Here is a 283,455-nt window from a genome sequence, read left to right as displayed (position 1 = left end):
ACAGCACATACATTACAGGGTATTAAGAGTTTTTCGGCTAGTTCTAAGATCAATAATATTTATTAACATAAATAAGTATATGTATCTGACGTCTTATCGAGCACCGCATCGTGTGAAGTATGCGACAATTGCGCAGTTGATTTTTTTACCACATTTTCTTGGTACTTGTTTACAATGTTTTTATTCTTTACGAAAACTAGTTAAGGAATATATTAATAATGGCAACGATCAAACGATCGGTCTGTATTATATAAGGTTTCATTTTTCAACATTACATTTGTTATAGTTAATGTGAGAATTATATTTTGTTTATTTTATTAGTAAATTATTATAATTTGCACTAAACCAGAAATAATACTTTTCGATAACGATCGAAAAGTGGATACATAATATAAATATTAAAAATTCGATATTAGAAATTAATATTTATCTATAATAAGAAATTATTAAATTTTTTCTAGTCACGACTGCATTAAATTTATTTTTTCTTAATAGCGCAAAAATAATGAGTCGTTTGTGGACATAAAAATAAAAATGCGACGATGGAGACGATGCTCGTTATTCGCTTCGTGCCACAGTACAAGACGGATCCGAGTGAGAAAAAAGATATTAAGTCTGTTCTGTGGTGCTTGTAATACACAGTGTACATGTACTGGGACGTTGGGCTTTTTGACGAGATGTTTATTTCTTTTATTCGTCAGAGTACAATAAACGAATAAAATATTATATTATAACAACACCACAAACCACTGGCTATAAAATAATAATGACCGAATTATTTAGCATCGCGTGCGGACTCGAAAAGAGTAGAACATTTCGTTTCGCGGCCAACGATAACAATTCATAAAGATGAAGGCGGAGGAGTTCGAGTACAAAGTAAAGAGAGAGAGAGAGTGGAGTAAGAGGAAGAAAAAACGGATGGATAATTTGGGAGAAAAATAAATGTGTGTATTCAAATAAAAAAAATAAAAAAAAAGACTGCGAGAGGAGTGTAAAATCCGTAGATACACTCTCGTCCGAGAGGGGCTGCGATTGTCATGACTTTCTTCTGCACACAACAAAGTTGTCTTCCCCACCCCACCCCCTCCCCGGTGCAATCCGTTCGCGGAAAAGTTTTTCGAAAATTAACGAGAGTAGTCATGGCAACGTCATGGAAACCTGGATGAAGGGGAGAGAGGGAGGAAGCGGCCACCCCGAAGGATATTCCTGATATTTTTCCCGTTCTCCTTCCTCTCCCGGTCGTTTTGGACTCGGACGAATCCCACGGCACATCATTAACTTGACAAATCCTCGCCAACGGCTTTCCCTCACGGCGGACAATCGCAACCTCCCCCCCCCCTCTCTCTCTCTCTGTACGAACACAGACGCCAAAGGGGTGGGACCGCGTTACAAAGACAGGGGAAAACCCCGCATTGTCGTATTATTATCTGAAGGGGTTTACGGATGACATGCTCTGTGTGTACGGATTTTTTTTCCACCGTCCTCTTGTAGCGAACATAAGAAACGGAAATAAACGTCGCGCCCTCGTTTTTCCACCATACACACGCTTTTTATTTATTTATTTTTTTTTTTTTTTGCCAGCAGATTTTCAGAACGACCGAGTCGGCAGCTTTTGTCGACGCGCTCTCTTACAACACTATAAATATAATATCAGCCGTGCACACACTTATTATTTTACGACGTGCACGTGCTGCGACAGTGAGAACAACATATTTATATCTTTTTTTTCTTCTTTTTTATTCGAGTGCAAGTGTCCAAAAGTTGTATATTATAATCACTCTTAAGTCTACATGGTGTCATTCTAATAACCGTTCTGCCATCCGTTAAAAACTGTAAGCGAAAGACCTAAAACTAATACAATATGTAAAATTGAAAATAAGTTTACATGATCGATATTTCTTTCAAAAAATGTTGTATCTAATATTGCCTATACTTGCCCCTTAAAAAATATCCGACACCGGGGCTCTTCAGATATTAGACATTTCAGAAAATTACACAACAATTTTTTTTATTTGACTTAACTAAATAAATAGTTCTTTCAACTAAATATGTAGTCAGATTACTTAAAAGTCGTCTTGACTGAAAGTTTACTTCGATGCATTGTTTATTTAGGCTTAAGTTAATAATTATGAAATATGGCTGCCACAAATGTGTTTTAGCCACATTTTTAGTTGACGTATTTTGTTTTCCGTGTTGTTTACATATTCAAAAATTAATTATTATAATTAGTCAACATTAGGCATAACAAAATATACAATTATAATAATTATACACGATAATTGCATGTATCACATCACCCATTGCACTTTCCCACCGTTATTATTTCGAATTGCGCATGTATCAAGAAAAAACTGGTTGGCGAACAGCAGTTGTTTATACTGAAATCGTTTAACCACCATTTCGAAATAAATAATAGCGTGACATTAAACTCATCAGCGGAAAACGCAACCAGGAAGATAGGGCGAGAACATCTGACGCGGACCCTCGGTTAGATGTTCGGGTAATTCAATATTTTCATTATATTTATTTGTGTAATACATAATACAAGTCAATACTTAAATCGCCCTACTATAACAAGTACATTACAACTAATACAAATTAATTTTGTTTAAAAGTCATAAACATTTTTTTCAAGATTACACGAGCTTCGACGCTAAAAACTACCGCTCTACCGTCTCCGACTGATTTTTTAAATGTTCCAGAAACTTGGACAATTTTGTCAAACAGTGGTTTTTTAGGGGCCACCGGGTGAAGGTCCGTGACTTGAACAAATAGGCGTGGTCGCTATAGACACACGCACTATAATATGTGTACACAATTAGGAAACAAAACGAGACGAATCCGGCGTGTCTCTTGAGCTAGACTATGGCTTGAGGATTTCCAACGTGCCATTCAGACCGAAACTGATAATAATCGCTATGATAATAGAAAATTGCGGATGCGTTAGAGTGCATGAAAAACTGCACCGGCGCAGTTATAATTATATATTACAAAAATACTTATTTTTATGTCCAAACGATATATTTTTTCCTTCCGTGTTACAATATTTGAGCCGTAAAAACAATTAGCTCCCATGTGTGTTTTTACCGCCAACAGCTTTTCAATAAATTTCGGATTAACCGATAAAGGCGCTATATACATGCACAGTACCTAGGGCCTAGGATATGTGACTAACAAGTAACTGGGCCCATATAACAGGCTTATGACCTCGACCAAAGAATAAATGAAATACAATTGTCAACAAAATATATTTATATTATATTAAACAAATATATTGCAACACAGTTATAATATGTGTGACATTATAACTATATTAGTGTATTTTTTTATAAAAAGGAAATAGAAATGTATTATTATTTAACATTGGAGTCCTCGGTGTTTAAGTGCGAATAATCGGTCTTATATGATTATAACATATACTCTGGCGGATCGCCCTGTGTAACTAAATAAAGGTTTCTCTGTACAAGTTTTAGTATCTATTATGTGTAGACTGTAGTCAAATTATTCTCTGTACTGCCGTTTGTGGCAGATATGGCGCCTGGCGTTATGTATAATAATACAAAACTCGTTGGTTGATCCAGTTTAAGGTCATCAATGTATTATAATAATATTAAAAATTAAATACAACTAGATCTATTATACATAAATAGATCTTTTGAATCAGGCACTTAACACAGCGGCGTTTGCCTGTTCATTTATTATGTATAAATAATGTACATATGAGGGGAATTAGAAACGTGTTACGACCGATAGATTAACATCGCATAATTAATAAACCCATTCGATTTACATGTAGGAACGACGGTCAAAACGACAAGTATAATATAATAATCTTAATAATTATGATTATTATAGCCGCTACATACACAATGTTACTGCGAAAAAACATTGTTGGTGTCCCCCAACCACCCAGAGAGACTAATATATTCTAACATTGAATTTAGTGGAATGCATAAAAAAAACGTTAAGTAGGTATATCTTTGGTTGTACACGAGAATCATACTATTATTATTATGTATGGTTTTCATTTTGAATACTAGAATATATTTTGACAATCGGTAGCCTAATCAAAACTGTTGTATTTAATAGAAGTAAAAGCCTGGCATAAACTAGTATAAGAACCCGACTGCCTTCATAGACTTACTTTTATATTAAAATAAAGCTAAAAAAAATATTAAAGTATAACCAACCCGGAAATATATTAGAAAATGCTTTAGCCGAGAAAGAAGTTGACAATAAAAATAATATTTAAAATTGGAGACCTAGTTAAATTAATACTCTTTTAATTAATTTTTTTCCATGACGAGTATAAATATGAGCTGCCTACAAGTTCGCTGTAGCTTGACATTCCGATTTCGAGGAATAAACGCGCTGGTGGATTTGATTACGGCTAATTTCGAAGGTGTTAGTACGGCGCCGATGTTTTCTCGGTTGTGGTAATACTCCTTGCCTTCCCGTAGCAAAGGACATAGCACTCAACGAAACTACTAATTTGACTTGTACACGTGATAGGCAAGCTTAAACCGCAGGGAGATAGCCTTGCACCGTAGGCATACAATTCAAGTATTTATGTACAGTCAAGTTTCCTCCCCGATTTGTCTGTATTCAGCGCAAAGCTTTGTATAGTCAAATCCCTATGTAAACATATCATATGTGCACATTTTGTTTGCTATACCGTTTAAGTGCTAACAAAATGATACTAGCGGTGTAAATACTTGACTGAACCGGAAACGCAACAGATATAAAATTATATTTATGATAAAAAGTTTGCGATTAGTGTAAAAGTATAATGTAATTAGTGTTTGTATATGGACCGCGTCTTTATCTGAGGTAAAAATTCGCACTAGCTTGCACAAGCTAAAAATTACCTATATCATGTATGTGACTAAAAATAAGTGTTTGTTGTTTCCTACGTCGCGTCGCCTAAGTCTTAATCAGGTTTTTTTTAACCGTAGATAGCTGTTAATATAGGTAATAAGTACCTATTATGTATAAGTAAGAGAGAACTAATGCTATAAAAATGTTTAATAGCAAATAATTTGAACAAGCTAATTAAACTAACCCGAAGTTATCGGATACATGGTAACGTTTTTATTATTATTGTCTAGTTGGTTATTATATGATTTTAATATACCTGTTATAATATGTATCCAATGATAATAATTGAGTTGATGCTACCTAGTAAATTTTATTTCACAACGATTTTATTCGATTTTACTTAATTAACACAATACCAAAGAGGGTATTTCTCAGACATAAGTAAAGTTTATGTTTGGGAATGAGAGTTCAACATCCTAAGATACAAATCTTAATAAAGTCTGCTTAATACTATTTGTTGGAAATTGTATTGCATAATAGTTAGAACCAAATATAAAAAAAATATACTAAATATCAATATATCATCATCGTTATAAGTCGTCGTTAGTAGCTACAATGTTATCTTTAAACGATAACTAACAAATAAAACGTATATAGATTTATTAATCATTTTTTAAATATTTTCAAAGTCTAAATATTGTTCATACATAATACATAATACATTGTACATTATGTATTATGATGAGGACGTGATCCCTCTATTTAATAAGTATGAGGTATATAAGTACTTTTTTGCAAAATTATAATTTAAAGCTTAATCTGTAATGTGTAATTACTAATTATTAGTTTAGTGATGAGAACTTTTTTTTGCTAGTTACCTTATTTTTCGGACAATCACAATATCTTTGTCATCCATTTTAAATATTTTTTTAATCTAAACATAATTCCTCAGAATGTGTTTTACTAATTGTAAGTCCATGTTTTTTTAGAGCAAAAACGCCTATCATGAAATCGAAAGATAACAACATTTCTGAGTAAAAATCTTATCCGATTTTGAAAATAATAACGATTTCGATTTTGTTATCGGTAGTTTTGCTCTAAAATCATTACGGTTGGAGTAAAACGCATTCTGTGTATAGATGTATGTTTAACGTTAGAAAATTGGGCGTATAACGTCTTCTGAATACAGGGACACGATCAATTTTTAGTTGGAATAACTAAATATGTAGCTAGTTTGTCCATATAAATGTTTTAGTTAAATCAGCTATACATTTAGTTGGCCTAATTATTTATCTAGTTATTCTACGACTGTAAATTTTCTCGTGTTCCTACTTCAACTTTATACGGTTTTCTGTGCACGTTATATTATTATAATAGCCATATAATGGAGTTGTGCCTGCGCTACATAATATAATGGTGAAAATTCAGTTGTCTCGGCGACCTGGCGCTGAATGACATGGCGAAAGAGAGAGGGGGGACGGAGGAGCCATAAGTAGGGAGCGAGACGGGAGACCTCAGCACGCGTCCCGTATACCGTTGTTGTTGAGGGAGACATCTATAGTGTTGTGGTATACAGAGGCGCCCCTCGATTATTATCGGTTCTCACGACCCGCCGGCTCTCATTTTGAATATAATAAAATATAATAATATATACACACGCCTATATTATTATAATGTGTGCAGGGACGGCAGCATCAGCGATATGCGCATATGTATATACCTACAGATAGAAAAAAAAACGACACGCAGTCGTATGATATGCAAAACAAAACCGACAAAAAAAAAATAATAAAAGAGAGGTCATAGTAAAATAAAAACCACCTACCTATCCCGTACGTGCGTTTGTTGTGTGTGAAGGAGCTCCTATGCCAGAAGAGGCAAAAGGAAACGCACTATACACAACAATAGGCACGCGGTGGATAAAACAATGGCGACAAACAATAATGGAATAATATTACATGTATAATATATTATTATTATTGTAATGTGCGCACGCGGTTTGCCTTATATAATCGGTCGGTATCATCTCTCTCTCTCTGTGCCCAGTGTATATAATATATAATGTATATGCTAGCAGCCCATTCGTTGTTCGCCGCCTCTGTAATGTCACTGTGTATATTATACATATAATATAAAAATATAATATTATGGCCACCCTATCCTACATACATACATATAATATGTATGTGCGGTAGAATATTACTTTTTGCGTGTCCATTGTCGTCGTCGTGGCCATACACACTATTGGGCTGATAGAGAAGCAAAGAAACGTTTTAAGAAAAAAAGAAAAAATACCGGGGAAGCGCAAAGTTGAGATCGTGAACGGGTAGTCCCCGCCCCGCGCTCCCTGTCAGTTGTCCACCGAGTATTATTATGTATCTATACATATATATATATTGTATAATAATATGTACTTGAGCACACGCGTCCGACACACCGTGTATGTATAATATATTTGCATAGAATGAACCGGAGGACCCTAAGTATAGAGTACCTATCTACACGAGGAAAAACGTGAGTCTACCGCCGTGGTCGATGAGTACACAACAAATACTTAAGCGTATTTGTGTGCGCGTTTGATGTTATACCTACTATTCGTGCACCGCCTTTGAGTGAACAGAAAAAAAAACAGGAATATTACATAAAAATATACGCCTCTATAAGTTTGTACGCAAGTGGAAAAACGACGTTATTTTGTGGCCGATTTTCTCATCCAAAGATTATGATTGGAAAATAAAAAGGCGCGAAACGGATAAAGCCGGAGGGGGATTGACACTTAACGTTTTAAAAAACTATCAACTCAACACATTTTAACCATTACAATTCTTATATTTTTTTTATGCAAAACTCTCTTAAAGACAAAATTCAAGTTTTAAAACATCACAGTGGAACTTTTAAAATGTTAATATAATTATTGTTTGGATTATGTTCCACAAAATAAAAGTTATGATATTATAAATGAAACGATGAGTACTAAAATACCACTTACCGTAAGTGACATTATTTAAAACAAGTTTTTGAGCTTATAATATTTGTCAACGAAACCTATTTCCTATTTAAAAAAATAAACATCACTCTAAAGAATATATAGAAAAATGAATTTTAATTTTGTTCTCCAAAGAACATCTTTAGGAAAAGTCAGATGTGCCCTTTTTTTACTATCGTTACTTCATATTTTCATTATTATTAGTGTTGTAAAATATTAATTAATCAAATAATAAAACAACATTTTTAATTTTAATTAAATGTCACCGCAACTATTTATTGGAGAAATGTACACGTTTTACAAAAGTTTTGTAATTCTTATAGACACGAAGGAAGTAAGAACAATTATAATTAATAAGTAAATGAGTTTATATACAGTCATCATAATATTTGTTTTATGTACACAAAGTTCGTTAATCTATTATATAATATATAGGTATATAAATATAAGTTACTGGCAAACGACTATTGACAACTAAAAATTATTAGTTTTTTTTCCAACTTTTTTTTTTTTATACTTTCAACAATATAAATAGGTATTTGATTAAAACATAAAATAAACAACAACTTAATATAGATATCGAAAATATTGCACGTATAAACTGGCTCACGACGATTTGTTTTTGTTCCTTCCAAATGATGTTGATTCGAATCGTTTCAAAACTATCTAATATATAATTATGATTTCTACGAGGAAACGGCAGGGGGAGCATTCATATAGGGGTGAGAAGGACAACGATTTATTTTTCGATTTAAGAACCGCATTCCATGGGCGACGATGTGCCCAGGTAACTTCGAGGGCTACTCATCTGCATGGACCCGTGGTGCTGTTGCTGCTGCTGTTGCTGCTGCTGCTGCTGTTGGTGGTACATGACAGCTTCAATGCCGGTAGACCCGGTTGAACTCTCCGAGCAGCTCTTGTCCGGTTTGATGGAAGCCGGCGCGGATAACTGACCGCTGCCCAGGCCGTCCTGCTTGGTGGCCGTCCGCCTGTACTTTGCCCGTGCGTTTTGGAACCACACCTATGCAACAAACAAAAAAAAAAATGTAAGATTAAAACAATTGTACTGAAACGATCCCGGTGTAAATGACTATTCGTCTCAGTGTACTAGAGTTCTGAGTCGACTATAAATATTATTATTATATCCCAATTGTAAGTACTATATAGCGGTAGTGTGAGTAGAATTGAACGAGAGTAATTAAAAACGAACCTAGAAACGTGTCTAATGTCTAACTGTACATATAGAACCCTTCACTTAAACTTAATCATTTTCGAAAAATCGACTATACCCAACTCAATATATTGAATAGGCGGTCCTCTAAAATACTTGGTTAGAATAAACGCACGTACGGGGAAGAAACGCTAAAAAAATAATACAAGATTATTATCGTCGCGGTCAACGCTACCGTTTTATTTACATTATTTTGTAATTTTTATCTTTGCGAATTTTTATATTATACACAACTGCACTCGTGTCGATGACCGATCGCTTTGTGGCCGTTTATCGCATAGTAATAATATAATATGTAATATCCATGTGGGACAATATGGCACAATCGTACACAATAGTACGACCTCGTGGCATAACGCTGGCGACAATAATAATTATACAACCGTACCTATTTAATACGGTAAGGGGAGATGGATGAACAAAAAAAAAAAAAACCACCAAAAACAACAAGGATCGTGCGTGCATCCGGAAAAGAGTGGTTTTCCGGCGAATAAGCCGTATCGACACGACCGACGCGACGATCCGTTCTCGTTCTAAAAAAGATCGCATACAACAAAAGCACACTTATAACTAGCTGTATAATAATAACAATTATACAGAAACGCGACGATAAATGGTCGGTGAAGACAATTTGTTACACCAGAGCCGTCCAAAATAAACAGTCCCTTTGTTTTCGGTTCGCGTAGATTAGTGGACGTTCCCATCAATCTTAGGTGCCCTCTCCGGGAAGTCTGCCAACTCTTGACACTTCTGTTAGAGCGGGGCGGGGACAGAACGGTAAAAAAAAATAACTGAGAATAATGATTATGCTTAATATATATATATGTATATTATTATATGCTCTTTTTTTCGGAAAAAGAAGAAATATTCTCATTGCTGTGGTAGAAAAATCGAGAACGGTGGATACACCGCTGCTAAATTGGTGACGGGACTATTTTTAACTATACAGGCGTCGACCCGCGAGTGACGGATTCTTCAAAGAACAACCTGGGTGTGCAGCACGATATGAGACTTTTCCGCTCGAAATCTTAATAATACTCTTTACTTTCCGGTACACAAGAATGGCAAACTATTAGGTCTTAACATGATTCCACACAGTACCTATAATATCTGAAAATCTACTCCACGCCGAGGTACTCGATGAACCTAAGGCTGTATAATTATTGTAATAATTAAAACAATTCATATTTTAACGCTACACTCACGTTTCTCACAGTAAAATCGCGGCTTAACAAACCTAACGGCTAACCAGATGTATAAACACAATTGGGTACGCATAGACTGGAGTAAACGAGTAAGTTTAGAAGATACAATTTGATCCATTCATAATCATATAGTATATATGTACAAATCGAACCGGGTATTTCATCCATCTCTGATACATTTTACCTCGTTTATAATATATTTTGTTATTAGACAAACTTTCGAGAGTTCGTGAATATTATGTAATTTTACAACGATAATGTTATGAAACCAGAAATTATTGCTACTTGCAGCTTATGAACAAGGTGAACAATTACAAATTATAGAAAATTAGTTATAAAGCTAAAATTACTTCACTTTTTCAACCAGCCTTGGGCATATGTCGTATATATTATTATTATGCTCTTATAGTGTTTTTCATAGGCTCAAATACCGAACATGGTCGTATAGTAGTGACTATATAATACTGTATAGTAATATAGGGACATGCACACAAAAGCCACAAAAGAACATTTTCTATTTCTGATATCTTACACGTTGTTATTACTATTACTATTACTATTATTATCATCATCACTCTTAAGTCTATATATTATTATGTTATATAAAGTACACAAACGCATGGATACGGTATATCAGATAGGGCGTGATAACCGTCACGGCCGTCGATCGTGTCCACACTAATTAACTGAACTTATTCGCGGTGCCTTACGACAGTGTCGCGGCACTCGTGTTAACTTAGGCAATACAAATACTTAAATACTTCTGCTGTAGTAGTGACGATAATAATATCATAACATACTATTATAATGATGCGCGACCAGCGGTGAACTGACAAGCGACGCGCCTAATTGCCGGGACCTATGGCGGTCCCTTTGCCACGCTTCTCCGTCGACGACATTCTTTGACGTCTTTTGGAGTGACAGAAATAGCACCCCTCCTTATAAGCGTATACATATCATATTGTTTAGATATAAAGGTATACCGAGCCTGCGGTCGGTTTTTTTTATAATTGAATCGCAAGCGTTTGTTAGGGCGAAGAACACCGCGAGGGATATAACAATTAAACGCCCAAAAAACACTCTATCGAAAACTGTACGAAAACTGGTCGCCGCCCTGTTCCGATCTCATTTTGAACAGAGTATAGAAAGGAAAAAAAACAAAACTCTATCTCCCAGTGATCTTATATTGATACGGTTATTGACATTTTAATACAGTCTTATTTAAAAAAAAAATATGACAGACGTTGATGCGTATTAGGCCCTACGCCCTAGACGATGTACGTCAATGGTTATCGATCCGACTCTGCTGATTTCACAGCTCATGTAAATACGCATTATAATGCATACTATGGTATAGTATAATATATTGCACATACTACATGTGTGCAGTGGAAGATTATAAAAAAAAAAACATGTGTCGATGTCGGTATCAAATTAATCGGTTCGCGCGTTCACAATGGGTTCCCACGATTGGCAGAGGACGAGCAAAAATTAATCACAAAAGACAAGGTCACTAATTATCACTATTATTATTATAGACTACCTCTTGTAAACACTACCGGCGCGCAATAGAAATGCCGACCAACCGCTAATTACTTGCAGGCTACTAACTTTATTACCTATACAATATAGAGGCGGTCAGAATAATAATTGTTTTTAGTTGCATTCGAGCCGGCCGCGTACAACGAGAGCGGCCCACACGACAGTTTTCGCATACTTAAAAGGCCGTCCAAACGGGTGTTTAATTACCGTTTCAGGGTCCCTATATTATGTACAATACTATATGCTATTATTACACCTATCAAGAATGAAAAACCGGTTAGGTTCGGTAAACGCACAGCCCAATATCGGAAAGGCGGCGGCCTATGGTAAACAAGTCAGTTCCGTTTTTATCTTAAGGGCACGTGGGGGACGAGCCTGGGGCCCCCGGTCGAATAATACAATTTTCATCTTAACGTTATTGTTTTTTTTTGGTTTTCTTAAAGAGCCTCCAAACTCAGCGTGCCCAAGGGCCCCCCTGCACAGCCTAAGACGGTTCTGGTAGGCAATCTGGTTGGTGGTTTTTTAATGCCAAAACCGTTTGCCGGGAAAAATGAGAAAAATGATATTATCATACACGAGGTATATATATATAATTGTATTATCATTATTGTTATATACTATCGCTAACGGCGGCCATTACGTTATGGCGCGATAGGTCGTTGTGTTGTTTTGAACCCTGCGACGGCCGGTTTCCCAGTGCAAGCGGACAATCATGTACGGTTGTGACAAATTACGCGGGGGCATACGAAATCATATATATCTGTTTGTGTAAGACTTATATAAATGTATATAAGCGGCGGCGATGTCGGCAAAGCATCAAAAGCGCCGACCGCACGGCAAACATGTCGCCGCCGGACAAATGGTAGCAAACGGATACAAAAAAAAAAATTGTATTAAAAAAAATCATATTGCCTCTTGATGGCGGGAGAGATGACGAAGGAGGTGAACCCCCTCCCTCCCCCCCGTATGTTTATATGTAAAGAAAAATAACAAAAATGCGAACCGAATAATAGGGAAAAAATAAAATAAAAAATAGAAGCTCAAAGGTATCGCAGGTGGACGTAACCTCGCCAATAGAATGTTAAACGGCCAAACGGGTTTTTTATTGTTATTATCATTTTTCTTTTTTTTTTGCGCTATTTAATACATCTTTCTCTCTCCGGCTCTCTGTCTAACTGTACATAATACTGTCCGTCCTACGGTGGCGGCGGTGATGGAAGAAGCTTCTGCGGGACGACCGGCATATGGCTGCCGTCGTGGATTGTTTCATTGTTTTCAAACGGAATAACATTGATAAATGGACGACGTTATTTCGTTTCTTTTCTCTTATTTTTTTTTTATTCTTCTTAACCCTTCTTCTGCTGTATTATTATTATTATTTCCTCTGCGTCCGTTGGGCTACCGCCTCCTGCTCTCTCTCTTTGGCCGAGATATGCGGCAAAGCACCTGCCATTTTTCCGGACCGGACGACGACCGACAAACCAGTTCCATTGGCGACAGCCACAACGCGAATAGTGTGTGTAACGCAATCTTTGTTTTTCCTCCAGAGATCTTCGCAGCCTATTGTGTTTGCGGGACGTGCACATATACGTATGTAAGCACCGCCGCAATAAGTACAGTATAGAACGTACCGGCTATAGAAAGCATAAAATGTATATATATATATCTATACAGTCCGGAGTCCAGAGAAGACACCGCATCTTACAAAGGATGCGACGTCGGTAGAGAAAAAAAAACAAGAATAATATACCGTTTGCACTGATAATATAAAGATTGTTCACCGATAGATACATGGATATATATTATATTCTTGTAAACTGTTTAAAAATATAATATGTGTAAGTAGGTTTGTTTTTCTGTAGAATTATATGTGCATAAAAAAACAGTAAATCCGAAAGCAACAAAAAATTATACTGTATAATTATGGTATATGCAATTACAATTTAATATTTTTTAAATTGATAAGTAGCTTGACTTCACTATATAAGTGAAGGCTCAAAGACCGTGCTGATATATTAGAAAACGCGTTCACAGATGACAGGCGGTTTGCATGTAGATGACTGGTGTGTAAGACCAAGCAGCGATGTCGCGTCGTCTTGTGTGTGTATTTGATTAATTAAACATTGATAAAAAGAGTTAAAGCCAAAACAAAAAAAATCGTAGTCTTTGAAAAGCCGACGCCATCGCTTGTAAATCTGTTGGCGGCGCTAAAAAATCGCAATTGGCTAGCGTGCCAAGTGATATTATTATAAATAATTCGCTTGTGTACAAAACAAAGTATGGTCAAAACAAAACGCCAAACACATATTTCCCCTTCTCGGTGGTCTTAACATATTATATGATATAGGCTTTGGCGCAATATAAATATATATATATATACTAAGAGAAGCTGACTGTTATTTTGTAGCGTAGCTCGCAATTGAAACATTCCGCACTGGACCAATAAAAAAGCTAGTTTTAACTGATAAAAAATAATCTTTAAGATCAATGATAATTTTGTTTTATAGGTTACAATAAGTTGCCAGAACGCTTACAGGTTATATGTATACAAGATAATTTGGTTTACTATTATAATCGTATAGAAATTGTGCTAAGTGTAGGATTTATTTTGTGAAGAGCCTGTATATTATAGAGTTCTTATGATTCAAGTGAGTATAATTTGTTTATCAACAAATTTAATTCAATCGAGATGAAACGATTAGGTAATAGGTAACTACCCAATACAGAAAAGATACTGATCGTATACGCCCGGCTCGGTTACTGATTCTGTAAAATTTAACCATGAGAACGCGGTCATAAAACAATTTGACCGTCTGTGTTTTCCCTTTTAAATTCGGAATGTGATCTCTGAACGATGAATAATTTATCGCCCCGTCCGTCCGGTACCCATTTATCGACGACTTACTAAAACATTATACATACATGGGAATACGTGTGTGTATATGCCAATCCTTATATCAATATCCTTCCAAATGTGTAATAATGTGAAGAGTTAATATGCTACTATTGACTACATATTTACTACTTATTGACCACTATTTACAACGTATTTACAACGGTGATGAATAGTTTAAAGAAAACCTTAACAATTATCGTCACCATCTCTATACGGTCCCCACAATTATAGGTATTGCCAACATAACGAACCAAAAGCTCATTGAACAACATCGCCGACCCACCGACGTTATACGTAAAGTATTTTACTTTAGGACATAGTGTAGTACTACTTGTGCACACAGGTAAGTCCGGTTCGAAGGACCACAGAACATGCAAATACGGTGGTCGGCTGTCATCGACGTTTCATCGCGCCAAATGCATTCAGAACACGCGAATACTATAAATCGTTTACTCTTGTGTGTTTACAGTGTAATTTTGTACACGGCGCATAGGTATATATAATGTAAGTGGGTAAGAACGACTGTGGTGGTGGCTGTCGAAAGCGAAAACCGAGCCGAATCATAAATAACTCGGGCGCATTAGGTTCTTGCTTTATATTTTTATTGCCGTATGATTGTCTGTGTTTTTCATTCGGTGGCTCGACTACGATTTATGCATTCGGCCGAGATATATATATATATATACACACACGAGGCCGACCCGAATAAATTATAAGTTACTTGTCTCCAAACGATTTTTTCACGCACGTCCGACCGCCAACTCCCCTCCCGTCCGTTAAATTGTAATATTTCCTCGCTCTAATAGCAAAGAAAAAAACGTAGTATTATTATTAAAATGGAGTGTTATTTATGCCTGATGATACACCCTCGTATTAATATAGAAACTCTAAACAAAATTTGCTAGGTTTTTTTTTTCTAGTCGTTCTGTCCCCACCCAGCTGTCAACGAAAGCTTTGAATTCAAAATGATTTTGGCAGTTATAGCTTGTTCATTCCTCTTTTCTAGCAAGACGATACAGTCAGACAATTCTGATATATTGTAAAAACGTTCAATACTATACATATCATGATTATGCGCATTTACCTGTAACACCCGTTTGGGCAGGCCCGTCTTTTGAGACAATTGTTTGAGATCCTTTGCGTCTGGGTTATGGTTGTGGTGGAAGTACGACTTCATGGTTCGCAGCTGATGGTGTTTGAAAGAGGTGCGCATTCGCTTGGTCCTCTGATGTCCGGATCCTCCGTTGCCGCCGGGGCCCGAAGACAGACCGTTCGGTCCGAAGGTCATTTCCATGTTGTAAGAATCGCTGGAGTTCATGTCTGCAGAAACGATAAATAAAAAAATTAAAATACACCAACTAATATTTAAATAATTTATTTTTCGTTGTATATTAATTATTGTACCATATAGATCATTACTCCCGTGTAGCTTCACGAACAAATATTTTTTTTATCGTGCAAGTATAATAAATATAAGGTTGTGCATTTTGGATTTGTTTTTTTTTTATTTTGTAAAATAAAAAAATGCCAACGCGCATATTGTTTCGATTTTTTGTTTTTTTTTTATTACTACATGTACATTGACAATGTTATACATTATATTATACATACACCTAACGCTGATGATATCTCGTGTGGTGTGTACGGCGCGACCTTCAAGGTTCGATGAGTTTTATTGCTTCTGATTTTGCATATGGTTTCCGATTAAAAATACAAAAAAAGAAAAAAAAAAGGGGAATATAAACATACATTATATTATTGAGGCTAAGCCGCGTTAACATAAACTCACAATCAACGTCATGACTCAATAAAAAACTTAGGGTCATTTTTGACACTGACTTTAATAATAAGCTGGGAATATGCCGACTTCGCATAGAGGTCGTCGACAATCGTATCTATATTTTATAATATTATATTGTGGGTAAAAAAAATATTGACACATTGTGTTTTTTTCGAATTTCCAGCTTAAGGTATCATTTTTATTTAATTACTGCTGTATATTATAATAATAATTGATATGTAAACTATTTCTATGCTGACAAAAAAAAAAATTCAAACTGAGTGATCTTAATATTAATAATAATCATCATAAATTAGTAATCAATAAAGTATTGACACGCCGGTTAAATCGTAATTTAAACGTGTCTCTGCATATCCAAGCTCTGTTTAAACCTGCGTTCTTCTGCTCTATAACGACTATTTTAATGTCCCTCAGTCGATTAATTTACAGGTAACTCGACAAAAAGCTTCCTTATTGAAATGTCTACAAATAAATCAGAAATCTCCGTTATTTTACGAGATCGTATTATTTTTTTACGATCTCAAGGATGGAGCTACCGAGAAATTGGAAATTTATTAAAATTAAACTTTTCTACAGTACGTTGGATAATATAACGCTATGAAGAAACTGGTCATATTAATAATAAACAGCGAACGGGACGTACTAAAATATTCTCTGCGAGAGAAAAACACAAAATTGCGAATGAAATTCCAAAAAATCCTACTATTAGTGCTCCGAAATTGGCCGCTAATATTGCTCAATCAATTAAAGCTGAGAGATACATTTATTTTTCAGCAGGATAATGATCCAAAGCACTCAGCCAATACAACTAAACATTGGTTGCTGTCTTATGCACCACGGCAACTGAAACATCCTCCTCAGTCACCAGATCTTAATCCCAACAAACATCTATGGAGTATATTGGGTATAGAAATTCGCAAAATTAAATGCTCGTCAAAAATTGAGTTCAAGAGAGTAATCCAAGAAAAATGGCAGGAAATTACCAGAGAAACAACTCAAAATCTAGTACATTCGATGCCTCGGAGACTAGAAGCAGTAATTAAAGCTAAGGGAGGGCATATTTCATCTTTCATATTTTAAAAAGTAATTGCATTTTTTTCTTCGACTGTGTCAATACTTTATTGACTACTAATTTATGTTAATTATTATTATTAAGATCTCTCAGTTTGAATTTTTTTTTTTGTCAGCATAGAAATAGTTTATATATAAATTATTATTATAATATACAACAGTAATTAAATACAAATGATTCCTTAAACTGGAAATTCGAAAAAAACACAATGTTTCAATACTTTTTTTACCCACTATAAATACAAAACAAAATATGTTCAGCCTTTTTTTTTTAGAACCCTGGCCGTTTACGATAGAAAAATAATTGAAGCCACCGCAGGAGCATTTTCAATAGGGTTGTCGAACGCTTTCAATAACCGTGCAGAAGCGTTTGTTTATTGTTTGGTTTGGGTTTTTCTATTATTTTTATTATTATTTAGAAGTACCTAAGTACTCGCGTGGGATATTCGGTTACGGACCGTCAACCGGCAGCAGGGGGTGGTGGACTGCTTTACTCTTTCGCTCCCCCCAACCCCTCACCACTAGGGTTGCTGAGTACGTTGTTTTTTTTTACAGTTCAATTTTGAATTGTGAGAGCACACAAACAAGAGAATAATTTTCATCACTGAACTCGGAGCGATATTCGTGATCAACCGCGATTTTGTAACGCGTTATAAAATAATATGATGTGTCCGAAAACCATGCGAGGTTATCGAAAGTTCTCCTATAGCACACCCATTTGTATGTGTGTGCTGTATAAATATAATCTAAACGTTAAGTTATCGTATAATGCGAACATGAGGCGTTTGTTGCGAGTACGCAAGCCGCGGGAATTTTTGTACCGACAGATTAGATAAAAACCCATCGTGCACCGTTCGGTTCAGTTAACATGTGCTCTGGCAATAGGTACATTGAAATACTAATTTATGTATACAGCTAGAGAGTTTGTAATACATAAAGGTGTGCTACGTTGCGGGTCAGTCCTAAGTCATCTCGCTGATAATACAGAGCCGGTAGAGTTCATCCGGATAACCCGTAGCCCGGCGGCCATAGTTTTTCTCGTTTTTCCTCTGATCTCCGACTCGGAGACGCGGGTCTAACACGCAACGCAGGCCGTAAGATTGGCTGAAAAAAAAAAGTAGTTTTCCGTAGTGTATAATAATAGAATAATAATATTGTAATCGACCAAACGAGTGCGACCGCAGAGGCGATATAATCCTACACGAGGACGTTCGGGTCTGAGGATCGCGAATTTTGCGGTTACAACAATGCCAGACACTTTAAAAGTAAATGGAAAAGTGTGATGATATAACATAATCGATTTTATACGTTTAACGCTGCGAAATACAGCTTATACCTGTTTTTAACGTTTACCGCAGTCCGCATTTATCTATCAGGTACTCATCGAGAACTTACAAGGAAATAATATATATAGTTGAATAGCCAACTAAATGTTAGGAGCAACTATTCATTTAGTTATTCCCCAACTACGCTCTTATTGTGTCCACATGTTAACCATAATTTCAATTGATGCAGCAACTGTGTATTTTTTTTCAGCGGAATATGCAAAACTCAAGTCCCATATTTGTATGGGTTCCCTATTTAATAAGACACCTGCGTTCATTTTATGTTGAAATCGTTATTACTATTATTTCATTAAAGACATTCGACAAATGTGCAACCGTCAGATAACGCAGAGCGTTTTATTAGTCAACCAAAATGTATAATAAATTGCTAAGCGTTATTTACAGTTGTTAGCTGCCGTCGAATACCCGTTAACCTTCGCGAGTAATACAATAATTTTTACCTACAGTCTAGACGTGTTAACACTATAATATGTGTATATTGGCTTATAATATTATGTATTAAGACTGTAAGTACATTATATAGAAGTACTCACAAGGCGTTGGTCGAATAATAATTAATTTTTTTACCGGAAATTTACCATAAAACTGAAAAAACGCAATTAGTTCTCACGTCGACTTATTAACTGTTTAACATAGCTGATGTCGAGGCGAAAGGTAATTTTACCGTAGTGACAATCGGTGGTTGGTTTTGGGTTCTTAACCAATTTGTAACCGCACAATAACATTATATATCAGCTGTACAATAATAATGGACCAGTCAGTGTGTATACGGCGCACACGCGCGTTATCCGGTGCACCGGTTTACCTAATCATTTTGGGGTTAACGCCATTACATTCTCGCGTGCTGTTGCGGTGGAGTATCAAAAATATATTATTATGTACACAACATCATACATATAAGACCGTAATATATTAATGATGTGCGCTCACACGAGCTAAACTGTGCACCGGACGGAAGCGCTTTGGCTTTGGGACGACCGCAACCGCTCGTGTCCTATGCCTCGCTTCGTAACTATAATAAGTGAACTCACATATAGGTCCATAATATTATTATTATGGGCGATGACGATTTATTCACAAGAGATAGGTACACAATAATGGGTAAACCCTAAAACCACACAAAGTATAAAACGACCTAGGTTAACGTCGGACCGGATCGGCAGCAGATCCAATTATCAACCCATATAGCGGACGCCAACCGTATATATACATACGATTACAATAAATATTTATACATACAGTGTCAGTGTTCAAAACGGTCGCGGTCATAATATTGATTATACAAATGACTGAACATATCGTAGTAATAATGTAACATTAAATTATTTTTTAACCGTGTACACACTATACACGCGGGCTGTGGGTTTTAGTTGCGGCCAACACGTGAGATGCGAGGCCAGTTTCGCGGTCGGATAAACACGACGACGATTTTATACATACATATCGTATATATTATATATTTATTTATTTATATACATATATATATCCGTACACCCCGGACGTGGGTTCCCACGATCTGTGAACCCGTCGGGGTCGACCTGTATGGCCCGAGTCCTGCGGAGAGTGACGGCGGCACAAGTGTGTATAATATAATAATATGCACACGAGTACCACTATACGCACACACACACATACACACTTAAGGTGGTACTCGGCGGTGCGTTCTCGTCGGATGTAAGTACTAAGTATAACGAGGAAAAATAAGACGGAAGAAGTCGCTCGTGCGTACATTTGTCGTTCGGCCGGAACACACAGAAAACCGAGCGATCGGTTAATCGATTACACACAAACCAGAAATTTAATAAGAAAACAACTCCAACTTGTAAGTGATAGAGCAACAGATACTGTGTGAATCTGTCGTCGATGTGAACACAGCTATGGTAGCCAACGATTATTAATTTATTAGGTTTTCTGCGAGTTGTTTTTTTTTCGTTCAGTTTTATTTTTAACATAATATATACATTTTGTAACTTGACGTTAGTGTACCTCAAGGTTTTAGAAGATAATGTCGGGAAACTGGCTTTATCGGGTCGGCTGCTTAAAAAGGACGTTTTGTTTAAGTCAAAATTTATAAGTGCAACTAGTCCTACTTTTAGTGTTTCGAGTTAGGCTTATTAAAGTATAATACAGGGCACTCGCGGACTTCAAGCGATAGTTCGGAACAAACGGGACGCATGTCGAGGCCGCGGTATACCCAAACCGTTCCTTAGATATTTGCATGAAGATAATGGTTCGCATGATGATTACTTATAACGCTCGTAAACTTAACGGATAAACAACGTCCGGAAAACGGTCAGAGGTCACGTCGAGGCTGGTCATAATATAGTCTTATATATATACATAAAGCGGAGGTTCACGTGTACAGCCCGTCAAGGGTGTTGCCAATACATCCGTATCAAAGTGTCAAGGGTGCCGATTTCTCTTCAAAAAAGCTCTTTGACGCCGTTCACGCGCTGAATATTGTAAGTACAGTGCGTTTTGACCGCAACCGCAAAGGCGCGCGCTCGTTCACGCCATCGCATCCTCGATCTCAGACCCCGACGTCGTCACCTGGTCCTCGACACATATATACCATGTTATTACCATTATCATCGCGTAGACATCATTATACAGCGCTACCACGTTTATTTATTTATTTGGAAGCGTTTTTTCTTTATTGAGGGGGAAACGGTTCACCGGCGGTTTCCACAGAAACCCGACCGCATGACCACGGACCAGAACTGTACGGCCGCAGCTACTCGGTCGGCGCGGTAAGGACGTCGAAAACGAGATGGTAACCAAACAGACAAAAAAAAAACAAATAATCTAATCTTAACCAGAAGAAAAAAATACAGACGACGATTCACCTTCACGCTTCATCGGCGTAACTCCGTGGGTGCTGCAACCACCGGATACCTCAATAATATTTTTTTTCACCGTCGCCTTAACCGTGTGATGGTTGGTTGTGTGTGTAGAGAAGCGGACCAAAAAAAAAAAAAAACAAATACCAGGCGCTTACGACAAATTGATTACCGGATTAAGTGTATACACGGATATGTAGGTAGGTATATCGGTAAAAAAAAAGGAACCCTCCCCCCACCCCCCAACACCGGTATTAAGCATGATCATTTTAGTCTGTTTAAATCGTAGTACGCTCTAAACTTTGTGCCCGTTACGGGTACACGCCTATCGCTTGTTCGTCAAGTCCGCCGATGATGATTCGAGTGTATTTCATTTACATATCATCATAAGTATTATTAATCGAAGGCAGCTGTGCGAGCCGATGAGTTTTACACCCGGTCGACACGGCGATTACACCGTCTGATAATAGATAAACATACATTGTATATATAAATAATATAATATCATCGTACCCGGTTAGGTGCTATATTCAAATCGCTCGGGGAGGTCCTCTGTACGGGCACACCACAGACTTATGTATACAACAGCTATATGGACCGGTGATGCAGAGCACGCGAAATGTCGTGATCGATCATTACACCAATTTATCCGGACGGGCGGCAAACACGCAGGTAAAGATGGACAGATAGAAAGATCTACCGTGTGTGTGTGTGTGAGTGTATTATTTCTTGGATTTTTTTTTTTTTTAATAAATCCCTCCACCGAGCGTTGTTATTATCCGGTGGCCATCGACCTGTCAGCGGGTCTCTAGATTTATTATTACATACTAATCCGATATCGCGGCGACGACTGTGGGAATCGAAACCAATGCGATACATAGTGTATACCAATATACATATATACATAAGATTTGTTTTACATTTTTATTAAGTTTATTTATTATTTTTTTATCAAACCCGATAAGTTTTTACGAAATCCATCGAGTTCGAAATGGGTCCAACTGACTTTGAAAAAAAACCGGACAGACCGCATGTAGCATGGTACAGCATAATATGGTATATTATTATAACATACAAACCGGCCTTGCCACGATGACATTTTATTATACAGAAGAGTACCGTGTATCAGATCATCTTTTCCGCGACCGTCGCACGTTATAGATATGTGTTTAAAAAAAAATTGATAATTAAACGCAAAAATATACATTATATATATATATATATGTATATAAATAAAATATTTTTCGGATATATTTAAATCTTCTCACGCCCGTCCGATTTGCTCAAAGTAATCATTAATACATACAAAGGCGGCAGCAGTGGCGCCACGGTCTGCTTTACATGACATTATTATTACTCATCTCATAAAAAGGTTTAAACCAGATACCTATTCCCTAGAACTATCACTTTCCGCTCTTCTCTTTTCTATAGGTGACATCGCAAATCAATGTTGTTGAATATAATAATAATATTATGCGCATACTAATTAACTCGTGGACAAACTACTCGATGCGGTTTGTATTTATCATTACTACTACTGCACTACTATATCAACAGATCGGCGATAACGATCCACGGCACTCGATCGCCAGACTTATGCATGACACTTCAACACAGTGACTAGTGTCATCTTTACCCTAAGGGCACGCGGGGCATGAGCCCAGTGTCCCCGGCCCCAAGGGTATTCGCGGGTAACCCGCAGGCAAGTTCTAAGCCACAGAAATAAAAAATAATATTTTTGTTAAAAAAATAATTTTACCAAAATCATGTCCAGTAAGCAGAGCGGCGTAGGAGCACACCCTAAAAAGCGTACGATTGATTTTTCCGTTAATTATCCATTATTTATTCACAGTAGACCCTAACTTCCATAGACTTCCACTTATTTAGCCGGCTTGACATCCCTTTTTTATGTATAATCGCATATCAATAAATAAGTCTACAAACAACTATTAAACCCACTCTTAGAATATACATAGGTACTAAATAACGCGGTTGTTAAGCACACGTGGGATAATAAAATGATAACATGTATAAAAAAAAGTTTTGAAGTATCGGTGATTTACATACCTTTCGGCAACACAATATTTATCCCATTCGTTGGATACACCGATAATGATTTATACCATACGATATTATGAAGAAGGCCCGTGTCACAACCAATGTTAATAATGGCGGTCAGGAGCGGATATAAAATAATACGTGTAATGTCTATGAAAAAACATTAAAACCGATTCCTGGGAAACGCACATAATAACAATATTCTTATAACGTTCATAATATAGTGTGTGTGTGTATATGTGCTGCTACTGGTTTTCTCACGGAGCACTCAAACGCAAAGCGGCGGAGACCTCGGGTGAAAGCTTGGACCAGCCAATGCCGATGAAGACATTTCACGTGCACGGTCCCACGCATCAATACTTATGTGTGTGCACAAACGTATACGGTTACTTTTTTTTTTTTTTGTAATGTAAGCACACGTGATATTTCATGTGAAATTGTCAGATCGGCTCCATTAAACGCATCGCGTACCTACACACACACACGCGCACGCGCAAAGTACTCGCGGCGAATTTCCATTGTAATCTTAATACATCCAAAGTCTCCCCGCCGTTTATTATAATAACCTTTTGCCGAGTTCCTTTCCCGTCACCGTCAACGCCACACACACATACAATATAGGTATAGTTAATAAAAATATTATACATATATAATACATATTGACCATATAATATCACATTGTCCGTGCCATGCCGATACGTCCTATACCTATATTATGTGCGCGTACAACGTCACTCTTTACGGATAACCGGTATTTTTTTTTTTTTTTTACAATCCGCTTTACTATATAGCCGACACTATATTCTACAAACACTATTGCACGGTATATTCTCACGGGACACACTATTGCTACCTCACGTGAATCCACCGTGATCGAAATATGCGGATTTTTATTTTATTTATTCAATAATAATTATATTATCTTAGTACCAATGACGCCTCATGTATAAACATCATCGTGTATGTAATATATGTACATATTTTATGTACCGCATAAAGGAAACAAAATAAACCGAAATAGTGAATTATTTATTGCCAATTTGAACGGGAAAATGTCGGTCGGGTTCCCACACACTGTAAAACGAAAAATGTCTGTCCCCACCTTGGCACGAGTTTTAGAACTGAAACGATATCTGCTGCCAAAAAATGTAATGCTTATATTATGTTTTTATGTTATTAGCACAATTTTCTATGAGGGAGCGTTAATTTTTGTTTGTAACAGCATTGCGTTTGTTCTTAAGCTATACATATGCCTAAAAGTTTACATTAATCGCATACAACTCCTATGACGCACTCGACGAAATTTAAATTTAAGTATTTTATTGTTCAGTGACGGATAATTTAGTTTTAAAAAAATGTCTCTTTACTCGGATCGTTCCCGGGCTGAAAATTATTTTGTTTCAAATCAAATGTCCCGGGACTTTTGGGACTTACTAAATGCCGTAGTTATCTATATGTTATCTTAACTATATTATTAGTTAAGTTCGTTATCTATATATTTCTAAGTGACGAAAGTTGTTCAACTCACCCATATTGGCGGCCATGGCGTCCAAATCTTTGGGTTTGCGCTTCCTAGGTCGGCCCTTCTGCCGAGGCTGCGTGGGCGCGACAGATGCTGTGACCGGTCCACCCGCAACGTTTCCTCCACCGCCGCCGCCGTTGTAGAACCCTCCTACGGGCGTACCGGGACAGTCCATCCCTACGACGCCCCTGACCGACGGCGAAGGGTACGGGGACTGGGCCGGGGCCGGCGGTGGTACGGCTGGCATGGGCCGCAATGGCGCTAACGTTGGAGGTCCAAGTTGCTGATAATGGTGCTGGCAGAACACGGCGCCGTCTCTCATGCCGAACTGGTCGCCTTTGGTAAGCACGGTCAAGCACACGACGCAGCTGAAGCACGGCACGTGGAAAACAGTGTCCCGAGCTCGCATCACCAGCTCCGAAGGCGATATGGCCGCCTGGCACCGACCGCACCGACGGATACCGTGTAACCTGCACACAAAAACAGACAATACCGTTAGGACTACATTGTAGTTAACAAGTTACACATAATTAAAACAAAAAAAATAGTCCATACACTAAAGAAAATTCGTATATCTTAAAAAAAAGTGAAAAAATCGCTAAGAACTGAACTACACATTTTATTACAATCCTTTATTATTGGGGGGGGGAGGGCTATTTGAGTATTAAAGAGGATTTAGCCTTCCCTAGCCCCTTAATATGCGCCTATGGTATAAATACATAGTTTTTCCTCGAAAAGTAAATGGAAACGCATAGAGGCCACAACCGAAGGATACAAGTAAAGATTATAAAAGTAATATAAGGCTTACAAACGTTTATAAGAAGTTATAAATAAACATTTTTCTTAATAATCATCTACTTACACCGCAGAATTACTTATTTTTACATAGTTACCTACTGTTTTTTTTAATAACAGAATGACTCGACGTTTCTACAATTCTACCATCCTCGTTTACGAAAAATCGTAAAACTGTTACAGATAGAAAAAGTAAATGTTTTAAATTTCGTTTTTAAATAGAATATTACTTACACCCTCGTGACCTACGTATTGCCCTTAATCTGGAGTAAAAAAACATAATAAACACGCCCACGTTAACGCTACCACCGGTTTTTCGACTTCCACGGGCGAATTCAAACATCGAGAAGTTACATTGTTGTGTACTGTACGTTATAAAACTTCGTGACCCATTTACTGTTATGTGTCGGTAAATTATTATTATTATTATTATGCGGTAACGTGACCGGCAAAGGTGGTAGCACAGCGTGTGGTCGTTCGAGAGAGATCCTGTAGGGAGAAGGTGCGAACCGTTGGATATTTTCGCACCTACGATCAGTACAGTATATGGGCGGGGCCGTCAACGGGGCGGACATAGGGGGGAAAACCTAAACGCACTGATCGTCATCGCCGGTGTACACTGGCAGATACATGGTCTCTCCCCGGGGAGAACGCTTCCCTTGCACGAAAAACATGTAACAGTACCTACACACAATGTATTATAAAAAAAAAAACAGACAAGAAAAAACACCTCAGCGGGATACCGGGACACCGCCTTCCTGCATAATATTATATTATTGAAACCGTCGTGGGTTTCGCCATACCCCCACCCCCTATGGATTTCGGTGGTGTTCCGGTTACCGGTTCGATGACTGTATTATATTGTTGGTATGACGTGCTGTATTTTACTGTATGCGCGCGCGTTTGTTGTTACACCTAGTGTTTATAATAATAATAATAATGTGTATAATATTGCAGAACGAGCCGTTTACATGTTTGTTTATGGTGATAATAATAACAATAATAATGGGAATATTATCCGCCGGTCCGTTTGCAGACCGACAGAGAGAGAGAGAGAGGTAGTGTGAACGGAAGGAAAACCACCCGGGGTGCTCGAGTGTGTATTATTTTTTTTAACGGTTTGCCAAAAAAGTCTTTAGGCCGCCCTCGGAAAGCAGCAAACCGCGTGCAAACGAGATTAAACGGGTAATGACGATAATACTATAACGAATGTGATAAGCGGATATGGCCCAAACGGTTGTTCGTGCGAATATTATATTACTAATTTATGCCGGAAACGTACTTGGATAATATAATTATGATGGATATCGTCTGCTGGCCGCCGATCGTGGCTTGTACCCGACCTATACATAATGTATAATATGAAAAACGGCGTTGGTGGCGATTTTCACCGTGATTTCCACTACACCGCGCAGAACCCGGACCGTTGTCGCCCTAACATTCCTGCGACTGCTCGACCTCAGCTAACCACCCATTATTATTATATTCGAGTTTATCTACCACTTTTGTTCATACAATCGTCGTGACCGGCGGCAACCTCTGTTCGTGCGCCAACAACAAAAAAAAAACCGGTATCGCACCAACGCCATCGCCGTGTTTCCAAGTCGACCTACGCGCCGCCCCGGTGGATAACGTACTATGGAAAATATGAGGACAAAAATGTAACCTTTAGGGTCGAAGAAAATGCCTTACGTTTTCTCTTTGGACAGAAGCGATCAAAGTGTTTACCGTATGTTAAAAAATACCATTCATCTGCCTCCACAACCAGTAAAGGGGAGGGAGTAGAAAACTCTTCCCCGTCTTAGCATAGCTGATTTTGGCCGCAAATAGACCACTTCAAAATCGTTTCGCATTAATCACATGATGGACTCCTGTACTACTAGTGCGTTCACGGCTTGGTGAAAAAATAAAGACATACTAAAGCGGTTTGTCATGGTAAAGCTTTATGGCGGGTATTATTATAATATATTATCTTTTTTTTTTCTCAACAGGAAATCCGTTTTGGAGGACCCGGCACGCGATTTCGGTCATCGCATTGGTTTTTCTCAAGACCCCCGCCGCCGGGGTATCTCATATAGAATATAATAATTGTGAGTTCTGGATGCGTGAAGTCAAATACAAAACAAAAAAAAACTAGAAAAAAAAGGAATGCAAAAAAATGCATTGTCTAAATTATACGATTATGACGGTGTTAATTAGACGCCGTGTTGCGTATAGAGACGTGTATAATAATAATAATAATCATATCATACACACCGTTTGAAAAAAATCGTTTTAAAATCATATTATTATTTTTTAATTTTTTTTTTTATATACACATATACATAACACATATTGTATATAGATACCACTACACACGCACAGTTCTCACTCTTCCGTCTCGATGGGTCGGCCCGGTCTTCCATTATCTTTACATAACTCGACGTCACTGCAATACAGATAACTATCACACTCCGGTAGTATACAGGCGATTCACACGTACCTAAGGTGAGCATATTATATTATATATATATATATTATATATCTTGCGCGCGCGACTGTGTAGGTGCATATACGGTGTATTATACTTGCAACCCACGCTATTATTATATGAATATATATCACACACGAGTAATACGGTGCATATAATAATAGTATTATTACACTATTATTAGCCTATACACAGACTAATAATAGCGTACGAAGAGAAAAAACGCATCCAAGCCGTGAGCAGAAATTGAGGATAGGGAAAAACTTTTACTTACGGTCCAGTTATAATATAAGTTATTACACATTAATGGGAGCACTGCAAGAACGATTAGTGTCAAGTGTTCTGAATTTTAATTTAAATGACTTTATGGATCCGAAAAATGTGTCCATTACGATAAGATAAAAAAAAACTCGTGTTACACCTACTAGCATTAGCTAACATTTTCCCCTTAAACTGTTGTTTCATTGATCCAAGATGCAACTATACATTTTCAAGCACATTATTATCCCATACCGCACATACCTACATAATTCCAACATATTATTTATATATATTTTTTTTTTGTAACACGTTTTATGGGACGTCGGAGGTGGCACGCGTTAAAGATCATATCGTGGATTATAATATAGAGATATGGAAGCTCGACGGGGGAGCGCGCGCGAGCCAGTTACTTATGTTAGGTCATCCACCACACACTACACTACATTGAGATTCACCAGGCGACTCCTCGGCCGCGGCGTCACCTTCTTACCGGCTCTTACCGAATGATTTAGGACCGACCGGTGGCCTGGGTGTCGGGTTGCCATAATATACTATGTAGCGCATCCCTACGGCAAGTGGAAAAATAAAAATATATAAACCGAAAGGTATTGGCCGAAAGTACGCTTTGCCAAAAATAACGATTGTCGAGACGATAATCGTGTACACGGCCCCACACTACTTTTCGTTTGGCGCGTTTTATCTGGCTTCAAACGCATCTGCTGCGTATTATACATGTCCTATATAATACCGAGTAGAAGGAGCAAACTAATAACAAGCGCCCGCCCGACCGACCGAACCCACAGCAAAGCGGCGCGAAGTTCCTTGTGTGTGTGTACATATACTTAAATATGTATAATTATATGCTGTATACACAGTACCGCCGTCGACATGACAGCTTCTGGAAAACATCAAACGAAGGCTCGTTTTGCCTGACTACATCAGAAACAAAAACACACGTTGATCATAAATCACCAAGAAATATCGAGACGAGTACGATTCAAAGGACACGTCTTTTTGTATAATAAATATATAAATAGCGGAGCGCTAAACCGCTCTTATATAGGTGGTATTAAACACACGTATAAATATAATATTATAATATAGCTCCTCTCTCTCCATGACTTGAATGCGCGTAATCAGCTTTGATGCAGTCGATAGAGCATGTGCATATACATAATAATAATAGTAATAATGTACATTATTGTCCGGGTGAGTATGTGTATATGTCATGAATATTGTGCTCGGTCATTGTGGGCTAGCACAACGCGCAATAACGTACTCCATAATAATTTTTGACTTTCAGTTTTTTATATATATATAAAAAAAAATTTAATTATTATAGTTTTTTTTATTAGTTGGGAAAGGTCACGTTAAAAAAAAATATACGTCCATTGTATCAAACGCCTAAAGTCTGATACTAACGTCAGAAACCCAAGGCCGCGTTTAGGGATAAAATCAACTACATTAATTGTAATGATATTAATTATTATAATACCGATAATATATGTATAATACACATTTACCACACAGCAAATTATAAAATTTGAAAAAAATATGTATTGATCATAAACAAATCCAAACATATACAGCAGATATATTTTTGGGATTGACGTTTGGTGGTAAGGCCTTGTAAAATTTGTAATATATTTTAGTATGAAGTGTACTGAAAATTAGAGGTTTTGACTAGTCTCGAACTACTAGCCTCAGAATCGCAGTGCCGTCTATCGTAGCTAAATAACTCTTCTCTGAATCCCCTACACATTTTTACATTGTCACTTCGCATTGGGTATCTTTTCATCGTTTCTTTACTACTTCTATCCTTTAGTTAAATGGTCCACATAATAGAGTATGTTTTAATGAAATCGGTCGAAGCACCCCGGCATAGCGTCACGTGTACGACACCCGCGGCGAACACGGTCCACGGCCAAACACAACTTAATATTTCATATTTACGCGTTTTTATTTGATTATCAAAACAAAGCACGTCGGCGGCGTAGACCACACCGGGTACGATGTTTGATTGTGACACGTTAAATTATGTTGTAAAGATAATAATAATATAATGTTTTTTATTGGCCGTTTAAACTCCGAGTACACAAACATGAATAACAACGAGCGGCAGCGGTCGGTTAAACGTCTCCCGTTATGGCTAAAAAAAAACATTTTTATTTCCAAAATATCATCATTGTAATTGTCGTTTGAAAATCATCTCTTGTCTCATCCGGAATAAGTGCGTGCATCTCTGTTCGCAGTTCGATCACAAAGTATACCTAACCAGAGAGAGTCGATGTACTTGTTGTATTGCCACAACCCTCCAAACTACATATAGTCTACAACGGTCTCGCGATAACGCAATAACTATAATAATTATTGTTAACTGTTATTATGGCGCGGCGGCGTTTGGGGCGGATCCGACGACTTGTTAAACCGAAGGGTAGCTATTATCATAATTTAGGGCGCCTCCTGCGATATTCTGCGGCGTATGTGTGTGTATATACAGCTATTATATTATAGCTGTTGACGCGTAGGTAAAGGTATCTGCAGGAAGCCTGTGTTATGTAAGGCAGCTCATGAGGCGGCAGGTCGATAGCAACGACGATAAGCGGTGCCGGCGCAGACGGATGACGGCGGACAGCAAAGACTACTAAAGAGAGAGATAAAAAAGAACCGGCGCACAATGATTGGGCGATTTTCGCTAGTCAGATCTTTTTTATACATATACACACATCTTATATATATATATTCTTCAGATGATCGTAAATTTCGTTGCGCCGCGTTTCCCATGCCCGTGTATCGTGCTCAATACGGTCGCCCGTGTCTTTCCCCTACCAGCGGCAAGTCCGTGACCTTTTGCGGAGCGGAGATGTGTACAAAAGCGCTACAAGGAAGACGAAATCCTTACAATATAATATGTTGTTCTCTGTCTCACCCACACGCACGGGTACACCGTACACATACGGTTTTGACGTTTGACGCGACCAAAGTGATAATTAAGACAAGTCTCTAGATATTATTATTGTACATTTTTTATATATCTATACACTGTTCGGGCAGTCGACAACTGCAGCAGCTTGCCGGGCGCCGCCGAATGACGTCTTCAGTCATCGCCGACACTGTAATAGTATAATATTCTAATGTAAGGCGGGAACGCCTCCGTGCGAGTCTACTACGGCAGTGGTCACACCTCTATATCCGTCAATTCACACACATAACAACATAGGTAAAATACAACGATATACCTGCGACGATCGGCCGAGTATATGTAATAGTGCAAAATCATAGGACAGCGGATGATGCCCTCTATCGTGATCAACAATATAAAAAAAAAATAAGCATGCGGTAATTATCTGTGTAAAATAAGTGGAAATCCAAATTGCGGAAAATAAATCATAAAAGAAAAACAGCAAGTGTTTTGTAAAATATAATAACGTGGTTCAACGTGTGACCTCTCAATGACATTGAAACATTAAAAAATAGAAAAAAGTAGACATACATTTTTAAAAAAACATCATTTGATCCGTCGAAAAAATATAAAGAGCGGTATACCCTAATATAATTTAATCTTTCAGTGCCCGTTGTAGCAGAAATGCAACATATTTATTACACAATTTTATATTGTTAGAAAACATAGCTTTCATATACTATGACACCCAATAGCTATAAATAAATTGCTGTCTACTACATGTTATAAACGTATTTTTTTTGTATACTTTTTACCTATTTTTTCCCAAATACCTGATAATTTAATCTATGTAAAAAAATTGAGCATTGAAGGTTTAAATTTGTTTTCGCTTAATCTTATTATGCATTGTACATAATTCGCGAAAGAAAATACCGATAACATACTCGCTTGGTTTAACTACTTACTAGACCCATGTTTTACTTTGCAATTCGCGGCCGTTTTTTAAAAAAGCACACTAATACTGGGATGCATATAAATTAATGGATCCATAAACACTTATTAGAACAATGCGTGATTGGTCCAGTGCGTATGAAACCAATAAAATAGTGTGCGATTCAGCATAAGTAAATTACCTTAGACGAAAATTAAATAAATGTTTATACCAATATATATCTAAAACTTTCATCGTCATGAATGTGAATTAGTAACATTTTTAAATCTGTGATACGGTTAGGTAGTCAAAAGTAGAAATTCATAAACCGAGTTGTATATTTTGTACGTTGACTGACAAAATATGATTGCACGTGCATAAAATCTAAGGTACCCATAGTTAGTAGGTACTAAAAAACAATATGTAAAGCCGGGGATTTTCTAATTCGTTTGTCAGGTCTTAAAAGTCAGTACCACCTAAGTCCTACCCCGCCTACCTAAGTGGGTTTTATTCGGAATTTTTCGCTCGACTGACCTGACCGCTGGACGGCCGCGGCGTGGGTTTGAATATATTATGTATAGGTATAATATATTTTATTATAGCGGAAATTCGTACCGTACGAAGACGGTATTTTAATTAAAAACGATCGAGACCCGTGGCATACCCAAGAGCTTGGAAGAGGCGATCACGACGACAGAACGGTCGTAGCACGTGACAACCACAAGCAGCCCATGGCACGTATAGCGATCGAGGTGCACGCAGGACACACAGGAAGACCACGCGGCGTTTGGTCGGATGCCAGATACGGTGGTCTCACGACGACCCGGTCGGGTCGGCTGCACTGTCGTCGGACTTTTAATTGCTTCCAGAAGTTACTATACCGTAAATTTATTACTATGTATATATTACGACGAGGGGCGTACGTCGCCTAGTAATAATAATAATTACCACCGATGCGTGCCCCTGTAACACCGAGACCGGGGTTGAGTAAAATTTGTCAAAAAACTAAAAATAAATATTTTCACTAAATTGCCCTGAGGATTTTTCTTATTCGAATATTGGACTAAAAAAAAAATCCTTAAGTAACAAAATATGTTAAATGCACTTTTAGACGTTCGTTACACTAATATCTTGAAAAATGTTTAAAGCAAAAGTTTAACCATAGTAAGACAGACCTAACGCGTTATTGACATGCCTGATTTACAGGTGTTTTTAAAGATCACTTAAATCTGTGTAGTAAACAGTTAACAACACTACATGAAAGAGTAAAATAAGTCCAAGGAAGAGAATATTCATTGTCTTGTTCATACTAATATCTATTAATTTTGTTCTTCGGACACAAAGTTTTCCACGGCTGTTTTAGTAATGGACCATCCTGGCGCGTCGAAATTTAACACAGTAACGTTATAACGATATTCTTACCTTTGGTAGTCGCTCTTGCAGTAGATGTTTCCGTCCCTGTAGAAACACTTGAGTTCGCCGGCCAAGGTCCGGGAACACTGGGAACACTGTAGGCAGGACGCGTGCCATCTTTTTTCCACGGCGTACAGATAGTAACGATCTAAGATTTTCATCCCACAGCCGTCGCAGAGGTTGACTTCGGGCTCTTCTAGTTTGGGGGCGACTGCCATATCCGGCGATTCGTAAGTGTACGACACGCTGGGCGAGGACGGTTCGGGAGATCCATAGCCCGCACCGGGCGACGACCCCTGCAGCAGGCAGTCGCGTTCAAGTTTGCATGGCACGGCCAGAGAACCGCCCCTGTAGCCGCCGTCAGTAAGCACCGTCGACGGGGTCGGGGGTGGAATTTTGCAGTCGGGGCAGTCGTCATCGAACTCGGTCTTAAACGCACAACACTGCCCGTGACCGCCGTACACGTTGGTCAGCTCTTGGTCGCGACACGACGTGGTCGGCAGATTCGGGCTTTGGTCTCTGGACGGGTCGTACGGGTTGGCCAGCATGTGATGGCGGTCATGCTGCTGTAACGACAAAAACACATAAATCAACAATTATAGTAACTAAAAGGAAAAGCCCGTACAGGCGAAAGTCCTCATAAACGGCAAATGCAAGACCACGCCTATGAGACAAAGGCAATTCCAATTCACCCCCTTCATAACGGTGTCAATTGGTTTGTTAAACTTTAAATCATTAACTACTATAATCTATATTCCAAACGACGGTGGCGAGAGTCGAGTTTGATGATGATGATTGTGCACTATCGCCTGAGGAACTTGTGGTCGCTGCGAAAGCGCAACAAGGTCGGAAAAATGCATTGCTATTATCGAGGCTATTGGGGACCCGTTGGAGAGGTCGTGATGGTCCCGCGACGATGACAACTCGTTAAGGAGGTAAAAATAATACTGTTACCGTAATCCCTATAGGCTTTATTATTATAGGGATACCGCACACGTTGATGGCGAGTGTCGAGTGACGGCGACGAAGGTCATCGGTCGTTTTGCAATGAGGTGGCGTTTCGCGTTTCAGGTAAGATTCGTGCGCCAATTCTTTATATATTATAATGTTTTCATTGCATTACTATTATGTCAGTCACATCCTATTATTATTCTTGCGCTACCGAGTTCGCAAAATCAACAATAGGTATATTTTTGCCAACCTATACTGCGTACACGGTTTTCGGCCACGCAGTACTCGAAATACAAGAAGAAAACAAAAATCATGCGCGTAACGTGGGGGACGAAAGGCCAGCGTATTAGTACATAATAATATTATATTATAGAAACGTCGACGTTGTCGAGTGGTTATTGTGCGAGTGCCCCTATTTTATTATTATTTTTTTTTGCGGGTCAAATAGGGTGAAGACAGATGTCAAGCGCGGTCGTACCGTGTTGCAGGAGGGTTTACCTTTGTTGCGATGACAAATAAAATATGTAATAACCGAGGACACCTGTATAAGTCAACGCCGAATACGCCCAGCTATATATTATGATTATTGATATCCGACAACAGAATAAATATAGACCTTGAACCGGCAATAAGACAAAATATAATTAATAGGTTACCGTTTCCGTCGACCTCCGCGAAAATCAAACGGATCAGGTGTTGTCTATCGATGCGGTTTTTTTTTCATTTTATCCAGCTCTTATAGAGGTAGTACAATTAATGGAGGTTCAAAAAATATTCTAATAACTGGGTGTCTAAAACTAAGTAATAAATCATTAAAAATAAAATGTCGACACAAATTGTACCTGTCCACTTTTCCCTGCGCACGATGACGAATAAGTCACTTTTTTAGTACTACACAAAACTAGTCTACGTATTTATGATAATATGCAAGTTCAGCCATGGAAACCTAGTCGTACCGGCTGCTGGTGGCGAGAGGTCGAACACTCGCAGTTGATTCTACACATAATATTATATGTTTTTATATAAGAAAATAAGTCATTAATAACTCGCTGCTTGGCCGTCGCACACAATAAGGCGACGCTGACTGATAACTCGCTATGAGAATCGCGATGCATATAATGCAATATCTTAACCGTCTTTTGTGCACCGTTTCGGTTCGTTATTGCCGATTGACAAGAGTATATATATGACTTTATTATTATCACAACGGCGGACGGTCGATGACGAACAGTTTTTTTTTTTTTTATAGTAATTTTCCCCTCGCATCAGACTTCTTAAGCCGGTGCCGCTTAAATACAGCAGTCACGATTTTTTCCCCCCAGTTTTCAGTACAAACACAGACGACCCAAATATCGCGCTCCACGTGTTTCCGGTCACCGTTAATTATCGGACCGGCACCAGATTTACGCAAGTTCAAACTGCAGGAGATGCACGCGCACTTGGCCCCGGGGTGCACACAATACATCATGCCTTATTTTGGTTAAAAAAAGTAAAACGTATACAATCATAGACGGGTAAAGGTTAAAATAGCGTAATTTATTCGATATGATTATATTCGATGTACTTAAAAATTCATTTTTTTTTTAAACAGGTATATCACGGGTTTCTGGTAAGCTCTCATATTATAATAAATCCGGTGTATGGCCACGACCTTTTCGCGCGCGTAGATTGCACGGGTAACGCGAGGACAAAGTACGGACATAATTCGTTCGTTGTTAGGACCTTTTCACCGTGTGTTATACCGGAGGTGTGTGATACGCGAATAATAAATTCGAATAAAAACGGCTATAATATATTTTTCGGCGAACGTACACGCTTATACTTATACCGTCGGACGATTCGTGTATATGTGCCACTCGAATTTCGAACAAACAACAAGAGGATTATGAACCGCAAAATCGCATTATCGCGGTCTGTTTGGTGCGAACACTGAACTGCTTTTCACCTCCCTCCGCCTCTCCACGGCACATCATACATATTATACAGCTTCTTATTATATTATACGTGTTGTTATTGAATTTGTGTGTACAATATTATAATATTATTTATACACATTGTTTGGCCGCGATGGCGTACTATATATATATACACACACACACACACACACACAATAACGCTGTGGCCATTTGAATAATTGGTAAACTCGGACAATACCGACAAACTCGACACGACGCGCCCATACCTTAATAATACACTGCGCGAGTCAGATGATAATGTAGCCAATGATTCATGCTATTGTATACAGTGGATTTCCACCACGTCGGAAGAAGCAGAGAGCGAGGATTAGCGTCTTACAGGACCATCTGTGTTTGTGCGAAAAGGTTCTCAAAAAAAAAAAAAAAACCCTACGGCAACTTCTCTCGGACTAAGGCTAATTCGCGACCGGATTCAAGACCCGACTCCGGTGGAGATCCACTCGAGTGAAAAATGCGGAGTACAGTAGCGCATTGTGCTCAGGTATGTGTATAGGGCTGCGGTACTTCAGCGGGACGACACCTCGAGTGTTTGCCCCCGGCCGCAGAAGAAAGAATATAATATACATTGTTAAGACATGCCAGAGTATATATCCGTCCGTAGCGTTTTCCAACGTTTGGCACCCGTCGGCCAAAAAGTTACCTAGCGCGCGGTATATTATTATGTCGCTTAACATATTTACATGTATGTACAATATAGCCGTAGCCGTACTTACCCAATGCATTCCGGGTTTCTGATTGGCCAGGTCTTCAAACACGCCCATCAGGGCTGCCAATGCGGCGCGTCGTTTCGGATATAACGGTTGGCGCCGAGTGGTTGTCGCAGGGTCGACCGATCGGCGTTTGCGTCCTCTAGATCTTGATCTTTTGAGGCGATCTAAGAGTCCGCATGAGACAGCTGTGGCGTGACGTTACCGTGTCGTGTGGGGTCGCAGATCCTCTCAGGGATCGACACCGGTACTCGGCAACGGCGGCGGCGCACACCCTGTCCGTCGGCGACAGACTTCTGCAAAGCACACGGTACGTATGAGAAATGCGGTTAAACCAACACATTAGTGTATAGGTGTATGTACAGGATTAATTATAATTATTGTTATCAACCGTCGCCGCTGTGGCGGGCGTGCGTTATCATTCGGCCGAATGTGTATTTTTGTAGAAACACAGCAGGCACAGCAAGCGGGGAGAGAGAGGTCAACGGTTCAAGTTGGACCGCTGAGAGCGCATAGTCCGCGCCCCCGTCGAGATAACCGCGCCGGAGATAAGGGCAGACAGCGGGCCAAAGGGGTTATCGGTCGGTATTTCTATATTATACACCTTTATATTATCATAATATAATGGCCTTTTCCAGACCGTCGACACGGCGAAACGTATCGATACCGTTTTTATTTTCAATCAAAGCCGGCATTCGACATATTAATAATAATAATAATATTATACTCATTTTCGTTTCGTTGAACGTAAAATAGAGCTTGGCATTAAAGAAAAAAAATTAGTAACTAAAAATTTGGTATGAACGAACCTTTATATGGTACTGCCTTGCAGAGCGATAAGAAAATGAAAATTATTAAAATGATCATATTAATATTACTTTTAAAAAAATATAATCATGAACATAGATAAAACGAATGAATTTATAGTATAATGAAAAATTAAGCTAAAAAAAACTTTAATTTTACCGAATTTTAGTCATCATAAATTCTACACTGGTATAACATAGATCTCTGGCAGACTCCAACATTAATTTGCGATATGAACAGTCTCGAAACTATATTTGTATAATTTGTTCTCAATGTGTGCGGCCAAAAACTTAAAATTCGTCCAATTACTTGGCACGTAGACAAAATTAAAGAGATCATCTGATTATTATTGTAAGCATAATATGTGAATGACAGGCAACCGGTCAGGGAGGTTTTTCTTGTGTGTGCGAGGACAAGTCTGCGAGAGAACTGTTACCAAGTGCTAAGTGTAGGTAGGAGAAGTGAGGAGAAAAATCCGGTCGATTATTATTGGAGCCGACGAGGTAAGGCAGTCGTACGTCCCCAAGAGACACGGAATTATCGCGCTTGTAAATCAAACATCGGATTTGTCACAGTCCATCGACTACCAAGAACGTTATTATAAATATATATATATATATAAATAATAATATACATATACATATATGTACATGTATATACATGGAGACAACCGCAACGACAACCGCAAAGCAAATTGTCGTGCGGACGCGAAAGAATGTTAATATATTTTAAAAAATAATCCGCAAACAGCATTAAAAAAAAAATAAAGGAAACAAAATCATTAGCTTGACGACTGTCGAGTCTCTATGAGTGTTTAGTTATATGCAACTTTTGTGCGTCAGCAAACTAATTATGAAAAGTTATTTAAAACAATATTTGTAAATTGTCCATGAGAGCGTTTGTAAGTTTGGGACAGAGATGCGCAAAAAGTGTCAATAAGTCATCACACCTTAGATCATGTGAGATTGATCGATTATCCAAATTATTAACATAATATATTCTCATTGTAAAATATGTAATTGTATGTAATTGTTGAATGTATTAAGGTTTTTCTGTCGTGCATTCACATTTTGTAAATAAAAATATCTACCTACCTATAACATTGTATAATAGTCCTATGACGAGCTAACTCAATATGATGTATAAGTAGAGAAAAATACAAAAGAAACCGAAATGGTACAGTGCTGCAGTTTTAGTATAAAAACTAAAAACCAAGTCAAGGCTAAAATGCGGCAAATAATAATTTATTATTTTGTGCAGTTTATTTAAACAAAATATCGTTCCACGAATAAATACATTTGTAATATTTTTTGTCCTGTGTATGTTTAATTCATTGTGATATTTTAACGATTCAGTACGTTAACGATATCCATCAAGTAGTATAATTATTGATCTCCGCGGAGTTTAATTTTTGTTTTTTTATGCCAAAACAACAACCTAGTAATTATTTATGGTCGTGTGAACAGTAATGTTTTTACGATCATACACCATTTATGTATATTATGCTCACTTTCCGCGATAATCACCAGCTAATATATTATGTATTATTATAATACATATATTAGCTGTATATTACCTATAATAGGTACTATACTAATTTATGTATTACTTTCGTATGTGCCTAAAAAAAATATAAATTATTATCGTTCTGCGCTTCGTATTATAGCGTTATAATTTTTTATTTGCGTTAACAATCGAGTCGGACGATTAATTTTTGTAACAATGTATAATTATCATGCCGTTTGTTTTTGGCGGGTAGGCATGCGCTTTTTTAGCTCCTCCTGATACCGCCGTATGGTCTTATTTGACGATCAGTCGCATACACTCTATATACTTACATGCGCAGTAGGTATACTATATGTAATAATATTATTGTATTAAATTACAATTATCGTAACAACAATAATAATGATGATAATATAACAAACCGAAAAGGAAATAAAATGTGTATTAATATTTCAACGCACATTGGCCATGGCAGGAGACCGGAATAATATTATTATGATACACTGCGTGGAAACACTGCTGTTCTTAATGCAGTTCCGAACATTAAGTTTTCCCATTTGTTAGTTGTGGGGCTTTTAATTTAATTGTTTTTTATCATAGAGTATTAGATAGATGTATACAATGTGTCCTTAGTTCGGCAAACGGCGGGAAACCGTACGGATTAAACTGACCGGAACCGCGTAGGGCGTTTGATTTTTCTCAAAAGTAATCCAATTATATATATAGGACGGCCGCGAATCATTAAGTTAAAAAAAATAACAATGGGAACTTATAACAAGCGTGTCTTGTATAATACATGTGTATTGTATTTGTATGGTCGTATATATAATATTCTATTCGACTATAGGGCATGCAAGTTATAAAAGAATAGTTGCGTTTACCGAGCTAGTGAAAATGAAAAAGTATAATTACACTTGATAAAAACATAACATCATTACATTCGAATTATCTACAATAACGGAAAACAATCATAATTTATAATTTAGCGCAGTGCTGTGCTTGAAGCATTATTATAAGTATTTTTTAGAGCAAGTAGCACCGCCTATTGCCTTTTCTTATCATATAAAATTGGCGCCCCGTCAAATCGTGCCGGTCTAAGGTGCTTGCTCTGCTTTAATGCCCCCTCCCCCCGTTTTACTGGAAACTATACTAACAGCTTACGGACGTCCAATTAGCCGACGTAATGTGTATGTACTAGCATTGAGTATATTAAACTCAATGGTATTAGTTTTGACGGCCGGCACACGTTTGTGAATTGTGTATAATGAAAAAATAAAGGGTTAAATATTGTTCTATAAGCGACGATGAAGTTGGTCGTGAGCGCCGTGTGCACCTGCGGAGTACTAACGTTTAAGTTTATAGAGAAAAAAATAATTATTAAAAAAAAAACCTCCCAAGAGTTTAGACCTGCTCTCCCGTCTTTTCATGTTCACACCTTGCGTGAGAATGTCTACGCTGTACAGTAGGTACACTGTATATGTACTTCCTATACAAGTACTTATAGAGGCGCACACGCATATGTCGTCCGATAATATACATGTCATGTCGTTTTAGGTTTGAATTTTTTTCGGTTATTTTTCATTGCGCCGTCCGAGGGCTTCAACCGTGAGTACATACAAACAATGATACAACATATTATAATATTATATTTGAATAATAATAATATTATATACGATAATATATTGTACAGAAGAGTAATAAAGGTTTTTTTTTATTATTGTTTTTACGATCGTTTCCGAAAACATCAACTGGTTTTTAGCCTATAAAATATATTACTATAACGCTATAAAAAACAAACTAAAACAATATAATACATGTGCAGTGCCTAACGCGACTACCGCATAGACCAGCCGTTAGAGTACATTAAAACAAAATAATTTGTATAAATATATAATAATATGTGTACAAATTCACAATTTTTTAAACCTATAGCGCAGCTAATGCGATCATTAATATTCAAAATAAAGGTATATAATATAAGGTTATCGCTGTATGCCTGTATGTCGCTCTTTGGACCACGCGGTTTTTTACCACTGCACCGCATAGCAATATTTTATTTTAATGTTGTTATCACAACTGACAACATATAATAATAATAATATATAAAACCATCTCGATTTTTCCCTATGAACACAAACATCTATTCCACTTGTTATATTACTATAACACTATATTATATTATTTAATGCGTAATAAAACGTCTATAGGTTTACAAAATATCCTTTAATCGGCATCGATTAAGAGCAACGCGATACTATCAAAAATCAAACAATCGTAAACTATCAAAAAATTGTTTTACTATTATATTTTACATAAATGTTTCTTGTATATAAATATAAAAATTCCATTTGTAGTTTTAATGGTTGTAAATAGTCGGCTTAAAAGTGTTAAAAAAAACACGGTATAACCATCAATACCCGACAAGGCCGTTTGCGTACACTTTCCCACGAGTCTGGGCGTATTATCTAGTCGAAAAGAGTCTGATAAACTGGTAAATTTATTTAGATATTTACTATTTAATTATTCTAGTACCTATTATAAACATTGAAGCCTGATCAAACGAGAACTAGTAAATGTTGTAATGTGTTCACAAAAACATCACTGCTGCTACATCTGTATACACATAAAGCCTCTTGATCGTCATGGTCAATTTTATGTTTGCGGCGGTCAGTACCGTATTTCCCTTGCCCCGACATAGCTATGGATCCTTGATCCATAAATACCGTTCCGGATCTAGTTGCATGACGCCCGTGACCATAATCATTGGTAATATATTTTTATGCATCCAAGCGCGTGCCGCCAAAAACTTATGTACATTGTGGCCGCCTCGAACAATATTATACACCATTATTTCTTATCCACGATAATAAACATGAACACGAACTCACAACGCAAATTTAGAAATTAACACAATGTTTAAAACAATTTTTCGGGTTTAATGGAAATATTAAAAGTTTAATATGAATTCAAATAATAATTTAAATATTTACTAAATACATAATATATAGGTAGAAAATGTTATTGAAACGTTTGTATTATGAAGTTTTATTTCCTGCGATCTAATGATGTAAGTATATTTTGACTAAATTAAAACCACAATGAAAATATATTATGAAAAATATGATCATCAGAACATTATTACAACATGTTTCTAATAAATTAATGAATGACTTCCCGCTTTTGAGCCAGAATTTTTACCACTCATAAATTGTTTTCCGATTTCGAGTAAAGCTGAACCAGTAATTGCATTCTAATAAAAAATATATATATATATATAGGTAGAAAAAAAAACATTTATCAAATATCAAACAAATTATAATTAGAAAAAATCATTATATCGCTAGCAGAATTCATTTGTATGAAATAAAACGAAATAGAAGAAAAAATAGATATTTTTGTTTCTGGCGAGTCACATACATGCTCGTCGAATGTTTAATGAATCGATAGTCATTTATTTTACAGTGGCCTGAATGCTGTTAGCCCATTACAATTCGATGAACCATTAAATTTATCCATGTGTTCTGCATAAGTTGAATTCCTATAATATTATTTTGCCGTTTTAACACTGTACGAATGTAAAACGGAAGTAATGCGTTTCTCATAAGTAAAGTAAAGATTGGTGAAATTCAGGGATTGTAAACATTCAAATTTATTTTTTTTCGAAAGACTGTACAGAAACACAAGAAATCGATTTTAGGTATAGACTTGCAGGTCGCACGCGTATATTGATCGTGTGCGGTGGTGCGGGAAACATGGAAATCGCACACGCATAATATATACACACAAGGATCCGGTTTTACGTTGTGGCTGTCGTGTCGCATAAAATATAATACATTTATCTGTAAGTACGGATCTCCATGTATATAGGTAATGTATAATATTATACGAACGTCGCCGGATAGCCTGCGCGTTTACCCCGTATATATCGATGAGGCCAAACAAAAAAAAAGAAATGATAATAACTGCCGAGGTCGCTACGACAGCCACTGACATTGGCGGTTTAAGACAATTCCAATCGTCGAGTATTCAAATACTGAATTTTAGTACAACCTAACCCGTTTAAATAGATATGTTAAAAATATGTGAACAATTAATTTACATTATATATAATATATGTATAGCGAATTCGTCTAGAAGCCGCATCTCATTATGGCAGCGTTGGGCATTCAAGGCCCGTTAAATTACATGATAAAGACAATAAAATATATATTATATATTACACAGGTATACATGTATGTATACTTAATATTGTTCTAAGCAAAAAAATTGTATAATATTATTTTATTGTTCAAAAAATGTTATGCACAAAAATATATTATATTACAAGCAACGCCGCTCTTTTGTTCAGCTTTAATAAACATATTGTTTGTTCATTTTTCTACGGAAAGGAAATTCGCCGGAAAGAATTAATACAGAAAAAACATTTTTGAAAACCCAGAGAGGGTAAATATTTGCAGAAGTTATTGCTTATTTACACAAGGGAATATTTCAAAAAGCGCCAGCACGAGTAAGGCTGGTTATTTTAACATTTTACAAGATGGTAAAAATTAATTTACGTCCAAGCATTTGGCATTTTCCACAGACAAATAAAAAAAACTTGTACACTACTGCTGAAGCGTAATGGAGTTTTTAGCTTATGAAGATAAAGTAAAAATTACACCAGGGAGTTGGATTTAATAGGATCGACTTATAAACATCTCGTTTCTTATCGATTTCAGAATTAATAATAGTAACATTCATTAGATTATGTCAACACATAATAAGATTAATAAGAAAAATCGCGTTTTAATACCGGTTATCAAGTCGAGCACAAATTATAATATATTGATTCGAGTTTTACTATTTCACCCTTTATATGTGGTTTTTTTTATTTAATGTAAAATACCACACATAATAAACGTCGTATCTACAATTATTGTTTAAATACATACAGGATGAGCCAAAAATACTGTCGCGTGGGCCAAAAATCACATGTTGAAAGTTGAAAATTTCAATACATGACTTTGGCCCACTCTGTACATATAAGTACACAGAGGTACATACCTACTTTATGTTAAAACAATGTAATTTATATACACGGCAGCGTATTTTTTTATCAATTAAACGTTTTAATTCAATTTATACCTCCTCGAATCATGGTTTCGTGAAATTGTATATTATAGTTGTGGCGCTTAAATTAATTAAATCATCGTCAATTATCGATCAATTATAGGTGAAGTGTAATTAATAAAGTATACAACCAACGTATAATACATAATGTAAAATTATAGGTGCAAAGGACGTCGTAATACTAATATCTGTGTAATTATAAGTCCTAATGAACATAATGTGTTTAGATATTATGTATTTAGTATACCCATTTACACCAATTACTGTTCATAACATGTACACACATTGCGCAGAGTAATGAGTTTCCGTATCTTATGTTAATTATATTTTAATATATATATATATATATATATGTATATTATTGTCTTGGGATATAGGTGCTACTTTGGAGGCAATAATAAGTGTTTTTTTTATTAATTTTACTAATTTCAATATAAACCAATCGCGATATACAGTACCTAAATTTTGTCTAGAATCAATTTCACACTAATATATTTTTAGTACCTGAACGCGTTATAAATTATTCTTACAAGTTCCATTCACTCGCCATTATAAGCATATTCAAAAACGGCTTACAAATTTTATATTACCTTAAGATTGAAATTTTTTTTGGTTATATAATAACATTATAAATTAATATCTGTAGGCAATATATATCTACATTATATTATTTAAGTGAATCGCCTTTTCGATCTACGCAAATAGAGAATTAAGATAAAGTAAAAAAAATAATAGGAGTATATTGTATAAAGTAAAATCTTCGAACGTTGGTTTGTTGTCACATTATTTATCTAATATTATTGAGTGGGGAAAGTATGGGCAATTTTTTTATAAAACTTATATAATCATGTACTAACTACTAACACTGTTAAAATAAACTTCTAATTGGTAATTAAATACCAACTGGTGTAAAAATTTAATTTTAATTTGGTTCATCCGAAAATAATTTTTTTTATGTAATTCCAACTTATAGTTTTGTAACAATAGAAAGTACCCAGCGTCCCAAACACCCAAGTATAACGCGTGGCTATTGCTATTTTTATACAAAATAATTTATTATAATCTAATTGTTATGGGCAAATGTTTGTACATCGGTTTATTTCGAATAAAATGTATAAATACAACAGATAAGACTTGATGAAAAAAAAATAAACCAAAATCAATACACAGAGTGTCCCAAAAGTCCGAAAAATGGTATTTTAAACTTACAAAATATATTATAAAATGTTATGATTAAGTATCGAGAGTAAAATTGTCTACATTTCACAATCCGTCAATGACAAAATAATAATTACCTATTTTATATATTTTAAAAGTTGATCAATTCGATCGTGGCGGTTCTTTTTGAACTAACTGTATACATTACCGTGTTAAAACTGCAATAACGTTACTAGACGGCGACAATATTGAAATCGATTGAATTTTATTGAAACGACGGCGACAAACAAGTATTGTTAGCAAGACCAAACCGGACTATCGATAACGCCCGTCGATCGAACACGGTCTATTTATGGATTGTAAATTTTAACCTATTTTTAATTGGTGTGGTAGGTAATAACCTCAGCATAGAGGGCCTAAGTGCTGTTACAAACTATATCCCTGCAAATGCCACAGTAAGCAATTACGCCATCGCGGCCCAAGCTCACGCTGTCTATCGTATATTTTTGGAAAACGTGAAAAATATTAGTAATATATGGAACAAGTAGGTACGCAATAATGTAGTATTTTACTCACTATATAAATCTGATAGGCGAAAACGTGTGTTGGCGGCGACTTTGTCCGTGCCCGTGCACTTTGCGACAGGAAAAATACAAAACCAACAGTTAAATATTTTGTAAAACGCGGTAAACACTATACGGTATACAGGCAATTTTCTTTTTTATCTCGGGTTTCGCGACGACCACAGCTCTTATCTCGGTCCGCGGCAACGGCACGTCTCGGTCGCGGTCGTTGTCGTTATAGCGTCCCGGGCTACAGCAGCTGCTCGGGGCGCATGCTCTTGCGGGTGACACCGAAATTCGGGGGGAGGGTTGTCGGTAAAACAAATTAATAAGAGCGCGTGGTGTTTTTTTTGTCGCGCGAAGCTGTGTATGGCGGTAACGGAGCGACGGCGGACGTGCACGGGCTTGCGCGCGTCGAGACTGAACACCGGCCACGGTCGAGGAGGTATTTTTTCACAAGAACCGTTCGCCGCCGCAGTCGCTGACGGCGAACGAGGCGTCCAATGGGCTGCCGGTTGGGCGGAGACCGCAGCCCCCTCCGGTCTTCGGGCGGCCCGACACCATTCCGCCGCCGCCGCCGCCGCAGCACCACCGGCCGGTAGTCGGTGGATCTTCCCCGTCGGCCGGACCGGAAGGCTATTACGGCCGGAACTGTCGATGATTCGGCGGCCGGCGCAACGCACGCGGTGGTCACTGCACAAGATCACTGTTTCAGCGGGACAAAACCGATAGTTGTCTTTTTTTTTATCGAGAAAAAGATCTGTACAATAATTTGATAGACCTCTCTTTTAGGAGACCGTTATACATCCGATTTCCTAGCGTTAAAATATACACCTATACAGAAAGCGTTCTGCTCGCTCCGTGATGATTTTAGAGCAAAAATACCGATAACAAAATCGAAAGATGACACGGTTTTGGAGATAATGACACAATATGCTTTTTATGATAAATCTAATGTTTGAAATTTAATTCATTAGTACTTAATTATTTAAATACAATTTAATACTTAAGTTTGATTGTTCAATTTGTTTTTCGTTTTAACTTTTAAACAAATCGTGACACCACTGTCTCTTTATTCTTTGTCACTCGTCTAGGATAGCCTAGTAGAGTAATACTAGCAGTAGCGTATACCTAATTACAATTTTCTCTGGATGGAAATATGCAAAAAAAAAAATATTATTCCCCTGGCTCTTTTAAATAAATAGACCGTTAAATTACAAAAGATGAGTTGGGCAAAATCCAGATTTCAGGATTTTAAAAATCTTAATTTTTCTCTAATAATGGCCGGATTGCAAAATGCGAACCACGGTTTATTAAACACACAATTTTATTTAAATATGGTTGTTATAATGTTGATTGTTGAAACAGACTAAATTTTCAATCAACAACATAATTATTCAAAAAATCAATTGTAATTTTTTTTTCAAAGATTAACCTTTTATGTAGCTTATTTGCTACATATTGATAAGACACTCAATTCTCTACAAACAATTTTATTTTATTGTACTGTTAGCGCTTCGTAGAGAAATACATTAAAGGGTTAATATGGAATTGCTAGGTAACATAATAAATTGTTTTTGAACGCACTGCGGTCGTTCTTTGACCCGATTCGCTGGGAAAATATCACCCAAGTAGTAGGAGTTAGTAATTAAGTGTGATAAAAAAATCGATCGTTCGACGACAAATAAAAACGGTTGTATTTAATTACTAATAGTGAATAAAATATCGCAACACAGGTAATATCAAACCTGTGCGACAAAGTAGTCGTACAGGGTTCAAGGAAATTCTTTCACACACGTGTGTAGGTATATATAATAATACAATTTACTTGGTGATGATCGCCACATGCCTACGGTTCATGTGTTATTACAACTAATTATTATTTGAGTCGCCTACAACGTGGAAATGTACGTCTTATATATATATATAAACTTACACGGATACCGTTTATAATCCGGTTTACAAGTAGTTTCACCACGTGGTTTTTTTTTTTAAATAGTTAAATACGAGCAATTAATGTGTCGCGTGGGAAGAACACGGTAGGGCCAATTTTGCCTGCAAATTAAAATATTAATTTATAGCTAATAAATATATTTATATAAATAGTATTATTTGACAGAAAAAAATATAGTTTTAATATAAAAACATAATAATCCTTTGACTACGCGAGATCCGTATAATTGCCATTTGGTTGTATTTATGAGTAGGTATCATTTGACAGGTATCATTACATTATTTTGTTAGTATAAGTTTAGTCTTATTATGTAATACGTGCACTTGAAACACAGCGGCTGCAAATGTACAAACAAGCAATTGAGATTTTAGCGATAAGTTCTTATATTGCGATGAAATTTGCTAACCTTCATTAAAGAGATTAGCAGTACATATCAGATAAAATTTAAATCTAAGACCAATTTACATTCGAAACTCATTTAAAATGTTTGCATCAATATATCCAAGTATTTGACATCTGTGGTTGTCCTTGTTTTTTTTTTTTTTATTAGATCTTATGTAGTTTTTATAAAAAAAAACATTAAAATCTTAATGATGATATGAAGATCCCAAATTAATTACCTTTTTACAACGACATCACTGTAATCAGTCACGTGATCCATCGATGGATTATCCTATTTATTCTTATTACCATTAAAATACCTAATATATGAAGGGCACAGGGGAAAAACGGTAGTTGTCACATTATGAAAATTGTTTTTTTCAAATCGTTTTTTTCAATTTATGCCAATAACTTTTTTTTATTTATGTCAATAGATTGTTTAAATAAATACATTTATCGTTAAAGTAGCATTTAAAGTGATTTTTTTTGTTCTCATGTAAGAGATAGAGGAATTCACAAACTTTGTTTTTGCTATACTTTAAAATTGTCATAATGTGACAACTACCTTTTTTACCCTGTGCCTTCATATTTAAGCATACAATTTCATAAAATACATTTTGAGCATGACGTTTTGAATAATATGTCAATCGAGTAGCTCGCGAGCGTACGACAAGTTAATCGGTTCGGTGTGTGATTATACTTGATCAAGATTGATTACAAAAAAAAAATATATATATATAATATATAAAAATTAAACGCTTCAGCTCATAATTTCGGCGCGTGTCTATTCACATTATCAGTCTGTGTAACGCGTCCATTGCGGTGTACAGATCATATTAAAATTACGGTATGATACCGCAATACTCTTCGTGTTTGATATTATAATAGCCTGGTACACTCGGATTACAGTAAAATGATCAACAAACACTCATTAACGAGAATAACTCGAGTTACACCAGCTCCGTTGCTTTTGCGGACGGACCTAAGTATAGTTTTGCAGAATATGATATTATTAAAAGCCAGGCGCGCGGTTGTACCCGACAAGTAACGAGAAACCATCGGTTGTAGGACTTGCGCACAATATGTATCCAAAATATAATTTTTAATAACACACCGCAAAACCATACACGCGGCTGTTAGTCGTTTTGCCTATATGACGATGTGAGCTATTAAAATATGCCGTATTGGCCGTTGGGAATTTGTTTGTATCGGTTTTGATAATATTGGGAGGGGGGGAGGGGCTAATTATAGACACGTCTGTGATGAGTGCGATGAACTGATCGTCTCGCAATAGGTAAGTAGCCAAAAAGTGGCCAGGTCAAAATTGTAATTTGACCAATGCACAGCAAAATTGTCATTGACCCGAAAACGTATGGATGACTCTGAATGTACTCAGCATATAGCCAACACGATAGCTAGAAATTGATTTCAAGCGACGAGAGCACCGAATACTACATGACCATTGCTCGTTATGGACAGTTATTTTTTCTAAGGTAATGTCGTTTAATAATTGCACGACACCCCAGAGAAGGGACACGTACGTCCTGGCTTTGGTTCTATGGTCAGCAACTCGAAATGAAAATCTAATTTTGTTCTCTATAGAAAATGTTGCCAAAAATGTAGTCAACAACTTTTTTTTATTAGGACATAGATTACATTTTTAGAAAATATCATTAAAAAATGTTAAAAAAACTATTTGACTACTAATTATGCTATCGTTTGCTGTACCTATGGATAAAAAAGTACACTGCTCAAAAAACTCAATTAAACCGTAATTATTCCTTGAAATGCCTCATAAAACACATGATATTTGTATGTTTATTATAGCTTACTAATAGTAGTAATCTTTAATTACTATAACACCTCCATATAGCTTCTTGTACTCATTAAAGTAACTGTACATAAATTATATATGTATATATTATATTTAAAAAAGATCATAGATGCTTAATTGCGCGTAATGACTGCTGCTTTTAATTACATATCCATCTTAATTTCTTATCGCCTTTTATAAGAGTATTCTATCCCTCTCTCTAATTAATATTCTTTTCTCCTGTTCTTCTTATGAAACTCAATGCATTCTATATGTATCATATATTTTAGTTTTTTTCTCTTGTCTAAGGCTGGCGGTATTTGAAAATGACGATACTCGTGTGTATGTCAAGGCAATAGCCGGTCTATCGAAAATTCGGTACCACAATAGCCGCCTAGGTTTTCTCGCTGTAAAAACAAAAACTCACATAGTTTATTAGTTGTCACTGTGTCAGATGAACATATCTCAACATAATCATTACCATAAAGGCGGGTTTACACGTTCAGTTACCTAAACTGTGCAAACGAACTAAACGTTCAGATACCATTGGCTTAGAATCAGAACTAAACGAGAAAAACTGAACATGTTTTAAACATTTTAAATAATTCTCTCCTTAGATTTCCGCAAACGGTTTGCAAAAAAATAGAATAAATTGGTTTTTAAATATTAGCTGGTGTATAAGGTTATTTTTTTAACAATAACCGTGAACTCAATAAGCACATTTGCGCTATAATACGTGTGACCAGTAAAAAAAAACCGAATACAGTATAACTTACTGAGACTTCATTTAATTATTACTGACCGACGTGACCGCGGCGTATACAACAACAACAACAAAAAATATACGAATTTAAACAAAATACATTATATTAATTGTACTTTGAAGGGAAAAAACCCGAAAACTAAATAGCGCAATAATGACCCGTGCGCGATCACGGATCTATGAAATTATAGACTTTGTATTGTGATCGTCGGATAGAAAATATATACAATTAAAAACGCACGTTCGCCCCGTTAAGTTGAAATCAGAAATCAAAAAACCGGCACGAGCGTCGTATAATGTGTTCGATTTTGTTTTTGAACCGGAAGAACAAACGAAGCGAAGGCGATCAGATGCATTTAAAACTACGGTATTTTTGGTTCGACAGCTCAAATGGAAATTTGAAAATTACATTTTTTACTCATTTTTGTATATTATGTTTTATATAATTCAACATTTTAACTATAATATTGTTTTGGACGATTCCCTTTCTTCTTCAAAAAAAAAAAATTTAAACCAGTCGATAAATTGTATACGTTTACATAATATGTAAACTATATAATATATTATGTTATATAGTTTATGATTTACATAGGAAGTAGAATCTAAGAGAGAAAACTATTGGATTAAGACAATGCAATACAATTGTTCATGAAATTGTACAATAAGTGTGCCTCATGGTGTAAATACATATTAAAATTATAAAAAAACACCTATTCTTTAAATACTTATTTTAAGTAAAAACAAATTTCAACTACATATTTTATTGAAATATAATTTAAATTACTTATTTGTTTGTCTATGGCTAATCAAAAATATTGTACTGAGTGATACATACAATTTATGTTCAATTAAAGATTATGAAATAGGCCTTAGGGGTCCACAAGAATTCGAGTTTTCCCAATAACCATTACTGTGTTAATGATTGACCATAAAGTGGCAAGCATAATAAAACTGCACACGTCCATGGATAGTTATCTCGAATCGAGAGTCCTAAACGGTTGAGAGTAGGGCTTTTCTAAGGTCAGGTCAGCTTTGTGCTCTGTATACTAAAACGTTGGTTTCATACTTTCATTGTGATTGGAGCTTAATATTGACCTGGATTGACAGCAGTTTGTAATTTTGAATTGTAGTTTTTTTATAGTATGTATAATATATATAGATATAATAGTAAAACTCATCTAGTTTGATGTACGTTTACGGGAATGGCGATAAAAATCGCACGTGCATTCATATGCTATAAAATATATTGTTTCAACAGTGGTTTTGTTAAATACTTGAGTAGAGGTACAACGGGTATTATGTATACACTTGTAAGCTGTTCGTTTCGCATGTTCTTCAAGTCGTTTCCCCGTAAAAGGTATAAAATAATAGTACTTATTTTTTATGACTTTATGGTGAAATAATAATATATGCGCGAATTTTATGTAGAATTTAAAAGTAATCGCCTCGTGAGTTACCTAAATATTTTAATTATTTTATAGAGTGCCTAAAATGATTAAATCTGTACATCATTCGTCCGTCTATTATAATTTATTCTCTCGCACTCGAACAATTTTATGTTCACAACCTGTCTTACTAATCCTACACGCATAATTTTGACCGTCTTAATTAGATTAATTATTATTATTATTGAAACCGCGCGTTAGGAGATGTTATACTATTATTGTTGTACTTAAATAATTAGATTTCCTGTTGGCGTGTAAAAATATAATTGAAATATACTAAAAGACGTTTAAACTGCACTAAATATTCACCTAAATAGGTACAGGTAGTGTTCTTAATATGCATAAGCATAATATTCACATGCCTAGACCAATTCGATATTAGCATAAATAAACAATTGCATGCACACATTTGCACGCAGAAATAGAAATAGCCAAGCAAACAAAATAATTTGATTAGCCTCTACAAATATATGTAGCTCGGTCGCAATCCGGTGCTTGGGTAAATATTCAATTTTCCATGTTAATAATTACAATTATCATAATAGGTATTATAATGATATGATACAAAAGCAACTATATATTATATGTTTACGTTATAAACTTCAAATTTATAACCATATGGCGACTACCGGCTAAACGCGCCGCGAATTAAATGTAATTATCTAATTAGTGATTCAAATCTTTAAATATATACATCACATATCTAGATAGCACTATAATTTTATTTTAATCGTTTACACTTTACATGAGTATACGGTTGTAATGAACGTTGTTTTTTTTTTTTAGTTGTACCAATTAAGAGGACGCTGAGTAGCCATTACTAAGGAGTAAAGTATAGACAATTTTTCAAAAAAATTAATTTAGAGTTTTAACTGTAATGTATGTATATATATATATATATATTATACATATTAATACAGTTAATAGAATACTTTATTGATTGTCAGACAATCACAGTAATTTCTATAGGATAAATTATAATTTTTTTCCCATCAAAACTGCTTTGCGCGGGACAAGTATGTGAGGCCAGTATTAACAGTATATTTATCAAATTTGTACAATGTATAGCTTTATCTATGGAGTAGCGTTTTAATTTGTTTGATATCTATAATTCATATTTTTTATAAGCAAATAAAAAAATTAAAATAATCTTCACGAATGAATAATTTTGATTGTGCTTAAGTTATCAAAAAACTAAAAACGCTACCCTGTACATAAAGTTTATATAAACATACACTTTCACGAATGACATTATGTTAAATAATAATGATTCACAGATTACTGTAGCTATTGTTAGTTTTAGATTTTTATTGTCTTAACATTTTTTTAATCAGGAGAACCGTTTAAAGTTACTATTTATAAGTAGGTATTACAATTTTTTTTTGGGCCTAGTGTATATTATCATATTTACTGGAGACTATATAATTATGTATGGTAAAAAGAGTCTAACAATAATGGGGCCTACCAAGATTTGCCAGGTATCTAGGTAGTAATTTTATGCTAATTTACTTTTAAATAAAAAAAATGAAAGAAACATCACCCGAGTTACATTATATTAATATGTTGTTGTATACAAATGAAACAACGCTCGGGAGGATTCGAGGCTAAATATTATTGTTTAACCTCGAAAACTCGTGTGAGTTATCGAATTCGATCAGATTAAAAAAAACAAGTGGTGAGTCTGTGATTTTTTTATATTTTACGTCTTCTTAACCCATCGATTTGTATAAAAAAACCATTCGAAGGATTCACGTGTACGCCGGCTCAATGCGATAATACAGATATCGTATTGCGTTTGTGTCGTTTTTTTTCTCCTTGCAGCAGAGGAAAAAACAAAAAATTCCGATACCATAGTTCCTATAGCTGACCTAAGCACATAAATCAGTCGCACGGGGGTTGATAGATATAAAACGACCCGCGCCGTCCGGGTCCAATTCAGAGGTCGTCGATGATCAGATAACACGCGCCAGCGGGTAAATGTGTTCATCAATAATTTCCCTTCTGATAATAATATGTAAAAAAAAAAAAACTTCTCGGGTACCTACTCCCGGTATATGTAATAATATAACATTCATATTGTTGTGTATACCCACTGGCTCTTCGACACGGGAACGGAACGACACTCGAGGTTTTGTTTACCAAAGTCCATAATATACTTGTTCCGACCGCATTTCGATTACACGGTCGTCCGTGTTGAATAATAACAATAATAATAACAATTTAATCAAAACAGTTTTAATATAATATGTTTATTAGAAAAAAAATTATAAAAGATTTCATCGAGAACGTTGAAGGTTTTTTGTAAAATTATTATCGACGGTTTAATCTATTCGATATGTAAACGCTGTGAGTGAGTAAAACAGTTTTACAATTTAAATAGAGAGAGAGGTTAGGTGGTTATGTATTATATTAATCGTTTGTCTTTTACCGAGTGATCGACAAATAAATTATACGGATCTGTATAACATAATACTCGTGCATGTTGGCGCATTTATAATTTCCTAATTTTTTTTTTTAGCTTCGATATGTTTAACAAATATTTAACAAGAAAAAAATGTAACAAAACTACTGGGAAGTTGTACTACTGTTATAAAATAATTTTTTGTATACAGCATTTATAAAATTGTTTAAAAAGATATTATTATCACAGTGATAATATGTTTGGTACATCCGATTTTAAATAATAATCAAATTTACTGAATTTTTGATACGGAAAAAAATATATAATACAGTTGGACCAACTAAAATTTTGGAGAATATATAATAAAAAGGGACACAATAGAATAACTAAATAAATAATTGGACTAACTAAACATTTACTTGGCAGAACTAAATGTATAGACGCTTTTTCCGTGGATTTTGTATGCAACCCGGCTTATGCAATTTAAATTATCATATCAAAAGTAAATAAGTTAAGTTGATTTACATTGTGTAATTTTATACTCATACTGTGGGAAAAGGTGGCCCACGTCTACAACGATCTAACAAAGTCTCAAAAAATTTTTTTAAAGTTTCATAGTCAAGTCATTACCAAATTTACTCAAAAAAAATATAGGTATTCGAAGCAGTGGGTGGTATTATATTTGAACTTCAATGTCTCGGGTTCGGTTCTGTCTCCTTGTTAGCAATATTTTTTCTAATAAATTATGAAGTTCTTTTCCGAAGTCTGAACTTAAAAAGCCAGTACCTGTAATATACAATATTCAAAAATTAAAAAGGCTACCACGGCCATTTTAGCATGGTGTTCAACATTGTATGTCAGTTTTTATCGCCTAATAGTTAAGACTACACTACAAGTCTGATACTATTAACTATAGCATAATTTAGTATTCATTTCTTTTCTATATGGAATTAAAAATAATTAATGTTTTCAATGTTAGACAAAACATAATCATAAGCGCTAAACAAACGGATATACATTACATTGTCGGTTCTGGAATATGGATTTTAAGCGTTCAGGCTTCTGTTCTGACATATAGTGCTATTAGTGATATTCCAACGGTTATAATACCCATTTATTGCGTTATTAAACTGATATAAACATTGTTATGGTTCTCATTGGGTCATAAAGTTCTTCCTGTAAGTCTTCTGAAACAAATAGCTAAACAACTAAAATACTTCATTATGTACATAACCGTACAACTTACAAGATTTTTTTTTTTAATATATAACACTTTGTCTAATTAATCCAACACTTCAAAATTAAATCCCATAGAACATATAAAGAAAAAGAATAAATTTACATTTTTTAAATGTAATAAAAACATAACAGGTTTACAATAGAAATATATACGTATGTTTTCACGATATTTTTTAAGTGTTCATTTTTATTTTGCTGTCTGAGGTATAATTTGTTTAAATATTAAATATTCTTTTAAAACAAGCAATATTATTAATTTATTATTAAATAAACGAATAAACAATTAACATTAATGATGAATGTGTCCATGTTGTAAATCTTACATGATTATCGGACTGAACAAAGATGATCATTTAAAAAATGTATTGTTTTTTGTTTAATCGACGACTCAACAAATTTTAAGGGGGTATCAGAAAACTAAATCCACTAAAGAGTGATAGCTATATCCAGATGTAAATTGCCTCTAGTGTTTTCCTTCTTTACAAATCACTTACAAGTGGGTTAAAATATGTAATACTATAAACATATCCATATTATAACATACTTTTATTTATAACTTTCACTCACTTATTCTTCGGTCTATCTTAGTCTTTACCTCCAAATCCTTCTACTCTAATCTCTTTTATTCGTCTTACGATTTGATTTCCTTCTTTTTGTTCACCATTCCTCAAACTATCTGAATATATTTTCTATTTCATTCTCTCTGCAATTGGCACATATTTTAAATTGGTGTATATTAAATACCTAAAATAATATAAATTACTAATTCTATTTAATCTTATCCATTTAATTTATACATTTCAACATTTTTATTTAAATTCTTATTTTTTCCCTTCTCTAAGTAAATAACTTGTTTTCACATGGCTGCAATAATATACGGTTAAATGAACTTAAAATTTTTAAATGTGCAATGAATAATAATCAATTTAATTCAGATGATTTAAAAAAGTATATAAAAAATAGCGACCAACTAATACCTATAAGTTCATTAATTTGCATTAAATTACAAGTAGTTTAATCGAATACATTAATTTAGTAGATTTTGTTGCAGTTCGAGATTTTAATATACAAATACTTAATCGAAAATAATAAGGTATTAATTGGAACTTGCAAATACTTTTATTACAAATTAAATTACATTACTAAATCAAACTAATTTAAATTTATAATACTAGTATTTACACGAACAAAGTTATAATTATGCTATAGGGTCAGATCATCCTGACACACGATTCGCCGCGACCGGTCAGTAATAAATAAATTAAGTCTCACAGTCAGTATGTTATATTGAGTTCACGGTCTATATAAAAAAGAAAACCATATACCTAATATTTTCTATCATTTTACATCGGTGTTCGTTCATTATTGTTAACCATAATTTTAGTTGATCCGATCATGTATTTTTTTCTGTGACCCTACTTTTGTAAAAAAGTTGAACACAACTTGCAAGAAGTGTAGCTACAGTTTAAAACGTCTGATTGCGAACCACGTTTTAGCCTTAAAAAATAACGTACACGTGCCTAAAACTACTGAATACTGTCTGGTCCTCCCACAATAACTATACTTAATTGCTTATTTTGAAAAAAACCACACAGTCTTAGAAACGATACAGGTTCTCAGGCTTCCATAGAAACTAAGAAGAACAAAATAATTTTGTTTCACGGGGAGTTTCGCCAGTAGTACACTATTATTATTGACCTTGAAGTTTATATTTACTTTTTTAACAAAAAAAAAAATTTTCTGTCATAAATAATTTAACTTGTTAAAAAAGATCTAAAATAATTGCGCCACTAAAAAGGCTTGATCGCACTGTTTTACATAGCCATATCAGAGTGTTTACTTAATGTAAAATTATTGTTTAAAACGATATAGAAGATCGTCACTGGTTGCATTTTTTAATAGTGGTATTTGATCAGTATCGGGTGATAAAATATGCTAAGTGCTTTTTTCGTGTTTATTTTTTTACACAGTAAAAATATAATGTTGCGTTAACGCATGGGTTTAGTTGCATCAGCGTCAAACAGATTTTGTTATAATTATTACAAGTTCAACAAAATTAAAACTGTCTTAATTAAATGTTTTTCTGATGGATATCACTACAAAATACGGTTAACACAAATGCAACCAAATTCTTGTTAATGCAACAATACTTCTAGCTGTATTTATTTTCTACGATAGTATTTTATTTTATTGTAAGCGTATCTATTTGTTGACTACTACACAATTTTGTTATAAAAAATGCAGTGACATTAATGAATTTCAATTTGAGTAAGTACTTAAAAAAATGATTCGTGCGCTCTACGGCGTTAACAATATTTTTGCAGGTTATTCGACTACTAACCAGTTGTTATAATAATATTATATTACAACCATTTTAATATACCTAGAGTTTAAAATGTTTTTAGTTTCATAGACAAATTATGTTAAAGGCCCGGTTTTTGTGATGCATGTTATTAATAATTATATTTAAATAACGCAATAAAAATATCGTTAATATCCATTATTATTCATGAGTTAAATTTTTTAATGTTTTTATCAAAATTATATTTAGAAATAATTAAAAATGCAAAATTAACGTTTGCGGTTTGGCATAATATTTAGAAAAAAAGGAACTACGGCCCCGGTCATTAGTGTGTTATTATTACAATACTATAGCAAACGATGCGATTCCGAAATTCAACTTTTTTTTTTTTTAAGTATGTCTTTAACGAAAAATTACATAGGCCGGTGTGACGTGTGTACGTGTAATAAAAAAGTAATCACAACATTATAACAGCGCCGCATCGAAGCTATTAGAAAATGTATATAATTATTGTGTGAAAAAATAAATGAATTTTTAAATGTGAGCACATATCTTGTAAGCTATTCACTGAACTTCTCAACCGTGTAGGTTACATTAGTGCGATATAAAATTATTGCTATTATTAAGACATAAATTATGTAAAAAAAAAAAGAAGTAATAAAAGAACACGCGGTTTGAAACGTTTTAATTATTCACTTCCGGATCAGGTCCCGTTTTGGACCTATTACATTATACTAGTATTATGGTCGGAAAGTTTTGGAAAAAATTAACACCGTGAAATAACCTTTTGGGCAGTTTTATAATATGTGCATATAATTGATAAATTATTACAAACGATTCGTTCTCAAAGTCTGCAGTATTGTTGTCTCAAGATTGGTCATTATAACATATTATTATGTCATAATAATATTGTAATATTTCAATCCTTCAAAAAACCATCTAGACAGGTTGTTGTGCGACAGATTTTTATTTGGTGTACATATAAACTTTCAATAACTGCATAGTATAATTACTACTTCGCAATATATGCTAAAACATTTTTACTTGTACAACAAAATATAATATTTTATCCAAAATAATGAAGATAAATCACTTATTTCTATTTTTTCATTAGGAACATTTAATTGTATTTAAATGCTTTAGTTTTAATGATAATAAATGCAATAACAAAGAACCCACTTTCGGGAAAAAAATAATATATTGGTACAAAGTAGGTTTATATAATATTTATGATACCGTTGGATGGCTACAGTAGGGGTGAAATTTTCTTTCGATGGTAATTACGTGTACTAAGAAGAATTTCAGTTGTGCGTTTTAATATAGTCATATTTTAGTTACCAACATGGTAATTGATCTTAACTCTAAAAATAAAAATAACTAAATATTACAAATATTACAAATATACAAATTATGCATTTTATAATTTGAAATTTCATTTTAAAAAGTATTTGATGTGTAATAATTAATAAGAATTAAGATATTAGTTATTAATTACTTATGTCGAATACAATGCGATGTGTTAAGTATTTAAATAATCGATCATGCTAACGCCTAACCCCATTGAGACTTATCATTATTGCTATTAGTTTTAATTTTTATGATTTAGTTTGCATAAACTAGATCATAAGTAGGTACAACTCGGTTGTGTAATGTTTACTATGTTAATACATAAGTTAATTGTAAAATTAATACACAATGGTTCTCGTAATACTACTATAAGAAAAGTAGGACAGTTTAACCCTTTCGTTACTGACATCCTCGTACGAGGATTTAACTTTAAAATCGAATAAAATATTAACAACGTACTATCATTATCAAAAATGTCTTTAAACACAAGTTCTAGTATAGATTGATGATAAAAAAATCGACACAGCTATATTTATAATCAATATCAGTACAATACATAAAAAAAAAAAATCTCAGGAACGAAAGGGTTCAGAAGTAGAGTTAGGTGGGGTAAGTGCGTTATTTCAAAAATTAGAATCAAAAGTTGGATACTTCTATAACAATTGATAATAAGTAAATATTGTAATAACTATTACTCCAAACAAATATGTATATATGGCAACACTGTACAACAAACACACTACCAGCACTTACTCCGCCAAACTTACCCCCCCCCCCCCGGCTAGTTTTACACAAATTACAGATAACTATCAGGTGTATAAGTGAACAAATAAAACCATATTTGAGAGTAAACGCACTAGTTTATCTTGGTCACACGTGTTACACGTGTAGATGGTTACAATTTACATGCATGCATACTCGCTCAAACTAAAAGCATTATTTTTATATTATGATAATGTATAATAATATTATGCAAATGTGCAATGGATGCACTTAAAGGTTAACTATGATGATTCTTTCTTAATCGGATGTCAAAAAAAAAAAAAAAATTACAGACCCGGAGTGTGAGTGAAAAATATATTATTTTGGACGTTAAACAGTGACGGGGCGTGAAAAAAAACACAAGACCCGACAACCGGAACAATACTTCGGTGGACTCTCGGCGGTCATACATGTATAATTATATAGGTATAAATAATACACCTATATTTATACTTTGCACACACGTAGCAACGTAAACTCTCGCGTATCCGTTTCAGGTTAATTAAAACTCAGTCAGTGAAAATAAAAAAAATATAATCTTGAGTTTGTGTGTGTATGTGTGCATTATAATAAAACACACACGATTTAATGATCTTCGTTAAATATAATAATAATAGATACATATATTGTGTCAACTGGGCCATAGATTATATTATGCTTTGGTTTTTTTTTATGAAAAAAAAAAAAAATGAGGGCTTGTTCGGAACACTAGCTAATGAAGTCGTCGTTTATAACAAACACACACGATAATCATGTGGGAGTGTGCATTTTATATATCTATTTAACAATGCGCGAATCGATGGCTACCGCAAACCACGAAGGTCGTGCGGAATGCTATAGTATGTGTTATATTGTATTATTTAATTAATTAATCCACATACTTTTGTCTTTTGAATATTAACGAAGAGAAGTAAGAACATTGTCTCCTTCAACGTCCAAGCTTATAATTCGGTCCACATATTTCTCAAATAATAAAATATTAATACAAACTGTTAACTGCAGGATATTATCTTTTGTAGTATTGAGTTGTAAACTTTAAATGTGAACAAAAATTGTAATATATAATTATTGTATTATATGAGCCAAAGAGTAAAAAAAATGCGAGATTTGATCAGGCCCGTACTGGCTCGCTCTGGGGGGCGCAAAAAAGAGAGCGCCAATCAAAATTAAAAACAAATTTGCATTACTTGTGGAAAGTCGTGGAGGGGGGGGGGAGTCCTGTGTTTTGGTCGTCTAGGAGAATGAGGTTTTTGATTTTTAATAAAAAAAATTAAGTCGTATTACAGTTGTAAATATCTTATCAAAAATGAGATCGGCGCCACCATAAACAGTTTTCACCATAATGAAAAATGTTGTAAATTGCAGCTTGTATTAAAATTTTAATTTCTTAAATTTGTAGTATTCACTTCCTTATCTTTTTTTAATTAAATAAAACAGATATACAAAAATCGACTTCCACAACCTGGAAAAAAGCTAGATGATTATGCTTGAGTGTGATTTGTAAATCTCATATAACATGATAAATTTATAACTTCTGTACGGTTAGTTTTAAATTATAGAAATGTTATATACTCCATGTTATCAAAAATCTTTGTTAGCATAAAACCTATTTATTAGCAAAAAACCTATGTGCTAGATTGCTAATCACAGTTCACAAACACAATTTATAATGTTACCAATACCAAGTTTTATACATAAACCATACTTTTTTTTGGTCAAATGTGTAAAATTATAATAAGTTAAATCGAATATTTATTTACTTTTGATATGTTTATTAGGATTTGATACAGACTATTACCGTCCCATTACGGACGAAACATCCCGAGCACCTGTACCCTGTGGGCTATCGGTCTGGCCTCAGAGTGCTACAATCCGCCCACGCGTCCGACGGTCGTTGTGGAGTCGGGCAAAACGAGCCGTGGACCGTGGGATAGAGAATTTAAGATGAAGATACTGTCGTTTTGGAGCGGCATTTGTATTAAAGGTAATTGTTATGAATAATATTATGAAATCGGTGTTAAACGATTGTCTTGGACCAGAGCGTCACAAACTATTTTTTCTGTATCATGTAATTATTATTGTATAAGTATATTTTGCTTCCTCTCAACTAGCTGGTTCCACCAAACAGCTTTTTATTTTCTTCGTCCTATTACGGATTTATATTTTTATACTGCGATATTTAAATTTGTCTAGCTTCGATGCGTAGCTCAGAAGGTATTGTTTTTTACAATGATGTGCTTTTATTTTTATCTTCTATACCGCTAAACCAAATCGTTCGCCTAGCAGATGTATAGATCAGAAATCGTACCTGAAAGGTACTTTATTGGGACAAAAATTTAAAAAATTTTAATCCTTCCCCTTTTAAAATCAAGAAAAACACCAACAAATTTACAAATATATCTTACTTATGCTTTGAGTCGTATATTGACTCTAATATTATTTACCACCTTTTCAATATTTTTTCTTCGATTGTTGCTGCTGTAATTATTAACTTATTTTTTATCAATCCCTCGGCTAAAATGTTTTGATCTAACCTAAGTATATGGTTATTTCCAGATCCGAGCAAATTCGATACCTAATTGATTTCAACGTGACGGGCAAGTAGGAATGACGCGACGGTGATGCAGTGGCATCGCGACTCCAGCTGTTGGTGCCATCAAGCCACCGCTGGATGGCTACTACGCTCACTTGTAATCTACCTTTGTCCGTCCGTCTGTGAAAATATCATACTTACCCAGAAGCGAAATTGGACAAATCATATTCAATAATCGGAACTAATTTCCAAACAGCTGTGAGACACATCTTTTGTATTTTTCTCATTTTTTTTTTGTATTTTTTTTCATTTCAATATGATTTTTATTGTAATTTTTTTTCAATTTTAATGTTTTTATCATTTTTTATTTGTTTATAATTGTAGTTTTTTTTTATCAAATTACTTGTTAGTGTTAATACTCGTAAATATTATTTATGTCAAAATTTAATATACGGTAAATTGTTGTAATTTTTTAAAATTCAGTCTGAAGTTTTTTTAATACTTAGGTATTTGGCATCGGCCGGCCAGTACGGGCCTGGGTTTGATCGAGAGTAGTACCTATTGGTTCCACAGTAAGAGGGTTCTGTGGGCGAGTGGTCCGCATAAATTGCTAAGTGACAGATTTTCACTTAGTATTTTAACGTTCCCGGATGGCAGTTAGGTTAGGTTAGTGGCAGTTTGGCGACCGCTGTTTTTTTAGCAACTCAACTCTCAAGTACCACGCAGTGAGTAGGTATATCCAAATGAGTTTTATCTTAATCCAAAAACAACAGCAATCGGTTAAATACAAGAACCCCCACAGTGCTAGGCGACGCCACGCTTGTATCACCTGCAGCCCACTTGTCTAATAAAATATATTAAAACTTCTTTGAGTATGGTTATCGAAGGCGAGCGGTCATAATGACCGTTGCGGCACATACGCGTATTAATTGTAATATCATAAACGATAAACGTAAGGTAATTTTTTTTCCGTGCTCCTTGTCCGTTCCAAATAATACTTAGGGTCGGTATTTATATACATCTAATAAAAGCCTATATTTGTAATGGTCACCTGGTCGAGTGCGCAACACCTGCGTGACTGCATCGCAGAACATATTATACTTACAAGGTGGTAGTAAGTAATAATAATAATAATAATAACACAATAATATTAATATAAGGCCATTGTAAAACCGAGGCAGTGTAATATACACTGTCTTTGCACGAGTGCTGTACCCGAGTTCGTGTGGAAATGGGGTTTTAATTTTTTTAAATAACATTTTAACAAAAAAAGAAAAGAATCCACCATGAATGGATCCACGCGTCAAGGGTGAGAACCGATCGGAGAGGACCTCTTCGGGGGAGTGAGATAAGTATCTGCCGAGGACGAGGACACGTAACGACCCTTTTAAATTATAACGTATATATATATATATATTTTGTGCAATGGAGATGTCCGGAGAAACAATGAGCTACTCCAATAAAATATGACGATTAATTGATATTGGACGTCGTGTACACTGTACCTATACTCTGATGGCGTGTATTCAGATGTAATCGGACCTACTGTTTTCTTAATCAATGGCGCTTTGTATAATATGCGCATGTATACTGTGGTCCGTATCGTAAATATACATCCTGGGTCGCTTGCGGCGGCGGCGGCGGCGGCGGTTAAGGCTTTCAATGAGAATTTTATGTCGTAAGCATATAAAGGTATAAAACGTCCCAACATGGACACGATATAAAAACCGAAACCAATAAAAAAACATACATAGGTCCTTACCATACCATGATTATGTTTTTATAGATCCCAAACATGTGACCCGATGGAACGCATTACGTCTTCTTGACTACGAAGCTCACAGATCGTTTTCATTAGTTCGTGTAACGGTCGCGGTCTCTTTGAAATAAATAGAAACAGCTATTCGCGATCGGCCAGACGTTCGTTATATTGTAGACTCGATGTCTGCTATGTTTTAAAAATTCCCAATTTAATAACAAGGGCGTCCAACTGGCAAGTTCCAGAGGGAACATAAATCGGGATTCATAAAAGTAAAATGTATCGCTACAATGTCCGTCAGTCTATAAAATCCCTACAGCCCATAAACCAAAAACGACAAAAAACTTAAGATTTACAGAAATTAATGATTGGTACTTAATTTTTTTATTAGGTAATTATATACGAAACAAGTATCGCATTGCAGGGTTGGAAATTTAGAAAATGTAAAGTGTTTAATATAGAAAAGTTGGGCAAAGCATTGATGATGGTGTGGAGTGTGAACAAAATAATTATTATTTGTTTAAACCCTTTGCATAAACAATGTGACACGTGCAGTAACCGTTTCAAATAATAGTACAAAATGTGTATTTTATTTTTATTTTTAATCAGATTGATGAAATCAAATTTTTACCAAATTCTTTTCAGAATTATATAACTTTAGTGAGCTATGTACTCCATGCACATTTTCGTTTTTCCAAGATCAGAAGAGAACATTTCCCTCCCCCTTAACGGAAGACTCGATAACTTCATTATTTTCGTTACAACAGACTGTTGCAAAATAAAAGTGCACCGTTAACGAGTTTTACACGATGAATTTTACTCGCGTATACTTTTAATTGGAAAAAAACAATAATAAATTACAAAACAAAAATGCTTGTATTGCAAAAAAATAATAATAATGACAAAAAATATGAATACAATATCAATAATCATTAGTTAGTCGTTCACTTTGTACAATACTACACAAAATAAAAAATAAAACAAATGTTCCGCAGTCTACATAGGAACAATACGATAATATCAAAAATATGTCTCATCTAATTGGGCTTGAGTACCAAAATATATGTATTAACAACTAATAATGAACTCGATGTCATTCACCAATGCCTAAAGCTGCCGATTTTCTTCCAAAAGTATAGCCTCGAATAAACTTCAATACAAGTTGTCAGTGGACAGCAGTGTGGATATTGGGCGTTGGCTGACACGGCTCGGCGGATTATGGAACATGTTGTGCCAGGAGGACAGGTTCTACACCGACAACTGTACAACCAAAATATTACGCATGTGTTAAGTAAATAATAATATGGTCGTAAATACGACTGCTTTTTGGGTACGAGTCTTAAGCAGTAAATATATATACTATATTATTGTATAACTAATGTCTATGTTATGCTGAGCATGCGTCAACGATTAAACAACAATAATTATTGTTATTATATATTAAATTATTTTTTCTCATATAGATAATCATGGTATTATTATTTTTTTTTACACTATTGCCTATTACTGGAAACTATTATCGTTTTATCAACTGTAGTAGGTACACGATCTTCTTAGAAATAAAAAAGCGTCGAAGACCTCTATACACAGTTCCTAGGAGCAACATGAAGGAATGCTCTTGACCGCGACTGCATTATTTCAACAGTCGGTACGTTATTCTAGCTTTGAACCCGGCCGGGCAAGTCAAAATGTGTGAAACTTATGTGCGGTTTGATTACATACAAGTCAAAGCCAGGGACAAGATGAGCCGGTTGGGCAAAGGATCACTGGAACCTGTTCTAAATGGCAAAATAGTTATAACTTTTTTACATTTTGTGGGCAGTATTTAAACCGATTCACTGGGCTAGTCCGTCCGGTCGACCCTTGGTTAAATTGAAGATTCATAGCCCATAGGCCGTAGATATGCTTTAACATGTTGCTGTATTTTAGATTTAAAATTATTTCGACTATAATGTAAGTAGTATAAATGTTAAAACTATTTAAAAACATTAGTTTCAAGTTTCTAAGTTTTATAGATAAATATATTTGCTTAAACTAAGATAAGAAAATTTTTAATAAGACTAGTTAATTTATGAGATATTAAAAAACTACCAATTACCTTCTCATCTTTGCATCGAAACTAAATCTTTGTATCTGATGCGAATCAAACCCTTTTCAAAGTTAGTATTTAGTTAAAAGAGATAATTAATTCATGATTTCATTGTTATATTGGCCGACGGTTGTTAGCGGTTTTCGAGCTCTTTATAATTTATTCCATAAAAACACTGTAAACGTATTCCGAAGTAAAACGCGCGCTTCAATTCTTTACCATCAGGATATTAGATTCTTTTTTTTTTTAATATTATTAATAAAAAAAAATTACTCGACCGTTTCTAACTACCGACAAACATATTATTATGTGGCAAATTCCTCAGAGCGAAACCAAAGTGTTGCATTTAAGAATGCATTTAAGAAACCGATTAAATTATTCAATGAGTATAATATCAACATTTTTTTGTCGAATGGCTATATTAATATTAATATTGTGTACTCTATTCTATTTCGTACCTAATAATTACAGCTGTTTCCACACATTAAGTACACTTCAAATCCTCCAAATAAGATTTATAATTATTTGTACTTCATACTAAATTTATGCATTATTACCGTACTCACGTTTCTGATAGTATTTGAGCCGAATAGTTGTCTTCGGAAAAAATGCACGATCTTTGTCCACAGCCATCAGGAAACCAAGTGTCGCCGACCTTATATTTTTTATTTGTATTGGGATCCGTACACCTGAGATTGGCTAGAATAAATATTGAAATTCAAGATATTATTCTTTCTGGTCACTAACAAAACCAATATGGTTAACTCTTAATTAACCCCTACGGCTTTTCGCATTGTTTTACCTTCGGCACTAGCGTAATCTGTATTGCACCCCAGGAAAATCGCACAAAATAAGTATTACTCACTATAATCGGGCTGGACTTCTGGTTCCTTAGGCGTAATCGATAGATCATTTAACGACATTGTACCATCAATGGACGACAGATCGTCGTCGCCTTCGTAATCACTACTGTCATTTAAATTCTTGGCCGCGTCGCACCTTTTGGAAATTATCAAAAGCAACAAGGCAGTTGAGTACAAAATGACGAGAATGGATAAGGACACACTCATGTTGTTCGCCAATTTTTAAAAAATTAACTACGGGAAAACGGTTTTAAAATGAATTAGCAAATCCACGTGTTGCGTGTATTTATATACAACTCGAAAAAGCCATACCGTTTATTTGTTATCGGCTTCGACTTCAAAGTAATATGATGCAGCCTAACTTGACCTAAGCAGATCAAGGTCGGTTGCAACAATGTACGTTGCATACCCACCAGAAAAAATATAATATAGAAGGTTTGATAAACAACTATTAACAGGCTATTATACTTAGCCAAGCGATAAAAAAAAAGTTTGCATAAAATGTATAATTGATAACTCGACACTAGATAACCAAAAGAAGTCAATAGATCAAAGTTACTTAGGACTTTTCTTTTTTAGTAATACCACCATTTATTATTAGAAACGATTTAAAAGCATTATTCGTATGTAAGTGCGTACATAAATCATAAGCACGAGGTAATATGTCTTGCACTATAACTTACACAACATTATTTTGGGGGAGGAGAGTAAAAATTGATTACAATTTTAAAATGTCTAGACTATGATAGGTAAAATACGTGTTTTTATTATTTTTAACGAACAAAATAGTAAAAACAAATTTAAGCGTATTCGTTATGCACAACAAATAAGGCCCAACATTTATGAGTATGATTTAAAATTTCATAGCATTTTATTTTTTGTAGTATTTCGGTTCTATATTTTAATAATTTGTCATGAAATATATCTTACCAAAATCTTTATTTATTAGATACTAACAAAAATAATTTTTTAAATATTTATTTAAAATTAAAACACAAACTAATCTAAAAATACACTGATATTTTGTTTGCTTTAGTTATAAGACTTAAAACATGATAAGTAAGTAAAATGATTAGTTTATTATTTTGTTTGTATCTCGACCTTCGATAACATAATGCACATATAGACATTCATAATAAGTTAGCTTTGTGGATCTTGATAATTACAGTTATATATATATATATTTTTTAACTTTTATTAAATTTCAGCCTGTTTGTGATTTGTCATTGCTACGAACATTTATTTAAATTAAGAATTATTTAAAAATATAGAGACAATTTAAAGAAAATAAAAAAGTAAATACCTAGTAAAACCTCTCGTTCACAATGAACATGATTAAGTCATTTTTGCCGAACTTTTAACTATTTACTACTAAATTTGGACTGGTAGATGACAACAATCAATTATCTGAAGTCTATTTAACAATAAAATAATTATTACTACTCAAAAAATTGGTTATTTAATTTTATTATTTTAACGTTGAATAAATGCATAGGATATAATATAATACTGTTTATAAAATCTGGATATAGATATTGGTATAGGTAAATATAATAATAAGATAATCATAATAATTTTCCGCGAATGATTACATTGTTGTTTAACGATGACAGAAAATAAAAACCGTTTGATTAGCTATTCTCTATTTGCATTATGATTTAATCAGCGTTTTGTGCCAGGCGATAAAAAACAATAAGATGGTACTTAAACTTAAGAAAATATGTATTATAGAAAAACAAAACATAAAACTAATATCCAATAATGATGCATTAACAAGATTTTATTTATACTTATGTAAATCTTTTGCAATAATACATATTAATAGATAAGTATACTAATTTCCCCTCCAAGTTTGTATAAGAAACCAGAGCATATTGTTTGTGTTTCGCATGTAAGAAGTAAAATGTTTTGAAACAATTACAAAACGAATCTACCGTATTGGTGGTGATAGTTATTAATTATTGTTAACTGTTAGGTCACACCGATGCACATCTACTTCGTGGTAGAAACTCCTATTTATTTTAAAGCGTTTAAGAGTGTTGTAATTTGAATTAGGTATATCAGAGTTACGTTTTCCACGTAAATGAACAATAATTTCTCGAAACATTAAAGAATTTTACAATATCTACATCTATTTTTTATTTTTTAAAACATATTTTAATGGAAATCAGTTACAACGATTATATTGCTTTGGCGGTATTAGTTAAATTATTCTAGTAGTTACAACTCTGGCTGTACGTTTAGACTTTAGAACTATATATTATGTAGACTTAAATGAAATAAATATTAACTACATACATGACCAGTACATGAATAGCCCCAAGTATAGTAGCTATAAATCTGAACTCTGAAGTTACACAGAGATCAAAGACCCTATTATAATAGTGTTAGTTATTATCAATTATCTACACCGTTTTTCGAATAAAGTTTTAAAACCTGCTTAAAATAATTTGTTGAATGTAATTGTTATATTTTACAATCTTATAAACAATTATTTATGATTAATTTTCTATTTGCCTGGTTTCAAATATGCCGGTGACCAGCTTTTGTCTATAAATTATGAATTACCAAATATGGTATGCGCTCTAGCGGTAGAGAAGACAAACTAATTAAAAATCGAAGGAATGAATAAAAAACTGTTAATATTTTTTACATAGTTTATATAATCGTAAAATATAAAGTTAATGTATTCATATAATTTCATCCTAGAACAGGTTTTATAATTGTTGATAAATTATTTTAGTTACAAATTTATAAAAAACATTTTATTTGATACAATCCTTTCTGATCTGTCTTTTTATTACAATCTAGAAATATCTTAAATGAGGAATAAAATGACGTACAACTAAAAGACTTTAACATGAACAAAACTTCTCTCATTGTTTATGTTATTTTACATACATACCCACATATTTATGTATTTTAATATTTCAGTTACTAATTAAAAAATAAGTATGTTTTTTTTTTTAAATTAAAACATTTTAAAAATTATACAAAAGTATACTTTTGCTAAAAAATTAGCTATATAGTATATACTTAGGAAAATTTAAATCAAAAGTTTTTTGTTAGGAACTGCATTTTGTGACAACTGTGAAATCTTGTTAAAAGTAAAAATTCTATACATAGCCTTTATTAACAAACCCTCACGAAGTGACTTGTTACTCGTCACCTCAATTACCTTAATACATCTCCTTACTAATAACTATTTAAATTTATTCTTAACAATAAAAAAAAAACCTTAATAATGTCATATACACGAGAGAAGTTAAAATAGTTAAAAATGTATGCATTATTTATGTTTATTTTAAGAGAACTAAATTATTATTTATTTATATAATAACTACACACAATTATTTAAAACACTGATTAAATAAATAAAATATATTTTACAAATCAGATGTTTTTTTTTAACATAGCATGGAAAATAGAGAATTGACAATGCAAAATAATACCAGTCAGGAAGAGACCATTTATTCGTAAGCTTAGATTGTATGTCAGTGGGTACACATTTATGTCATAATAGTAAATGAACATTTCTTCATAAACTAGATTTTATAATTTAAAATTGTAAAAAAAAAAAATTAAATCAAGTGATCATTATAAAATTTAATTTTAGATCTTTGACACGTTTTACGTTTGATTTTTAATTAAACATTACATTTTAAAACGACCTAACCGCCGCTCTAAGTAGTCAATTAACTCAACACGAGTTACTGCACAGAATTTGTGAGTTCTGAAACAAAAATAACCAATAGAATTTAGCGTTTGAACTGATTTTAAACATCAATTACTATTCTTACCCGGCATTCACATTTTGTGCACACTTCCGGTTCCCACGTGCGACCTTCCTTGCGTCTTTTCTTAGACGTAGCGTCGTAACAACCACCATCAGAGTCGGTCAATTGCCTTAGTTTGCGTTTAAGCTTTTTAATGTCCGATTTTAGCTCGTTCACCTCTGACTTTAGGCCTTCTAGTTTACTATCCGTCAAATTCATTACTGTGTCCAAAGTGTTTTTGTTCTTCGAGTGTCCGGTTACCGCCGAGGGGGTTTCTCCGGGACAATCTATTAGCCCGTGAATTTAACAGAATCAACATTATAAATTATAATACAATGATAAATTAAAAAAATAATCGCATTTGTGTATTTGCAATGCTTACCGCCGTTGCATTCGAACCACAGCCTTAGATCGATGCTAGGAATGGCGGAACAAGGTACCAGTTTGGGCGTTTGTAACGATGGCAACTTGAATACGTCTTTGGATATCAGAGTGATGTTGTCGCCGTTATCGCAAAGCACCCTGGCCAGAGACGCTTGTTTGATCTGAGTGAGTTTGGCCGAACTAAATGTGGATGGACTCTCGTACCAGAATCTTAAGAACCATGATCGATTGATATATTTAGAAGTTTTGTGAACATTTTAGATATGACAATTAAAATAGTAACCTGTCGCCATTTCGGAGATTTCTGAATTGATCCACAAGCAAACATTGGAAGAGCGGTCCTATTTTACTGAAAGCCATTTGATCTTCAAGAATTCCACCGACCCACACGTCGACATTCCCTATGCACAATAAACGACAAACAATATAAGACCGAACAGATATTTAAATCACTTACCAGGATGACCGTAAAGACGTTTAAGGATACTTCTCACTTCGGGGTCGCTTATTTCATTTCGGAGATCGTCAAATGTTTCTGCTTTGGACATGTTGCAAATGGCTCTCCATTCCGTGTAACCCGGTATACCATGATCCCTACTCCTCTGTATGTTCATCGCTGCCAAGTCCAATGCCACTGCGTGCGCCGACGAGAATAAATGATCGATCAGCTGATCGTTGAGATTTTGCTTGGGCATCTTCCTTTTAGCCGGCACGGTGAAAAAGCCACGCATCAATGGATCGGTACCACCTTCATCGGACAATCTCCATGGCGTGAAAAACGCTTTTCCCAAAGACAAATCTCCCTGCGCAAAAATAAAACTTTTACAATTTGGTCAAATAGTATGTAACGTCGGCTACTTCGTAGCATTATAATCAGCGTATGCGTATTTCAAAAATATAAAATAGTCCAGTCTGGTCTAGTAAAATAACACGCAATATTACCTGAGGAATAGTGGTGAAATTGTCATCGAGACGAGCCAATACCGGATTAATGATTGAATGGCCGAATCTGAGAGCTGCAGTAGCAAATACATTGGCTATGGAAGGGTCTACTGTAGGATCGTACCCTTGGTACTGCCCTAACATCTGCATTCCTTTGGGTCCTAAAACGTACGGCAACCAGTGCTTGTAAGTAATGTGTTGCAATTCGGCGCCAACGATTTTTCGTGCCTCGTGGAATATCGTGTCACCTTCCCAGTGCGGGTTTATCTTGCGCAGCTCTCTGGCTATTCGATTGTGTTCTCTGATCCAAATCGTGTGCATGGCTAACAAACCTACCTGTGGTTATAAAAACACTGTCCATAAAACATGCCACCAAAAACAACTATTCCATCGTTTATATTACCTGCTCATTGGCGCGAATGTCGCCGGCCAAGTAACATCCCGTTGTGCTTTCCGTCAAATCCCTTCGGCAATCAACTTCGTCGGCACCGGCGATGGGCATCATTTCTTTACCCATATCCGAAGATATCCCACCTCTCATCATACCCAGACCGGTCTGGACTTCACGAAGTATAAAAGAACGATCGTTTGTAAATCCGTATATCTAAATGCGTTAAAATGAAAAAATAATTACTTTGATCATATAAAAACAACATCAGCAAATTTGTTTGCTTACTTGTGATCCGTCGATGAAAGAGGTCAGTTGGTTGATTTGTTCTCTTGGCTGTAATTTGTCAAAGAAAACCGACGTGGTGTCCGAACCACATATGGCGCTGCTCCTTATGAAGTCCATACATTTTCGATTCTTTATTCGATCATCGTTTGGCGGCACATCCATCGGGAAACACGGAAAAGAATAGGCACACGTTTTCTTACAATCCAGACCTGTCACGGTAATTGACGTTATACACATATTATTGATGAACGCATTTTAATTAATCTGACCTTCCCAACTCTCTTTGGTTGTCGACGGTATAGCGTGATCTAAATCGTGATCCAAAAACTGACCCCATTGCATTACCATATGCGTGATCTCGTCGTCCGAAGTTATTTCTTTGGTCCGGATAATGGACGTAGACACCAGCCTTGCACTGGGTTTTTCGTAGCCGTAGTACTTCATTCCTTTGGTCCAACCTGTTGGCGAAAAAGCAAACACATAGGAATCGACGTGCATCGTAAAGAGGTTATTAAAAGCGCATTTACCAATGGGAGTGTTGAATCCGTTTTCATACATCGGCTTCAGTATTCTTCTGAACGGCGTATGGGAAGCCCCCCACATCGGATTTTGCAGATTATTGCACGTGCCATCGATGGTTCGGTACTTGGTATGATAACACATGTCGCTACAATTGGGTTTGTACTGATGTCTAAGGCATCCTGACAAATTAGCGATCAAATCGAGTTGTTCCACGGACAAGAGGTCTCGATACGAAAAGTCTAAAGGCAACGACATCTTTGTTTGAGTACAATTAAATTATCAACCGTGTTCGATGGTCACCCACTTTCTGTTAAGTTCATTTTGAGACCGGCTTGCACATGTTTGCGTACGTTAGCCAACGTCCGTTCGAATACGTCAGCTGACTTGGCAACGTCTCTGGCCACCACGTCCGGAAACCGAGACAATCTCATCAACACTGCGGGGTTGTGGACTTTTTCAGTTGCCCCGAACAACGAGTCTATTGTGGCGTTCACGGCTCGATCTACCTCCAAGCTGGCTTCTTTAAAGGCCAAGTGCACGTATCTGTCACCGGGCGATTGTTCCAATACGTCGCCTGAAAAGGAAAATGTATTTAACCGTCGAATACCACACTGGTTTGGAAACTGGCCAGAAAATCCAGAATTCGTTACACAACGTTACATCTCTGTAATCTAAACCCCGTAAACTCTGTCATATGTGTGTTTTACGGCTGGTACACATGCTATGAATGATGTTTACCTAAGACTGCTATAATGCCTTTGGCCGATTCTTGCCCATGCACGTTCTTAGCCGTGCACTCGTAAACGCCGGAGTCGGCGAAAGATAAATTGTATATGCGCAGACTTCCGATGGTGTTCACTCTAAAAACACATGACCAGATCATTTTAAGTTTCAACGGGTTACTTGAAAATACCGCAACACCGTGTAGTGTATATTATCGACCTACTTATGATTAACGTCTTGGACCAAGTCTATGCCGTCTTTCGTCCAGGTGACACCGGGCACGGGATCGCCGTCGGCCTTGCATGGCAATTCTACACTGGTCCGCTCTGGAGCTTCCATGTCGAACGGTTTGACCACTAACTTAGGCTTCCTAGGACCGAATCCTCGGACCTTTAACTCCGTATTACTCTCGGCCGACCCGACCAAGTTCTGAGCCAAACACGTGAACATACCCTTGTCGTTATCTTTAACGTGATCCAACCGAACGATCGTTCCTGTAATTAAAACAAAACATTTATTATTGAGTTTCGGTGCAGAGCTGAAAGTATGTGTGGCTTTACATGATGTAGTAGGTTTATTATTCATTCCCCGTCGATAATGGTTCTAGGATCTAAACCTTCCTATAAAGTTATTTCCTTTTCGACGTCTAAAATTGACTGTCTTGTTCAATACTCGTATTATTTCATGTCTTATAGCACGTCTTTTTTAGTTGTTTTTCTCTATGAATTATTATTAGATACTCATAATTCAGTTTTATTTATTTAAGTCATAATTCTCAGAACAGCATTATTACTCAAGTAAATTTTTCTTTTATTCTGAATGTTTTTATTATGGTAACATATATATTTTGAAATTAAGAACAATTTGCTGAAAATGTTGACTGGTCGATAACCAGTTTTGGATAATTATCCTTAAAGTTATTTACATTTAAAGTTTAGAAGGGCATAAAGGGTCCTAACTTTTAACATCTATAAATGTTTAATTACGCGCATGCTATACAGTTTACTTATAATTATATCTTTAGGTGGCAAATCCAATATAATTACTACCGGACTATAATATTAGAAAATTAAATTTTATGAAAACGATTGTTGGTTTTTTTTCAGTGTACAAAATTGTTATCTAACCACGTTGACTAACAATACTCCAACGAATAGATTTTAAAAGACGAAAATAAAAAATCCCATTTATTTAATTTTGACAACATTTTCAATAATTTTCTTACGTTAGTATTATCTTAAAATCTTAAACCGCTAACAGAAATGTTCACCATTTTCCGCATGAGTTTCTGGCCCAGTTCTAATATATTTTATTATGTTTTTTTGAGGGTTATACTTACTGTCATTATGAAACGATATCCTCGGACCCGGTGTTATGGACTTGCCGTCTTTAAACCAGGTGATTACGGGCTTCGGGTGTCCTTCAGTCAAACACTGAAGTTCGACGGAAACACCTGTTTTTACCGTCAAGTCGCGAGTGGTACTTATGATGATGGGCGGCGCTAAAACGATTATAAAATACACTGTAATCATCGAACAGTCTACCATTATTGTTTTGACTGCGGTTGTTACCGTTTACGCGAACCATAGCTTCCGAAGATACCTGTCCCAGATAATTGGACGCCACGCATTTATAATGACCGACGTCCATCCTCTCCAGTTTTTCGATCACTAGACTGTTGTCTTCGAGAACCTGCGTTTGTGTCGGGTTACAATGAACATTATAATCATAAAATGTTTTAATTTTAATACAATGTACGGAATCGTTTCCAACAGTGTTGACTTGCCTGAATTCTCGAGCTGGGCTCCAATCCTATGTCGTCTTTGTTCCAAGTGATGTGTGGCTTGGGAGTCCCGACGACGTCGCAACTGAGCTTCAACTGTTCGCCCTCCAAAAGCGTCTTTTGCTTAGGGCCCGATATAATTTCCGGTGGAGCTAACGGAACAAATAAAGCACACGTGTACGTTTTTATATTGTATAATATAATGCAGCTGTTGTTGTATTTCGTGGCAACCACTCACAGCCGGACACGCTGGGCTCCACTATAATTTTGGCCGGCCGTGATTTCAATTCGACGTTCTGCTTTTTCACCATGCATTCGTATGTTCCTAAGTCCTGGGCCGTTGTCGATTTTATCATAAGCCCGTGGTCCGTCACCGAGTATCTCGAGTCGTTCATGTCGATCTCGTTGCTGCGCGTTTCAACCGTCATTGTTATTTCGTTAGTCCCACGGGTAATATTTTATTATTAACATTATCATATTATACACAACTCACTTGTCACGCGTCCAAATTACTTTGACGTCTTGATTGCCTTCTACCTTACAAGAAAAAAACGCCGTCCCCCCAAACGTGACCGACACGTCGTTGGGCTCTTCCTTGAACCTTAGCTGTTCTAAAACGCCATATAAACACATATCGTGTGATTTATCTAAACGCGTTAAAACTGAACTAAAATATCGAGGGCGTTCAATCGATAGGCACCGAGAAAGATTTTCTTGGTTTTACACAACAGCCAACCTTAGACTTTAGCCAGCCAAAGAGGATAGTCTTTATAGACAATACTAATTGTTACTAATTTGCACCTACCCGGATATTTTTTTTTTCGCATTTCTATGTTGATTTAATTTAAACTATTTTGACGATTAGTTGTAAGCCAATTCATTCGATATCTTCCAATTGAACGCCTTTGGTGTTTTAACTTTACTTACCGCAATGGAAATCGGATTCAGCCATTTCCATTAGAGATTTTCCGCTCATTTCCGCGGGGTAATGACAAGTGGCGGCGAATTCCCCGGCTTCTGTCGAATCGTGATTCTTTTTCAACACTTTGGCCAACCACATCATATCACAATCGCAAGACAACAGATTACTGTCCAATCTCCTACAAGTAAAAACCGAATTATAAATGTTAACGACTTACATGATCATTGATGCCCCTATTATATTTTATAACGATTGAGTATCTTGTTGAAACGCTTTTTTTTTAATGATTTTTTGTAGGGCAACGGAATTAAAATCTGGACGATTACTGTCAACGTGCCCATTGACGGAACGAACGATAGAACACATGTGTATACGCATCGGCTGTTATTTTAAATGCTACTGGATGTACTCGATATTTTGGATGTTTACAAAAAAAAAATTAATTAGCATTTTTAATGGTTTAGAAAAAAAAATAGGGACCGAAACTATATTTTATAGTACACGCTTGTCGCTTTTAATAGTATATCCGTTTACGGTAGTAATAATTAATACATTAAGACTAATTTTTGGTCTCCGAGTACACTATAAAAACTATTTGTTGTTAAAAGATTCGAACAATATGTTACATATAGGAAATGTTACCATGGATGTAGGTTTATTTTTTAAATTAAATAATATTCAACAGCTAGACTTACAAACGCGTTAACGACGTTAGCGAGTCAAAAGTTCCCGGAGGAATCTTCTTAATCTTATTGTTGTGCAAGAATCTGTTAGGGGAAAAAATAGTTGTCGTTAAAAACATTTGAAGAAAAACAAAAATGGTATCGTTAATCTGCAAGCGCTCACAGTCTCTCCAGCTTTGTGAGACCTTGGAACATATCCACGTGAAGGCTTTCGATTTTATTGTAGTGTAAATACAACTGTTCCAGACCCGATAGATTTTGGAAGACGCGAGGTTCGATTTGCTCAATTTTATTTTTATACAAATATCTGAAAAGAAAAATTACATGCGGTTTGAAATCTTCAAAAATCTTTAAACATCAAAATCGTTCTTACAAAAACTGAAGTTTCCGCAAGTTTTGGAATACACCATTTTGCAATCTGTCAATCTGATTGTTGTTCAATAATCTAAAAATGTCAATTAAAACGTCATTAAATCATAACTCAACATGCACTTTAAAATATAAAACTTACAAAGTATTCAACTCGGTGAGTTGAGCCAATGACTCCGGTTCGATATCTTTTATTTTGTTGAATCTTAAATCGCTGAAATCAAATAAACATGGACATTTTTTAATATTCAGAAGGGCTCACTAGTATTTAGACTATAATAATAGGTGTAAAAAGATTAATATATGATTTCATTTTTTTTTTTTGTTCTCATACTTTTTATCGGGTTTTCAAATATTTATTTCGTCTGTCGCGTTTCGATAAATTATCATTTATCACAAACGTTGCGCATGAAAAAAAACAATACTAAAATCGGTTATCATAAATATTACTTTAATGACTATTGTACTTAAATAACACGCCGAACGTGTTTAAGTATCCCAAACATTAAACGTGAGATGCTGTTGCCGATATAAAATAAGTATATAGTCAGTATTCTTAAGTAGGTATGCTGCTTGCAGCATAATAATTGTTCCTAAGCCGAATCGTCATGATTTATTGTTAGGAATTCGGTAAAGATATTAACTCCAGGTCAAACCTTTACATTTTCGTTCCGAACCAAAGACACGGCCACGAGTTGAACTTAATATTAACTAAGAAGAATCGTCAACTGCTTTGTACAATACGAAAACGACTAGTTATTTAAAATTTAATAGGATATTACTTATACGGTTTATCTCTAGGCAAAACGTTTAGTGTTATGTAAATTCGTGTACGACAAATGAGTAACTTTTTTTATTCCTACCGAACACAATACCTACTAGATAGGGCCTAGGTGTAATGCCGTCGTATCTGAAGGCTGTGTTGTGCGTTTAAATTTTCGTGACCAAGTGATTTATCATTTTTCACTTTTCACGTAGGCCCGTTTCGTAATCGTTGACTCATTCGATATGTGTTTCGGGAGATATAGATCTTTAATACTATTACATTTTACAATATTATGTTTACACGTTTAAATATACTTAATATTATACACTTTTTTAATATCCGTTAGACGTCCGTGATTCAATATATTATTATAGTCGGAAAACCACTCTCACTTTAATTGAAATAATGGTTCGATTTGTGTACGGAAAACGATTGCCGACCTTTTGGCCGATGTCCAATATCAAACATAAGTACACTGCTGTCGCTCACACGCATGTATAATCATATTCACTATATCTCTTTATCGCCTACTGCCGACAATAAAACCACTCGGCGCAGTTAAACTAAGCCCATAATATCGTCTTCTCCGGTGGCGTACGCATTACAACCCACACGCGGTACTTACATAACGAACACACGAAGCCGGTTAATTAATATCATTATAAACACGGCAGCTGAGTATGTGTGCGTTTTCCGGCTTATACTAGTTTGTCGCCACCGTATATATGTATATATATATATATGTATATTAGTTGCCCTTGTATATTCGTTATTATTTTAACGCGTACGAAGCCCATTAGTTATCGCCCGTCGCTTCTCTTGCCGGCAAACGTCTGACGGGCTTAAAGTAGGGGGGGGGGGAATAAACGAAGGAAAAGACGCTGGTGATATTTTTTTTTAAAAAACGTACACTTTTACAGCGCTTTTTTTACCAAAACCCCCAGGGATAATTAATTTTGTTGGCATAGAGCAGACACCAGCACCGGCAAAGATATATGGCACACGGTAATGAGAAATGCGACGTCCTAAACCGCCGGCGAACAAGCAAAAAAAAAAAATTGATAATATCTAACCATTTTTTTTTTATTAATCAGCCAAAACAATGTACTGATAAATTCTGTCGTTTGACAAACTTAGGTTCGCAGTAATTTCCCCACATCCATATAAAAACGATAGTTCACAAAACTATTACATAATACAATTTATTTAAGAATCGTTATGCGTAGGCACAACATTTAACCTTATCATTAAAAAAAAAAAAAAAATTGTCGTTACTAAATAAAGAAGCGTGACTCAAGTTATCGCGTGGTACAGACCCTTATATACAAACCGTTGATTTACAATATTTTTTCCATCGATGTTAAAATCAATACATTTTACATATTTGTTTTTTATGATACATTTAACTTTTTCAGTTTTGCTCAAAAGCATTGAAGATTTTCATAAAAAGGTGCTCAGATTTGGGGTTTTAGTTAAATAACAAGCAAAAGCTGCGTTTTGGTTTAATTTTTAATTAGTTTTCTTCTGACTAAAAAAACAATTAATATTTAGTAACGGTTTTGATTAGTAACTCATTTAAAAATAAACGTAAATTTTTTCTTGTAATTTATTATTTAAAATGATTAAGACTTTCTCAGAACACAATATCGTCTAATATATTGAACGGGTATACACGACTTGAAATTATTTTTGACTTTGTAAACAAAAATCTATAGGCTATAAGATTTATATCGAGTCATGACTGTTCAGACAATATAATGTACATTAGTGCAGTGTAAGCGAATCGAAATGAACTTTAATCCGACCTATGTCAGTCAGTTTAAAAAAAATCATACTCGCTTTATTTGTTTAAGCCTAATCAATTATTAAATATTATATTAAACAGTTTATAGGTTATTATAGGTTGCTAGACAGATACAATTATTTTAATACCTATAGTTAAAATAAACCTGTCAAAAAGACAAAGCCTATTAAAATATTGTGCGGTTTTGCTAACATATAAAGTAAAATGCAGTAAATACCATAAGTATTATGACCGTACGACATTGAGTGGGTGGGAGTACAGAAACGGAAACGATCCCCTAACCATATATTAATAAACAAACAACAAACATATTTTAAAAGTTAATATTTAAATAATATTTATAAATATCATTTCAGTCAAGAGTCAAGAGCGCTTACATATGTTTTTTTTGAATAATTGCTACTGATATTGACTATGATAATTAAGTTCTGAAAAAGTCTAATTTATGTAGATTCGTATCATTCCCAAAGATTTTTAAAATCATAATATCTTCTGCCTTCCAACGCGTCTCTTAGTTACTCCTAATCCTTTCTCGGTTAAGTCATGACACCTATGTAACAAGTTTAAACTATCAAATAGTATTTTGGCATAACATGTTCAAGATATCGATTCAATCTCAACGCATGATAGTATAACTTGATTTTTCGCCCTCTATAGAACTGCATTTGACAATCTACAAATTACAGTCGTCTGTAGTCTGCACTATATGATGATATACGTACGGCGTTACACCCACATTTTCAACGCGTCCCTTTCAGTTAAGAAGACGTTGTTTGTCATTTGTCTTAGAGCTGATTCACTATTACATTAAACGTCATATATATCATAAATATTAAATACATAACGTCACCCTACTCTCAGGACAAAATAGTCTGTTGAGAAGAGATTGCATTACAGAAACAGAAATTGTAAGGGGTAAAAAATAAATATTGGATACTTCACTTAATATAAAGCACCTAATATAGTAGTTATTATGTTAAAAACGTCAAATCGAGTCTAACAGCCTAAAGAAAACTATTAGAAGAGGGCTACGACAAAATATAAGTGAGATTGGAGTGGTGGTGTGTCAGTGTGTGAACAAATCCAGCTGTGTTTATTGTGAATACAAGAGGGAAATACAGAAATTTCTACAAAATGTCAGGACGTTTGAACGGTGATAATGGAGCATAACATCAAAACCGAGTGCTCCATTAAGCGTTATAACATACTCTTATAAAATATAAAGGAATAGGTACCACATTATATATCAAAAAAGTATGAAATTTAACCAGTTATTATATTTTTTAAGAGCCAAGTCGTTCGGTATAAGTAGATTTTTATCTTGACGATTACCATTCATTTTAGCTTGATTTTATTTTTCACTTGAAAGCTGTTATTGTGAATTCCTAACAAATGTTAGATGGCGAAGATATTATGTGTTTTTTAGAAATTTTTAAAACTTTTACATCAAACCGCAAACTTATGCAATTGAATAATAATGATTGGGTCATAAACTACTCAATTGAAAAAAACTCACAATATTAAGCCTATAAAATATAAAGTATAAATACTGTACCGAAACCAAAACAATTCTACCACTATAATTCTGTCTTTAATATTTATTATTTTATGCTTCGAGGAATTGGTAGTTCACTTTAATCGACCGTGTCGTCGGTCAATAAATTATTTGTTAATGTCAATAAAAACTGTGTTAATAGTTGTTGGTAGAAAAGTATACACTAAAACTACGAACGAACGACTTTTTATTATGGCTTTATTTTAATTTTAATATAATAATGTAATATAAACGTTTTAACAACTTTACGATTTTCAAGTTAACATACCAACGAAAAAAATAACGGCTTCGTCCTACGTGGCCCGTGGGTGACACGGGACTACAAGTATATCATAGGCAGGCGCCTTGTTCACTTGTCCATTCGTCATCAAAACATGATTTTTATTTTCTAATAATACAAACTGGCGTTATAAACTAAAAATACTGTTAATGTTTTCCATGTGTGCATACTCTGAGAGGCAAGATAAAAAATCAAGATAGATTTATAGTGAAATAAATTTGTTCCAAAAAAGTTTAATGCTTCACAAAAAAAAAAAAAAATTAATTATAAGTGTCGTTTAAGTTGTAAAAATACGATCTCTTTACAATTTTGACTTTTGGTCGTACCGTGGATGTTTAATAAGTAAAAACTCGGTAAAACGCGTATGCTTATACTTATACTTGAGAACCTTTTGAAGTAAAAAATTGAAAGTCGAAACTTTTTTTTATGCCGCTATAGAGACAATCGTTTTAGCCCTTACTAACTTTTTGTCGACTCTTTGCCTCTTAATTTACAAGTTTTCTTTCATGGCGAACCCTATTCTGCCTAAAGATATCAATCTGAGAGTACTGTGTACTCTGCATAAGCGACACATGTGTCGAGTCAATAAACAATTTTTAACTAAATCCATTTTATCATTGTTTATAAATACCACACTTTGTCTGGCTATTGAATTTTTGTCCAAGCAGTGAATTTTGGAATTCTTCTTCTCCTAGCCAGAAAAAAAAGACAACTTTTTATGTAATGGCCAACAACGCAACAAGACCAACAAAATAACAATCTTGTATTTATTATCCGTCGCGGCGCTGCGCCAACCGTTGGAATGTCCAAAACGTAATCGAAGCGTACGGATCGCCATGGAAAACGAATATACTTAAGGCCACGAACATGTGTTGTTGCTGGAACCGGCACGACAATAGGCACTGGCTGATTATTATTAATAGATTTCGTTTCCGGCCCATTTATACCATTCTCGGGTATTACAACCACATTAATCCGCAACCATGCAGTAGTGCAGCAGTCGTGGGGATCAAAATATAGTGCTTGTCATGGCGATTTGGCAGCGGTATGAGCGAGCAATAGCCCACCTCCGGCGAGCTACTGTGAAGCGTGTAAACTTGCTGAATTATAGCTGTTATTCGGTGTGTAAAACAATTAAACGATTGCCCAGGAAGTCTTGAATTTTAATGTTGTCGTGAAGTTGACCACACTTTATATTATGTAAGTTCGTCGTCACAAAATTGTACATTGCGGACGATCAAATTGATTAGTTTTACGTTAACACAAGTATAAAACATTATCTTTTTTTCCTGCAAGTGTTTTTATGGTTTTTAATTAAAATGGTTCGGTATAGATATATATCTGTACGTTGTGACCGACCACGAAAATATTATGATGTACGAGCCACGGCGATAATATGAATGATATGGCTCCTGGCAGCCGTCTCGTGGTGTAATAAATTAATTCCGTTTATAGCCGACTGCTGAATAATAATATTATTACATAGCCAGAACCGAAGATCCGGACAGTTAGCAATACATAACACACAGACAACGGTATTAGAATTAATAGTGGTTCATAATAACTTCTGGTGTATAATTTCACACAGATTTTTGTTTTACTTATAAATACACGGCAGGTACATTTAAAATAACTAAGTGTTTTTAAATTAAAAAAAAAAACTATGTGATGAGTTATTAAAATACCAGAATTATGTCTTATAATATGTAAGCGAATATCTTAGATGGTTCGTCCTAGAACGAAATATGTTTCAAGGATATAATTGTAATTAATATTTGTTAGACAACGGGTCATATTATTATTGAATTTATTTATGTATCATAATGATATTTGTTAATATAACAAATATTTTCGTAGAGTATTTTGCATTATAGGTAGAATTTATTCAAGGTCAAACAAAAAAATAATTTGCGAACGCCTTGTGTGATATTATGTAAAAAAAACCATATCCCACGTTTGTCAATTTATTTTCATGGACATTCAAATTTCAAATATACTTGGTTTTTATTGCAATACAAACTAAAAATAATGTTATGTTAGTCGTACCCACGTTTATTCACGCATTCTTTAAACATTTAAATTCTGATGAAATATTTTAAAAGTTGTTTCTTATTTTATTTTATTTTTTTCAAAATTTGAACCTATCTATGTTACAAATATTTCAGGTTTTTAAGTACGTTCTACAAATTTACAACAAAGCATTTGTTTTAAAGTTATTTGATCTTATTTAGAAAACGTAAAACCACATAGGAATCAATGTCTCCATGTAAGTTATCACCACACATCTGGCTTTTATTTTGGCTGTGATTTTAATAATCCCATTTGTTATTGGTTTGTATAAACACAAGTTTATTATAACAACAAGGTGTATTGCCGACGGTCAAATATTGAAAAGCATACATAAATATTGGCTATGGCCAGCCCGCCAAGTGCTTGGTCAGTGCCCAATATGGTTTTTGTTATGTGTAACCGATCATAACATATTACTAAATTTTACTGCAAAAGGAGAGCCGTTAACTAGCTACAGTGACACGTTATTTTTTTTCGAATTGCGTGTGCAGTCGGCGAGTTCGCTCGTTTAAACATACACTTCAAATTTATCACGATTTGCCTGTTTGTCCTTTTCAGACGATGTGAATAATAAAATTATAATAATCGAAGAGGTTGAGGTTTAAAAGAAGTCGTAAACGGAGCAATACCTAAAGTAAAATGCACACGTGCGTTTTACTTACTGTACCTATAACAGCAAAAAAAGTCTTATCTCAAAAAATATGTATAAGTTAGTGCGAAGACCTATTGTTGTCGATTGAAAATTTGTTGAGTAGGTACCCGCTTATTTGGCGGTTTTTAAATTATATGCTGTCTTTCCATAATTATCATAGTGATGTTGTTTCACAATAACATTTTTATTGCAGAGGCTTTGTTGGTTTTTCTTCTAATAAATTGTTGTACCATCTGTCTATATTATTTGCTTAGGGGTTAAGGGATAAAGAAACTGACACACGCATACCTACGGGCTACGGGTTAACAATACTGGCCATCGATCATGCGGTTTATTCAACACAACGTTACCCGTTTTTCTAAAGACACCTGCAACTCTTTCGCACGAGGACCGCCGCGCTGAGATATCAAAGTATGTTTGGTTGAGAAGTAAAATAGATATGAAAGGCTTAATAACACCGGCAAGTTGGGAAAGTAGTGTTAAGTAAGATAATGGAACTTCCCATAAGCTGTCCAACTCCCCGGTGCTGTTACAGAGGAATTGGATTTTTTTTTATCGAAATAAAAACACAAATCGAAATTTTTTAGAGCGTTGGACATAATTTATTTTGGACAAAGTCGTACTTGGACATTTTACACTTTATGGCAACACTTTTACAACTTCCTCCCACTCTCCCCAACGACAAAAAACCCTAGACTTATATATTTGCTACCCGTCTTAATGGCTTCAAAATTTGGGGAAACGCAAAAACTACTTGCTCCGCTTAAACGTGTCTCTGATTTTGGAACGTTTTCAAGACCTCGTACACAATAGTGTCTCTTATTGTTTTCTCACTCGCTTTAGAAGTTGAAATTGAGATAAACGGAGGATTCGCTTAAACCTCCTGTCTGGATTTTCTTAAAGAAAACACCACAGAGAAGTTGTGCCAATGAACTTTTTTGTTCTTTGCCAGTCTATTTTGACTGTGTTAATACATTATGATTGTACACAAGGTAGTGTGCGTAATAGTTTGCAAAAATCATTTGGCAGAATTACGAAAAAAACTTATTTTAATGAACATATTTAGTATTAACTGTAAACGAGAAAAGAAGCTATTGGGTTTATACGCGGACTTAAAAGTTAAAACCCATGTACTTCTACCGTTAAACATATCAGCTGTATAATATAGTTGTATACATATTTGCCAGATGAGTTGGCCGGGGAAACCCATGAACATATGTATAATTTATTGGCGAAAAATATTATTAAACCTGAAGACAGACTGTAAATGTCCGAGTACTTCTATTGGTTAAGTTTGGTGATGAGTTAATTTCGACTGACCATCACGTAGCGGCGTACTGTTTTTTTTTCCAGTGACAGAACACAAAAGAAACCGGTTTTTTCTCAAAAATCGTTCACGTTTTATTGCATTAATATTATTCTCATATTTCAATATAACAGACGAGTGGTATGTGTGTACACTGTACAGTGAGAAGTTAAATGATTTATAACGATAACATTTTGATACAGTCATCCCAGCATCTTAACTGTTAATTATACAAGTCGGATGATCTGTTAAACTATCGGACAAAACCATACGCTATAAACGGCAAATTTACTTAAATATTTGAAGTATATTAATGTCTGGAACTTGATGACGTTGAGTAATTTAAGTATACAAATATATTTTCAATCCTAGCTCATAGTAAATAAGATAGTAATAAGTAATAACTAATACATAAATAAACAAGGTAGTACATAATATGTTTGTGTATATAAAATTTGGTAAACAACTTAAAAAATCAATTTAAAAAAAAAAAAAGGAATGTTCTGAAATCTGAGTACATTAAAATATAACGACGTTCAAGTCGGCGCGTTAGTATATTGTATGAAAGTAAATTATAATAAAAAACAATTATCCCAGCATAATTTCGGTGATATTAAATACAACTAAAGTGTTGTAGTCTGTCAAATTTAAATGTCACGGTCGCCAAAACTGTTATAATGTTATATTATGCAGATATGTTTAAACGAAAAATAATTATTACCTAGTTTCCACTACAAGCGAACCCGTTTATTCCTACGACTTCCTCGTTACTCGCTAATACTTGTACATTGTATTTAATATTTACAGCAATAGGATTCTGTGCGTCGTAGATGTACGATTAAAGTAAGCAGATACTTAAGATAATAGTATAGACTAAGACGTTAAATAGCTATTATACAATATTCGTATTGTTCGACTCTTCGCGCACGAATGTAATTTATTGTATGTACTAAGCACGCTAACGTGCAAAATGCAAATGAACCACATATTGCAGCATATCATATCAGCAAATCCGATAGTCAAATGTGAACAGCAAAAAGTCGGTTAGGTCGATTGATAAATGATAATTATTAACATGGATCGTTAAACTAACGGACCAGCTGGATATGTTTAATTTATTTAAAAAATTGATTGGGTGTTACATGACTTATAATATATTATTCTGGCTTATGTGTCAATGGTGTACATATGTATTATAATTGTAATGAAACAATTTTTAGACCTTTCATAAAAAAAAAATATGTATATACCCTTTAATGTATATCGGGGCTATTGTTACTAGATTAAATTCTTCAGATAAAATTCTAAAAAAAAAACAGTAAAATTATTAAATTATGTCATGAGATTTTGTTTTTAAATATAAATCTTGATGACTTAATTGAAATTAAAATTAACTCTTATGCAGTTAGGTACATTATTTGCTGGCACTCTTTGCACTCTTAATATCTAATAACTACAATAAATAACTATTATGCTTGATATAAAAACATCACAGTTTTCTGACCTTATTTTAAGAGCAAGCTATTAAGCTAGGATAGAACTTTGCCTCAGACAAAAACGGCAACAATTGACCGCTTTATTTTTGTTTTCTTACAATCAGTGGTTTTTGTTCGTAATGCCACTTTGAAGAAATAAGATTAATCGTTGTAACTTTTATTGATGTCATTAGATTTGTCTAGCTTATAAACCTCTAGCTGTCAAGTTGTAAACAAAGTACCGGCAAACCGCAAACGGAAATAAAGATAATAAATTGAGTCAATTTAATATTATTTCGAAGTATCGTTTAAAAAAATGACTTCTGTATGATGTTTTAGTATACGTTTATATAAAAAGTGAAAAATGGATAAAAACAAATCCAATCACATCTTATAACCTTATATAATCTATAATAAGTGCGATTTGAATTACATTCATCAACAACATAGTTCAGTCAAATCATGTTCTATCTAACTAATTTAAGTCATCTTCAGTTTTTTTTAACTATCTCTAAATTTTAGTCACCAGATCGTGGAAATGATCAGTTATAAAAAATAATGATTTTTTTCTTAAGCCTTTTTTCACAGTACCTACTTTATTTTGGAAAATTTGGATTATATAGAAACACATATAAGTCATAATTCACATATTCCCATTGATAGTTAATAAATGCACGTTTGCACTGTGAGTAAAAACTTGAATAGTTCATTATTAAAGTTTATAGCTTATAAGCTATTTTGTGAATCATGGATGCTCGTATTGGGGAAATGAGATGGAATTTTTTCAACGAATCGACATACTATTGTTCTCATAAAAATGTTATAAAGTTTTCTTAGCGTATAAAGTTTTTTATGAGAAGTAAAATTGAAAAAAAGCTGTAAAAATATTAATACGCGCCAGACAGTGCATAAATAATAATATAAAACTCGTAAGCCAGCAATGGAACTTAAAATATGTTTTTTCGTTATACAATGTAAATATATTATATGAAAAAAAAATAATAACTGTATAATAATGTTATAAAATTCAATTTGAAATTTCCACATCAAAAATTGAGTTTTATTATTTTACTTATTTTGTTTAATTTTTAACATTAACCATACTAAGTTTATTAAGAAGTTTATAAAGTTAATTAGTTTATTACCTAATTAGGTACTATTAATGTCGCAAATTAAACTTAGAAGGGACAGGAGTACGTAGCGGGGAGGGGGGCACACGAACTGTCCGCTTTTGTATATATATATATATCTACTATTCTTTATGCCTCCCCCCAAAAAATATTGACTGAATTGGCTACTATGATTAATTTAATATTGAACTCCCTTTAAAAAGTAACGAGTTGTTGTATTTTGACTATTTAAAATATGTCTAATTACTAGTTAGAAATGTTGATTAACTGATCCGGGCTTAAAAATTTAGTAAAACGGCTACTATTATAGTGGCCGAATACGAATAGAATAAAAAAATAGTAGGCGATTCCTCTAGTTAATTTAATTTCTGTTACTTTGGACATTTTTGAAAAAAAAAACATTATTTCTGAAATAGTTATCGTGCTACGCAAAGTACATAGGATTTTGAGGCTAGCTTTTTTTTCATGACCTTCTCAGTTAATTAAAATCCCTTACAAAACAAAAAAATCACTACGGAAAACTGCATCTATTCCAACCCTATTTTTAGGGGCTATTTGAATAATAGACAGAATTAAGCCTAACTAAGAACTCCATAGTCTCTGCTCATGAACCTCCCTAGGAATTGAGCAATCAATTTGACGTCGTCCCCGAGGCACTTTTTGTATAATTGTTTAGGCGCTTTTGTGGGCGCACTTTTTTTTTTTTTTAACGGAAAAGGGATTAAAAGATACGTTAAGTTAATAAAAAAGTGGATGTACTGTATGCACCCCTATTGTCGTCAATCCACTTCAGTCATAAATAGAAACAAAAAATCCCAAACTAATTTTCAAGTGCTTACAGTACGGTGGTGGATGTCGGTATTCTGTCGGGCATGCGGTCCAGTTGCAGGAACATGCATCGCACGGTTGTCCTGAAGCACAGACACTTGGACGGGCACGCGTGGACGGCGGCCGCGGCGGCCAACACGAGTGTCACGGCGAGGACGCACCACACGTTCGGCATCGGTCGAGTCATTGTGCGGACTGCCGGCGTCTGCCGCCGCTTGACGGCCAACCTATCCGTGGCGAAGCGGCGGACCGGGTCGCGGGCGGAATAATGAAATATTGGCCGTTATCCGACGGCGGCCAACTGCGGACGTCTGAATCGGTGGCTGTTGCCCCCTCCCCCCCCCCCACCACTCATTTAAATCCCTTCATTCTATGTACACATGTCTATTGTTGATGGTTACATAGCCGTTGAAAACAATGACAATAATAAATGGATAGTAATAATTGTTATTATTGTGTTGTGTGTTTTGTGTAGGTATTAGATTTGTCTACTTAAAAATGTAAATATTCGATTTTCAAACTTTGGTTTTTTTACACCCGTTGATTGCGTTATAGTTTATGGCTATAATCAAATTATCGTACACGGGCACGCAATCGAGTAATCATAGTAATTGAAATCTATGTGCAGGAAGTGTCACGCACACGATACAAAAAATCACTGGGTATTGTTTTTGCCTCGATGCGAAGCCGAGGAAATATTGATTCGATGTAATAGGTTTTCATTATCGCCTACACCCAAGATGATAAATTTTGCTTAAAACGATTTTTCCACGTATAACGTCTGTCGGCCAGAAATCGTATTATATTTGTACTCAGGTAGTACAATAGTGGGAAAAATTCCACCCGCTATGACGACAAAAGTGTGCACCCAAAATCGTTAAAAAAAAAAAAGTTTCAATTCAACACACCGCAATTTATAAAATCATTAGACCCTTTTTCCGAAGATATTCCTTAGGCACCACCCTAACCAAATCCTTATCGCTTTAGTCTCTTTCGAAACGCTATGGGTGTGAAGGAGGGAGACCAAAACATATTACCCTAATAAACGACAACAAGAAAAATAACCTAAACCCTTATCGCTCCCAGAAAAGGAGAATTTTATTGATTTTGTATTTCAGAAAGTTTGTTCAGGAGTTAAGACTTAAGATCTTACTAATCCTAAGTTATTACTTATGTATATTGTGTACATTAGTCACCAATGCAAAATATGTCAAAATTTATCTCACATAATACACTGATTTTTGTGACATGTCCAATATCTAGTTGTTAGAGAACAATACCTTTAGGTTTTTATAATAACAAAATAAATATAGCCTATAGGTATGTATAATTTTGACTTGTAATTCATAAATCTCTCCCCACACCCATTCACGCCTTATCATTACATAGTTCACCGCGAACTGAAATACAATATAAATTAGGCGTAAAGAGCAAACCGAACTAAAATAAGAATCTTTTAATCACACCTATTTATTTTGTTATAGTTTATATGAGTTCATTATATTTTGGAGGGCTCGCAGACCACAGTACAAGGTGTAAACGCCAACCCCGATCAGTGAAAAACTTTTTTTTAATGATTACTTAAAAGTTAAACTTGTTATTTATTTTATTAGTAAAATTGTTATACAATGTATAACATATGATTAGTTTTTTAACATTAAACAATTAATTAAAGGACCAGCCTCATTTCATCAATCCATCAGACACTACGTCTACGTTACCTACATTTTTAATAAAAATTTTAGTAACTTTTTACATTTTTATCGTAGGAGGGCTCTTTTTCACAATATAAAAGTTGTATTGATTTAAATGTTTAGATGTCTACGTTTTACAAAAGATTACATTGGCTCTTTAAATCCAAGGTACATATTTAAAAAAATATTTTTAGCTTTAGGAAGTTTATCAGTAAAATAAGTTCTAAGTATATATTATATTGCACTCGATTTTTGTTTTACGGACCCACTGTAGAAAATGTCAGGAAAGATAAGATAATAAAAGGGAAATATGCAAAACATAAAAAAAAAAAGTGCATTTGTTTAGTACTGAACATGATTATGTTTTTTATATGTTCTACATTAAAACATCATGTAAATCTACGTGTTACCTACCTATAATATATTCTACGGAATTCAGAATTACGCTCTTTCAGATTTTTTGAATTTAAATATTTAACATGTCTCAAAAAAATCATTTCTCCTAATCAAAAAACTGTCTTTACGAGGTAATCACGGTGCACTTATGGACGGTCTAACAGCCTATACTCGTATATTATATGAATATTTAAATTAACCAAGCGCCTAAATCACGGTTTACACGGCGATCATCAAAAAAGATTATACTATAATGAACACTCAAACCAGATAGTTTTTTTTTTATATTCGTATGTAAACCAGCATATTAGATATATATATAAACTATAAAATATGCTATTAGTATAGCAGGTATAATATACTGTAATACCTCCCGCTGTGCCTACCGTTGGTTTTTCGATCAAATATAATTATTAAGTGCTAAATACAGTTGTATTCTACAACTGACTATAACACACACATTAAAAACATTAGAACAACTAATAATTGGACTCTTAAGTTTTGAATTTTGTTTATTTTGAATTTCAAAAACAAATAATATGAACTATAAATGTTTGCATTTAATATTATTATTTGCATTATTTATTATTATTATTTGCATATTAATTTGCAAAGATTTTACATTTTTTCTTAAACATCGGCTGTTAGATGATTTTGATAGCAAGTCAGTGGCATATTTTTGAGGTGGTATCCTCCTTGCTGGACTCCTATCTAAAAAACACTAATAAAGTTAAATCACATTCCTAGCGGAGTTCCTGTTGCTAAACTAACATCTAAAGCGGGGAGATTAAGTATAAATTGTTGTCAGGCTACTTGTGATCAAACTTTGGATAACCCCCAACAAATTTCCAAAAATAAGCCACTGTGTAATAGTGCACAGGTGTTATTTTTTTAGAAATTGCATATTTTAAAAAGTTAAGCAAAAAATACGGAATACTTAAATAACCTAACAGCTTTGTTACACATTAAGTATAAACATTGTGCCAAAGACTTAATTTTTTATTGCTAGAAAACAATACAAAGAACAATATAGTTAAATGGTATTATAAACTTAAACTTTTAAACATCGTTTTGTTGAGTACCTAATTAAAAATACACGTATGAGTTATGATCAATAATTGGCTAAAGAAACTGATAAAGTATTTTAGTTCAGCAGTTTGTATTATATTCGTATATCGAACGTTACCCATCAAACATTTTGCTGCTTGTGATAAAGAATTATACCTGTAATAACTGGGCAAAAATAATCACCATGATAAAACATAACCTATAGGCTATTGGTAAGCGAGTGATTAGTAGAACAATGGTCAATAGGCACGTGTTTATTACAATATATATCGGCATGCGATTAAATTCAGCGTCACCACTCATCACATCATTAAAATTTGTTCATTAATAATAAAAAATAACATTTGAGACAATTGTGTGAGTTAGTGAAAACTCGGATTTCTTTATAATAAAAACATGATCCACTTTTGTTTTGTTGTTTATACAGAACCCCAATACTAAAACCAATATTTTTTTGAAAATTACACCAAACATTTTCTGAGTTTCAATTAAAATAAAGTTCTCCGAAAACTATATCCTATTTGTCAATACTCACGTCAAATTCTATGTTTGAATTTTTTTCCTAGCCCGCTCTACGGATGAAGTAGATTGGCTATACTGCGAGATAACCCTTATCAGTTATCGTTTGTTTTCTAGTGATTAGACCCCGTGACCGGTTGTATGCGATTTTAAAATGTAAACAAAAACAAATCAATTTTATACTTAAATAATTGTTTAGGTACTTTAGAAATCGAGAGATGTTTTTGAACCAGTAATAGCTTAAAAAATTAATCTTCATATTGAATCTTAGCAAACTGTTCGCCATGTTCATATATTTAAGCAAAAAAGTATGCTCTACATTATATTTATTTTTATTATAATGTACTTATATTTTTGTCAAGTAAACTGTTATGAATACAATTTATGTTTAGATAGCTATACCCAACAACATCAAAATCAATTGCCTCGAATGGAACTCCAGTCAGGATTGCATTGCTGTTGGCGGTGATGATGGTCTACTCAAGGTACTAAAAATCGATTCTGGAGGACCAACAAGTGGTAAAACCAAAGGGGTGACTGGACAAGCTAATTTAGCCTTGAATAAAACTCTTGAGGGCCATTCTGGTAATGTAGTTGCTATTGTATGGAATGAAAAATACAATAAATTAACGTCAAGCGATGAACATGGATTAATTATTGTTTGGACAATGTACAAAGTAAATTGACTGATTTAAAATTATATAACTAATATAACTATTTTAACGATCCTCGTTGTTGAAAATATTTTCAAGGGGACATGGCAAGAGGAAATGATTAACAATCGTAATAAATCCATTGTAAAAGGTATGGCCTGGAACAGTGATGGGGAAAAAATCTGTATAGTTTATGAAGACGGTGAGCTTATAGTATATAAATGTTAACTTTTTATTATGTATTAAAATGTAAGTCGGAGTCCTGTACTTGATAAGATTTTATTTTAAAGGAGCGGTCATCGTTGGCTCGGTTGAGGGTAGCCGAATATGGGGCAAAGAATTGAAAAAGTTAACGTTAACTGGAGTTCAATGGTCTCCAAATTCCAAATTCTTACTTTTTACCATTAAAACTGGAGAAGTACATTTGTATGACAGCGATGGAAATTTTGTGGTAAACTGTTTTGTCATTTTTGTTTTATTTATTAATTCATACAATAACACTATTTTATCTATCTAGTCTAAATTGGGAATTACCTGTTTGCCTGTTTCACTTAATAGTGTACCAATTTCGGCGTGTCATTGGCTCAACAGAGAACTCGATGATTGCCCACAGTTGGCCATTGCCTATAAATCGGGACACGTGCAGATAATGAAAAATCAATATGATACAAGTAATTTACGACCTATAAACATTTTAAATTTGGTCTTTACTAAAGCAAATTCGTAATCTACTTAGATCCTGTAGTTTTTGAGTGTGACATGTCCATTGTGTCTGTTAAATGGAATCATAACGGTACAGTTTTAGCAGTAGTCGGTTCGTTAATGGTTGACGGAGAAGTAAAAGAATCAAATGTTCTTCAACTTCGTTCACCGTTTGGAGAGGTGACTAATATAATATGATATTTATAAAATCAAATTTCTAGTTGTATTATTTTAAAATGGCATTCAAAATATGTTGTAGCATTTGAGAACACTTAAAGTTCCCGGATACATGGTAGCCGCTTGTTGTTGGGAAAGCACATCGTTGCGCATCACATTAGCCATTGATAGTTTTGTCTATTTTGCCAACGTACGATACGATTACCCTTGGTGTTACTTTGCCGACACCATTGTGTACGCATACCAAAACTATGAAGAATCTATTACGGACGTTACGTTTTGGAATATCAAAAAAAACGAAGTAACAATTAATTTTAACTACTTATTTTTTTTAAAACAATTTTTAACACTGCATATGGGATTTCAGTTCTATCATACAAAAGTTAATTGTCTGTTGGCCATGGATGCTTATAAAGACCACTGTGTGCTTGCTATACAAAACAAAAATGACGAGTCTAGACCTTTCAGTTTGATCATTTGCAATAACATAAACACTACAGTCGATTGTAAGAAAGTTTGAACAATTTAAAAAAAAAAAAAATGTAATGTTTGTATATTATATAATTTTTAATAGCTAAACACATAAATTTCAAACCAATATGGGTATCGATGAACGGAACTTATGTAATTGTCGCATCACACACGAGCTTTATGACATGGCAATACACTGTTCCAAAATCACATTCTTCGTCAATAGTAAACCGTATGCATACTCATAATTTATGATATAATATGATACAATAATTTTGCTCTATTTTTAATAGTAATATTTTCTTACTTTTTATGCAAAATCACATTAAAAAAATACTGAATTTTCAGTAATTGTTAATGTTTTTTGCATACTGAATAACTAATAACTACTACTACAAGAGTCATTAGAACGATGAAACTAACACTCTGATATCAATAAAAAATAATTATGCAAATTCACGTTCTTTTAAGTTTAGTAAAACATGTTCCTTCCTTAACAGGGAAAATTTTAATCCGTTTTATGATTTTTAAAACTAAATTATATACAAATACAAAACAAATATTTGTGGAGATTTTTAAATAGAATTCTGTATTATAAGACTTTTGTAAAAAAACCGCCAAACGTCTTATCTGAAATATGTACTTCTTAGTTAAACGCAAAAAAGTGAAAATGTTTCATATAGACGACACTCCTTCTGGAGTTGATGAACTCACCCAAGAATCGTCAGAATTTAAAAGCACAGCTTTTCAACTAGTACGTTGTTTACTTCTTTTTTCTATTTCAATCAGATTTTTTTACAACAAAATAATTATGTTCAGGGGACTAAGGATCTTATAACGTGTATAACTTCAAATGATGGCATTTTACTGATTGGAAGAGAAAGCGGAGCTTTGCAAATATACTCATTACCACAAGTGGGCCTAGTGGAAAGAAGAATTTTGCCTTCAAGACCTTTCAAACTAGCTTTAAATTCCAACTCCAAGTAAACATCTCTTAAATATAATTTTTAAATAAAGATAATATTATGCAGTTTTTGTTTTCTGTAGACGATTGGCTATTATCGATTCTACTGGAGTATTATCTATCATTTCTATAAACGAAAAAAGTGAACTGACCAATACGGAAGCACCATCTGATTTCCAAAGGAGGGATGTGTGGACAATGAAGTGGGCTTCGGACGACCCAGAACTGTTAGCTATTATGGAGAAAACAAGGATGTATGTAATAAGAGGGTTGAATCCAGAAGAACCGATTAGTACTTCAGCGTACATCGCCTCTTTTAAAGTATGCTTTTTTTTACATTTATAGTTAGTAAAATTTATATTTAAATGGTATTTTCAACAATTGTTTAATTGCCCTCAAGGATTTAGAAATACAAGCGGTCATGCTTGATGAAATCATTCAGTCTCCAGAGAATCCATCGTTGGATTATGTCATTACGTTGGAAACAAAGTCGTTAAGAGATACTAGGCAACTGCTGGAAAAAGTTAGCATCACCGAAGCCATGAAGTTTATTAACGATAATCCACATCCAAGGCTATGGTGAGACATACCAAATTCAAAACAATTAAACTTGACAATAATTTTGAAATACATTTTAGGCGATTATTAGCCGAAGCAGCTTTACAAACTTTAGATCTGGCTACAAGTGAAACAGCATTCGTACAATGCCAAGATTATTATGGTATCAAAACGATAAAACAATTGGCCAACATACAGGAAGTACTTTTGCAGCAAGCCGAAGTCGCCATATATTTCGGGGATTTTGATAAAGCAGAAACACTATACGTTAAAGCCGATCGAAAGTAATTATTAAAATTAATCTTGAAAGTCTAACACAATATTATCTGACTTTTGTATTTGAATGATTTTTTTTTTAGAGATTTAGCTGTATTATTACATCAAAAACTAGGTAATTGGTTCAAAGTTGCCGAATTATTAAAATCTAGTTCCTTATTGTCGGGCGTTCCCAGTACTACATTAGACCACGCTTGGCAAGGTATCGGAGATCATTTTTTTGACAGCCAACAATGGTAAACGGTCTAAATGTGATATTGCGCTATTTTGTATACATTTGGATTATGATGTATGTTATGTGTCTTGCAGGGATTTAGCTGTTGAATATTATAAAAAAGTAGAAAACATGGAAAAATTAGTAGAATGCTATATAATGCTAAAAGATTATGACTCGTTAACAGCACTTGCTAAAACGTTACCAACCAATCACACATTATTGGATACAATATCCACTTTTTTTCAAAACAGTGGAATGGTTGAAGACATGTCTTTAGACCAAAACGTATGAAGTGTTAACATATCAAACATCAAAATGAAACTTTAAAAAAAAAAATGTTATTTATTTGCAAAATTTTAGCTGTCCAAACAACTTTTGAAAGGAAGCAGCGTAGATATTAGCAATCTAAAAGAGATCATAAAAAGTTTAAGTAATCCAGATCTAGAACGATGGCTAAACAATATTAAAAATATCTTAACTACAGTTTCTAAATATAACAATGGCGAACGGTACATGGAAGCAGCACAATTAGTTTTTGCTGTAATATATAAACATAACTAATCAGTAATCATCAAGTTGGTTTTTTTTTATTAATTTTTTTTTTTTAGATTGTTTATCATGAATTAAAAAATGATATCCAACCGAACGTAATCAAACAGTTAGCCACAGTAGGTGCATTATTAGTTGAAGAGTATAAAGAAAAAAATTTGGAAACCATTTTAACAGGTATAGCTGAGAAACAAGAAATAGAGTATTTGTCTTTAACTTAAATTAAAATGATACATATTTTTTAGTTGAAGACGTAGAAATTAACAATTTAGAAGGTACTCCTTTTAAGACACGTGCCGAAATTATCGAAAACAGTTGGCGTATAGTTGAAGCATTGCACTTTTTAATACTTGCTCAACAACAAATTTATAATGGTATGAAAATTTACAAATTAATCTTTTTCTTATAATATATATAACAATTTGAATTTGTTTAGGAAATTTCAAATTGGCGTTGTGGACATCTTTGACGCTTCGTAACTATGAAGATTTCTTAAACATCGAACAAATATATTCAATCATTGCACTAGCAGCGATAGGATGTAGTTCATTCAATATCACATCCAGAGCAATGATGAAACTAGAAACTATAGACACTGTATTAACTGTTAAGCTAATCGCTAAATGAATGTATTGTTAACATCTTTACTATTAATATCTTTGTTTCAGAAAAATAAATATAACGCTTTGTCGTTAAACATATTCAGCAAACACGCGCCTGAAGATTCGCCTTGTCCAGCCATTCGATGTTACAGCTGTTCAAATGAATTCTCAGCTTGGTGAGTATTCATTTTTAACGCTAATGGGTTATATACTAAAGAAATGCTCACATTACAAGAGCTATATAATATAATGTTTGCAGGAGCTTAAAATGTCCAAAATGTAAAACCAGACCGGAGGCTAGTATTGTCACAGGTCAACTATTGACTGATATCAAATCGGCTTGGTGTTGTCGACAATGTAAACGCATTGCAACTACTAAGGATGTTGAATCGTTAAAATATTGTCCATTATGTAAAAAAGACCTCATTGTAAATTTTTAATTTATTGACCAAGAATAGGAATTTCAGATACTATCACTATTTTATATTTCAAATAATTATTTTTGTTCACCTTGTACTATTTTAGTTGAAAAACTTCCGTCCACTTTTTGACTTAAAAGAAATTTAATATAAAACTATTTATTATTAATTGCACATGCCTTTTTTATTAATTTTTGTATGATTACATAATATTTATAATAATAATAAAAAGTCATAGATTAAATATATAATAGATAAAAAATATAATGAAACAATTCTAGTATAACTAAATTGTTGTATTTCACAAAAGTTGAATTTATAAAAATTAATATAATGTAGAAATTATCCAATGCCAATAATTATGTTGTATTAAATCTATACTATAACTAAGAGTTAATCTTAAAGTTAAAATAGAATCATTTATATTTATACAATTAACAAGTAAAAGTTATAAGTTAACAATCATTAACAAATATATATGTATGACTAGAAATTTAAATAATAATTTAATAAAATATAATACACACAACTATACCAAATATAAAATGGTATAACACAAAAAAACGCTGAACAGTATACAGTGGAAAAGCAAGAATATAAAATATTTATTATCAGTAAGACAGACATGCAATAACTTATTTAAGATTAAAAGATTTATTCATGTTACTTTACTGATCGTTATTTTACGTGAATAGCTTTCAATTTTATCAAATAGTAAAGAAATTTAACTAAAGCGTTAAGAAAATAAATGTTTAGAACAATGATTATAACTCAAAATGAATCTGTAAACAAAAATTATATTTTGGGGAAAACACAATATTTTGGATTAATACCTAAAAACTCAATTAAATTAAATATAAATTACCCAGATTGAATAATATTAAAGTTCAACACTAAAAAGGCCGGAATACATAGGCGTGGAATACATATATTTAAATATAAATTGTAATACAGTAAAATTTTAATCTTGTAACAAAAAATTATAATTATCAACATGTGACATTTAATACATTTATCAAAAACCAATTTTATTTTTGATTATTCCAATACTGTTGACATAACAGAAAACATCTCGTCACAAAAATGATAGTAAATAAAACTATGGAAAGTATTTATAATTATTATACAATAATTTTTGTTATTACTCGATTACTAAAAGAAAAAATTTACAAAAGATTGTAGAATATTTAAGTTGCTAACTACAATAAGGAGACTAGTTCCCTATTATCAATTTGCTGTGATCATCTTGCTGTTCTAAGCAAACGCAAATGCATTGTTTACTATAGAAAGGGACAAATCTGATGATCCAAACAACTAAAACTAATACTCAGAAATTAGTGTTTACTACAGAAATGGGTCATGTTATTGATTTAGTTTTCAACCCTCCTGAAAAATTAGAAAAAGTAGTTCCTATTGTGCAGCTAGCAATTTATTAATAATTTAGATTTGATTATTTAAGTTACTCAAAACAATTTTTAGCAAAGTCCTCCACCAAAATCCGTTTGTGGTTTTTCTGTATCTTCATCTGCTCCATGCGGATTTTGAGCCGCAATGCTCTACAAAACGGTGCAAAACAAATCATTAAAAATTACATCAAAGTAGTAAATTCCCAATTAACTTTGTAGTAATTATTTTCATAGTAGATATGTTACTTTTAAATATATATTTCATTTTTTGAAATTATTTATAACATATTGTGATGAATTCTAGCATTGATTATAAATTAATAATAATAAAAATATAATCAATGTAACTCTTTAAAGGGGCAGGTAAAAATAAAATTATATTATTGAGATTTAAGTTTGCTCATAGTTTTCAACTTTGCATTTTTCGGCACCATGACCTTTAATGGTACCATATAAAACAATAGTGAAACAAACTTACATTTACGGGTTCCTCAGTCCATTTACTGGCTAATTTCTTCGCAAGAATACCAAACTCAACATCCATGTGTTTTATAAATGCATTGCCCAATGTAGTATTGATATTTTTAGCATCCCGTTCTGAGTACGCAGTTAATATATTATCAAGTAAACAGATCTGATAACAAACAAAAAAACATACTGTAAATAATATAGTTTAGGTTTATCAGTTATTACTTAAATTTTATTTTACCTCGGGTTGTTCACAATATTCTGATCCATACTGATTAAGCACTTTTCTAGCAGCCACTAGATCATCTTTGGCCAATTGCAATAAAAACAGTTCCACAGTTACTCTACCCATACTTGTCGGAGACCCACCCTCATGCATATAACCAAACTGACGTCTTAATTCCTCTTCAGCTTCTTCATATCTTAAAATAGTTTTTTTTTTAACTAATAAAACTCTTTATTAATACAGCTGTTAACTATTATTACTTATCCATCTTGACTAATAATCGAGCTGCTTTATGTGTATATTCCATTGCTTGACCGGTTGAATCTTCGTTCTTAATATCAAATTTTAACAGTTAAAAAATATTATAAGAAAATTGCACAATCTATCACATTATATTACGTTTGTACTATGTTTTTATATTGTATTATGTTTTTTTTAAATTATGACATACCGAAGCTACAATAGCTGCTTCTTTATACAACTTAACGGCAGCTTCTGGATTGGTCTGTTTTACCATATCGGCAGCTTTGTTCAACAACAAAGATGCACTTCCAGATGATCCGTGTTGTTGATAGTAATAACTTGCTTTCAATGCCATATCGGGAACATCACTTAAATCTCCAATCTCTTTTGATAAAATCAATGCCTGATCCAAAGATCTGATTTTAAATATAAAAAATACATATTAATTCAATGTTTAAACTTAAATATTTATGTTTTGATTGATCAATAATATTTAAAACTTTGTTATTTACTTAGCAGCATGAAAAAGTGATCCATTTTTTATGTAGTTTTGAGATGCTTTCAACAGACACTCTTTACTTTCTTTATAAGATTTTCCAACTCTGAAGCAAACAGCTATGAAACGCAAACAACTTACTTTAATTCCTACATAAAATACCTAGTACAGCAATTGTATATCTATTATTAGCGCTCACAGCTCACCAAAGACTGACCAACAAAAACTAAAAAATATGACCCAACTATTATTTCGTATTCCGCTTTAATTAACGATTAAAGATGATAATGTTCTTGGTATAATACAATTCAAATGATATAGCAATCTCAGAAATTTTTCTATTGAAAACCAGAATGTTTGTTTTAGTCGCGACAATAAGTAGGTAGTATGTTTTGTATATCAAAACTCTTATTGAAACTAATCTAATACTATTCGTGGAAAAGAATGAAACTTATTAGTTTTCATTGTAACACACTCTTATATAGAACTTTTTGAGAAAGGAAACATACTATTTTTTGTAATAAATATTAAAATAATCTAGTTTTAGTAGCAAATTTAATATATTGTTATTATTAGGATAATGAAACATACTAATATTTATAACGGGCGTCGTTAATTGGTTTTTAATATTCAATATAATTTATTAAGTACAGAACCTACAAGGTTAAAAAAAATCTAAAACTGTTTAATTTATTACTTAATCAAACGTTTTTAGTCATAAAAAGTTTTAGTTTTACAACCTTTCTTAGCCACACAATACATAAAATAACAAATACAATCAACACAAACCCGCTTTTGAATATTCATCAGCTGCACTGTCATAATCAGGTACCCATTTCAATAAAGATGTCTTGAGACTAAAACAAATAAATAGAGTTTATTTCACAGCTTCTTAGACCAAAATCGTATAAAACGGTGATTTACTATTTGCTTGCTTTCTCCATACATTCCCTTCCTTCTTGACACTTATCTTTAGACATAACAATGAATTTTTTTAAAACTTAAGACTTTAATTAATACGCGTCTAGGACACGTAAAGAAAGAAGTCAAATTAATAAATAGTGACTAAAGTCTGAATTCTGAAACTCGGAACGTTTAAGTCAAAAAGATAATATTTTGTTGAATTATCAATAATGATAACATTGTAGTGATGTACTCAAAAATTGACATGAAAATATCAAAAGATCTACTGGCAGCTTGTGTTATCATTATTTTCAACATGGTTGCCGGTTTTCTCCCGTAAGAAATATACGGCCGCCTGAAAAAATCGGCGGCCATTTCATGGTTATCATAATTTGCTGACATACCTATTGATTTTGTCATGATAATTGTTATCGTCAGCTGAGCCACTGACTGACATTACCTCCACCAGAAGATAATTTTACAGTAAATGCTACTAGTCAATACTCGAGAATATGGCCTTGAGGCTTGAAAACTCAATTTTTTAAGTTCGCTTAAAGCGCAGTCGCCTATGAGCCTATGTGTGTATATTTGGATCGATACTTTCAATTTGTAATTTTTTACTTCTACACGTAGTCTTACATTATTAGTTAAAAAGCTTGTTCTGCAATTACTAATTATAACACCCATATTATTTTAGGTTTTAGATCCACGCTGATATATACTAAGGGTGGATCACCCAGATCGATTATATGTTAAACAGGCAGTGATGCATTTGGCGGGGGGCTAAGGGTAAGCCTCCTTTACCTCGGAGTCATCTAAAAAACCTCAAAATATGCTAATTTTACTCTACTAATTATTTTTCAGTCCCCCTCAACAACTTGAAGCAAATTGCACCACTGCAAATACTGAACAGTTGCAAATAGGCGAAAATTAAAAAAAAGGTTAACATAATTCAATATCAGTATAATCAGTTTTATTATTAATTATATAATATATATATATATATATATTATAATCTTTTTTTTAACAAGTAGTCATGTAACATTTGCTACATTATTAAAAACATAGTGATATATCGCCACCTAAGAACCATCATGTCTCATCTCAGTTTTTCCAACTTTTCAAGAGAAACAAAAAACATGTGGCCTTGATATTTTAAATGTTCACAGCGAACATCTTGGTGTCAAACATTGAAACTAATAACACAGTCTCAAGCATCTTGATAATTCAAAGCCATTGGTTTATAAAATAAAATTTCAAATTTTTTAAGATAGGCCAAGATGGTTCTTAAGCGACGATATACTATCACACTCAAATTTGAAATAAAAGTAAAACACGGTATAAGATTTATTTTTTCATAAATGATTTCATAGTCTACTACAATAACATATATTTAAAATATAATGAGTTACGTCAACTAGAAAAACTAACGAATAAATATGCACAATGGAATGACTTTTCAATTTTAATTCTTCTATTTATTATAATAAAAAGATTATTATAAAAATAATAGTTAATGTTTTCATTATAAAATAATTGAAATTATATAATATTTGAATAACATTAAGAGAATGGTAGGGAATTAAAAAATTACTATTTAAAATCTGAGAGGAAAGTTATTGTTTATTTTAGGAACATATTTTTTTTAATTAAAATTTTTACTTTATGTAAATTATAAATTAGAACATTATAGACCAATGTTTGTCCTAAAATATAACACATAGGAGATAAATAACAAATTCAAGTTGATAATTCTGCATTCAACATAAAGCATTATGAATATATAAAATTTTAATTTAAGTAACTTGCAGTTCCCCTCCTTATTTGTTAATTTATTGTAAATATAGTTTAGAAGTACAGTTAAATATTCCTAAAACTGGTACTAATGGTCAATTTAATTTATAATTTATTTATTATATTATGGAAAAAGTCAGCATAAACAATTTATTGGGAGCTTTATATATAATGAAAGTATGGTTGGCATGATTTTAACAAATAATTGAGTAAAAAAAAAAACATGGATAAACATAGGCTTTGACAATTGTTTTAAAATGTAATAGGGCAATAATTTGATTAAACATTTTTTTATTTACACAATATTATTGTTTATACTCCGCGCACTTTAAGAAGATACCTCGTTGAGTCGGCGACGACCTGTTTCTACCCCGCAACATCGTCATAGTTAGGCACTGCCTACTGTGCATACAGATATGACCTAGGCGACGACTAAGGAGTTTGGGTCCGCTAGGCAGGTATCTTCTTAAAGTGCGCGGAGTATAACAGTTATATTATTATTGTTTGTCAAAATTTGACACAGACTTCACCAGTTGTTATCCCATTTATTATTCCAGTCGTCCTGAATAGGTTGATATTTTTCGGTTGTTTGATCTGATGTCGTTGTCTGTGTTGTGTTTACATCCCAAGAGGTCCAACTGTTTTTTCTTTGAACGTTTCTGCAAAAAAAATACACTTAGAAACATTGCATAATCATAAGGTAGTTATTTCTATCTATAAGACAGTACTTGGTGTTTCCTGACGGACCATCGATTAGGAGTGAAGAGTTCTCAGTAGATGGCACAACAAAATCAGTTGAATGAGATTTTTCAAGCGCAGGAACATTACTGCCACCAATATCTTGCCAATCTTTTCGCCCCAAATCAGTAATCTATGACATTAACATTTCTGAACTTATTTAGCTATTGTTTACACGATTACATTTTTGTCAGTGGCAGATTATGCCGACAAGAGGTACTTTTGACCTGTGAAATTTTCCCAGGGCGATTCACCCCAGGGAGATTATTCTTATAGTCTGTCACTGACTTTTGTTAATTACAAATTTTTAATATTGTTAATGTAGTCACATAAAAATTTACCTTTGAAGTCATTGTAGAAAATTGAGTAGATACGCCGTCAATTAAAGTACCCTCTTTAATCTAATAGTATGAAAATAAATAAGCCAACATAAATCATAAGCACAATATACTAAAAGACAATAAATAATTAAACTGTAAAATAATAAATAATAACAAAAGGCTAATTTATGAACCATAATTGAAATGATAGCTTATTTAGAAGGATCTAAGTTATATATCTGACCTGTTTTTTTATTTTACTTAATTGATCTAGGCTCATAAAAATACTTTGTTTTATGGCACAACAACCCACCCCAGATAGCGGAGAGATGGTTAAGCTTAAGCTTTTTCCAGTTATTACATACATATATATTTTTTTTGTTTTTATAATTTATACAAGTAATAGCTTGTTGATTGTAATTTAGCCTTTAGATTTCTGAACAAATAACACACATACTTTTACAATACCCATAAATATAATAAGTAATATACATATAGATTTATACTAAACTGGTTTTAAATATGTACAAATGTATATACAAATTCATCAATCATAATAAAAACAACTTGTGAATACCTAATATAATTAAATATTTTTAACAAAAATAGGTTTAATAAATTATAAATTTTAAAAGCATAAAAGTGAAATAAAATTATCATTCACATGCGACTTACCTTAGAACCTAGGTCGGTGGTTATGTCAGTTACCTTTTGAGTAGCTATTCCACCAATTTTTATGGCACCCTGGGTTGCACGAGATGCAATTTTGGAAGCAGACGAAGAAAATAGTGACCAGCCCTACAATTTTAGAATACAATATAAATAAAAAACTAATTTTATTTAATTTAATATGCAATTTACACTAGAAAACGATGATACAGCAGAATCGAGAAGATCTTGAGACTGACTCCTAGGTGGCGGCTCTACAGTGTTTCCAAATCCAGCATACCGTCCCCCTTGGTTTGGTGGTATATGGCTGATGGTTTAAATTATAAAATATAGGTAAAGTATACTAATTGAGCATTAGCAAAAGCTTATTAGAAATCGCTTACTCTGGTCGTGTAGCATTTTCATACTGTTTTTTAGCAAAATATGCTTCTTTTTCATCTTTAACACTTTGACTTAGAATAGCATCATTTTGATACCCTGAACTGACTTCACTATAGTTAGTAGAAGGTTCATTAAAACTATAAGACTGTGCATGGCTAGCTTTCCTAAAAAATAATAAAACAATTACATTATTGTGTTTTAAATTATATAGCAACAAACAAATATTACGTTTTTGTATGATCCACTGAGTAATCTTTTGCCGATGATGTGGTTGGACTCCATTGCTGACCTTTTGCTAAACTCATAATCTAAAAAAGATTATTGTAAATATATCATACGTTCAATATAATTGAGTACTAATTGACTGATTTTTACTTTATCACGGTACAATGCTGCAGCTTTAGTGTTATACTTTTGTTCAATTGACATTGAGTTATTCCAATCTGGTTGAGATTCAAAGAACTCTTTGGCGTTTTTATTACCTCCTACCTATTAACACAGAGTATAGTTTGAATAATTATTCCATGACAATCAAGACAGATAGTTTTTGTAAAATTTTATCATGTTCAATTTTTAATAATAGGGAAAAAAACTTTACTCACTTTCATTTTTTCTAGTTCTAAATCTTTCCAGGCATCCATAGTGATAGATCTAACAAACGACAAATGCACACCAAGACCTCTGTGTTTACCCGAGCACATAAGACATATCCATATACCATATGAAACCGAAGCCCATTGTGGATTATGTGTGCCGCACTCGAAACATTTCTTTAAAATACACATAATTTTTTAAAAAAAACTCATAATTAAGCTTAAAATAATTGTAGTTACTGAATTGTCTTGTTGCAGCATGAGTTCTTGAAGAATCCTAGGAGTTTTATTTGTTAAATGTTTCATACTCATGGTTGCTTAGATTTTATAATTTATTTTGGTTTGGTAAAAGAACTACACCCAGCAACTTGCTTACTAACAAGATAAACTATAATAATCACAGTATAATTATAATTATTAATATCAACTAAGCATTTTCACAATAGACTTAATTTAAAACCGGAGATGGGAGAAGGTTGTTGCTATTGGTATACCTAGTTTTTTTTTGTAGACTTAACGTCTGATATGACGTGTCGTATTTTGATAACTTTCTTCTGGACATTATCATGTAATTCCTAATTTGATAACGGTTATCACCAAAAATCTTTTATTATGAAAGTGCGGTTGTAACTTGTAGCCATCTAGTGACCTAAGTCCAAAGTATGTGTTTAATTTCACCCATTTTGTGTTTTCTCAGAAATTTGTTATGAAATAAAGCTAAATATAAATCTGTTTTACAATGATAAAACACAAGAGACAATTTTACCGCACCATAATGAGCAGTCTCTAAGGCCATATTTTTTTCAACATTTTCCTTTCCCTTTTGATAAATTTAACGATAGGTAATGTACATAGTTCTTATCAGCGGTAGATTTCATGGTCACATCAATATCGCTTATTTCATAACATTCTGAAACAATTTACTTTGAAGAAAGTTAAGGGTAATTTGCAGAATTATTAATTACCATGTTAAACATTGGTTACCATTTTCGACTAGTGTTTGTAAATATGGCTGTTTGAGTGGAAAATAAATGAATTTTAATGTAAGTTAATTTTGTTGCATTTCAATTAGTTTTGTTTTGCATACTTATTTGCATTTTTTTACATTTAGTTTTATTTTCAGCGTCTTTAAAAAAGGTACATCTTAAATCATAATGTCGGTTTCCAAGGGTACTGATATGTCTAGAGTGTTCAGGGGTATGCAGATGGTATTGGAAGAAATAATTAAATCAAATGAAAAAAAATGTAATACAAGAATAAAAACATGTAGTTTAGCAACTGCTTTCAAAGATGCCACAATTCAATTTTCTGATGGAATCGGGGCAGCAAAACTGACTGTAATTACATAAGAACAAGTGTCTTATTGTTTTTTTTATTTTTTATTTATACTTTTATCTATTTTAAAATAAAATATAAACTAAAATAATCATAAGTATTATATATCTAAGTTATCAATATTAACACATTTTTTAGCCTGAGTATATCGCAAAAGAAGTTTCTGAAAGAACTGCAATGGTGTTTGAAGGGGTACGAAATGTAATTGTATTGACACGTAAGTTTTCTGACTGGAATTACTAATAAGTTATAAATGTATGCTACAGTAAAAAGTTTCCAAGTATGAATTCCTTTCAGTTTTTTTAAACTGTGTTTTTGTCTTATCCCTTACAAATGAAGTTAACTAGCCAAATTCTCTCTCTTTACAAATCTCTCTTCATTGCTATTCCTTATTTACTCCATATAACTTCATATCTATATTCATCAAACCCACCTACTTCTGTTTACCTCTGTCTAGCTTGTTTTACTATTAAAACTTTTTCAATTTTTTTTTATTTAGTTCGTCAAAATAACCGTCAAGAAGAATCTCTACCTGATGATCCAGCTGATATTGTACCAATAGAACAATATTTAAATGAAGGACAAGCGTTAAATGGTCCTTTTAAAGTACCAAGTGATGTACTAAAAAAACCATATTTATTTGGAAATAGCTGTGGAAATAGTATTTTTAATAACATCAATTATGATAATGATTGTAAATATTTTTATAAAAACTATAGTAACATATCTAATGATTCGGAGAAAAAAAAGAAACCAACTGTTAGTAAAAACTCAAAACCTAAACAACAGGTATATATTATATATATATATATATATAACTAAATTATTTATAACCTGTCTATATTCTTATTAAATTGACTTTATTAAAAACTAGCTAAGTGGATCAGCAAAACAAAAAACAGTCCCATCTAGTCATATTGGTCGTATGTTGTCATTTGGTGGATTAGCTGCTGGTATTGGTATTGGAGCTGTTACGGAAATGACAAAACGAACTTTAGGAGTAAGCAATTCAACTAAAAAGCAAGAAGGCGGATACTTAGAAAGTGCATTTATTTCACCAGAAAATGCTGAACGTATTGCCAATACTTTATGTGAAGTCCGAGGTCAGTGTGCTTGTGCTATATTTTTTTTTTGTATCCATTTTTTAATCTAGTAATATTGTAGGTGCTGCTTTGAAAATTGGCCAAATTCTTAGTATCCAAGATAACAATTTGTTAAGCCCACAGCTACAAAAAGCATTTGAAAGAGTACGCCAATCAGCTGATTTTATGCCTACTTGGCAATTGGAAGTAATGTATTTGACAAATGTGTACATATACGGTATAATAGTTTTATAATAAAATACTTCTTTTGTTTAGAAAGTGATGGTCGCAGAATTTGGAACGAATTGGAGAAACCATTTTGAATCATTCAATGTAAAGCCCTTTGCAGCTGCTTCTATCGGTCAGGTACACGAAGCCGCAATCAAAGATGGGACCAAAGTTGCAGTTAAAGTCCAGTATCCTGGCGTTGCCGAGAGCATTAAGAGCGATATAGATAACTTAGTGGGTGTAATGAAAGTATGGAATATGTTTCCGGAAGGCATGTTTATCGACAACATAGTTAAAGTAGCCAATAAGGAATTAGCTAATGAAGTAGACTATGAACGTGAAGCGAAATGCACCAAAAAATTCAGGCAGTTATTAGAACCATATCAAGATTATTACGTTCCACGAGTTATCGGTAAGTTACGTATGTTAATATAAAAAAAAGACTACCAAACGCTATTTTAAAGATATTAACAATTTAAATGTTATAAACTCATTTTATTATATAAATGTAGAATGTTTAAAACATTTATTTATAATCAAAAATTATAACTATAAATCTGCCATCAGTTATCAAACAATTTGCTCATTACTTGGCATTACTTACCCATAGACTGTTTAAGAATAAAATATGGAAAATGTTATAGTTAAGTTGCGTATCATCTTAACACTGGTATTTACAGTTATATAATATGATCAATTTTTTCCCCTGTGAAGCATATTTTTGAGCAAAAAATGCATTGGTCTAAGACACTTTAAAACTAATATTATACTCAACTTGTTATAAATACCAGACTCCAGAAAGCTAATACTGCTCTTAAGATTTAAAATTTTTTTTTTTTTTTAAGATGGAATATGTACAAAGCGTGTATTCACTTCAGAGCTGATAGAAGGCATACCTTTGGATAAATGTGAAAATATGGATCAAGCTACGAGGAACAACGTTTGCTTTTTAGTTTTGCAATTGTGTCTTAAAGAGCTTTTTGAGTTTTCATACATGCAAACAGACCCAAATTGGGCTAACTTTTTTTACAATGAAGAAACTAAACAAGTAAGTATTTATACACATAATAGAAAAGACATTTGCTCAAAAATCACACATGCACAATTGATTTCGTCACTTAAAAATTCTATCAATTTACTACTTCGTTTAACTTTTAACTTAATCAGCTTTTTAAAAAAATATTATGTTAAAGTTATAGTTTATACATTTTGAAATGCTTTAAAACTATATATATATATAGGCTAATTATAATATTAATACTTATCTGTTATTAAAATTTTAACTTGTATAAAAGTAATTTTCTTCTTTTAAGTTCACTGGGTTAGTCTAATACTGTGCAAGTTCCTCGCTTTCTTATGAAAATTGGACTAATATTCACGTTTTGTCATTATTTATTTAGTATATTTTAATACAAAAAATTGATTGTAAGAGTTTATTTTGTTATGAGAATAAGTTTTTGACTGTTGTTTTTCAGCTTATCTTATTAGATTTTGGTGCAACTCGATCGTTTGAAAAAACATTTTTAAACAATTATTTAAATATTATCAAAGCAGCAGCAGACAATGATCGGGCTATGGTTTTAGAACTATCTAAAACAATGGGTTTTTTGACTGGGTATGAATCTAAAGCTATGGAAGAAGCTCATGTTGAAATGGTTATGATAATGGGTGAAGTGTTTCAAAAAGAAGGAGAGTACGATTTTGGATCTCAAGATTCCACTAAACGTATTCAGACATTATTGCCAGTAATAATTTACCAGCGGTTAACACCACCACCTGAAGAAATATATAGTATTCATAGAAAATTATCAGGTAATGTAGAAGTAAATAGTATAAAAAATTGTTAAAAGTATAAATTTTCTTTTTTCGTTCCAGGTATATTTTTACTATGTTCCAAGTTGAAAGCTAAATTCATGTGTCGCAAATTATTTTATGATTCTTATGAAGGGTTTAAAAATAAATAGTAAGAAGCTATATATTGTTTGTTAGTTTTTGACAATGATATTGATATATGATTGTTATAGTTGTATAAAATTTAATTATAAATAAAAATACAAACAAATCAATGTTTTTCTTTTTTATAATATTGTTTTTATTGCTCTTGTAATTGTCAACCAACAAATGTAATTTATGAAATATTGCGTCTACATGATGTATTTTTTATAATGGTTATAACTCCGTAGAAAATACTTCTTTTGAGTATCCTCTACTAGTGTGTTCATCAACATCAATCAAAAAAATTAAAAATAAATGACAAATTTTATTTTTAACTATGTTACTAGTATACTATCAATTTTATTCAAACATAAAAATGTTAAGTAATTTTAATACATTGAAAGAACATCTTTTACTCAACAAAAAATTTTCAATGTATAATAAATACTTCTAATCAACTTTGTTTTTTAAACTATTTTATTTTTTAATTTCTAATATGTTAAAAAAACATTTCTGATTGTCTTTGAACACAAACAGGGAGCACTTCGTGGAAGCATATAAAATTGTATAGATTTTTAAATTTCACAACAAAATGTGTAACAAAAAAAAAAATTCTAAAAATATATTTATAAATATATATATACGTTTTATATATTATTTAATATTTAACCATTATATGAATAAACATAACAAAAAAAAAAAAGTTATTAACAAATTTGGTGTACAGTCAGGCATTTGTCGAAACTAATAATATCGCGCATTCCATGAATAATAAAGTTTGTTTTTTTTTTTTAAAAATACTATCACAGTGCTTCCTAAGAGCGAGAAGACAATAATGTTCAATGTAACAAATGACATATAGTAATCGAGAGAAAAACTATCACCTTTTCAACAATACCACTGTTATACATATTATAACTAACCCGCTCATTCAGTAGCAATATAATTATTCTTTTTTCTATAAATTTAAGAATAAACTATGTATTTAATGTGTCATATTATTATATGAACTAGTTAACAAAATGCTAATGGAAAAAAAAAGTAAGTTTTATCTAAATTTGTCCTTATGGTGTTCTATGGCTGTCGGTTCATTATTATTATCCGTCTGTTTCTTCAGGTATATCTGTCGTAGAGTATCTGTACATTCTCTTTTGGCATCGATGCATTCGAAACTTGATGAACGTTTCAACGAGCGTCGCGTAGCTATACCAGCCAGATTTAACAAGGCATCGGCTCCTTCTACTATTCTTCGCCTCTCTTCAGCGTCTTCCTTGCACAAGCTATAAAATAATAACAATTAAATACACAACTTCTACATGTTTAAAAAAAATTTACAGATATTTGTTTAAAATTACCTGTCAGTTTTGAAGCAATTATCGTACGTATGATCCTCACTTGGACAAATTGTAACTATGGGATAAAGCTAAACAAAAAATATAAAAATTGTTATCACACTGAGTCAGAGAGAAGATTAAAAAAGTTATCTTAGATAATTAAGTTTTATTTACAAATAATGGTTATTTTAATTGGATAAAAGTGGGTAGATATTGTCTTTTATGACATTGCTGATCAATAGCGTTAAACCTAATCACTTTTTTTTTAATTTTAACAAATTCGAATAAAAAATATTAAGTAATCGATAAATATCAATAAAGGCAATCATTTCACAGAATAAATATTAAACCATTAAAGATGAAAGAAAATGTTCGTAAACATGGTAGGTGTAAAGAAAAATGTTATTACACTCACATTTCTCACTTCCGCTAATTCTGATTCAGTGTTAGGTTTCGTCTGTGCCAGCTGCCAATCTGAAAATAATAATTCCATCTGTTAATAAAAACGCCTAGTATGTGCGTACATTATTATTATTATTATTATATACCCACTTTAAATTAGTAAAAAACATATTTTAATTTATATGCACAATTAGGTAATAAATAAGAAATTATTAATAGATCATGTTTTTGAATGTGTACTATATTTTATCATATTCGAAGTTATAAACCTAAATTTTAATAAAAAGCTTTCAAATGTATTGTATTACCAGCTAGTGTGATTAAATTAATTTTTTTCTAGAACAATCGGAAATAGCCCACAGCCTTTGTGACAGATATGAAAGCTAATCGTATTCTAAAGCTTAGCCATAAGGTTTTAAGCATTTTTACCGCGTCACTATTTTTAGACATTTTGATTAGTCCGCGTTTAAAACTTTCGAGGCTGAACAGTTAATGGCATGAAATTTACAAATGTTCTGCTCAGCACTTTTCCATTTTAATAGAATTTTTGTCTAAAACCGTTTAGAAACGCTAAACGATCTGTTATAACAATTTGAAAAAATATGTTACGACTAGTAAATATTCATACAATTATCTTACTAAAATATAATATGTATGTAGTGACGTATTTTTAAAATCGTTATTTATTCAAATTCCGGCGTGTGCATTAATTATGCTTTGGTTTTTAAACAGTTTGTTAAAATTATTCCAAAGTATTGCCAGATGTCCCAATATCTAAATACGTTTACGGTACTTATTGTTTTTATTGTTTACAAAATTACACACTTAAGCCTAATATGCCGTAATTATTTATAAAACAATACCTCTGTCATGGACGATGCGAACGTGTGGCCCGTGTTTTAACACTAGCATAGCCGTTGCGGCGTCCACGTCGCTGACCGTGGACATTTCGTCCTCGCTTCGTTCGTCTTTCACTTGGATTTCCAAAGATTGACTGATAGGACTGGCCGTCACCGTCTTTTTGCTGTAGCCCTTGGTGTATGGAGTTTTCTGCAAGGCTTGTATCAGACACGGCCGGTAAGACGGTTCCACCATCCACAGGGATCCCTTCCCCAAGTTCTGCCGGGACAAAATTTCAATTTTTAAACTTCAAACATTAACCCGCCGAGTTACTGCACACTTACCGGCGCTTTTTCCACTTTTCTGAAACACTTGTTCAGCGATAAGTTGTGTCTGACGCTGTTTTTCCAGCCGGTAGGTGCGTTCTTGTAGTACGGGAAATGATCTACGATCCAGCCGTAGATGTCTTTGACAGGCAGGGCTTTTTTTGGCGAATCTTCTATTGCCATGAATATAAGACAGGAAAACGAGTACGGCGGTTTTGACTCGGTATGCACCTATTGGACATAATAAACTAACATTAAAAAAAAAAAACATATTTGTGTAGCACGCGATTGATTATATGAATACTAAATATAAAATAAATATATACATTAAATAATATATAATAATATAAATAGTATTTATAATCAATATTGTACTTGATAATGTTAATAGCTCTCGCGTAGGTATTAACACAATGAAATCAGCGACGTGAAACATCGTCAAAGGTAGCAAATTATTTTTCTAATTATTATTTTAGCCCGATGAATTTTTGAGGAGCTCAAAAAACGAAACGTCTATATTATAATACTCGTTATATTTGTAGGGTATCTTTTCTTTTCAGTGCTTTGGTAATATTTTAACGAGATTCTAACGCGAAGCTGAGGAGGCACTTTAAACTTGTTATATTTTATCGAAGATGTCAAAATACGGATGATCTTATCGCTTCAAAAAAATTTCCGGTTTAACAAAAGTACCGTTCGATTATGTTCACGCCTGCGAAACGTGTAAAGCCGCCGAGAGCGTACAATATGTGTACTTATCACTTACGCATAATCGCATAAATAACAATAGTATACTGAATTGTAAGATGAGAATTATTGCTACCGATTCATTATTATTGTACAACAGCTGTTGAGTGGGTATAATAAGTCAACCGTCAACGGGTATACAATAATAGGTAATATGGAAAAGCGGCGCGGGTTTAACGCTCATTTTCTAACATGATAAATTATGTTTATTTAGGTATTTTCCGCATCATCGCTGACATTTCCAGACTCGCAACGTGTGTTCGTTGCCTCCGGTTAGGTATATTTTATGTTGGTTTTGTTCGCCAACTCTATTGGAAAGCGTGTATAGATGTGTAGGTACTCGAGAATATTTGATTAAGCTCGATGTACTTACATCGAATGGTGTGTACTTACTTTTGGATCGTAGCTAGACGACCGCAGTGCGGACACTTTGGGTAAACTGGACACGGTGGTCCAACAGCGGACAGGCGATATTGACTGACCGCTCGACGAACGCGAGTCAGAGGACGCTTCGTCTGCATAATCAGTTTTGGGAAGCTCGTGAACTCCTGTTAAGTAAAAATAAAAATGACAATACAATTTTGTGTCAAATCTAGAAGCAATATGGTTTCATTTCACAACGGTTATGTCTATCATGATTTTAGTTATCTATATAATTTGTATAATTATAAATGTGTATAAAATTATTTATATAAGATATTCGACGTTCAGAATACAAATTATAATAATTATAAGTGTCCACCCCGAGTAGATACTAGAAGAGTTTAAGTGCACTGAAATAAATACAATTAATAGGTAGCACATTGTGATAATAATGATAATTTAATAAGAGCGGCATAAAGTCACGAGACCAAAGATAACCCTGACTTACATCACAGACAAAAATAACATAACGACGGTGTAAAATGTTTTTAATATGCTTATTAAATAATTTTTTTTTTTTTAATAGAGAACCTTTATAAAAAAATATTAAAATGTTTGATATTTATCAATAAAATATTTAAATTTATGTATAAATAAAGAGACGTTCAAGTTTTATGTTGCAGCTAAAATTTCAATGAAATACTCAAAATAAGTAAAAATGACCACGTATACTTAAATATACTATTATATTACATGATCTACAATATTATAAAATTACCAAGTTTACTTTTTTAATATTTTCTAGAGCTCTATAAACTTTTGAAACTTTTACTAAACGTATATATTTAGTTAAAATTAAAAAATTAAGAATAATTTAGTAAAGAAATAAAATAATAAACTATTAACCACAAAAATAATACTCTATAGCGTATACGTATTTGGGCAACAATGTTACCATTATCAGCGCATACAAAAGACTGGTCGATAACCAGTTTTGAATAATTACTTTAAAAGTTATTTAAGTTTATAATTAAGAACGGGAAGTAAAAAGCGGTCGAGTAATGCGCGCTGACAAAAATGAAACTACACTTCACCGTTCCACCTGTCCTAAATTTTAAACTTTATTCAAAACTGGTTATCGACCGGTCAAAATGTTCAGCAAATTATTCTTAATTTACAAAGTTAATTAAAGATATACGTTACCATAAATGTTTCAAAAGTTAAAAGTGCTCTGGAAAATACTAAAAAAAATAATACTTGGTAATTTTTGTCTATTTTGAGTATTTCATAAAATGTTTGCTGTAACATAAAATATGAAAGACTCTATATATATATATATATTACAGAACGGTATTATATTATAATTTCAATTGATATTACTACGGTTTACCTACTATACAGTACGTAAACAATAGCTTTTCAAAATGTTAAATTAAAGGAAGACAAACATAATAATATATAAAACAGTTAAGTCTGAGCCTGGTGTGAAATGTACATCAATCAAAATTGAGTTGGGAGTAATTACAACATTCTGCAAGTACCAGAATTTCATTTATTCATAAATAATATTCATTTTTCCTTTAAATGCGTAACAATACTGAGAATAAAATAATAATATAAAATTCTCCTATTTAACTAGAATTCGAATGTTATATATCATATTATTGAAGTATAATAATTGCGCACAATACATTATCCCATAGTTATTAAAAACAGAAAATAAACCGTTTGTAAATTGTAATATTATAAATGTGTGTTGTAATATTAATGAATACAGATATCTTATTGTATAATCAACTTCAATAATTATGTAATATTTTGTATGAAATAAAATAACCGTATAAAGCATTGGTTCAAAATAATATATATATTTATTATTTAACATTATAGTTTTTTTTTTTTGTAATCAATAGTCGTTCCTATGGTAATAATTTCTTACTGCTCAAAGCTATTTTTTGCGTTCAAAGTTTTATTGTCTGTTGTGGTCTATATTATTCAATTACAAACGGAATACGTAAAAAACGATTTAATCTTAAACCACGCTTAAATAATTTCAGCAAATTTTTAATATTTCAAAGGTTTAAATGAATAGCAAATTTTTTTTTATAATTGAAACCTGAAAAACAAGATGAAAGCAAACATTTTTTAAAGATAAAAAGCTCTAGAGAGAAAATAATTCGTCAGTCCATAAAAGCATACTTTATACTTTTATATATTATGTTATATTTTTTATGGTGGCCTACAGAAGATATTTCATCTCACTTGGCGTTTAAATAAAGCGATCAACATTTTATTTCATTTATCAGGATTACCTAAACTTTTCCTGCTCATAAATAACATGGTATTTTTTATAATTGTTCTACGCTACAAACCCCAACAGAGGACAAACAAATCTAATAAATACAATTTTTTAAAACGCAATAACCAAAGTTTTTAATTTTTTAATGCATCAAAATCGCACAGGTAAAAAAAAAATAATCATTTACAGTAAAATGTTTTAAATAACTTCCATACAACAAATTTAATTTAAATTTAACACGTTAATTTCTCTTTTTCAATTGCCTACCTAACTGAATCACGTTTTGCAGTTAATTTAATTTTTAGTCAACAATTTTTGCTGGAAGTAAATGTCATTATGACTGGGTTAATCAATAAGCTTTAGATCAGTGTCTAAGGTCGAAGAAAAACACACATAATTTACAACTAGAAATAGGAATTTTGTGGTTTTTTTTTATATAAAAATAAAATAGAAATTAGGTAATTGTTCTGGGGAGCTAGAAATTATAGACGAACATTTTAAACTGTTCTAAACATGACAATTAATCGGTCTCAGTAAGTAGTTGCTGGAATAATAATAATAATCTATACACATACATGGAAACTGTACAAACATCTAGATGGGTTATCAGCATATGTATATGCGTGTTTACATAGTTTATTGAAAATGCCTAAAAGTTTCCGTCAGCAGCCATATTTATTTTATAAAACACTGCGGGCGATAGTAATGGCTACGACGGATCTGACCTAAATGCACGAAATTAAAGTACTTCTATTCACTTATAAAAAGGGCGTACTACTGACCACGCTTGCCTAACAATCCGGAACGTAAACACGGTTTATTAATTTTTGTTATACACGGTACATTTGATTATACATGAACATTGTGTTCTATCGGTACTTGGTATTAAATATATATATATATATATATATATATATATATACTGTACAGTGTACACAACGTATATATAATATTCTAACCTTTGAGGAGATTCTTGTTTTGCAGCCAACTGAGTGACGTAAGGTCATCGTCCTCGTTGTCGTCCGTCGACGAGTTGCCTTTGTCTTTCTCGCCGTCGCCGATGGAAACGTCTTCGGAAGACAGCTGTTGTTCTTCCTGTGCACAAAAATCATAACCGTTTAGTTCAAGGAAAAATGATATATTGGTATTATTTTATTAAACGGCCAGCAACCAACTCGTGCCGCCGATACACAGAATTTCGTCTATGGTAAAATATTATCAGAGATACAATATTGTTATGAAAAAGAAAGTGTAATCTGTGCGATATCGGTAAAGAAACGGAAGAGAAGTCGTAATACACTGATGTGCGGCGTGGGGGTCTACCCTCCCTTTCCCACTCCTTGCCGTGTTTGCCCCATAGGAAATAAACGAACATTTGTCGCATTGCTGACCACTTGATAGTTGTCCAAGCACGTATCTTCTATATTCTTCGCGTGTGTCTTGTCTCTACGTGCGCGTTTGTTTCTATTTATATTGACCCCTCATGCGTTTTTAAAAATAAATCATCGCCGGGCCTGATCCTGGCCATATAAAGCAACGGCGAGCTCGGCCGAATGCTATCTCCAGAAGCAGCGGTACGATGATAATACAATTCCAAGTCTATTTACATCAAGCATTCGTGAGTACGGTAACGGCACACCGCGGTTCATCTGTTTACGGTGCCAAAGACAATTAGGAGCTCGTTGCAATTTGTCGAATTTCAATAGAACAAAACAATTACAGCAACAAAAAAAAAAAAGGTACAGCCAATATTAAACGCCACATTCGCGTCCATTTTCGGTCGTGTTCTGAAATTGAAAACTTGTATTGTTTTCCGCAATAATTAAAAAAATGCCGGATTACTCGTACTTCAATAGTAATTAATGCATCGACAAACAATTAGAAAAACAGTACCATGACTATTCCAAAAAAAAAAAAACAGTGAAACGTCGCCAGCGCGTTAGGGTAAGTGAACGGCTTTGGAAAGTCTTGTAAAGAGATTCCGTATTCGGTGTTTGTGTTCATTGCTCAGAGATGGCAATGTTATTTTATACGTTTTTATTGGGTACGCATAAACCCATTAAAACTTATATTCTTGTGTAAATATCAAGATTTGTACAACCGCTAGGTTTTAAGTTATTTTTGCCATCGTTTGGCACACAACAGACGAAAATAAAGAGTATCCGAGTATATATTAAATAAGAAAAAATGAACTCACCCGGGTTGGAAATGGACTGGCAGGTACCGTGACGAAGACGGTGTTCACGGAAGCTCCACAGTTGCTCAAAGCGGTCACGCCCGCGTCATCGTCCGGTCCCATTTGATCCGGTGCCATATTTTCCAAGTCAGCTGAAACCGATAAATAATCAAAATAAATACATTTATATAGTATTATATATATTAATAGTATAAATGCATACTGCCCACGTAGAACTAATAGATAATGCTAGTGAGCTTTTAGAAAAATTAACGATTATAAATTATTGTAATGTACAATTGGGCAAGACGGCGTCGACAGACCTGTTGCGACATTGCGCGACACCCGATAGAATTGCGTTTTGAAAACCGCATTCGAGGATAAACCGTGTAATAAACGACGCAATGTAATTTTCTATTGACGCCGAATTTCGTTTCATCAGAGTTTGATACGTTTAATGTATACGTATCGTATACGCAATGTACATTGTGTGTGCGCAAGCGCGTGCACGATGTATACCTGTATACCTTTGGCGAAACCACGGACAACCAGTTTTCAGTGGGGCGACAATGACTCACAAGTCATAGGTACGACGGTATAATATACACGGAGAAAAAAAACAACAAAATAATATCCGAAGAAAACACTGTTCTGATATCCATTTAAAGACGACGGTTTACAGGCTGTATCCTCGAGCATTCCGAGCAGAGGAAGATAATATTAACATTGATTACCTAGATAAAAGATAAAGTTTCTGTATAACGAACTACACGAGATAAACACAACATATGGTCAGAACTCGGAAATAAAAGATAACATAAAACAATAAATTGTAATACAATTTGTTTCATAATTCCCAATCTGAGGTTTTTTTTTAATAAAATGTCTAAGATAAATGTGTATTTTTTTTTCTATATCATTAAATAAAAGATTACTCATTAATCATTATTAATCATCCGGACTACTTATCTCCGATTATCGTACTTGATTTTCAAATAAATCGACGACAGTTTAACAACGATTTTCACTTCACTTTTTGTTTGTTTCTTGTAGAAATCGAGTTGATTGGGAACCGTGCAATTAAAAAGTAGCGTTTTTACACTGTTCAAAGTGATTTATCAAAGATCGTTCAAAATATATACACAATATTCAACTACTTTATGAAGTTCCCGAGCAATTGCAGTTGGAAATTCTAAAGTAGCATGTTACAAAAAATTTGTCTCAAATCATATATACAAACATTTTCAGGTTTATTAACGAAAAAATAACATAATTAAATTCAGTTATCATAGACCAAATGCATTTAATTTCGTCAATAATAACGGTGAGCATCCGCAGTAGCACAAAACTAAATGAAATGAAAAATAACATGTCAAACCGAGGAAGTAATTATCGATAAAAAAAATTAGACACACCTACATAACACATGTCACATTGTACCGTCGTAGGGCTAAAGAAGATCCGCAAACTATAATACACGTGGAACACCCATTGATAACAATCGTAACGTAACGGAATGCAGAAGATTAGAATTTGGACGCATAATTTACCAATCCTCTTCCGAAAACACTTAAGACCAAGCCATTAACCCCAAAAATGATTGTTCAACTGCCTAAAGACGTAGTTAATTTAAAAAGGAAACCAAAATCGTCTCGATTTTACAACAGAATGTAAACTATAATTATCACAGTTTTGATTTAGTAATTCAAATAACAAAGATACAAAAATTCTAATATTGAAATGAATTTTAGAAGCGTAGATATTGCACATTGTTTTAGTCACTATAGGCAGTATTATTCAGATCCAACAACAGCATTTTGTGTGTTCAAAAACAAGACGAGATAAATATGGACTGGCACATATATCTAAACCATTGAAAACACAGTAAACGCATTCATTGGTTAGTTCAACATTAACAAAACTATTTTGTAAGCGGGGAGTGGTTAGATTTATTTGAACAAGTGCTCGTTTTTTTTTTTTATAAAATTTTATTTTTAAATGGAACTATACAGCTATATATCTATGTAATGCCGGTTTAGACACTTCAACAATTTTTAATAGAAGCACCAAAGGTCGTCTGTCTGATAATATTCAGTATTGTATAATGTTTTGTTAGTAAGTGCAAAAAAATGTGGCCATTAAAGCAAGCACATAGGGTTGTTTTTAAATTCTGGACTTTACTAATAAAGCCCAGGATTTTTATGTGCTAAAACACCTAAAAATATACTAATAATAAAACCCTGAAAAATACACCAAACAACACTCAAAAATACAAATATGCATTTGTATGAAACTTCAAATGCCCTTTTTAAAATATAATTCATAGTTTAACTATACCTTTTTTAATAAATAATACACCATTTTACAGTACCAAATAAAGAAACACTGATTAAAACTACTGCCTACAGTATATTTGGTTAAAACTCAATAAAATAAACTCAATTATTTGCTCATGAACATCAATTTAACAATTTAAGTACAATATTTGTACAGGTTAAATCAATTTTCTTTTGAATCATTCATTTAATCATACAACACAAAATACATAAATGTAATATGAAACATAATATTAAATACAACAATTAAAGTTTTTAAATAATAAATAAAAATAAAGTAGTTTTTATCAAATTTTTTTGAAATAAAAAAAGACTAAGCAAAAACTAAAAAATACGACTTTTTTTTATAAATTGCGATAAATTCTAAAATATTAAAACAATTTCAAACATGCAAAATAAACTTTGTCCTGTGAATTTTCTATTAATGCAATAATCTGAAAATCTTACTCCAGTTGCTATATAGGTGAATATCCCAAAAAAATCGGGTAAAATCATAGAAATTCGGCCTCTATTTATTAGTTAAGAAGAGGTGACGGTGAAAATTGTTAGAGAAAATATAAATGTTGTATCATGAAAGTTTTGCTACAAGAGAACAATGCAGGGCATAAAGTAGATCATAATTGAGTTTATGAATAACAATGCGTAGGTATATATTATAGTACGCACTACACGCATTTTAAAAGCTTATTTGGGTAATTTATCGTTTTACTTATAGAAATTACAGTTATATATACATAATATATTAATACATTAAACTTCAAAGTATATACAATAAAACAGAAAAATTAAATTAAAAATATTTACATAAATAAAACACGTTATACTTTTATTAAGCGTGAAATTTGTTGAAAAGTATTATGTTATAAGTATTTTTCTATTCGACGCAATTACAATAAAAAATAAAATCTCAAGAAACTGAGTTTAAATATTTAAACGCATTACATCTACTTTTCATAATTAAAATTAAATTTTATGATAACCAAAACGGGGCCTGTTAATATCTCTTAATGTAATATTATGTCGACACTAATATACTAAATGTATTTGTATATATTTATATATATATATGGTTGATGTTGGTCAATACTTGCTTACTGATTGTAAAGGTATCAAAAGTAAGTGTTTTAGTTATCGTTAGATAGTGACATGACTAATAAAAATGAATACTTCATAAAGCAATTTATTTAAAGAATTCAGTAGGCTTAAAAGTAATTATTGTGTGAATTGACAAATAAAACCCACATCAATGTAAATGTAAAATCAATACCTCCTCAGATTCGCATCGGAATTTAAAGATGAAGAACCAATATTTTTTAAAGACGAGTGGGCCGTACATAACAATCTGAATGGCATTATTTTATTACCACAATATACGAACGCCTTAATAATATATAATTTTGTGTTTTGTCATTACCTTGAACTACAATAAATAAGATAGAAGAACTACGTGCGTATACATTTTAAATGTATTTTAAAATAATTTTCACAAAAAAAGTACATTTAATCAAATATAAAAAAGTTTGTATTTTTATTTTTTAATTTATCCCAATTAACCAAAATTTTCTGTTAGCCCAATATTTTTTGTTTTTCATTGCGCCATTTTACGTTATGTATGCTATATTAAAACGAGAACATGAGAGAAGTTATTTTTGTAGCGGATATATGCTACCTGTAGGCAATGATAGACAAATCACTGTTGGTTGTAGAATTATGATAAAAACGTAAAACTCCCTCGACTGATTTATTATAAATAATAAATAATAAATCAATCAATTGTATCCTACTAGCTATCAGTAGATGTAGAATTTTAAGACTAATAAAAGTGCGCATTAAAATAGATGTCTCGTGATTTGATTACATTGTTTACTGATTACAATTTGCGATAAACCCGCGTATTGATTATATTATAGTACAATGACTGCTGTTCCAATTTGTAGCATTTTAAAATGCCTGACGTGTTTAGCCGCATATCTAATATGTTAATTCATCACTGTGTGTAATGTAAAATTCCTGTATGTATAATTATACGCATCAGTATTAATTATAGAGAGCCGATTAACTATGAACCAGCACTCTGCACTATATATTCAAAAAATACTTAACTAGTATCGATGAAGTCTCTTTCAAACGCTTTACGCTGAGATACATATTTTTATATTAAACATTCATCCTCACGAGGTACGCCCCTTTTTAAAATAAACGATGATAACATGAAGTTATTTTTTACAATTTAGGTACGGTCTAGTTTCAACGATTTTTATTTTATACGGATTCAGTGAAAATATTTATCAAGCAATGTTAAGTAAGTAACTCGATAAAAACATAACCTAGCTAATTTTGAAATCAATTGAAATCCGATTCGAGTATAAGATCATTTAATTGATTATTTTAAAACAAACATTTCATACAAAATTGAAATAGTGTAGTAAAATTAATATTACTCGTTGCAATGAATATTAAAAAAATAAAATTAAAAAAATTCGTGCAGTAACTAATACATTTTAAATGCTATCGTGTGTAGTTAGACAAACGCCCAGATGTTAAATGTTTTCCATCATCTAGTATAATACCAACAACATAACTTCAGTTTTGATAAAAATCGACTTGGGCCCTTTTGCTTATAAGTAAATTATTGTTGAATTTACTAATATACGTTATATTGTATCCACCATATATTTTACATTATCACCGATGGCACATATTTGTTACACACTTTCGACATGGCAAGTGGTAACATTATACAGCTGATAGCTGTTAACGAGAAAATATTCCGTCATAACTCGCAACCAATCTCATATCAAAGTACAAAAATACTTAGTAACTGCTAAGCACATTGCACAGCGGCCGCGGAGCTTTTTGATTGCTTACAAATTTGTTTATCCGAATAATTTATACAGTAAAATTTTTTTTTATTATAAATTTAAAGGATATCGTTACAATAAAGGAAGTATTAATTACATTAAGTACATACAGTTTCTATAACCGCGTCCATTGCAATTTCCTATTTAAATTAAGCAGAATACATCGTTGCTAACAACAAGGACTATGCGCCCGTGTGTAGGTCAGCTGACGGTTGCCACAATAACCGGCATGTTTGTAGGAAACAGGATCTTTTATGGGTCACGTTTAGGTTTTAACACCCATAATAAAATTTATCGGAAACCGATCATAAACCGTCACAATATTGCTATGAACGCCAAAATAAGAAAACAAAAACTGCATTTACAGAGCTTAAAAGGTTACAACTATACGGGAGCGGACCTGGAATTTGTACACGCCTAAGAAAAGTCAAACTTGTATAGTGTAAATTACCTATGACTCGATACAAATATTTTCCCCGGTTCTAGTAATATAGAAAAAATCTAACGAAGTTGAATCGTGCAGCCACTGTGCACTGTGGATTGATTGTATTACCAGAATTCCAAGGTTGCACTTTCATAAACGTTTTATGTATATTTTTGTAATTAAACATAGAAACGTTGACTACATAGATTTAAATTAATACTTGATTTTCTCATAAACTTCGTCACTATTTATTTACAGTACTAGGTACTGTGTAACGTGATAGCATAGCAATTGTCTCAGCCCCTAATGGCACGTTATACATTTTATTCTACGAGCCAGTTAGCTCATTATACTTTGTCGTGGATTTTTAAGTGTTTTCATTCATTAGTTGCCCACCTATGTTTACTCAATACCAATTTCTAATGTATAAGGGAAATAGATCCAGAAAAACTATCGGCACGCCACAGATTTAGTATCTTCATTCCAAGTGGGTTAATATCGGATTACATGAACGACCATCGGTAAACGAATCAATATACATTTAATTGTCGTGATTAGTTTAATATGTTTTAATAAAACGCTACAATTTAGCAAGGATGTTATACTTCACTTTCATAACTATAACCAAAATGTTTATATTATGTGGAGATTCATTAACTGAACTATTAAAAATAATACGACAGTACAGAAAATATGAATGGTAATAAACAATTTCTAAAACATAACACGGCTCAAAACCACAATAATAACCGATCAGTAGTTAAGATCCAGATGATTCAATATGGCCAAATCTGTACATTAAAGTGTGCATGAAACATAATATAATATATTATATTGTATAAATATAGTAAGCACTTAATAATTAATATTTTGTGAAGTATGAATTGCCGTAAATACGTTAATCATTTTAAGGAATAACCCGATTTGATTTATTTAGTCTTCTTAAGTGGTTTAATTATTTAAATAGGTGTATGTTTGATTAATTTTTACAATATCATTGTTCATACTATCATACTATCATAGGCAACATAAAAGTTATTACACTTTTAAAGTACTAATAACTCAAATAATTTGGATATTATAAGTCTACTAAAACTTGAAAATGTTTAATGATTCTAAACAAGCTTCGAATAAATGATTAGTCATTGGGTATGCTACGCATTTAATTTAATTCTTGGTACATAGAGAATACAAAATATATTATGCAAATAATAACTAATTTTCTTAAACAATTTCTGTCGTCTGACTAGTTTGCGTTCAAAAAAATTCTAGCGAACAAGGAAATCTGTTGTTAACAGTTTTAACCAAAAAAGTGTAGGTCGATTTTACACAAAAACGGTGCCGCCCAAAATAACGGTAGAGAAATTAAAAATCAGACCGCAGATGGAGATACTCTAAGAAGATGCGTGGGGGCGCCTTTTTTTAGATTTATGTATATGTAAAACGGAAACTGTAGCCAAACCGTGTGATGAGGACCGAGAAAGAAAGAAATGTTATTAACAGCTCATAAAAACCACGGCGAGTATTATTGCTGACTAGGACAACACAAGAAACAAACTAACGCTATTCAGTGGTAGAGAATAAAGGATGCCAGCAATTCATCAGAAAAAAAAATTATGTTATACCAAAGTGTGTCATAATAATGACATAAATAGAACAAGAAGGGGAAACAATCACGTATTAAACACGGGCTCGCAATAACAATATATGTGGACTAGATAATTGTATTATATTACTATATAACCATCGAATAACTCTTTAGTCTAGTATTACACATTAAAATGATTTCATGAGTGCTTAGTTGCTAAGCAACTGCAGTTATCGCCACCAATTGCGAATTTATTCAATGTTTATCTCAGGCCCGAGTTTTGCAACGTGAATTCAACGTGGTACAATAAATGGCAACGTTGTTAAACGCATTGCCGTGCCGTAAGTGCGCGGCGTGTGTGCGTTATATTTGAATAGAGCAAAATGTTAAATGTATACTACACATGATTTGAGTTGCATGTTTTTCTGGACCACAGTGAGGGGAAAACCGATTAGGTTTTATTTCCTGGAGCTGTTGCCGCCAGCCATTTGACTAGCGTTTAACACGTCCGGCGGAATGCGGCCAAACAGTTGTGAACCAATAAACTCAATTTTCGAGAAAAAAAATATATGCACCATTGATGAATGACGACGCGCGTTTACATTTTAAGATAAAAAAAACCAAGCACAGTATATAAACTAGCACAGTCTAAATCAACACAGTAAGAAATTACCAAAGCGGGGTTCAGTTTTTTGGGGTTTTCCTGGTTTTGAGGATGAAGGAGTTGACTTTATCTACTTTTGACCCACCAAAGTAACAAGTTCATACGATTCCGGATCTATAGAGGTGCTATTGAAGTGAATCGGCCCACAGGAAAAAAAGTTGTCCTGATTTCAAACACAAAAAAACACATCGACGGTCACACCTTTTGTGTTTTGACACATGGAAATTGCGAAGGTTACTGAAAATCCTCCAGAAGTGAAAGCATCCCTTACTTAACTTGGGCTTATACAAATTTGTATTAAAATAGTAAAACGTTTAGTGAATAATATAAGACTGAAATAACAGTTTTAACTACGTGTATAATAGATACACTAGATGTTTTCTGTCTAGTGGTTTTATTACTGTCAATGGAGTTAAGAAAACTAACTCCTTCAATAAGCTACTAACTTAGACGGTTGTATTCAATTTGTTAAGACCACATTATGATAGTAAAAACATGGATTCAAATTTTTAAATATATATCGCCCATTAACGATCATACAGAGTTGCATAGTATTTATACCAATACTGTATAATATAGGGTATCTTACGCGTATATGTATTTAGCGATGCCATAAACGTCAAACTAATCGACCCAATGTGATAAATGTTATGTATTTCCTATCAAAAATTGAAAGCCTATAATAAAAAACGTGTTTATCTTTAATTTTGTTTAGTCATCAGTCATCACTCATCAGTATTGCCGATTAATAGGTATTATTTTCCAACAAATATCCGATATCACATAATAAAATTTCATGATACTCGTACATGTACATATGTTTATTTTAGTTCAAATATGTCATCGATGAAGATTTTTGATAAATCATAAATCTAAATTGACGTTATGAATTATAATATATCACAGCACCGAGGGCTGTCGATATTTACTATAAATACTGAAAGTACAGTTAACCGTTTGAATAAAAGAATCGGTATTTTAATTTCATATGGAGAGTAATTTTTATACCTTCTCTACAATATTATACGCATAATATTTTTTACATCATGAATAAACATTTCGGAAATTGAAGAATTAAATAATGAATTCACGTAAAAGCGATTCGGTATAAAAGAACAATACGGCCAATGGTTTGACGTTTGTTCTTATTATATTAATTAATGTTGATATTTGGCATTTGCCACTTTTTTAAATGAACACGTCATGTAATTGTATAATGTTATACACGACATTAGTACGGTAAATAAAGAGTGACTATGTATAGTATCATGTATGTACCTATCAATAACTTGAATACGTAAGGACTTCCGTTTGTGTAAACATATTATAAGGGTTTCAACAAGTCTTATATATATATATATATATATAGCACAAGGTTAGCCGTTAGAACTGTCATGTCTTCGAAAGTCATTTAAAAAACAACGTGACTGGCATTTGTGCGTATGGTACATATATTATACGATTTTATTTGTATCATTTTATTACACGAAACCCCATTTTAAGTGGCCTTGCGAAACACTTATTTTTAACATTTACCTCCTGGTATGCTCTTCAGCATGGGATCTAAGTACTCCCAAAAACTAAAAAAAAAAAACTTTCAATACAACTACTGACTAGTAAAAATCAAACAATGCTGTGTATTAGCGTAAAACAATAACAAGAAATTTTGCAATCAATACACGGATTTTGGAAAAAATAGAGAATACTCAAATCTGTATAGGTACACATTTTGGACAGTTTTCAATTATATTTTTATATGGGTGCGCGTTATCCAACAGCTATTGCGTTTTTCATTTGAAATGAATGGGTTTGTATAGAGAGCTGTAAACATAGTTGGAAATTTGATAGTAATCTAGTTTCAGCTGCTAGCAATTAGACGATATATTAAAAAAAAAAATAAGAACATTTTTAACTTATAGAATATTTTTTTTAATTAAACAATTTTATGTTTGTTTAAGTTACATTTAATACAAATAATATTTAAAAAAAATTAAAAATTAAATTAACAGACGTTAACTTTTTTAGATACGCGGTCTTGACTTTTACTTATTTAACTAAAATTTTCTTCTTAGTACATTTAATGGTATGATAGAATAACAATACATAATTTTGTTTTAAATAAAAAATGTAGTTAAAATGGCTCAGTAAAAAAACATATATGTCCACCATGTTTATTTTGATGACCATTTCCAAAACCAAATTCTACATCCATTTTTGAGTATACAATAGAACCCATTTTGGGTTCTATTTTAAACCCTTAATTTTTTATTATATAGTACATACTTAAAATATGTATAAAACAAGTATATGTGCAATGTGCTTTAAGAATAAGATTGAATTGTTTAGAACGGCATGATAGTAGACAGTCCGTACTCCGTAGGCTCAATATCTAGCTTCGTGTTTTTTAAAAAATACATTACATCATTTTTTTTCAATATTCAACAAGAACAAACAAAATTATAGACATTAATTCTATTAATCATGTAGAAGGGGGAGAAGTAAATGATATGGGAAGTATAGGGTCAATGCGGGTTCAAGGAAACATCGAGTGTACGACACTAGGTAATAGCGGCTACTATAATAATAATAATAATATGCTGGTGTGTGTGTGTGTATAAGCCCCTAAGTTGATATTTATCATAACATGGTGGGGTCTGATATTGTAATAAACGATGAGAATTTATGGTCAATATTATAGCTGTCCATTTATTTAGTATAATCAACCGGCTACACTTCAGAATTCAGTGCGTTCTGTCAATAGCTTAATGAGCGCGAAAGCGAATTACGATGCAATAACATTAAAATGACCTCTATAGAATCATTACTTTGGCTAATGAAATTTATTTAGTTACACCAATAAAAATTCTATATTAAAATTACATTTTTGTCTCTACAACTCAAACTGGCGTATGCGTCGTTCAATTTTAGAGAAAGTATAAAAATGCAAGAACACGTTTGCTCACAATTATATATAATTTTATTCTGCGAAAAGTTTAAATGAAATATTCACCGAAAATTAAAACTTTATTTACTGTATGTTTCTACGTTCCAAACAAAATTTCCAACAAAAAATGTTGTACGTTTCAGATACAAATTTTTATAATGGAGATGAGAAAAGAAAGCCTGGAATATATTTCTTGGTGTCAGGTAGCATAATAATTATGAAAGTACGTTTTACCTATTTATTATAATTCTCAACAAATAATCTCATGAAGTTAAAAATTAATTATAATATTAAAGTAAAATTATGAATACAATTAAGTATGAAAAGTATCCCACGAGAATTTACTCAACGCAATTTATCACAAGTAAATAAATATCAGCTTAATTTAAATAATTCTTGAGCTTATCCACCACCCACTTCTCACTATCTACTTTTATAATATATTAGTAGCTAGTGCAGAGTTTATAGTTTTTTAATAGTTTGGTAATATTTTGTACGACTTAAAAATAAAAAAAAACAAATAATAATTCTAGTTTGTCTGTTTTTTTAAATAATAAAAATAAATATGTTTTACATTAATAATAATGATTGTCAATATTAAATAAATATTGACTTATCAACAACCTATTTTAAGCAAACACTTATTGGGTTAGGTACAAGCGTTTATCATCTTTGACGAGATTAAAGCGAGTAAAAAGGGAATTAATAGTTCGAGCAGATAAAAATCTTTATAGTAAACTTTCCACTTTTACACTATCTACACTTTTAAAATGTATGTTTCCAATGCTTCCCTGCCTTGTTGTGCATTAACTCCTAACATTTGTTTACTCACATCCACTAGATCTCCATCATCGGTAAATGATAGTCAATTTTAAAAAGGTGTCACGTCCTATTTTTCCGGTTTTTATTATTATGGATTTTTATGATCTGCTCACCATTCAACAACACAAGCTGAAAAAACCGGTCAAGCTCTATGTTTAAAAAGGAAGAAAACATTACTCTTAACATTTAAACACTGCTACTGATACATGAAAAGTAAAACTTTTTTTTGTTACGGGATAAATTGTATTTTAGAGACATAAGTTTTTGAATTTATTGGTTATTCAATTAATATTAAACAATAAGGCGCCTTCTCTTGTATGTCACAGTGTATGCTCATTCCATTAATATAACCACGAAACATCAGATCCCCAATTAAATGGGAACAATTAGATGTTTGGAATTTAATACAAATACTATAAGTCATAACCTGGTACAATGTTTTATTATACAGTATAGTATACATTTAAGAGTTATTAATTTATATCAATATTTGTTTACCGCTATTTAATGTTATTTTGTTGGTATTATTCTTATTTTATTACGTAATATTATTTTTCTTTAAATATTTGATATGAATTATGGTTGGCGTAAAATAAATAATAATATATTATATAATATAATTATACACTCAAGTTTAAACATAAATAACATTAGATAACGAGTATTCAGTAAGAACAATAATGTGTTATGAACCTTTTTTTGATAACTGTATCCTACAGTACAGAGATTTTATCCCTTCCTCTTAGCAACTCTTAAGATCAAAAATCGTAAAATACTTTTAAGATTAAGATTAGACTAAAAATGTAAAAAGTTCATCTCTTCCCCTTCAAAATCGAGAAAAACACCCGAAAAATTTACATTTTTTTTTAACTTAAAATTACGGCGCTCCATATCTTTTTTCAAAATAGTCCAATTAGTTCCAAAAAACGTTGACCTCTCCAACCCCACTGTACTAGCTTTTTTTCTTCTATTATTTATATATTTTATAATCTGAAATTAGGATTATGCATTATTTTGTTAATGACATTAAATGATAGAACTTAAGTTTTTGGTAGCTGTTTTAATTTGTGAAATATTTAATTAGAGACAATTTGTTTTTAATAATATTTATTTACAAATACACAAACATAATTACATGTGTATTTTAATTTTAAGTTGTACCTATTTTTTGTGAACTAAATACGAATAATAAAAAATATTTATTTTCAGAAGTTTACGCTTGACATTACCATTTTACTTTATTTTGTTATTGCATTTGTAAACGTAATACATTGTTTTAGATTACTTTTAAGGAAACATATTTTTTTTTATATATATTTAAAAATAAAAGAATATTTTAAATGCATTTTTTTAAAAACGGTATTTTTTAATGCGTGTTCTACAAGTTACATTGTAATTTCCCATGTTAATTCCGGTTTTATGTGAAAATAATATCCTAGATGCCCTAGAGTGGATATTGGGTGTGTTTTAGATGTGCACGCGTCGCGTGTGGGTGACCTTGGCACCGTTGCGTTGTTGATGAATAACGTAGTCGCTTTAAAATATAGAAAACGTTGGTTTACGGATGTTTTTTGCATCCTTGAATCGGTCTTACTTCACGTGCCTGTGCTATTTGACAAAAGCGGTAGTGGAAGTGGTAAGAAAGCAAACAGTGGGGAGTGCGAACGAGCTCTTATACAATGCGCAGCGTTGGTACGTTCATCTTCGTCGCACGTCTTAAGTTATGCGATTATAGAATTTCCAACATCGACTTGGCTTATATATATTAGCCGTCTTTATTTAGAGATACCGTTGCGAAACACTTAAGAATAAATACTAATTTGCGTCGCCAACAGAAGCGATAAAATAAATAACGACGAATATTTTACATTGCATAACACATAGAATATAAAGCACAAATGTTTATCTCAGCAAACGTTAACTCTATATAGTCGGGTTTTTGTGTGGCCAGTTTTTTCTAAAGCAGCAAAGGGCACGGGAGCTTTTGAATGCGATGAAAAAGTATTATTTTACACATTATAACGGGTAAGTTATTATAGCAACGTTATTTACATATTACAATAATTGGGCTGGGTATCCTCCGGTAATGTGTAAAAAAATATGAAGGTACCTACATAAAATGTTCGACAAAGGGTTATTATATTACATTTTATAAACGAAAATCGAATTAAAATTGAAAACAAGTTACTCTTCAAAGATGAAACATAAACAATATATTGTCAGTACTAATTTAATTATATTTATTGGATATGGTTTTCTACAGGTACACTTTACAGGCTACTCCCTTAAAAAGCCTTCTCACATCCAAGCTAAAACAAGTAATTGAAAAGTTACCACCACTTATATTCCAGTAACACGTTAGCTTCGTTAAACTTGGTAATTCAACAACAATATTTGAACTTAAAAGTTACTCGCTAAACAATATCAACAATTTTAGGTATAATTAAACTGAACTAGATAATGTTGCTAAGGTTGCTATAGCTAATTGTTTTTTTATTTTCTAATAGTAAGTATATAATATTTGATAATTGATTGGCTCGTGTGCATGTTTAAATGTTTATGTATAAAGTATACGTGACGAGACGAAATAAAAATAAAAACTAGTATGTTAAGTTTTACGAAAACGAGTTGTACGGGTAAAAGGAAGTTAAATACGATAAAAAAAAAAACAGGGTCACATCTCCGTTTTACCAAAAGTTGCTTTAAGCTCTTTTTTTTTTTTAACAAACCAACAATATTATATAATAACATATAAAATCATTCGAGGCTACTCAAAAATTGTTGGTGTACAATTTGGTGTCTCGGAGTCGAGCTCGTTTCTCGTTTTCTCGCCTACTGTGTATGGCTGCATGTGTTCCTTAGAATGTTTTTTTTTTTTTGTTTGTCTACTTGTATCTCGAGCCTTAACACTCGTGGTGGCATTTAGGTCGGTCGCACGGGGCAACACTATTGCCGTTGCCTCGGTTACGGTATACGATGCCGTTGGCCGGGCAACGGCCCACGTTCTCGGACGCGCTCGATGATGACGTCGCCGGCCACGACAACGCGGCCACGAGTTCCAGCGAAACACATAAAAATAATAAACAAACGTCCAAACATTGCGATAGATCCGAAACTAAACTGCAGGGCCCCGCGTTTGCAAATTCCCGCGAACCGTAAAACTTATAAATCAATTCAAGTTATAATGTAACGCGCTCATTTCCACTGGGTCGTTCTGGGGAACGTTTGGACTTGCAGCGCGTCAACCCGACTAGACTTACAGGAGGACTGTAGGTACAGGGTGATACGAGATTACAGTACACGACCAAATTACATTGCCAGCAGTCCAACCCCGGCCAACACCAAAAGTATTATTATCAACAGACTAATGCTGAACGCAGTTGCTTAAACATTGATGTAACCCATAGGGCCTTAACCCTTTTAGACCGAAGTACAATTTTATCGAACCATTACAAATTTATCAATTTTTATGTGCCACTGACCTCTCAAGTGGTCGCCATAATCGGCCAAATGCAAAAAAATAAAATCGCGAATATATACATCGTGTGATGTAATCCCAAAAGCTTTCGGAAACACATTTAAACCGAATGCATAATGTACGAAGAAAAAAAAATAGTAAAAATCAACTTCGCAGAAAAAACCACCAAACTACACAACTTCTTAAAAACAAAAATCAATACACTATTATATTAAATATTTCATGAACAAATTAATATATTATTATGATTCTCTCTGCACCCTGTATAGAAACTTAAGTGGCAAATTATCGACTGGGTGATAAGACATTATACGGCTTCGAAACCATTCTAAGTCAATAGCATTGCTATAGAGAGTTGGTTACGTAATATCTGTCTGCAACACAACCGTGGTTTTCGGCAAAGCAAATAATACAATAACAATTGTTCCATATTATTATGTTCTACAGCATGCTGAGACTGTTATATTAAAACAGCCCTTATCCGGTGTCCCCTTCCCCTATTACCCAACCGCAGCATTTTTGATTAAATAATAAAACATGGTATTAAAGGTACAAAAGGGCATGTGGATGTTTTATTTATTTTTTATTTATCGTGATTCTGTTTATTATTATAACGCCTGTAAATGAATAATAATTGTACACAAGCCCGTATGGAAGCGACCGGCGTTTCTTTATTATTATAAGTTATAACTGTGTCATTACTCACTTCCAATTTCCTCATATTAGGAAAACAACTGTACAATAGAAAGCCACCGTTCTAGTCGACCGATCGCGACGTGGATCAATGCTAAACGTTACCAAGTCGAATGTCGTTTTATTATAATTTATATTAAAATCAAATATATTAGGATACCTTTGTACCATCACGATTCACGCTGCTTTTAACCTAAGCTTTTAGAGTAGTTATATTATAAGTGTACACGTGCAAGCCAACGTGGAGTGTGCACTTTTACGGTTATCTAGCGACGAGTGCTTGTGTATTGAATAATAGTATAGATATGTAGACTGCAGCTGTAAACTAACGGAGGAGTTTGGCGATTGCGAGATCATACGAATATCAAACCGGTGCATATGGCTGTAGCACAATACAACGTATAAACTACAATACATATTAAATAGGTACCCATGTTATAGAAAAATATGTTAATATATCTTGCGCGTTAATTATTACTTTTTTTTTATTTTAATTTATTATACCTTACGTTCATTGTTTCAATGACGATGATGATGATGATAATAATAATAATAATAATGGTAAATACTAATTAATATTCCACAGAAAACTGGTTCGTTATAATAATATTGTCGTTGGAAAAACACACACAAAAAGAGACCTCCAGCTGTTTGAAAAACTTTTATCATTCCTAGGTACTGTATACCCCTTTCGCTACGAGCACACACATTTGTATAGGTAGGTAAGTGTGTTCTAACCCCCCACTTGGGGCGTTCTAGTGTGTTACATTGTAAATATGTTTGCGGTGAAAGGGATACACGTGCTACAAAAAAGGTACTATGCGGGGGATGAACAAGTCCTACTACGGTTCACATATGTGTTCCTTTCGTCAACTGTCGCCGAAGAAAAGATCGTGACGTCGACTACCTCCCATTCGTGTTATACCAGTGGCATGTAATTACACTCATTATGCGTTGTTGTTCGGCGTGTTGACTTCTACGTAGTTATCGACAACATAACCGCATGACCAGATATGGGGGGAGGCCTGTGCGGTGTGTATGCATTTCTGTTAAAAGGTCATCTAGAATATTGTATATACACACACTTGTATATTATTATTTGTATACATTATTGTATAATTTTCGGCAGCTTAACGGTTAACGACTTAATACAAAGCACTTAATATTATGTACAATAATAGTGCACGTTAAATCGACGTGCGTTTCGTAAGGATTAACAATAATTATTTCTAGTCTATCTATAATAATTGGTGGGTGTATTTCTCCATTGGTACATAAGTAGGTATATTATAAAAAAGAAAACCCCCTATAGTTCACGGCTATGGTTTATTATTCACGGGAAATAAGTGTGAAAAAAAACGAGTAGAACCGTTACTTGCAAAAAAATCGAACCGGTCGAGTTATTATAAGAAAATTACTCAACTACTACTACTGCTACTACCATCAATTGTAACTCGACGAGGAGTACCGAGCTAATTAATGTTGTGGTACAACTTTTCAGGGCCATTCTGCAACTTGATCACACTAGGCAGTTTTTATTGGTACGAAAGTCAAAAGTAAAAGTGGGTCAAAAATATGGTTAACTTTCTAAAGAACTAAAAACCTATAGGAAGAAAAATACCAACCGTGAGCGGTTCTATTTTTTGTTTTTAAATCTATGTACTGTATTTTCTTACCTTGAAATAAGTAGGCAGTGCGTGTATTCAGATCGGCTATTTATACATCCATAGTGGTCATAAAATGAAATTCCGAAGAGCTTTCATTCTATTATATTGCATACATTAAAAAACTATAATACTTAATAATAATAAACTATACGAATAACAATATTTTAAAGATAAATAATAAACAAAACAATTATTTTCACGTTTGTGTACTATTTTGTACTTCAACCGGACCACGCACTTTTAACCGCGTCCCGTAGATAAGCAACGGACTGAATAAAAATATTCAAATTTCTGTTATTTTTGTATAATATTATATATAAATATATATAAATTATATTAATTGTTTTTTGTCAATTCGACGGCATCGAAGGCGTCGACGGCGCGACACCGACAACACGCACGCGGACAGGACGAACGTGGAATGACGATTGACGACAACGTCGGTGGCACTGTGCGTGCGTGGGTACCAGCTGACGATAGCTCGTGAACGAACCGAAGTTGGCAACGGCAGACTCCAGACGTGCCGTGTGGCTTACAACAACAGCTCCATGGGACATTGGCTGATAACACAAACTTTATGACGCCACCGCAGATATATAAAACAACGTTGTTCTTACATAATATTATCAGCAGCAGCTGTGCCACCAATCGCATTCATCATTCCTTTACTTCTCAGCTCGACCAGCTCACCTAGCGCCTTTCAACTCGATCCCATGACCCACAATGGAACCACTCTCGTCTCCCACTTCCATACTTCACACTTGTATACTTATCTATGCCCACTTCCTTCCCGGACTGACGAGACGAGTCGTTACGCTCGACGTCATCAAGGAACTGGGACTAATTTTGTAGATGAAATCATTCGAGTATTTCACTGGATGAAATAATCACTCCGGATAATATTTTCAATAATTCAATGGTTTTTAATTTGTATCAAAAAACTAATGTAATTGCCAATTAGTGAAATATCCCCGTTCCCTAACGCGATCTACATACATCGTTTTATAAGAAAACGTTTGTTTATCAAGCGGACCGTGGATGGGCAAAATACGTAACTTGTAATATTTTAACTTTGAAATACTACACAGTGTGATAACGCGTACTAAAAAAACAACTGGTCAAATATTTAATTACACAATATATATTTTTAAAACAAAACCGCTTTTCTTAACTAAACTGTTTTACCAAGTTAGATTTTGACATTTCGTGCAATAGTAACAACACGTGTTACAAACTTCGAGTACGTTATGTCAATTATAATTTAAAATACTTTAAAAAATATGGTATTCTCACAATATTTTTACTTTATGTACACGTAATGTATACTACGGATAATTTAATTATTATTTCTAAATGTTTATAATAAATATTTAAAAGGTAAACTACAGTAAAATACTATTTTTATTGAGACAGCTATCATTGTTTTATTTATTAAAATATAGATTAGTATAAATATAAAATTTAGTAGCAATATGGCAGGTATATTTTTTGGTATAAATCTATTTTTTTACTATAGTTTAAATTGATAATAGGTTTTCTAATTTTGAGGACATTACATGGTTTTTTTGTCAACTTTATAAAATTGACCAAATTAAGAATGACTAATTAGAAAAATGTATATTAAATACTTAAAATATATTCAATATAAGTACATAAGATAATTGAAATATTGCCCCTTCCTGCGATCAATACTGGTAATGTTCGCAATAACAAATTATATTTTAATTTAGACCTAATGACTATATAGTGAATACAGTCAATCGGTTTTTAACAGATTAACCGCATTATTATTAAAATGAATGGTGGCTAACATGTATTTAAGATGGGTATTTATTGATATAATGCGGGACCTCCTTTGTACATTTATCATTCCTGAAATACGAATAACGAATGCATAATAATAGTATGACCATTACTACTGTTTTTAACAATTGGACAGCTTGACATTTATCTATATATTATAAATCAAAATCAGTGATAATAAACCTCGAGTAATATTTACTATTAAGATGGTCCAGGTCCTGCATTTTTTATTATTGTGACTCAAGATGTTGTAACCTACCTAGTTGACAAAAGCGCTACGGACCTTAGTAGCGTTTACCTACATCGTACTTATGTACAATAAAAATACAAATTGACAATTGTGCTGTATGTATTTTGTATTGTTACTAATACAATAATCGAGTTAGGTACCTATACAGTTTCAGAGCTGGAAGGTATTATATGGCGTTTCAATGTGTCATTAACTCTAATGGTCCAATACCGATACGTTTATGCGAAGCTGAAAGGCATTAGTTTTACAATGATGTGATTTTTTTTACCTATTCACAATTTTGGCTTATGCATGATATTTTACTGTTAGTCCAATTACGTGAACCAGAAATCATACAAAGAAAAAGTAAAAACCACTTATGATTACGTTCTGAAAAACTATTCCACCATTCCAAGTAGGCCTCAGCGGTCTAGCCTGACTTAAAGTTTGATATTTTAACCTATCTTAGTCCACATTACACTGTACATCTAAGATCAATAAGTTTTCAATTTTATAATAATATAAAAATACTAATTAATACCTTTACAGCAATGTCAAAAAAAAAGTTATCGTGTACATACACAAAAAAAAACATGATTGTAATACCAATACCTTCTCAACTCCACGTCGAAGTTAAAATTCCTGTCAAACTCGGAATTTTTATTCCTAAATAATTATTTGGTAAAGGTATTTGTCGGTTTCAGTACTATCAATATGCTACGTGCATTATGTTAGGTACATGCTAAAAAATTTACTTAAGTAACTATAACCATTTATGTTTAAAGTTATGAGAAAATTGACCACTGCAAATTTATACGGTTTTCTGCTACTTTGTCCTACATACTTAGCTTAAGTTAAGCGCCGACTGGTTGTACATTTAATTCGAACTCATACATTTTGGAAACGGCCAACTACACAAAATAGTCGAAATCCTATTTTCGTGGTTTTATTAATAAATAAATTGATAAATGAGTATATTTATGTAGGTATTTATTAATTTTACAATAGAACTTTTTCTTGTATGAAAAGAATTAAGACATATCTAAGAAATTCGACGTTACAAATAAATCTTTCCAATTTAAGAATTATTTCTATTGAAAAGTCAGAAGCTAAACTTTTAAATATTTAAAATATAATAAATAGATTTTCTGATTCTCACAATAACCGTAAAATAAATATCATTATTATCATTGTTAATTAAATTAAATGTTTTTTATTATTTGTAAATTTGTAATTGTGTGGTTTTTATAATAAATTTTGTTCATTTTAAATGTTATAAAGCATTGTTATATTGTAGTATTGTAATTTTGAAAATATATGTTAATTGTTATATTTTTTCAAGAAGTGTTGCTTAATTGGTGGATATATTATGACTTTACTCAGTAACGTACCAAAGAGGGAGGAGAGGGTTTTGAAGTTTTAAAAATTGGCAGGTATTACCCTCGATAGTGACCTTTATTTTTTATTAACCTATAATATTGTAAGTCTTTACCACCCGATAGGTAAGGCGATTTTTATTGCGCCACTAGCCCTTCCTATAAATCAGTTGCCCCAGCTTGGCCCACCCGGACGAAAAGTTCTGGCGCCGCCACTGTATCATACTATAAAAAAATTATATATTTTATATTATTAATTATTTTTATAGTATCTTAACTAGCACCTTAGTATACCCAACAGTAGCGGGCTCAATCGAGACACCTTTAGCCTTTAGGTTAACACATAGATTTTATACTATAGTATAAGGTCTAGGGGTTAACATCTGATCAATCATATCACTATGATCACTACAGTATACCTATTAAAATTACCTCAGGCTCATTGGTAGTATCAATGCTATTACCGAAGGTGGGGATCAATCAAGAAGGAAATCCACCGGCCACAACAGCTACAATAATAGTTCAATATTGGCCGTTAGATCGCAGTACGTATATACGATCAAAAACTCAACCAAGAATAAATTACTGCAGCAATTAGGAATTCTATTTTATTTTTTCTCTCGCTTCCGAATTATCAGACTTGAAGGCCGATGTTCTTATCAACGGCAATCTCCATGACGGAAAACAGGTGTTTTGTGTTTACAATATTGGCATTGCAATCTGTATAGCTGTATGTTTACGAAATGAATCATTCGTGTTTCGTTTAATTTTCGTTCTATTTATTTTCCACCGCACTTTATTCAGGCTCCAATGCCCACCGTTATATTAGTAACAGGCTAATTACTGTGTCTTTGTTGTCGGTCTACGGTTAGTGCGTTTCATTTACTCGGATTTTCTATTGAGATCGGCACAATGATATAGCCAAGCGGGCCTCCTTAGCAAATTATTTTTCTGCTCAGCACCCACCTATTAAGCCTATACCGCCAAGATCATGGATCCAAGGGTTCAACCTACCAGCAAATATTTCCCAGGTAATGATAATATGGTGATTTAAAACACATCTTACGATTAACCATCTGCTAGATTTGTTCAATGTTAATCTTTTAATATCTACCGAGTAGACAATTATCAACATACTAATTATTTGGATGTACTTATTTATCAAAAACTGAAAACAACGACCATATTTAAAACTTGCACAGTTTCGCTGTCTCTTGATTTCCACGACTAAGTTTAAATGAATCGTCATAGTGTATAATTTTTCTATTCGCAGCTATATTTATTTATCTGTTATTTAGCGTAGTTAATTTATTCGATTATATAACCATTTCATATTTTTTAATATTAATAAACAGAAATATATATATATATATATATATATAGATAGGCCATTTAGTCATTATTATACTTAAATTCACAAAATTAGATAACTGAAAACTATATATTTATATATATACATGTTCACAAGTATGGTGTATGTATGATCCTTGTTTTTACAGGATATGAGTAATGATGCTTTTATTATGATTACTGATTAATCTATCAAATTGGTTTAGCCAATTGGTTGTTTATTAATTTTTTTGGTTATTATTTATGTCTTATCTTTTATCATTTCTATATCAGTTACTAGTTGGATGTTTTTTTATATTATTGATGACATTGTATAAAAAAACCTAAAAAGGTGTACATTATGTTAGTGTTTACACAGTAGTTATTCTTTTTAGGTATTGATCTAATTCACTATGAGTCAGTGTTTATATTAAAAACTGCCACGAAAAAAACAATGTTTTATGTTGAATGTGTGTAGTGTGTACCGAGTTAAATAATTAATAAATATTAGGTTTTAGTTTCAGTAAATATTAATATTTCCACTAATATATTTATATAGTAGTATGTTATTTTATAATTATATATTAAAAACTAAAAAATTAGAGAAATTTATTTTTTTTAGAATTGATTTTAACTGACAAATTTATATAATAATACTTCATTAGTCACATTTCTTGTTCATAAAAAAATTCAAATTATTGTTTATTTTTATTTCAATGATTTAGCAAATAAACTATGCATTTTAAGTTTGACAACATTATATTAAATTTAAACTACTTATTATTACTTAATAATCTGTTGTCGTATTAATAATTTAAAAAAAGTATCTTTAAAAATAAATATTTTGTAGAATATTTAGTGATGCTTATATTACGTAAAATGTTATTATTATAATTTTAATTATTCTTTTAGTGGCGATGAACGACAATAACGAAGAACCTTATCCTAGTCTTTCCGACTATCATGATTATGAACCTAATTTAGAATTTGATGATACTGAGCTTCAAAGTCCATCCGCTGATATTGGTAAGCATAATTTTGTATTTCAATGTGTTAATTATTATTTCGTATGGATTTATTAGCGATTGAGTGTAAAATTGGTGTCTGTGTTGACTTATATGCTGATACTTTACCCACTAAGCCATTTATCAACTTGTTAAATATTAATAGTAAGCTCAGTTGTCATATTTTTATAAACAAATAATATTTTCACTATGATAGATTTGGAAAAATCACTAGCTAATCTCAATGGAACTGGCGGAACACTAGATTATATGGAATCTCCAGTTTCTGATGGTACAATTGAAGAAAATTTCGAAGAAGAACTGGTAAATGCTCCTCAACTTGTTGAAGGGATTACTGCATTGGACGATAAAGAAACAGGAAATCTATTAGACGAATTAGAAGCCGATGATGTAAGTCTACACATAAGTGTATGGTTTTGTATATATTTAAGTACGTTGTAAAAAATAATGTATTGTCATTTACTTTAGGCAAAAGAAGATGAAGATTTCAGTGATGTTGCCAAGTACGGTGTAGTTGATGTGGTCGGGGATGATGCGGTCGGACGGAAAATCATTGTAGTATCGGCTTGTAAATTGCCAAGTAATAAGGAGGTAGATCACCCTAAACTTTTAAGGTGTGTAATTCTAATTAATTGTATTATATTTGTTCTTACTGTCTTAAAATATTTTACTCACCTCCCAAGCATCTGATTGGTATGTTGTTTAATGAAAATGTTTACTATGTATACTGTATTATCACAAAAATATTGTAAAAGAAGTGTGTTTTTATCAATTAATTCAAATTATTATACATTAATCCAAAAAGTTGAATAATTTCTCTAATTAAGAAAAATGTACATATTAAAATGTAGATTAATCAAAAAATGTTTAATTAATCGTAGTAAAATAAATTTCCAATTAAATCTGATATAAAGTTTTTACACCTAATACCAATTGATTTGTTAATTAATCAACATTTAGAATAATTAATTATTAGCTTTGCAAATAATAAAAAAATCAACAATTTAATCTATTGTTTAAAAAACTTTTAGCGGATAATTAAATAATTGATCAATTATTCTCTTTTTAAGCATTTAATTAGGTTTAATTTAAATACAAAACAATCACACAGCCCTAAAAAAATATATTTTTTTTTATCGATTTTTAGGTATTTAATGTATACTCTGGATAAATTTGTGGAACAAGATTATAGCTTGGTTTATTTTCATCACGGATTAACAAGCAAAAATAAACCAACAATATCGTGGCTATGGCAAGCATATCGTGCATTTGACCGAAAGTATAAAAAAAATCTAAAAGCTCTATACTTGGTTCATCCAACAAGTTTCATCAAGGTAGTCTGGCAACTTTTCAAAGCAGTTATCAGGTACAAACCCATTTGGTTCTAATAATAATATTTATAAAATGAATAATTGTTACATTTAATCGTTTGATAGTGTAAAGTTTGGTAAGAAAATAATGTACGTCAATCATCTACAAGAACTTAAACAGTTCATAGACTTAGATCAACTAAACATTCCTCTATCTGTTTTAGAGTGAGTTACATTTTAGTTTTTACATATTTCCCATAGTTTGTTGTTGAATGTTTAAATATTTATTATTATTGTTGTTGTTAGACATGATGAACAATTGATGAAAAAATTAAACAAAGGCAGAGCGTCACAACAAATAGAACTCGAAGAGGAAGAGAAACCCGAACCTTTGGCAACTCAACAATTTGGTGTTTCATTACAATTTATAAAAGCTAACAACAACGGCGAAATAATACCTCCCTTAGTACGTCAATGTGTTGAATACCTCAGCCAACCTGATGGTAAATAAAAAAAAAAAAAAAATATGTATATACATAAATGTGTGAAAAATATATACATCTGATAATAATAACATTTTGTCACATTATTAGCATTGGAAACCGAAGGATTATTTAGAAGGTCTACAAATATAACTAAGGTGAGAGATTTGCAAAATCGTATTAATCTCGGTGAACCTGTCGACTTTGGAAATGATGTACATCTAGCAGCTGTTTTACTAAAATTGTTTTTAAGAGAACTAGAAGAGCCATTAATGACATTTGATTTATTTGATGAGATTACTCAGTTTCAAAGTATGTATATTTTAATATTTATCCAAAACATTTTCAACAATATACTCAAAGTAATTTTGAGTGAATATAAATTTGGTTATGATTTTTTAAAAATATTTTACCAATAAAGTACTAAATGTTTGTGTTCATATTTGTTAATAAAAATTGTTTATTCTGCAGCTCTTCTTAGGGATGAACGCCCAAAAAAAGTAAAAGTTTTAATGTTGGAAAAATTACCTCTTGATAATTATTATCTACTCAAATATCTGATACAATTTTTGTCAAAAGTAAGTATATTTCTTAATATAAAATATAATTGCATTATGAAATATTTCTAGTAACACATTTCGTTTGAATTGAACCTATGATTTCAGGTAATGGATAGATGTGATTTAAACAAAATGACATCATCGAACCTAGCAGTAGTATTTGGTCCAAATTTAGTGCGTAGTCCTAGTAGTCAACTGTCTTTAGCTGCTATTGGTCCAATAAATGCGTTCACTGATTTTGTGCTTGTCAATCATGACCAAATATTTATAATATAAACTATTAACTAACATTAAAAATTATATTAGTATTATAGTGATCAGCGTGGTAAGTAAACATTCCAAAAAATAAAACCACACACTGGTTTTTATAAAAACATTTAATTTATTTAAATTAATTTTATAATCAATTATTTATTCTTCTAATTTCACTACCTATATTGGTATTATTATTATTTAATTTCTATTATTAGGACCTTACTCCAAGAAGAAATTATTAAGTATTGAGCAATAATATTCCAAAAAATGTCAAGCTTAAGAACTATAGTATTGTTAAAAGTAGGTATTTCAAAAGTATTATTTTTCATTAATATTATAAATAGATAATATACTTTCACTATATTCACAGCTCATTATATTTTTAAAAAACTGCATTTTTTAAATTTAATAATTTCTAAAATTAAAACATAAATTAATCATGACAAAAATTGATGAGTGAGTAAAATACGTAAACTAGCTAATCATTTATATTATTAGCAATTATTATTATAAATATAAATCAAGCAATAACTAATTCTATTTATTTCCTTTGACTCTTTTTATATTTTTTGTAATATTTTTAATATCCTTTAAAAATAATATATTTAACCTATTTAATCTTAATTTTCTTATTTTAGTAGTGTTTGTGGTTTATTTTTTGTATATTGTTTTAAATTTAAACATATTACACCATCGACAAATCAATTGAGTATTAATGTTTCCAGTTTAAAGTAATATTTTAGATATGTCTTTTATAAAATTACACATCACAGCACTCTAGGTATTGGGTAATTTATTTTTAATTACTGCGTTGTTTGTGTTTAGATTATCTTATATTGGTTAAGTTTTAACTAATCAATAAATATGAGATGAAAAGAGAAAAGGGACCTCTTGTTGCAAAAATCAAATTTTTAGTTATTCTAAATTCTGAACATTTTGAAACTAGAATCGTTCTCCAATCTTAAAAGTTGGTATTCCAATCAATGTTTTAGCCTCTCCTGCAATTTGGATTCTTGCATCAAGAGGTCCCTTTTCCCATTCTGTCTTACAAATGACTTAATGTACTATTGTCTATTGATATTATTTTGTATGTTACACATTAAAATTCACTTGATATCATTGTTTTTGTATTCATACATTTTTATTTGTTTAATAGAATAAAAATGTATATATTTATTTCATACATAAAAAAAATATTAGGTAATATTTTTTTCTTTTATTTATTATTATTTACAAATGTGCATACAAAAACACTATATTCAGCTGTAACTTGAGTTTTAAAGTAAATATAACACTTGTACAACTTTTTCATTATTAACTAATTTTAACTAAATATCTCAAAATAGCACTTAAATATTAGGATTTCGTTTGTAATAATTGTATTATTGTAATATAGTGAAAGTATTGTATTTTTGTTTTTAGTATCGATTTATATGTGGAAATCGAAAGTTTTTCGTTTACCAAAGATTTTATATTTTATTTTATTATTGTTTTTTTTATTTCTTTTGAAAATGATTATTGAATGTTACCTAACTATTGTATAAGTAAACAACACATCTATTTAATCTGGTCAAATAGTTTGTAATGAAATGTAATTATTTACAACATAATTTTATTTTGTATATTATTGTTTTAATAAATAAAATCCATTCCGTAAATTTTTGTACACAATGAGAAGTATATCAGTTATGTTAATTGCTTTTATTTTTGTTTGTTTAGAAACCTAATAAAAATTTGTTGAATAAATGAATTTTTTCTGATTTGTTTTGTTGATTGTGTCAAACTTAAAGATCATCAAAAAGACGTTATTTTTATAAATATATTTATTGTAATCGTATGATTTAAAATGACCATTAGGATAACCATCCTTTATCTTTCACAGGTTACAACAAAAAACTGATAGTGTAAATAAAAATATTCAAGGATTGAGAAAAAAAAACCACATTTCAAACAACAAGTCCATACAAATTCTTATTATAATCCAACTGTGTACTGTAAAGTTCATAAACAACAGTTAAATAGAATATTTGACTAGATAAATAATTGAACGAAAACAATACACAAGTTGATATAAAGCATTCGTGCTTTGAAAATATTCAACAAAAATTAATTTGTTAAAAAAAAAGTAACAGTCTTTAAATTTACATCTAGATAAAATAATTTATTTTTCATCACAGATTCTTTGAATGTAAAGGAAAGATGTAATTAAATCCTAAAATAAAAAGTTAGATTAAAGTAATTTATTCCGTTCTGTTAAAATGTCCCAGTTTAATCCGTCATGAGGTAAGTTTGATTCTACAAATGGTGATATCCAAGTCATAAACCACTGTCGTCCAAAAACTGTTTTCAAGTTGCCAATCATACCGATATTGTACTTTCTTTCAGAGTTTTTGTCATGAGCTACTAAACCACCGCTTACTTTTTCCAGGTGGAATATCAATAAAAGTGTTGTAAATAAAACGGACGCCATGTTTACTGTTAGAAGAAAAACGAATACTTGGCCTTTGGTAATACTATGATATATTATCAACACTCTTGATGGAGACAAAATCTGTAAGTCTGATAGTTGGAAAGTAACTTCATTGTAAGAATAGAATCCGAGCAAAATAATTTCATACCAGCAGCTCACGACTAAGTAAACCAAAAGCCACAAAAAATACCGACGGTTGTAGTGGCCAACACAAGTCTGACTAAACATGCAGTGGTGATCTCTGGTTAGTATACAGACATTACATTCTTCACAGTGCCAACACCTTGGAGGCATAATGCACTGACAAACGTCACAATACGTCGAACCTAAAAATGCAATAATTAGGTACACACATACTTGTTTGATGATATTGATTGAATATTAGTTACTAATTTATCATGACTATTCAACTTTCATACTTGTTATTGCGTTGTGCGGTGTATGAAGTACACGGCCAAAGACTGACGAATCGACAAAAATCATTGCGTAGTAATTTGTCAAAATATTAAACACCATAAATGTTATAGGTAGAACGTGAATAATGTACCAAATCGATAGGTAAGATTCGCACAAGTGTGGAAGTATGTATAAAATGTTGAGACTGTAATACCCAAGTACAGATAATGGTAGAAATGCACAAACACTTTTTTTGCGTAAACTTTTTAATATTGTCTTCATATTAGCTCTAATGTACTTTCTATAAGGAGTAGGCATTCTGTATTCAGTACTTCAATCCACAATGTTATCAAATCAACAATATCAAATTAGTATATTACTTGTTACCACGACAACATTATCACAATCACAACAAAAACAAGTAATGACAAATTATAATCTATGTAGACTGTAGTTACTATAGTCTACAGTTTATAGTTACCGTTTCTTATTCTATATGCAGAAATAGTACACAAAGTAAACTTTATTAGGCAAAAAGTGCACCTATTCCATTTTAAAAATGGGATGTTCCTTAAATATATAATTATTAAGATACTGTACAACAGATAACTAAAATAATACTCTCAACCCTTTCTACTAGAAGGGACTCATCGTAGCTATAGCAATTTTTTTTATTGAGGAAATAATAATTAAATAATACGATTATAAATAACTTTAGTGTCTACAGTAAAACATGCTATTCACCTGGATTGTTCAAATATTGTATCACCATTACAGTCTTAAATTACTAAAAAAAAAAAAAACCCAAGTAAAAAACACGCAACTAAACGTTTATGTTTATTATTCTTTATTATAATTAGAGATTTTAAATAAACATGTAACAAAAAATTGGATAAAAATTAAAACACTTTAACATATCATACATGTGTATGGGCGCATAGTGCCAAAACAGCTTAACACACAAAACATTAAATTTTGTTTTATTAGATATAACATTTTATTTTCTTACATTTAAAAACTAAACTTACCCTAAACATTTTTTATTTTGAACAAATGAATTTGTGAGAAGCTTTTCTCGCGCTATGCGCCTCATATATAAAATCATTTTTTTTAATAATATTGCCGTATTCCCAAAAGATAAACTAAATATAAAATTATATAATTTCAACATAACATACATTAATAAATAATGAAGTCAAAATTCATGGCACTGATATAATACTTATAAAAATTAAAACTAAAAAATTAACAAATTAAATATTTTGTTAGAATAAACTTTAGTATTAAATATCTAATGGTTAAAAAATGAATTATTAACTAAAATGTCAGTTATATACAAAAGTTGTATTATACAAATTATAGTTTTTGAGTCATAGGAAACGGGCTTAAGCCAATTTTTTAGTTTTCACAAGTCAAAAATAAATGAATTTACTGTTTTTTGCCGAAATAATAATGTTTAAAAATTGACTTAAGCCTTGATCGTTTATTCTACACTCAAAACATACATTTCGACCAAAATATAAAATAACTATTATTGTTAATTGATTATAATCTTAACAACTGTAAATACAAAAATACAAAATAAAACAACAAAACAACTAAAATTAAATTTTATAAAATTGGCACCATAAGTACTTGGACGGACTTAGTACTGACAACATAAATTTAATTTACTAACACATTATATTCAAGAACTTAAAACTGAATTACACTATCAAATTAAATATTAGTATACATTATGAAATAAGAAACAATTAACAAAAACCATGGCAGTTATATGTATGATTTTAAATAGGTAAAGTAATTCAATAAATTAACTACATCTAAATGTCTTGGAAAGTAATGGATACCGTAAGAAAATTTAGTTAACAACATGTTATGAATATGACATCAGAGTTAAGCAACTTTTCACTAAAATAGCAATAAGCTAATGTTTCACAATAAAAATTTAATAAAAATGCTTGCATTGATAGAAGAAACAAAATTGATTTTAATTGGTGTTACTTCAAAGTTATCAAAATAAATGTATTAGTTATTTTAAGTTTATATTAGAACATTTTTTTTTTGTTTATGAAAAATTAAAAATCTGTGAAACAATAGTTATAAATTTGCATCAAAAGTTACAAATTTTAACATGGGGTCCTTATTTATTTTATTTGAATGCAGATTTAATATCCTTATCATAAATGGTTTCATAAAACAAATGACTGATTTATATAAAAGAATATTATCATTATTTACTTTGTTTTAGTAATCAGAATATACTAAGCAATTACTACCATATTTTTATACTAATTATTATACTGTTTAATTCAACTAAACATTATTAAGCTAGAATTAAATTTGTTTTTGTTTTAAGGCATGTAAGATTGACCATCAGGTTTATTATCCATTCTTTTACGAGCGACCTGAGATCTTGTTTGAAATAGTTCTCTAATAAGTGTTGCTTTCTCCCTTTCTAAGGTTGAAATTCTTTCACTTTTTTGTCCAAGTTCCTGAAAAGCCATAAAAAATATATCATTACATTCAATGTCTTTTGCATGTATAGTTTTAAAAAATGCATTAATAATACCTCGCTGAGTACATGGTTGCGATGTTTCAGCGTGGCCACAACTTGAGGGTTTTGGTTTAATATTGTTCCAGGATGATTGGCTGAATGTACGGCTAGATTCATATGCAATGGTAGACCACTCCATCCTTCACCACCATCGGTTAATGCCGACAAATGTCTATTGACCTCTAATACTCGAGCTCTTTGTAGCTCGATACGCTCTTGTTGTGCTTCTGTCCACTGGTCCTGCTTTAAGTGTAAAATCAATTTTAAAACGGTTTGTTAAAATAAAAATGTAATTTTATTTAAATTACAGTATGTGAATTTGTTCGTCCAAGATATTTCATTTTTTCCTGAACAACAGAAATTTGCTTGTGATACCAATCTCGCGCTCTGTCAACTGCCTGAAGACCAAGCATAAGAACTTCTTTCTCTTGTTCGATTTGTTTCATTCTTTTTAACTGTTGTAAAAAACAAACAACAAATGAAAAAAATTATTAATATATGAAATTTTGGTAAATTTTTCAACATTTGTACCAGGTTGTAATCGATTCCACTTTGTAGGGTATGACGCCTTGGCTCTCTTCTTCGCTGATTAACTCTTTTATAAGTTTGATCACCTAGTAATAAATATTTAATAATAGTTAATAACATTAACACTATTTATGTCATTACTATATTTACCAGATTGCTTTTCACTTCTAGAACTGCTTTGATCATTTAATAATATTCCTAATTGCCAATTTTGCAAAGCTGTTCGTATTTCTGCCTTATCAATATTACGTTCATTAGTAGCTAACTGTACACCACGCTCCAACCCCGCTGCAGTTCTTGGAGGTTTCGGAGGACCGAATAATGATGATGATGTTGATTTTTGTTGCAACTGATGTGTTTCTTTATTATTATTATTATTACCACTACTATTATTGTTGATACTGTTATTATTACGCTCTATTGCTAATTGTGGCATGCTTAAAGTCCTTTGTTGAGTGGGTCTAATAGCGGCCATATTTCCTGTTGTCCATTGTATATTAGGCTTTACATCAACATCCAAAAGTGGAGCAGACGGGGGTCGCAAAGGATCATTAGTTCTACGGCCATGCTCCATTTGATTACGAAGTAGACACATTTTCAAACCAGTACAGAAACGGTCAAAAGACAATAAACCATTAGGTGGGGTTACTTTTCGAAGACTATCTAAAACTCCTTTTGGTAATCCTTTAGTGCCATCATCTTGCCAACGAGTTTCAATTTCTATAAAAATAATATAAAACATTAAAAAAAATTATCTATTGTTGCAATTCAAATAATAAATTACCTGAAAATTTGACAAATCCGGTACGTTTATCATCTAAAATGTCAAATAATGTTCTCATGGAATGTACAAACTTTGCTGGTAATCCTTCGGTAGTAGAGCTTTTGACGTCTACATTTGAGGTAGGAGTCATGGCAGTTGAGCTGCAAGTTAAAAAAAAATACATACTACTAATTGAAATACACAGTTAATAAAAGTTTAAGATGGTATATTCTAATATGTTTACTTTTAAATGGTAAAAACTTAATCGACTGGAACAAACGTTAGTTTAGTAAATGAATCAGGCCAATGCACGATTCGAAGAACTGAAGTAAATTCCATGGTTGCTCTGTGTTTGGCCTATTAACGAAGTGCATAGCTAAAGCTGTTGTGTTTGAGCTGAATTGATGTCGTCGGGAAGGACTGTCTGATGTAGAAAGTTATAAAAAAATTCGATCATAGTCGCTCCTAAGACAAACAATTAACAAGGTGTGTATTATCAACAGGTGTGGTACACCTATTCTCGTTATTACCCGTCCACGCGTATATTATTTCAAAATGAAGATGATGTGGATTTTGGACCAGTCCGGTTAGTCACTAGATTGCGCTGCAAAATCAGGTTTTTTTAAATTCAAGTCGTTGGTACTTGAGTACTTACTTCGTAGAAGTTAAAGTACTTATAAAAGGGACAATTTGTGCATCTATATTTATATTTTTCGTATCTAAGAATAATTTGTCAAGTAATTTTTCAAGTAACAATAAGTATACCTATTTCTTATTTTCTTTGCAAGTTTAATTCTACTGATTTAACACCTACAATTTTTTAATGTATCGTGACTTATCAATGTCGTACACAGGGAAGACTCTCCGAGAACGTCCCTTTAAAATGCCAAGGAAATTATCTTGTTTATGGAGTCCTTGTGCCGAAAAATGCTGTCGCAAACTATAAGGAATTTTTTTATTTAAAACAAATTTCTAAGTAATGGTCAATTCAAACACTCCTTTTTCTATGCGAACTTCTGAAGTTTCTATATCAGATAAAAGTAGCCAAATCCGACAACTCTTTGAGGCGTCATCGCTTTTCCCATTAGATATATTTTTTAGCAAAAAAAAACAAAAACCAATTAGCAACGGCCGCCTTGAAAAATTTACCTAAAAAAAACTATTATTTTGGAAATTATGCATTGTTAATTTTTTACCATCGCTAGTCGCTACCTACTAGGGTTGGGCCTATCCGGATATCCGGATAATTCGGATACGGATATCCGAAATCCGGATAATTGATCAACTATCCGGATAGTTTCGGATATTCATTTCATTTTTATAAGACAAATATACCTTAATAATATACAGTGGTTTTAAACATACCGAATAATAAAATAATGACACCTAATTAAATTTTACTATCACATGAATGATTTTTAGATATATCCGTGTCAGTGGTTGTTAACCGACTATTCGGACTCTTTGCAGAGTCCATCCTCAGGGTTGTCACAACTGTTCCGCTGCCAGTTAATAACCACTGACACGGATATATCTGAAAATCATCCATGTGATATTTCAATCCGTGAAAGTTTCAAAAAATACATAAATTTGAGTACTCAAAAAAATATATTCGGTTGGTTAAAAATTAAATGAATATCCGAAACTATCCGGATAATTTTTTAACTATTCGGATAGTTTTGGTTCTACAGATAATTGAAATATTATTTGATATCCGAAACTATCCGGATAGTTGATCAATAATCCGGATATCCGAAATTATCCGGATTTCGGATATTCGTATCCGAATTATCCGGATATCCGCAAAATCCGAATATTAGTCCCAACCCTACTACCTACACATTTGTTTGACCAACTACCAAAAAGTCACTTGAACCCCATTCTAGACTGAAAAACACTTTAAATTGGTATTGTCAGTAGTGTAATCACTGGTCAATTAACTTTCAATATATTTGTTTAACATCATGTATTACTTATAATAATAAATCAAAATAATTAATCATCCAATATGGTTTATTAGCAATAAATATTTGTACATATTAGTATACTTTTTATCACATAATAATTGTATAAAGTATGTAATTATGACAAAAATTATAGCTGATCAAAATGATTTGACAACAAAAACTATTGTTTGCTGATGCTGTATGCATAGTTTACCTAACAAAAAATAAAAATAAAAATACACAATATTACTACAGTTCACTCATTTTATACAAATTGCCTGAAAACAAAAAAAAGTTTGTCATAACAGAGAGAAACATGTACCTAGTTTTAAATATATATATTAAGTTAACAACAACGATGCCATAAAAACACCTACTACCTACTATTAAACAATTAATTATCATTCATCTATTGATAAACTTGTTTGTAAAATTACAACATAATATAGTTTAAACATTAAAGATATAAAATTTTCCATAGTAGTTCTATAGCAAAATACGAATTCCCATCACTACATTATAATATTTAATATACTAATTTAAATTTATTCGAGTGTGATGGGACTAGAAGAATATGTATGGCGTAACTATTTTTAAATAGACAAGCGAGTTGAGACATTCTTTTAAGCACAGGACTCCTTTCCTGCACCAAGACAGTAGGCACTAGGAACTGTAGGCACAGTTTTGCTACATTATGGTGTTTAATAAACAAATAATTACAAGAACTGATACAGTAGTATTCCTCGTGGATGGGCTCGAGTCCATACTTGATTTTGTCTACTAGCGATAATTTACATTCAATGTGTTTTAACCATAAATGTAGAAAATATGTTTAACACAGTTTATAAATAAAAGCAATGACATAAATAATGTTTAAATCGATAAATTTTATTAACAAAAAAAAAAAAATTAGTATTAAAGGAGTTGCTTTATAAAAGTATTATAATGTATAACTTGTTTTCTAAAATGTACATTGTAACATTAATGTTGTTTTGTTACAACACAAACAACCATGACTAAGCACTTGGCAATTAAATCAGTTCAATTTAATAAGTTTTGATCTTGCAGGTGTTACATGGCGTCTATAAAAATATGAGGCACCGCGGCCTAGTTGATCAATTCCATACAGATATTTCATACACTCGACCCAATTTCCGAACACTGGCATTTCTGGAGGCATTCCGGCCGCTAAGCTGTACGTTCAAAATTTTTTTTAATTATTCAAACATATAATACATATAATATATATATATATATATATATATATATATATATATATATATATATATATAAAAAAGAAATTAAATAATCTTTACACACCCGCAGTTATTGATAGCAATACAAGAGCTGACTACGTTGAATGGATATGCAACAAAATTTGCACAGTACTGAAATGATTAACATGAATAACGATTATAATTTTTTTCATAACTTGATGTATGTATGAACTATACATGCATTTTAACCTTACAAAAGGTTTACTTAGTTATTATAACCACAATTTAACGTACATTACATCATTGTTTATACGTTTTTTTTCTATAACACTTATTATACTAAATTAAAAAAATATAAACATACCTATACATACTAAGTATTGGTACTAAGTAATACAAATTTTACATAAGTCTTACCGAAGAAGCAAAATCTGCAATGGTTAATGACACTGTCGAAGGGTTGAATAAATAGCGTGTTATAGCATGTTTTGCTACATTAGAAATGATTACATAGCTTAAGGTATACATTAGAGAAGGCCACAATCCAGAATAAAATCCTGTAATTCCTTCTTCACGATAAATGATAGCAAACGACGAGAATATTCCACTAAAACAAATAATTTATAAAACAAATAATTATTTTATTAATTTAGTATTTTAACTTACGTATAACGATGTTCGAAACCAACAAACTGAGCCATCATTCTTATGGTAATAAGACGGAATGGATAGCTTAATAAAACACTAGTAGTTGAACATACCAATTCTTTTGTAGTGTTTAATAAACATTTTTCCCATCTATGTAACATAATATAAATATAATATTTATTTTATATCATCATTATAATCATATAAGAAAAACATAAATTGGCGCTGCCTGGGTAAAAGGAAGCAAGTGAAATGTCACTACTTTTGGAAGATGAGCTTTTAAGTTTTTATTTTTCATAAGATTCTGTTGTAGAGTAGCCAGAATTTTTTTGGGGCGGATGCAATAGCTATTAAGACCTAAAGGATAGCAGACTATTGTAACAGCCAACCGTTTGCCTGCCAACATATATAAAATAAAAAATTTCGGGAGTATAGGAGGCACGCGCTCCTAGTGTTCCCTTGGCTATAGCACTTAGTTAGGGTCTGTGTTAAATTTTTTAAAAAGCTTTTAAGTCTGTAGTAAAAATGCCATGTTTCGTACACATAGGGAAGTTCCATAAAATATAATACAATTTTTTATGTAGTCCATGTATGAATATTAATGCTCTCTTGTAAAGAAGAGGTTTCCTGATGAATTTACTATCCGGGACAGGACGTCAGTCTATTGCTAGTGGATTGGCGACTCTTTTTTACGGAGCACCATTGACAGTGAGGGCCAAACACACTAATGCCTACTCACTCATCTTAGTCATTTTTATCGATTCAGTAAAAATAAGTCATAAAAGTTTAGTGGTTTAATTTATTTCAAAAATTGACTTACTCCCTTATTCATAATTATTATCATATAAATGTATTAAAATAATTGAGAAGAACTATTTATAGACTCCAAATAAATAAATAAATTGAAATTTTACATTTAATAATTTAATCATTAGATATCTAACAATCTAGAATTAACTGTGAAAACATTTGACCATAGCCATATTGTTATCAAAAATACTAAAATGTTACATCAACCAATGTTTGACCAAGTAATAAGAATTTCATATTTTTACGTTTTACCTTAAGCGGCTCATTTAAAACTATTGTTGGCTCCATAGTCTTAAATGGATCAATGTTATTACCCACATATTTTACATTCAAAATGTTAAATAATTAACAAAAAACCAAATTACTTTTAATTTGATTAAAAAGTTAATACTATTACTTACCCTTTTAAATCCGAATCCTCAGGATCTAAAGTATCTTTCTTTTCAAACTTGACATAATTAGTCATGAACCATGATGAGCTATGTTCAACAAAAACACCAACTAACTTTGGAGCTAAGCCAGCATACATTCCTTTAAATCCATCAACTTCATAAATATATTTGGCTGAAAATTATTATAAGAAAATATCTTTTTATTTAAATTTTCTTTTCTCTTAACCCATTGTTGACTGGTCACACTTTCAAGGGGCCAATTAGGGACCCCTTTAATTTAAATATTTATTAGAAAAATACATACTATATGAAAATATATTAGGCAGTACTAAACACGGTTGGCCAATGAGAGGTTTGCAAAGCATTGGCGGAATTGGTTCATGTCCAATCTATAAAAAAATGTATGATTTATTTCTATTAGAAAATTACGGTATGAATTTACTTTATCGGACACCCTTTTTTTTGTGGGTTTTTTTTTTGACATATAATAGTGATTTTTACGTTGATTCCGAATCTGAAGTTATAATTAGGCGGACTCTTCTAGTTCAAAACTTTTCGCCATATAACAGTAGGCGGAAACAATGGCTAGCGACCAACGCGATATTGCTACTACTCTTCACACTCTTTTTTTTTTTTGCCAGATACGCAACAAGATTCCAAAGCTTTATGCCATTGGGGGTCGCGGTCGTTTTGCGCAACAAATATTCATAAAGTTCAAGCAGCTGTAACTTATGAACTAGAGTAGTCCGCCAATTTCTGAATTCAGATTCGTAATCAGCATGAAAAACACAAAAAAAAAATCACAGAAAAAAGGTGTATGGTGAAGTACGGAAATACTAAGATATTAAAACGTTATTAAGAAAAAACTATTTTACCAATAAAAGTGGCGTATTGTTAAAAAAAAGTAAAATTGTAAAACTGAAAGCTGAAGGAGAAAAAAAATGAGCATTAAATAATTCAATTATAAGAGAGTGAAAACAATTGTTTAGCATTGAACATTATAAACTAATTTTTAATATATTTATTTTTTTAACAATCCATTGTTAAAACTTACATTTGTACAATTGTTTTATTTGTTTAAAATGCACATACCTGAATGAGAAGTTTGGCGTATTCTAAAGGGTGAGTTGAAGATTTTATAAGACATTTTGAAGTTAGCCCTTTCCAGTAGTGATCACGGTCATCAATGTCCTCTGCGTCCATTCCTAGTATATATTTTTTTACAATAAAACTGTTCTGGCCTATACACTTCAAACGTATCTCATAAAATAGCCAGGCATAAACTATAAAGAGCGATTAAAAACAATAATTATAAAACAAAAATTAATTAGAAATATATGAGTAACGAGAATATTAATTTAATTTATTTCACCACAGATATAATAATATACTAGATTAGTTCATAACTAATAAGTAATACTATTATAATATTAAAAGATTGGTATATATCTATACATTTTACCGACTTCAGACGGCTGATTGAATACTGATACGAGTTATCAGAACTAGGCGGTGTGGTTAGCAGTTTGGCCAACTGTTTACTATGTGTGCTTATCATCGAGATAAAGAATACATATATAAAAAATAGTGCATTTTTTATCTCGTTGGTGCTTATAGCATAAATTATTCAATATCCCGGATTTCTCGTATTCGTATTTTGGTGTAGGACGTAGGTACATAATGTCCCACTTAGATAACTTTGGACAATGACACGTCCAATAGGCAGTGTCAATAGTGTCAGTTTAATAACGATACTAAAGTAAACTCGATTTCAGGTGTCTGAAAGATGTCATATATAATACTGATGTATTTATTTATTTATTAATAAATAAAGCACAAAAATTATAATGTTATAAATATATTTAAAAAAAAAAAATTATATACTAAAAATAATTGTCAAACTATAATAAAACTTTTTTTTTAAATTAAATTTTATAAGCTATTTTCGCTTACTGCCCCGAGGCTTATCCAGTCATGTCCTAATAATATACCTAGACTGTAATTAATAACATAAACAATATTGAATTGTGAACTGGTAATACGATTTTTAAACTTATTAAGTTGGTTTAATTAGTTTATTAATGTTAAAAAGTAAATTTTGAATAAAATTAAAACATTATACTCTACTTCATAAATCATACCGACAACACAAATTTACATAAATGATATGTAATGAAATTGGATTCCTGTGAAACTATATTTTCAATTTGATTATTACTACAACTGGATTATCCAGTCTGGATACTATATGGAAACTAATTAAATCACTTGATCCTCCGAACTTGGTTTCAGTTTCTTTTACGGCTCTATAATGACACTCTAAATGTTTTATTTAATCTGTGCCCTAACCATGTGCGCCGGGTTTTCTCAATTACATAGGTATTAGGTGCCAAAAATTCAGGGACGTATTCAGAGGGATATGGGGCAACATCGCCCCGCGCGGAAAATTTTAGGAGTGGTAAACTTTTTTTTTGGGCACATACAAATAAGCGATGATTTTTTTTTGCTCATCACCAATGTTGAATGTTGTCAGGGCCCTTAACAACATTTAACGTTAAAGGGTTAAGTGCACGGTACAAAGGTATGAAGTCTATCTAATAGCACCTTAGAGGTATGATGTCTTTGCTTCAACCAGAATAATGGACGTTGATATCAGAAGGTGATAAGTGATAACATTATCAAAAAGTCGGAATGATAAATATTTGTTATACACTGATAATGTACTATATTTTGTTTTTTAACGAAAACAATTTTTATTCTTTAATCTTAAAAGATATTTTTACTAATAATATATATTACAACAACCAAGTTTTAAATGTGAATGATACAGTTTATATGATCTTTTAAAGATTAGCTTCGTCATTTTAATATTACTGAAAACAATTATTTTCATTATTAAATAAATTAAATTCTTTGTGGATTTACATATGTGACTGTTAAAAGTAACTGGTTTAGTAGATTGAAATGGATGAACCAGATGCTGACTCCACTTTAGAAATTAGTGTTCGAGAACAGATTTCCCGTGGTAATATAATATTATAGTTTAACATTTTAATTATTTATTAAGAAGTAATTGTATACTAATATGTATTATTTTATAAGAGCAAACTGGCACATCTGGTAGTTTTGAGAACAATAGTGAGACAGATTCTAGTTCAGTTCTTATTCAACTAGATAATTCTCTGACGTCTCAGACAGTTTCCATTTCACTTACAGATTCAACAATCACTAATACACCTGGTATGCTCTAAGTAAAAACTTTTAATTTTAGGGGTCTATAATAATTTGGTAGTTTATATTACAGAATGTCAACGGCAAAGTGTGATAACAGTATTACCATGGGGCGCACACAAGGAACGTTCCCCGTTTCCAAATGTAGACACAGATATTAAACCAGGCGAGTATGTTATGCGTACTTTATTCGCGGACTTCACAGTACAGGCAGAAAGGAAAATGGAAGAGGTAATGACCGACCAAGATAAGCCATTAATGAAGATATTACAGCGTGGCGAGGATGCACAACTAGATCAGTTATTGATAGCATTTGGGTCCGTGGCTGAACACTGTTTGCCATCAATACTTAAGGCTCTGTTTGCCTGGTATGACAGACAAATTGGAGTTTTAGACATAAATGCTACAGACTCAAAGAAAATCGAGCTTAAAGGAAAAAAGTATGAAAATAATAACATATTATACATTTTTTGTAGTTTTTAATCTTATATTATTACAGTAGGTATTAAAATTGACTGTTTTTAATTTTTAGTGACACAATTGATTGCAAAGAAATGGAAGTGATGGGAGAGAGAAGAGATTTAGCAGTGGAATTCATTTTTTGTTTGGCATTAATAGAAGTATTGAAACAATTGCCATTTCATCCTGGACATGAAGATTTAGTTTCTTACATTGAGAATTTGTGCTTTAAACATTTTAAATATCGTGAAGGGTATGTGTTGCAAAATAATTTTAAAAAAAATTGATCATGCATTATAATTTGCTGCTTAGCATGAGAAACCTCCAGTAAGTAGTGTTTTAACAATTATTGTAGACAGTTCAATACTTGGTCAAAGATGGCTTTGTTTGCTGGATAACAAGTGACAACAATGCTATGTAAGGGAGCCATGACAAACGATACTACTCTGGTTTGAGTATCCATTAGCAAACCTTCTTCTCTGAGGAAGTGGCTATGGCCCTTAATGGGTTGCATAAGCCAATTCAAAATAGTGTATATAGTTTGTCTAAAGTTCTTAATTAGTTTGGGTTCAAGATATTTTAGCTAATATAATATTTTGATAATCAATTGAGAAAACACTACCTCGAAATTTAAGAGTTTTTCTCATAGGTTTTTTGTGCTAAGCAACAAATAGTGTTTTTTAAGGAAGTCTTAACATAAATATAATTTGAATTTAGAGCACAGAGTTGTCCGAACGCTCAAAATATTCACATGGTAGCAGATTTATATGCTGAAGTTTTGGGTGTATTAGCACAGTCAAGATTTCTATCAGTCAGAAAACGATTCATGGCTGAACTGAAGGAACTCAGGGCAAAAGAACCATCACCTCATGTGACTCAAGCTATAATATCCTTGTTAATGGGAATGAAATTTTTTCGAATCAAGGTTAGTTTTATTAATATTTAATATTATTTTTAAATCTGATAGCTTTGATGTGTAACTGAGAAGGTATGATGATGTGTTTTTATTTTTATGTCTGTACTTACAATAATCTTTAAACCACCAAACCAATTTATTCGTGTAGCAATTCTATATGACCAGTACCTGAATGGTATTTTATATGGCAAAAAGTAGATCAAATGTAGACCTTAAACATATAAAATGATTTAAAAAAATTTGCAATGTACAATATGTTTGTAAACAGATGAATATCTATTTTATTTTATTATTTTATTTAATAGATGGTTCCAATTGAAGATTTTGAAGCTTCCTTTCAATTTATGCAAGAGTGTGCTCAGTATTTTCTTGAAGTCAAAGACAAAGACGTTAAACATTCGATGGCTGGGCTATTTGTTGAAATTTTGCTGCCTATGGCAGGGGTAATTAATACTGTTACTTTAAGCCAACAATTTTAAGTTAAATCAAGTTATGTTTATTTTATTTTTAGATTGTCAAAAATGAAGTTAATGTTCCATGTTTAAAAAATTTTGTAGAGTCACTTTATTCAACCACATTGGATATGTGTACTAAATCAAAACATAGATTGTCATTATTCCCTTTAGTTACCTGTTTGCTTTGTGTAAGTCAAAAAGCATTTTTCTTACAAAATTGGCATTACTTCTTAGCTATGTGTTTGTCAAACCTAAAAAACCGAGATCCTAACATGTCAAGAGTGGCTTTAGGTAATTTAATTTACTTAAATACTATACATTTTTCATTTTACATACTATTATGAATAATTTTAAATTTATTTTTAGTTTTATGCATTTATATAGTTATCATATTTGTTTTTATAGAGGCTCTATATCGGTTACTTTGGGTATATATGGTAAGAATAAAATGTGAAAGCAATTCGGCTACCCAATCCAGATTACAGAGCATAGTGAATTCTTTATTTCCTAAAGGATCCAAAGCAGTTGTACCCCGCGATACACCTTTGAATATATTTGTGAAAATCATTCAGTTCATTGCTCAGGTAACTTGTTAGTTTCTTTATTAAATTTTTTTTTTATCATAAACTATTATTTTTTTAAATTTAGGAACGACTAGACTTCGCTATGCGTGAAATAGTATATGATTTGTTGAGTGTAGGGCGGCCAATAAAATTGATACTCACACCAGAACGAATGAGTATTGGTCTTCGGGCTTTTCTTGTTGTAGCCGATAGCCTTGAACAAAAAGAAGGTGAACCTCCCATGCCTGGTACAACTGGAGTTTTGCCTTCCGGAAGCACTCTACGTGTTAAAAAAACTTTTTTGAATAAGGCAAGTGTACATTTAAAATGTTTTAATTGTAATGATATTGGTGATATGATGATTTAATTGTTTTAAATAGATGCTAACTGAAGACACTGCAAAAAATATCGGAATTCATACATATTTTCCGAATGTGCGTAGAGTGTTTGTTGAAATATTAAGAGCACTTGACGCCCATTACGGAAGACCACTGATGATGACATGCACTCAAAATATGAACAAAGTAAATAATATTTATTAATATAGTTATATATTATATTAAAATTGTTTCGTATACTTTTTTTTTTGTCAAAAGTCAAAACTACATTGTAAGACTGAGAAATTAAACACATAAATATTTTGTTTGGGAGCCATCTAAAAAAATTTGCAAAAGAAATAAGCAAGACTTAAAATAAGCAAAAATTATTATAGCTAATACAATAAAACAGCAAAAATTATAATAAACCAACGCGAGAATGGTCAAACAAACATAATTATAGTAGTAAACAAAATAATATAAATTATAATGATATCTACTTACTCATTAAAAAAAAAAAAAAAAAATACAAATTTTTGATAAGCATTCAAGTTTATAACATTTTAACCTTTTTATAAGAGCGTAAGATAATTGCAAGCTTAAGTATTGTTTATTCATCAAAATATTAAATTTTTAGGAGCCTGACGAGATGATAACAGGTGAAAGAAAACCTCGCATTGATCTCTTTCGAACTTGTGTTGCGGCAGTTCCACGTTTAATACCGGAGACTATGACTGGGGCTGAACTTGTTGATATGTTGTCTCGTTTAACCGTGCATATGGATGAAGAACTACGTGCATTAGCTTATCAAAGTTTACAGACTTTAATCATTGACTTTCCTGAGTGGCGTCATGACGTTATAACGAGTATATAATGAAATATTTTTCAAGTTATTTTTTAAATTTTTAATTGAAATAAATATTTAGGTTTTACTCAATTCTTGGCTCGTGACGTTCAGGATACATTTCCACAATTAGTCGATAATGGATTACGCATGTTGTTGCAATTGCTGACTAGTTGGAAAAATAGTTTGACTTCAGGATTGGTTAAGAATCTGACAGAAAAAAATAAAAAAATTGACTCAACTGATAATCCTCTTAAATCTAACAGAGTAGAGTTTTCTCAAGCCGAAGCTTTTGCTTTGGTAATGTTGTGTAACTGCAGACCTTGCCCTAGGCGTTTGTCAGCTCACATACTTCGGGAAATAAAATGTCTCATGAAAATATTAGGTCAGTAAAATATTAGTCATGAGTTATAAAATATAAAATAACTACAACAATAGATGTTGGTAATAAACAATAATAATGCATTTATTATATTATAAATAGACAAAGAAGAACTGCCAGTTATTGATGTTATTGATAAAGCTATTCCTGAATTAATAGAACGATGTTTGCCTATACTACCTTCAGCGGAAAAATCAGCAGCTCTAACTGCATCAGCTGCAAATTCTCTAGATCTACAATGGATTGTCGACCGAAGTGCTCCAATATGGACTGCTGGTACAATGAATACACGGCATACACTTACATAAATTAAATTAATGTGGACTGTTGGTTTTAAATTATTAGGAATCCAAGATGATGTTAATTCTCCAAAGACTGCTTCGTCATTAAGTTTACTGGGCGGTATTGGAAATAGCGATCCTTGGGGTACTATACTTTTTGGTATTTTATCACAAAATGTTCTCATGAACCAATGTTTATCCGTTACTGCTCAGGCTTGGCCTTTAGTATTTTCTCGTGTTCAAAATCTCTTCACAGTCATTGACCCTACGTAAGTGACCATCTTTCAAACAGGCATGTCTATTTTTTGTTTTTTTATAATGTTGCCATTTTATTTTACCAGGCCTGTAAGTGATAATAGAGCTTCTCTGTTGAGAAGCTCGGCTCCTCCTAAAAAGCCTCTAAACGAGAGAGATCAATATTTGACATTGTGGAGGTATTATGCAATGTTTGCTATGCGCGTCGTACCACTTGCTCCAAATCCAGTTGTACGATGTGCTTCACCAGATTTGAGTTTGAGTTCTTCGCCAGATAGTTTAGCTATTGGAGAACGAAATGATAGTAAAAACGTAACGCCAACGGCATTGTATAAGTTAGTCGTACCATTACTAAGATGTGAGGGAGCAGGAGCAGACGTCAGGGACGCCGCTGTCTATGCAATGGGAACTATTAATCCTGAAGCTTTCAAGTTAGTCCATAATTAGTTAAATAATGTTTAAGAAACTATTACGACAAAATATTTTGTTTTTTACAGAGATCTGATGGAAGAATTAATAGTTTACATTAAAGAGGCTGTTGATAGGAAACAAGAAAATATGAGGAGACGTAGAAGAAGAGACGCTCTGCGCTTACAACTAGTTAAAGTATTTGAGCTTATTGCAGGTTATGGGACTTTTGGATGCAGGTATATCAAAAATATTAAAAAGTTTATTAGAGTTTGCAATAACCTGGTTTAAAAAAAACTCTCCAAGTTAAGTGTTTTTGGATTAATACCAAATATTTGCTGGGCTTAAAAAAAAGAAACTATAGCTGATTTTTTTGAGATCGTTTTTCTTACCAATTGAAATATAAATATATAAATAAAGTATAATATATTTAAATTAATGTTTGTTTTTTATTCGTTTTTCAGTTCGTTTGTTTTGGAAAGAGACTCTTGTTCACTGCACCCAACAATAGAAGAATATGTTGATGGAGCTAGAATTTGTTTAGAGCAAGAAACCGATAAAGATAGTCTTCGCGAAATTAAATTGTACTTCTGCAAATTTGTTAGAAAGATGATTAAAAGCTTTGAACGTGAGTAAATCCGAATAGAATATAAAGTAAAAATAGAAGTAAAAAAACAAGTTAGGCTGGTATTTATATTTTAAAATAAATATAAAAAAAAAGTTGAATCTTTGGTGACTATCATTATGATTCATTGTAGGAAAAACCAGTGGTAGATTTTGTACTCCTTTGGTCTTGTTACGAGTTTCTAATTAGAAAATCGCCTATCAATTTTTCCTTTACATTTTCCCTTAATTAAGAACTTTTTTAGCTTCGATGTTTTATGGTATAATACAATAAAAAATAGGTATTCTATGGTTTTTATCCCCTCGCCGTTGCGACTTCACAGTTAAGAAAGTGTGAATGGTAATTACCGATTCAATACAGTTTTATATTGCTGACGACCCGCTCGTGATTTGCAAGTCTTATGATTTGCCAAAGATACTGAGTGATTTATTAGAGTAAATACATTTTTAAAATATAAAATAAAAATAAAAACTTGATGGCATAAAAAATTTTGTGACAGTGACTTAGGTACGCGGTATACATGATTTTTATGTAATGATACATTACTTTCTTACTTACCATTTCTTAGTAATTTATCTTATAAAAGTCATTGAATTGTATGAATATTTAAAAAAATGTCTCAACGTTTTCAAGACTATATAAATGCATGAAAATTAATTTACAGCGTAGTTAATGTTATTACACGCGTGCCATTAGTATTCAATAGTTGTTTTATAAATTACTTACATGTAATATGAGCTCTTGTGCCCATATTATTTTTTTAATATTCACTTATAAACGAAAAATGATTTTAAATTTCTGATTCGAATGAATACCTATGTACCTTATAAACCAAAGCCGATCTATACTAATTGACTTTCAGTTGAATTTAATGTTATTAAGATGACTTGCGTTAACTAATCGAAATTTAATCCCAATATTAGGATATTAAATTGACGTCGAGCCTCTCCTCGAGTTCATCAAATCGCTAAACAACCGACTGAAAGCAGTTACGAGCTAAAACGAAAAATACGGTTCAAAAAACAGTTCATTTCATTAGTTGTTCAAATAAATTTCAATATTTATCATTGGTATAATAAATGTAATAAAGGCAAAAGATATAACCGTGTTGGAAGATAATTAGTTCAGTTAACATGAGATATTGGAAGAACATCTTTCAGGAGTATGGCTCGAGGCGTTTTTCAATAGTTGTTTTTGTGAATTTATTTTACAGTCGAGCTGTTTCTACACTTGATGTGCTCAAGTACATACATACACTATTATTTTATTATAATATACAAATAATAATTCGTGTTGCACTCGCGTTGTCAATCGTTTGTGGAATTACATCTAACGCGAAAGGTTCGTCATGAGGGGAACAAGAGGTGCGCATACACAATAGGCTTTATTAACACAGTTGGGTACCAAAAGTTATTGAATAAAACATATTGAATATAGTATCCAATTCGCCCGTTGGATTCCCAATAAATAGCACAGCTCGAGGTGTATTCGGAAGGTAGGATAGCGCAGGGCTTTTTATTTTATTTGACTTCATAAAGTACGGTACAAAACCGCCGGTATGATAGATATGACCAGTAGGATATGTAGGTTTCTAAAGATTAATTTTCGTTAAAACTCTTCGATTCAAATTTGGACAGTAAAACGTACTGTACTGGTCTGGCTTATATTTTGTTCTTTAAAATGTACCCTAAAAGCGTAAAATTTTAATTCTACGACATTTTTCTGTATTTTTTACCAATAAAATGAGTTTTTTTTTAATAAAAAAGTGTTACTAAGCACTCATTAATAAAACTTAGCACCTTATGAGTTTTGTGCGATTAACCATCAGGCACGCGATTTAGTTATATAAGTATTTTGTTCTCGTCAGACAATTATTTATTTGGGTTGGTATATATTTAGCCATATATTTAGCCCTTTCAACTTCTTGCGCGTACCGGATACTAATGTCTAATGTAATTAAGGATGAGAACTAATAAACGGAATAAATTATTAATATACACATTTTAATAGTATACACTTACTTATTGTTTGATTAATTTTCTTTCCTGACTCATCTGGCTGATTGTGGTTCTTGCTTAATAGTCGGGGAGTGCAAAATATATATGCGCTCGAATCAATTTGCATAGACCATGGTTGTATGTTAAAAAACATAATTTTATATGATTTTCAGTCGGGACCTACCGGACCCTGTTGAAACGGGAATTGCGACAGAGCCTGTTCACGCTGTTCTGCGGTTGGGCCGAGCACAGCACCTCCACCGGTGGAACGTCCAGCCTAGCCACCGTCGAAACAATCAAGGATGACCTGCAAATGGCCTCGCTGCAGGCGGCTTGCGCCGTGCTCGCGTGCGGTTCGTGCTTCAATCACAACTTGGCCGAGCCCGATGGATCGCTTTACGCGTGGATCGACACGTTGTTGGCTCATCCCGACAAACGGGTACATCATTTGGCCATGGAAACCGTGGTACTGCTTTTGGACTGCAATCCCGACTTGGGCGCGCTTCTCGATTGGGTGGTCGACCGCTGTTACACGGCCGTGCCATCGGTTGCCGATGCCTGTTTTCATGCCCTAGGAGTGATATTCAGCACCAGGTATGCTTTGCATCCTAATTTCGACCACATACATCGACTAGACGCGTTTTACTATGCTGGTGTTATTGAAAATTGAAGATATTTCAAGGAAGTGGGGGAAGGGCGATGCCTCATTTTATATTTAACCATCATACTAAAAAAAAAAACCCCAAATAAGCTTGGCTAATAGCTATAGGGTATATGCCGTTATGCTGAAGACCTAAATTGTTTTAACTCACAATAAAAATGGTATACGTTAAAAAATTCTACTCTAAAACTAATAGAAATTAGTATGAAAATTATTTGGTTTTTGTTTAGCATCACCTTATATTTGTTCTCCTTATAGAAAACTAATAATATCCCCAGCTATGGCTTGCGGTTAGTTTACGGTTAATGCTGTAAGATTCTCCAGACTTCATTTTTTTTTTATCCAAGTTAAGTAATAAAACTGCTATAACAAACATGTACACTGTCAGTTTGTAACAATTATTTGAAACAATAATTGTATTATTTAACTTTTAAAAATTCAAATACGGATAATCCGATAAATCCACATTTGTTATTAATTAATCTGGATAATCGAAATTTCTGTAACCTGAGTTTTTAGTATGTACTTTGTGACTTGTTATTTAGTATATTATCAGTACTAGTGTAATTTTTTAATATTTCGAAATTAATCAAATTATAATTATCATATTATGAATAACTATCAAATTGCATTCAATTAACGCTGCGCCCTTATCGCCATTACAATTTTTACATTGAAATTGACCAAAAAAAACATACATTTTCCTTTTTTTTATTGATTCGACATTTGTAGAATGCGGGAAGAATATTAAGTAGTAAAGACAAAGCACGGCAATCAGAGTAGAAGAAAATACACGGAGAGGTAGAGGTAGACAAAACCATAAAATGAAAGGATTTATTAATGGAGACAAGTATGTGAGTGGACTGGAGTGGCCGCTAAGAAAATATAGAAATAGATGTAGGTGTATTCGTTACATGTTAAAATTGTGAGTTTGGCCTTTAGGTGACCAATCATCATTACACCCTGTCTGTTTGGAGAGATTGTGAGTCAGTGCACATTATTATTTTATTTTATCTCGTTTACTCATCGTCTCTTATTCTATCCTATTATATTCTTGATTATTTTTCTTATATACTCTCCTTACTTCTTTTCACTTCCCTTTTTTTTATACGCTCGTAGTTTAAAGCGGGACTTCATTTAACATCTGTGACCTAAATTCATTATATTCAAATTGCAAATTCAAATATTTGTACATTTGTTTTGGTGATTTTACAAAATAACTCTCCGGAAATACATACTCTAGTTATAGTCAGTTATTTTGTCTCAGACAACATTTTAAATTGAAAGGTTTACATTATTGTTTATTTATTTCCCGCGCGTGCGTTTAAATATTTTAGTGTAGCACTTTATCAACTTAAAGTAGAGTAAAAAAAAAATAGGTATCAAAAAAAACGTATGTTAAAAAGTATAAATAATAATAGAAAACATTTTCATTTTTAGCGTTTGATCGTTTCATCCGAATAAGATCAGCTCACAATTCTTTTACACTTTCGAACAAGCCGTTTTTGTTTATTGTTTACAAATTGGCTATTTATCTATAAATGTTTTCGTATAATATTATTATTGTTCCCAGTACAAGGCGCGTGTGTATTCAATTCTACACGGGAGGGCCACAATTTTTTAGTTTCTTATTGATTTCCTTTTGGCGTTTGGCGAATAGACCGGCGGTTAGCGATCATATAATAGGTTATTACGAAATAAATTGGCCGCTCAATAGCCGCAAATTACTTTTGTATTATATTTATTTTTATTGGTCCTAATTGCTACTTACAATTTATGTGGACTAGAGTTCAGCAGATTTTTGAATTACACACGGTGTGATTACTAAAGGACAACCACATTTCTGCGCGTGAATGGTTAAGCACTTACACTTGCAATAAGTTTCCTAAATGCGACATGTGTTTTATTTTTGTTTAATAGTCCGATTATGTATGGGGGTTGTTACTTGTGACTGATATTCGGTATTATTTATTAATGTACTAACGTACTCATATGTTTATGTTGTTACTGATTACACTAATATGCGACTTACTATCGTAGCTTTAACTGATTACTGCAGTGGATAAGGCAGAAATGAAGAATACTTGTCAAGTGTGAACATAAGCTAATCGTGGGTTAATCTGATTTATTTTTGTTATTGTTTATATTAGAGATACACTTCGGGCTAGGTGGTCTATATTCAGGGCCGTAACTTGGGGGATGGGAGGAGCGGTGTTTCATCCTCGGGCGTAAAATTGTCCCGGGCTTATAATTTATAATATTTAAACAAAGGCTTTTAGACGACATAAATATATATAGGACCGCTAATTAAATAAATTTGAAGGAAAAGTTTTGAACAAATGTAGTAACGCCTCCTAATTAAATAATGCTATCATTAAAAACCTACTATTGGTGGGTATCTAGGGGAGGGGAGTACCCTCGCACTCACCTTTTGGCTAAATAAAGTCGGCGATATTGGTGTTGGTGTTTTTAGGTGTTGCTTTTCGATCGAGAGCAGCGTTTGGGGTTTACATAAAAAAAAAAAAAAATAATAACCTATCAAATGCGGAGTCTGAATGGTCTATTTTATTTTCAAATAACTCTTCTCCGAATCGAAGCCTCCTCTCTAATAAGGGAGTGTAATGTTCCATTTCTGTCTGTATTCCTATACCTTGATCAGTAAGTAATATAACTTATGACACTGTTTACTGTTTTCTTTTTATCAGGGAGTACCCTTGTGATCATTACACGGCTATTATCAACGTGACCTTGATGAATACGGGCTGTCCACGGTCCTGGGCTAGAGATACCGCTTTGCAACTGTTGCAAGTTCTGGATAAGAGGTTTTTCGGTTCTGGAATTGTTGAACTGTTGCCGCCCACTTTGCCACCGGAATCGTCTGTAGCTGCCGCACGTGAGTACATTTTAAATTTCGCTCGACTTAAAATAACATATTTTATGCTACGTCTCCCCTTAGCGCGAGTTGGAGAAATGCCTGAGGCATTCAAACGTATTATCTTCTTCCTTCTCCCTTTGTTCGAACAAAAGGAAAATGCGATAATATTTACACGTATGGAGCAAACGCTAACGCAAAACTGAATAAAGTAAAAAATATAAAAATTACAATACTCTACTACACTCTTGGTAGTTGGTCCGACTAATAATATTTACACAGGGAAGCAAAGCGAAAGCGTTCCCTCCCAGTCTGGGCAATTCAGCGATAAAAAAAAAAAAAAAAATGTTTACACGACCGTTGCGTCATGAGCTTTCAACAAGAATATGAATGTATTCAATATTATATTGATGTGTTCAGATTTACACATAAATAGTATATAGTTTTCATGTATTATAGTTAAGATATTTATCATTTCATCGATTCTTTGTCATTAAAAAAGCACAAGTTAAGCACTTCATGTGCATTGTGCAATACTAAACGAAAATGTTCGGGTTTTTCTATCGCGTAAGCGAAAATTCGAGGACAAACCATTATTATTGGAATATTCGGGTCACGATTGTCGTTTACCATCAAATGTTTAATTTAACTAACTACTTTTACTACAAATGTACTCTGTTTGTGTTCAAAGTAACTAAATGTTTAAAACCGAAAAACCAATAATGTATCTTATAAACAAAAAAAAAATGTATAATGTCATGAATCTTTTTGGAAGTTTCTAAAAAAACTAGGTTTTGCGTGCTTGATTTTTGATTTTGTTTATGACTTGCCGTAAGTAATTTTTCTTATGCGCTTTTTTATTAAAAGTTTGAAATTTTTACAATTTTCAAAGGCGCTTATTAATTTTTTTCTTCGATAATATCAATATTACTGATATTAAATAATAGCATAATATACTTACGGTACAATTTTTATGGGAATACGTATAAAACTTTTTAGCCTTCGGTGTAAATCATTTTAACTCTTACAGTGGCGAGTAATGTAATTTTCTGTACAACTTTTATAAATAATGTAAAGTTAAGTGGGAGAAAATAAAAGCACATTTGCTTTTACAGAACACATTTTTGATTTATTATATTTTGTACTACAATTTTTTCACAGTCTTTAATTGAAATACTTTGACTGCAACTAAAAATATTCAATTAACTAAAAGAAAATCACATTTGTTTATAATTACTTTAATATATCTATGTAGCGAAATCAATATTTTATGTTACGCTATCCTAAACTAAGCTTTTCTCTTCTATTATTGAAGATTTCATTAAAGTAACTTGTCACTTACAAGTCGATTACTTTCTTCAAGTTTGTAACCGTTTTATCTCTACGCTGTTTTGCCGTATAAGCTATAATTTAATGGCTCATAAAAAAGCTGACTGAGTGATTATTTTAGTTTTTCCTAAAATGTATAAAGTTTTTTTTATAAATAATTTAATTTAAAATTAAACTGTATAAAATATAAGATAGGTTCTTATTTGTGATTTTTCTTGAGTTGAAAGCAAAATCGGGACATTATCACAATTTGATTTTTGAAAGTACTTTTTTCATCGATTTGTAATCGTTAGAGGTGCAATTCTACGACCTCTTGTAGTACCAGTTAAAGGCGTAAAGACACAAATTTATAAATGCAATATTTTGACTTTTACTGTTTAATAATAAAGCTTGTATAGATTACTTTCCTCGCTGTATGTCAATTAATAATATGATTTATGAATAGGAATAATTTTGAGGTAATAACTAGTTAGTAATTTGGTATTCTGACTTGTGATTATAATTTGACATCTAATTTTATATTATGCTATTTTATAAGTATATAATTATTTGCTGTCTACTATATTGAAATTAATTGTGTTTTTAAGAAGTGGTCATTTTTGTTTTACATCCATAAAATAAATGTTAACTACTATTATAATTAGTAAGTGCTAGGTAACTTTAATCAACCATTGAATGAATACAATTTTGTTATAAAAATGAATGTATACTATTTGTAGGAAAAGACGAATTATTATGATTATCTATGTCGGTAGTTCTAAGCATATAATAATAAAATTAATAAACTCGGTCAAGTAGTCTTAACGCTTTTTTATAGTAATTTCGTGTTTAAAACCCGGGATACGATTTTTAGAAATAAAAACTTTGGTATAGTTACTGTTGTTTTTATCTGAATCATACAAAAAAAGTCGTTTGAAATGTTATGCTTGTTCTAAGTGTTTTAAATTGTATGCTTAGTTTGGGGATAGAATATTTTTTTGACGAACTAGTATTTCGATTTTTACTTCATAAAATATCCGTATAATTAGTAATTGTTCCAATGTGTTCAGTAGTTGTAATGTTCAAGATAAACTGTAACGAAGATCGGATTTTGTAGATCAGACATCAGTCCGCATTGTACTCTGATTGCACGTACAAAAATGTTACCTATTGAACATATCCCAACAGATGGTGCAGCGGACAGTATTTAGGAAAGATGTATAGAGTAGAACAGATCTGATGTTTTGTCGTTGACTCATAAAAAAAACGAATTCACGCACTCCCTGAAAAGCGACCCTTTAAAATAATATTGCGGTCAGTTCATTTGGCTAGAAACCACGGAGATGTTTAGTTATTTAGCATCATTCCAAAATAAAATCGTTTGAATTTCTACATAACTTATTATAAGCACTTGGCGCGTCTAGCTGGGTTGTAGACTTATTGGCTTTTTTTTAACACAACACTACTACAGTGATACTTTTAGCTTTGTCAAACATCTGGAGATATATTACTGTAATAATTTATTAGACGGGTCAAGAATTATTTATAAACAATTTTTAATATGGAATCGTATTGACTTTATTTCCGTGTGTACATTTATATTTTTATAATTATGTTTGGGTAAGTAATTAAACTCATAGTTTGTTTTGCTAAAAATTAAATTACACTCTAGTCGTATATAATATATAATATGTGTACTCGTACTGCGTACAGATTTGATGTACACAGTTCATAATACATTCATTAATAGAAGGTACGTTCATATTGTTTTAAAACCTGTATTCGGTAAGAAAAAGTTCATTATAACAAAAACAAGAAAAACTTGAACATGAAAAACAATTAATTAAATCTGAAAAAAATTGATGATCTATAATCATGATGTGTGTGCAATAGGTATAAGCTCATGCACTTCTTTCCACGTTCCGTTTACCGTGGTATGTTTTGATCCAACGCCGCTCTTGGAAAATTCTGACAACACTAAAAACATAACATAGTACATCAATCATATTGTCATACCCATGTCAAATAAAACACTCTAACTACTCATAAACTATTCCTTATATTAGTTGTAAATTTTTGTGTTTTTAAATTATTAAATTTCGGCGCTTGCGTTTTTTTGATATTATAGTTTTATAGGTCGTTAAATATGTATTTATGTAAAAATTAATGATTGTCAGTAGAAGCATAAATAGTTTCCAAACTAAATATTAAAAATCGTATAAACGATAAAAAAACCATCAAGTTGTAACACCACCGACTGATAATTGAAATGGTCTTAGGAATTAAGGATATCCATTATCAAAAAATGAGACCGGCACGCGATGATGGAATAAAAAATGGAGTTATAAGGAAGCTTTACATTTTAATAAATAAAGAGAGTTATGGATGCGGATGATCAAAAGTTAGTGAACAAGACAAAATTTAGAAAATTATTCGTGTTCTTATGATGCGTTTCATTTGTAAATTTCAATTTTCAATTCAATGTTTAAGGTTATATTTATGCGCAACTTGTGTTATTATGGAATCGTTTTTATCTCGGACCGGATCTCCAACTTAACTACAAAAAATAAATCGAAATCAAATAATCATTAGAAATATGCCGACATTGTTGTAATAGTAATTCTAAATTGTAGTGTTAGCATTATTCGTTGCTTTTATATTGACTGTATTATGACAACCTATCAAATTTATGTTATTCTAGCGCGACGGCTTTTGGTTTATTGTGTATATATAATAAATCGTTTACCCTTTTCGTAATCCCTCTCAAGTTTTATATTATTGGATCTGTATTATCCAGAATTTATGGGCTACCGGCTAGTCACGGTTAAATATCTTTTCTCTTGTTTGGTTTCCCTAACTTCCATTGCAATTTGAAAACTGCACGCGTTGGAATAGCTACCAAAATCATGTTTCCAACGCTGTAAAACAGAAAAAATGTAATATTTCCATACTTTAATATTATTTTTGAGACATAAATGATCCTGGTTTTTATTTGTTTCGTTAAAACATTGTAATATTTTATGAGCTGTTGGATCAGTGATCGTTTTTTTCTTTAATACTTGTTAAGAACAAAAACTATAGTTTCTTGAATCTAGACTGTTGTGAATTTGATTGCTCCTCCTTATCGTCACGTATTTTATCTTTAACGCGTTACACGCGAGCCCGAAGATTCCATTATTGTTTTAAATGAGGATTACGACTGAGTACGGTATTATTATCTGCTTTGTTAATGCGTTAATTTAAATTCAACCATCGCGCTGAACCTGATTAACGCTGTCGCGTGCCAAACAAGCTCAATGACGGCGTTTTATATTAAAACAAAGGGCGTGATACTATATATTTACCTGTCGTCACCTGCGTATCTCTGGATTTCTTGTTGGGGTGTCTTCTCAAGGTCCAAAAATCAACTAGTGCCCTCCGGAAATTTTGACCGCTGACACAGTACAAAAAAAAGTTGATGCCAAAGTTCGTGTTGTACATCTGGTTTGCAATGAATTGTAGTTTTTTGTATTTAATCGTCGATTCCTAAGTGTAAAATATTAGTTCATTTATTTAAATAATATAAGCTTATTTTTTAAAAAAACTGCTCAGTTTATAGTAAACGATTTTTTAAAGTTGTCATTGAAGTTTCTAATATATTAAAATGAATTACAAGTTGCGCAAGTACATAGGGTTGCAATAAGAATAATTAGCCACTATCTGCTTAGTATAGTTAGTTGTTAGGGTGGTTAGGATACAAACAAACGAGCTGCGCCATCTTACCTCAACACTTAATTTAAAACGTAACGGTACTTACGGGATCCCACACTATCCACACCCGGAATACGTATGACGGTAAGTTCAGACACAGGAACACTGTAGACACAACCAACAACATTTCGGTGACCTTAATTTGAGACGATTGCTGCGAATTCTGAGGCATAGACTGCCGCCGTCTGGAAGGATGAAGTGTCATCGATCTTCTAATTCTGGCCAGACGACACACCGATTGACAGATCATGCTGTTGAATACGACAATCAGGAAAAACGGTACGACCATGTTGATCAAAGAGTCGGCGTAGTTGAGCCAAACGTACAAATCGTACCATTGCATATTCAATCCGCAAGTGTGGGTCGAATTATTACTGTTGGCAGGCGTATAATTTTTCGGTTAAATTGTTGTTGTATACTAAAAACGTATTTATACACATAACTTGCCATTACGTCATAATTAATGAAACTTGAACGTTGTTTTTGTATTTATTTGCTTATCGTAATTTTCATATGATTAAGGCTCAATAAAGTCAATTTATTTAAAACGTTTAGCGAGTTTTCTACGGTATAATATTATTACGGACCGTGTATAATAATATCCTGTTTTAGACGTCGAACGTTAAAAAAAAATGATTTATTTTTAAGTAATCTAACGTGCTTCGATTTATGTGACTCCTCGTTTAATCATATAAGACATTGATATATTGCCGCCACTGGGTGGAATGAAATTTTTATCAGTCAGCGCTTCGGGATTTCAATTTTAAATGTAAAAATTATAAAATAGTAAATACCTAAGATACAAGTACCAGTATTTAACACTTTCGATATAAAGATATGGTCATTTTTATTGTATTCAAGGCGGAGGACACAGTTAAATATGTGTTTTTTTAAATTTAAGGCCTGATGGAAAAGTTATGTTACGTGATTTCATCGTGAATCTCAATTTTTACTTGTTTCATAACACAGCATCCGGTAATCATGTATGCTAAGTGCTAACGTGGTAACTCATTAAACAATTTACTAAAATAGCGTCCACAAATAATTTAACATCATCACTAAAACGATTAATCATGATCAATCATGAGCACTTTTATTTTAAATCTCGCGTTAAGACTACTTGTGGATTTTCAACTGAAAAAAATTTGTAAAACGAAAAATAAACATGTAGAGTTGGTGTTGTGTATTGGACTGTTGTAAAACGACCAGTTTAATTACCAACCGCGCACGTGGAATTCATTCACGGCTAACAAATCCATCAGCAGTCATAATATTATTATAATGATAGTCATAAAATAGCTCGTAGATAAGAAGTCCCTATCCTTAACTGCAGTGTGGTTTGCCTAAAGGACGGGGCGGGCGAGCATAAAAACAAATTTTATGTCGCGCCTGTTCGAAAGGTCCATCTGAGAGGTTTATCTGCTTTGGCCAAACGGTGTCAACATCGTAATCGTAAACAAAACATTTTGAAATGAATGAATGGATCCGTGTACGAATCGAGGTAAAAATATCCAAGTAATAATACTTGCGGAAATGTATCCAAAACTATAATATCTGAACACAAAAATATCCAACATCTAAATTTACGAATTTTTATTTTTAATCAATTAAAAATTGTTTAATAGTATTCATAATACGGTCGAAAATAATTAAAAATATTAATCGATGATATAAAAAAAAGTATTTAAAATATTATGACTATAAACATCTGTTGATATCCGTGAAACTGCTTTTAAAACATTTTGGAGGTTCTTACGTCTGCTGATTTGTATACCCAATATATTACATAGGAAAATTCAAAATACGTTATTTTATTAGATCTTTTAGTGGTTGTCTCTTTTTGCGTTGTGCAACTTTTAATATACCCATTCAAAGTTTCATTCTTATTTTTTCTATAAGAAAAATATGACTTGCGTTCAATCGCATTATATTACTACTATAGCCGAAATTTAACCTTTCATACTCACGTTCCTAAGATGGGCACTTCTTGTGGCATTGTAATAATCAAATATGGCACGTGTACAATAATTGCAAATGTAATTAAAACGCAAAGAACCATTTTGGCTCGGGATACTGTACACACCACTGATCGGTGTAGAGGATACCGGACGGCTATGAAGCGTTCCGAAGTGAATACTACCACAAGCCAAACGCTGATGAAACTGCACATCTAAAATATAAACACGTTCGTTATCGTTAAGAAATAAAAAAGTTTAAAAAAAAGTGGAAATACGGAAAGTATTTTTAAAATTTAAGGACTATTTTCGTATTTTAGTATGATTGCTCGTGATCGTATTAAGATAATTATAGAACAACTTCAGCTTTTTGTGCTTTTATAAATTATTTAATTATATTTAGCTATTAATAATCTATTATGGCTTTATATCTTGTATATTTCATTTATATAAACGGAGTTTTATTTAAATACAATTTTCCTTTGCAAATTACCGTTATCCATAAAATCATTGCAAAACTTTTACATTCTTATTTGGTTTTATTATTTGAAAATAAAATTATAAGTTTTTGGCCTAAGTTATAAAAAGTACAATAATATTGAATTTCCTATTGATTGTAGGACAACTTCCTTACTCTTAACTTCAAATCGAAAATTTCTGTTACTACAAAATATAAAGTATTCCTGTTACATCCCGACTTCTATTGTTTGATAAATATTTTTTTCAAAATTCGTACGTTTCCATCGTCCTAATACTTGTAAGTTTGAGGTATAATATACGAGTATATTGTCCTCGAAGGCTCAACGTTTCCTGTTGTGTATTCTAATTTCTATAATCTATATGTTTTACGGCGTTTATTATTTTATGATAACTGTTATTTTTAACAATAATATTATTAAGTATTTACCAAATGATAAATTGTTTTATAAATTTATTTTTTCAAATTGTGAAATAAAATAATATAAGGTTTTTCGTTACAATCGAATGTACTTATCAACCCTCGAGAATTTGCCTAACTGGAGTTAATGAACATAAACAGCTCGAAAAATTGAAAAATATATTTTTTTCTTTCATAACACTAGCTAACATATAATTTTAAAAGTTATTATAATACGGAAATAATAAAACAAATAGGTTTTGTTAAAATATGTTATTTTAAAATTGTATAGTTTTTTTTTTACAACATAAAACTTACCAGTAGAATAAATATACTAATTTAAATAGCTGTGCTAATTGCAATAATGTCACATAAGGGGTGTTAGTTGGTGAATATTTAATATTTAATTCAGTATTTTATTTTATGGTGTTCCAATTTATTATTTTAAAATTATTCGAGAACTTCAACAAAAATAACTATACCGTTTTCAGCCTCGAATCGAAGCTAAAATATAAGTGTAAGTAAATGCCCGTTAAATGTGTTAAATGAAACGATTGTAAATAAAAACAAAGAATATTACTTGGAGTTTTAAAGATGTATATTCTTTATATTGTAAATTTAATCTTTTAATAAAATTATAAAAAGTGTTAGACTATTGTATTTATTTGAGTAAAAGTTTTTTTAATAAAAAGTAAAAGAATTTGTTTTACTTTTTATTGAATAAGTATTATTTATTATGAATACATTCTTAATCATTTACTACATCATTCCCTTTCAGAAAAATATAATGTATACTATGTGTTATGACTTTTAAAAAGAAATCCAATTTCCATTACCACCTACTTGAACTGAAATATCTTTCAAATAACTTTTATATCATAAAAGAAGTTGGGTAATCTGTTTTCGTTTAAAATTAAAGACTGTTTAATATTTATAGTATTTGCTTAAGTGGTTTAAATATAAATATCTAAAAGCAATGGTTATAAGTTATTTTGCTATTAAAACTATTTTTTCTATTTTATTTAGTAGGTAATGAGTTACTAATGAGTAATTGGTGATTAATTACTTTTGTCAATAGTATTTTATTCTTATAAGCGTTATTCAGTTATATTGGTTTAAACTTAAAATGGTTTTATGCTAGTAGTTTTTGGTTAAGCAGTCTGTTCACACAATCTGTTCCGATACTCTTAGTTTAAATAGAAAATATCCTTTGACATTCGCATTGGTTACGTATGTACTGAGAATTACCATACACTGTAATTGTATACAATCTATAGTATAAATTGTTTTAAATTCAAGTATGGAAATTTGCCTGTCTTTTTACCGTTGTCATGCACTAATATACTTTTATAATATTCAATAAGAAAGTGTTTTTTTGCTCTTTCTCAATTTTAAATCAGTAAACGTAATTGCTAAACATTTTTAAATTCCATAAGGCAAATGGGTTTTATCTAACATTTAAATTTTGGAGATTCTATTAAAAGTGACTTTAAAAACCTCAAAAGATTGTTGAAGAAAAATGTATTTTCCTTTACGTTCACAAATGTTATAAAACTATATACGTTTTACCGAAAACTGGTGTAGTGAATTATTTAATGTGTTTTGTTTTTTTGCAACAGTTTTCATTGATAAAGGCGTTTTTTTCGTTGTTGGGCAAAATACAAAAAAATATGAAAATGACCGCGTAGAACATTTTTACGTTGATTTGAAAATGTTGATGTTATGTTTTTATTCATTCATATTATAGTGTTCTAGTATTTAGTCTTATAACTTATTCCTAATACGACCCATTAAACCCATTAATGGGTACGACCGTACCAATTAAAGATTAAACTTTGAATAAAAGCTACAAGCTACAAGGCAATACAAATAATCTATACTCGAAGAAACTTTAATGTTTAAGTATATGTACAAACCGATATATTACTACGCAAGTTGATTTGAATTAGATGTAATATTTATTTCTTTGTTTTTAGACAATGTGAATAGCTTAAACTATATAAATGAGAGATAGATATCGAACAACAATTATGTATAAGAAAATTAGGCCATGTTTAAAAAAAACACTACCACGAGTAATAAACTATTGTTGAATTACCAATTGTGTAAACTATTTGTTAATTTTTACCTGAGTCATATAGATAGAAAATTGGCAGACTCCATCCATGAAAAACAATTCGATTCCGGCGTTGGTCAGTTCGGACATAAGTTGCATCAATAAAAACAGCGTGTCGCTTATCGCCAAAGATGATAGGTAGTATGATGATGATTGTTTTCGCAAATTGGTGCCGAAGAATACAAACACGGACATGCAATTTCCAAGACTCCCTAGGATTATTAAGGCTAGAGGATAATACTTTTGGAATCTGAAATTTACAACAAATTATTATCATAATGACTATTCAATTTTTCAAATTATTAGAAATTTCTACAAGTTTTAAAAAAATATTTTTTTTACATTGCGAAAGTGGAAATGGATGTTTGAAGAATTTATAATTGAATTAAAATAACTCTAATGCAGAGTGGATCATGATATATATATATATATATATACACACACAAACACATGCAACTAATAAATAATAATAATACAATGTTCGGTGTAACTTTAACAATGTGTTTCATTATGTACATATAATAAATATAAAGAAAGAAACTTATTGTTAATATTACACCGGATATTGTTATTATTTATTAGTAGCATGTGTTTAAGGCGTTTTCCATTTATATACTAATAAACGGAAGCTGCAAATGTCGTTTTGAGATTTAGCCGATGATTTAGTTTCACTTTTCTTGGTATTAGGCGTTTTACCCATTGTAGAACTAATGACCCACATCATTTTTCTGTTTGCTTGATTTAAGGTAAATATATAAAAACAAAGAATATGACGTTTATTTAATTTTATTAATTGATTTAAACCCTATTTGAATATTGTTTACTTTCAAAATGTAATCAATTTATATACTTAGATTGCACTGGTCAACCTCGGCTAAATGTATATCAAATTCTCTATAATACAATTTTTATTAAAATAAAAGTTTTTTTTTCACTTACTGTTTAATTAAATTTGTATCTGTTAGTATATCCTCGTAAGTTTCATTCGCGGGCGTCGACATTGTGCTGATGTTAGGTATAATATTTACTGCAGGTTTTGTATTTTTCAGTTTCTTAAGGTCTGAAAATAAAGCGTAAAGAATAGTCTGTTTAAAAATTGAAAATTGTACAATGCGTATAGTCGTTGTATGTGTCCTTTATCATACCATGATTTTCAATACTTGATTAATCAATTAATTTCTATTATCTATGAATAATATTAATTCGCGGATTTGATGATATTTACATACGAAGGTTGTGGCAAACTAAGGAAACTAAATAATGAAACTCTATGCCCTTTTATAGTTATGTATAAAAAGAATATATATATATATACACACACATATAATATATAGACAATAGACTTATAGTGATGTTTATATGGAACTAATCAATAATGCCTGTACCAACAGTATTATTATGTTATTAAAGTATTAATATATATATAACGAAGTTACTTATCTGTAGTTAGTATATTTAATCTATAATAAAAACGATATAAATGCAATTCAAATATCTTTTAAGTTTTAAAATAATGATTCGAAGGAATTTAGTCATGAGTAATGACAAAAATAAATTAAGGAAACAAATTCATAAAAAAATTCACCATTACTTTTAAATCTTGTTATTAATATTTTTTACTTTTATTTTATCATTATTTTAGTGTATTCGAAAATATTGAAAACAATTTTGTTTGAGAATATCATGTTTTGAGGAGTTTCTTGGATTGATGAGGGAAGAGTTATATCTAATTTGTATCTTTTTTTTTATGTTTATTTCAATACATTTTTATATATATTTAAATAAAATATAAAATGTATACCATAATATAAAGATAGAAAATAAATTTTACATTAAGTAAGAGAAACATCATCTAAACTATTATTATTCTAATAGCAAAATATTTCATATAAATTTTTTTTTAGAAAGAGCTTATTTATTAGTAGTAGTTTCGTTTTATTATAGTTCATATTATCGAAGTTCTATTACAATTACATTAATAATATATTACAATTTCCCCATAACTTGTAAATAATGTCTTTTTATTTATTTTTTTCTGAATAAAATTTGAATTTAATTGAATACTTTTTGATACATGTTCAAAAGATCTTCATTTTACCTTAAAATAAAAAAAACCAAAAAACATACTAACTTAAAGTTTTTTTCTTTTTAACTATTTGGAATTAGACAGGATAAAGATAAATTTGTTTTTGTGAGAAAACCCCTAAGAACTTTAGGAAGTTTTATAGTTAAAACTTAAAAACCTTATTTAATTAAAAGTTTTTGTTTTTTTTTTTTGCGAAATTCTTGTTTTTGCGAAAAATTTTCCATTAAGATTAATATAAATACTTACAAAAAACGTTTTAATACTTATTATTAGCTATATTGATTATAATCAGTAATAGTCTTTAAACATGCATATATTTTTATAATTTTTTTAGTTTCAAGTATTCTATATTGAAATATGTTATTAATGATAATCAATCATTTTTGTTTTGGTAATTTGCGTTTCTAGATTTATGTATTAGTACTACATTTATAATTACATCGAACGGATATCATTCTGTAAATAATAACCATGTATGATGAACCGATTTGTTATCATTAATTTTGTTTTGATAGGTCAATTAATAAAGATTGTCATGCTTTGCTCACAAGCATAATGTTATGATATTTTATTTCGAGTTCTATCGTAGGTGTTCGAGCCGGAAGCTCGGTGTTTTTATTATTACGGTATACCTACTTGTTAAGCTGTTTTGTTTTTTATGCCGTTTCTTAATTTTGTATTTTCCGTTTGTCTTTATTAGCAGTTACAAAAAAAGTAAAAAGCCAATTAAATACCATGTATACGTTAACGTCTTTAGAAGATACGTTAAACGCAAATATATATTATTATATACATTATAAATCTTCATGACGAAGGGTAAACGCAGGTTTTTGCAACACTATCCTTAACTATTATTGTCCTTTCTGTTATACATTTTAAGTTGAAATGGTCAATTATATTATTGGATTGACAAGGGTTTAAAGTCAAAAGTAATTCGAGATAACACTCGAAAAAAGGACAAGGGTTTTTGATACTTTTGTAACCAACACGTATTAATGACAAACGCGGTCGTGAACAACTCCATAATGGCATAGGTACTTTAAAGGTGTTATAACAATAAAGTTGTTTTATTTATATATATATATATATATTATATATAGACAAGGCGCATAAAACATTTGAATCGCAAGCAAAAACAAAATATGTATTTATTGTTTCTGACCTTAGTGAAATCCTGTTAACCCTAGTTATAAAACAAAAATATAATATCATTCGACAATAATAACGGGTTCTGAGTTTCTGAGTTGTCAACAGTCCGGTGTACAGCAATCTAACATGGTGATATACTGTTCGTATGTACCTACATGTTCTATTCGACTTTTTAGGTACAATAAATGTGCTTTTTTCAAATAACAGATTCAATTCGAGTAGAAAATTGCTCTACGCACTACAATATTTTGCAATCTAACGTGTCGCGGTTTTCACAATACAATTTGTGAGTAAGGCAAAAACATCTGAATGTGTGGCGTGTCTTTAAAAGTGACAAATATAACAAAGGGGACTGACACTTGGAGTGGTAAAAATTAAATCATGTACAACGTATTTCGTATTATCAGAAAAGGTAAACGGAATACTTTCGTATTATAATAAATAAAATTAGCCATTATTTTCATCGTTTTAAGTTGACAAGACTACTAGTACACTGGAAACGTGGCAAAAAACATTTTGTGATTTTTTTCGTTAATAGCCACCCGAAATTTTTTAGTGTAATCAAGGATATACGATTTTGGATAAGATCTTTTGGTTTTACACTCAAGTACTATTTAGCCGCTTAAACAAAATTGAACTTTTATACTTTTGTGAATTTTGTAAAAAACTGATTTTTTATTCAAATATTTTGAAGCTGTTTAGTCATTTTTGAGATAAATTATAAAACTCGGTTACTTGATTGCTATTTTTATTAAAAATTGTAAAAAACTTTGAAATAAATATAATATACGTATATATTTGTTGTTTTGTTTCTTGTTAACATTTACTTAAGTCGGACTTTGTTTAAATGACTATCGGATAATAATTTAATTAGCAGCATTTTAAATCCGAGTATTTAATTGTCTCAAAACAATTTGGTTAATGTTTTTATTTTAACGATTATGTATTATTATGACTGCAGTGGTTGGTTTAATAATATTGTACACAGATATAGCCTGCCGCTATCTCGAGAGTTATGAGAATTAATAAATTAAAATCCGTTGTTTAGCTATATACTTTATATTATATTTTGCGTTGTTGTTTATGCATTTATTTTATTTTCCTTTTTTTTTATACTTAAGCTGCACAAATGATGTATTTAAAGTTTAAGGAATAAACATTTTAGTCTATAATAAAAGGTTATAGGAAGGAAGAAGAACAGCTTACAACGAAATACTAAAAATTATATTTTTTAATTTTTTTATGACAACTCCTAAACGATCTCTTACCTGAAATGTTCTAAATTATTTTTAAAGATCGCGCGTGGTAGGAGAAATGTAGCTATATTTTCTAATAATAACTTACAAATAAAAATACGCGTAGACATATGTCAGTGAGTGATGTCAAAACAGGAAATCCAAAAAATAAATCAAAATATTTAATTAAACGTAGAAATAAGGACGTGAGTGTGTGTGTGTCTATTTAATTACTCTTGTTGAGATATTGTCCACATTGTGTTTGTGTTAAACGACATGGTTGGTCCCAATTAAACTTTTAGAAAACACCTAACCTGTTAGTACTGACGTTGACGAATTACAGAAGGCGTGTGGATTAAATAAGGATTTTTGGGATAGCAATAATATTTTGATTTTGATTCGTTTTTATTTTTTAATTACGATTAATGATATAATAAAACGTAGGACGCGTTAAAATATAACAACGAAATGTTTTATTAATGCGCATTATTACTTGCCCGGTTTATTAAATGTACATAGGCATCATAATTTATTCTACGATTAAAACAAGTTTGACATTATTTAACCGTACTGTGTTGAATTTATGAATGAATAAAATGTATCGGTTTACCGCGTCCAGAATATTCACTCGGAATTCGCCGTTTTTTATCAACAGATATTTGTTTATGTTTTTATGCGAAAAAAAAGGTTACCTGAACGCTGAAACGCTTTTAATACCAACTTTTTCTCTTTTCGTAACGCTGGGCTGGAGTTTTACTTTGAACGTCGCCTTTGTGTAAACTCGTTCCATCATCGCACTCACAATATTATGTCCACTGCCGATGTAATGTTATTGAAAACAAATAAGGGGAAAATAACGAAGTAAACACACGCAGTCGAGGTCCGAAGTGTCGTCGTGTTGTGCCGCGTATACCGAGAGGTGGCGATGACGGATTGCTACTGGAACCGCCGAAAGCTCAAACTACCATCGGGCCAGCGACTGCGGCGAAAAGTTCTTGCGCCTCGCACTGCACAAGCAAGCGGCCGGTGCGGTGGTAGCGTGTGCACTTTATTCATCTCCTATTTTTCGATTGTCCCTCTCTTTTAACGCATGTAACCCTCCTCTCTCTCTCTCTCTCTGCCTGACCGTTAAATGGCAATACCGGTGCAATATTAACTTTTTTTATTATTATTATTATTGCGAGACACCCGAATCGGCCAAAATGGTCGTCATAGTTAATCGTAGTATTGGATATCAGAACAAATAACAATAATAATAATATCACCTGTCATCAACGTATCGGAAAAAAAACTTGAAAACGAGACTTTACTATGTGTTTACGCTTCTAAGCACATCCGTCCGCGTGAAGATGTTTACTGATTGCTACACGGACACTGGTGTATGGAAGTACCGCACGGTCGATAGAAATGTTTCGCAGAAAAACAAACAAAATCCTCGATCACCGTTTATTATTGTATCGTTCCTAAATGTGTTCATATCCCCCACGTGCACTACCGTATGCGCGTGTTTCCGTTTTTTATGCTAGCATCTCTTATACCGCGGTAAACACAATTATTTCAACTATTTTTCCGTCCATTTGTCTCTAGTTAAACGCAATCTATCACAAATTCAAAAATTTACAAAAGTCCGCTGCGTTCAAAATGTTAACGCATTGAAAACATAGTTCAAAACGGTTTTGACTGTATGATAGATTATAGGAATTAATTTCATTAGTTTATAATATGGTCACAAGCAAAGATATTATTATGGTAATTTTTTAATTTTTGATTTCATAATTTTTATTTAAATTGGGATTAAAAGAATGGTTAGTTGTTATTGCCTCGATGAAAAAAATAATTTGTGCTATCAACAGGTATTACAGGTCTGTAGAGATATAAAAAAATAAACTCCAGTATTTTTATTTAAGTAAACGTAAAAAAAGTCATGCTGTATTGTTGTATACATCCATCACAATACAATTACATTTTTTTTATGAAACTCCTGAGTTGTATTGCAAGTTAACATACCTTAAATTCCGACCGTGTTATTCTTCATCAACAAACAATATTAATCACATGTTGAAACATTTTTTTTGTAGACTATTTTGTGTAATAAATCATAGTTGACACCTTCAGCGTAAACTGTAGCGGAGCACGTTATAACGAAACGGTGGACGTCTTAGCTATCGATTCGATATTTTTTTCATTTTGTTGTCATCAGGTATTAAGATGTGGTGTACTATCAAATTTTGTAGCGGAAGGGTTATTATGTTGGTTCCTCAATAGATATCTAATATTTAAATTTAATTGTTGAAATTTTCTCATAAAAAATCTGCGCCATCCAAGTACCGTAAATACATAATGGGCTAAAGTGTAATCAATATTGGGAACCGCAGATTCGACACGTTCAGGAAATACTAATCGACGTGAGTCTTATCAAACGGTTTGCTATCATTTGCGCAATACGTTTCTAAGACAAAACGTTTTCATATTATTTCTTAGCGATACCAAGGATTTTCATAGTTACTGCACAGACTGGTACCGTATTTCATTTTTAGAAAATATTTTTCGAGTTTCTTATCAACTTAATTAAAAGCTAGGTTGATATATGTAAAGTTCTTCATACACAGGTGTATTTTGTAAACACTACTGGTTCAATTTGGCTCTAAACACGCACAGAAATTCAATTAACTCGAGGGGCCGATACAAAGAGGAGGGGGTGAAAAAACTTATTCAATTCATCCTTTAAACTACCCTTCATGTTGAAAAATGTTAAACAACGTTAGATATGATGTGCAAATGAACATATTAATGTTTGTGTTTACGTTATTTATGTAAAGGTGGACCGATTTGTCTCAAATAAGGCACTATAACTTAAGAGGAAGCATGTGAAGTCAATTGTAACTTGATCCATAAGTTAACTAACATAACTAAAGATCACGATTTGCTTCGTGTAAGAAGTTGTCAATGTCAAAACTTAATAAAAATGACATATTTGGGGTAAAAATCAACAAAAGGCTAATTGTTTCCAACAGTTTGATTTTCAAGTTAGTTTAAAATCAATCAATTACTCATAAATTTGTTACTAGGAAGACCAGAAATTTTGTAATTTGATATAATCATTAATTTTTACGGAAAACATTAGTAAGAAATATCATGTTTTTGAAAAGTAATTAGCACTCGATCAGTGATCGGTATTAAGGCGAGGCGCCATACTAAGAGTCGAGTTGTTCAACACCCAGCGAAGCGACTGAAAAGTTCGTTAATAATTTTATAATAAATATTGTAGGTTATTTGATTAAAAATTAAAATTAAAAATGTTCATCATATAAAAAATAATGTTATTCTATTAAACTACATCTAATTGATTGAAATTGGGTGGAAAGAACGTTAACGCCTGGATTTACTCTGCCGACTGTTTCACATAAATTACTTAATCGATATCAATTACCCTTGTGTTTGTTATGGGATACAAGAAATCTGAGAAAAAACTAAAACTGAGTGAGAAAAACGTGTTGTAATTGATTTGTCTTTATAGTTTAAAACGAATAATGGCTATTGTCATTACTTGTTATCGATTGTGTCCATTAGCGTTTCATAAATAAAAATTGTGATTGCGTGATTATGTTTGTGTTTTTGAAACAATCTTTCATTTTGTTATAGTGTTAGTTGAAGAGATAAAAAAGGTATTTTCAACGACAAACTTTTATCAAACTTGATCAATACCTGGCTAAAATAAAAAAAGTGTGCTTGCGATGTATCTTGTATGTACGTAAAACGGTGTAATTATAATGATATTGTTGTCAAACTTTAAAGGACAATAAATAATGGTTACTAGTTTTACTATTAGTAATGTATTTTGTAATAAAATTAAAAAGAAAAAAATGGAAAATCATTAAATTAAGTGATTTTATGCTGTACTAAAATATATGTATAGTTTATACGATTTTAAATGTGGGGAAAACACCTGTTTTATACATATTTTTTCTTATTGTTTTTTTTTTGAGATTTGATAACTCTAGGTTCCAATTATCTCTAGAGAGACAATTTCAAAAATACTTATTATCAACTTTTAAATTTATTTTTACTAAGTAGAATGATGCTTAGATAAATGTCAAATGTGGTTAAAAAACTTTTTTTGAGAGTATGAAACTATCGAGAATTCTGACGAGTTAGTTGAAACTTTTAGAGATTCCTTAGTTTGGTTCTTGTTCAAAAACTTATAGCTAACCACACTCACTCAAGTTATAAACCTCATATGTCAGCCAGTGCTTTAAAGACGAAAATTTTAATCTTTTCCAAATGTAAAGTTATACGCTAATTTAATTTTGTAAGGGAAGGACAATATATTCTAATTAAATCGTGCAAGGAAACATTATTAACTTATAAAAATCAAAGGCTAACGTTAACACATACATAACATAATATTTAAAGTACGTTTGTGTCTGGTAACTATTGACTGTATAATTTCCCTAAATTCTTTACCCTGTTTTTAAAAGTATTTTCTTTAATATATAAGTTTCTAAAGAAATTGCTGTAAGTAATGTTGTAAATTGCTGTAAGTAAAAATAAATCGCATTTGTTTTTTTTAATGAATTGACAGTAAAATTGTCTACAACGAGTGTTAAAGTACTTTTCTTTGTACAAAACGCCCACTTCACTCTTCTCTTCAATAGAAGTGTAAAGTTAAGAAAATAGAAAAGATACTTTATTTGTTATAACAGGATAAAGGTGTAACATTCGATAAAGTTATGAAATATTTAGTACCTACTACTTAGGGTTGGTAATACCCGATTTTGGAAGGCGTTTAAGAAAATATAAAATCTCTGCCATGGATTCAAAAAAACCTTGTGCTAGAAATTACACGTGGACTTAACCGTTTGAACGATGCATGGCGAAAATGAGTTAAACGATAAGAGAAATGCTATATGACGTTAATCAGTTAAGCTCAACCCAGACGGCTGGGTCTCATCTATTCCAAGTAAAATAATTCAAGTACATATTTTCTATCTCATGGATGACGTGTATATTGTATTTTATTTGCGTTCTAGATATGAAAATTTCTATGTTTTCTGTTACTAAAAAATCCGTTCCCCCAAAACACTTAAAAAAAAAAATATATATTTATATAAAATATTTTAACAGACCGAAAACTTTTCGAGAACTTATTGATTCCAGAATTATTTACTAGTAAACAACTTCACAAAAAGTTACTGCTGTATTGCTTCAAATTTTGAATGCGGATTGCGAATAGTTAATAGTTAATTTCCATTTGGGTTAGGTTACCCATATTCATCGCAGTTTTTAACATAAACGACTTACATTTGCAATAGTCGTTTGGGTTTTCGCCCTAAATTGCCTTGTCCTTTTTTTGATTTACAAATTAAACCGTATAATATGTTGAGACGTAAGAACTAAAGTTGTACCTAGTACGTGAGTTGACTATGTAAAATATTGTATTCTACAATATATTACAATAGTGACACAATTGATTTTGCAATTAAATCAGTTATAATATATTATTATTTATTTTAGTTAGACTAAACTCGCGAGACAACGAAGAAAAATGGTAGCAGCAATGACTGTCTCTATGACAGTCATGACTCATGAGTCATGACATTATTTGTTTTTAACTAATACCTATAACTTGTGTAGTGGGTCAATATGTTCAATACAATACAATGGTCACTACTGACCTTTGTTTTACAAATCGAAATAATTCTTTAGTGCATTAAATGTAATGCTCGGTTGACATTTATGAGTTATTACGTCTTGTAAGTCATAACGAATTTCACGTTGGAACGTTCCAGTTATTAATTTGTTGAAACTGCCACTCAATGTTAGGCCACTAGTGTGACACTACTGTTGTATTTTGCGTACATGTTAAAATCTCGAAAGGGCTAACTTCAAATGTAATTTATTGTTATGAATTATTTACTATGTAATAAAATACTTGTTTTTTTGTTTAAAATATTTATATTTTAATGCACTTGTACAATTCTATCCGAAAAGCTATTTTTTTATTTTTATTGTATAAACAATTTATACATAAATCTGTACAATAAGCTTATATGATAAGATATCTGAATTGACATGATGCGCAGGCTTGTTAAGACGTCACCCAATAGCAACACATAAAGCTTAAAAGCGAAAAATAAAATTATTGTGTTTTCAATTATATTATACAAATGCATATTTATTGCTATTTACTAAAACACGCACTAACAATATAGTCTTAACTTATATTGTTATTCAGCCTTTTATTCAAGTTCAATTTTAAAAGTATTTGTATGTTTTGAAATATTATGACATGTTGGTGTTGAATATGCCAAAAACGGTTTACATATAAATGATTTCTATGGAAGTAAGCTATTCATTACAATAGGATGTGAAATGCCGAAATATTTTTTTTTACTTAGAGGGAACTTTGAACAATACTGTTCTGTTTGTAACGGCTTTAACGCTTTTTATGGGCAATGCAGCCAAATCAAAGGAAACAAGAAAAAGCTTTTGGAACCCAAAAATTTATTTTAGTGTATATGTTCCTATAACGAACAAATATTAAGTATAGTCAGCATAAAGAAACTAACGGTTGTCGTTCATGTGAAAAAAAGTGTAAATAATATTACAAAGGCATGAAACCCGTATTACATATCACAAGATTGAGATCAAAGTACGATGGACAGAAAGATAATCCACTATAAAATAATTAAATATTTAAATAAACCCTTAACCATAAAAATAATACACTATAGCGTATTATTTTTGCGGTTAAGGATTCATTTCAATATTTAATTACTTTATAATAAACAACCACAAGTGTTTTCTAGAAGATAATCCACTTTCGTTGTTTCACTTAGGCCTATTCATAGTTTGAAGTATGGTTTAGACAGAACCGTTGAAATATGTAATTTCATACCGATTGTATATAATACTTATTGGCTATAAAGATTAAATATTGTCCACCAACTGGGTGAATCAAAACAAAGGTTTATTTAATAGCTGCTACAGAAACTACGTACAGTAAACACATTGCAAAAATTCAGTACTGTTTCTGTCTAGTATTTAGTATTCAAAAAATTCTAACACGATATGTGTTTAAAAAAGAATATAAAATCAATTTTGGATTCGGTTTTAAGAGTAAAAAAGAAAAATAATGTGTTTAATTTGTGGAGATAATATTGTTATTTTTCGTTTGCATGTATTGTACACGGATCAAAAACATTAATTAAGTTATTGATAATTACTACTTTGTTAATTACATTTTTTTAAAAGATTTTCACATCACAAAAAGTTTAATTTTGAAAATCAAGATAACTTTACTTGGGCCTATCTAATCAGTTCAAACAATGCGAACACTATTTTAGTCGGCCATTATAATTTAAAATGATAAAAACCCAAAAGGCAAAAGTGTTATTATTAGATTATGTACACACTGAATAAAATAAATATGTTCTTAAAACAATTGAAATAAAGTCGTTTCTATTACATACTACATACATATTATTTGTTTTTGTCTTAATAGTTTAAAAGTTTTCGTTAATTCTTCATTATTAAAGTGTTCCATCGGCGTCTTTAATTTAAGAAAAGCATAAGTTCTTCAAAATTAAAGGTAAAACTTTTATGTTCCTTTTAATACTTGGATATCAGACTGAATTTAATTAATTAATATAACTACTAAGACACCTAAATACATGATAGTTAGCATTTAAAAGTTGTAAAGCTGTTTATGTGTGTTATTCACGGTTCAATTAATTTAACTAGCAATACTTATAAAGTGATTATAAAATCCTTAAAACAAATAGATATAATGTTATTTACATACTTAACAGAAAAAAATTACTTAATGATTTCTGAACAAAGTATTATAATGTACTTTGTATTAGCTTACTTGTTTAATTTTTCATTAAGTTTTTTTTACCATTACATAAAAGTACAAACTGGTGAATTACACCGAAGAACATTTAACTTCTTTATGATTTAAACGTTTTAGTATAGCACGTGTTAATCAAACCAAAATTATCGGTATTAATTTACTCTTTGATCTGAATGCTATAATATTATACTATTATATTAAGCTATAATGGCTACATTTATGGTTGTATAGCTACTATTCTTGGTACTTGTATAAAATTGATTTAAAACCACCCCATAGATGTCATAATATACTATTAATATCTTCTATATTGAAACTGTTCGTTGTGCTCATGTCAAATTTGAAGGCTTTAATTTCCTTGTTTTAGATATTTGATCGTTATTGTCGTTGTAGTTTTAATTTTATGAAACTACATTCATTGTGTATTATAAAATATTATGAATATTGTATAGTGGCTCATAGTGTAATTATGTTATTTTTTAGTTAAAATCCTTCGTGAAATGCAGATATTACCGTCTGTTAATTGTTTAAATCTAACTACACAGGAATGCCATTAAATGTATTCAAAACGAACATTGTTTTTATAAATTAAAAAAAAAACTAACTTTTGATTATTTTATTGTAGAATTAACAGTCCTACTCGAGTATGCTTTGAAGGCGACTATATTAAATGAGGTTTGCTGGATAGCATTTTAAATTAGAAGTATTTTTAGTCGTTTTATGAAAGTTCTACCTTATAACTTTTTTTGTTTTAAAATAGTATATGAATATTAAATGGCCGCCAACATTTATTTTTAAACTTTTTTATTGGTCGTTGAATTTTATGTTGTTTTATTGCTTTTTATTGACAGCGCGTACGACCAGTAGTACTTGTCATATTACGTAGTCCTAATATATGTATAATTCAGGCTTTATAGTTTAGTTACACTCTGGATTAACAACCCGCCTGCTATTAATACTGAGTAAATGGTAATCCATTTAACGCTACACATTAATACTCTCTTAATATATTTGTAATACTATGTGTTTTTTTTGTACGCTATAAATAATACTTTTTGTATTTTAATATAATTTTCAAATATATAATTATTTTATAGATTAGGTAATAATTTATTAAAAATGGTTGTTTCTTGTTTTAAAAACGTTTTAGAGTGTACACATACATTTGCAAAAAAAAATAATTTACGACTTTCCAAGTCTCAGCTTATACATAAATGTATAAGACATACTAGGAAAGTACTTAATTAAAATTGGCATTCAACTTTATAGTCGATGTGTTCAATAGATAAATAATGTATTACTGTCGTTTTGTGTGGAGCCAATAAAAATTGTTAGTTACTCTTAAATGCGAGAAACTGGTTGTATTTTATTTGTATAAACTATTATTTTGAAGTTTTTCATACTAAATGATATTATGTATACATATATAAATATACAACTTAAAACTAATAAGTATTGCTTTCAATGGAAAAGCATTTTTCATAATTATATTATTATGTAATTATATATAATGATTTTATACATATTACATAGTTTTTATATCAAAATACCGCACGTGGAAAAAAAACGCCAATTAAACTGTGACAACTCATATATTTTTAATTTCGTTGTGTTCTACAAATATGCGAGGCAAAAAGTGAAAGGGTCTTTTGGTCGCAAAAATATAATTTTGAGTTATTGTTTATTCCAAATTCTGAACATTTTTAGACCAAAATCGTTTTCCTATCTTGAAAATTTGCCTGGTCATTTTTGTATGAATTTATTTTTGGAAAATTGGTTTTTTAAAAAAATTCCTTAATTTTTGAAATGTTGCCAACTTTTTATTTTACATACTTGAGGAATGAAACTTATAATACATATGTGTCCAACCTTGGTTGATGTTTTGGCCTCTCCTGCAATTAAGATTTAGTGTGATTACTATATCTTTTAATATTAGTTTATTTAATTTACGATAGCAATATTTTATTGCTCGTTTTAATAATTATTCTTGCTATTGTTCTTTGCCAGTTCATTTTTTCCACGTTGAAAAGGTATTAATTAATTAAAAATCATTATCAATTTAATACCTAATATTGTTTGGCTCCCCCGTACAATTTAAATAGAACTGATGAGTTATAATGTTTTTTTTTTGGGCAGCGTTAAACGTCAGCTCAAGCATACTATTTTTTGCTTAGTTGAAATTTATAAAAAAAATAATTGTATTATCACTACTACATACACGTTGTACTAGAAAATACTTTTCTGTAGCTTTTGTTCGCCCATCACGTTGTTTCGGTTTTATAATATACCTTATGACTATTTAATAAAAAAAAATTAACACATACTTGGACGTGAATCCGTTACTGACCAAAGCATTAGTACTAAAAAGCAGTATCATCAGTTCTTCGTAATACCAGTTGTGGTCGGTGTCGCTACACTAGAATAATGAACTTTCGTCCTGGTGTCCCTCATCATATTATTTTGTTGGCGATAAGAGTTTCTACGATGGAATGTTTATACGTTACACCTATCTTATCCGTGTGCTCTTTCAACCTTTAGTAGTTTTTATAAAACTGCTGTAGTACACTAGTAGACATTACCCGCATTTGTAATCAGTCAGAAATGCTCTTTCGGATTAATTAGTGATCTTTAGATTACATGTTTTCACTCTTCATTCTATTACAAAATCCTGTTATTTTTAGGTTATAATTTGGTGACTTACATTACACAAATACGCGTAATTTACCAGTTTAGCAAAAATATAAAACTAATACTACAGTCCACTCTTCATCCAGTCTTAAGTTTTAAACTATAAAAGTAATTGTTCAAAACTGGCCATCGACAAGTAAAAATTGTCAGCTAATCTTTCCTAACTTAAAAAGTTGGCTTAATATATTCGATACTATTTAAGTTTCAAAAGTTGATAAATCTGTGAAAAATACTAAAAACGATAAATATTTAATAACTTAACGAGTCTATAAAATAACACAAACAAAAATGTTTTCAAAAAGAAAAACTATACACTTGCAATTAGTGAAAAACTATCTTTGGAGTAAGCTCAATTATACTTATATTAAGGATTTTGATACATTTTTGTTTACTTATGTATTAAGTAGTATGTATTTTTTTATACTACAATTGTTTACTATTAAATATGTAATATATTGCATACACACAAATTAATTTGTTTTATTGACATACTACAAAATTGTATTAATATGGAATAATATTTCAAAACGTATAATAGTTAACACATTAATAAACTAACACATAAACTACACAATCCAAGTTTGAAAAGCAATAAACATTTTCACTTACATTAAGGATTTCTACAAAAGCTATTTTATTGAAATGTCTTAAAAACTCTCCAAGTCATATGTTTCTGTATTGTATTCTGTATACTTAAGGGTTTTTTACTGTTTATTTTAGTAAGTATTTTGCTTATATGTAGTACATTAGTTGTTAAATGGAAACAGTTTTTCTTCTTTTATCCAATGAAGTCACACACAACTTGTTTCTTGTGTTTACACAGCTACGTTTGCGGAAAGAGAAACATTTTCATTTCCAAACAAAGCCAAGGTTCTTTGTGGATCTTTAAGGGTAGTCAGAAATTGGAAATGTTTCGTTATTCTTTTGAGCCTAATTGTACCAGACATGCATTTAATGTGTTTTTTAAACGAATCAGTAAAGGTATAAAGAGTGTATTAAGCTAGTAACTCGTAATAGTGTTCGTCGTTCAACTGAAAGAAGTTCAATATAAAAGCTTATGGGAACATTTATTGGGTATCAATTTTTCTTGTTTTTGTAGATGTTTTATTCTTTCAAAGTTTGACAGTATTTTCATAATTTAGTATTTACTATAACAATCAAAGATTTAAAAAAAAGGTTATAAGGTTAATGGAAATAAAAATACATTTTAATGTAAAGAAAACCACAGTGTTTGAATTTCAGGAGACGAGACAAAAACCGGAAGTACCCTATAGCTATATAGCTTATAATGTTAAATACATGATCATTGCAAAAAAAAAAGTGGTTTATATGTACGAGTCTGTCGTTTGCGCTGAAGATGACAATATTGTTTCCGAAATACGTATACGCATAGAGTGTAATATTTGTATGGTTAAGGATTTAAAAATTAATTTCTTTACTATTTAAATATGTAGCTATAATCACAGTTTAGTTGACTTTAGCATTTAGTAACTTAACCAAATATTTAATCGAAATTACTATTTATTTAAATAATTAAAATGTAAAATAGAGTTTTCCCCTATTTGGGTTGTAAATTCCATTGTAAACAATTCAATACAAAATAATTGTTGTGTACTTGCTGTAAAAGTATTTCGAAGTAATGAGATTAGCTAGTTTTGTACATTGCTATATCTATTAGTTTTGTGTATGCGCACTTGAGTAGAGTTAAAAATAAAAATTTTACAACCCTTGCACTCTTTTATTATTTTTTATTTTAGTATAACAGTACACACTCATATGTAGGGCTAATGCGTCCTATCGTATTCGGTAACTGTTCATGAATAGCATTGTTTCTTTCGGCGTTTGGGATTCTTATAAATAAATTAATTCAAATTCACTGAAATGAGGTTTTTGTCGTGGTTTTTTTTTGCTCGGAAAAATCCCTTTTCACGTCAACCACGAATACTTTTTTTTATTACCACTCAAAATGAATTTAATAATTCATGAGAAATAGGTTGTGTTGTTACAATCGGTTTGGAGTAAAGTACCGACGTTTACACACATTCTTAACCCTCTAAAGAATAACCGAGATTTTGTCAGCTGTCCCATTCGTTGCTGAAAACGTAGATGCAACATTGAATATTTTATAAGGCTATCTGCTTTAGTGATTTAAACTGAAAGTGATAGAACTCGAAGTACGGTAGTATAATAGCCTGGAGAATGAAATATCTGAGAACTTTGGGAAGCGTTTAGAAATGGTCAAATGAGGGGATATTCCGTATATCCAAAAACGTAAACATAAAAATATTTTTGTGACTCGTATACTGATACAATGATAGGAAACGGCAGCTCACGAGTATAAAAAAGGGTGTGTTATTTCAATATATTGAAAAAGAACTATTTTATATAAAATTGTCGCGGTTCATTATTCAACCCTCATAAAACTCATGCGTCATTTTCGAACGTGAGTTTTTCGTTTGATTTGTCGTATGAAAGTTATGTGTTTATTATACTGTAATTATAGGTAACCAGCTCCGTAATGACTGGGCTTTAAAATAAAAAACAAATAAACTTTCACATTTTGCTTCCACGAATTTTCGTTGTACTCTCTGGAGGATTGTATCGTTAATTTTTTGTTTTTGTTCGAATTTCCTCTTTACAGAATAAAATGAAATCTAGACAAATATTGTTGACCAGTAATATTGTAGTTTCCGCACACATAAACGTGAGTAAACACACAAACCGCAATAGAACTTTCCACGTGTTGCATCGGTCCGTTTTCCAATAATTGAATTAAAGGTGGTGAGAGGGACATCCACGATGTGGCGTGGGAATGGTATCAATATAACATGTTGGCCGATGTTAGTTTATTGAAATTGCTCTAAGGAATAAGAGTCAAGATAACCAAGTGGAGGAAAACATGAGCAGACTGCGCGAATGTTTTCTTTTGAAATAATAAAAATACTGCAAAATATAGTTTTAAGATTCTCTCGGAGAAAAATAATAAAATCAATAATTTCCAAAGAACTTAGGAATTCTATTAAGCATTCGTCAATTACTTAAAAAATAATGTTCCGAGTATATTTGTAGTTATAATAACTTAATTACTTAATAACGATTTTGACTTTAGAAATTTCACTATCGTGAAAGTTAGACTGTTCAGTACAGCTGTGCTGTATTGTTTTCTAAATTCGTTCTTTAAAAAATATGTGGTGGACAGTATTAAATCGATGACCACCTCAGATAGTATATAATAATATAGAAGTTGTTTACAAAATACAACCAAAAGCGGATTGGTTATGTGCATGTCATGCATGTAAAGTATCATACTCTAGTAAATAGCGTTTTGAATTGTTGTTTGTTACTTGGAAGCCACCACAAATTATGGAAAATTCGAATTTGTTATTCGATAAAAGACGTACTAATGAAAAAAAAAAAATTTTGGTACAACATTTACAAAGATAAAGTAAAAATTAAGTAAACGTAGACAATATAAGTATTTGATAACTGATCATTTAATTGTTGATCTATGTCGGCATTGTATCTACACCTGTCAAGGAAAATAGCACGTTTAATTTGTCTTACTAATAACGTCGCGTTAGCCTTTACTTAAGTGGTAATACGTACCTACTATTTGGGGATATACCACGAAAAGTAATAAAACGTTCGACTTTGCACAAATGGACGTAAGCACTTACTATTGCGCTTTTACCGCGAAAACTAATATGTTTTGTGGTTTTCCTATTGTTATCACACTTATGTATATTATGATACTTGTTACTATATTTGTGATGACTCTTTCAAACGTAGTATTAGTTTACGGCGAATAATAAAAAAAATATCGTACTTATCGTGAGTTAATTTAAAGCTTAGATTGTGCTAATTTTCGTAGCAAGTCAAATTGTACTTTATCTATAAGTGATAAATGAAACGTGCTACTTTTGTAACGAGCGTCAAAAAGTATGTTAGTTGAGATATTATTTTTGTTTGATGTGGTACATTAACCTATTATGTACCATTAGTATTTACCCAACGATCACAACGCCCATTTAAAAGGTCGTAATAGTTATTAAATAAAAAAATAGACAGCATGGTTGTTTTTGTTTTACGATTGTATTCGCAGAGTTAAAAAATATTATTATGTCAGGTACCACGTGACCAAAGTAAAGGTGCACATCATCTACGGTGTTGCATTTAAGGTGTTTTTTGGTATGTAATAAAAAAAAAGCCTAGTTAAAAACGAACGAACAGCTGCCGGTCATATTATTCGTGTCGTATATAGTTTATCACGAACACATGGTGTACCTTTTTTCTTGTTTTTTTATCATTCGGCCTTTATTTTTTATGGGTGCTAAGTTAGAAAAAACGCTAATGCCTCGTTGGCAACGAGTGTTTGATATACTCGAAGCCATACCTCGTGTAAAGTATTTGAATTGCTTAAAATATAACAAACAATAATGTATTCGAACTCGGTAGGAAAGCTAATGAAAAATAACAATTGGCTTCATTAATTTACGGTATTCGGTGTGGTCGAGGTCGTGTGAGATGAACAAATCAAATTTAATGAGTGATAGAAACATAACGAGCATATTTTGTCATCCCTGTTGTTCGAGAAAAGAATCACTACTAGTGAGTAGGTTGTAAGCTGTCGTCGGAGGTTGTTTTAATCGATAACGGATTTGAAAATTTGACAGTCATAAATTAGTTTTTAAAACGATGCAATGACCAGCACGGAGTCAAACAAAAAGTAAATTCCACGACTTTCCTTCAAAAACGCTAAAATAAAAGTTGAGTAAATTATTGTTTGGTCGCGTGTTAATAATTTCTGTCAGTGGCAGTGACCCATAGTTCAAGCAGGCCCCGGACACTGATAAAAATGAACACGGGGAAGATACTTATCACACAAAAACGAAGCGGCCATGTTCCAAACCTGCTATAACCATAATAAATTATACCTATACGTTATTATTTTTAGTTGTATATAATTTATTATGATTATAGCAGGTTTAGAACATGGCCGCCACGTTTTTGTTTACATTTGAAATGACCCTTCTGCTTTCATCTATTATGTGGTTCAAGTACTTGTAAGTTATTTTTACGTCTACGATTATAGTTGGACTTGCGACATTTTTTCCCCTCGATACCAAATCATGTAAGCAGAGCTAAAACGCGGACCAAACAAACGAGGATTACCATTACGTACGTTGTTTCCACACTAGAATATCAAATTTTGAAACAAATATTACCTATTATCGTCCATAACAAATTTGTCCAATACGATTAATTAAGGTTGAAAATTTAAGTTTATAATTTCGACCGGCGTGAACAATACTGCATTCTACGCCGTTGTTGGTTGCTAATTGAATTCTAATAAATCGAACACAACATCAATAATGTTTTCGTTATTGTTTGTCATGTTTTGAAGCTTTAGAAATTCACTTGGGGTCCATGCCGTTCTCCATTGTCGCGTTTTGTTCCAAAAGCCAATGAAGACAATACACGTCTGACGCAGTCAAGTATTTCTCTCGTTTTTCGAATAATAGACAAACAATTCTTACCTTTCATACTTAACTTTTCGTTAACTCTTTTACTCGCAAAATTGTATTTTACAACCTGTTGTAGCCATTATTACTTTTTCAACAGCTATATATTTCTATTATTATAACAAAATGGTTTTGTTCACGTTAACTTTTATGTTTAAAGGTATTTTACGTAGGCGAGTATATAGTTGTTCTTATACAATAAATTGTAATCCCTTCTAAAGTTGAAAAATATAGTTTAATCGAAAGAAATGGCGATGGTCGTGTTCGATGAGGTGCCAAAATGTATATTTTTAAATACGAGCACACCTATTCGTGTTACAATCCTGCTGACAGTTGGAACGAGTCTGCAGTGTCCTTGTTGCGGAAGCTGTCTTTCCGGCTATTATAACAGACCATCAATTCACTTAAAACCGCTCGCAAGTCTAAAACTAGAAATGAATTCAATGTATTTAATATTGTGGTCGTAAATCACTTCATGTATACTCTATGTTAGCTATCTCTTACGATCTGTCGGTCTCTTCCGCTAAATCTAATAGATTGAAATTACTATAGTCTATAAACACTATTCTATTAACAATCCATTGTATAAGTACTGGTGGACTTTGTTATTAGGTATTTACGTTAAACTATATTCTGATTCTGTATGATAATATAATTTGATGACTTAATGATACTTAATTATAAACCTTAAATGTCTTCAATATGCCTGTTTATTCCAGAATATTTTTATTTGTAGGCATTCTTCTTGTATATTTTGTGAAAAATCTGTGTGATGTATATTATTTATTTCTGACAAGCTGGTGTGTCTGATGTGTAAAATTATGGTCTTTGAGATAGCGTTTTACTGACATAACATGACGATGATAAATTAAATATACTAAAGTCACTAATAAATTATATAATGTTAATTACTATAAAACAAACATATAATATCATGACTTAAGATTTTGGCTTTTCAATTTTTCTAAGGTAACAGATAACCACTTCAGTGTTAAAAAACGACAGTGTCGTGCGTGGTGGAATATACTTGTGGGTCACGAAGATTCAACAAAATATGCTTTAACTTTTGTGAAAATAAATCTTTTTCTATTCCGTCATTTTTTCAAAAATTCATTGCATTAGAAAAATTTTTTTTAAAGAAGTAAAAAAGATAACTTTTTATTTTTAAAACTGCAAAAAAAAAAATCAACATGGCCATTTAAAAGATAGTTCGGTTTCCTGAAAATGTTGACTGGTCCATAACAAGTTTAAAAAAAATAATTTTGGAGTTATTACCGATAAGTACGGTGGGTTAGTGCGCATAGATAATGTATTATTGCACTTTTTTCCGCATGTATTTTAATATATTTATTATTTTTGACACATAATTTTTATATTTAGAAAAAAACAGAAAAGAAAAATATTTATTTTCAAAAAAGTTATAGCATGAATTGCGAAATCCTTGTGATCACACTGAAAGTTCTATTCAGGTTATTTTATTTTATAAAAAAAAGAAGTGCCTTTGTACTTTACCTTGTATCATCCTTTTAAAATTATGTTCTAAAGAAAATGAGGTACTTTTCACTTCAACCTTTTTTATAAATACTTGCATTATATTCCCCATTAATTATAAGCTACATTTTATTTTTTATACTTTATTAAATGCGCTTGTAAACCATAAAAGTAATAATATTTTTATTCGAAAAACACAAAAATGAAAGCAGACCTCTATAATTAATTACTACTGCGACCATTTTCTAAAACCTACTACAGTATGTTGAAATTATTTTTTTTTTCATCTTCAGACTATCGTTTTAATACCTCAAATTAAATTTAAACTGCCCAAAAAAAGAAAAAAATGAGCGCATGACAAATGTCTTTTTTCAAGTAATTGTCATTGTGGTAATCACCAGACATTTTATTTTGTGTTATTAAGTTCTCTAAGGTTTGTCAACAAAAGATTCTTTCCGTTCAAACATTTTCTTCGTGATTCATTGTACAGGCTTTTTGAAATATTTTAAAGTTATTAAACTTTAAAGTATTTGACGTTAAAGGATGCAAACTCAATGTGCAAATGTACGAAAGGAAATTGTTAAAATTCCAAATAATCCAATATAAAATGTATATTATTTCATTGGAAATGAAATTTGAGTTCATTTAATTTAAAAATGATTCGACCTATAATATAAAATATATTGGTTATCAATTTTAGTTACACTCGCATTTTACTTATCTATTATTATATTTTTTTGTTTTAGGTGATGAACGAGTTGAAAAGTCATCGGCAGATACGTCCTCCGATACGGACAAAAATGCAGAGATAGCAGATGTTCTTTTGTGTTCGACATTCTGTCAATCTCAATTTAACTTGTCTCAACAGCTTGCACAAATACATCCCGAGTTGACGATGCCAATGTTTTCAGGTAAGCCTTCATAAATGAGAGTCTTACTCGAAAGTCCCAATCATTTTTTCCAAATTTATTGTGAACGTTATTTACTGATTGACAGGATTTCTGATTTACATTAAATATAGTTTCAATCAGGTAATTGTATTCATAAATTTTGCCTTATCAAACATAATAATTTGCTTTTATTAACTATTTACTATATAACACCACAAGCCAGTAGCTTATTCCTCATAGTAAATAAAGAATACGAAACGTTGAAAACGCAGTATTGTTTTGAATAAGTTTGTAGTAAAAAGATAGTGTTTCTTTACTTACATATTAAAATAAACTTCGACTTTTTTCTGTTTTTGGTTGAAGCCGAAGGAAATGACTGCTTTAAAATACATCATAAATAAAGATGTTTTTATTTTTTGACATAAACACTGTTATTGAAATAGAATATTTTCTACAAAAATGTGTATTTTATTTTTTACATGTGTGATTGATGTTGAAAATTTTGATCAAATTTTGTGACGATAGCTAGTTTTTAATTTTGTTGAATGTCTAAACTGTCAACCTTTATAGCTTTGAATGCCACGGGAATTGACATGTTCTTCTAAACACATTGGCTTTGTGAGTTAATATTAATTTAATATTAATAATAATGCAATTTAAATCTACCCTAGTTTCAAGTATGTCGTTCACTAGTAGAATTCAGTATCGACTATCCTTGCATAATTTATCTTTATTTTGATATATACGAGTAGTTAGTTTTAAGAGTAATCGGGAAACAATTTATTTAATTATTTTTCAAATAACTTACAATAAGTAATTTGTTTTTAAAGGATTAATGTAAATTAAATTTAATCTTTTAGTTATGTTTTTCGCTGGCGCTGCTTCCTGCAATAAGTTTTTGTTATCTGATCGAATGAACATTATTAAGAGCATTATCTTTAACATAATGTTTATAAATTCCGTATTATTATATCATTATTAAACAATCATCTAAAGATTATTAGAATATTTATTTACTGGTGGTGTTACTTAGTATACATTTTACCAATTAAATGCATAACTAAAACAAAGTGCCTTGAACTCTTTCCAAAAACGAACTTTAAAACATAACTAAAATACTGTAATACGTACTATAAAATCAATAAAACTCTTGAATACCAGTAATACAAATTTTAAAAATAATTTAACTATTGAGTTGATAAAATAATTAATTGGCACCCTCTTAAATTATTACTTATTAGCTTTGATGCGCTACTGAAAACATATATTTGTGTGGTTTGAAATAATAATATATGTATAAGTTTGGTTTTAATAAAATTAAACTAAAGTAGTCTGATCAAGTATGTCATCTGTGCCCATCTGGTATAAACGTTTAGTCATTAAACGTAAATAATAAGGAGCTTAGATGTTCAACATTTTTTTGGGGAAAAACGCAACGTCGTCTTAATCTTTAAAAAAATTAAAGGATTTCTAAGTGAACAATTTTTAATGGTTTCATATTTCCCTTTCATTTCGAGGCGCCGCAGATGTTTGTTTTTATTTTGTGCTTAATATTTAGTTACGTTATTGATAATTTTTGTAACTTGTAACTCGAAACTTATGATTAGACGATAATTATTAATTATCTATGTACATATATTTACTTTTTTAATTTTTACCACAAATTATTTTATAGATTAATATTTTATTATTAATGTGCACCGAGTTTCTTTATATCGTTAATGAGTTTTACAAACCGTTAGCTTTCTAATTACCGTACATCATTGGTAAACTTTTAGAAAAACCCACTATATTACCTATGAAATATGTATGTGTGCAACGTCATTGGTTTTCATGACTAAAAATAAAAATTCTTAGTTTGTTACTTTGAATATTTTTCCGTCAAATTTTTGTCATAATGAAATGAATACTATATTTTTAATTACTTACATTATATTACCTCGTATGTAGTAGGTTAGCATGTGTTCGTTAGAAATTGCAGTTTCTCATATTGGACATATTGATAGTGCCTATTATTGAATAGATAGGTAGTCGTAAGTGAGATAGTTGTGGTCTATCCTCCAACGATTTATTATTTCTTGCTATTTTGGTAATTGAATGTTTTGACGGACGAGTAAGATTGATTATTTATTTTATAGTTTATTTTGATCGATATTGTTGATACATCTTTTGGATTAAATGTAAATAATTGTTACCTTTAAATCGTAAAGAACTTGGAGGTATAAGAATCGTGCGAGAATAAAGTTATTTTATGGTTAACTGCGGGTATTTGTATACTAATTGGTTTTCTCAACATTTTGGATTCTTAGTTTGTTTTATTTGTACAGTATAGTACTTTATAATGAACATTCTGAATTTATTTGCCTACAGGACAAGTTTGTGATAAGTGCTTACGTGGCGTAGTACGAGTACGAACTATTAATATAGAATTCATTTACAAATAATAATCATTTAAGCATAAAATTATCGAATTGGGGAACTTTCTTGTGTTGAGCTAAGTAAAATATCTTGCCACTTTCTGGCAGTAAACACGCTCAATTCATTGTGTATAGCATCATTCGTTTAATTATATGCACAGATTTTTATAATATTATACTTTTAATGGCTCGGTTTTTATTAAAGACTCTGTATTGTCAATTATGTTCCAGCTAATGCACACATGAGCCCCGATTGTATTGTATGTTTGGTATTACTGAGTATTCGACATATGTGTGTCATTCATTCGTGCACAAGTGTAATTTCATTTTTAACCAAAAAATCTGTCATCGTCGTGAAAAAGTATACTGGTGCATAAAAAAACACGTTAGGTTTTTTATTCATATAATTGTAACAAGTATTTAATAAATGTACTTGAGAAAATTTTTTTTTTTTAAAGTTAAATTTGTGAAAAATGATTTATTGCTGTGCCCAGCACATTTTCTAATCGATTCACCTATTAGTCTAAAATCGTTTACAATTAATCATTATAACTATTAGTTCAATAAAAAGCTGTACGCCTTCTTTGAGAATAATCATTAAACAATAAACATTTTTTCCAATATTTTACTTAAATTTGTTCAAAATATAATTTTGAGTACAATATATTTTTTTTATAGAAGTTTTCCTGATATTTTGACTAAATCTATAAATAATGTGTTTGTGTGTTTATTTTTACATTGATTTGAGTTCATGAAAACAGAACAACGTCGTACGGATGCTATAAAAACAACCATGTTTTAATCACCGAATTGCGAGTGTAGGCAATCGTACAATTTTTTTTTGTATTGTAATGTAATGTTTTTATTTATTCTTTCATTTTTGTTTTTATAACATATTTTTTCTTACAATATTCCTAGTTAAACTTGTATTAATTGATACTGAATATTTTCAAGCTTAAAACATTAAGATTTATATTTTTGGGAATCCGGATTCCCATATTGTGAGGTAGGCTTTTGTATTTTTATACTTAATAGAATACATGGTATGTAATTTGTTAAGTAATACTTATTGATGTGTGTAATTTTTGTTCACAAGCTATCCAATTAATTTTAATGTGGTGTTCCGTGTATCACCGTTTATTGTATTATAACACGTTTTACTCTTCATAGGCAGCATAAAAAAGTGTTGTCGTTTTTTTAAATTATTAAGTACCTATCTAGTAGGTGGCCGACAAAATAGAAGTTACAGGGTACACGTATAACAATACCTTGATGCAAGCACGTTAATTTAATTCCAGGATTTATATTTTTACTACTGTATGTGTAAAAAAGAGCACTCATGCTACTTGGTGCTTAATACAACAATCTGTGTTCTCTCGGTACATTCTTTAATATTATAGGTTTTAAGTTTTAATGTATCTGTATTATTATCTTAGTTGCACAAAATGTCTAAAAATTAAGACCATATATAAACCATACATTGATAGACAACTTAATACATATTTTTGGCAACCTAATTTTAGACTAAAACCTATTTAACCATGTATTCGTTATGTCCTTTATGTTATCATAACGGTTACTATATTTCATAGGTCTTAAGCGTGGATATAGGATTTTTATGGTTTTGCTAATAATTCTTCATTAGGTACTTCAAGGCAAGCAAAAGTTAAAAATATGGATAATTTTAATTTTTAATTTTTAAAGTAGGGTTTTTATTAATATTCTACTTATTAGTTTGCACTTTACTAGTGAACAGTAAATTTATAGTTCAAATATATGGTAAAACCAATAATAAGTTTGAAATTTGAAAGTAATCATTGCCAAATGCTTTAAAGTAGATATCAGGTAACTAAACATATCATAAACCAGGCACAGGCACATTTTAAAACCATAATAATCATTATAAGTCTAGCCATCCACAGATTTGTGTCGTGCCTTTTTTTTCATTTTCTTGAAATCTATTATTATTTTAAAAGTTAGTACGCAGTAAAGCCGAGGACACCAGTAGTAGAATAATGTAAATATAACGGTTCTAAAGCTTTAAAATATGCTGCAGTTTCTACTATGCTTGCTACTTACTATACATAGAACCACTTCAAAACATTAAGGAGTAATTTAACTATTTTCAAATTTATTACTGGGTTTATATTGTGGTTTATTTTTTATTTTTTTTACTTTTAAGAAATAAACTAACGATTCATCTTACTTATCTTATAAATTTAAAAGTTTGGCACGGACATGGAGTTTTCAATTTAATACTAGTATCACTAAACAAATCATTATAAAAACGATTTGTAGAATTAGTTTTGTAGAATCAGCTTTTTATTCTATGTTATACTACATAATACACAAGGTTGTTGGATTCGATTTGCGAATGTTATCAAAACCCATTTGATGTATTTAATGTTCGAAAGAAGCGAAATTGTTTTTGAGTGGTTTTCCGCTAAAAAGGGTGTTATTTGAAAACTATTTATTAGTTTTCATCTTGCGTTTAGTTTCTCAACTTTATTTGTATTAATTCTTTTTTTTTTTTTTTTATAACTAATTATTTGGATTAATTCGCCAAAAATAATATTAAAAAAACAACCACTAACGTTAAGATGATTGTATGAAATCATCTTATATTTCCATAATTGTAATATTTATAACAACTAGCTTAATATTAACCCGTTTTATTATTTTTTTGTAGTAATCGTAAGGATTTAAAAATCTTGGGTTTAAATAGTTTTATGGACATTGTAAAATAATTCTTTTTATATTTTATCGTTTTTAAATTTCTTACTATTATAGCATACTTACTAGCAAGGTATTTAATTATTTCTTTTTTGTATAAACTTTGTATAAATGACTTTAAAATTATATTAATTATGTTACTAGTTAGAATGCTGTTACTGTTAGAATTGTATCAATTTTGTTTTGAACGCCTGTAGCTTGTTTACTCGTTTTTAATCCCAAGATTTCGAACAGCAAGTCCTCAAATAAAGAGTAAACAAATTATGACATAATAACCAATTCTCATTAATATTATTTTTGATTGTTAACGCAAAATTATTAAAATATGCCGCTGTTCAAAATATAATTAAATTTTACCTCGATAAAACCAACAAACTGTAAAATGAAATTGGATAATTTTGTATAAATTATTTTAATTTAAAGCCTATATAATTAATTGCCCATAGTTTCTCAGAATAATTAGAGTGTCTAGTTTGGAAAACTGTTAGTTGTTCTTTTATATCCTTAAGAATTTGCAGAAACATGATTTCAGGTAAAAAAAAATACGGTTTCACAGATTGTTCCTCAGAAACTTAGTCTGAAAACTTTTACGGAATTAATAATGTGTTTTTTTTATTAAGTGTGACTGAAGTATACATTTTATCATTAAAGGTTACCTTGGTAATTTAGGTACACTTGTGGATAACCGTGTTAAAACAAACACCTTTTTTCTGAAACTGCTATGCGGTAATATTACTTCTCTTTACCTTCTGGCTAAAATTAATTATCCAGCTCCTTTGCGTTTCTCTTATTCCGGTTTTCTATTCCATGTCCCGAGCATCACACAAACTACGGTAATTTCTACCCCAATTATGTTAGGTGTGTTTCTTTTGTTCAATAATTTTTTTTTTCTAAATTGTTTCTATAAGTAGTATGAATTGTATATAGTACTGTAACTGGGGCTTTTATGGGCCCGTTATCTAATGAATAATAATAATAATAATAGTTTGTCTTGGTTCGGCTTGACAATTTTTTATTTTTAACAAATACAACAACTTCTATGATTGATTTTATTATAGGGTATCTTATAATTTCTACACCCTGTATACACCGTAATGTACTTATCATACTTGTAAAACCATTTATTTGTTGAACAAAAGTATGGTTTAAATTACGAGTTTTACATATTTTGTACTTAGTTTTTAATGTGTAAAAATGGGTTAAACGGGTAGCTGGAATTTGTCTAAAATGTTGACTGATTTTAATAACTTTCGATTTTTTATTTGGATATTTTTCTCAAAACATCTACTCTAAATCCATATGAAACTCGTTATTGTTATACCTGGTTTTAAAATATATTTGCTAAACGGATTGAGAATTGCCATGTAAACTTATTTAGAGTCAAACTCGTCGTTAAGATATCTCATAAAACGGTAGAATAATTATATTTATGTCACAAACTCGTTACTTAAGCTTTGTGAGTTTAGCCTTTACTTATACCAACATATGTGTTAAAACTTAATGTTGTTGTAAACTAAAATTGCTTATGATTTATACTTTGTGTATTACTGTTGTCGCTTATTTATTTATTATACTAACTACTAGTGGTGTTGAGTACACGTATAGTCTGTATCTATATTAGTAATATAATTAATATTAATTTTAATGCATTTTTTTTTATCATTTGTTTTGATTATATGTCGAGGTTAACTTTAATATAGTATGAAAAACTATATACCATAAATAATTTATCAATATTTCAGAAATAATAATGCCTGTTAGTCCTTGATATATGAGAGGTTTGTCGTTTATATGTTTAAGTTTACATAGAACCTATAAGCAATGATTTGGACTTATAGATTTTATATTGTAGTTTTATTTAAAAGTAATAATTACTTTTCGTTGATTTGTCACGGTACTATTTAAAACCTAAACGTCTAGTTTTTATTAACTATCCATAACAAAGAGATAATGAAAATTCTGATAAGTAAACCGAATTGAAAACGGGTTTTATGAAGATGATCGACTATGGCGGAAGTGGAAAGAACGAGTTTTTTGATTTAGTTTTTCGCAGTCACGCGGCCCTAAGCTCTTGCGGTTAGTAGCGTGACACTGATTTATGACCTACGATATAGTTTTTATGACCCGGTCTAACGTTGGGGGACGTCGGTTGAAATGATTCTAGGGTAAAGATAGTCATTTCCGTATTCTATTCCGAATGACACTATCTAAGTATTATATTAAGGCCACATTATCAACTATAGGCCTGCTAACGATAAAAAAAATCAATACTACCCTTCCGTTTTTTTATCACCTTTTGACTCTTTTTCTACGGTTTTTAGGTTGTTTTCGTTTAGCTTCAACAACTATCTGAATAATATTAAAATATAAAGAATTTTCCAGCTTTCTGTATGATTCCCGATAGGTACGAGACGTTTCCATTACCTTCCTAAAGCTATTATCGTGAAATGAAAATACGTCATATTGTATGTAAATTGTTTGCTATGAATATGTGAAAGCTTTCATAGATTGAAGTATTGTTAACTCGATAATCTTCGGATGTATCCTTTTTTTTGATTTGCTGGTGACGTTTTGAACTCATTGCAGAGTCCATTCTGGAGCAATAGTCACCGTTCCACTGCCGTGACTATAATGATATAACTGTAAGTTATGTCATGGTGACTATACTGACCACTTTGTTTGTTTCCTACCGTTATTTGTGTTCTTGTTCATTTGTTTCCTTGACCAAGTGGTGAAAATCTACTATAAATTATTCCAGAATCTGAAGTATCAACCATTTGTTGGACGTTCACATGTATATTAGGCCTACTGTAGACAATTTAAAGATAATATATTCTTTGGAGTTATTGAAAATGTTGACTCATTCAGTACTAAGTTGTTATGATTCCACTGCATTATTACATTATTAACACTGTGTTACAGAAATCACATACAGATTTCAAACAGCAAGACCCGAAGTCCGTCAGTTACTGCTACACTATTTGGTCCCTTGGCTGCATAACATGGAGTTGGTCGATCCGAATGTACCTCCACCGAATCCTCTGTCGTACTTTCAAGTAAGTGATCCATTTATAATTTATTAACGGTTGTTATTTTGGCAGTGTGGCTTGAAACTAAGCATAGTTAACAACATTAAAATTATACGTAATACTATATACTAACAAGTATATAGACAGTATAGACAGTGTTTTTTATGAATAACAGTTCAATTATATTGTTATGCTATATAACTTATTTTGTCAAGCTTTATTTTTTTTATATAAGTAATGTTCTATGCAATTAGAATTTCTATTTAATCATCCACCTCTACTTTATTAACAATTTTTTTAATTAAAAATAGTAAGATCTGACTATGTTGATAATTTTTATGTTTGTCATAGGGAAAATAGTTTACAGTGAAATATTAAAGGAGCACACAACAAAAAAAACATTTTTTTTTTAAAATTATTATTAAATCTTAAATTATTGTAGTCAGAACTATTAAAAACGATTTGGTCAAAATCTGATGCAAAAAAAAATATTATTTAAGGAGATATTAGGATATTTAGAATAGCCGGGTGACGTCATTGGGCTGAGCTCGCCATAACTGCATATCTTACACGTGTAAAGTAGCTCGCTTTACTCAATGATTTACTAACCTATACATTTTATTTTTGATATTTCATTTACACATAGAGCTCATATTGATTATTGAGCATTATTTACATATTGAACTCGGCCCAATGACGTCACGCGTCGTTTTTCAATGTTCCATAACTCATTGAATATTGTGAGTAGGAACGTCAAACCTTTAACATTTTTCTTAGAATTAAACGTCCTTTAAAATTTTAAAAAACTTATTTTTTGTGTTTTGTGCTCCTTTAAATATTCGAACACAAATATATTATGATTTATCCTGTAAAGAATTCCCAGAGGAACTTGTTCTCGAATCGTCTCAAATATACATTTTTGAATTATAGATATGTTTTTAGATTACTATTTGTGACCTGGAAAGTCAACTGACCGTGTTATACATTTTTTACAAAAAAAATTTAATCATTTTGTCGTTGTTATATGTTACAGTATTATCCGACAGAAGGAGGTCAAGCGAGTTCTTGTCGTCGTGAGGGCTGGGGATCTGTTGAAGCTACCGAAATGGTGCTGAACAATTTATTTTATATCACGGCCAAGGTAACTACGTTATAAACACATATTTGGGCTCCTGGCACTCGAGTTGGTGCATTTGGTTGGTTAATTTTCATAAACGTACCGAATGGGCTTTATAATACCGCGAGAGTGCTGTACGATGTATCACATATGCTTCAGCAACAGAATACAGTAGAGAAATATGTGCGACAAAGCACTTTCGATGATTCTGTCCTCACGAGACACGGTACGATGAAATCAGGGATGGAGAATTGATGGGATTAAAGTAAATAGCTTTGGATGACAGATTGTTATAAATTATAACATCTTAGTTAAGTGTACAATGGCATACGACGCGACGGCGGTAGCCATGTATTATTATCGGTGTCGTTGTGTCGCTATACAAAATTGAACGTTTCCAAATATGTAAATCGATATAATAATAATATTATCTCCCCAAAAAAGACATGTTCTATGTTGTGTATATTTTACTTAAAAAGATTAATTGTATCTTACTACAAAATAACGAGTGTCTCGAAGTTTGATGTTTGTGTTTATAATGAGTATAGGTTGTAAACTCGATGTAAACGAATTCTAGCAATTAGGTACTACAGTTGAAACACGTGTCACATTAATTTAAAAAGGGCTTAAAGTCGACAAAAGCCGTTGATTGGTGATTAAATCTTCTAATGATTTTTAGGGATAGGAACTAATAGGAATTAATTGCAAAAGCTGGGGTTTATTAATGTTTTATCTTTCGGTTACCTAATAGTTTTTATCGTTTTTACAGTTTGCCGATGAACATCCCAAGGATATTGAGGACGTCTGGGCTACTTTGTGCTTGTGCTGGCCGAACAATTTAAAAGTCATTATCCGGTATTTGGTTATTATGAGCGGTATGGCTCCCCACGAACTCCTACCATATGTAAGTGTTACGACTATAAAAACAAATATATATATATATTTAAAACCAAAGTTTATGCGTTTAATATAACATACAAATATTTCTTCAGTAGAGATAAACACGTGCCTTCATATTTCTCGATCCATGTGCAAAGGCGGCTGTTGTCATGCAAATATTATTATCGCCGTGACTTTATGTTTACCGGAATAGCAATTCAATTGTATGCTATGCGTAAATTCGCATGATATCTTTGTAATTCGGTCATCTTTAGCAGTGGGCAATCCTATAAATCACGTACAACGTTATCCCGTTTTCCCAGTATTATTTACACCACTGGGGGTATTTTTTGCACTTCAAAATTAGTTGTCATTCGAATCCCATAGGTGCTATAAGTGATTTACTCATTTACTTTAACGGTACATTTTCTCTTCATTGACCGCTAATACGATCAATGTATTTTCTCAACAAAATACCATTAAACAACGTTGTCACGATTTAAAAAAAAACTATCTATAAAATTCATAGTCATTCCACAATGATTGGTCTTAGGGTTAAAGTTTTTCTCAACTTCATTAAATTTTACTAGTTAAATTGAGTTCTTTCCTCTCTCTCTCTTTTTAACTTATATTAAGTTTTTTATGGGTCTTCGAATAATTTGTTCATTTATTATATTTAACTCCAGTATAGTGTAGTAAAATATTTTGATTAATTTATATTTTCACTCTGTATTTTTAGTTTTATAGAAAAAAAATAACATTTTTGGGTTTTATTAAATTTTTAATGCAATCATATCTCATGACATGATTACAAATTGTCAATTAAAATTAAATGCCGTGAATATTTCTATTAAACAAAATTACTAAGGTAAAAATGTATTGAGCCTTATTTGATAACAATTATCCCATCTCTCCCTAAATTAGTTATATAAAAAAATTGCCTTTTTATTTTAGTGTAAGTATAGTGAAATTTACTGACGGTTATTCTTGATTTTCAATTAAAAGTAATAATATTTCATTTAGTAATTTTAGATGAAATCATTTATTTTTATTTTTCCAAGTGAAAATCGCTACAAATTACATTTTTCTCGAGACTTAAATGTTTCTCAGAAATATTATCTCGGCGCGATCTTTTCATGCCGTTGTATGAGATATTATCTTCTTATGGGTTTAAAATAGGATCAATGGTACGAAGTTACCAAAGAGAAAAATAGTAAACACAAACCTCGCATTACTTTGTATACCCTGACCGGTAAATCCGTTTTGATTAAACCATTAAAATACTATAACATATGGCTACTGTTCACTTGACGTTAACACAACCGCTGTGACACGTAAAGTACGTATTTCAGTTAGATTACATTTTAATATCTACCTAGTAAGTGACTGTATGTGATTAGAAAAGTTTTTGCCTTTAACAATCTCACGGTTTCTTTGATCGATTTGAAAAAAAATCAAAATTGCATAGGGGTTTCAATCACAATTTTAATTGATTTGAAGTATAGACAAAAAAAAAATACTTACTTAATTAATGAACGTTATTATTATATCTTAATATAATTGAGTATTATTTTAATTATATTCTAATTATTTTCGAGAATAGTATGGAATGCGTAAATTTAGATTGGTCAAATATTTACAAAAAAAAACAGTCATGATATAAACTATAAATCCATATTTTTACAAAAAGAAAAACACCATCTTCCTTGTGGATTTCTAATCGTTCACTAAATGGCGCATTCGGCAGATTGAAAATACTTCATGATGTTCGGCTAGACCAGGCATTAATCCTCTTATATTTTTACTCGACTTTGAATGAAGTCGAATGTAATAATATGCATACAAATACGTTTGAAAAAAACGAATTTCCCGTAATAATCGGTTGCAGGCAAAACGTGTGACGTTATATTTGGCTCGGTCCAGGCCAGACAGATTACTCGACGAGATGATGACCGAATTGCAAACTGTGGAAACCCTAAATTGTCTTATCGAACGCACAGAAACGCCGCCTTTCTACCGTTTAACTAGCATGAGAAAGACTTCTGGCATGGGAGTTGGTCCGACTTGTACCAGCAACCCGACCGCCAACTCCAACGGCGGATGTTTGTCCGACACGGCATCCACCACCAACGTGAACGAGAATGAGACCGAACACACGGTGTCTCATGCTTCTGCCGGCATGATACACACCAAACGGCACAGCGGTGATGATCCATCCAAGATAAACGGCGGGTGAGTTTGTGTTTTACATAATAATTATATTAGCACTTCTACGTATAAACGTCAAATTGTACACCGTGTAGATACTATTTACATGACCATATTGACTATTGTATAGGTACTCGACACGTGTAGATACTCTCATTGAACAGATATTTAATTTGAGTATTTAAATAGTTTCACAATTGAAGCAGCGGGTACCAAAAAGGTATGAGTGGCATTTTTTTTTTTTAAACTAGCTTTTGGATCATACTATATTTTGACGACGCTGTTACACAAAGATAAAATGTTCACCGCTTAAATAACGATAAACCACGAGAGTTTTAAAAAATAAAGACCTAAAACGAAATGCGCAAATGTGACTAGAATGGAAATTGAAATATGGTTTTTATTAAAATTTGACGGTATAAATATATTTATTCAAAACATTTATGAGGATTATGACTATACCGTCCAACAATTTATTAAAGCGCTTTTATCAAAACGTAATTGAGTTTTACTAAGAAAGTCGTTTTTTGACGATGTTAAAATTACAAACATTTTGGTCCAGAACTCATTGCCGAGAACGTTTAACAACAAATATGGAAATTCAAACTAATGCAATTCGAGTTGCCGAAATACGTTTTTTTGTTACATAATGTTTTATAACGTCGAAAATGGTGTTACAAACAATGTTCAACCGCTAGCTTAAGTCGCTTAAATAAGAACCAGGCCGCTTTTTGGTCACGGTAGTGCGTACGAAAGATAATAAAAAGGCAAGTCCATAAAAGTCTACGTGCTTGACTTTTGCTCTGGCCGGACGTTTTGATGTCCCGGCCACTGAATACTGGTACAGACTACAGATAACTGATAGTCTCTAAGGACCTCTAATACGGGTCGGGACACCGCATCCGTTGGTATAAACGTTGTGGTCTGTCTGCATTTGCCTGTGGTGTTGGTGAAAGTTACATTGATCGAAATATCCAAATAAGACCTTTCTCATAAAATGTGGCTGTGGCCGTAGTCGAACTTCACAGCATCCCACAAACGATATTATAATCTTAAAGAACTATGTAAATAACGATCGACGGAATAGTCGAGTTTTAGTGCAAAATATTGCGTTCGGATTGGCGGCGAAACTATTTTATAGTCATCACGGTTGAATGCCATCGTGTATCATTTGATTTTTTTATAGATGTTCACAAATAGTTTTTGTATAAAAAAAACGGTAACCTTGGATAGCCATTTTTTTAAACACTAAAAATTAGATCTTCGCATCCCCTATTAAACTGTTTTTTTAATGTAGACTTTTATTAGTTGTATTTACACACGTCATTACCTTCAACTCAAAATGCAATTATGAGTAGTTTTTAAATGCATCATGCAAAACAAGATTCTATATGTTACTGTTATACTCGTTTTTTAACTATTAGCAAACAGAATATTTTTAAAAATATAGAGATTGCCATTTTAATATTAAAAGTCGATATCCCTCATGGCCGATATATCTTCAGACCAAAAAAAGTCAGTTTGGAAAAAAATCTTTAGCGGCTTCGAAAATCGCCTGTTTTTAAATTCGCTGAATATTTTAAATAAATATAAAACGTAAAAAAATATTACATTTTTTTTCCGTTTTGGCTGTGTGAAACAACGATAAGAGAAAAGTCAGTTTAAAAGAAAAATGTAATAACAAGTGAAGATTAATTGAAAAAGGAACAATGAGAGAGTATATGGATTAACATTTTGCGGGAATTCAGTGACATTTATTTAATACTATTACGTGTATTGTTCAAGTAACATAATTCGTAATTTCAATTACTCCAAAACCATAAATGTGTCAAATTTATATAATAGATTTTTAAAAAACAATTATAAAATATTATTGGCCCACAAGAATAAGATTTAGTTTAAATTAACTGTGGTATTACAATTTAATAGCATATTATAATGTAAATAAGTTGTTTATAGAAGAGAAGGAGAAAATGGGTCAGGAGATAAAAGTGCCATTGTGTACTTTATGTAAAAAAATCTTCTTAAGAAATGTTTAATACAACAAACGCTAGTTTTATAAAAGCGTTGTAGAACAAAATATCATACTAATTTCCATCATAAGTAATTTGTAAATTAAACTTGGGTGTATTTTTTTAAAATATTATTTATGAATAATATCAAATAAAAAATGAAATATGCAATTCAAATGTTAATAATATTACGATAGGAATACAAATTGTAAACTTGTAAAAATATGTCAACTGTAGTATTAAATTTGAATTTATATTAAAACGATTTAAATTTAAAATACTACTTAAAAAATCATCCCCTAACAAACAACTTATGCATAAAATGTTTGTTTTATTTTAATGGTAATTCTCAATTATAAATAGGTAGATGGATATTTAATTAACAATAATAACTTTTTATTTTATACTATTATACTCCCAATAGTATTGGTCTATACTAATGATTAAATTTACTATAAACGTTAAGAAAAATAAGACGAAGAAAGAGTTAACGTACGACAAACGAACTTTGTGAACCCTAATGTCTATTTTTTTGTTGTCCTATAGAAAGCTTTATTTTGGCACTGGCACGCCTATTTGATCAAAAATTACTTTCAATTCTTCGTTTATAGCGCAATAAGCCGGTGAATGCACTCTAATTGTGTGCTCGAGTGATTTTCCGAGTAAATGTTTCTGAAATGGTTTTAGATAAAACTCACAAAGGTCTTCCGAAAAAATATAATTAATATCAGTCACAAAAACCTTTATTATTTTTTTTTGTTATTTTTTATTTAAAAAAAGGGTAGATGGTAGTGTTGTATTTTTTTTTTGACAAAAAGCAAAATAAAAACAAAAACATTTAAAATGAGTAAAAATGTACTCGCAATCGATTTATGATTTACATATTTTCCAAGATTACATAATATTTAGAAAAGTGCAAATTAGCTGTTTAAAATAGTATTTTTCACAGTGTATTTTTTGTATTTTTAGTTAGCTACTTAATACGCTTTCTATACTAACTAGCCACGTTCTTTACTGCTCTCTCGTGCATTTTCTTATAGAATCTACTCATTGGGAACCGTCAACAATCACGGACCGTCTCCTAGGTGTACACAAATTTTCTGCAAACGAATTGTTTGAAAACACTTTCCCTAATTAATTTTACCCTTTCTCCATGGGATTGTACTCTTGCCAGTTTATTTAATTTGGATACTGGATAGTCCGTCTCAGTAAAGACCACCTTGGATACCTTAACTTTCTTTAAAAGCCCTTAAGCCGCCTTTCTGATGATATCGTTTTGTTTTAATATCTAAATTCTGAAGGGGACCTACTTGATTTCTATATTATTTTACTAAGTTGAATTTTTCTTTTGTTAGTTATTTGACAAGGTCAAATATATTTGCATCTCTCCAATAGCCCAACCAAATTGACAATAAATTAAATATTTTCGATTTGTTACGGCTATTGAAATGTATAATTTTGTGTGGTTAACCCAAATGTCTATTCTCTGTGATAATGCGATTCTGTTGAATATTCAGCGAACCTTTATAAATAGGAACTTCTCTGTATACACGATTCTAAACATAATAATATATTCTATTCTTCTATTTATTTCATATTCGCACTCAAATAGCTGCAATCTGTGAAACTAAAATCAGACTTCTTCATTTGCATAGAATTGAGGAAAAGGGTTTTACAAAATATGCAGATTTCGCTAACACGGTACATAATGCCTACTCTCCTTAATCCGTGAACGTGACAACGTTCCCGCGAGGCTGGCAGTTATGTCTGCGTATGCTACCCTTCCTTTGAACGTGTATAATGTATACACCTGCGTACACTAGTAATAATTTCGACTTCGGTGAAATGCTTTGATGATTAAATGGCAATTCGTCCTTGTATGAATAGAAAGCGATATTAATCTCAAATCTATTTGTGTGTATGATGCATATTATGTTATTAACGGTAATTGATAATAATTGAGTTCATTATTTGATTAATGGTACTATATAGATCCACTCCTTAATAACTGACGTCTGACTTTAAGCCGAGTAATTAATTTACAAGGATAAGGAGAATACAATGATCTAAATGTCAATTAGCTGTAATTAAATCATAAAAAATCGAATTTAACTCAAACAAAATTTATCGTCACTAACACCGTCAAGTAATCAACCGATTTAACACGTATAATATCTGTAAAACCAATTTTTTTGTTTTATGTAATAAGTTATTTATAAAATGTATAAAACCATAAAATGCCAGGGTGGTATGACCATTAAAAATTCTTGTAACGTCTTACAACTATAAATCTAGTAATTCGAAATTGTGAAATTTGAAGTTTGAACTTTAGTACCCACACTAAGCTGAGAAGATATTGGTCTTTTCAGTGAAATGTTTTTTTATCGATGCTTTCTTTCAGTTAATTGCGTTGTAAAAAATGACACGTAGTATCATTGAACTGAACATAAAATAAATAGTAATACAATGTAAATTGACTAGTAAATAGTAATATCTTAAATAATGCATATTTTATTTTATTAAATTTTGTTTCTTAAAATAATTATTTTACTTGATATTCGCATTAGTAATTAATTGTTCTAACCGATGTATTCTAATTGCCACTCCATTTCCCACATATCACAATCCTAAAAGCAATTATCTGTACTGGGATTACCCTTCTGTTCCCTACAAACGCTTGATTTGTTACCTTAGACAGCCTAGATAGGTTAAATTAAAGCACGCGAAGTAAACTAATAGTTATGAGGGGACGCAGCTTTATATTATGTGTTCTAAGCTTTATACGTTTCAATTTATTAAAACTAATTGTAAAGGCGTTTGAACCTTAGGTGTGTGAATTTATTGTCTCGGTAAAACTTCAATGTCAGTGATTCATTTTTTCTGTTGTAATTGCTCAACATTGTGCTTAGTTAATATTTTCTAACCAATTTTTTTTATCGTCAATTAGTCGGGATTATCAAAAACGTTGTAGGACAGCTGTCCCAACTCATTGACAAATGTAAATATAATATCAACATGAAAAAGCATTAATCCTATGATCGGATCAAGTGGACTTTGGTTACTGTGCTATACCAAATGATAGAACCGATAAAATTAAATCCTATTTTCGGCAAAATATTTTTAAAAACTAGTAAAATTTTGGTCGTTGAGTTACAGAACACGCTAATTACACTACATGACGATTCACTTACTTATAATTTTTCACACGAAACCCTTAATTTCTTATTTCAGAAATAAATATTACGGAGGAAAATGAAAATAGTGACGTCTTGTAAAGTAATTGGATTTTTCAATCAATTTTAAATTCGAACAATTTTTAAAAAATGTATGGAACAGTTAACGTTACCCAGAATTTACTTACAGTAGGTTTAGAATTAAATTAATTGTTTCTGAAAAATTGACTTTAAATAAGTCATTAATAAATAGGATGTGTGTAGGCTGGTAAATTGTTTATAGTATAAGTTGGTTTTATTATTTATGCTGATAGAGTTTTTCATAGCTTGCGAGCCAAGTTTTTAGACTCAACTTTGTTGCGGTTCACAGCCAGGAAAATTCTCGTTAAAGGCGTTCATCGGGCACTGCAAAAAAGTTTTTATTTTTTTTACCCGAATTGATGTTTTTTACAACCGTATGTTTGAACTTAACCCAAATGCTGGTTAATGCAAAATATGTACTCTCAAAACATTTACTAAGCCTTTATATGCTCGAAACCATTACGCTACTCTTCGGAGAATTTTGGAAAGTTTACTTTGCGTAGATCATACTACAAACAATATAGTCTTTATCTTTGTACACACACATATATTTATAAAATCGAAATTACCGTTTATAAATATCGTGTCTGTAGATACTTAATGGGAATTCGTTTCGTTTCAGTATTTTTTGTCGAGTCCCGTATAAAGAAGTAATATAGTTAGGAAATAATAAGTTCGGAGACCTGTACAATTACCTATGTCTCACAGTTGAGCGTCTTCTCCCGTGATTAAATCACTCAGGGACTAATAAAACAGAACTATTTTGAAATCGGTGACGTTTTATGACAAAACCTAGTTAAAAGTTGTTGACTCCAATAAACCCGGTCGAGTCATTCGCGTTAAGGGATACGTTTAGTTTTGTATTTATTCTATTGTAAAAGTCACTATGTTGAATGCATAGGATTTGGATTACATTTATTCTACTATGATTATTATTAATGTGATTATGTTCATGTAAACAGTGTGTCCGATATGGTGTAGCGGTTAAATACATAATAATCTTAAGTTAATTGTACATAATTAAATATATACTACAATACTATTTTATAATGTAATTAAACAATTAATTTCAATTTTGAGTCATTATATATCGTTTAGTATTCGGCCACGATAGTAGCGCATGACATAAATATGAACATTCCGGTCCCAGGAGTTCAGACAGAATATTATCTAATTCTAATTTTCGGAATAAGAGTTATTAAGTTAACAAGCTTGTAGCAACGGCCATTCAACCCAATTTAGCTCATTATGTATATTATTTTAAATATCCACTGACTAAAACTTGATATACTCACTTGATATTGATGAGATTATACTTTACAACATTTTGGAACCAACCGTATGATAATTGTTAATTTTTAGCCATCGAATACCATCATCGACTTCCAAAATAAATATACCAACTATAAGTAGTATGTAAAAAAATCGGTTTAAGCTTTTGCTAAAATTATTTATTATAAAAAAATTAAATGTGTATAATCCAGCGTATATTTTCGGGTAAACGGTAATTTTTTGTGTTAATTATTGGCTCGATTCAACATAAAATTTGTTTCCAATTGGTCCAATGAACTTCTCGGGAAAGTAGGTGGACAAGTGTATTATCCAAAGGAAGATTTATTAACTAAAGAGGCATATCCCTAAAAAAAAAAAAGCCATTAAACTTAAATGACGTTTTACCCTAAATTGAACTAGCGGAGTGGCCGCGTCGTCTCCCAAATTACAATCTTTTTTATGTTAAAATAAATTAGGTACTATATTTTTAATACCAATCAGTGGTTTAATTTAAATAAAACATTTTTAACGATAATTATTCGATCGATATTTAGATATTTTAACAAAAATGTATTGAAAGGAAAATTAATTACACTATGCAAAACAAAGCTTTCCGAAAATTTGTTTTTCATAATTACATAATTTTAAATAAACACGCTATATCTATAATATAAAGTTTAAATACGTGTTATAAAAGAATAAACTAATTTTAGTGAAAATGTTTTAATTTAAATTTTTTTATTAAAAAAAAAACACCGTTTGATGTAATCAAATCATCAATGTTAAGACCTTTAAAGCATTGAATACGTTAATTAAACTAAACGAAAGCCTCTTTAGCTCAACGATGAGTTTAGCTGTATTTTATACATGAATAATCATTTGAATTTATCAATACATTTAAAAGGATCAAACACTCATGGTTGTATGTATTTCTCTGATGTTTGTGTAAAACATGTTCGGAGTATTGCAATTTGAATTTATTATTATAACACAAATATTATACCAAAAAAAAAAAAAAAGAGTATTATTTTATTTCGCATTATTATCATAACATATTGCTACTTATATAATTATATGTACGTTTTATTTATCTACACTAATAGTGTGTTAAGGGTTCGAATTGGTATCTAAATTAATAAGAAATGTATTTTAAAGTTTGTGTACGTAGATTTATTTTTGTCGTATACTTTTCCTTTTAAGATATTAAATTTCCTACTGTAAAAGTTTTTCGTAGAATATCCGTCTACATGTACACAGGTATTCTTAGAATTGACAGAACTCGGTTCTTAGAGCTTAATTGTTAATATTATGTGTATTGAATTAGATTCTTGGAAGATTAAAAAAATTGTATGAATCAAAATCTGTTTAGCTAAATTAATTTACAGAGGGAAAATAAATATTAGTATCAGAACACAAGACAAGTTGCAAGTGTAAGAGTACGAAATCTCATTACACTTAATGATGAAAGGCAAAAAACGATTGGAAATACCTTTGATCATAGTTTAAAAGCAACTTTATTAAAAAAAAAAAAATTCTCGAATAATCGAAAAACAAACGAAGTAGTCAGTATAATTCCAGTGATGAGTGCGGACTTCGATTATAGATCATGTAAAAGCTGAAAAATATCAGTTAAAAACAAAAAATAACTGTACAAAGTATACATCGACACGAAAATATTATTCATAATAATTAATAACAATATCTAGTTTAAAAAAAGTATATATGCCATAGAAATCAGTTTTATTCTGATGAAAAATCCATCCATCATTTTTATTTTTTTTATTAGCCATGTTTTTTTTTAAATCCTAAAAAGTTATGTGGTACGGAGATTCGTAGGAATAGACTGAAACATGTTTAGTTACTAAAAAAGTTACCAAAGTAAGGACACAAATAAATGTAATAAATTAAATATTGGAGCCAATTATAATTTACCCAACTTATTCTACACTGAAGCCAAACTAAAATTGTATTATTTCTTATTAATCGGCGCAAGCTCATCATATCCTGGTGTGCTCGTATGTCTCGTTAATATCTCCTAAATCGCTGTTTATTAATTATGAGCAGATCAATCTGAATTTTATAGATCTAAGTATAACATTAACTAATCGCAATCCGCGAGAAATAATTAATATTAAATAGCAACAACATTAGTAACAATACAATGGTTTTAGCCCGATTTTTATTATTGATGAAAGGATAATAACTTATCGAATACCATGGTTTTATTTGTACAGGGAATGAATTTGAACGGGTTATGTGCAACTAGTATCCATTTCAACTGCTGCATTAATCACAGCGGTACACTATAATTACATTATGCAAAATGGACCCTTTAAACGTATATATTTAGTTATTAATTGTATTAGAATATGAATGTAGGTATAATAAAGCAATGGTGTTCTGGCCTATAGATATGGATTACTTTTAAATGATATACGGCAATTCGTGTATGCAAAATAAGTACACCAATGCGTTCAGACGGGTCCAAATTTAAATCAACCTAATAATTCAGTTTTCATTTTCAACTGAATAGAGTAAATTTTCGAGACGATCCAAAAGTTGTCGAACTATCCAAAGTTTGATTGAACTAATCAAACAGTGCTTTCTAGTGTTAAATGTCCGGCAACTTCAGTTGGTTTATATTAATTTATTTAGCAAAAATCAATTTGTGTTTTTGATACATTTCTATTGTAAAGTTAAAACTTAATAAGAAACTATCTTATTTTAAATAAACAATATTGCTTGTCATAAAGGTAAGCATTTCTGCATTTGCGGATAGTTATACCTTAATTTTTTTCAGATAATCCATCTTATTTTAAAAAATAACTCTTGGTAATCTCTAATCCTGAATAAGAAAAAATAATTATGAAGTGACACACCCAGCTGTTATATCGTTTAACAATAATAGTTGTTAAAATATTCATGTCGGGTTTTCTTTAAAAGCCAGCAGTTTCTAAAATTTAACCACCCCATTTAAAAATTACCATAAAAGTACTATTGTTTAAGAATCTGGTGGAGTAGGAGTATATGTTTTATTCCCCGAGGATTCCAAACCCGGAGTCTCTTCTGGAATATTTATAGGCGACGAAAGCGCTTTTCCAATTTTAACGGAAATTCCTTTTACAGTCTCATCCTGTAGTTCCAGCTAAGGCGTTTCTAGTGATATTAATTGTAAACTGATAACAATTTGAAAATAAAAACACTTTTCCTAGTTCTTAGAAGATTAGTTTTTGAATTTTCTAAAGAACTATGAGTGCTAAAGATTTATCTAATATCAAATCTATTGGTTTCATATTTAATATATATATATATTGTACTAACAATTTTTTAACTGTTTCCAGATCGTGCAAGACAGACTCCGCAGGTAACAAATCAATTTCCAGATTCACACAAAACCGCTCCAGTGGTGCTACTAAATGGCCACGTGCGCCTGTTGGCGATGCCCCTCAGTCGGCCGTTCAAAACGAAGTACAGAGTCCCGTTGAAGATTCTGAGGTAATTATTTTTCAAATAAATTTGTACGCAAGCATTCTATATATTTGTGAAGTCGACAACGAGGGCACATATAAGTATTACAAATAGGGGCGGATCTGAAAAATAAAAACAAAATAAGAAGCTAGAAAAAAATTCACTTCAAATACATTTAGGCAATAGTCATTGAGTTTACATATAATTGTATAGTTTACAAGAGTTATATAGTTTACATAGTAAACAAAATAAACTATGCCTCCCCCTTGTTTATGCCCTGATTACATCATAATATTAGATCTAATATCACCGAATTAGATATAATATGCAGATGAAACGCATGTTTCATAAGTATGATTGACAATGACTTTTGCAAGTATCTGAGCGACCATATATCACGAGAGGTTTATTATCAGATGATTTTAATGGCATGTTATTGTTTCGCAGATGAACTACGACCGGCTATCGCCCACGTACGGGGATTTTCCACAACCTCATCCCTTACCTATGCCCGAATATGGTGGATATTTTGCCCCACTCAAGGAATACCTGCCCACTAACATACCGTCCAGCAGCGGTTTCCATAGGTAATTTGATTTATAAATTTCAAATAATTGATTTATTATAAGTATATAAATCACTTTTCAATAAGAGCAGAAACGTTTTAACAAACTTAAACTTTTTTTTATCTTAAAATTATTTTTCAATAAAAAATCAGTCGACTTTTAACTTCAGTACATAAAAAAGTCCATTTTTCTATTAATTATATCTACGAACCATTAACAAATCAAAACACTAGTAATTTGTTTTTAACATGTATTCATTAAGTGTTTACAGTATTCGAAAATATTATAAAATAAAAAAAATATGTAGGTGATGTGATTCATTATTTAATTGCGGTTTTACTTCTTAGAAAAAAACAAACAACTATATTTTTTTAAAAACTTTGGTACACATTACGATCAACAATTAAACGGGTTTAATTAAAATTCAAAGTTGTTGATTGTTATTTCTATAATAAATGTTACTTTTATTATATGTAATATTTATTGCATGCTCGTTCTAGATTGTGTCGATAAAATCCGTTTAAAAACGTTTAATATGTCGGATCTTTTTGTAGCGTTAAATATTCCTAACTCCTTATTTGTTTTGTTAGCGCAGTTTGATTTCGAGACTTGACGTTTTGATTAAATATTTTAAGACCACGCCCATCGTCCATATAACGTATAAAAAGGGAACATTGTTTTCCTTTCACGCCCATGGAAATATTTAACCCTTTTTTATTTTGCCAAGAGTTTTTTTTTTAGTTAGTATTCATTGATTTTGTCCTTTTTGGCAAGTTTTTGTTATTTTAGTCTCCCGCGACCGTTTTCTTTAAAAATAATAATGAAAAAACTACTCGATTTAATATTTTTTTTTTTATTGGAAAGGCTTTTTTTTTTCGTTCCTTATAATTCCATGTATAGAATATAAATATAAATAGGAGGAGTGGCCGAGTGGGTAAGGCGGCAATGTGTTAGCCGAGCGAGCAATCGTCCGGTGAAAAGGAACCGCCATTCCCCTCTCCGGCGACGGACTGACGACCTGTCCCGGACAGCGAATCCGTCTAGAAACCATCATCTCACAATGGTAGCGTTGGGCCTTAAAGACCCGCTAAACTTGATGATGAATACAAATATGTTATATGTGGGTTGTGAAGTGTGATATACATAGTGATAGCTGGGTGTTACTACGATTGTACGCGTTCACCTAACACTGCGAAGGCGTTTGAGATTCGGCGCTGGTGATAAACACTTGACGTAAGTTTCAACACAAGCTCAGCATTTGTTATTTAAACGTTTCCGGACGGCTAAGCGATGGAATGTCGACTCTCTTGACGGGCCAGTCTATCCGGTCGGAATAAACGTCGAGAGCAGAGGTGATTTTCAATTTATATGTAAGTGAAAACACCAACGGTCGACGACATAATAAGGTGTTAAGTTCAGCAGACATTCAACCGTCAGTGAATACGTTAGATATTATTTTTCTCTACACTAGATAAACTCTTTTGCGAATTAAAACCCCGTCCGGTTAGTCGCCAAGATTTAACCATACGGGCACACTCAACGGTTTAATTTACCTTTTTATGATACATTTTCGCGGTAAACAATTCTTTTCGATTGACATAATATATTGTTATTTTAAGATGCAACATCGCGGTGATGTTACTCAAAGACTTGCCGTCCGACTCGCTCGATTTGGATTGGTCCATTCATATGCCGCTCATGTTGCACATCGCGCTTTTGGGTATGGACCACAGTCGTCCGCTAGTGCACCAACATTGCAAGCAGCTACTTCTTAATCTATTGCTGGTGTTGGCCAACAACTCGGACCAATTGACCATTGCCCAAGTTCTGTTGAACAGGAACACGATGCGTCTGGGACTAGGACTTCCCACTCCGCCGGTGCCGGTGTCGAGACATAACTTTACCGGTAAAATGATTTTAGTCACTAGCCGAGCATTATTACACAATATATATATTTACACTGTGTTTTTATCTGTCCATTTTCTCATTTCAGAAGCCAACGAAACGTTTGATAGCTATTTGCAAGGACCGCTGGGCACCAGTTGTTCACAGTCCACTAGTCTAGTCGTTTTGCCGTCTCCTTGTGGTAAGTACAAATCGTGCTTGACCGTTGACGTTTTGATTAAAATCTTTATTTGTCCATATGCAGAAGACGATGCCTCTACGGTGGTACTCGGCATGGATCAATTGTCCCCGCCGACGCCTAATTTGACCATCAAAGAAATAGTCAAGTCACTCATCGACTTCATCGCGTCGAGGTAGTCGACGATGAGAATTTATTTTTACTAGGACGAATGACACACATGCTGGATTTATTGTATTATAATTTTTTGTTTTCAAACTTACTCTAGGGGAGACCAACCGCTTTGGCACTACGAAGACATAACGGCCAAAGTGTGGTCGATCCGCAGTGGCGAACAACTGGACGTTTTCCTTCAGCACATTCTCAGAGTTTTCCACGAATTCTTACCCCACGCCCTCATTAGTGAACGTTGGGCTCAGACGGCCATCCAGTTGGGTTTATCTTGCTCGTCTAGACATTACGCCGGACGTTCATTGCAGGTGAGAACTCGGAATTCTGCCACAAATTGACTGTTAGCCAAAATCTCTATTAATCTGTTGCGTTGTTGCGTCTTTGTCGACCTTTGGGGTAAATAGTAACCCGTTATGATCAACAAAAGATGTAGTGTATCTTCGTTAATGAAACGACTCTTCATCAATTTCTTTTGGAAAAGTGTCAACCTTATACAGTAATGATGTTTAAAAAATACGGCAAAAAGAGAAAAAGAAAGTAACGACAGTGCATATCTGCCAACGTCTATACGGGCAAATAAAAAAAAAAAGTTTTATTAACTCAGTTGTTTTGTTTATCGGAAGATTTGATGAAATTAAACAAATTTAGCGAACGTCGTTGTTTCATTGTACTTATAGTTGAGGACGCACTGTATACACAATTTCCTATAATTTTACTACCTTATGGAAAAAGCGACTGCACTTAAGATATAATCAATTTAACAAATTATAATGGTTCTTTTTACTTGATAATTTTTCAGATTTTCAGAGCTCTTCGTGTTCCAATCACTACGAGAATGTTGTCGGAAATTCTGTCGAGATTAATCGAAACCGTTGCCGAACAAGGCGAAGATATGCAGGTATGCAGTATACACCTTACGAACATAATACTATTGAGTATTATTAGTTCTTACACGAGTGTGATTTCTAATATATCCTAATTTGACGGGTTATTTGGGTTTTTTCAAGTTAAATGATAAAACTATTGTTACTAAACGTGAATATTTTTTTATAATGTTTATCTAAATTAAACATTTTATTACTTAACTTTTCATTAAAATCCAGATAATCTGTCAATTCCCTATATTGCTATTACTAGTATGTTCAATGATAATAGTTAGGGGGTTAAATTAATATCCTTTGATGTCGTTCTCTACCAGGGGTACGTTACGGAACTCTTATTGACTCTCGAAGCGGCGGTGGATTCGTTGGAAACAGATTTCAGACCTCTGGACATGACCAGAGACATATTTAAGTCGACGCCCAATCTGAACAACAAAGACATAAACCCGATTGTGGAGGGTAAGCGATCGGTTGTGCAGAAGGCGCCGATCAACCGTCGCGTGCCGCCTTCGTGTTTCAACCAGGCGTCGCATTTCCGCAGCACGAGTTACTCGGTGTCGCATTACTCGCGCAAAGCCGTGCCGTATTCGCAGTTCGTGGTGTCCACCAAGGACGACGGCCGCAAGATCAACTGCAATGCTACCCAACAAAACTTGAAGCTTCTGGGCGACTCGGCTACGCAAGACGACAAGCTCACCGTGCTCGGCCAACTCTTCTGGCTGGCCGTCTCCCTTTTGGAATCCGACTACGAACACGAGTTCCTGCTGGCGTGTCGGTTGTTGTCCCGCGTCCTTAGGAGATTACCGTTGGACAGGCCCGACACCCGGGACAAAGTCGACAAGCTCGCCATCCAGCTGCGTACGCCTTCGTTTCCAGGCGTTCACGCGCTGCTCCTCAAGGGCTGCACAAACCCTCTGACCTACGAGCACGTTGTTCCTCTTTTGTCGCAGCTCACTCCATTGCTCGACTTGTTAGTGGTCGACCCGTCCGAAAGCTTGGCATTCCCCATGAACGTCGTCGCCCTACTACCGTATATGTTGCTGCACTACGAAGACGCCAACGAACTGTGCATAATGAGTGCTGAAAACATAGCCCAAGTAAGTCTAAAACAAAACCTCTAATGTCAATATGCAAAAAAAAGAGCTTTGTCAAAAAGTGTAATGGACCGATGGTTAAAAATCGCCGTAGAGACTTTTAAACAACGTTTGTTTCTAGTTGTGCACGAACAAAAGTAAGAAGATGGAGAATCTAGCCACAGTGATGACGCTATACAGTAGACGAACGTTCAGCAAAGAAAGTTTCCAATGGACCAAGTGCGTCGTCAAGTACTTGTACGACGCCTACTCGCATTTGAGTCACAACATGCTCGCATTTTTGGTCGAGGTCAGTTGCCTTTAAAAATAGACTATATGGCTTTTTTTTTTATTAAACCGACGGTGTTATTCAGGTACTGGAAAGAGGCCCATACATCATTCAGTTACCCGTATTAAACATCATCCATTGCATGTTGCACTACGTAGACTTGTCGTCGACCACTTCGCAACCGTTCAACGCCGACCTGTTGAGAGTAATCGCCAAATACATTGAGGTATAGACAAAGATTGTTTAATAACACAGTCAAGCAAGATTAAAACAAAAATGCAAATGTTGGTTTCTTCCAGGGCGTAAACTACAAAGAAGCGTTAAAGGTACTGAAGTTGGTCGTGACCCGGTCTTCCTCGTTGGTCGCACCGCCCACGTCCACCCATTACATCTACTGGGATTCACATGCTACCGCTTCTCATTACTCGTTTGCCGACATCGACGTGTTCACGAAAAAAGAACTGCCTGGTAATCCCTGTCTAATGTGTTTATAACTTTTGACCTTGGGTCGGATATCTCTTTTTGGCATAATATTGAATGACTAAGCAATATGTAAATGAAAACACTATTTTTATAGTGTAAAAAAAAATTGTACTTTTAACACAAAATTTTAAAAAAGTTAACACAAAGTCACGCAACCTTGCGGACAAATAGTAGCTTAAGAGCTATTTGTTATGTAATAACAACAAAAAAATTGCCTTCTTAGTATACTTGAAGGGTTCAGGGAAAAAACTTTTTAAAAACGTCGATTTTGTTGACGTTTTGCATTTTTAAACGTGCTAAAAATGTTTTCTCAAATTAAAAAAAAAAGCGATTTGTCTGATTTTTTTCTCTGTACCCTTCTTACTCGTACATACATCATCAATGCTGTAGGTCGTGAGCTGCAAGCGGTTCGTTGTACCATCATAAATTAGTAGAAGTTAAGGAGCATATATTAAGGAGCACCCATTGACCAATAATTTATGGTTAAACATAAATATATACAATTATTAACTTTTCAATTGAAAGCACGATGGCAATGTACAAACACCATTTTAGGCTTTCATAGTAAACGCATTTTACGCTATGGTCTTTATTTCCATGGTGGTTATTAATATATTTGTATTAAACCTTTTCAGTTGTTATTTAAAACAGTATCGGAAACAAAACAATTATTTAAGGGTACTTTTAAAAAAAAGTGCGTAGCGATATACCGCACCGGTTATATAATGTGCGGTGGTAGCGCAAAAACATTTTTGTCCAATAAATTGTATGTTTTGTTTGTTTTTACGGTATTGTGTTTTATTGCGCCCGCTGAAAGCAGTTATATTTTTGTGATTTTTGTAAAATGTATTTTTTTGAAACCATATTCTATTTTCCGAAAAAAATAAACACTGCTATCCAAATAAAAGGGGAAACTTCAAGTGCACTATTTTATATTTTTTTCCTCGTATAGGAAGAACCATGGACTTTACTTTTGACATGTCTCAGACGCCGTTAATCGGCCGTAAGGTACTCGCGAGCACTGGCACTGACACGGAATCCGTTAACACTAACAACGCACTTGTTCAGAGGAGATCCACCTCGTTGTCGCCATCAGACTCCACTGTCGCCGGCTGGAAAAGACCGTGGTTGTGTCAGGTATGTATTCAACAATAACATTGTGCTGGCCTGAAAATCGTAACCCTACAAATAATCATAATATACGTTTGTGATTTGCAGAGTCGAGTACGAGAGCTGTTGGTCAATCTGTTGATGACTTGCGGACAACGAGTCGGACTTCCGAAGAGCCCGTCGGTAAGTAGCGTGTACAACGGTATTGCCGTGTGTGGAAAGAAAATATTTATTTTGAAAATTACCGATTATATTTTTTTATTAATTGTGTGTGTTATTGTATGAATAGGACGATTTAAACACACTGAATAAGGTAAAGTTTTTACACATACTTGTGTTGGGTTGTTAGACAAACTTTGGCGGTTCACTAACGTAATAATAATAATATTGTATAATATCGATTTATAATAATAAGTTTTTTATACGATTTGTTTGTTTTGAGTGATTAATTCGATAAAGAAACGCAAACCGTTGCATTCAAGTGTGTGCAAACTCAGAGGGTGTGTGGGCGTCGAGTTTCAAAATTACTCAAGGGAATAAACAGTTTTTTAAAAGTTTCTTCCTGGTTCAGATTATCTAGCAACTTTTTTTTTATACTCAAAATTGCGACACGCTTGATTATTCTCTAACGTGTAATAACTGCGTTCTCGTTTGAGATCATAAAACTTGTAGCGTACGTCAAGTATTGTAAACGCTGAATTTATAGTATGTAATATACACACGAGTAAAGTTATACTATTGAGTTGAAAACTTAAACAGCGTAGAAAAAGCCGCCTTGTATTTAGTGCTTATCAAAATACATTTTTTATTATGTATAAATATGTATAAATATTTTTTAAACTTTGGGATTCGGCTAGCCGCTAGAACTTTGCTGTCAGTACTCGGCGCCCATAAAATTGGGTGTGTTCAAAACGCAAATGTCTGACTCGATATTTATACCGCCTCGCAAATGATTTAGCTCTTTTAATGAACTTCTAGTATAATACATTAATGTGTATTATTATTATACAATATATGTTCACTCGCTGCTTATGCCTAAATTTTATCATTTTCACGGTTTTTTTTTTTAATTTAATTTTATCAAACGGAATTATTGTCGTGTAAACGATTGTGTACTAAACGCTGTTACGCAATGCAGGTGATATTCAGTCAGAGCTCGGAGTTGCTCGAACGTCACTCGAGCATGGCCAGCAGTACGGAAGAAGTTTCGGCTCCAGACATTTCCATTCCCAGCGATTCCAGAAAGGAACGTGACGACAACGCCGACCACTTCGGCACGGTGTTCAAGGATTTCGACTTTCTCGAGTACGAAAGCGAGAGCGTCGAAGTATGTACACTTATCGTCCACGCAACGCCTTAGGTTCGCTGAGCTTAGGGTTTTTTTACACATTACAGGGCGAGAGCACCGATAACTTCAATTGGGGCGTGCGAAGACTTCCGCTGGGCGGCAACGACGCGGCCGGTCTGGGCGCAGTTAACGCCATGGGTGTCGCCCAAGTCGAGGAGAGTGTTAGCGAAAGAACGCCAACGATGAACGTGAAAAAAACCCACGACGAGTCTTCCGACGACGAACTGGGCTCGGTGTCACCACTAGACGAAATAGCTGCTTGCAACGTCCAACTAATGCCCAATGCCGGCGGGCACCGCGACCGCACGGATTCCATAACTAGGTCCGACACGTCGTAAGTGTACTTTTTTCATGTCCAAGCTGATCTAAGAGTCGGAAAATCAACGCTATAATTGCGAGGGAGGACGGTGAGGTTCAAACTCCACTCCTATTACCCGAAGCTGTCAATTGTTCATAACCATATCTTGATTTTTGTTCATGAAAAGATGCAATCAATTCCGTGTTTACCGCCCTAAAACATTATACCATTGAAACGCTTTGACGGATATTAAATATTTACTTAAAAATGCAAAATAACTAGTGTACTAGGTTTTTTTTTTTAATGTTTAAGCCTACTCACTTCTATTTTTTTTTTATATACTGTATTTGTTAGGTTTTATTTTCGTATCGAAAGCTTTGTTTGTATGTAATATATTGCTTCGGCCGTAAGAAGCAGTAAAAGTTGAAACGCCCACTTTTTTTTGAGACGAACATGAAAAATATTAAAGAAAAATGTACCTACCCCCTTTGACCAAAGAATTTTTCCCACTACTTTTACGTGGATGATGGTTTATTATAATTGGTTTTTGACCCAGCGGTCGTTAGTTTATTTATACATTTTATTTATGCGTTTAGCACGCGTATATCGCCTTGTTTAACTATTTTTTTTTTTTTTTTTTACAGCGGTTCGAGCATCGATCTGGGCGATTTAACGCCGTGTAACGCATCACCCAACCTGAACGCTCTCATGTCCTTCCAGAGGGACGACACCGAGGAATGTTGGAGGGCGACCGTCCGTTCGTTGCTAGAACAAACCCCGACAAACACTTTGCATATATTTCACATTTTGCACAGGGTAGTCAAAGTAAGTCAACGTTACACGTCTATGAGCCTCCTTGGTCTGGTGTGTAATTGACGTTTTGACTTGCAGGACATAACCAAAAAATGCGTGTGGCTTACTCGCGAAGCTTGCGTGACCCTAAACGAGTACGTGGAAGAGGACCCGGCCACCACCGGTTGCTGCACACAGAGCCACGCTAATTGCAGACAACTGTTGACCCACTTGAACTCGGCCATCATAGTGCTGACCACACACGCCGATCCGCCGTTAGTGTGGTTTACCTCGACCGCGTTGAAAAGCCAAGGAAACTTGCGGTTTTCAATGTTACAAATCCGCGAGCACATCGACACGTTGCTCGACCGCAAAGACCAGACGTCCGAGGTACATGTCGTTTCAGAGTTGGCAACAACCCGGATTTAAAAAAAAAAAAATAATAATAAAGCCCAATCCAGTTTTTTGCCAACTCTGACTCGTTTCAACCCTTTTAGTCGTTACATTTACATGGTATAAAATGTATGCTTTATATTGTTGCTTGCTGCAGTGTTTGTTTTCGGTGTGTACCACGATCAAAGTTTGCAAGCTAGGCGAACGCATTCTGGAAGGTTCGAGTACGAGCAGTGGCGGCGGTGGCTACTTGAACGAAGAATCCATTTTGGACTTGGGCCGAGCTCTGTACAAACTACATCTGCAACTCTTGTTGCTCCTGGAAGCCGCGGCCAAAATGTACACTACCCTTTCGAATTTGTCCACCGAAAGTAAAGTAAGTGTTGTTGACCTACTCGTCGTTTTTGCGTACTTTATTATAATAAAAAAAAAACTGATTTTTTTCAACGGTATTTCGATAGTTACAAGATTTATCGGCCGAAGTTAGTACGGTCAGGCGGGCACTGTTGCGAGCCAAAGAAGAGAGCGGCACTCACCCGTTGGCGCCCACGCCCGAAGAGAGCTTAGCTCAAATACTACAAGAATCTGATTGGCCCAACGCACTCACGTACGCCAAGCAAAACAAGTCAGAACCACATAATATTGTCATTTTTCTATTTTTAAGCCATTCGCGGATTATCCGACGGCTGTAGGGTATATATTTTCGTGGACTCCATTATTTAAAGCATTGTTGATTATTAATTATATATAAATCTCGATAGAGAGATGAGATTGGATTTCTAAAACATCTTGAAAATTAACCGACTCGAGTTGGTCGAATTGATGTACAATACTTTTCCCATAGTTTCACAAACAACCATTGATTACACGTTAAATAAGAACACTCTTCCACTCTTTCATGAGAATCATCATTACTTATAAGTTGATGTAGAGTTTAGAAATGCGATTTAATAGTTTCAATAGATTAATAGGAGTTTAAAATTATGGATACGATATTGGTTTTATACAATTTTGAAAAAGGTTGTTCAAAAAAAAAAAAAAAATACATTCCAAATCAACTTTCACATTATAATGTACGTTTTTCTTAAATATGCCGGAATCAATTTATACTGAGGAATTGTTTGACAATATCGATGGCATGTTCATGATTGTCATAGGTGAATTTTGTATTTATTGAGTTATCTCGTAGATATAATATTGTATAGCAATGCAGCATACCTATGAGTCGCCTTGTGTATACAAATATTTGAAACCAACAATTTTTGTTGTTAGAGGACATGTGAGTCGATTATGCTATAATAATATAACATTATACATTTTCTAACGTTGTTTCCTACAATTATTTTTTAAAAATGCACCAATGATACTTGTGCTCTTTACCACCTACCACCGATATAGTCTATATACTGACATTTCAATTCTCTAACCAGTCCTATCACTGTAGTTTCCCACTAATTTCTATATTATGAAGTTAGTTGTTTGGTTTATTTTTATTTAGTTAATTACTACTAAACGGTATTTTAATCATCATGTAACACAATCAATTTTACATTTACAGAAGTCATTGGCCCAGTGAACTCATATCGACCGGCACCGAAGACGATGACATTACGAGCATCCTGAGTGTATACTGTCATCTGCTGATTGAAAAACATACGGGTTAGAAAACTAATTATTTTCTTTGTACACTCCCGATTGAAATTATAAATATTAATTGATTATTCTCGTTTAGATGGATTCATCATGACCGAAGAAGACTTAGTGAGCGTCACCAATGGACTCATGGCTGAACTATTTCCAATGTTGGAAGCGCTTAACAGTATTGACACTCGCATTAAGACTCTTAAAACGTCAAGCTATCCTCAACAATAATCATCGCACGTTTTTTTTTATTATACTCCAAATCAGTACCTATTGAGTTATTTGTTATAGAATCAACAATTATTTTTATATAGTCCTTAGGAAATAAGTTTTTATTACTATTAATTCAATAATTATAAACAATATAATTCATTATGTATAAAAAATATATATATATATATCATAATGTAATTTAAAAATAAATCTGAATTTATAAAAATGATTTTTCCAAAAATAATTCGCTCCGAGGCTATCAAGTCTTAATAAAGATTAAAAAAATTGTACATTAATAATTAAATAAGTCTTGTAACACAAACTTATTACATAGGGAAAAAAGAAAACACATTTTTTTAATACTTATATATTAATCGTTTTTCAGTATGCGAATACCCCTTGTTTTCCTACCTGCTTTTAGTACATTAGTTTTATGCATACTCATAAAAAAAAAAGGGCACAATAACTATAAAATAAAAAGAAACATCTTAAATACTGAATTCTGAATGATGGCTTTTGCACAATGCTTAGCTTCATAACAGTAACAACGACATTGTTGTCTATTACTATCATAGCGCAGCCACCGGTAACGTTCCATTATGCGGAACATCTTTTACTATGTTACCAGGAAGGTACATAGCAGCAATTTCCGATATACTGCTAGACGTGCCGAACACCAGAGCCAAGATACCGACTATGATCATCAAAGAGTTTCTGAATTTCATCCACAGAGTTACGTTTTCCCAACAAGTGGCGAACTCGATGACAACGGGTCCAATAATACCAAGAAGGGAGAAACAGAATGCGCCAATAAGCCCAATGAACGGTCCAATGGTCGGTACGGCTACGGCAATGACAACTGTCGAAATAAAATGGCAAGTGTTAACACAAAAACTCAATACAACGAGTACCTCCAATGAGCTGCACTGATGCTTAGCACTTACCGGATGACACGACTAGGACAGTCCTCAAAATGTAATTGTGGAAAGTGGTGGCTTTTTCGTAAGTGCTCTGTACCCTGTTCCATGCGATTTCCAAAACTACGTAGAACTGTAGACCGTAAGTGCAGAACACGGCCAAGCTGATGAATATCTTGGCCAATTGGGCGGCTCTGTAAAACCATTAATTAACATTCAATTTTCAAACCATCGTTTGTCTGTCGTCACTTACATGTCTCCGGTGGGCAAGTTGAGAGTAATACTAGCCTCCGTTATCTCACCGTATTTGAGGTAGCCGAGGAAACCTAATAATATGTATATCACAGTCACGCCACCCATACCAATGTTCAGCACGCCGAACAGTCCCAAAAAGTGTTTAGGCGTCTTCATGTTGTTCTCCAACGGCATCACCTGTTTTTTTTAAGCAAAACAACCACAGACGTTTATTATTTACCGGATTCTTTGGGCAACACTTCGGCGGATACTCACCACTCCGATGGCTTCCATGGCGAAAACGGTGATGCTGAAGAAGGTCGGAAAAGTGTCCAGCGAACCGACCTGGGGCCGATCCCACACGTTGGGTACATCGATGAGCAGATAATAGAAAGTGATTCCTAGACCGCAGGCCATGAACAGGTTCGCCACCATGGAGACGGGCGCCAAATACTTGAGGTTGGGCACGTAGCTGAGCAGTATCAGCGGCACCAGCAACACGGAAATGTAATACCGGATGTCGTACTGCGTTCCGCTGTAATGGGTGACCACCTGCTGGAAGTTGGTGGCGATGATCACGGTGTACACGCAACAGGTGCCGAAGTAAGTGACGAACAACAACATCAACACCGCTTGCCGGGCTAGACCAGAGAACTTCCTCGACCAACTGGGCCCGTTGGCGAACGCCACTTCGGCGACGTCGGCGAAGCTCATGGCCGTCACCTTGGTCCGCCTGTACAATATGTGTGCGCATTTCACCTAGAAATACAAAAAAAAAACGCACACTTAGGATAATGTTGAAAGTTCAAGCCGGACAAACAATTTTATACAATTTCCAAACGACTCGCATACCTCTTTATTATAAATTACAACGTTAACTCGCCCGACTAGGTGTTACTACAACTGTGGCCAGCATAAATAAAATACATTTCCCCCTTTAGTAGCTGGTGTTTTTTTTTCTTATTTGCGGGTTGTCTGACATACATTTTTCTCGATATTTTAATTAGTTTTATAAAAAAAAATCCTTCTTTTATATTACCATATAAACTTTTGAATTACAAGTGACGAAAAATGGTATACTAAAAATGACGAATGGTCGATAAACGGTATTCAGTAATTATTTCTCGAGTTAAGAGCTTTTTAGATTTAATCGGGGTAAGAGGTAAAGCGTAATATTATTATTTATTGTTACGCTCATTACTCACTCGCCCTACACCACCCACCCACTATTTCTAAATGCTTTAAACTTGAAAATAATTAATCAAAACTTGCTATCGATCTGTCATTATTTATATCTGAACATAAATTACTTACCTAGTTGATTAATATGGTAATAACAGTTGGGGAAGGGGACATTTTAATTAAAATTATTAGGCATTTTTGGTTATTCTATGCCACCAGAGTCCACAATAAGAAAAACATTAGAAATTAAACGCCCAGTTTAACGATCAACGAACACGGATCATATTATTTAAGATTGTAAATCGATTATCTACATTGTGCGCGTCATGGTAAATATTAAAATTATATTTAATAAATTATATTTATAATTTAATTTATTTAATACTTTATTTAATTATATTAGACCAAAATGTAAATGATGCAGTATGTATATAAATATCTATGATTGTATCAATAATTTTAAATTTTTAAATGTTGAATATTGAATGCCTATAAATAAACATACTTAGAGGGAGGAAGGGAATTACATTACGCATTAAATATGTATCGGGAAAAAACTTTTGACTATTGACCGGTGATATTGTTTTTAACGAGAATACAGTGTCTAATTTGTCTTGTTTTAATAATGCTTTAGTCGAAATAGTTTTACTTACAAGTATGTAGGAACAAAACGTGCACACTACAGAAACGAATATAGTGGCAAACACGCCGGTCAGCAATCCTGTACTCTGGAAAGCTTGGGGCATGGCCAAAATACCAGTGCCCAGGGACGCCTTAAGTAAGTGAGTTAAAGTTTCACAGTCGCTGTAAAACAAAAAAAAATAGCAATAAGAAACGTTAACACACTATTTTCTTCCGTCAAATTTTGCAGTCGTCCTTACGTGGTCGGATGTTCCAGGTTTCGTTCCAAGAACGGATCGAAATATTCAATTTCATTTAAACGGTTGATGTCGCCTTTCTCTTGGTTTTTACTTCTGTAACAACACCAAAAATACAATTTTAATGTCTACTCCGAGCCGCTAGAAAAAACATGGATATTATTTAAAAATATCCTACACATGTATTAAAATATAATGATTAATGTGTATGTTTAATTGTATCATTCAGAGTACGATAAGGTTGATATCATTGGTCGTTGGCCTTTGTTTCAAGCAAATATGGATATTGGTAAGTGTTATTTAATTAACACTAATAATTTACCTGATAATTGGCAATTTGAATGATATACAATGCCATTCAGCATATTTTCTAATTGTAATTTCTCTAATTCGTCCGAGATAAAAAAAAAATATTGATAATTGTTATGTAATTTTACTTCACCTACTTATTAATTTATATTTACTGAATGACCCTAAGTCGTTTGATTATTTAAAATTACTCAAGTTATTGGCAAACATAATGGATAGTGTATCATTCATAATTGAGTATAGATCAACGGTTCTCAACCTTTGTGTAGTGGCGACCCAAGATATTTACCCAATTTTTCATGCGACCTTTTTATAAATAATGTTTAATGGAAGAATAAAAAATAACTATTGGGTACTCTTAATTAATTCATTTTTTTTACTCATATTACTTATGCTAATAACAAGTCAATAATATTAATTACATTCTATTAAAAATAAACATTTCTTTTAATAATTTTATCGTACATAATTTTTTTTTTTTTAAATAATGATACGATTTTAAAATAGAATAAAAATAAAAACTTAACGACTATTCCCAGGTAGCCAGACTCAAAAATAAAAATATCATATCAACGTTTTAAATTTTTGTCGACCCATTTAACATTATTGGCGACCCAAAATTGGGTCGCGACCCTATAGTTGAGAACCGCTGGTATTCATTATATAATAAATATAGTATATTCCCTATACTAATAGTTCCGTAAAATTGAACACTAGGCAATGGAGCCAATACACACCAAACTTCAGCTACCGAATCAAACATTATTACAGCAATATAATATTCATCGATACACATCGTGAAAGCGTAGTGTAATGATGTTAAAACCAAACCACCGCACATCAAAAGCCCAGTGTATTTTATTGGAATAAAATCGAATGATATCGAGAACGGTTCTGCAGACGATAGGAAAATGAGAAAATTCAATTTAAAAAAAAAACTATTGGAATAGTGTATTTTTTTTTTTTTACTTTTCATAAAGGTAGTGTTAAAAACGGTACTTTACACATTCTAATACGCAGTGTTTTTATTTTACGTACGCCGTATAGGTATAGCTTGAATGGTGACAATTTTGCATTGAAACGCAATAGGTGGCGTGTACAGCTATAAATATAATTGGGATTACACGCCAAGTGTACTATATTAATATTATAAGCCTATAATGCGTGCGATTTCCGCAGTGAGCACGTGGTCGTCGTTGTGTACTGCCGCTTAAGGTTAGACGAAACGGCGGAAACGGACCCCGAGACGATATGAATTCCGTTTCGCTGACAAATGACGATTGACCTTTGCCGAATAAAAAAAAAACTATGTAACCGCTTTCAAGGCTACAATATACCACAAATATATATATTTGAATAGCTAATTGAATCAATAACCGTCGCCGCCGTCAATGGACGTTAATAATAAAATAATTTAATACAATTTTTAACTATGTAAAAAAAATAAAAGAGGGAACCGCAATATATTAATCTAGAGGCGACTTGAACTCTACCGGGTCAGACGGTTAAATTAAAATTGAATTTCATGTTACATATAAGAACTAATGTTCGCATTTCTTTGCGGTTTTTTACATGCGAATCGACCAAGTGAACCAATCAAATATGGCCCAAAATTATAATTTACAGCAGCACACGCTATAGCTAATAAAGTTCAACAAACCTCTGCGATATCATTTTGTATTATAATAACATAAGATGTTATGGAATCGGTACTGGCATTATATTTTTTCGTTGGAAAACTATAGAATATAATTATTACAATAAATAGATTAGAAATAACGTTAAAATACAATAGAGCAGAATCAGCCACTTGTGTGGGATAAAGAGAAAAAATTGAAGATCAAAATTCATCAAAAGAAAAAAATAATAGTGTTAGTTGTATTACTGTATATTTGTGTATACGATTAGTAAAAGAGACTGGCTTATAATAACAGCAAAAAGACACTACAAACGTAAATCTTAGAAACCTCTTATCTATGGTTTACCATAAATAGATTTATTCCATTTGGTTTTACACATTGACTAACTTTATCAGAAGATTAATAAATAAGACTAATATACAAACAAATCCATGTAATTATTTTACTGAAACTGGTTCTTATATCGAGTTAGACAAAAAAAAGGTAAGCTGTATGTAATAAATGACAAATATGGCAAAATGAAAATAATGAAATATTAAAAACCTACTAAACATGATATGCATTTTTTAAATAAAACATTCGTTTGGCTTGCTTATGGAGCTGGTACATTAAACTGAACCCAACTATCAGTAGTCATCACATTTTTTTTTATCTAGTTAAAAAGTAAAATGTACCTAATTTGTTTTACAATTTTAATTAATTGCAAGTATGCAGACAATGCCAAAGCGTTAACTCATTTTTTCGCTACATATCCAAATCAATTACCATGTAAAAAATCTAAACTTAGCCTTATCGAATAAATAAAAGAAAACCCGATAACACAGTAATAATATATGTAAATGATGCAATAAATATATACGGTGTCGCGTGAAAACGAAAGAGTTTTATGAAACATTATTTTTTAAAAAAAAAATCGTATTAGTTTTAAGAATACAATACATTTCTGAAAACAAACCGTTTTTTAACATGTAATCACTATTATCAATTTTGGAACAACTACTTTCTTTAGCTACCATTTTAGATTTGATACGGATCCGAAAAAGATGCCTATTGAATTTATAATGGCACAATGTATTTTGATATTATTTTGTAAACGGTTCTTAAATGAAGTACTCCATGGTGTGATTTCTTTTGATAAATTGTCTATATTTTTGTATTTATCAAAAATCTTATCCAGAGGTTGAAGTAGAATTAGCAAGTTAAACAAATGTTTTTAGTAAGTGTTGAGTTTCTAATTTCTTATCTAAAGACTGTATTTTTAGTGTTTAAAATTTCAAAAAACAAAATTAATTCTTACACAAATTTGTTTATAAAAATATGAGCTCGCAAATATTAAATTTTGTAAATTAATAAATAGACTTTAAACTAGGGTATAACTTTCAAATCCTAATAGATCTACTATTTTGAATGACGGTTGTTAACGGTAAATTAAAAATTTTAGGATGTAAAAATAATGTTAAAGAGCGGTAATATATGGGTATCATAAATTAGGTCACTTGAAAAGTTCATTCAGTTGTTTTTTTTTTTTTTGTAGCACCGTATAATTATATAAGTGGTGTAGATTTTTCTTGATACGCTTTTGTGTAAACTAATAGTAGCATAGATTAAGTGTACATGCTTATATACTATTTTAGTTTACTTTTTAAATTTATAAATAAAACTTAACTTAGCGATTGTTTACTAACTGATTACGAGATGCACGTACAACATGTTATTTTTAGTTAGGTATTTTTTAAAGTCATGGTCAGAAGTTTATCATTACACTAAATAAGATTATACCTACGACCATACAAAATTATCATACCCTTAAAATACGTTTTATTTTACGGTAGCTAATAGGCAATAGCTATTATTTACATTCACCATTTTGACATTTAGAAGTTATAATCTAATCCTAATCGATGACACTGCTCGTGTTGTATATAGTCTAATAAATAGTTTGTTTAATGATGCGTCGGCATAGAAAACGCAATAAGCAAACCAAATATGCTCGGTAGCACTAGCACTGGTGCCTATTCGTTCTGAGTGTTTACTATTTTTCTATAATAATATATTATCTAGCACAATGCGTTGTTCTGTTAGACAAAATACCGTGAAAATATAAGTGTAATAAATAGACAACATTGTCCGGGTACTTACTTGTTGGACGCGGAATCTTTCATTTTGTCGTCCAGCAAGAACGACTCGAGCTCCGGTAGATCTGTCTTGGAACCCTGTTGAAATCAGGCAAAGCAAAAGAAAAAAAAAATGTATCAGACACGTGTATAATATGAAGACACCAAATGCTAGTATTTCATCATGCGGTCTAGACGGTAAACGAGTACGCGGACTTGGCTGGCTGACCACGGCTAAGGGACACACTATCGGCGAATGTGTGTGTATTATTATTATTATATTTATATAGAGACGATGGACGGTTGACAAGTCAAGTATTTGGCCCGGCAGACAGGAGTGGATTTTTTTTTAAAAATAAAACGCGAGTTGCGGAGGCCTACGCGAGAATCGTACAGGTGGCGACCGACCGATCGAATAGATCCGTCGAGAAAAATATGATTAATTGCCCGTTGGATACTGCGATCATACCTATTATTTACTACTCGCCAGCAAACCGGAATGCGAAGATAATTTCTAGATCCTATAAATGGATTTTGCGACCTGAATTAAGATGATCGACAACGGCCGCCGTCGTCGTCGTTGACGAGAAGAAGGCAAATTCTCGGTAGACGGCGCGACAACTGACGGGGTTGCCGTGTCGTTACAAAATATAAAAAACGGTCCCCGTGTAGGTACATAGATGAAAGCAGAAGGGTCACTTTCAATGTAAAAAAACAAAAGTTTATTGTGAAAAGTATCTTGCCCGTGTTAAGTTTTTTTTTGTGTCCGGGACCTGTACATACCTACTAACTTACCTGCGGTTCAAGTTCGCCTGTTCGCGACCGTGTTCTCGCGCGCGCCCGTTTAAAACTTACAGCACTGAATGGGCTCGTTGATAGTTTTGGCGTTTTACCACAGCAGTGACATTCCGCGGGTAAAAAAATAATAACAACAAAAGCATCTCGAGTAGTGGGAATACCTAATTGCGGAAAACGTGCTCCGGCTGTGATAAATGAATTGTAACGACACTTGCGGCTCGAAGATTATTATTATTATTATTATTTTTTTTTTTTTTTTAGACTCGTTGACAAGAAAGCGCATTCGTTGCAGATTTGTTTTTCCGTGTCCCAATTACGATCGGACGGCACGCATAAAACGTTAAGTACACCAACAGTTATGTTATTGTTATTGCAATCTCACCTGGTGACTTTTTGAAGAAGTACCGCCGTTTTTTTTCAGGAGTTTCCAGTGAAAATATTTAAGTAAATACTCTTCGATCGGTTCTCGGTGCGATCTTCGATTTTAGGCCGTTACGTTGGCGAAAAATAAAAGGTTGTGCGCGTATACGGATGGAAAACAAGAACTCGACAATATACAAAAAAAAAAATATATGTATATATTATGTACAATCAAAGGAAAACGTCCAATACAAACCGTCGTCTAACAGCTACGATTGTTTTTAAGTACACCGTTCAGACGACGTTTCAGTACTGACTAGATCAATACACATCTGACTGACCGCAACGCTAAGAAATTCGAATCCATGCCGATCATTAAAAACGTCCAATTATATTTAGTTTCAACGCAGTCATGTTATCAAGTAATAAAAAAAACCTCTCGATAATTAATTGTAATTGTAAATTAAATAAAAGATGCTAACGAAAACGATTTAACCCAGATGGAAAATAATATATATCAGACGATTGATATGCCGTGGCGTTGCTCTGAATTGGTTTTCACGAAACAAATTCATATTATTGATAAAACGAAACGCAGATTTGATTGTACTAATAAATATTATCTGATTAGGAAGCCCTATAAATAACCCAGTAAGCAATAGTAAACACGACGCATAATCTCTACCAATTTAATTGTTATTATGCCTAATAATAATAATTTTATTATATAATGCTATATATATTATAGACTTATTTTTCACGATAACTAGACGTATTTTATGATAAAAATTATGTTTTTATTTCTAGAAAAGAAATATTATGGAAAATGTGTCGAATTTGCTTTGGTTTTGTTTGTGTTGCGAACTCGGCGAAGACCGGATATTCCAAATGAATTATGTAATTTGTTTTACTATTAACCGTAACAATTAATTGGTTTAACGACCGTTTGAGTACCTTCAAATTTGCGCGCGATCCTTCCTCGACGTTTAGACCGTATCATACGCGTGACTAGGTATATTGTACACGTAATAATTACATATAATACTTACAAGTATTTATATAAATCATGAGATCACGTCGAGAAAAATCTAAGACTGTAGTTAACGCTTTAAATACGGTGTATTATACCTATTGCGCGTATTTTTTTTATTCTAAACAAGAGTGTTGTGACCGATTAATGTTATTTTTTTTTTAACTATCCAAAACAAAAAGCTAAAATCGCATAATTACCTAAAATAACTTTGATCTAGAAACAAGTAGAAGTGGGCGTCCAAAACTAAGTTAACTTCGCTAAGACCGTGTACCGACTGACTAGCTCAAGACGAGTGGAAAAGTACCAAGGGTACAGACAGTGCCCTCACCGTAGCCGTGGACCGTTTTTCTCAGAACCGTCAAGACAGGATAAGATATGGGACACACTTACGGAAAACGATATCTGAGCCCAGCCGTATCCGTAATCGTTTTAACCGACGGACGGTATATAATAACGCGAACGAATCCGGTTTAAACTTTAATTTACTTACCATTTTGCTGGGCATTTTGCCTGACGCTCGGTGCTACGTTTAGCTTGGAATACTTTAAATGATGTAGCGGAAACTAGCTGTAGATTATTGCCGTCTGAACAACATCCACATATCCTGTGTAAGACCTGTGGACAACAAATTAAAACAATTTTCTTTAGAAAATATTGGCAATTAAAGCGTTTACCCACGGTATTAACGTACATCAAAAGGAGAAGGGATTCCCCGTATACAGGTATAGCGTATAATTTTGTAGTGAAATACCATATTATCTTATCGTGTAAAAAAAAAAATGATTATTATTATAGCCTTTGACACTATAGATGTTTGCACGACATGTAAAAGAGCCGCACCACGCTGTTTAGCATCGTGATATATCCATAATGATAATTGTTAAGTCTACAATTTACATTCAACACATTATTATTATTATTATGTAGGTATTAAAATATTATTATCTGACCCCCGGAGTCTGGTTAGTGCTTTATGATACGGACGAGGTACACGGTTTTTATTGATATAATTAATAATCTCAATTATCGTATCTCGTTTTTGTATTAAAAACCACAAGTCGTTAAAAAAGTTAGTCGCAAAAAAACGATCATCTTTATAATGCATGTGTATAGTAGCCAAATCATTCAAAAAACGTGTGCGAAAAACTATGTGTGTGCCGATCACATGATTAATTTCGACGTGTTCTAAAAATTACTATAATATAGTACTATAAATTTACCAAATATAGAGTGATTCGTATTAATAGAATTGCTGGTGATACTGTGATTGTGAAATTGTAAACATCCGTTAAAAATTGAAAATTACTGTTCTTTCTGTCAAACTAATTTAGATGTACAAACAGGGAGACTCGGGGGATGAAATAAAACTCTACAAAAAGTAATGAAATATTTGTTCAAAATTTAGAGCTAGATGACGGTCATCCAACGCCATCTCTCATTTAAGGATCCCTTAACCCATTATAAACATAAATAGAAAAAATAATAGGACATGAGCGTTTGAGTTTGTATAAAATATTGCATCAATTTGCAAATAAATTTACCCCAAATTGTCATTTTTTCTTATACATTATTTATATATTCTATTCTCTTCCGAAAAAAGATCATTGTTCTATAATAAATTATATTATTTTTGACATTATATATTATTATAATGTCTTCAATTTCCTAAATGATAGTTGAACAAAGTTCTCTGCTTTTTATTATTTTCCAAGAATATTCTTTAAATTTTAGGTAGGGGTTATGGTTTCGATGCAGTCACCCATCCGACAACTAGCAATCCGGACGCCGCTCAACAGTAGATAATCAATAATTATATAACAGTCTTAGTATTGTATATTATACGATAATGAATTTATTGTTATTAAAAAATTCTAAAGACAATACTTTTGACCGTTGACTTCAATTCATAAAATAAACTAAAATTATCAACTCTCATTAAATGCACATATAAGTTGCTCTCTTAAACGTTATTCACGAAGGATAAAGTCCATGCTCTTCAATTAACTATATTCAAATAAACGCACATTATTACTGATCGTTATTACTGGTAATCCCCGTTAAATCAATTATACAACTACTCGAACCATAGACCTATTATGATAATTAAAATTATGGACGAATTTTCGCTCTTTGCAATCTGTATAATAGTGTCAAGTAAAATAATTGCTAATTAATAGAGCAATTGCAACCGCTAAATTTTTCAAATTTCAAAGTGCAAATTTTTATTAAACGGTTTTATCCGTGACGTTTAAGTGTTATTAAGTGATATTTTGCACGATGTTGGTGTATGATCACAGATTGCTTCTATTCAAATATAAAGTATATGGAAATCCGCAATAAAATAAGATGCTCTCTTACTTATTTAAACGAGAAAAGTTGCTTTTGTTTGTGCAACTCTAAAGTTGCAATTCTATTCGATACGATCACGTAGTCATTTTTTGCGGTCAGAATTTAGATTAAATTATTTGTTATCAGTTATGTCTAATTAAAAACTGACAAATGTAGCACAGACAAATGCAGCATTATTATTCAAACACAAATGTCTCAAAAATGAACATTGTGTGTACGGGCTCTCTTTATTTATTTATTCGTATGGCATTTATAATGGGGGCCTAGGTCCTAACAAAAACAAAGAAAATAAAGAAAAAAAAAGTTGTGATTATAATTTAATATCAAGTCAGCCACTCCATGGCGCCTGCTGATGCCCTGACAAAGTCCTTCACATCACCGGCATATCTTCTTATTGCAAGATATTGCGAGCAAGTGTTAAACTCAGATCTCCAGGTATTGAGCAAATACTTCACGCACTGGAGGCTCCGGCCACATACGAACCAGAGGTTTCCACTTTTCACCTAAATAACAAGCAGGCAAACGATACATTTAACGTCATGTTAAATGGATGCAATGTTAAACACAACACCCACCCAAAGTACCTAGGTGTTACATTAGATAGGACATTATCATACGGGCTCTCTTATAGTCGAGTACAATATACACACTTATTCGGTCGCCACCAGGCTACCAGTCCATAGTCCAGGACTGGTGGTCCATAGTCAAGGACTTTCGGCTAGCCATGTCGACGACGACATCCGTGATACGAGTGTAATAACCAAATTATACTACGCACAAAATAACGATAATATACATATTACCTACAGTGGCGAGTAAATTACAATTCGTGTACATTTGTAACGATCATGAAAGCTATAATAACTTCTTCTTTGTATTATTTGTTTTTTTTCAAATTGTTACCAAACATAATTTTAGTGCGTGGTAAAATCCAAGCTTTCAACAAAATTAACATAATGTAGTAGTACATTTTATAAACAAACGGCGAGACGCCACTTCTTTTTCTTAGTCAATAATATTGTAATGGACAATTGCTGGCCATCACTATTTACTTATGGTAATCTGTTGCAACACGAAATCTAATATCTACTTTAACCATACGAATTCAATAGGTTTATGTGAAAAAGCTATTTACCCGCACTAAAGGATATATAGTGACAAAAGTGAATTAGTTATTATTGAAACAATCAATAATTGATAAAACGACGAATTTAAAACCGAGTGCACCATTTTCTAAGGCTGCCATATTATGACCATATTCGGTACAAGTTATTGGTTTTGGATAAACTAGTTTTAGTTGTAGTAACGTAAGGCCCACGTGGTTCATAGACAAATATAATACACGCTTTACCGCCGTTCGAAAGCTAAGACTGTCAACCATGACCTTGTCGGTGGTCTTTAATAATATAATAGTGTAGTGTACAAATGACAATGAGAAATCAGCGGGATGCGGCAAGTTTAAGGACTTGAGAAAATGATAGCGAGGCGCTCGTGCTTAATCTTTATTCTTTATGCGTCGCTCAAATATATGCAACCGTAAAACCCGTTAAAGAATGTATGCTAAACGCGGGAAAAATGGCAATAAAGATCTCATTATCGAAGAGAATGTAGGTATGCCATATGAGAAAGAGTAAACACGCAAGTGGACACATAAAGACTACGTGCGGAGATACAACCTCCGGCGTTTCGCTATAAATCACATATACCCTATGTATGTAAAGTCTATTGTTTTATTTTCAATGAAAAAAACCCGACATTTGTCTTGGTTTTTTTGAGACAGATGATTTTTATTTGACGCATTAGAAATACAATAATACATTATAAATCGCAGTAGCTGTTTTGATAAAAATAACAACGCAAGTGATTTTTTGTAACACCAAAAAACTATCGAAAACTAAATTAAATCAGATAACAAGAAAATTTGTATTTTACTTATAAACAATTATGGTCAACTGCGAGTTATAAGTTATTGGTATTAGATTAAAACACTTCTCGCTAACTAATAATCAGTTAGCGCTAAAGATGGCAACATTATACGCATAGATTTTATTATTTTTATGGTTAAGGGTTTAAACTTTAAATATTAATTTCTTTACTAAAACTATTAAGAAATTATGCTATATATAAAAATATATTTATTATTTCGATATTTCATTTTCATCACCTACAATCATATGATGAAATCATGGTAAATTTATTTGTCTATGAATAATAGGTATTTATAACTTTTTTTTAAATATTGTATAATATACTTTTTATTGCAAAAACAAACGTTCATAGCACGAGATGAAAAATAAACTTTCGTTATTTTCTTTTTACCATTACTGTTCTTTTCAAATGTAAGTTAAAATTCTACTCAACGTGGTCCAACAATTCTATATCAATATGTATTCCAAAAGGTCGAATGTATCCGTGTATTTTAATGTGGCCCAGTTATAAATTACAATTTTATCAACTGTCATCGTTCATAGTTCGTGTGAGTTTAGCTTATCAAATACCAATAAAAAACAAAAATATTTATATCTATTCTCATTTGTTGTGTCAACAAAAAACATAATAATAACAATTTGAATATGTTAGGTAAATATTCAAACATATTTCACTACAGGTCTACATTTTTTCCTATTTTTATAACTTCATATTTTTGTGTATATAATATAATATAATTTCCAAGAAACAGATAAAAGGATTTAAATTAAGTTTAAATTATTAACATTATAATAATACAAAATTCACAATCAAAACAATTATTAAACAAATATTGAGCACCAGATAGATAGTGAGTGACGGGACAACAATGTCATAGACCACGTGGTCTACGTGGGAACTTAAATATTTACCATAGCAAAGGTCATCGCAATGTAAAGCATTCGCGATTAAATTAAAAGCAAACATGTTATTTTTTATCACTATCAAATTATTGTATTGTGAAATTAAACGATACAATGTTATTATTATTAGTATTTAATTACTTTAAATTACTGATAAACTTAATGCTATCGGAAGTTTTTTTAAAAAAATGTCATAAAATTGTAAAATTAAAAACAATATTTAAAAAAAAAATGTAGTATTAAATCATATTTTTACGTGAATTCATATACAGAAAAATAATCTACTATTCTTACTACCCACATTGATTCTCAAGAGGACGCTACCCACCGGTAATTTATGGGCAAAAAATGTTTTTTTTTAAATGTGAGGGCGGTATTTACAGTAACCGTATAAAATTGTTATAATGGAACTTTAATAATCGAATTTTATCTACGGCGAAGCGTTTTTATGAGGAAAAATTGCAATTTATCCTATACAAATGACTGAGATAGTCTGCCAAAAAATAATGGTAACTAATAAAGTATCCTCATTACTGTATTAATAAGTATACACTATAGTTCAAACTAAATTAAGATTCTTCGAAAAATTGCCTATACTTTACTCCTTAAAAATGGTCTGTGTAACGTAAAAATAATTTAATTTTCAAAAAATCATTTGTTAACTTGTATTTTATATAATGCCATTAGGTATAATGTACTCAAGGCAAAATTAAAATAGTAGTTAATTATATCTTCAAATTACACCTCTTTGTCTGAAGTGCTCAGTTTACGGCACATAATTCATGAAATTATTTCATTACAGACTGATTATTATAATGTGTACTCTTTATTATCGCACAGTGACAAAAATCATCAAAAGACTATTAATGTTTTAAACTATAACTTAAAATAATTGTTTACAAATATTATTAGTATAATTGGTGCAGAAATGTTCTAGAAAAAAAAAGAAAGAACGGTAAGCAAATCACTCGGTATACACAATGAAATATATTTTTTTTATAGACATTTATTGAACAGTAATTATTTTAAATTACTGTTAAATCAATGTGAATCTTAACATTTAATGTACGTCGTACTCAAGGGAAAATATATTACTAACGTATTATAAATAATACGATTATTATGTATGAATATAAGATTCATATTTTTTGTATGTTAATATTCCCATACATATTTATTTTTGCAAACGTCCCAAATTGTGGGTTAATTTTGAATAAAAATATAAAAATTATAATTTAACCGAAAAAAGTTAGTCTCTTGACTATTATTTATAGAAGAAACAGACTTGAGACTTGTTCTACAAATTTTGGAAAACTAACAAAATAATTGATAACGATACTTAAATTTTAAAAACAAATTGTATTTATTTTTTTAGATTAATGCCAACCTTTAACCAAAACCCCAAATCTTCTATTTAAGATATTTCGACAAACACCCTCTCAAAATTGTACATAATTTTAAAATTTTAACTTTGAACAAAATTTACCAAAATTAGTCGATACATATTTGTAGGATATTATTTTAAGTTGATGTATATAGTAATAATAATAATAATATATAATACGTATACAGGTAACCGGTAGATCATTTTATCGTGAACCTAAAATTGTTTTTTTATAATGTTTTATACAATGTAACCTCAATTTTTCACTATTTTTTTTGTTATTACCCCCTCACAACTTAGTTTTTTTGAAAGCAACTTTTAAAACTTAAACGGTAACGTATATATTTCATTAATTTTTAAATTGTGAATAATGTACTAAACATTTCAATTGGTTGATAACCAGTTTTGAACATTTATTTTTAAAGTTATATGATATAAAAAGTTAGGACAGGAGGGGAAGTGCGGTTGAACAATGCGTGCAGATAAAAATATCTCTACTCTCCGCCCTTCCTAAATTTTAAACTTTAATAACTTTGAAACTAATTAGCAAAACTGGTTATTGACCAGTTAGAAAGTTGTGAAGTGGGTAAAAACAAAAATTGTGAAAAATTAAAATCACATTGACCATTGTATAAAATCATTATGAAAAAAAAAATTATTTTCTTATTAAACCCTATTAGATCGAGTGGTTCACGATAAAATGATCACCCTGAATTTATACAAGTATAAAATAAATAATATAATATATTAAAGTGAAAAAATTAAAAATTGTTTTTTATTCTGTTAACTGCATTAAAGTATATATCTAAAATATGTAAAGTGAAAAAATTTAAATTAAAACATACACACAATAATTGCTAATATTACGTTTTTATTAGAAATCGACTACCACATTAATCTATTATTGTTTTATATATTATGTAATATGTATTAACAATAACTGTTTTTCAGTATTCTTCCCAGGCTACTATATATACTCTATTATTTTATTATACAAAACGTTAACTGGAACGACAAAACATTAATATCAGAAAATATGACGCAACAAAACGCTTGGTGTGGGAGTAATACCAGCGTAATATGCTTAACGAGGCGTTGTGTATAGGCAATTTGACTACACTCCAGCGATTTTCTTACAAACATTTATTGAATTGGCGTTTCTCGCTCAATAACTAACATAATAAAAATCGACTACAACGTAAATGAATGTTTGACAGTAAAATTAATTTGTGTCCAACTGTAATGGCAAACAGCGTCCATCAACAATTATAATTTATTATTCATTGATTTCATTTATGGAACACTTGTTTAGTTTCTTGTTCCAAAATATAAAAAAAATTGTCCGAATGAAACACTTAATTACATACATAATGTTCAAATCTATTTGAGAGTAATGATAATAAATATTATTATACTTCATTAAAAATAGTGTACATTTTGTGCCACCCTGGCAACCTCTAGAAACACGTGCTCTACATATTTTGCTTTTCTTATGACTTATGAGCTTCAATAAAAGTGTAAATAACGAGAGACGCAAAAACAAATAAGTTTCTGACGTACGAGCCATTTTTGTTTACGGTCGACCGAGAAATAATTTGTGACTTTCGATTAAGCAAGTACGAACATTAAAACTAAACGAATTGACGTTTTCCGAATTAATATGTGTTTACCTCATAAGTACGAACATGGCGTATCGCCTACGTACTTCATAAAACAAATTTACTCGAGACCAAAGTCTTATAAATTATAGCTTGTTCGGTTAGGTAATTAACAAAGTCAACTCTGCTTTTTCCCCAGTTATTTCGCAAAACCCGTTGGCTCGTTGATTATTTGTCGTCGGGGGCTGGGAAACGGTCACAAAACCAAATAATAATAAAAAAAAAACAATAATATAGGCACGCGAGACTAGAATAAAGAACAAAAATAAGCCATATGCATAATACAATTAACTATCGATTATAATTATATAATATAACAGAAATGTCTGTAACTGAACCCTGACAGTCTATAAACATACCTACATACTTTGTACAAAATAATAATAATCGTGTTACCACTTCGGAAGCCAAACGCGGACTGATTTAATTAATTAAAACAATATAATTCTGATAAAGCATTAATATGGTTTAAAACGACGTAATATCAAAACGATAACATAGAAAATTGAAGCTTTAGTCAAGAAACCGTGGAGACTATTAATTTTAGGTTTTTTTTATAAAAGTTATAAGATTTTAATTGGTGAATACGATTTTATAAAAATATCTAAATTATAATTCAAACGAGCTCTTGTGTCATTTTTAATTTGTTTTTGTACGTGTTCTTCTTATCATTAAATTTGTCGTTTGACCTGACAAATAATCTGAACCGATCGCACGCATGGCTTTTATTTAAAATAGGTATGTAGACTTTAATAACAACGTGTGCACACAGTGTACACATGTGGTTATATCGAACGCACGTTCGCTCTTTTTTAATTATTTTTAAATCTGGCGATGGTAAAAAGAGCAAATATTAATTGTTAAAAAACGTGTGATTTGTGGATACAACAGTATTGTTTTTGTTATTCGAACCGAGAGCATTATACTTTAAACCTTAGTAGGACATCAGGATACCTAGTATTAAAAAATAAACGTCGACTGATAGTTGATACTTTTCAAAAAAAAAGAATACTTTACTTTTCACATATTGTACAAACCAATTTTGATTTTTACAGAAATCGAATAGTATGGAGTAAACGCTTCAGCTGTGTTCTATTTTAACGCTTTTAGTACAACGAGAATGCCGATTTTCGATTCGGAAATCAAGGTCACAGTTCCTTAGTTTAAGTATTTTCTTGTTTGCTTAACTGTTTTCAGAGAACACAAAATATGTCAAACAAAGACAGAATGTATCGTATTAATATATGAAATTCGACGTTCGGCAAACTACAATCGCGTTTATACCTACACAATACACGTTGTACAAACAACTCCCATCGGCATAATAATTATAGTTTGTAGAAAACATTTGTAAATTTGTTAGCTTGTAATAATAACTACCGTCTATTACAACATTATGGATATTTTACATCACACGATGTTAACTACATAAATTATGTTAAATGTATTGTTTTGGTTTAACCATTTTTTTGTCTTCTTAATTATTATATTGTTAATAGTAGTAGTAGTAGTAATATACGACGGAAAAATACATAGTTGGTCTAACTAAAATTATGGTTAGATAAATAGTTGATTTAACTAAACATTTAGTAGGACCAACTTTTTATTTAGTTATTCCAACTATAGTATTAGAAGGTACTAGGTAGCATAATATTATATATATTATTTTATTATGCAGAGTTTAATATTTGCCAAGTTGAATACTATCTATAGTGGATGTCTAATAACATAATTTAATAAAATGTATTTTTATTCTCTTGGTTGTTTTGAACGCATTTGACCTTGAATTATTTCTTTAAAATATATTTAACTTAGCGGGACGTCTATTGTCTCCGCGGTGTCCAATCACACAACCCCGACGAATGACGATCGGATGCTTTTAAGTAAAAGTGGAATTGGAAAACGTTAATAATAATATATAGTATATTTACAGTTGTCCGAGATCAATCTAATAGATGCGACTAAATTAAAATGTCCGTTTCTTATTTTCAAGAAGCTAAACAAATTTTCTATCTTCAATTTTGGTAAATAAAATGCCTATACGTAATCCCTTAAAAAGGAATGTCATCGACAACCGTTCCAGTAGGACAGATTTTCATCGTCTTGCTCATGGCTATAACTTGGTTCTCGCATTATTATAGGTGTAATACTTCACATGTTAATTAAAGAATTGGAAACACAGTTAAATAGTCCGCGCTCGAATAACGGATTTCTAAAAGTATTACTAAAATAACGCTATCAAATACTATCAGTCATACGACTTACGTAGGCCAATACATTATTATTATTAACGAGTAATATATTCTACATATCTTATATTAGAAAACGGTACACTTGGTTACATCATATTTCCACACACACACACATATATGTAGACGCATTCACTTTTAAGTATAACATGGTAATATAGAATTAAGTAGTCATTAATAAAAAAGTCTGCTATTTCACATCCTAACCAATAAAATCACACCAAAATATGCTATAATCTAAACGATAACATGCAAAATAAATTCGTTTCAAGTTTTCCACCCAAAAGGGAATAATTGCTTTTTATGACTTAATTGTTACTACTAAACTAATAGCCACCGCGGAAATAACTCAACATAACTCGAATGAAATCCAGAGGCGTTTGTTACATAATATTACAATAATTGGGTTGTGGTTGTTATTGTCTACATAATGATTTTTACTGGAGAAAATCATTTGTAAACGTTACTGACCATTGCTCACAGGTTTATTAGCTTTTAAAATGTAAAATATGTAGAGTTGTATATTTGAACCAATATTTTCAATGACATAATACGATTATTTTTTTTTCTACACATTAAGTATAGTGTTTTCAGAATCGACGAGTCACACCCCTTTTCATAAAATATTATAACCTATATATTATATTAATAAAAAATAACTATACCTACTTATTGACTGATTGGCATTTGTCTTTATTCACATATATATTTACTCTGACAACAGCTAACGTACTACAATATAAGTAGGTTAGACCACTACATATCCGATAATGGTTCTGCTATTATATGTGTTTTAAAAAAATTGAAATCATTTTTCAGTATGACGTGAACATGAGTGATGAGGTTAATGTCAGTTATACGGTCTGAACACTACTAATGACAAGAACAACAACGGGATTATAACCAGATTACCATACTATTTATTATTGTAAAGCACAATCGTACTTTTTGTATACACTTACAGCTTACTCAATTATTTTTTTTTTAATCTAAATTGGTTTCCACGAAACAATGGCAGTGTTTATCGTCTAATCCAAAGCGTCGGACTCGGTCAATTAACCCGATTGTTTTCAAATAAAAGGCTTATGTAACATATAAGGTAGGTAAATCATCACCTAGGACGTCAGAATTAACATTGGCGTACGGCCTAATCGAAAGTTTTGAAGTGTTCTAATCTACAGCTATAAAACTCGAATACAAAGAATTACTGAATAACATTAACTACCTAACCTAAGTAAATCATAAATCCGACTCCATTCATTGACGTGCGTCGATATAATCCAATATTATTCGCATAAAGTGGCTTATATCTGTACGTGCATGTATGTAAACGTGCATTGTATTTTTTTTAATATTGTGCACGTTAATGTGGCAAAATTTCACAAGTAGAGCTCACGTTATAACATTAAATTTTACCGTTACTAATATTGGTGACTTCCGTGTGATTTAGCGTCCAGACATAATAATTGTTGCTGGTTATATATGGTTTTGATCATGGGCAGCCCGCTTGAAAAACCGTGCGAATTTACGGTCGATAGACTCTTGTAATTGTTGTCTTATTCTTCAGACATCTCGCGATACAAAAGGAGGAATCAGCTAATTTTAAGTATGATACTCAATATTGTATTTTTTTTATTTCTTATACGAGTATTATACAGAGCCATAGGCCGTCAAGTGTTTTTGTGAGGTTTCAGCGGTGGTATATGTTATACATGTGCGAGTTTGCCAGTTGAAATTTGGAAATCCATCGACGTGTATACTTATGGCTTCTCCATAACAAAAATAATAATTTCATCACGCTTTTTCCACACGCGTCCTACGAAAACCACTAAATTGCGAACCTACTAGTAATAAATGCCAATCCGTTTTTCAATTACAACAATTCCCCAGCACAGGACCATAATATACATTTCCAATAAGTGCTAGTTAATCAGCAAGCCGTCCGATCTAATAAGCAAAAACATTTTCATTGTGTATTCGTTTAACACACAAAAGCAATGTAAGATACGATATTCAAACAACGGTTTTGATCGTTACTGATCGTCCTTTGTTTCATAGTCCACTACAACATACGGGTTACAGGGTAAGGCTGATTTAGAACAAATATAAATGTTATATAACATTCTACTTGACGTTAATTACTTTGCTTCGACAACCAAAGAGAATCGATGAATCAGAGCGAACTCCGTTGCTAAGGCTAGGACTTACATTGGATTTTTAAATTCTTTAGACATTTGAATTTCTAAACGAAAATTCAAACGCACCTACTCTTTTCCGAGGCAATCGTGTTTAGCAACAGTTACGCCAGGACTACTGTTAAATGTTATCATAATATAATCTTACAAATCTTGAAGACGTAAACGATGTCCTAGACGATAGACCGGCGCCGATCACTGCCAAAACTATATACATAATACATAATATAATTACAATATATCGTACATTATTATACGATATACCTAGTACAGTACGCGCATATGCAATGAAGAACAGTCGAGCTATGTTCCCATATAATGGCAATACTGGACATTATATATTATGCATACAACCCGACACCATTAAAAACGGATAAATACAAAATGGGACAACCCAGGTATCATATTAATATATTCGTTCGTCTCCGCGTTTTGCTATAGACTTGTATTCGCAATTTGCTTCATGCACACCGTGTCAAAGTATTATTATTGTATAATGGTTTAATTTTTTTAAGAATTTATATATAGCGACGCAATACGAAATTGTAATAGATCGGCCACACGAGGGCACAATGAGTAGTTTACGCGATTGGAATTTGGCAATTTTCCAAAAATAAATAAACAAAGATTCTATGACCTCGTCAACTGTTATGTGGGAATATAGGTTTCTATAAAAAAATTTAAAAGAAAAAAACACAGATAATATTATGTGATTTATGTTATATTCATATTCAAATTGCCTTTACTATTTTGCAATTCGTGCATTTTTTACCGTGTAAAAAAAAAATTTCATTGTGCAAAACATTATTGATTTGTAAAATCTGGTATCTAATTATACCAGACACATCTTCAAATGTTTTTTTATTTATTCATTCATCATTAGGATGATAACGACCATAGGGCAAACAATACAGAAAATTGTTTATAACACACAGAAAATGTTTGTAAATATAAATTATGAGTAAAATAGTGCATAGTAAAAATAACTTAGTAATTCATAATAATGAAATTAAATCATTATTATTTTTCTTGTAGGATAATAAAGTTAAAAATCGATGTTGTAAAAATCTAATCTTATTAATATCACAAGCCACATATGGAGACCATACAATAGATCCATATTCCAAGATAGATCGAACAAGTGCAATACATCAAGTTTTTAAGCATGAAATATTTTGAAATTCATTACAATCCCGTCTTAAAAATCCTAATGTACGTAAAGCTTTATTACAAATATATGTGATGGTTTCGTAAAGAATAAATCACTAGATAGAATAACTCCTAGATCTTTAATATGATTAACAGCAATGAGGTTACAACCATTAATTACATATTGGTGATAATTATAAGATTTTGTTCTTGTAAAAGTCATTTGTAAATATTTACTCTCGTTAATTTGCAATCAGTTTTTTAATGTCCACCAATAAAATTTATCTAAGTCAGACTACAATTTATAATGATGTGTAATATCATATAAAACAATTATAACAGTTGACGTCCGCTTCAACGATATCTGCTTATAAACAATTGCCACATTGCCTCCAACATTAAATTTACAAGTTAATTTCGCACGTTAAAAAATGGTTTGCACGCTCATAAATATAATATGGAGAAAAATCAACAAATATAATACGGATCTATTATAAACTATGTTATTTACAACATTCAGTGATTATTAGTAATTTTGTATTATTTTAGAAGTAGATCAAACGGCAATCTATTTACTTTATAGTTATCTATAATAAAATTAATATTTAAACAAGATATGTCAATAGAATTATAATAACTAAAGCCAATAAATTAAATAGAATATTAGGTAAATCTGGTATATTTTTTTTAGATAAACAATTATAGTTAATTATATACAACCTATCATTTACAAAACGAGTGAAGCTAATTACTTGAATATTAATGTTAAAAACCTAAGTTTTCTCTAATTCTACCTAATATTTCTAATTGTGATATTATATTTAAATATGTAGATTTTCCATCGAAAGAAAATAAGAAATTTTTCTACAGAACCATTCAGTAAATAATGATTTTTTTAACACAAGTTTTATGACAAAAGTTATCATCCCTAATTTGGGCAAAGTAAAATAAGCATCAGATGGACTTAGGCAGAGTTATCTAACTCTATATAGAGCTTGAACCCGGATACATGGAAACAAATACATTGACAAAGCTAATGACCAAATAATTCGACGCCAAATGGCACTGGTGCAAATCTGATACCACAAGGATAAATATTAAAGTAGCTATTTCCATATATCTCTTTTTCGTTAATTCTTTTCAAGTATAAAACCAGTTTTTTGCTGCAGAAATGACGATATACTGTAGATACAGTATAATAAAATATTATGCCTATATTTTTTTCTCAAAATGACGTCCAGGAATTTTTTGCACCTGTCTGTTGAAAATGTATATATATATATATATATATATATATTTACATTTTAGGTACACTTTATCAAAATAATAAATGTGAACGCAATTTCATAAATCGCCTTTGTTTTTCTACCCGGATATCGTTGTACAGCTATAAACGTACATTATACCGACATATAAATATGGTAAATGCGAAATAGGCGTCAAGTGATTTATGATGTTATGGCCTATGTATATTGGAAAATACATTCAGGTTTAAGGATAAGGTCAAATGAATTGCGTTTTGACCCACGCTTTCCGCCGAGAAAGGGAATTTTCCACAATATATATTGGCTCAGAATTGTAACTAATTATTCTGATCACAAAAAATTTTAAAAAAATTAAGAATATTGTATATATTGATACAAATAATATAAAATAAAATACTGTACGGCTAGGTTTTTTAGATTTATTAGTTGTTTTTTATTCATCATCATCAGCGTTTTTCACAGATGTCTAGAGTTTCAAATAAATCTACATAATATTATTGCAAATTATATATTATGGGAATTTAACGGTATCACAGAGAATAAAATTGGGTATCGTATCTAGTTACACGAAATCCAATACAAAGGGGACACGATGCCATTTGAAAAAAATATGACTGTTCAGCATTTTACTTTAATCATTTAATAGTTCTATTTTTATAATATATTTTGATTAAGTTAGTATTTTTAACACAATAACGTATTTTTTATATATTTAATTTATTTTTACAACTGTCATTATAAAAAGAGGCCCATTTTTTATGAGCTCGCGTTTTGTTCTCAGTAAACCTTGTGAGTAAATCTACAATTGCAAAAATTATAGTTATAATTATTAAAAATACTGCCATAAATTGTTCCGTATGCAGTTAGTGAAGAATAACAATACAATAATAGCGATTTGGTTGAATAGAAAACAATCGCATTGTCTAGACTCGAGTATAATTTTAGAACACTTCACACTACTTTTTATGCGTGCATCATATTTATAAGCTTTGTAGAAAAAAATTGAAGAAACAGGCCTACGTAAATGTTGAATAATTGTAGAAATTTATGTCCTTCAACGTAGTTTTTAATAATTTTATTAAAAATCAATTTGTCAAAATTTAGATAAAGTTTCGAACTTAAATTTTATTTAATTATACGTTTACATAAATCTTATCAAAAAAAAAAAAATAAGTTGTGTGTATAAAATATGACGGGTTTTAAAAATAATAATCTTGAAGGGACTTACTTAACTCTTTTGCTTTGCGTTGGATTCATACAAAAAACTTCGATCGACATTAAACACAAACTTTTCATAATGTAATTTTATTATAGTTCTAAATCAAAGGATATGTTTTATTTTGGAGTGTTAAGAGGAAAACGGAAAACACAAGACTAAACACTTTTTTCGCGTTAGGACACTATTAGTTAAATATTCTATGTTACTGTTCATTAATATAACGATTTGTGTACATAAAAAACCCATACAATTTATTCAGATAACCTTATCGTTTTAATTAAATGTGGAATGATTAGGAATTAAGTACAAACATAGAATAATTATAAACCTATATCCGGTGGGCGGTATATAAGATAAGGAGTTTTATTACTTCTTTTTTTAATTTCGGAGAAGCAGGTACTGCAATATTTGTGAATGTGTGGTTCATATACAAGTGATATATTAGACTGGTTCAACAATTTTTATTCGCCTCAAAAACTAGTACATCTTGGTGAATAAAGTGTGGGTTTTTTTAAGAATTACTTAGAAAGTTAAACGACACTGCATTTTTTTTAACAATAAAAGGACTAAAACCCTTTTAATTTTTTTCGAGTTATTATAGTATTTTAAGATATGGAAAAAAACTTTTTTTAAAATTCAATTTCTTATTTTCTACTTTTAAATTTAACAATATTTAACAAACCTCTAATTATTTCCTTATAGAATATTATATTTGGTTATTTTCTTTATGCGGAGTAACTATATACTACGCGTTGTTCATAGTTTTAAATTAATAACTAATATACTTAAATTATTATCAGAAAAAACTGAAATATAATCCGAAATCCGGTTTTCGAAGTTCGAATTCTATAACTCCGGATTTCGGATTTTAAAACTCCGGTTTTTGAAAACACAGATTTTCCCTGCACTAATACAAGTCAATATACAAGATAATATACATATTGTAATTTCAAATTGAAACTTGTAGTGTCGATTGTATAATAGAGTACCTAATAACTGCAGTAAAATGGGTCAAATGTAACGTAAATTTGTGTTTTATAAAAATAATTATTTCAAAGATAATAAAAAAACCTATGCCCTCTGAGTTCCGCATCGAAGATAAAAATTGTGTTATTAATTTTGTAATGCATTGCACAACGGCAATTAACGTGTAATTTAGTACGCTATAACTTATACTAATACTAATATAACATTTTTTTAAAAATACGTTGTTTTGTATAAATTGCATATTGTCCTATTTGTTTATTATACTAATCTTATCAATTCTATGTTATTTTTATATCAATGCAAAATAAACTATGCGAAAAGGCCAAGACGTCAAACGACATAGATAAATCATTCTAAAAGATAATTTAAACGTTTTTAAATGCCACATGATAATAATATCCAATTGCATGTAAAAACATGTATATTTATATTTTATTATGGATATAATATGTAGTAGTACATAGATTGATAGATGTCATATCAAATATTTATAGGCGTAGTGTTTTTTTTAAAAATGTTTATAAGGTTTATAAAACTAAATTAATATTAATATAAATATATATATCGATGCGATCAACGCTGTTAAATATAATATTGTTAATATTTCATTGTAAGCGATTTAAAAGTATATTTTAGTAAATATGGAATAATAATATAACATAACACGTATGCTTTGCCACCAGTGCTATACGGTTTGTTTTGGTTAAGTAAGCTGTACAATGAATCGTTTACTGTACACAATACAACGTAGATTTCTTTGTAAATAACTCATACGAGTATAAGTATATTTTTAAGCTCATTGAAGCTCATTGACAAAAACCACACCTAGAGCTTTAAAGCTTACGGTGTGTACTAACCATTACTGCAAAAATAATTTATTTTATAAGGTCTAATAAAGTATATTTTTCCTTCAAGGCTCATTGTTATATTATTCATTTTTTTTTTTAAATTAAAATTGTATTTTAATAGGAAATAGCGATTACACACATGACACAACAGCAACCGATAGACGGGCATAACATTTCTTGTTAAATGTTTAAATGTACTATAGAACTTTTGTGACTCTTTTCTGACATAAAAATGAGCACCGAATTATTTTGTAATGTGGATTTATAAAAAAAATGGAATCGCGAAAGTATATGACATTACATTCTCTTTTCTATGTACTTTCTATCACGCTATTATTATGGAATACATAATAATTTGTATGCTGACAAAAATTATTGAATTTTTAAACATCGAGACCTGTTGTGATAAACCAGTAGCTGCTGAATAATAATTCTCGTAGAGCAGTCGAAACGTTCGTGCTGGTTTTGATGAAAATAATAAATAATAATATACTTTTTATATTATAAAATATCGATTCCAGCGGGGTCAATTCTTCATGTCCCAGATTTATGAATATAATTGTTTAAACGTATAATATTTGATCTAAAATCAAAATAATCATTCAAAACACGCATGCACATTATGGAAGAATGAGCGTTTGTTTGTGTGAAAAATGATAACGTGCGGTAAATATTGGAATAATATGATATTCCCACGGACCATTAGCAGCATTACTTATAGGTGGTCTAACTTTATAATAAGGTAATAAATATACTTTTTCAACATTAAACAGCTAAAAACCGTAATACAACATTTACAATGTCCATGTTATCAATGTTGATGTATCATTTAAATTGATGCATAACAGCTCAATCTATTCAGTAGGTACGTTCTAACATACCTAAATTACATTTTTCCGTGTTAAATAGGCAATAACTAACAGTAATACAAACAATACAATTGACGAGCGTTTAATGTAAAATGTAATTTTTTTAGTTTTTTTTTTTTTCATTTTTGTAATTACTAATTGAATTAGTTATTTCATATTATTTTTAGTAATTAGTTCGCTAGAGTGAAGTGTTTATACATATAATTGGGCGCAATAAGTGCGTTTTCATTAAAAAATTTCACCGCGTCGCAATATGGTGAAATATACTGGAGAAAACAACAACGGATAAACATTGAAAAAGCTCAAGGACGATCAAATAAACAAACAGCCCACCTAGTTACAATGTCATATACAAGGTAAAAAATGCAAACTTAAAAGGTGGAAGAGCGATTGAACGTAAACGGTTTCAGTTACAATAAAAACTTTGGCCTAGGTTTATATAATATGTTATAGCTACTATTTTTAAAAGAAACGCATTTACATAACTGATAAAATGGTTAACGATAATATGCGCATTAAAAAATTGTAATTTTCTTTTGACATTTTAATCGGCGAATAAAAAAACCCCCTATCTAATCTACACACAAATATATATGTATATATACTGGATATAATAAACTAGATTGCAAAGTGTACATGCCGTCAATAGAGATAATTGGAGTTATCATTTTCTGCCACCTTTGTGGGAATTAGAACCTAATCGAATATAGATCGAAAGATCGATGAACCGTGCAAAAACACTAAACCTATATAGAGAGTATCTATACAGAGTGATCTATTTAACGTAAGACGCTCAGTTTTTTTTTTTAATAATTACATTTTTGTAGTTAATCTTATTAGGAGACCTTTTAGTTAATGCTATTTTATAATATGAAAACTTTTAGCGTCATTGGTAAATTACAGAGCTCTATCAACTTTTGAAACTTTAATGGTAACGCAAATATTTTATTATATTTTTAAATTAAGAATGGTTCACAAAAATTGTTGACTAGTCAATAACCAGTTTTCAATAACTATTTATAATGTTTAAGACGGGAATAAGGGATGAGTGTTGTATTAATATTGTAAATGCACTCGCTACTCAACTGCTTTACCCCCCGACCTAAATTTTAAACTTTAACATCTCTAAAAGTAATTATTCAAAACTGCTTATAGACCAGTCAAATTTGTCAACAAATTCTTCGTATTATAAAAAGTTAATTAAACATAGACGTTATAATTTAATTTTTAAAAATTGATAGCGCTTTGAAAAATACTACAAAAGTTAATTTTTTGATACTTTATAATATTGTAAAAATATAACATAAATACAATTTTTTCATAAATAAAAACTACATTTAAATTATTTTAAAAGAAATTTAGTGTTTTACGCTTAATACATACTAAAATGACCTTTAGTTTTATCACTTTTATATATATCTGCCTATAATTTGATAAGCGTTTAAAATTATTAAACACACATTTTGTACATTTTACCGTTTGTATACTTAGAAACGGATATCACGCACCGAATTGCTATCAAAAAGAAAATATCCTAGAATATAATAGTGTGATGCAAACCAGCAGAGCGAGTGCGAGAACATGGAGAAATATCACGTTACAACTTGCATTCCTTTTTTAGAAGTACAACAGGAGGAACATTTTTATAGTAAATAAATAAGTAATAATTTTTGTTATTCTAAAAATAATTGCTAACTTTAGGAAAATTATAAGAAACTTTCAAAAGCCGCATTATAATAATTAAAATGATTACTTGTGCATCATTCAAAAAAACGATAATCGGATTTATTTCTCAGATACCTACTATTTATAGCTGTTAGTGCCTCCGTCATTTCCGTGATATTTTGTATTTTTATTTATCACTCATACAGTTTCCTAAGTATTGAAATAAGTATTCCGAGCAATCGTCAAACATGAAATATTGATCAGCTTATCAACTTTGAACAAAACAAAATATGCTAACTACATTTACTTAGTAGAAACAACCGACACACAACAAAAAATATAGTCTTTGAACTTTATTGTGGTTTCTCTGTAGGATTTTGTCGTGAACGCGGTGTTATCTACGTTTCCGCGGATGCTATTAATTGATGTATTGCAATAAATTATAATATTTTGTTATCATCGCCTAAATATGCGTATGTAAAGGTATGACCTAGGTCACGGTCGATTGTTTCAATGCCGATGATCAATAATAATACTATTATTATTATTATTATTAGTATTAAACGATATGTGCGTTTAAACGAGTACTGCTAATTTGGCGTAGTGCACAGTAATATACAAATTACATCCATTATTACACGGCGAATACTTCCTATGAAAATCATATTAACATAGCCATTGATATTTAACCCTTTATAAAATGATGTCGAATAATTGTTCAACTATTGATAAAAGTAATACCATTCAAGTGTTTATCGTCGTAGATGATAACGTTCGCCTATAATTTTTATTCATTCTGTCAAGGTGACAAAAAATATTCGCGAACGTAAAACTTTATCGTTTTGTGACGTTAATAGTGTTCATTGCTACCCACATTCGTAAAAAAAATGTACGCTTACTATTAACATACTAGCAGTAACGCAGCGGACCTGCTTAAAAATAGGCTATCAAATATTACTATTCTTCGTATCCGATAACAGATGTTTTTGAAGTCAACATAATATTATTCGGCCCGGGTTTGTTTTTCTTTTTAAAACTTTACACAATCGCGCCGTTATTAAAAAATACAAATTGCGAAAACAATTTTAACAATATAATAACTTTTTATATTACCGCATACGGTTTATCTACCTGTACAGTATGCTACATTTAATCTGGCCACTCTCGACCTTTACGTAACATCGACCGCGGTATGTAAACAATACTAATGTCTAACACCAGTATAATAAATCAATTATATATATACATACATGTGACGTATAAAAACAATAATGTGTTTAGTGGAAATGCAACTACTAACTAATACGTGCATTTTTTGGGCAATGAACATTTATAGAATGAACCTTAACATCGTCACTGTTTTGGTTGAGTTTGAGAGTTTGATTTATTGTAATTTGCACAGTTGTCGTTGAAATCGTCTTTAACAACAACTTCAAAGTACATTTAACGATCCTAGACATTTTTCTTAACACTATGCCTTTGTTTGAATTTTTAAAAAATTTAATCCAACTAGATAGTGGGACTATTAGACATTTTAATATGTTTTTACATCTCGCGCGTGTGAAAGACAAAAACAACATATTTTACTGTAACGCCCTCTTAATCGGACACTTTAAATGATAACGTCTAATGAACATTCGAAAAAACATTAAACTGTATAGTATCATAAACATATTAAGATGAAATTCGTATTTTCGTATTCTTGAATTTTTTATTGTCCAACTACGTAACTAAAGCGTAAAAATTGTATTCCGTAAAATGAACACAGAGCCTTTAAGAGGACGTCATAAACATTAATCTAATTTATTGAGGAGTGAGGTATAGACAACTTTTTACAAAATCTTAATTTAAAGGTTAAACTGTGATGAACTATCACAGCATCCTTGACAGCGTTTTTAAAAATTGTTTTCATCTAAACATAGCTATACATATTCTCTATTATTGACTAAATAATAATCGTAGATATTTTTGTTTACACATTGAAAATAATCAGAATAGGTTCTCTCGTCGGCTGTTTTTGATATTACTAACCCAACATTCACAATTTATACTTTACATTTTAGCAGTGCTTGTATTTAAGATACAATTTAAGTTTCCTAAAAAAACCTACGAGAGAGCCCAGTTAAAGTTCTTCTCGTTTTAACGGTATCAAAATCGTTTTTCTATGACCGCTTGGACCTACTCGCTTTTACGATTTTTTTTAAAGGGTATGACGTCCATCAAGATTTTGCAAAACCGAATTTGTTTAGTTAATAATATAGTCGTCTGTGTACATCCACGCTAGTGTAACGTAACAGTATAATACCTCAATTAAACACGTTAAGCCTTTAGTCCTGATACATATTAGGCATCCAGATATCATACTATGCATTTACATACGTCGTGTAACATCAATACGTTCCACGCCGCGTAATAAACGTACACGCTGTTCGTTACACACGTGAAACAAGAATAGTCCTGTAATGAATCCAAAAGTAGGGTTAGTAATTTATACAGGTAGGTACGTGAATGACGCGGCGGACGAACCATAGTAGTCGTTTGGCGTCTGAATTTTGACGAGTATTTTTTTTTTTTTTATACATACATACAACACGTGTTTTTACAGTTATGCCGAGTCTCGACCACCACATACACAGGAACGCGTTTCTATAGGAAAGACAATGGCGTACACACACCACGACGTCGTGTGGGCGAGCGGGACCTATGTAAATCCGAAATCGTCACGTGACTACATCGAAATCGATGTTGCGTCACACTATATCGGTTTGCAAAGGCGACGACGCAAAGGGTATAAAAAGGGAGGAAATATTATACTACCGTTTGGCCATCACCCTCCCCTCCACCAAATAGTAAACTAATCGAGGGGTCGTTGTCCCGTTAAAACACGTTTTCGAGTACTGCGTATTGTTTGTTTTTTTTTTTACTAAGTAATTTATTCATACACAGTTCATTTTTGGCAGACAGACATAGTATACAATGGACCATAATATTTCGTCTGTAGGAAAAAATTGTTTTTAAATTCGCACATTGTCTTATTTAAAACTCGTTCGATCACCGCATGACATCAGCCGCCCCCCGTTGGTTATGAGTAATTTTGATCCACATGCCGTACACGATCAAATGCTTAGGAAACAAGGATAGTTTTACATTGGTGTAATGCTTAAAGCCGAGCCGCCAAATAATTAATGTACAATAATTGTATTTTGTAATAATAATTATAATTAATATACAATGAACTTAAAAATAAATTTTTCTTTGTGTACCAGTTTATAACTTATAATTTTGTAAAAACTCGAATTATTTATGAGCTGTGAACTAACTAGAGCTTAACCACACGGTATTACCCCACCTATCCTCCGACCATAATAATATAATTGTTGTAATATTTAATTATTAGTGGTATTCAAATGTCGTAAAACGTTGTATGCTCTATCATATTCAATAAACATACCCACAGGACGTTACAAATTGGTGTGGTTAGTTATTCCTCAATGATACAATATTGCTGATAAAAATCGGATAACACGGTTGTGCCCGGTCTTCCCCTACTCTTTTCTTATGAGTTATGTATATTAAATAATAGAAGAGTCTCCGTCATATCCGTTTGAATATTTATCTAAACGTTTAACCGCATACATTTAACATACAAAAGCAGCGAGTTGACATGAAAACGTTTAAGAGCACTTAACGTCGAGCCATTTGTGACTACACCTACTGTCAATATAGGTACAACAATGAGCAGTACGATCAACAATTTTATTGACTTCTGTAAAAAGTGGCAAACATGCCGACAGAGATATGTTTCCAGTAGGTTTACAAGGAAAACTAGATTAGATAAATAATAAACAAAATTAAACAAAAGCTAATTATTTCCAAAATATTTAAATACTGTGTAATCAATAAAATTTTAAGAATCATCAAAGTGAGACGTTAATGGTGCTTAAAAGCTTAAAGTCGTATAGATGATCAAGTGTATGATAAATAGAAACCACTCAATATGTTAAGAATATATATTACTTTTTATCGAGATTTAAATTTTGAAATGCAATGAAATAAAAAAATTAAACGAATGAAAAATAACGAATTCAGATCAGATTCAGATAACGAAAAGATTTAGATTGTCCTTGTAATTTATCAGCTTATATGTTTATTACCATGTAATTATTTGTTTGTGTCAACAAACAAATTCCGTTAATTTTAATTAGTGTAATTTAGTATTAAATATAAACCCACATAGATAATAACATAATACTATTCTAAGTAACAAATAACTTATTAACAATCAATAACAAATATTTAAACCGTATACGTATTTTCATAGGCGTAACTAATAAACTTGAAAGGTGTTTGGGAGACATCGACACCATTTAAAAATTAATTAAGGCTAAAAACTAAAAATTAAATTAAATGTGTGTTTAAGTTATTATTTAGAGAAACTCAATTGAATTCGTGAACATTTTTTGTTAAAACAATACCTTTACTATAAATTTCCCTACATTAACACTAAGAAAAATTTTAATTTAGTAGCTCCTAACATTGATTTTACAATATAAAATCATTGTCCTCATACATTGTTGTTCTTAGGTATGCATTCTTCCGAAATTTCCTTCTTTTTTTTTCGAGTAGAAGGAAACAATCTGTATTGATGGATACAGTGCCGTTGTTTTGGAAAAGGCGACTGAGCATCCCTCTCTCACCTCACTAGTTTGTTTTTAAAATATAATTTTATGCAAATTTATTGCTGCAATACTGACTAATTTTATTTAACTTTTTCCCAAACATCAGGACCAAAAAATATAATTAATAGCATTTATTCCACTCTTGATAAGTACAACGTACCTACGTAAGTATACGTTTTTGAAAATTCACCCGCTAGGACATGCCACTGTAACAGTAATTTAAAATTGTATTATTATCATTTTAGCTGAGTAATTTTCACAGCAAAACCGGGAAAAACTATTCTATTCAAAATGTAACTAGATAACAAACTAAACATTGATAAATTGTATGTATTTGTGTTATTTTTATATTATTTGAACTATAAACGGGTCGTGAAATATTTTACTAGTTTCTTCCCTACTTTGGCCTGTATAGTAAAAGTATAACAACGTGGTCGCTTTCGCCCGTAGTATTGACGTTTGTACGAGTGGCGGCAACGGCCACGTGGGTTCTCATTCAAACAGACGGTCTTGGCGCCGGCAAAATCTATACAACCGTAGTACTATGCACGGTACGCTCAAGCTATGGGTCGACGTACCGTTTTACTCTACCTTATGATATGAGGAATAATGCGATACACACATTAGGAAGGTCTAACAGTACGACACGGAACTGTGTATCGATGCGCACAATAATAACTAATAATGTATTTTAAGCACAAACGGAGGCAAACCATAATTGGCAAAAGTAAATAGGCACAAAGCGTTGGTTGGCGGATGACATTAGTGACAGGACCCGGTTGGTGCAAAATAACATGTTAACAGGTATTGAATCAGATTTCGGCAATAATATATTATCGGAAAATAATGCGCTTACCTGCTTGAGTCCGCACGGATGTCACTGTAGCGATCAAAATGGATATTCGACTAAATGGATCTTTATCCGATCTTTATCGACCGTATACCATTCTAGAATTATTTGCAAGAGTAAAAAAAAAAAATATATATATATATATAATATGTATATGACATATGTATGTATTTTTTTTTTTTCAAAAGCTCCAGTCGATACAAACTAACGGATCGCTGAAATAAAAATAGCGGCCCGGACGAAACGAAATCAAAATATTTGTATTATTTACTAGGTATCGGTGTCTTTTCTTTTTAAATTAAAAAAAAAAATACTATCGAGCAATAATTTTTAAACGCGGCGGCAAAGAACCCGGCATCGAGTCTCTATCGGCACGCGTCCCAACGTGAAATGATCACCAACGTCTAACAGACTGCTCACTGCGCGGTACACGCGATTATTACAAGAAACCAACGTGGCGGCGGCGACGGCGACGGCCGCTGGAAATAGAAACTCTGTTGGTTTTGCGCACTTTGGACTCCCCATCACGCCACAAAATACACACCATGTAGTGTGTACTCATCGCGTGCTGCTCCTAGTGGTGGTGCGAAATACCACCTCGCGGTTCTTTACAATAGTCCAAGCCGCCGCCGCCGTCCTGTGTCGGCCGCACGTGCCGCGTACGTAATTATGTTTTATTACGCTAACTCGACGAAAGGCTATCGTGTAATATTTGTAATAATTATTGAAAAATAGTAAAACGATAATTTCATTATGTTCGATTTTGTTGAAAGTCGTGGGTACCTACCGTAAACGTCTGCGGTCTGACAATGTAATTGATTTAAAAATGTTTAATGTTTACGCAACTCTCGGCGGACCGCGACGCAAAGCTCGGATCTTGACGGGCGATTCGCCTAGATTTGCAACAGGCATTATCCTTCGGCATAATAATAGTCGTACAATTTCAATGATATAAGTATAATGATTCAAACTTTTATATACTATACAAATTGATTGAAATTCCGCAGGAAGGCTAAAAAAGTCCAGTCCCACATAGCACACTACAGTAATCAATTAAAGTTGCTAATTAACTAGGAGTAAAACTACAATAGGGCTATTCGAATATTTGAGGGAAACGAGGTATGACTGATTCTTGAGCTGACTGAAATCAGAGAGAATATTCGTCTATACTAGTTTTTTTTTTAAAAATTAGTTGTGGTTTTATAAACTAAACTAATTATTTTTGTTTTAAAATCCTCAAAGGATAAGTTATATGAGGTATTGTGAACTATATAAAAAGAACACAAATCATTCTTAAAATAATGATACCATTCAAAATTTAAAAAAAAAAACCAAAAAGGAAAACCTAGTTTACAACATAGTAACATGGTAAAATTCCCAAGTATTTTCTAAATCTTTTTAAGTATTTTCCAGAGCGCTATCAACATTTGAAACTCAAATAGGAATTTAATTAACTTTTTAAAATAAGAATATTTTGCTGAAAATGTTTACTGGTCGATAACCAATTTTGAAACACTACTCCTAATGTTGTAAAGGTTTTAAGTTTAGGCAGGAGGGAGGGTGGAGTGAAGTATTAAATTATTTTAATCGAGTGCATTTCTGCAACTCTGCACTCTGCAGAGTCTCGCTACTACTCAATCGCACTCCACTTCTCGTGATGAATTTATAGCGCTCTAGCAAATACTAAAAAAGTTAAATATTTGGTAATTTTATAATATTGTACTATAATATAAATAATAATGTTTACAAAAAGAAAAACTATAAAATTATAACTATTTTCCAAGAAAATGAGTGTCTTATGTTAGTTGTGCACTTGATAAACACACAATACGTGCTTATAATGATACCTCAGACTTGAGTATATTATCTGTTGGCCAGTCTTTTCAGCCCAAACTGTAGGGTAATACCAAAAAAGAATGGGTTTAAGAAGTATATTATAATAGACAATTTTAGTGTGATAAGTACAGTAATTTTGATAATCTCGTGAACGCCTACTCTGGTTACATAGGAAACATTAAAACTAATTATCGAATTAATGAAGTAGAATTAATGTTTCTATCATCATTTGGTAATTATTGTTATCGAAATCATTTTAGGGTTCTTTAGCTAATTAACCGTTATTAGGCCATTACTTAATTAAAAATATAAGACAGAAGCGAGGGAAGTATATCATTATATTCGGCTACACTCCATCCTCATACTAAATTATATAACTTTAAAAGTATTTGTTCAAAACTGTTTGTCAACCTGTCAGCAGCATTCTTATTGTAAAAAGTCATTGAAATATATAAATTCCCATTTGAGTTTCAATAGTTGATAGCATAAGAAAATACTAATAAAGATGAATATTTTATAATTATGTACAATAACATAAATAAAAATGTTTTTAAAAGAAAAACTATACAATTATAATTATTTTCCAAAAAAGTGTCTTATGTTAAATAGATCACCCTGTATTATATAGACAAGTATTAGCGGGGGGTCTGGGTTGGAGGGTGAGAGGGCTATCGTCCTACAGGCCTATAAACCAATGCCATTTCCCATCCCAATGGGTTAAGTTTTTATTAGGATGGCATAATATTATACAAGTGCATATTATATAAGATTCAGTGATAATATCGTAAAAAAAATATTACGTTTAATCTATCTGAATTTAAGTCAAACAGCATTTTTTTATTTTTTATTTCTCAGATAGTGCTTTTAATAAAAAAAAGCACGACTAGAGTATTTAGATTATAAGTAAAGATCATTTATACCCATATAGCAATGTCACTACAAAAATCTGCGAATAGCGTACAAAATGACAACTAGTACAACTATCATAATAATGCCACGACGAGTAACCGTTATTACATCAGTCCAATTCACAATGTAAATAAAATTTGTTTTAACCACCATTAATAGGCCAATATTTCTATTTTTATTAGAATGACCTATTAGTTCAATATCACAGTAACTGTCCATTTGTATACACATAATTCAATATAAATGTACATACATTGAAAATTGAATAATTAATGGATAACGTATATAGATTGTGAAAACGTTTTATTTAAAATTAAAAAAAAAAACGCAATGTATCATTTAGAGTTTAAGAATTATCTAATAGTTTAATTATTAGTAAATTAGATAATTATTTAATTATCTAAATTCGTTAATCTTAATAAAACATAATAATATAATGTATTAGAACGTAAGGTTCCCATTGATTGTTAATAAAAAATGTAACGGTTTTAATATATAGAGTAGAAATGGGATAGGTTAGACAATAAATGTTATATTAAATATTATGCATGTTTGTATAATATATAAAATACTTACTTAAGTACTTATGCATACTTTATTATTGAATTGAATTTATAAAGTTTTATTGTCGTCTAAATAAAAATGCACTATTGCGATTAAACAAAAATCAATTGCTAATACGAAATTTATTATATTACTTAATAAAGTAATCTGAATAAGTATAATATTAAATACTCGAATTCGATTGAATATTGACGAAACAGATTTTAATATATATGTACATATATAAAAGATAATATAACTAAAGTAGCCACTTTTAACAGTGAAGTGATGTTTAATTATCCGTTTTACAGTGATATCATTATATAATCATTAAACAGAATAAAAACATTTCATTTTTATCGAACATCCGAATGATTGCTACATACAAGTCAAGTAGGTATAAATAAAGGACGTACATTTAGCGCAACTTAGTTGAGGCCATTCATGTAGAGACTAGAGACACAGTAATTTTGTTGAAAGTATTTTGTGTTGTACTTTTTATTTTTATACTGACTTGTAAGATTAGGTATACATAAAATAAAATAAATAAAACAAATATAATATAGTAAAAAATAATATAATATTGGTACCTACTCGTTACATACTTACTGCCTACTGGTAATCGACAACCATTCTTTGAACTTAATAAAATTGTAACTAATACAACCACCATAACATGGTTTTTTATCACACGTTACAATTTTTTTTTAAGTACCACCACAATAGTACCAAAGTTAAATAAGACAATTTTTTTATTTATAGCTTTTGTATAGCATATAATATAATATTTTACTAATTCCCATTGTTTCTAATTCTTATCAAACACAATAGAAAACACTAATAGGTATCATACATAAAACGCAAAGACCAATAGTCAGTAGGCGGTCGGTGCAATAATCTATATTCGTTGTAGAATACTGTTGTAAATACACATGATATTTTATCATGTGCATCAAGATGCACTAGAGAATGTCGTTGGCCAAGTTATAAATGGCTCAACTATAAAATATATTATACAGTATAGTGTATAGTATACCGGCGACGGCGACCGCCACGTGAGTGACGTTATTTTTCCTTGCAATTGCATCATGCGGTATCCGCCGAGTATCGACCGGTACAGCCGCATAGCCATAAAACATGTCTGAGTATCTTCATTTATAAAGACTCGGGACCTTTTTTTATTTCTCCTGCAATACAATAATTTTTTTTTATCTCAATCAAAATAAATTTACATCAATGAATAATATATATAGTTAAACTAATAATAATAATAAAGTTAAAAAAAAAATAATACAATTTTGGAAGAGGTTAATCTACTTACTAAAAAAAAAAATTATAACAACCATTTTTATTTTCATACTATTATCAACATTATACAATAAATAAATTCTTACAAAATTTGAATATCTACTATTTTTTTTGTATAAAAACAATTTTTCTTGACAAATATTATAGGTTTCTGTTAATGGTTTCCGACTTTGTAAATTTATAAAAGATTAACGAAAGCGTTTTCCGTATTTAACTTTTTTGTTGATAATTTTCATGTTTTTTATGATTAAAAACAAAAGATATCGACAAAATTGGCACGTTTTTAGTTACATTGTTCAATCTTAATTAGTAAAATCGTATTACCAAATATTTATTTAAATATTCAAATATTCAATTGTAATGGACATTATATTGCGGTTTCAAGGAGTCAAATGATGATGATGATTCAGCAAAGGATGATGAATTATTAACAATAATTAATGAGTATTGCACATAAACAAAACTAAAATATGTATCCTACTTTACTTTGAAATATATAAATAATTAGTCAAGTAATTATTATTCCAAACTTGCCAACGACCAGCCATTTTCAGAAAGTCATCTTAGTAATATTTTAGGCTATGAAAACTAACTATGAGATTAACTATGAGATATAAAAAATTAAACAAATTCGATATGTTTGAAACAAAGCGGGTGGTTAATTCAGTTTAAAAAGTAGTTTTTATATTATTTTAAAAAGATAATACAAAATGTTATAAGACTGTCCTTCAATAATTCAATTCCTAGCTCTTTGTCGGATAATTTATAAGATTTGTAGTCTGTATGTTACTTCTTGTTTACTAAGGTCGAGTGGGCGCAAAAAGATATGATGCAATTTTCATTATCTATTGACAGTTATTATATGTTATATAGTGTTTGAAAATGCATTGCAATAACGGATTGAAAAAAAGACACGCATTTTGCTGAATTTGTCAAACGTAATTTAAATAAATATGTTATATTTCGAAAATTATTACAAGACAAGAATTTATCATAATTATTACTAATATTAACATTTACGTTTAAATAAAATGTGTCAAATAACGACTTTTAAACGGTTCGTCCTACAAAAAAAAATATGACTATAAGTGTTGACATTCTAGATAAGAAGAACGAAGAGTTTAAATCTGATATGACTTATGTATGCTAGTTTTAAATCTGAATAGGAAGTATACGATTTCGTTTGTATACACATAATAAAATAGCATTCTTCGTAAACACTACGTAAATACATACCTAAATATAGACAAAGACTATGAAATTTGCTGTTTAATCAATGAATACGTTGTTGATGTTTAAAAAAAATACCTACCTAACTGAAGTGTTGTCAACGTTTAAACAATAACACGATTGAAGTTTATTTATTGATTAGGCAAATAGTTGTCACTCGACGACATTCGTTGACGTACATGGACTTTCGTTTGATATCAAATGGCCTAGACGGTTTGCTTAATTTTTAACTAAATATCTCAAATACACACTATCATAAGTTATGGGAAAATATTGGTTTTGTAATGATCTTTTGTTTTATTCCTTTGTACAAAATATTTCTTGAATCTTTGAACCGGCTGTTATGATTAAAACTAAATTATTCTCGTGAAACAGATCTGGATAAAGTTCACCAGTCACCAGTCTTTATATAGCAAATAGTCTTGTCAATATAGGTACTATATAAAATAGAAACATGTGATTTAATATATAATACATTTATAATTATGTACGTTTCTAAAACAGCCAAATATTTACTTATATAAATCATAAAATTCATTTATACAGCAATTTAATGTAGTAATGCGTATGCCATAGGTGGAAATTTGGTAAATTAAAATATATTTTTAATTATTATAAATAACAATGAATTAAAAATATAATTTAGTTTGACAAATAGGTGTGGACACAACAACAGTAGAAACTTTGCTGTCTGTTAAAAAGTCAGTTTAGTCTGCACTCCACTTCAGAACGTTCAATAAAAACGATAAAACCGGCCACATGAACGAAACTTTTATCATTAATTAAAAGCTAGATACGTACAAATAAAGACCTTTTTAAATGGGTTTAGTATGAAGTGAGAGTGAAAGAAAGAGAGACAATATTATGTTTGACGAATTATGTGCCTACTATTATACAATTAAGATAAATATGCACTAATACCCAAATTATAGTATATTAAAAAACTATTTTATGCATCTTATCTAAAGTAAATAACCAACGCAAAATAAACATAAATTAATAAACAGATATTTCTTATGAAACTCTGTCAGGTGTTGACGAAGATGAATACATTAAAATACAAAGGACCCATTTTTTAAAAAGAAAAAAATTACAATATAAAAATAATTAACTATTACAAATAAAAAAAAAATCAGTATTAGGTATTGAGTAAAAAAAAAAAAGAGGATGAAATTTGAAACCATTGAGGTTATTCCCAATGATTTCGGTTAACGATATGATTAATAAAACAAGACTTAAAGTGTAAAGGCGGATTACACGATCAGGTTTTTTGCAAATATGTAAATAACATTAACTTTTTTTTTTATTAAGCATTAACAGCCTGGTTATTAGTCTTTTAAATAGTATTGTAGTATATAATAAATATCTTATATGGATTTTTTACAAACCAATATTATATTACATTAAAAAGGAATTATATAAATTAGTTGCTTTTAAGAAGAGAGTTTTTTTGTTGTTTTCCTTAGAATGACCTAATAATTTGAATAAGTTGTTTGGTATTTGCAGTTCAGTTTTAAGGTCTTCTTAATTGTGGCAGTAAATTATGAGGGCTTTTATTGTGAGCATTTGTCCACATGTTTAGCATTATTCAGGAACTGATTTTTAACAATACCTAACTATTATTACAAACATTACTTATTAATTATACTTTATAATATAAAGTTTGTAAATAAAATGTCAATATTCTCTTTTAAATTGTGCTTAATTTAAAAAAAAGTAACATTCAGTTAGAAAAATAGCATTTA

The 283,455-nt window shown here is 31.8% G+C and overlaps 15 protein-coding genes and 1 long non-coding RNA gene across 36 annotated transcripts; 5 read left to right on the top strand and 11 right to left on the bottom strand.

Moving 5' to 3' along the window:
* Nucleotides 1-8,120: 8,120 nt before the first annotated feature.
* On the bottom strand, nucleotides 8,121-47,292 carry LOC126840505 (LIM/homeobox protein Lhx2-like). 2 transcript variants are annotated; one of them, XM_050576298.1, is made up of 6 exons: nucleotides 46,879-47,292; nucleotides 37,729-38,018; nucleotides 34,098-34,651; nucleotides 25,323-25,786; nucleotides 15,763-15,998; nucleotides 8,121-8,825 (listed from the first exon to the last, which is right to left on the bottom strand). In XM_050576298.1, exons 2-6 carry the CDS (start codon nucleotides 37,774-37,776, stop codon nucleotides 8,556-8,558), a joined length of 1,572 nt encoding a protein of 523 aa, XP_050432255.1. In that variant the 5' UTR covers nucleotides 37,777-38,018; nucleotides 46,879-47,292; the 3' UTR covers nucleotides 8,121-8,555. The 2 variants fall into 2 exon arrangements, with proteins under 2 accessions (XP_050432255.1, XP_050432254.1); XM_050576297.1 differs by having other exon boundaries at nucleotides 8,122-8,825; nucleotides 34,098-34,654.
* A 19,175-nt stretch (nucleotides 47,293-66,467) lies between these two features.
* On the bottom strand, nucleotides 66,468-68,795 carry LOC126840611 (uncharacterized). Its single transcript, XM_050576470.1, has 3 exons — nucleotides 68,519-68,795; nucleotides 68,220-68,352; nucleotides 66,468-66,824 (listed from the first exon to the last, which is right to left on the bottom strand). Exons 1-3 carry the CDS (start codon nucleotides 68,721-68,723, stop codon nucleotides 66,662-66,664), a joined length of 501 nt encoding a protein of 166 aa, XP_050432427.1. The 5' UTR covers nucleotides 68,724-68,795; the 3' UTR covers nucleotides 66,468-66,661.
* Nucleotides 68,796-71,882: 3,087 nt separating this feature from the next.
* Nucleotides 71,883-91,345, bottom strand: LOC126840670 (peroxidasin). The gene is made up of 24 exons (XM_050576557.1): nucleotides 91,174-91,345; nucleotides 79,439-79,510; nucleotides 79,301-79,372; nucleotides 79,091-79,234; nucleotides 78,940-79,011; nucleotides 78,250-78,422; nucleotides 77,816-77,933; nucleotides 77,561-77,730; nucleotides 77,326-77,474; nucleotides 77,111-77,231; nucleotides 76,879-77,040; nucleotides 75,763-76,033; nucleotides 75,555-75,676; nucleotides 75,121-75,390; nucleotides 74,822-75,055; nucleotides 74,564-74,752; nucleotides 74,295-74,503; nucleotides 74,022-74,222; nucleotides 73,619-73,954; nucleotides 73,134-73,479; nucleotides 72,960-73,077; nucleotides 72,675-72,886; nucleotides 72,317-72,579; nucleotides 71,883-72,249 (listed from the first exon to the last, which is right to left on the bottom strand). The coding sequence occupies exons 1-24, from the start codon at nucleotides 91,335-91,337 to the stop codon at nucleotides 72,217-72,219; spliced, it is 4,221 nt and encodes a 1,406-aa protein (XP_050432514.1). The 5' UTR covers nucleotides 91,338-91,345; the 3' UTR covers nucleotides 71,883-72,216.
* A 3,622-nt stretch (nucleotides 91,346-94,967) lies between these two features.
* On the top strand, nucleotides 94,968-100,557 carry LOC126840373 (WD repeat-containing protein 35). Its single transcript, XM_050576055.1, has 22 exons — nucleotides 94,968-95,147; nucleotides 95,232-95,516; nucleotides 95,592-95,694; nucleotides 95,783-95,943; nucleotides 96,010-96,163; nucleotides 96,229-96,374; nucleotides 96,454-96,672; nucleotides 96,739-96,877; nucleotides 96,946-97,074; nucleotides 97,493-97,596; nucleotides 97,662-97,825; nucleotides 97,890-98,127; nucleotides 98,207-98,385; nucleotides 98,445-98,648; nucleotides 98,724-98,876; nucleotides 98,950-99,142; nucleotides 99,218-99,397; nucleotides 99,466-99,583; nucleotides 99,652-99,780; nucleotides 99,843-100,003; nucleotides 100,075-100,184; nucleotides 100,268-100,557. Exons 1-22 carry the CDS (start codon nucleotides 95,124-95,126, stop codon nucleotides 100,446-100,448), a joined length of 3,474 nt encoding a protein of 1,157 aa, XP_050432012.1. The 5' UTR covers nucleotides 94,968-95,123; the 3' UTR covers nucleotides 100,449-100,557.
* A 510-nt stretch (nucleotides 100,558-101,067) lies between these two features.
* Nucleotides 101,068-104,401, bottom strand: LOC126840438 (gamma-soluble NSF attachment protein). Of its 4 annotated transcripts, XM_050576173.1 has the most exons (9): nucleotides 104,191-104,400; nucleotides 104,056-104,123; nucleotides 103,283-103,385; nucleotides 102,979-103,186; nucleotides 102,788-102,858; nucleotides 102,543-102,723; nucleotides 102,312-102,467; nucleotides 101,891-101,983; nucleotides 101,070-101,813 (listed from the first exon to the last, which is right to left on the bottom strand). In XM_050576173.1, exons 1-8 carry the CDS (start codon nucleotides 104,244-104,246, stop codon nucleotides 101,903-101,905), a joined length of 924 nt encoding a protein of 307 aa, XP_050432130.1. In that variant the 5' UTR covers nucleotides 104,247-104,400; the 3' UTR covers nucleotides 101,070-101,813; nucleotides 101,891-101,902. The 4 variants fall into 4 exon arrangements, with proteins under 4 accessions (XP_050432131.1, XP_050432132.1, XP_050432130.1 ...); XM_050576174.1 differs by having other exon boundaries at nucleotides 101,068-101,983; nucleotides 102,318-102,467; nucleotides 104,191-104,401; XM_050576175.1 differs by having other exon boundaries at nucleotides 101,068-101,983; nucleotides 103,283-103,428.
* Nucleotides 104,402-104,672: 271 nt separating this feature from the next.
* LOC126840933 (uncharacterized) lies at nucleotides 104,673-105,135 on the top strand. The gene is made up of 3 exons (XR_007686115.1): nucleotides 104,673-104,778; nucleotides 104,867-104,958; nucleotides 105,034-105,135. It is a non-coding gene; the product is annotated as an uncharacterized LOC126840933 (long non-coding RNA).
* Nucleotides 105,136-105,907: 772 nt separating this feature from the next.
* On the bottom strand, nucleotides 105,908-109,166 carry LOC126840932 (ADP-ribosylation factor GTPase-activating protein 1). Of its 2 annotated transcripts, XM_050576958.1 has the most exons (10): nucleotides 108,905-109,166; nucleotides 108,674-108,841; nucleotides 108,447-108,560; nucleotides 108,300-108,379; nucleotides 108,074-108,235; nucleotides 107,883-107,997; nucleotides 107,697-107,819; nucleotides 107,043-107,102; nucleotides 106,692-106,834; nucleotides 105,929-106,622 (listed from the first exon to the last, which is right to left on the bottom strand). In XM_050576958.1, the coding sequence occupies exons 1-10, from the start codon at nucleotides 108,974-108,976 to the stop codon at nucleotides 106,490-106,492; spliced, it is 1,170 nt and encodes a 389-aa protein (XP_050432915.1). In that variant the 5' UTR covers nucleotides 108,977-109,166; the 3' UTR covers nucleotides 105,929-106,489. The 2 variants fall into 2 exon arrangements, with proteins under 2 accessions (XP_050432916.1, XP_050432915.1); XM_050576959.1 differs by lacking the exon at nucleotides 107,043-107,102 and having other exon boundaries at nucleotides 105,908-106,622; nucleotides 107,730-107,819.
* Nucleotides 109,167-109,278: 112 nt separating this feature from the next.
* Nucleotides 109,279-113,303, top strand: LOC126840208 (atypical kinase COQ8B, mitochondrial). Of its 3 annotated transcripts, none has more exons than XM_050575806.1 (10): nucleotides 109,279-109,605; nucleotides 109,788-110,001; nucleotides 110,138-110,216; nucleotides 110,499-110,788; nucleotides 110,874-111,102; nucleotides 111,164-111,288; nucleotides 111,358-111,721; nucleotides 112,155-112,357; nucleotides 112,785-113,121; nucleotides 113,185-113,303. In XM_050575806.1, exons 2-10 carry the CDS (start codon nucleotides 109,819-109,821, stop codon nucleotides 113,271-113,273), a joined length of 1,899 nt encoding a protein of 632 aa, XP_050431763.1. In that variant the 5' UTR covers nucleotides 109,279-109,605; nucleotides 109,788-109,818; the 3' UTR covers nucleotides 113,274-113,303. The 3 variants fall into 3 exon arrangements, with proteins under 3 accessions (XP_050431763.1, XP_050431761.1, XP_050431762.1); XM_050575804.1 differs by having other exon boundaries at nucleotides 109,279-109,707; XM_050575805.1 differs by having other exon boundaries at nucleotides 109,279-109,707; nucleotides 109,776-110,001.
* Nucleotides 113,304-113,394: 91 nt separating this feature from the next.
* Nucleotides 113,395-139,659, bottom strand: LOC126840209 (forkhead box protein N2-like). The gene is made up of 9 exons (XM_050575808.1): nucleotides 139,218-139,659; nucleotides 121,753-121,883; nucleotides 120,515-120,650; nucleotides 117,287-117,441; nucleotides 116,165-116,377; nucleotides 115,844-116,099; nucleotides 114,994-115,052; nucleotides 114,600-114,667; nucleotides 113,395-114,524 (listed from the first exon to the last, which is right to left on the bottom strand). The coding sequence occupies exons 2-9, from the start codon at nucleotides 121,867-121,869 to the stop codon at nucleotides 114,293-114,295; spliced, it is 1,236 nt and encodes a 411-aa protein (XP_050431765.1). The 5' UTR covers nucleotides 121,870-121,883; nucleotides 139,218-139,659; the 3' UTR covers nucleotides 113,395-114,292.
* Nucleotides 139,660-143,312: 3,653 nt separating this feature from the next.
* On the top strand, nucleotides 143,313-148,007 carry LOC126840358 (rho GTPase-activating protein 1). 4 transcript variants are annotated; one of them, XM_050576033.1, is made up of 11 exons: nucleotides 143,313-143,647; nucleotides 144,858-144,971; nucleotides 145,167-145,360; nucleotides 145,439-145,584; nucleotides 146,118-146,336; nucleotides 146,407-146,505; nucleotides 146,587-146,783; nucleotides 146,874-147,074; nucleotides 147,234-147,340; nucleotides 147,428-147,647; nucleotides 147,793-148,007. In XM_050576033.1, the coding sequence occupies exons 1-10, from the start codon at nucleotides 143,608-143,610 to the stop codon at nucleotides 147,596-147,598; spliced, it is 1,488 nt and encodes a 495-aa protein (XP_050431990.1). In that variant the 5' UTR covers nucleotides 143,313-143,607; the 3' UTR covers nucleotides 147,599-147,647; nucleotides 147,793-148,007. The 4 variants fall into 4 exon arrangements, with proteins under 4 accessions (XP_050431990.1, XP_050431989.1, XP_050431991.1 ...); XM_050576032.1 differs by lacking the exon at nucleotides 147,793-148,007 and having other exon boundaries at nucleotides 143,314-143,647; nucleotides 147,428-147,778; XM_050576034.1 differs by lacking the exons at nucleotides 143,313-143,647; nucleotides 147,793-148,007 and adding an exon at nucleotides 144,378-144,506 and having other exon boundaries at nucleotides 147,428-147,779.
* Nucleotides 148,008-149,620: 1,613 nt separating this feature from the next.
* On the bottom strand, nucleotides 149,621-150,775 carry LOC126840815 (probable palmitoyltransferase ZDHHC24). The gene is made up of 2 exons (XM_050576770.1): nucleotides 150,467-150,775; nucleotides 149,621-150,373 (listed from the first exon to the last, which is right to left on the bottom strand). Exons 1-2 carry the CDS (start codon nucleotides 150,759-150,761, stop codon nucleotides 149,808-149,810), a joined length of 861 nt encoding a protein of 286 aa, XP_050432727.1. The 5' UTR covers nucleotides 150,762-150,775; the 3' UTR covers nucleotides 149,621-149,807.
* A 1,745-nt stretch (nucleotides 150,776-152,520) lies between these two features.
* LOC126840394 (suppressor APC domain-containing protein 2) lies at nucleotides 152,521-154,854 on the bottom strand. 2 transcript variants are annotated; one of them, XM_050576084.1, is made up of 7 exons: nucleotides 154,536-154,854; nucleotides 154,313-154,452; nucleotides 153,679-154,248; nucleotides 153,532-153,614; nucleotides 153,309-153,455; nucleotides 153,016-153,240; nucleotides 152,521-152,938 (listed from the first exon to the last, which is right to left on the bottom strand). In XM_050576084.1, the coding sequence occupies exons 2-7, from the start codon at nucleotides 154,440-154,442 to the stop codon at nucleotides 152,798-152,800; spliced, it is 1,296 nt and encodes a 431-aa protein (XP_050432041.1). In that variant the 5' UTR covers nucleotides 154,443-154,452; nucleotides 154,536-154,854; the 3' UTR covers nucleotides 152,521-152,797. The 2 variants fall into 2 exon arrangements, with proteins under 2 accessions (XP_050432041.1, XP_050432040.1); XM_050576083.1 differs by having other exon boundaries at nucleotides 152,526-152,938; nucleotides 153,016-153,243; nucleotides 154,536-154,851.
* A 1,554-nt stretch (nucleotides 154,855-156,408) lies between these two features.
* Nucleotides 156,409-160,742, bottom strand: LOC126840400 (mitochondrial carrier homolog 1-like). Its single transcript, XM_050576097.1, has 7 exons — nucleotides 160,397-160,742; nucleotides 159,609-159,693; nucleotides 159,314-159,476; nucleotides 158,121-158,252; nucleotides 157,872-158,061; nucleotides 157,558-157,625; nucleotides 156,409-157,430 (listed from the first exon to the last, which is right to left on the bottom strand). The coding sequence occupies exons 1-7, from the start codon at nucleotides 160,505-160,507 to the stop codon at nucleotides 157,274-157,276; spliced, it is 906 nt and encodes a 301-aa protein (XP_050432054.1). The 5' UTR covers nucleotides 160,508-160,742; the 3' UTR covers nucleotides 156,409-157,273.
* A 1,317-nt stretch (nucleotides 160,743-162,059) lies between these two features.
* Nucleotides 162,060-240,377, top strand: LOC126840948 (protein furry). Of its 3 annotated transcripts, none has more exons than XM_050577042.1 (46): nucleotides 162,060-162,329; nucleotides 162,407-162,544; nucleotides 162,609-162,975; nucleotides 163,068-163,247; nucleotides 163,712-163,919; nucleotides 164,216-164,353; nucleotides 164,422-164,656; nucleotides 164,771-164,949; nucleotides 165,014-165,238; nucleotides 165,309-165,452; nucleotides 165,883-166,111; nucleotides 166,172-166,474; nucleotides 166,574-166,747; nucleotides 166,817-167,021; nucleotides 167,094-167,438; nucleotides 167,505-167,654; nucleotides 167,880-168,043; nucleotides 170,211-170,631; nucleotides 173,404-173,591; nucleotides 206,349-206,513; nucleotides 214,565-214,698; nucleotides 215,705-215,812; nucleotides 216,558-216,692; nucleotides 218,556-218,899; nucleotides 228,755-228,908; nucleotides 229,329-229,468; nucleotides 231,067-231,353; nucleotides 231,441-231,533; nucleotides 231,597-231,705; nucleotides 231,799-232,009; nucleotides 232,501-232,599; nucleotides 232,900-233,679; nucleotides 233,798-233,965; nucleotides 234,030-234,170; nucleotides 234,244-234,412; nucleotides 235,380-235,564; nucleotides 235,646-235,720; nucleotides 235,827-235,850; nucleotides 236,676-236,864; nucleotides 236,933-237,207; nucleotides 237,828-238,008; nucleotides 238,075-238,365; nucleotides 238,526-238,744; nucleotides 238,830-238,993; nucleotides 239,927-240,027; nucleotides 240,101-240,377. In XM_050577042.1, the coding sequence occupies exons 1-46, from the start codon at nucleotides 162,269-162,271 to the stop codon at nucleotides 240,238-240,240; spliced, it is 9,135 nt and encodes a 3,044-aa protein (XP_050432999.1). In that variant the 5' UTR covers nucleotides 162,060-162,268; the 3' UTR covers nucleotides 240,241-240,377. The 3 variants fall into 3 exon arrangements, with proteins under 3 accessions (XP_050432999.1, XP_050432998.1, XP_050433000.1); XM_050577041.1 differs by having other exon boundaries at nucleotides 236,933-237,219; nucleotides 240,101-240,376; XM_050577043.1 differs by lacking the exon at nucleotides 235,827-235,850 and having other exon boundaries at nucleotides 236,933-237,219; nucleotides 240,101-240,376.
* LOC126840951 (cysteinyl leukotriene receptor 2) lies at nucleotides 176,451-198,313 on the bottom strand. 5 transcript variants are annotated; one of them, XM_050577048.1, is made up of 8 exons: nucleotides 198,226-198,302; nucleotides 197,735-197,793; nucleotides 184,516-184,636; nucleotides 183,589-183,826; nucleotides 180,596-180,798; nucleotides 178,675-179,002; nucleotides 178,223-178,403; nucleotides 176,451-176,855 (listed from the first exon to the last, which is right to left on the bottom strand). In XM_050577048.1, the coding sequence occupies exons 1-8, from the start codon at nucleotides 198,276-198,278 to the stop codon at nucleotides 176,752-176,754; spliced, it is 1,287 nt and encodes a 428-aa protein (XP_050433005.1). In that variant the 5' UTR covers nucleotides 198,279-198,302; the 3' UTR covers nucleotides 176,451-176,751. The 5 variants fall into 5 exon arrangements, with proteins under 5 accessions (XP_050433005.1, XP_050433006.1, XP_050433007.1 ...); XM_050577049.1 differs by lacking the exon at nucleotides 197,735-197,793 and having other exon boundaries at nucleotides 198,226-198,313; XM_050577050.1 differs by lacking the exons at nucleotides 197,735-197,793; nucleotides 198,226-198,302 and adding an exon at nucleotides 190,054-190,192.
* A 235-nt stretch (nucleotides 240,378-240,612) lies between the features above and the next one.
* Nucleotides 240,613-276,329, bottom strand: LOC126840949 (proton-coupled amino acid transporter-like protein pathetic). 4 transcript variants are annotated; one of them, XM_050577044.1, is made up of 9 exons: nucleotides 275,891-276,329; nucleotides 250,178-250,302; nucleotides 247,522-247,595; nucleotides 243,437-243,529; nucleotides 243,209-243,359; nucleotides 241,650-242,132; nucleotides 241,393-241,571; nucleotides 241,167-241,333; nucleotides 240,613-241,081 (listed from the first exon to the last, which is right to left on the bottom strand). In XM_050577044.1, the coding sequence occupies exons 2-9, from the start codon at nucleotides 250,190-250,192 to the stop codon at nucleotides 240,792-240,794; spliced, it is 1,452 nt and encodes a 483-aa protein (XP_050433001.1). In that variant the 5' UTR covers nucleotides 250,193-250,302; nucleotides 275,891-276,329; the 3' UTR covers nucleotides 240,613-240,791. The 4 variants fall into 4 exon arrangements, with proteins under 4 accessions (XP_050433001.1, XP_050433003.1, XP_050433002.1 ...); XM_050577046.1 differs by lacking the exons at nucleotides 250,178-250,302; nucleotides 275,891-276,329 and adding an exon at nucleotides 249,885-249,987; XM_050577045.1 differs by lacking the exons at nucleotides 250,178-250,302; nucleotides 275,891-276,329 and adding an exon at nucleotides 248,677-248,986.
* Between the last annotated feature and the right edge of the window lie 7,126 nt (nucleotides 276,330-283,455).

The sequence above is a fragment of the Adelges cooleyi genome, unplaced genomic scaffold (assembly GCF_023614345.1).
Source record: "Adelges cooleyi isolate 19-005CV unplaced genomic scaffold, UGA_ACOO_1.1 ACOO_flye_CR_arks_rails_tigmint_CR_PRNA_376, whole genome shotgun sequence".
NCBI lineage: Eukaryota > Metazoa > Arthropoda > Insecta > Hemiptera > Adelgidae > Adelges > Adelges cooleyi.
Note: the sequence above shows the minus strand (reverse complement) of the source record. Positions and strands in the feature narration are given on the sequence as shown.

Coding starts and splice junctions, on each gene's coding strand:
- LOC126840438 (XM_050576173.1), bottom strand. CDS start 104,246: ATGTCTAAAGATAAGTGTCAAGAAGGAAGGGAATGTATGGAGAAAGCA. Junction 103,386..104,055: donor TGATGAATATTCAAAAGCGG/GTTTGTGTTGAT, acceptor TGCGTTTCATAG/CTGTTTGCTTCAGAGTTGGA. Junction 103,187..103,282: donor TCACTTTTTCATGCTGCTAA/GTAAATAACAAA, acceptor ATTTAAAATCAG/ATCTTTGGATCAGGCATTGA.
- LOC126840948 (XM_050577041.1), top strand. CDS start 162,269: ATGGATGAACCAGATGCTGACTCCACTTTAGAAATTAGTGTTCGAGAA. Junction 231,706..231,798: donor ATCGACTTCATCGCGTCGAG/GTAGTCGACGAT, acceptor AACTTACTCTAG/GGGAGACCAACCGCTTTGGC. Junction 236,865..236,932: donor ACGAAAGCGAGAGCGTCGAA/GTATGTACACTT, acceptor TACACATTACAG/GGCGAGAGCACCGATAACTT.
- LOC126840611 (XM_050576470.1), bottom strand. CDS start 68,723: ATGAGTGTGTCCTTATCCATTCTCGTCATTTTGTACTCAACTGCCTTG. Junction 68,353..68,518: donor AGAAGTCCAGCCCGATTATA/GTGAGTAATACT, acceptor TATTTATTCTAG/CCAATCTCAGGTGTACGGAT. Junction 66,825..68,219: donor GCTCAAATACTATCAGAAAC/GTGAGTACGGTA, acceptor TTGGTTGTACAG/TTGTCGGTGTAGAACCTGTC.
- LOC126840394 (XM_050576083.1), bottom strand. CDS start 154,442: ATGACTCCTACCTCAAATGTAGACGTCAAAAGCTCTACTACCGAAGGA. Junction 153,456..153,531: donor GTGGAATCGATTACAACCTG/GTACAAATGTTG, acceptor TTTTTACAACAG/TTAAAAAGAATGAAACAAAT. Junction 153,244..153,308: donor GACGAACAAATTCACATACT/GTAATTTAAATA, acceptor TTACACTTAAAG/CAGGACCAGTGGACAGAAGC.
- LOC126840208 (XM_050575806.1), top strand. CDS start 109,819: ATGTCGGTTTCCAAGGGTACTGATATGTCTAGAGTGTTCAGGGGTATG. Junction 110,002..110,137: donor TCGGGGCAGCAAAACTGACT/GTAATTACATAA, acceptor CACATTTTTTAG/CCTGAGTATATCGCAAAAGA. Junction 111,103..111,163: donor TACTTTATGTGAAGTCCGAG/GTCAGTGTGCTT, acceptor GTAATATTGTAG/GTGCTGCTTTGAAAATTGGC.
- LOC126840815 (XM_050576770.1), bottom strand. CDS start 150,761: ATGCCTACTCCTTATAGAAAGTACATTAGAGCTAATATGAAGACAATA. Junction 150,374..150,466: donor ACCGCACAACGCAATAACAA/GTATGAAAGTTG, acceptor TTGCATTTTTAG/GTTCGACGTATTGTGACGTT.
- LOC126840951 (XM_050577048.1), bottom strand. CDS start 198,278: ATGATACTGCTTTTTAGTACTAATGCTTTGGTCAGTAACGGATTCACG. Junction 183,827..184,515: donor GATACAAATTTAATTAAACA/GTAAGTGAAAAA, acceptor TGTAAATTTCAG/ATTCCAAAAGTATTATCCTC. Junction 178,404..178,674: donor TGTGGATAGTGTGGGATCCC/GTAAGTACCGTT, acceptor TTTTACACTTAG/GAATCGACGATTAAATACAA.
- LOC126840670 (XM_050576557.1), bottom strand. CDS start 91,337: ATGCCGAACGTGTGGTGCGTCCTCGCCGTGACACTCGTGTTGGCCGCC. Junction 78,423..78,939: donor CTAACGTCGTTAACGCGTTT/GTAAGTCTAGCT, acceptor TTTTACTTGTAG/GAGATTGGACAGTAATCTGT. Junction 72,887..72,959: donor AATCTCCGAAATGGCGACAG/GTTACTATTTTA, acceptor ATGGTTCTTAAG/ATTCTGGTACGAGAGTCCAT.
- LOC126840373 (XM_050576055.1), top strand. CDS start 95,124: ATGTTCATATATTTAAGCAAAAAA. Junction 96,164..96,228: donor GAAAAATCAATATGATACAA/GTAATTTACGAC, acceptor TAATCTACTTAG/ATCCTGTAGTTTTTGAGTGT. Junction 99,584..99,651: donor TTTGGAAACCATTTTAACAG/GTATAGCTGAGA, acceptor CATATTTTTTAG/TTGAAGACGTAGAAATTAAC.
- LOC126840949 (XM_050577044.1), bottom strand. Junction 243,530..247,521: donor AAAGATTCCGCGTCCAACAA/GTAAGTACCCGG, acceptor GTGTTGTTACAG/AAGTAAAAACCAAGAGAAAG. Junction 242,133..243,208: donor CGTTTTGTTCCTACATACTT/GTAAGTAAAACT, acceptor TTGTATTTCTAG/GTGAAATGCGCACACATATT.
- LOC126840358 (XM_050576033.1), top strand. CDS start 143,608: ATGGATCCAAGGGTTCAACCTACCAGCAAATATTTCCCAG. Junction 145,361..145,438: donor ACGAATTAGAAGCCGATGAT/GTAAGTCTACAC, acceptor CATTTACTTTAG/GCAAAAGAAGATGAAGATTT. Junction 147,075..147,233: donor TGAGATTACTCAGTTTCAAA/GTATGTATATTT, acceptor TTTATTCTGCAG/CTCTTCTTAGGGATGAACGC.
- LOC126840505 (XM_050576297.1), bottom strand. CDS start 37,776: ATGGGCGTGTTTGAAGACCTGGCCAATCAGAAACCCGGAATGCATTGG. Junction 25,787..34,097: donor TGCAAGAGCGACTACCAAAG/GTAAGAATATCG, acceptor TTTTGTGTGCAG/GTTACACGGTATCCGTCGGT. Junction 15,999..25,322: donor CGCCATGGCCGCCAATATGG/GTGAGTTGAACA, acceptor TCGTTTCTGCAG/ACATGAACTCCAGCGATTCT.
- LOC126840400 (XM_050576097.1), bottom strand. CDS start 160,507: ATGGACGCAGAGGACATTGATGACCGTGATCACTACTGGAAAGGGCTA. Junction 159,694..160,396: donor ACGCCAAACTTCTCATTCAG/GTATGTGCATTT, acceptor ATTTTTTTATAG/ATTGGACATGAACCAATTCC. Junction 157,626..157,871: donor TTGCAGATTTTGCTTCTTCG/GTAAGACTTATG, acceptor TAATCATTTCAG/TACTGTGCAAATTTTGTTGC.
- LOC126840932 (XM_050576958.1), bottom strand. CDS start 108,976: ATGAGTATGAAACATTTAACAAATAAAACTCCTAGGATTCTTCAAGAA. Junction 108,842..108,904: donor TGCTGCAACAAGACAATTCA/GTAACTACAATT, acceptor TGTATTTTAAAG/AAATGTTTCGAGTGCGGCAC. Junction 107,998..108,073: donor GAAAATGCTACACGACCAGA/GTAAGCGATTTC, acceptor TTAAACCATCAG/CCATATACCACCAAACCAAG.
- LOC126840209 (XM_050575808.1), bottom strand. CDS start 121,869: ATGGCACCGGATCAAATGGGACCGGACGATGACGCGGGCGTGACCGCT. Junction 116,378..117,286: donor CGTCTAGCTACGATCCAAAA/GTAAGTACACAC, acceptor TATGTCCAATAG/GTGCATACCGAGTCAAAACC. Junction 114,525..114,599: donor AATTGCTTCAAAACTGACAG/GTAATTTTAAAC, acceptor ATTATTTTATAG/CTTGTGCAAGGAAGACGCTG.